The 288,269-nt window shown below is 42.8% G+C and overlaps 3 protein-coding genes, 1 long non-coding RNA gene and 1 other non-coding gene across 11 annotated transcripts; 3 read left to right on the top strand and 2 right to left on the bottom strand.

Moving 5' to 3' along the window:
• The first annotated feature begins 4,064 nt into the window (after positions 1–4,064).
• On the top strand, positions 4,065–41,295 carry MEP1B (meprin A subunit beta). The gene is made up of 15 exons (XM_054017572.1): positions 4,065–4,121; positions 6,752–6,770; positions 6,949–6,999; positions 7,097–7,140; positions 8,543–8,615; positions 9,342–9,459; positions 18,695–18,873; positions 20,450–20,668; positions 28,572–28,724; positions 30,685–30,900; positions 35,523–35,984; positions 36,827–37,006; positions 37,637–37,778; positions 39,960–40,164; positions 41,215–41,295. The coding sequence occupies exons 1-15, from the start codon at positions 4,065–4,067 to the stop codon at positions 41,293–41,295; spliced, it is 2,199 nt and encodes a 732-aa protein (XP_053873547.1).
• Positions 41,296–78,264: 36,969 nt separating this feature from the next.
• GAREM1 (GRB2 associated regulator of MAPK1 subtype 1) lies at positions 78,265–212,030 on the bottom strand. 4 transcript variants are annotated; one of them, XM_054019550.1, is made up of 6 exons: positions 211,409–212,030; positions 183,618–183,758; positions 117,565–117,695; positions 99,599–100,777; positions 89,277–89,443; positions 78,265–79,368 (listed from the first exon to the last, which is right to left on the bottom strand). In XM_054019550.1, exons 1-6 carry the CDS (start codon positions 211,527–211,529, stop codon positions 78,459–78,461), a joined length of 2,649 nt encoding a protein of 882 aa, XP_053875525.1. In that variant the 5' UTR covers positions 211,530–212,030; the 3' UTR covers positions 78,265–78,458. The 4 variants fall into 4 exon arrangements, with proteins under 4 accessions (XP_053875525.1, XP_053875524.1, XP_053875526.1 ...); XM_054019549.1 differs by having other exon boundaries at positions 78,265–79,371; positions 211,409–212,028; XM_054019551.1 differs by lacking the exons at positions 183,618–183,758; positions 211,409–212,030 and adding an exon at positions 157,925–157,971 and having other exon boundaries at positions 78,265–79,371.
• Positions 80,464–80,536, top strand: TRNAK-UUU (transfer RNA lysine (anticodon UUU)). Its single transcript has one exon. It is a non-coding gene; the product is annotated as a tRNA-Lys (tRNA).
• LOC128832292 (uncharacterized) lies at positions 211,087–218,555 on the top strand. Its single transcript, XR_008443955.1, has 3 exons — positions 211,087–211,151; positions 217,472–217,558; positions 218,399–218,555. It is a non-coding gene; the product is annotated as an uncharacterized LOC128832292 (long non-coding RNA).
• Positions 218,556–226,332: 7,777 nt separating this feature from the next.
• Positions 226,333–274,130, bottom strand: LOC128830900 (ras-related protein Rab-10-like). 4 transcript variants are annotated; one of them, XM_054016782.1, is made up of 6 exons: positions 273,762–274,130; positions 262,315–262,375; positions 260,713–260,851; positions 246,682–246,771; positions 236,508–236,609; positions 226,333–227,475 (listed from the first exon to the last, which is right to left on the bottom strand). In XM_054016782.1, exons 1-6 carry the CDS (start codon positions 273,907–273,909, stop codon positions 227,398–227,400), a joined length of 618 nt encoding a protein of 205 aa, XP_053872757.1. In that variant the 5' UTR covers positions 273,910–274,130; the 3' UTR covers positions 226,333–227,397. The 4 variants fall into 4 exon arrangements, 1 of the variants encoding a protein (XP_053872757.1); XR_008443710.1 differs by lacking the exon at positions 226,333–227,475 and adding an exon at positions 239,264–239,417 and having other exon boundaries at positions 236,534–236,609; XR_008443711.1 differs by lacking the exon at positions 226,333–227,475 and adding an exon at positions 244,267–244,449 and having other exon boundaries at positions 236,541–236,609.
• Between the last annotated feature and the right edge of the window lie 14,139 nt (positions 274,131–288,269).

Here is a 288,269-nt window from a genome sequence, read left to right as displayed (position 1 = left end):
AGGTTTGAAAATATTTACTGGAGCTCTGCTCTGTATGGCTCCAATTGAATTTAAGCCCTGGTTTGTGTCCATGAGGCATTGCAAACTCTTCCCAAAACACCCTGCGCTAGATGGTGGCGAGTTGCACAGTGAGATAGCAACCCACAGTGCACTGCTCTCTGTGTTGATACAAGTGCTGCTAATATGGATGAACACCGGTGACACAAGGATTGTAGTGTGGACATGCAGCAGCTGTTTAATTACTGCAGCAGCTGTACTTTGACATAACTTAAATCGACTTAATTTTGTAGTGTAGACAAGGCCTTAGCTTAGGGCTCATGCAAGATTATCAACATTACTATCTGTGACAAAGCCCTGACCTTGTCTCAATGGGTCCTGCGCTTCCAGGCAGATTTTCGCTAGCCTATATGTGACCGTCCATATAGCTCTTCTCTCTCTAAAGGCAAGGGTCACAGCCTACTGAGCCATTTTCATCATAAGCCAGTGAGGGAGGTGGGAAGAAGCAACCCTCCCTCGCACAGTCTCTGTCGTCTCACAGTTTCTGTGATTAATCAAGGAGAGTGGGGAAGAAGGGGTGGGGGTGGAGCCCAGGCCTGCCCTCCACTCCAGGTTCCAGTCCAGGAACCCTAATAGTAGCAGCTATTGGTAGCTGACCTTTTGAAACAGGACAAGTTCAATTCCCTGGGCAACTTCCCAACAGCAGCCCCCACTTCCTCAATATCTACTTCACCCTTACCTCAGGCCCTCCTTCCTTGTGACTGATAGGGTTTGTACTGCCCAGTTTCTCCTACAGCTCCTGAAATACCAGGGCCGGCTCCAGGCACCAGCTTAACAAGCAGGTGCTCAGGGCGGCCAAGGGAGAGGGGCGGCACCTGCGGCAATTCGGGGGCGACAGGTCCCTCACTCCCTCTAGGAGCAAAGGACCTGCCACTGAACTGCCGCTGCCGATCACGGCTTTTTTTTTTTCCAATTGCCGCCACTGATTGCGATCGCGGCTTTTATTTATTTATTTATTTATTTATTTGCTTGGGGCAGCAGAAATGCTGGAGCCGGCCCTGCTGAAATACATGCCTTACTGGGAGGCTTTTAACTAGTTCCAGACAGTGCCAGGTTTACAATGGCTCCAGTGGCTCCATGGAGCAGGGCCCATGCTGAGAAGGGGCCCCGGCCTGATCCGCTTGCACTGCACCCTGAGACCCCGCTGGCTCCCCCCGCCCACCACTTGCTCCTCTTGGCCTGCCTGCTGGCTGGCCGAAGGCTCCTCTCCACCCCCTGTCCCCATCCCCTGCTCCTCTCAGCCCCCTGGCCAGACTCCAGTGCACCTCTGGCTCTGGGCAGTCTCTGCTTCCCATCACCCGTGGGGCCCCACCTGTCTCCCTGGAGCTGAGTCACCTGGGACTGGGGCAGAATCCTAACCAGTCTCAGCCAGGTGTAGGGCGGAGACAGTACGGAGCGCTTGGCTGAGCTCCTCCAGGCAAGTGCGTCTTGAGGGAGTCCCTCCAGGGCAGGCCCTGGCTTGGCTGATCGCGCCACTCCCGAGGGACTGGAGTGATTCCTGGCCCTGGGACCAGCCCTGGCTGTGCTGCCGGCTCATCCTGGCAGACGCTGTCGCCTCCCAGAAGGGCTGGTGAGTGTGGCTGGGAGGCAGGGTGTTGGGGAGTGGATCTGTGGGAAGTGTGGGGGGTGTTGGGCTGTGAAGAGGTGGAGAAGATCTGTGTGTGTTGGGGCACTAGGGAGTGGGGGTTCTGTGGGAGGGGGTGCTGGGCAGTTGTGGTGGGGCTGTGGGCAGGGGTGGTGTTGTGCAGGGCGTTGTGCATTTGTGGGTGGTTCGGGGGGGGCACTGGGAATAGTGGGGCACTGGGAATAGTGGGTCCCGGGGGCCTCTGGCCATAGAGAGTCGGGGGTGTTGGGCAGGAAGGGCTGTGTGGTGTGGCATGGGCCTGCCCCAGAGTGGAAGGGGCATGCCGGCAGCACAGGGTCGTGCAGGCCACTGTGCATCTGGCACCTGCCGGTTTGTAAATAGTGCCCTCACATTGGACGGAGCAGGGCTGCCCTTGCCTCTGGCTGGCCCCTCACTCTGGGGACTGACCTCCCTGCACCATGCTCCATTATCTCCATGGGGGGCCACAAATATGTTTGTCACCGGGCCCACAAAAGGTTAATCCGGCCCTGCCCTTGATTGGCTTCAGGTGTCCCAATCAACCTAGCTATCTCTGCTGCTTTCTAGAAGGATCTTAATTGGCCCCAGGTGTCTTGATTAACTTGGAGCAACTGCCATTTGGTTACCATGGAACCAGGGATTTGTTTAGCCTGGGGCTAACATACTTGTTCCTCACTACTTTCCTATAGCCTTCTGGCCTTGCCTCGTCACATATCTCAACAAAGCACTTAGATTCTATTATAATCAAAGTATAATTCCAACCAGACAACCTACGAAAAGGATTGCAGCATGATAAATCCACATAAAAAAACCTCAGAAGATTTCCGAGAGAGACAACATAGTAACCTCACAGCTTCCAAAGAGCATTGACTAGGTGACACCCGACAAGATCATTATTTGTGGATAGAGAATGACAATCCTCAGGGCTGTCAATTTGGTACCCACATATGGAACAATAGACACCTACCTCCATAATTATTCCCAAAGATTCTGCCCCTCACTGGGTTACGAGAAAAGCATCATGTACCTGAACAGCTAGAAAATATTCCATTGTCCCCATTATCTACCATCAGCCAGTTCTTCTTCAGCACTGCTGATACTCAAATTTATGGGACATTTTATTAATTCAAGTTTGTTCAGCTTTGAGATCCCACTAGCCAAAATTGGGATAGTAGATATATAAATCTAATGTCTAATACAGAAAAATTGTAATCATTACATTTTTGAGGAATCTTGATCAGATGGAGCACATTAAACTCATGGTTACCTAATTTTCCAAACTTAGGTACCTTTTACTCTAAGTATAAGGAACATTTGTGATAATCATTTGTGTTAGCAAATGGTGACCACTGTATATGCAAAATAGTAGAAGGCTTAACTGAGGCTTGCAAGTTACTAAACAAAATCTAGACAGAAGTAGAACTGTGTTCAAGGATAACAAAATGGTAATGCCAAAATGAATAAATTCAATCTGAGGAAACTTGTAAATGACCCAGCAGGATACCATGATTCAACTTACTGACAAATGCAGTACTTCAAGTTAGAGAAAGGCATTATATAGACTGGGCTGGCTCTGCCTTTTTGGCCGCCCCAAGCAAAAAAAAAAAAAACACTGGGGCGGCGCAGCCAGAGCCAGGATGCAGGCAGGAGGGGGTGGGAGCGGGAGGGAGAGAGAGAGAAGGAGGGCGGCCAGGGCTTCAGCAGGGCGCTGCCACACGGCCCCTCCCGCCCTGCCGCCTGCTAGGAGGGCTCTGCGCTGCTCCGGTCGGCTGGGAGGGAAGGATGCGGGCTGCTCTGCCGGGCTTGCTGCAGGGCGCTCCCATCCTCCATGCCGCCGCCCCCTACAGGGCGGCCGGAGTGTAACAAAAAAAAAAAAGCGTCCGTGCCGCCTTAGGATTGGGCGGAATGCCACCTCCTAGAAGCTGCCGCCCCAAGCACCAGCTTGCTCGGCTGGTGCCTGGAGCCGGCCCTGTATATAGATAAGCATGGTCTCAAATTCGAGCATTGGCTCTGACAAGTCCTCCTAAGTGGCCTTAGGAAAGTCACAAACTTTCTCTCTCAGTTTCCCTTTCTGTAAAATAGGTATATTAATAATAATTCTCTACCTCATAAGAGTCTTGTGATTAGTTTCCAAAATTAAATGCTAAGTATTATTACTCTTATTTTTCATAAGGAAAAGTTACGTGTAAAATACACATTAATGATCTCAGTGAACACATGTATGATGGTAATAAATCTGATAAAAGAAAGAGACTTTACCGATTGGACAATTTAAGATAAAGATACAAAACAGCTAGCTACAGATACCAGGGCAAAGGTTCTGAAGTATTAAATTTACTTCCTTAATTAGCAAGTTGCTCTGCAATTGAGTCCATAACCTTTCACAGAGTAAAGCAAGATGGGTATGTTGTCTATGCCTTTGCTCCTGACTTGGTGTCTTCTTCAGGTTGGCTGTGGTCTGGTAAGAAAACAAAGAATCTTTACATTTTGAATTGTAATATAGGTCATGACAAGCTTGTGAAAAAAAGAAAAACTGATGCATATAGTTCCTGCAAATGAGGGTTTCTCTCCAATTGTTAAGAACATTGAGGAGGGGCACAGAACATTTTGTTTTCTGAGTAGATTTCTCATTGCTGTTACTTATAATCAGTCCAGCTCTCTATCTAGAGGGCCTGATCCTACTACTCCTTGCTCAGGCAGAACTACCATTGATTTTTTTATAACAATTTTGGCTGCATACATAGTCCAGCACTGGGACCAGGGGAAGTGGTAACATCTATTCTATTATTTGGAATACAGATAGTGATATCAAGTATTTTGTTTAATATAATAAATATGTCAATGAAGTGAATGCCCTCTTAGTCAAGCTGGACATGCTTTTCTTTGGCTGTACTAGCAGCTTCCCCAACCTGTGGTGAGCTATTTTATGACAATGTACAACAATAGCAACTTTGAAATTGTCTACTGCCTTATATTTTTCCAGAGAAATGCAGTATTTTCCCACTTCTGTGAATTCTTTCCAGTGTGATCCTTAAGAATTTGGAGCACACAATATTCTGAATCTGTGGGTCAGACAAACACCGTGTGGATGGAAGTGGAGTCTGATAACACTGTTATTACTTGGCAGGATCTGGTACCTTTTCTCACGTCGGTATCACTGGGACAACTCATGGAGCAATGTATTACTTAATATGAGTTAAGGTGGCAGAATCTGGCCCCCTTACATTTTAATGTATATAACATCATTCATGTGCCTCAAAGTGTTTCCCATAGTTAGGCTGAATAAACCGCAAACGGTAAATTATTCAGAAAAGAGGAAACGTCTTCCGTTTAGATTTTAAAAAAGTAATTCAGTGGACTAACTGATTTCTCCTTGACACACCCTTAATTAGTGTCAGCTAGCAGTGTTATTCTTAATTGTGAATTTGTTATAAATGTACTAAATTGTAGCTATTCATAAAATAGTAGGTGCTGGAATTCTGGTAAATTGTGTTGGCTTTGAGGCTATGGACACCTGCAGCTGGATCCTGCAGCTGGTGCTCCCCTGAGTAATCTTTACATGCAGAAGTATCCCCACTAAAATAGGTAATTTCACTGGGCCATGTTGGATTCCATAGTCATGAGTAAGGATTAGACCCTATCTAGCAGGAAATCACCAACTCCTTCAACATTGAAGCCATCAGTTGGTGACAGTTTTCAGTCACTGCTGACCTGGGCTGGATTTGATTACATGAGGAATTAGAAATAATTTGGTATTTGAATAATCTCCCACTCATGCTTTTTCTTACTCATCAGGAGTGTATAGGGTGGAATCAATTAAATTGTTTTATGGTTCTACTTATGAAAGTTTTGATGCAGCTGGAAAATCTTGTCTGGGGACTGAAAAAAAATGAGCTTTGTGACGTATTTGTTGTTTGCATGATGGATTTTGAAGCCTGGAGGCATTGTGATTGTAATCATAGCGACCACAGAAATGCTGTACCTTTTATTAATGGCACTAAAGGTATTCAGCACTTTGGATAAAGCTTTTTTTTTTTTTTTTTAATTTATGTTTATAGAAACTGTTATTTCAATTTTTGGATAAACCATCATGAAACTGACCATATTAATTAAATCATTCTTGGGGGATTAATTTTAGTCAGATTAACTATCAAGGCAATTATTAATTACTTTCAAATCAGATCACCATTAATTGAATTATGAGATTTTATGCTGTTTGGAAATAAATTGGTTCCTCTGTGTATTCAGTCCAGCTGCAAATTACACTCTTTCATTACCAGTCTCTGGCCTCTAAACCAATACATGGAACACTTCTTATTAGTAGGGTTGTTTTTTTTTAATTTCCTTACATTCATCCTCACCTTGCACTCATTTACTCCTCTCAATGAAACTGCTCTGATTTGGCCACTTGACAGCCTGATCTAAAGCCCATTGAGGACACTAGAAAGTCTCCTACTGACTTCAGTGGACATTGGATCAGACTCCATGTAAAAAAAAATTAAATAAGCCTAGGAAAATGCACAGGATGACAACTATGTATTCTATGCAAGCTGAGTTGGAGCCTGCCAACCCTTACTTGTGTGTGGATAGTCTTTACCCATATAAGTGCGGGCTACATGTGTGAGTAAGAGTTTACAAGATCAGATTCTTCAAAAGCAGATGGAGTCTGTAAAAATTCTTTGGTATCATTCCCATGGCAAATGTGTATCTGTTAGACATTGTACTATGGCATAAAAATGTTTAAAGGTAGATTTATGTGATGGCAGGACATAAATGCCATAAAACTTTAGTACTTAATGGAGGACTATTGACATTATAGAATCAGGGAAGATTGGGCTGGAAAGGATCTCTTGGCTTATCTAGTCTATACTCTGTACTGGAACATCTGAGTGCATGCACACACACACACAAACAGCCACATGGTTCTCAGTGCAACCTGATTGTAGCCTATTAAAGCACACTCAAAGTGGCCAGCAATAAATGCTGTTAGTTGAGCTCAAGCTGGATCTGCAATATTATTAAAAGAATAATGTTCGTAGGATTTCATTTTGTGTATCCTGATAATCTCTCTCTTTTTTTCTCCCTCACTAGCCTACTCCAGAGTCATTTGGTGAGTTCTGTTTAGAGTTCTATACGAGTGCACTGAAGGCAGCCAACAAAAACAGCTGCTCATAAATACAGCAGGGACAGATTTATAATTACTATTATTGTTATTACGTTAATTTTCACACTTCATAAAGATAATAGCAAAGACTAATGTCTTATCTCACTTGTCTTTTGTTTTTCAGAAGTAGATGTAGATGGTGGAATTGATCGAGATGTCTTGGACATCAATGAAGGTTATTTTTTAATTTTCTTTTTCATATTTTGAAAGTTTCATTGTAACAGTGAGAGATCAGTACAATGTCTGAATGTTAATCAGCTGTTACTTTTTAGCTTTAGGACTGAACCTTTTTGAGGGAGATATCAAACTTGATGGGGTGAGTTCAAACATAAAATATAAAAACAGAAATGTGTCATTGACTTATGTAATATAAAGCACGGCTGATCTGAACATGCTCAGCCCATCCAGCTTGAACTAGCCATAAATGTTGTTTATGTAACAATAAATTGAAATAATTTGGGAATGTATTTGTATAAATGTCATAGATAATGAACGAGTCATGTACATTTACAGAAGCATTAACTAGAATAAAAATCAGTTCAGCCATTAGATCAATGTAATAAACTTCTTATTTCCCTTACTGTGATTTCGACTTGTAGTTTTAAGAGTATTGGCATTAATCACATGCAGACAGGCGTACTTGAGATATCCTTAGTTTATCTGCAATTCTGCACAATATTTGTCAGTATATGAAACTTCAGACTGTTCCCTGCAAACCGTTCCTCCTCATGTGAGTTGCCTCCTCATTCAAGTTTAGGTCCTTGATTAGCATCTCATTTTAGAACATCCCTCTAGTATCCCTATTCACCTCAAAAAAATCACTGCATTATATAATGCATTATATCTCAAAGAATCCCAGTGGGCATGCCTGACAATCTACTTTAGCCTAATTCCTTTGAAGTCAATGGCAATTTTGCCATCTAATTCAATGGGAGCAGATGATTATTAGTCACTACTGAATTACTTCTGGGATGGAGGATGGAAATCAATCTGCACATGGTACATCAGTGACAGCAAGGAAAGTTTTAGTCAACAAATTCCTACACTTATGAAAAGAATCATGGGATTGTTAATTTCCAGGCAGAGTAGATAAGACTTTATATTATAATGATATACTGAAAGATAGACCCTTATAAACGTCAAGGAACTTAGGGTTTAGCTGACCCTGCTGGGATTTGAAACTCTGGTCCTGGGAAGTCTCTAGAATAGGCGCCAACTTTCTAATGTTCTAATAGGCCCTACCCCCACTCCACCCCTTCCCCCAAGATCTCATCCCCATCCCGCCTCTTCTCGCCCCTGCCTTGCCCCATTCTGCTCCATCCCCTGAGCACACCCCGACCTCGCTCTCCCTCCCCACAGCGTCACTTGTATGCCGTGGAACAGCTGAGGACGGTGAGCAGGAGGTGCTGGGGGGAGGGGGAGGCACTGATAAGGGGGCTGCCAGTGGGTGCTCAGTACCCACCATTTTTTTTCCATGGGTGCGAGCACCCATAGAGTCGGTGCCCATGATCTCTAGTATTTCAAACCTGAAGCCTACACCACTGAGCCATCTTCCTCAGCATTTGTGCTCCTAGGTTTATTTCTCAACTACTCAAACAGATTCATAAGAGACATATTTCTTACTTGCAGGTTAGAGCTACTAAATTTTCTTTTTACTACCTACTCCTATGTCATCCCTTACTTGAACTCTTTACATTTATTTTTCTTCTCAAATACAGGAACGAAACTCCATTATTGGTGACAACTATCGGTGGCCCCTCACCATCCCATATGTCCTTGAGGATAGCCTGGGTACCGTATTTGCCTTTGAAATAAATACATAAATTAATATAATAGTGTCTGCTTTGGTTGAAAAGTTGCACTAGTTTTAAATACAAGTTTGTTTTTAAAGTCATCTGCCTAAGGTATGACACTGCATTAAGTGAAAAGAAAGAAAAAGTTACTGGGGATCTTTTTAATTTAGGGAATCTCACCTTTTCATTTGCATGGTTCAGAGTGACCAAGAGTTTGGATATGAATAGATGAAGGAAAAGATTAACCGATTTAAGCCAAGTAAGTCTCCTGGAGGAGATGACCCAGATGTATTGCTAGCATTCAAGGATCTGAACGATGCCAGTGAGGTGTTTATAATCCTTTACTTGCTCTGGGTGAAATGTGAGGTTTTTACTCAGTTTTTATTCAATCCTTGGTCCTATAAACTCCACTGAAGTCAGTTGCAGTTGAGAGCACTCAGCAACTGTCAGGATCAAGCATTATGTACTCATCATCTTATATTGTATACATGAAAATCACCCATGAAACGTATTGTATTATGTTTAAACAAACGTCTACAAAGGTAGAATCCAATTTTCCAGCAGTCTAGATTCTTAGGCCTTTACTGAATTTTTGCTCAATCCTTAATCTGTCAAAACTCCAAGATTTTAATAGCAGTTTGTCAGAGTGAGGTCTATAAAAGCTCAGCAAGGACCTCAGGATTTGGCCTTATATTTATAACAATGCTATTTGTTTCCCTTACAGAAATGAATGCTAAAGGACTTATCCTCAAAGCATTTGAACGGTATCGCCTAAAAACCTGTATCGACTTCAAACCTTGGGAAGGAGAAAAAAATTATATATCAGTGTTCAAGGGCAGTGGGTAAGAGGAAAAATGTGACAAATTCTCATTCCATTTGGCAAAATGACCAATTTTTATGTGCACTAATTAGTATGTTCTCTAAAAACTGGAGAACATACTAACATACTGAATATAATTCCTTATCTCAACCTAGTCATTTCTCAGATTTTACACATTGGAAACTATAATAGTCCAAAACGTGGTATGAACTTGGTAAAGGTTAAGTTTTCCCTTATTATACTTGTTTGCAAACAAACACTCTAGGACCCAATGGAAGTTGTACCGATGCAACTGAGTACAGAACTGAAGCCTTAACAGACATGGTACCTTACCTTTCATGGTTAATCAAGCTATTTGATCAAATCATTTTTTCTTGTTTGGCCTTTGAGCATATGAAGTTCTATTCTCATGTTCTCATACTAAATTTGCCTTATAAAAAAAAATTTCCCCACAGTGGGAATGCGATAGCCTAGACTGCAGGACTGCAAAATTTCCAACCATAATAAAGGGAATTACATATCGGTAGTGATATAGCAGGGTTGTTTTGACTCCCACCTGTGTCTGGAAAATAATACAAAGTCAGCCCCAGGCTATTTATCACTATAAATATTTTACTTTATAGACCTGTGTACTAATTGTGAACCACCAAGGTGCAAGTATGATCTGAATGCTATGGGCTAGAACCACAAAGGGATTTAGGCACCTAACTCCAAAATATAGAGCCTCAAAACCTCCTCTCAGCTGCCACCTAACCCTGTAGTTACCTAAATTTCAGCCACTGGACATGCACACAGCCACTTCAGTCCTCATACCCAGCTCACATCCATGCCCCAGCAAGATCTTCAAACTAGGCATTGCCCCATCTATCTGGCTTGTGGGGCCCATTCCAGTAGGCATATTGAGACCATGCCTAGTAGATCGGGCTTCACATGAAACACTATTAGTGGTGCCACCTCCTTGTAACTTTTAGCCCAATGATTAGCACATGCACCCAGGAGGGGGGAGAGTCAGGTTCAAATCCCACCTCTGTCTGATGTGGAGCAGGAATCTGAAGTGAGGTCTCCCACCTGACAGGTGACTGCCCTACCCACTACACTAAAAAGTATTCAGGGATGCCTGTCTCTCAGTCTCTCCTGTTGAATCTCTTCCACCTTGTATGAAATACTTAAGGCATTGGGCCAGAAAGACAATGATAATGACTCTTGAAACTACCCATCCCACCTGGGATGTGTGAGGTCCACGTTCCAGACCTTGTTCTAATGACTATTGATACAAAGTGGAACAGGTATTATTTGAAGTGTCTACCTCCTTTTGAGGAGTGGGGCTTAGGCCAACCAATCCTCTGCTCTGCACTTTCTACTTGTTAGCTTAGGCGTCTCCCCACTCAGTACCATGCTGGGCTTTGGTGGATCCTATTCTTGGCACCTGACTCTCCTCATGCATTATACAGGGACTGGGAGCCTGGACACCTAACTCAGAGTTGTGGATGCCACTAGCTGGCAGAACGTCTAAACATTAGGCATTGAAAGGCTGAACCTAACCTATGAATCTATGGTCCTAGACCTATGAATTTTCCATGCTAATAAATCCAGATGTTTTAGCAGTCAGATCAAAAAGACCATATAGGGCTAAATCCTGGACTTCTGAACTCCCACTGACTTCAACAGTAAGAATTGCAAGATTTAGCCAATGGTGTTTAATAAACCTCATCATTATCATAGAATCCTAGAACTGGAAGGGACCTCAAGAGGTCATCTAGTCTAGTCCCTTGCACTCAAGACAGAACTAAGTATTATCTAGACCACCCCTGACAGGTGTTTGTCCAACCTGCTCTTAAAAATCCCCAATGATGGAGATTCCACAACCTCCCTTGGCAATTTATTCCAGTGCTTAACTACTCTGACAGTTAGGAAGTTTTTCCTAATGTCCAAGCTAAACTGCCCTTGCTGCAATTTAAGCTCATTGCTTCTTGTCCTACCCTCAGAGGTTAAGAACAATTTTTCTCCCTCCTCCTTGTAACAACCTTTTATGTACTTGAAAACTGTTATCATGTCCCCTCTCAGTCTTCTCTTCTCCAGACTAAACAAACCCAATTTTTTCAATCTTCCCTCATAGGTCATGTTTTCTAGACTTTTAATCATTTTTGTTGCTCTTCTCTGGACTTTCTCCAATTTGTCCACATCTTTCCTGAAATGTAGTGCCCAGAACTGGACACAATACTCCAGTTGAGGCCTAATCAGCGCAGAGTAGAGCGGAAGAATTACTTCTCATGTCTTGCTTACAATACTCCTGCTAATACATCCCAGAATGATGTTCTCTTTTCTTGCAACACCATTATACTGTTGACTCATATTTAGCTTGTGATCCACTCTGACCCCCAGATCCCTTTCCACAGTACTCCTTCCTAGGCAGTCATTTCCCATTTTGTATGTGTGCAACTAATTGTTCCTTCCTAAGGGGAGTACTTCGCATTTGTTCTTATTGAATTTCATCCTATTTCCTTCAGACCATTTCTCCAGTTTTTAATTTTAATCCTATCCTCCAGAGCACTTGCAACCCCTCCTAGCTTGGTATTATGCACAAACTTTATAAGTGTACTCTCTATGCCATTATCTAAATCGTTGATTAAGATATTGAACAGAACAGGACCCAGAACTGATCCCTGCCGGACCTCACTCATTATGCCCATTCAGCATGACTGTGAACCACTAACAACTACTCTCTGGGAATGATTTTCCAACCAGTTATGCACCCACCTTATAGTAGCTCCATTTAGGTTGTATTTCCCTAGTTTGTTTATGAGAAAGTCATGCAAGACAGTATCAAAAGCCTTATGAAAGTCAAGATATACTACATCTACCACTTCCCCCCATCCACAAGGCTTGTTACTCTGTCAAAGAAAGCTATCAGGTTGGTTTGACACAATTTGTTCTTGAAAAATCCATGCCGACTGTTATTTATCCCCTTATTATCTTCTAGATGTTTGCAAATTGATTGTTTAATGATTTGCTCCATTATCTTTCCGGGTACAGAAGTTAAGCTGACTGGTCTGTAATCCCTCGGGTTGTCCTTATTTCCCTTTTTATAGCTGGGCACTATATTTGCCCTTTTCCAATCTTCTGGAATGTCTCCTGTCTTCAATGACTTTTCAAAGATAATTGCTAATGGCTCAGATATCTCCTCAGTCAGCTCCTTAAGTATTCTAGGATGTATTTCATCAGGCCCTGGTGATTTGAAGACATCTAACTTGCCTAAGTAATTTTTGACTTGTTCTTTCCCTATTTTAGACTCAGATCCTACCTCATTTTCACTGGCATTCACTATGTTAGAGGTCCAATTGTCATTATGTTCCTTTTTGTACCTCTAATAGAGGTGAATTTGCCATAGCAGACAAAAGCATTGGCCCATCTAGTCTGGTAATGTATCTAGCCTTCATTGCTAAGTTATGCAATGCCGTGCTTAAGGAGAAATTCCTTCCTTATATGCTTACACAGTTAGTTTGATTACCCTTATCATTTTGATTAGTTTATCAGTAAAAGTTATCGATAGTCATATACTTTAAAAAATGCAGCTAAAATTTATGACTTTATAGCCTCTTGGCTGGCAAGTTTCAACGGGTACTTTTTCAAATTGGTTCCATCCTTACTGCCCTTTTGTTTCCCTGTGTGCCCATGTTCTATTATAGGACAGGGTAAAAAAGGCAAGAACTGATCACTTTTCACTCTGTCCTACATAACTGATTGTTTCAGTCAAGTCTCCTATGTCTGCAGATTAAATAACCCTAGTCTAAATTCATTTAAATTCAAATGACATCAGTAACAAGAGAAAATTGTTACCATCTGATTGCTGTTGTGTGTGAAATGAGTTGATGGTCTCAGTCAGTTCTTAATGGAAATGTCTCCACATCACAAACGATCGTTACACTTCACACTCTTGTTAGTAACATCACAACAGAGATCAAGAACTCGATGACTGAGGAACTACCTGCTCTCTTTAGGTAAAGGTTTCAGCACATTGTCAGGAAGCTGGACTACTGCTGACCTGAAGAACAGCTCTGTGTAAGCTCATAAGACTGGCCATACTGGCTCAGACCAATGGTCCATCTAGCCCAGCTGTCTTCCAACAGTGGCCAATGCCAGGTGCCCTAGAGGGAATTAAAAGAACATGCCAGTTATCAGGTGACCCCCTGTCATCCAGTCACAGCATCTGGCAATCAGAGGCTTAAGGACACCCAGAGAATAGGGGTCAATTAGTCAAGATGGACTTTTCCTCCAGGAACTTATCTAATTATTTTTTTAACCCAATGATGACAAGTTCCACAGGTAGACTCAGGGCTGGCCTTACCATGACGCAAACTGCGGTGGCCGCCTCAGGTGCCAGACTGTGTGGAGGGTGCCACTAGGACCCAGAGTGTAGAAAATTGTGTCTGCTGCTGGTGCACATGCATTCTCTCTGCTCTAGATGCACAGAGATGGTGGAGTGCTGTGCTGGAGGAAGGAGGGCACAAGAGACATAACAGGCAGGCAGGAGAAAAGGTGAGAGGGAATAACAGAAAGCAACAGGAGCTGCAGGGAGAGAGAGGAGGAGGAGCCTCTTATGTACCTCTCTAGCACCCCCAGGAGCCCGGACTGATTAACACCAGCTTCTCAGGGAGCTTCCTGTTTCCTGCTGCTTCCCTGAACCCACTTGAGGAGAACAGGTAGTCAACTGAAGTATTAGGAGCCAGTTAGGCCTTTAAGACGCTGATATCTTCCCTCACTCAGGCCCTGCTACCAGCCTGCTTATTTGTCCCCTTCAACTGAGTGTTGAGAGCCACTATAGCTGGCCCAGAACAGCAGTCATGAGTGAAAGAAGAAAATGCCCCTCTGGGGCAGCATTCAGAAAAAGAAAGAAAGCAAAGGAAGCTTTTCTATCTAAGCAGGAAGGTGCTCTCCTGAGATACATAGACACAAATGTTCACGGTGAGCCTTCCGACCCCAGTGAGGATGTGAGTGGTGAGGAGATGCCTGATCTTCCAGTTAGAGTGCAGGTGACCTGGCAGCTACTGCAGGATCCACATCTCCATCTCAAATGGATGTAACCATGCACATTCCTGAAGAAAAGTGTAGATCAGAGAAGAGTGTGGTGGAGGCGCAAGAAACAGTTGCTGCTGAGTTTAGTTCCTTAAGTCTAGATGATCCAGGACTGTGGACCCACTTGAGCAGTAGCCTGAGGGACTTCCTTATACTGCACGGGACCCAGCAAGTGAAAAACTTCAAGTTCCCCAAAGACAATGAAAATAGAAGTTTCCATCCAACATATTACTGGCGTGAAATCCCCAAGGGTGACAAAGTGGAGAGGCCATGGCTTATGTACTCAAAAACCCAGAAAGCTGCATACTGTTTTTGTTGCAGATTCTTCCTGTCTAATGTTCCAGCCACATTGGGTTCTACAGGAACAAAGGACTGGAAAAATCTGGCATGCCATGAGAAGGCAGCAAATCACCACAGAGCATTCTGTAGGTGGAAAGAGCTTGAGATGAGACTAAGGTTAAAGGCCACCATAGATGATCAGTATCAAGAGAAGATTGCATCAGAGTCTCTTTACTGGCAAAATGTTCTGAAAAGGCTCATTGTCATTGTGAGAATGCTTGCTACCCAAAGCCTAGCACTGCGTGGCACTTCAGATCAGCTGCATGTGCCAAACAATGGAAACTTCCTTAAAATTGTGGAGCTGATGGCTAAGTTTGATGCTGTACTCCAAGAGCATCTAAGAAGAGTCACCACCCAAGAAATGTACACACATCACTACATTGGAAAAACAATTCAAAATGAGATCATACAGTTACTGGCAACAAAAGTCAAACATAAGATTGTGGTAGATCTGAAGTCAGCAAGATATTACTCTGTTATTCTGGACTGCACACCTGACATCAGCCATATGGAACAAATGACTTGAATGGTGCATTTTGTAACAACAACAGAACCTAGTGAAAATGTCCCTTCAATGGTGACTGTCGGAGAGCATTTTCTAGAATTTATTGACATTGATGATACTACAAGAGCTGGTATGACAAATGTGCTTCTTAAAAAGTTGGAAGATACGGGAATTGTGATAGCTGACATGAGAGGTCAGGGCTACGATAATGATGCAAACATGAGAGGAAAGAACAGAGGAGTGCAGACACGGATCTGAGAGTTAAACCCTAGAGCTTTTTTTGTCCCATGCAGTTCTCATTCATTGAACACGGTGGTCAGTAATGCAGTCTCTGATACTGAAGCCACACAATGGGAAAGTTGAGTGGAGGCGATAAAGCCTATCAAACACCAAATTGGGAAGATAGATAATGCCATAGTTGCCATTATGGAGGATAATGCTATGACAGGAACTGTTCATGGGAGAACAGTGACAGAGGGAAATGGAATCACCAGAAACATACATAACTTCAAATTTCTGTGTGGCTTAGTGTTGTGGCATGACATACTGTTTGAAATAAATGTTGTAAGCAAGAGACTCCAAGGTGTTGACTCTGATATATCTGGAGCAATGGTGTTATGCTCATACAAAGCACACGGGATCTTTATAGAGGAAGGTAAATACACAGCATTTATTGAGAATACCACAAACAACAATTCAAAGTTGAATTCTTTAACCAGGTGCTAGATTGTGCAATACAGTCAGTTGAAGGTTTCATGCAGCTCAAGGAACACAGCAGTATATTTGGGATGTTGTATGATATTCCAAAACTCCTCACCATACCTGAAGATGACCTACACCAGCAATGCAGGGCACTAGAGACAGTGTTGACACATGATGACATGTGCGATATTGATGCGAGTGATTTAGGTGATGAACTGAAAGCCCTTTCAAGATACATTTCAGCAGGATCAACTCCAAAGGCTGTTCTGGAATATATGTGCACAAATAAGATGACCACCCTCTTTCCAAATGCTTTTGTTGCTCTGTACGTACTTCTAACACTTCCTGTAACAGTTGCCAGTGGAGAATGCAGCTTCTCCAAGCTGAAGTTAATAAAAACACATCTATACTCCACAATGACACAGGAGAGGCTGTTCGGCCTTGCAACCATCTCAATAGAGCATGAGCTGGCCCAGACTGTGGACCTTCAGGAAGCAGTTCAAATCTTTGCAACCAAGAAGGCACGGAAAGCACCACTTTGATTATTCAAACAGATGAAAATGCCAGTGTTTACTATGCAGACAAGAAAAGTTACATTTGCTGTTCAGGTGTTTGAAAGTTAAGTGTTACTTAACATTTTTGAACAAGGCATTTTAAGTTGTTAGTTCTCCTTTATTGAAGTAGGTAGCAGAACAGTACCATGAGAGGAGTAGAACAGGAAGAAGGCAGAATTGAGCCCTTTCAAAGTTTTGGCCCAAGCGAGGGGGCGTCATTTGAGCTCCCGGCCTCAGGTGCCAAAACGTTGTAGGCACTGAGTAGACTGTGTGCTGTATGAAGAAGTACTCTCTTTTGTTTGTTTTAAGCCTCCTGCCTATTAATTTTATTGGGTGACTCCTGGTTCTTGAGTAATGTGAAGGGGTAAATAACACTTCCTTATTCCCTTTTTCCACCCTATCCATGATTTTATAGACCTCTATCATATCACCCCTTTGTCTTCTCTTTTCTAAGATGAACAGTTCCAGTCTTTTTAATCTCTCCTCCTATGGAAGCTGTGACATACAGCTAATCAGTTTTGTTGGCCTTCTCTGTACCTTTTCCATTTCTAAAAACATTTTTGAGATGAGGAGACTGGAACTTCATGTAGTATTCAAGGTGTGGGCATACTGTGAATTTGTATTGTGGCACTATGATATTTTCTGTCTTATTAGCTATCCCTTTCCTAATGGTTCCCAACATTGTTAACTTTTTTTGACTGATGCTGCACAAACTATCCACAATGACTCCAAGATCTCTTTCTTGAGCATTAACAGCTAATGTAGACCCCATCATTTAGCATGTATAGTTGGGATTATGTTTTCCAGTATGCATTACATTACATTGCATTTATAAACATTGAATTTAATCTGGCATTTTGTTGCTCAGTTACACAGTTTGGGGAGATTCCTTTGTAATTCTTCACTGTCAGCTTTGGACTATCTTCAGTAATTTTGTATCATCTGCAAACTTTGCTACATTTCTGTTTCCCCCTTTTTTCCAGATCATTTATGAATACATTGAACAGCACTGATCCATGAGAGGACCTACCCTCTTATGCCAGGACTGTTTAGTTTGCATAAAACTGTTTAGTTTCCCTTCTGTGAGGGACCTTGTCAAAGTCTTTCTGAAAGTCCAAGTACACTATATCCACTGGATTGCCCTTGTCCACATGTTTGTTGACTCCTTCAAAGAATTCTAATGGTGAGACATGATTCCCCTTTACAAAAGCTGTATGGAACACAATATGTTGAACACAATTATGTTTTTTACTATAGTTTCAACCAATTTGCCTGGTACTGAAGTTAGTCTTACCAGCCTGTAATTGCCAGCAGTGCCTCTGGAGCCTTTTTTAAAAAATTGGTGTCGTTTTAGCTATCCTCTAGTCATCTGGTACAGAAGCTGATTTAAGTGCTAGGTTACATACCACAATTCGTTCTACAATTTTATATTTGAGTTCCTTCAGAACCAAAGAGTCTGTCTCTCTCTCTCACCAACAGAAGTTGGTCTAATAAAAGATATTACCTGACTCAACTTGTCTCCCTATTTTTAAGGCTATACAAATGGCTTCATTCTTCAGGGCTGCCAATGCCAGCATCTTCCACAAACAACTAATTTCACTAAGGGTGGGGGGGGAAATCCTTAATTAAAAAAATAATTAGATGGCCTGAATGCTGTCTCTTAAAATTTTCCAGGGGAATCACCTTTCTGGCAAAATTTTATGTGGCTCCTCATTTCTGGGGTTTTTGCAGTATCAATGAAAATCTCATCAACCCTTTCTGTCATTAGTATTATGACATTTTCCTGTTAAAGAAATAAACCAATAGAAACAAAACAAGTTCCAGACAGACAAACACAGTGAAAACCACTAAACTGAATATTAGAGGAAGGGACAAGTCTGAAGAACTAACTCCAGATAGATTAAACCAGAATAAATTATAGAAAAAAAGAAATGCATTCTCTGTGTAGCAAACACATTATTTCATAAAACTTTGTAACTCTTACATTTAAACTGTATCTGTCAGAACAGACTGATTAAAAAGATTATTGGGGGATACTAGTTATGTATTTCTCAGACCTGTCCTGCATTTTATTTTATTATTAGTTGCTGGTCCTCTGTAGGGAACCGCCAACAAGGGAAGCAGCAACTCTCAATTGGAGCCAACTGCGACAGGATTGGGACTATTCAACATGAGTTCCTTCATGCACTTGGATTCTGGCATGAGCAATCACGATCCGACCGGGATGATTATGTCTCCATAATGCGAGACAGAATTCAGTCTGGTAAACTATTTTCATTTGCGTTCTTTTCACTTAAGGCAATGGAGAAGACTAATCTATGTAACATCTCATACAGCTACAGTAGGGTTTTAAAAATATAATTCCTTCACCTCAATTTATTTATTTTAACAACTACCCACACCAAAGAGATAAATGTTAAGGGACTCTAATTAGGGCAATAGACCTCAATTATTATTATCATCTGTATCAAGGTATTTCCTGGAAGCCTCAATGCAGGATTGGGGCCTCATTGTGCCAGGTGCAATACCCAGAGTAAGGGAGCACTTTGGAGCAGGGGTTGAGCAATGAGCACCCCCCAGCACATTGGAAAGTTGGCGCCTGTAGCTCCAGCCCCGGAGTTGGTGCCTATACAAGGAGCCGCATATTAACTTCTGAAAAGCCGCTTGTGGTTCCGGAGCCACAGGTTGGCCACCCCTGTCCTACGCAATTATAGCACTACCCATCCAAGACACCATGTGGAGCCTGCCGGCTGCACTGTCCCCCGACACTGAGGACAATCAGCAAGGTCCACTAGAGGATGAGCGGGAGGATACTAGAGAGCAGAGGTGCCAACTTTGAGTTCCCCGGAGAGTGCTCGACCCCTGTTCTGCCCCAGACCCCTCCCCCACTACACCCCTTCTCCCAAGGCCCCACCCTGCTCCACTTCTTCCTATCCCCGCTCTTCCCTTCTCCCACCAGCGCCTCCTGCATGCTGCTGAACTGCTGATCGTGGGAGGCATGGGAGGGGAGTGAGAAGGGGAGGAGCACATCATAGGACCATCCATGGGTGCTGAGCACCCACTATTTTTTTCCCCCCCGTCAGTGCTCCAGCCCCAGAGCACCCATGGAGTCTGTACCTATGCTAGAGAGGAGCTGTCCCCTAAGAGCCAGGATCTTTTTGGGATCCAGGACCTTGATGCCAGACAGCTGAAGAGCCAGCCCCAGTCATGCCTGCAACAACGTACCCCAATTCCTGCCCTGCTCTGAAGCAAAGGACCACGTATCTCTGCCCCAAGAATGCTATTCCATCAGTTCACAGCAAACTACCACCATGTGTCACACAATGCAAACTGAAAACAGAACAGACATCCTGCGTGTATGCTACTGGTGCAACATGCGTACTGGGAGTTACCAGACGTTTTATATTAAACCATCAAAGTCAAAAGTTTCAATGGTCAGAAGCTGAAACTACAAACATTTCAGACCAGAAATAAAGTATTTTTTTTACAGTGATGGTAAATAATCATTGAAACAACTTACCTAGGATTGTGGTAGAGTCTTCATCACCTGAAGTCTTGAAATCAAGACTGGAGGTCCAAAAGATATGCTATCGTTTAACGAGAAGTTGTGGGTTTGATGCAGGAATCATGCGGTAAAATTCTATGGTCAGTGTTATGCAGCAGGGCAGACTAAAAAAAATCATAGTGCTCCCTTTTGCCCTTAAAAATCTATGACTCAATCCTAGAACCCTTAAATTACACAGTTTTCTTAATATAAAAGCAGACTATACATATATGTATTTTAGGTAACTTTTATATCCTGATTGATCAATTCTCTCTCCTTTCATTTTCTTCATTAGGTAAAGAACACAATTTCAATACATATGATGATAAAACATCAAGCGCCCTGAACGTTCCTTACGATTACACTTCTGTGATGCACTATAGTAAAACGGCATTCATGAATGGAACTGAACCAACCATAGTAACTAACATACCAGAATTCATGGATGTGATTGGGCAACGAATGGATTTCAGTGATTATGATCTCCAGAAGCTAAATCGCCTATACAATTGCAGTAAGTTTTTCAAGTTCTCTTGAATCATTGTTGCTTTTTCTGTCCATTATATGGAAGAAATCAAGAAAAATTTATCCAGCACAGGTAAAAGAGAAGCTAACGGTTTAGAAAAGTGGGTGTGTTAACAGCACCAGAAATATCAGTACAATTAAGACAGACAGAAATAACAGACCACACCTGCAGGAGTCCTGCTGTTTAGGAGGCAATTCAAAGCTTCCAGTGAAATTGTATTTGACCTTTAGTTAAAGAACACCTTTACTAGGCAGCTGGTTTGGGTTATCCCTGGGGTGGTTGTTTTTTTTAAGACATGCTTTACTGTACAGAGTTTTTTGATTCCCCAGCAGTTGCGATAGACACTGTAGAAAAATTCACATCTCTGCTGTCTCTATTATATCTGCATTTGCTGCACCATTACCTATCACAATTTGGGAGATATAGAGTGTGTGTCAAATTACACTGCGGGGAGTTTCTCTGAAGAAAATACATGGTGATAGTGCAAGACCAGTACCTCTGCACACAGGCCAGGTAATTCAAGAAGAGGAATGAAAACAATGGAGGGAGAATTATAGTATATGGTTCCATTATCAAAGGGGATTAAAAATCTGTAATTGTGATTGGCTAAACCAGTTCAGATAAGTATACGCTGGCCTGCAGATCATAACTTTTTTGGTAACCTCACCACAACAATAAGCAAATCATGCATCATTAGACATTATGTTTAAAAAAAAAACAATTATGGTTTCAAAAAACATTTTACAATAAGTATGAGCATTAAAATTCTACAAGCTCCTAGTAAAAATCTTTTTGCTTGCTTAAGTCCCAGTTCAGCAACACACTTTAGGCACATGAAGCACTTGAGGTCAGTGGGACTTACATATGTGCTTAAAATTTAAGGGTGTCTGTGGTGGGCCTGGCACCGCAGCGCCTCCTTGAGTCAGGGGTAGGATGGGGTGTCGGCACCTCACCACTCTCCAATCCTTGTGGCCGCCCCTCTGCGGGCAGCCAGTTACGGCCTTTTGGTCTCCCTCTCTACTCTCCCCCTGTCTGGAGCAGTAGCATGACCTAGCAGTTGGAGTCTATATAACTTCCCTTATGAGCGAGATAGCATGGCCTAGCAGCCAGAGTCCATGTAAACCCCCTTTCGAGTGGGGTAGTGCGGCCTAGCGGCCAGAGTCCATATAGGATCCCTCGTGGTTTGGGGTGAGGGGGTAGGGGGACTCGGGCCCTCCCTCTCCACCGAGCCCCGACCCAGGGCCCTGGTAATGGCAAGCTTTCCTTGCCACTCGCTCGGCAGGGATCCACCCGCAACACGCTGAGCCTCAATACAGCTTTAACGCCATTTATCTCTATAGTTCCCCTGAGTCACTTCCTACCATGAATACCAGTTCGTCTGCGGCGGGGGGGTCCTCCGGTCTGTTCCTCTCCTGGGACGTCTTCCGTCGGGGTCTCAGGTAGTGCCTCGGCTTGACTGACTCCTGGATCCTGGCTTGCAGGCCCTCCCTCTGCAGGAGCTAGCGGCGTGCATCCTTCTCCTCCGGCGGTCAGCCCAGACTGAGCTGATCTGCAGGCTTTTATATCTGTTCTCCAGTTGGAGCATGCCCAGCAGAGCTTCCGGGGCATGGCTTCCTCTGCTAGGAACGAAGGGTTAACCCCTGCTGTACCAGTGCGGGGCCACTCTGCCCCATCACACACACTCCCCCTTAAGACAGCCACCTGGGCCGGCTGACCCTTGACCGTCTCCTCCCCCTCCTCTTCCCTGACTCGGGAAAAGAAGTCTGCATTCCCATGAGCCTTACCCGGCCAGTGTAACATGTGGAAGGAGTAGGGTTGGAGGGACAAGTACCACCACATGATCCGTGTGTTTGCGTCTTTCATGCTGTTAATCCACCTGAGGGGTGCATGGTCTGTTACCAAAGAGAAGGGTTTCCCTAATAGATAGTACCTCAGTTCCTCGACTGCCCATTTCACTGCCAGGACCTCCCGCTCTATGGTTGAGTACCGGGTTTCTCGGGGGGAGGGGGAACAGCTTACGGCTTAGGTACAAGATGGGGTGTTCTTCTCTCACCACCTCTTGCGACAGTACAGCCCCCAATACTACCTCTGAGGCATCAGTCTGGAGGATAAAGGGCCTTGCGAAGTCAGGCTGGATCAGTATTGGCTCCCGTGTCAATCGTTCCCACAGGGCACAAAAGGCCTTCTCGCAGTCTTCCGTCCACTGGACCTTCCATGGCTGGGAGCTCCGCGTCAAATCCGTCAGGGGGGCGGCGAGTGTGGCAAAGTTAGGCACAAACCTACGATAGTATCCGGGCAACCCTAAGAACTGTCGTTCTTGCCTTTTAGTTGTGGGCGTTGGATAGTTCTTCAAGGCTTCCACCTTGCCTACCAAAGGGCTGATTTTCCCTCGACCCACAGTATAGCCCAGGTAGGTCACTTCTCTTTGGCCCAAGTGACATTTGGCTGGGTTTGCGGTGAGCCCTGCTTTGCCCAATGCTCATAGCACCTTGACAAGGTGCTGGAGATGTTCCTCCCAATTGGCACTGTAGACGATGTCGTCGATGTATGCTGCGGCGTACGCGTTGTGGGGGCTCAGCACTTGATTCTTGAGCCGCTGGAAGGTAGCCGCGGCCCCATGCAACCCGAAAGGCATCATTGTAAACTGATAGAGGCCGAATGGCATTGGGAATGCTGTCTTTTCTCTGGAGGCCAGTGTCAATGGGATCTGCCAATATCCCTTAGTCAGGTCTAGGGTGGAGATGAATTCTGCCTTGCCTAGTCACTCCAGCAGCTCGTCCACCCGGGGCATGGGATAGGCATCGAAACGAGAGATCGCATTCACCTTGCGGAAGTCAATACAAAACCTGACTGTTCCATCTGGCTTGGGAACAAGTACTATGGGGCTCCGCCATTTTCTCCGCGACTCTTCGACCACCCCCAGAGCCAACATCAGATCGAGCTCTCTCCTCACCGTCTCCCACATCTTCCTGGGGAGTGAGCGGTGGGCATCCCTCACTTTGTGGCCGGGAACGGTGGCGATATGGTGGTTGGTCAGCGTGGTCTTCCCAGGCTGTGTCAACAGGACTGTGGGGAAAGCTGAAATCAGTTGTCATACCTGCTCCTGCTGGACCGGGTCAAGCTCCGGGCCTATGGCCACTGTCCCTGGTTCCTCTGGTTCCCCTGCCAACGGCTCAACTCGGGTTCAACGGGGCAATCGTCAGGCCCTCCCGATCTCTCCAGGCCTTGAGGAGGTTTACATGGTAGACCTGAGTGTCCTTCCTTTGCCCCAACATCCGCACTTCATAGTCGACAGGCCCAATGTGTCTGGTCACCTTGAAGGGGCCTTGCCACTTAGCTAGCAGCTTAGACTCGGAGGAAGGAAGCAGCAAGAGGACATGGTCTCCAGGCTCAAAACTTCTCATCTTGGCCCCTTTGTTGTATTGCACCTCTTAGTTATGTTGGGCTTTCACCAGATTCTCCCGGGCGAAGGATCCCAACTCTTGGAGCCTCTCTCTCAGGTGGAGGATGTACTGGATTGATCCTCGGACGCAGGTCTCCTGCTCCTCCCGGGTTTCTTTTAGGAGGTCTAGAATTCCCCTGGGCTTCCTCCTGCAGAGGAGTACAAAAGGGGAGAACCCTGTGGAAGCCTGTGGCACCTCTCGCACGGCAAAGAGGAGTGCTGGGAGCAATTTATCCCAGTGCTGGGGGTCGTCGTCCACGAATTTCCTTAACATGGCTTTCAAAGTGCCATTAAATCTCTCCACCAACCCATCCGTCTGAGGGTGGTAGACTGAGGTCTTAAGCGCCCGGATATTCAGCAGCCAGCACAACTCTGCCATTAGTCTAGAAGTCACATTAGTCCCTTGGTCCGTTAATATCTCCCACGGCAGGCCGACCTGAGCGAAGATCTGCAAGAGCTCGTTGGCGATGACCGGAGCCGTGGCAGACCGTAGTGGTACCGCCTCTGGATACCATGTTGCATAGTCAACCACGACCAGGATATACTTGTGGCCTGAGCTACTCTTCTCCAAGGGCCCCACTAAGTCCAAGCCTATCCGTTCAAAGGGTGTCCCAATCACCGGCAAGAGCAGAAGGGGGGCTCTTGGTACGCCTTTTGGGCCAGTCTTCTGACATTCGGGGCAGGAGGCACAGCAGTCCCATACCTCCCTATGGATGTCTGGCCAGAAGAACCTCTGGGCTACCCGTTGCAGCGTTTTATCCATCCCCAGGTGCCCAGCCCACGGCACTGAGTGAGCTAAGTGGAGCAAGTTCTGCCGCAACCGCCGCGGGACCAACAGTTGGCACAGGTCTTCCTTCGTCTGTGGTTCCTGGACTACCCGATAGAGTAAATCATGATGATCTCAAATTGGGGTCCTTGCTGACGGCGTTGGGGTCGGTCTTCCTCCCTGGGTGGTCTCATCACCTGCTCCCAGGCCCGGTGGTATCCCCCCATTGCTCTTCCAGGAAGTCGGCGTCTACCTCCAGCCATCCATGGTCCTCTTCCATCGGGGCCGCGGTAGGGGTTCGGCTCCCCTCCTCTATCTCTGGATTCCCTGAGGGCCCCTCTAGGGGGTCGTCTGCCACTGGTTGGCCTAATAATCCAGGCCTTCTAGCACGCCCCCCACTTTTCCTCCCAGGCTGCGTACCCCACTCCCGCAAGAGGTCGGCAAAGCCCGGTCAATCACATCCTAGGATCACGGGGTAAGCCAACTTTGGGGCCACCCCAACTAGACACCGCACTCGGGGCTGAGCAGCCTCGAGCTGCACCCAGATGGTGGGGTATGGCTTCACATCCCCGTGAATACACTGCAGGTTGATGGGGGCCCCGGTGGGGCCAGAGGGCTTTATCAGCCCAGCCCGGATGACCGTCTGGCTACACCCCGAGTCCACCAAGGCCCAGGTAGACGTCCCATCTACTTTCACCGGTATAACTATCTTCCCCAGCTCCCAGGTCTGGGCCACACCTGTCCATAGTTACAATCCATGTATGGGCACTCCCTCCAGAAGTGCCCTACCTATCTGCACTCGTGGCACTGGTCCCGCTTCCCTTCTTCGGTCGGGGTGTGGCGGGGGCTGCTCTGCCACCCCGGCATGTCGTCTTGACTTCTTATGAGGTCCGATCCGGATGGGTCCTTGGCGCTGTGGCTCGTGTGTGTCTCTGATGGCTGGGCATATCGACGGGGGCCTCCCCCGTCCACCTTACAGGTTCCACTCCCCTGACCCCCCCCCTTTGGGGCTGGTCTTCAGTTCTCCCTCTGCTGCCAGGTAATCCTCCACTAGGGAGGTCGCCTCTGTGAGGGTCCTGGGGCAGTGTCTTTGCACCCATTCTTTCTCCCCGGTGGGAAGGGTCTGCAGGAACTGTTCTAGTGCCACAGCTTCAGCTACCTGAACACTCATCCGTCTTTCTGGTTCTAGCTACCTCCAACAGAGGTCGCGGATTCACTAGGCCACGGCTCATGATCTGGCTCCCCGCGTGTACCGTTCTCTATGGAGTCGCTGGCGGTAGGTTTCCAGGCTGACGCCCGTTTGGTCAAAGACAGCAGCCTTGACCTTCAAATAGTCCAGTGCATCATGTGGATCGAGGTTACGGTAGGCAGCTTGAGCTGGGCCCATCAGGTAGGGTGCTAGAATAGTGGCCCAATGTGCCGGGGGCCACCGTACGGCAGTTGCAACCTGCTCAAAAGTCACCAGGAAGGCCTCAGGGTCATCTCCCGGCCCCATCTTTGTTAAGTGCACTGGTCGTCCTCCAAGCCCCTTACTGGCGCTGCCCCCTGCGGCGCCTAGGGGAGGACCCGGTGCCTGTCCTATCAGTGTCGCCATCTGCTGAACCAGTCGCTCCTGGTTAGCCTGTTGTTGGTCTGTCAGCTCTCGAATTAGCTGTTGCTGCTGCTCTTGCTGCCGCACCACTTGCAACTGTTGTTGTTCTGCTAACTGCTGGAGCAACTGCACTTGCTGCTCCTGCTGTTGCACCACCTGCTGCTGCTGGTTCTCCAGCAGCCATTTCAAAAGCTTCTCGGGGTCTATTCTGGGCATCTGGATCCTTGTCTCAGGCCCTGATCGATGCCCACATTCTCCACAAGTTGTGGTGGGCCTGGCACCACAGCACCCCCTTGTGGCAGGGGTAGGATGGGGTGTTGACGCCTCACCACTCTCCAGTCCTTGTGGCTGCCCCTCTGCGGGCGGCCTGTTATGGCCTTTTGACCTCCCTCTCTACTGTCCCCCTGTCTGGAGCAGTAGCGCAGCCTAGCGGCCAGAGTCCATATAACCTCCCTTTGGAGCAGGGTAGTGCGGCCTAGCGGCCAGAGTCCATATAACCTCCCTTTCGAGCAGGGTAGTGCGGCCTAGCGGCCAGAGCCCATATAACCTCCCTTTCAAGCAGGGTAGCACGGCCTTGTGGCCAGAGTCCATATAAGATCCCTCACAGTTTGGGGTGAGGGGGTAGGGGGACTCAGACCCTCCCTCTCCACCGAGCCCCAACCCAGGGCCCTGGTAGTGGCAAGCTTTCCTTGCCACTCGCTCGGCGGGGATCTGCCCGCAACGTGTCGAGCGTCAATACAGCTTTAACACCATTTATCTCTATAGTTCCCCTGGGTCATTTCCTACTGTGAATACCAGTTTGTCTGCAGCGGGGGTCCTCCGTCGGGGTCTCAGGTAGTGCCTCGGCTTGACTGACTCCCGGATCCTGGCTCACAGGCCCTCCCTCTGCAGGAGCTAGCAGCGTGCGTCCTCCTCCTCCAGCAGTCAGCCCAGACTGAGCTGATCTGCAAGCTTTTATATCTGTTCTCCAGTTGGAGCATGCCCAGCAGAGCTTCTGGGGTGTGGCTTCCTCTGATAGGAACGAAGGGTTAACCCCTGCTCTACCAGTGCGTGGCCATTCTGCCCAGTCACAGTGTCCTTAAATTCTTTGTTGAATTGGGATTATAGCTGGGTCCTCCCCTAATCTCTTGCAACTCTGACCGTTTCCCCTTTTGTAAATTGTATACCACCCCTTTCTTTGTCTTTTCCCCACATCTTATTATTTTTTCACTACATATGTGCCATTCTATATCTCTTATCCTTATCTCCATTCACATCCACTCAGTGGGAGAAATCATAGGCCTATTGAAGTCTATGTGTGTTTTGCTATTGATTTAATCAGGGCCAGGATTTCAACCAGTCTCTCTCCTAGCTTAGACAGAGACCTAAATCTGGCCTGTACTTTCCCTTACAGTCTGCTTAATATTTATTATTAAACCATGTGTTGTGCATTCACTCAGTATGGTTTTAGTTTATTTTTATATGAGACAGACAAAACTTTCAAAATTTCCACGGGCTGATGCAATCATAGGTTTCAAATGAAAACAGGTTTTTGTGTTACATTTTTTAAAAATCCCAGCTAAATCATGTCCTCCATACTGCTCTTTAGTGTTACATTCAACTGATATTCCAAAATTAGTAGTCTAACCAATTCATCAGGGAAATTTTGGTAAAACCAGTGGCCATGCCTGGGATAACTGGAGGAGATGGCGATCTGAAGGGGAAGGAGAGTCCATCGTCATTTTGATTGAGTAAGGACTGGAGGATCTGGGCTATCATTTTTATAAACAACTGTCTATTGCACAATATAAATACAATACTTAAGAGATGCAGAAGATGATTAATGGATCTCTCAGATACGATGGAGTCACTTGATGTTCACGATTGCTGAAAAAGAACCCAAACTTTACATTAGTCATTCCCACTCCAGTCTGTCACAGCTAATTAAAGGCCCACTCATGTGAAGTGCTAAACATGCAACTCATATTGACTTTGATGGGATTGGTGGATGCATAGGATTCCATAGGAGCCTAATGTCTTAGTATTTTCTCTGACACCAGCTTTGGAAGACTAGAATTCAGATGTACCACTTACTTCCTTTTGTATCTTGCAGCCTCCTCACTAAGCTTTATGGACACATGCAGTTTTGAACTTGAAAATGTTTGTGGCATGATTCAAAGTTCAGAAGATAACAGTGACTGGCAGCGTGTGTCTCAGGTACCTGCTGGCCCACACACTGATCATACCAATATGGGACACTGCAAAGGTAATGTCAAGGAATTCTTATCTCTTGACAATGTTTTCTGCTAGGGCAGAATTGTGACTTTGATCTCTTCAGAGTTCACCTGAGGATGAATTTTTAACCAAGCAGTATAAAATTATCAGGGACACGTGTCATTTTTGCTGTAGATATTAATGAAGGTTGAAAGTTCTAATCTCTTTCCTCTGCTTTCTGGCCTTTGGTATAGTAATAAAACAAGAGAACTATACAAGGTGTATTAACTGGCTTAAAAAAAGATTTACAAACCATGGTAGTTCAGATATATGAAAAATATTTCAGCTATTACCATAAATTCTTGTTTGTGATTATCTGCTCAGCAGTAATTTTGGAAAGGGTTGAGATTTGAGAATATATATTATTTGGGTTGGGCAAACAGTTCATTGGGAATAAAAATTGATTGTTTTGAGCCTGCCAAAACAAACATCATGAGTTTTGATTCAACAGCATCAGCCAACTCTCCAGGTAGTGTATGCAAGCAAATAATGGGCCATCTGGAAAGGAGTCATTGGGGCAAACAAATTGACTAGTTTTAAGATAGAGCTTGATAGTTTATTAATGGGATCTATGACGGGGTTGCCTGAGATAGCAGGGGACTAGACTCAGAGATCAGGAGGGCCCTTGCAGTCCTATTTGTGGCGGATTTAGAGTTAGTGGGGCCCTGTGCACAGCTTCACTTTCAGGGCCCACCCCCAGGACCCACCCAAGAAAAAGAACATTCTTTCTTATCTCTTCTCCCCCCCCCCTCCCTGTTTTCATTCTTTTTTTCTTCATCCTCCTTCTATAACGGGAAGTAAATGAAAATAAAGGGAGGTATCTTGACTGGGGCAGAGGGTTGGGGTGAAGGAGGAAGTGCGGGGGTTGGGCTCTGGGAGGGAGTTTGGATGTTGGGTGTGGGGGTTGGGCTGGGGCAGAAGGTTGGAGTGTGGGAGGGGGGTGAGGGGTGCAGGCTCAGGGACGAAGGTTGGGTGCAGGCTCTGGGCTGGGGCAAGGGGTTTGGGTGTGGGAGGGGTTAGGGATTGGGCTCTGGGAGGAAGTTTGGTGCAGGGAGCGGGCTCTGGGCTGGGGTGCAGGAGGGGGCAGCGCTTACCTTGGGCGGCGCAGCTCCCAAAACGACCAGCACACACACTCCTCCGGCAGCAGCTCCTAGGCAGGGGGGACAGGGGATTTCCACGCATCGCTACCCGCAGGCACAGTTCCTGGCCAATGAGAGCTGCAGAGTCGTCACTCAGGGCGCCACAGGGACAAGCCGGCCGCTTCGGGGAGCAGCGCGGCATGGAGGGAGGGAGGCAGAGTGGGCAGGGAGCCGCCTTATCCCTGCTGCTGGCACATCTCTGCGTGCCCCTTGGGGGGAGGAGGGCAGCAGGGCAGCAGGTTTCCATGCGCCGCCCAGGGCAGGGGCAGCACATGGAGCCGCCCTCCCCCACCAGGGGAGTGCAGAGACATGCCAGCAGCCGGCTGCTTCTAGGAGCAGCATAGGGCCATGGGCCACAGCATGCAGGCAGCCTGTCTGCCTGAGCCCTGCTGCGCCGCCTGCCGGGACTCGGGGGAAGATTGTCAGATGAGATTTGTCCTGCATTTTGGGGGCCCCCTGTCATCAGGGGCCCCATGCTACCAAACGGCTTGTTTCATGGTAAATCCGCTCCTGAGTCCTATGTCCCTAAATGGCTAGACCCGAAAAGCCTATGCTTTGGAACATGGATAATAAGAGACAGGCAAATGGGGAAAATAGCCAGCAAAAGAGAAAAATTCTCTTTACTCCAATACTGTATCCCCAGAGACTCTAAGGTCTTTGAGGTAGGGACAATCATTTACTACAGTTATAATGGGCCTAACATGCTGAGTCCCCTATGCATTATCACAATGTAATGTTAAATAATATTAATAAAAGTGTAACCAAAAAACTCTACTTTCTTTTTCTTTTGCATTTCTCATGAACCTTTGACAGATACTGGGTACTTCATGCATTTTAATACCAGTGCTGGCAGCGTGGGAAACACAGCTACCCTGGAGAGCCGAATTCTGTATCCCAAAAGAGGATTTCAGTGCTTACAATTCTATTATTACAACAGTGGTCATGAAAGTGATAAGCTGAACATCTTAGTCAGGGAGTATGCTTTAGACAGCTCCACTAGTGGTTTAAGACTCATTGAAAGGATACAAGGTATGAAATAAAGTTGCTTTATAAATGTGTTCCTTCTGGTTGGATATATATTCAATACGCTTAACAGACTGCTGGGAGGGAAAAGCATACTATAGTGAAGTGGCATTTTTCCTTTATCATTGTTTATTTTTTAACTCCTGTCCTCTGTAGTTTCATTATTTGCTTTCTTCTCTCTTGTTATTGCAGTGATTCTATTAGCTGAGGATATAATATGTGATGCAACCTCAGTCAGTCATTTTCCAGTAATATAGTCGGTACTACAACTGACTTGCACTTATCATCAATATGGTTCTCTCACCTAACATAGCTAAAGATCCACAAGCATTCATGGTAACTGATCTGAAATTGCAGGTGTGATGGGTTGGATCACAGAAACCCCTTAGGAACTGCCAACTGATGTACCAAGACTACTTTTGCCCCTGCTTTCCTGCCCTGGCAGCTTGAGACTTCAGTGCCCTGCCTGGTTTGAGCCAAACTCGCTAGCCTGCTGCAAACCCAGACCCAAGTCTGAACCATGTCCCCTAACAGCTGTAGGCTTAATTGAAAGCAGGTTAAGAAGTGTTCCTGTCTTTAACACTCAGATGCTCAACTCCCAATGGGGTCCAAACCCTAAATAAATCTGTTTTATCCTGTACAAAGATTACTGTAAGCTTACTGGAACACCTCTGAGGGTGAGGTTTTATCTGTATTCAGTTTGCTTACTGTATTAGACATAAAGTAGAACATGCAACTCTACTTTGCTTGGTAATTCACTTTGTTCTGTCTGTTACTACTTGGAACCACTTAAATCCTACTTTCTGTATTTAATAAAATCACTTTTTAGTTATTAATTAACCCAGAGCATGTATTAATACCTGGGGGGGGGGGGCAATCACCTGTGCATACCTCTCTATCAGTGTTATAGAGGGAAAATAATTTATGAGTTTACCCTGTATATAGGGTATAATACAGGGTAAACTCATAAATTGTTTGCCCTCTATAACACTGATAGGTACACACAGCTGATTTGCCCCCCCCTCCCCCAGGTATTAATTACCAAGCAAAATAAAGTAGAACACGCAACTCTATGTCTAATACAGTAAGCAAACTGAATACAGATAAAATCTCACCTTCAGAGGTGTTCCAGTAAGCTTCCTTTTACAGACTAGCCTCCTTCTAGTCTGGGTCCAGCAATCATTCACACCCCCTGTAGTAGTTACTGTCTTTTGTTCCAGTTTCTCTCAGGTATCCTTGGGGGTGGAGCCAGCTGAAGACAAAATGGAGGGGTCTCCCAGGGGTTTGAATAGACTTTCTCTTGTGGGTGGAGACCCCCTCCTCTCTTCTATGCAAAGTCCAGCTCCAAGATGGAGTTTTGGAGTCACATGGGCAAGTCACATGTCCATGCATGACTCAGAACTTACAGGTAGCAACCATGGTTCACCTGCTGCCTTGAACATCCTCAAGTAGACTTCTTATGTGGATTGGAGCCTTCCAGGATCCATTGTCCGTTAAGTGCTTCTTGATTGGGCACTTAACTTGCACATTCCTTTCTCAGGAAGCTGACGAAATGCTTTACTAAGGCTACTTAGAAATCAAGCACTTACACAGCCAATATTCATAACTTCGAATACAACAATGACACATGCTTACAAATGGGATGAATAGATTCAGTAGATCATTACCTTTACATAGATATGTTACATGGCATAGGTAGCATAAAACATATTCCAGTTATGTCACATACACATTCATAAGCATATTCCATAAAGCCTTATGGGGTGCAACGTCACAGCAGGTAGATGTGTCTTAGACAACATAAAAAGTTGCAGAGCAAATTAATGTTAATAGTTAAGATATTAATATTACAAACATGGAAAAGTCGGAGTGACTTTAAAAGATTAGCCTAGTGCCCTGGTCTGAGGGATCTTATCAAATTGGAAAAAAATATTTCCAGACATTTATTTAACAGTATTTGGACTAACTTCACAGAAGTATGTGAATAACATATCATAATTTGCAGTTGACACGTAGCATGATATATTCTGTGAGCTTTCAACTGTAAAAAAGTTTTAAGTGATTTAGACACCTAACTCCTACTGGAAATCAACAGGGCTTAGTCACTTGGGCACTTTTGAAAAATTTACTCAATATGCAAGTTGCTTTCCTGTTTCTTTCCTCCCTCTTTTTTGAACATATAATAAACTTTAAAACTGATACAACCCTCACCAATCTCCAGGTTTACAAGACCAGTCTACAATAGTGTATTTCCCATATAAGGACTAATTAAAATGCATTGAAATCTACAGAAGTTTTTTCATTGATTCATCAGGTTTTGGATCAGGCACAAGACTTTTTGTCATTGTTAATAAGTCAGAGCAGATCTCATTAGAAAAGGTAAATGCATAATAATTATACATAGACTACCCAGTTATCCATATGCTTACTCTTTTAGACTAAAGAATAATAAATACTAAATAATAATAAATAGACTTGTTCCCCTTTACAACTGAGGCTTGTTCTACACTTAAAAGTTAGTCAATATAGCTATGTTGACCAAGGGTGTGAAAAACACCACACATCCATGGACATAGCTATGCCGATCTAACCGTCCCCTTCCCCCCAGTGTAGATGCAGCTATGTTGAGGAAAGAATAGTAGCTATCAATCATTTAGGGAGGCGGTATTCCCACACTAACAGAAAAAAACTGTCAATGCAGGCTTTGACTACAGGGTTATGCCAGCATAGTTATGTTGACATGGTTATGTGGGTATAGTCTGCATAGTGTAGACATAGCCTACATCTAATTGGACCTGTTTGCTTGCAAGGTCTTCCCTGTAGCAAATATCAAGTCCTCTATGCCTTTTTTTCTTGCGTGCTTGATTGCCTCATGAACCTCACCTGCTAGTTGCTCTGGTGCTCTTGGCATCCCCATACACTATCAGATTCCTCTCCTACAAACGAGTATCAGGGCTTCTCAGGGCCTGTATAGACCTCAGGTTAATTTAAATGGAACCCCTAACTCTCACTAAACCTATCCTGACAGAAAGTTTACTCTCTATATACTTCAGCCTACTTCTTGAAATCTGTCTCATGGATATTTGGTTGCAGTACAGGGTGGATAAGTCAATGGATTTTAAAAAAAATATTTAAATCAGATTTTTTTAAAAATGTATATTAAGTACAGTTTTTTTTTTTTAAACAAAGCTATTTAAAATTAAATTTGAAATTGAAAACCTATGTTAAGGCCTAAATTTATTATCTATTAATCATTTAAACTAAATACACACAAACAAAAAAAACAACCTTTAAGCAGTACACATTTGCTGCCAAGTTTTAAAGGAAGTCAAACCACTGAATTGGTGGAAGTCACTGGCTAAGCACCTGGAACCAGTTTGTTGACATGCTAAACCAGAGTTTGATAGCAGTAGTCTCTTCTGCAGCTGCAGAGAATATTTTCTGCATTTCAGTTTATTCAACTGGTGCAGTTCAATGATTAATTAATTCAAAGTTAAGAAAGCAGTTGGCAATCAAGCAAACAGGTGTGAGAGGATGAGATCTGCTAGTTCCAAAATCCTGGAGAACATGGTGATAGGAAATAATCCATTCAATTCACTGAATACAGATAATATTTCCTTTGCTTAATAAATCAGGTAGTTTTCAATACAAAATGTTTGATAAACTTTTTTTCTTTATGCATCTAGAATATTTAAAGGTACACACAGCTATTTTTTATTTAATAAAAAAATTAAAATGCTGCTCTTGTGCATTTTAATTTATTTGAATTTCCATACAAATAGAGCTTGATCTATCACAAATCACAAGTAAAAATTAATCTAGTAAACAAGAAATGCATCATTCACCATTTTCTAATATAAAAATGTAAAAATTAAGAATCTGACTATGTATAAATTAAGCTATATAACTGCTTAAATAAATATGTACAGCTATAGCATATTCTCCTGGTTAGGAAAAAGAAGCACCAAATTTAGTGCAAAAGTTATATTTAGTTGCAAATCAACATGTTTTAATGGTTACCAACCAATGAGAATCAGTCTTTCTTTAGGAAAATAATTAAATGGTACAAAGGCAAAACAAAAATAAAATGTATTTAAATCAAGGTTTCTTGCTTGCTGATTTACATCATGATTAAAATCGGTAATTTAAATAGATCTGATTTAAAATAAATCCATCCTTTTCTGTTCTTGAGATATGCAGCTGTTTATGTGCATGGGCTGTGTTTTGGTGATGGTAGAGGTGGATTATTTTGTTTAGGAGAGGTTTGTTACAGAGATACTAGGTAATATTTTGTGCATGTCCAGTTATCACAACATTTGGATTAGCTCACTGCCAAATTCTTTGGAAAATATATAATCAAGAAAAAGAAATCTCCAAGAACAATAACTTTTTCCCACTATTAAATTCATAAATATTATGCGTGTTAAAGAACTAAACATATGTTAGAAAATTAGAAGGGAAAAGAATGTGCTCCTGCACGCATATTTAAATTTCATGATAAGCAGCGTTTATAAGAGAGATATTGACACAACCTCAACTCTAGTGGAATTAATAAATTTTTGTGTAATGTCGTAACAGGTCCTGAATACTGTACAGCATTTGACTGCTTTGTTTGCCATCTTTTTCAGGTTCACCTCTGGATTATTGGCAGCTTTACCATGTTCCTTTGACGGCCACAAGGAAATTCAGGATTGTATTTGAAGGCGTAAAAGGAAATGGTTCATCAAATGGAGGCCTCTCTATTGATGACATTAACCTTTCAGAAACACAGTGTCCCCATCATGTCTGGCATATACGAAATTTCACACATCTCCTCAATACAAGTCCTGCAGGGAGAAAAATATACAGTCCGCCTTTTTACTCTAGTAAAGGATATGCTTTTCAGGTTGGCTTGTATGTGAATGGTATCAATGACAACCCATTTAACTTAGCGATATATTTGCACTTAATCTCTGGAGTAAATGATGATCATCTGCAGTGGCCTTGTGAATGGCAACAAGCTACTATGATGCTGTTGGATCAAAATCCCGATATTCGTCAACGCATGTCAAATCAAAGAAGTGTAACAACAGATCTATCTGTATTAACAGGTTAGTTAAAAACTGATGACTACAATGTCTTGTTTATCCAACACATTGTCTTGCTTTTGTAAGAAAAGAACAAAAAGACAATGGGTCAAATTCTTTCCTGGTACAATTAGGTGCAGCTCCATTGTCTTCAATGGAGTTTCACCTATTTACATTAGTAGGGAATTTGGTGCAATGGAAGGAAGCAGTGACATAGGGGAATTGTGTGTCCCAGAGCAGGATAATAGGGTTGAGCAGGGGCCTTGGGTGGCATCCTTTATATTTATTCTTCAGGACACACACATTTTTTTTGCATGTTCTCTGTATGTATATCTATCTCCTCACTGTATGTTCCATTCTATGCATCTGATGAAGTTGGCTGTAGCCCACGAAAGCTTATGCTCAAATAAATTTGTTAGTCTCTAAGGTGCCACAAGTACTCCTGTTCTTTTTGCAGATACAGACTAACACAGCTGCTACTCTGAAACCTACCAGCAAATGCTTCACTTTGAGAACCACCAAACTAATGCATTTTAAAAATTAATCCGGTGTTATCAATTTTTCTTCCAACTTTATTCCAAAAAAAGATTCCACAACAGTTTTTTTGCATGACACAGAGAATAGGCCTCATGTTCCTCTGCTCCTATCGCAAGATAAAAATCTATTTAGCAAACCACCAGAAGACTTTCTTGATATAGCCTCCTGAGGGACACATCGCACTTGAGTTGATTCTCAGGCCCGGGAAGCATGGTGGGGAGAGAGACAGTAATTTATATAATCCTACAACCAATATAACTCCTTATCTGAGTTTTGAGTAATTTCCTGTTTAAATATGCAGGACACACACATCTTTTTCCCCCTTGCAGATTCCTCATCTTATTTTTGGGACAGGCCAGACAAAGTAGGATCGCCTGCTAATTTCGCTAATGGGACTCAATTCATGAGAGGGCCAGGACGTGGAACTAGTGGATTTCTAACTCATGAAAGGCTTAGAAGCCTCAACTTCATTAAAGAAGATGGTGTTTACATTCTTTTAACAATGGAAGGTATGTAAGCATTGATGGTAGCTATATAAAGTTACTCTTTATAATGCAGTAAGCATATGATGTTTTTAGTACTAGATAAGGCTGCAGTCCTACAAACATATATGCACATGATTAATTTTATGCATGAGTAGCCTGGCAATCAGCAGGCCTACTCATGTATTTAAAGTTAATCATGTGCTTGACTAAATGTATGGATAGCTATATTCACTGTATAATCATCTACCTAGCTCATTACTAGGTTAAAAATCTAAGTATACAATATGTGATGTTATTCCTATACAAAATTTCTTAGCTAGACCACTTCTGGTCTCTTATCTGTTTCTGAATGTAAACTGTAAAACATGGCAGAGGAATTTCATGCTGCTGAAAGGTGAAAATACCAGTTATTTATTTATAACAGCTGAAAATTGCTTAGGATGTGTCACAGCCAGTGGATTATTGCTACTCACTTTTAGAATTCATCAGTAATGCAAACTTGTGTGTGTTATGTATTCTCATTTTCATGTAGGGAAATATGTCCATCTGCAGAAAATCAGAGAGTTTCAAAAACAGGGTAATGGAAAAGTCTTATAGCTGGTCTATTAAAAAATAGTATGGCATGAAAACCTCGTGCATTTTTTTTTCCTTTAGATATCTCACATCTGATATCAACTGAACAAAACATTTCAGTCACCACCACCACCAGTCCCACAACAGTACCAGTGACAGCAACTCCAAATTTCTGTGTAAATGGTGGTATCGCCATTGTCGTAGATGAAAAACCAGTGTGCAGGTAACTGACTTAATTCAATCCCAAGATTAATTTTATGATCAGAAAAAAAAACATGTAGTAGAGTTTGTTATTCAAGAAAATAAACTAAACTTTTTACCCTCGGAGAAGACTGGCAGGTTTTAATACAGTGAATTTCCAACATCACAAATCCAGGTGACTAAATTTGTGACCAGATTGGGCAATACAGCTTTTCCCAGTCTCAGCCTTTTCCTATTTTAAAGTATTCTGTTTTAATTTATTTTAATTTATATTTATTTTTAATAGATTCGTTAATGTGTTGTCATAATTATTACCTCATCCTAATCTGAGAGTTAAATATTAATGGAGATGAAACAGAAGTTAAATGTAATCTCAAGGGAATTGATATTTTTGAAACAAGAAGTCAACATATGTATTATTACATGCATTCTGAACAGTTTCTTCAGAAATATCAGGTGGTCCTGATTATGGCTCTGAATTTCAAAAGTGTAACTGTTTGCCTTTGAAACTAAAGGGGACATGAAGCTTGATGACTAAACTAGGTTTTTGCCTTCAAGGATGTGAATAGCAGCATTTATGTAATTTATTACAGCTAAGCAAGGTGGATTCATTTATATATGCAATCTGATTGGTTAACATTGTTCCAGATCTCAGTATCATCATCCTTTCAGTTGCTTAGTAGTACAGCAATGTCATGCCAGAGCATGCACACCTTGAGACTTCTGTGAGGTAGAATTCTGAAGGCCAAATGCATGAAACTTTTAATTTAAGCCCTGATCATGCAAAATCTCATTGAAGCCAATGCACTTCATGTAAGCTCATAGTTTCGATGCAAGTGGATCCTTTTCTAGAACTGTGGCCATAATTTAATAGGGAGTTTAAAGGGGCCAGACAGCCACAAACTGCAGCCTACAGGGCTGCCAGGCTTATGGATTAGAAGGAAGGTGGCAGTTGTAAACTCAGTAGTATTATAAATTTACAGTAATATTTTTCAATAAAGAACTCAGGAGCACCTGCTCCATGTGCCAGAACTTATATTTCCTGGGGACAACAGCAGCCCTGGCTAAGGAGAAGGAAGTAGTTCTTTAGAACAGAAGGCAATTTCAACTTTTTGGTGGAATTTGTCCAGCTCTGTTTGAGTCTTACCAATTTCTTTTGGAGTTGCCCGAGCATAAGGAAAATCCCCAAGTGGCAGCCCTACACCAACATCCCACCCAGCTACTGGGTGAGAAGGCCTGGCCAAGGAAAGGGGACATGACTGAAGCATCTTCAGTTGAGCCAACCACAGAATTGGGGTACTTTGCTTCCTTGGCCCCAGCTCCCGTGCCAAACTCTACTTGGTCAGACCTGAGAATTTGGCCCATAGTTCCTGTCCTGATTGTCTTCCAGTTTAAAAATTGATAGATGAGATTAATTGATAATGAGGGAGAGAGGAAGAGGTGAGGGTGCAGAAGAAGAGGGTTGCTAGAACATGCTAATTGAGTTCTTTTGAATTGTAAGGATAGCGTAAGGCATCTGGATGGTTCCACCAGGTGAGTTGGTTGAGCTGCTTTTGTTGATAACCCTCTGCTGCCATCCACACACTCTTTTGAAGTGATTGGCTGAAGGCAACAGAAGTGCAACAGAGAGGAGATGAGCATGGCAGGGGGGCAGAACTGCAGCAGGTCAGTACGATGAATTAACAGTAACACCGGCAAACCAAATAACAGCTCTGCTGGTAGTAGCACCAGTTTCCCGGAGTAGAAAATTAATTTTGTATTACCAGGAATGCCATCAGTTCAAGGGGGAAAAGAAGAGCTTAAACAGCAGCCAGAGGGAAGAGAGGTCCAAGGACACTGAATTCTCCTCATAGATGGTGCCTTTTCAGTGGTGGGTTGTTTTTTTTTAATAGGGCCACATACAATCAAGACAACTGCTAAAGTAATCAGAATGATCAACCAGTCTGGCCTTTAGACTTTCCCTAGAAGGCTGTCAACTAGAGTGGCTCCATTTGGAACAGGATAGCAAAGGGCAACAGCATCAAGGTGGCAGCTCAAGTAGTGTGTATGTACCGATGGGAATACCCCATAGAGCAACTTTAATTCAGAGTTAGATTGCATCATGAAGGTTTAGTGTATACTAATAACGAACCTACAGTTTACAGAACTGTATCTTTCTTTAATTTTTGTTAGCTGTTGAATAGGTGTTGCTCTTATTTTATAGATGTCCAGCAGGTGATGACTGGTGGTATATGGGAGAAAAGTGTGAGAAGAGAGGCTCAACTAAAGAAAATATTATAATAGCTGTTTCTTCGACAATTGCTGTATTTGTCATTATGCTACTTGTCACTATTATAAGTATATGTTGCATGAGGAAGAAATACCACCAAAAAATGATAAACAACAAAGAAGCTTGGATTTTAGAAAACGTAAGTATTTGTCTTTTTAGTTAAAAGATTCGGGTACTTTCTAAACAAGACTTTTTCGCAAAATAATTGTGTGCTGAATAGGTGATATAGTTACATTAAGAAAAGTGAACTTAAATGAACAGGAGCTGAACAAATGTCAGGGAAAAAAGAAGATGTCCAAGACACTCTGGCTTGATACTTAAAAAAGATAAAATAAAAAGCCTGTAACTTACTAAACAAGGTGGCAAGGTTTCAATCCATTTATCTGAAGTACTTCCTTTCCTCCACTCTAAATAGTATTATCTAAATCCAATCCCTGCATCTAATGCCAGTTGCTTATATACATGGGCGGCTCTATGTTTTTTGCCACCCCAAGCACGGCAGTAAGGCGGGCTTCGGTGGCACCCCTGTGGGTGGTCCGCGGTCACACGGATTTGGTTTCTGCGGGTGGTCTGCCTGTCCTGTGGCTTTGGCGGACTTGCCACCAAATTGCTGCTGAAACCGCAGGACCGGCGGACCTCCTGCGGGCACGCCGCTGAAGGCTGCCTGACCACCGCCCTTACAGCGACCGACATGTCGCCCCCCCGCGGCTTGCCATCCCAGGCTCGTGCTTGCTGCGCTGGTGCCTGGAGCCGCCCTTGCTTATATAACCTGTATCAGTATGCCTACACACCCACAATGGTAAGCCTCCCAGTCTGTGTAGACAGACTCACGCTAGCACGCTGAAAAGAGCAGTATAGACAGCATTTTGAAGTTGTGGCTCAGACTTCACTGCCCAAGCTCTAGCTGAGGGAGTGGGGTGGGCTCCAGAGTCCAAGCTGCAATTTCAAAGCGCTGTCTATACAGCTGTTTTTAGTGCAATAGTGCAAGCCTGAGTCTGTCAACCCAGGCTGGGCAGCTTGCTACCGCAGGCTGCATATGTACACGTGCACGCGCACACGCACACACACACACACACACACACACGCCAACTTTCTGTATTACACATCCAAAAAACGTGTATACCTCTTCCCCAGAAGGTATAAACCATTCTATTATAAGAAAATGTTTTTCAGATATCCACCGTTAAAGTTTTTTGATTCCAACTCATCCCTGTGTAAAGTAGCAATTAAAGTTAACCTAAAAAGTGAAGGAAAACGCATTGAGTCGTGATGGGTGAAATCCTCACCACATTGAAGTTAATGGCGGTTTTGCCACTGACTCCATTGAAGCCAGGATTCTATATTTTACACACACACACACACACACACACACCCCTCTCTTTCACTGTCTCTCGCTGTGTGTAAACCTGATTTCCGACTGGTAACTGTCCTCATCTTCTCTGGCCTCAGTCATTCCCAAACTTAAAACATCTGATCTGCTACTGCATTTTCTACTATTTTTATTAAATGCTTATCTTAAAACATCTGGGTTTCTGCACAGGAGGACAAGCATCTTTGTCTAACGGTCGCTCCTTTTGCAAATAAAAGGTTTTTGATATAATATGTTAAAATAATAAAATAATAAAAAAATAATTAACAATAAAGAAGAGAGCAGGTTAAAACTGTTTTAAAAACCAGAATCACCGAATCAGGTGGCCTTCACTGAATCCTGAATAAAACAGGGTCTCTGGCAGTCTTCTTGAGGCAGGGAGTTGTACATATGTAGTCTTAAACTGAAAAAACTCTTTATTCCAATCTGATCAAGATGAAACCTCAAAATACAGCAAGGATGAAGAACTGGCTAATCCCAGCATCCATAGCAAGGCACGGGAGTACCCTGTAAATGTAGAGAACAGCAATAATGCAGTACAAGTCTTCCAACAGCATACCGACAAAGATTCACTTCCCCCTAAAATTTCTGTCTCTTATCTTGTCTTGATCTGCACTCAAATTACACTGTTCAATGTTGTTCCTGAAAATTGTTGTTTGTGTTTCTAGAGTCATTCAAGTTTTGGCATTTCCCTTAGTTATAAAATGCATTTTTTTCATTTAACAGAATAGACATCTGTGACATAAAATGAATGAAATCTGAGACATAAAATCCAATGACCAAGAGATCAGTGTTTGAAGTCACCTGGATGCCTCAACCACACAATTATTTTACAGTTATTGTTCATATTAGCCATCCTGCTAAAATCTGTTAAGAATGAAAAATTAAGCATCCTCTTAGATAAAGTCTGTGTACTATGACAAGATCAATAAAGTGTATGAAATTGGTAGGCCTAAGGCTTCTACTCATTGTACATGGAAATGTGTCAAGCATGCACAGAAGCAGGGGCGGGGCTTATAGATGCTGGCAGCGCGGAAAGCAAGCCCCCCCCTTTCCTGCCCCCCTCAACCGTAGGCAGACAGGAGCCAGAGGGACGCTCCCTCCTCCCCCTGCCGCCAGCCCTGCGAACATGGCTGCAGCACGGCCGCGCTTCTCCTGCCTGCTCCTTGCCCTAGTTGCCCTGCTCTGCCCTGCTCCTACCTGTGCAGTAGCCCCTCTGCTTGGCCACCAAGCACCTGGCCCGGCACTTCGCCGAGCGCAAGCACTGCACAAACCCAGAGTGCAGCAGTAAGTGGGTGCTGGGCGCTGGGGTCCCCGGACAGGACCTGCCTGCTGGATCCTGAGGCTAGCACTGCGGGGGGGGGCTGTGCCAGGCAGGCTCTGGGAGGGAGGACGGGGGGGGGGTACGATGCTGCTCTGGGTAACCTGTGCGGGGTGGGGTGATGATGCTGCAGGGACGGGAGACCCATGGGGAGGCCGGGGTGGAGGCAGTGCTCTCGGGGCTGGCCCTCGGGCAGGGCCACGGGGCCGCATTTGTGGGCACCGCGATCCAGCCGCGAACCAGACGCTTCTCCGTCCCTTTAAAGGGCCAGTAGCCCGGTGTCCCATCGGGCGGGTTCTCCCATGCGTGCTGGCCCAGCCCCAGTGCGGGGTATGAGGGGAGGCGTGTGTTTGGCCGGCCATTGTCTCCCCACCCCCATCTGCAGCGTTGGTACGTTCCGAGCGGAGTGGGAGGGGACGAGTGGCAGTTGGCCAAGAGTGGGCGGAGGGAGGGGGCTGGGGGACGTGGCCTGAGCGCACCCTATGGTGCTGGGCAGTGGGGGCGGGGTCCAGGCACGCACGGGGGAGGGGCCGCCCGGGGCCCCACCACAGAGTGCAGTCAGTGTGCACGAGGCAGCAGTTGGGGCGGCTTGTTCCTTTTTTTTGCTCCGGCTTTTTTTTTTTTTTCGGCTCCGCCTCCCGGTGTCCCAATATTTCACTTCTGTCATCTGGCCACCCTATCTCTGGGCCTAATCAGATTGAGCACTGGAAATTAATGATCTACTAGATTATGTAGATTTGGATGTACAGTGCCCAGAGGTGTAACTTACTACAAAGAATGTGCCAAGAGATTTTGCAGATCTGTAGGCAATTCACCAATACATATTTCATATTAATTTTAGATACCAAGTACTTGAAAAAAGTATTAACATAATAGCAAATACAACTTGTCAAAAAAAAAAGATGAAAAATTTTGAAAACTGAAAAAATTTACTAAAAAACAGAACTTCCTGCCCTGAACAATTGAAAAATGAAAATTTCTACCCAAAAATCATAATCCAAACATTTTAATTTCTTTAGATTTTTTTTTGTGTGTAAAATAGTTACCATTTCCCCATCGGCTCTGTGATCAAGGCATTTCAACAACATTGTCTGAAAATGCAGCTAATATTTTTAAAGCTATAGAATCATATACAGATACATAATTTCCAAGGCCAGAAAGGACCACTGTGACCATCTAGTCAGACTTCCTGTATAACTTAAGCCAGGAAACTTCCCCAAAATAACTCCTAGAGCAGATATTTTAGAAAAAAACTCCCAGTCTTGAATCCATCAAGATCCTTGATAAATTGTTCCATTGCCTTCACTGTTAAAAATTTATACCTTATTTCCAGATTGAAAAGATGATATATCTGACACACAGATCTGGCAAAGTTTAATTTAACCCTGGAAGAAGAAGAGGTGGGGGGAGGGAGAGAGGGACTTCCAAAGCACAATGTGCTTTCAGTAAGTCCTGTAAGCAACTTCAACTATCAGTAATATGTTATTTCCAGCTTCCGTGACTTGTATTTTATACTCCCCTCCGCCCCAAAATAAAAGTTTTCATATGAAGACCATGAAAGATTGAACTTTGAATAAACCCTGAAAGCTGTTAAAAAGTTATGATTTAGGCTAAATAAAAGCAAGAGCCTTGACCTAGCATTTTTAATTATTCTAGGAATACTTTTCTGTATTGGACCTCACGTGTTGCAAGCAGCACAAAAACGAAAGTTGAAGCACTTAAATAGACCTTTACAATGAGATACTTGTAGTTTAAGCCTTAACATTTTAAGAATCTGGTGAGAAGTCTCCTTTGCATTCTAGAATTCAGATATTTTATTTCAGCACTTCCTTTTGTCCCAGCTAGTTTCAAAATCATGCCTCAATAATTAACTACCAAAATGCTCTCCCTGGACCTAGGCTAACATGTATAGTGCTCGTGTACAAAAAATATTGCAAGCGAAGAAAGTCATGTTGATTTCAAACTCAATTTAGAAACAAGAAAGAGAACATTGACTTTAGAAACAGAAGTGTTAGAGTGTAAAGGACAGACCCTGGACTTTGTAAGAATGCTACATTTTATAGAACCAAGCTATTTTAGTACAATATTTATAAAGAACTGGAAAAAAAAAAAACAATCTTTGTCCATTGCAATAAGGCTAGAACGTTGAAGGAATGGTCATACTATTTCGACAGGTATGATAGCACCTCCCAAATTAGAGACTTTCCCTTATGATTACTAGATTCCCTAGCTCCAGAATCCTCATGGAATAATCGTCATCATTATATATTCTTCTGAGAAATGTACCTGAATTTCCTGTTCCCTGAACATTCAATGAAGATTTTTTAAAGCCGTATTCCCATTACAACTGTTCCAAAGAATTAGTTCAATATCCATCCCAGCCTTTTGTTTGACTAACGACAGAAGTTTGATGGATATTGTATTGAGTCAAAAGGCCCTGTAGAGCCATTAAATGACTAATCTGAACATTAGTGTCTGCACACACAATGTGCTTTCATACATTGCAAGATATTTCCTTCCCGCTCCTATACAGGATGGGACTACTGTTTTTAATTGAGTTAGTTAAAATGTTGGCAGTAAACTGTACACAAAGTATCGTTTCGATGGCACCAGTAACTGCCTATGCAAGTTCTCCATTTTAAAAGAAAAGGGAAGCATTTTTAAAGAGATTCTGGAAGGATTTAACACTCATTATTTCACGTTAATCCATTTTTAAAGACAAGTTACCAAAATAACTTGATCAGTTTGATATGTATAAGAAAGTTATCATCTCTACCAAGAGCTGTCAAGTACCATGTTGGTATCACTAAGTTAATGTAGTTTAATTATGAACACCTAAAAGAATTGGTATTTGCAAATGAAGCAGTAACTGAACTTTTACTATGCCGATACGTAACAGAAGAAGTCTAGATTCACAAACTTGATAGAGACACTGATGGACCATTCTTGAAATCAACTAGTGTTTTGCCAGAAAAAGGAGTGCAGGATTAGGCTGTACATTTATTGTCCATAATGACTCCATAAGTTATGAACATAGAACAGATGTCAAGCAAGCGGGAAAGTGTGGGACAAAATACAGACTGTAAAAATGTGCCCCAAAATGAAATACATTGATCCTAAGACAGTAACAAAGATTTTTGTAAAAGACAAAATGATGCGAGTCATTGTACTAGTTTGGCTTTTATTTTCTTACTAATATTGCATAACAGAACAACACTAGCATGATGATGAGGAGGGGATAATAAAAATAACTCATCAATGCACTATTAACTCTACATGCTCTTACCTATTAATAAGATATTGATGTCTCCTCTAATGCGTGTCCCATTGTTGAGAACTTTCTCATTACTTCCAAGTAGCATACACAAAATGGCTTTTTTAATATACTCATGGCCACGAATGCTTGGTGCTAAAGACTTGCTTAAATGGTCAAAGATATCCTGTTTAAGAAACAGGAAACACTTACATTGTACATTATCAACATTAGAATGGAATCTCATTATCCATTAGCCTCTGTTAGTGCAATTTGTAATATACTTTAGTTTGAGCTTTGCAGAATTGCTTGATCTTTGCCACACCATCAGCTGAGAATATGGTGCTATTTCTTTGCTCATCAGTTTTGATATTATTAGCCAGAATTATTGTCCTAGATATTTTTTACCCAGATGCAAAGAAAATTACATAAATTAACTATTAAACAAGTACTGGAATGAAGACAATTGTCTTCATGACACAAGAGCTGCTTAGGAAAAAAGAGGGCAAAGAATCAAATTCTTGGTTTTAAAATGGTTATTAGATTTATCCTTTTTACTATGCCTTAATGAAGGAAATCCTCCCCTAAAAAGAGGATTTAATGAAGTCTCAACATCAGAATAGCATAATTTTCCAGCATTTGGGATTTTTCTCTCCCCTCTGCCATCCTACCACTCTCCTCACCCCAAAAATAACCTGATTAAGCCATGCTTTCCATGCTGTAGGAGGTACCCAACTACAGAATGGATTTTGAGTTTTGGGAGGGGATTTCTGCTTAAGGAAAATGAAAGAGAATGACAAACAGGTTTTTTGTTTTCAAAGAGGCTTGCACTTAATCATGTACAGTTGACCAGACAACTGTTTTAAGCTATGCTGCAAATCAGAAGAAATATTTTGAAAATAAGCTGCATTTCTGGACCAAAAAAGCAATGGAATACACTTTGATTTGTGGCCTCTAAGATTATCCCTCTTTTATTGGTTTTCTTTATTCTATAAACTAGTTTTGAGAAAAGAGTATGTAAGAAAGTTACTTTTAAAAAGGTGTAATGAGAAAATGCCTCCCCCCCAAGTTATCCAAATGAAATATAAATAAAGTTCTTGTTCATGCAGAGCACAGACCTTAACTTGGCTGCAGGGTTGGTATATTTCTTTAGAATTGTTGGAATGGAAAAAAAATTGTTTTCTGTTTCACAGTTCAGACAACTTAACAAACTGAGCGCAAATTAGCTCCTACTTAAATGTGCCACAGGTGAAGTTTCCTTTCTTGGATGCAGGGCCGGCTCCAGGCACCAGCCTGGCAAGCAGGTGCTTGGGGTGGCCACTCTGGAGAGGGGCGGCACGTCCAGCTATTTGGCAGCAATTCGGCGGATGGTCCCTCACTCCGGCTCGGAGCGAAGGACCTCCCACCAAATTGCCGCCGCAGATCGCGATCGAGGCTTTTTTTTTTTTGGCTGCTTGGGGCAGCCAAAACCATGGAGCCGGCCCTGCTTGGATGGGAGGCAGTAATATATTCACACTATCTGAACTCTGTCTCCAGGTTTACATATATTCACCCGATCATCATAAGTAATAATATCCACAGAGCGAGGAAGCTGACCAGCTGGTGCTTTTTCAGGCATTCCAGAGCACTGGAAAAGGGCAAATATAGTGCTCATCTATAAAAAGGGGACTAAGGACAACCCAGGGAATTACAGACCAGTCAGCTTAACTTCAGAACTCAGAAAGATAATGGAGCACATAATTAATCAATCAATTTGCAAACTTCTAAAAGACACTCAGCAAGGATTTGTCAAGATCAAATTGCGTCAAACCAACCTGACAGCTTTCTTTGACAGGGTAACAAACCTTTTGGATAGGGGTAGATGTGGTATATCTTGACTTTAGTAAGGCTTTTGATAGTGTTTTGCATGACCTTCTCCTAAATAAAATAGGGAAATACAACCTAAATGGAGCTACTTTAGTGTGGGTGCATAACTGGCTGGAAAACTGTTCCCAGAGAGTAGTTACACTGCTCTACAGCCAAAATGCTTCTGAAATAAATGTAGTCAAACTTTATTAATTCTGGGTCACTGATAATGAAAATGATGCTTAAAATTGTTGATTGGCTCTAGTTTTCAAGATATGCTATTGGGTCAGTATATACGACCCTTGACTTGGGAATGGCGGAGGATAAGTGAGTTATAAAGGGAAGGGATCTCAATTTAAACCAGAAATGACTAAAATACATCTTTGACTGGATCTATGAATAATAATAATATGACTGGATTTGGACAGTACTGGCTTTTTAGGTAAAACAATGAATGATGCAATCTGAAGCTGGTATTGCGTCATACATGATATGAATTGCATCATGTTATTCCTAGAAGTCATGGATGATGTAATCATAATGAAGCTTACATCACTTTGCTGAACAAATTGCCCTATATCAGCTCTAGAAATCATACAGTGTCATGCTCTCTTATTTGTCAGTGTTTGATTTTGCAAAGGGACACATTTCTGTTTAGCCAAAGTGAGCAGAGATGCCTCGTACTTGTGTGAACAGTGCAGATAACTTCTGCTATGTTTGTGTGAAGTGACTTTTGCATCACAAAAGCGCAGTATAACCACTATGGTTAAGAAAGCCTATCACCTTTATTTTGGCTGCAAAATTGGAGATCAGGACAAGAGGTGGGCCCCACACATATGCTGCAACACTTGTGCAACAAATCTTCGCCAGTGGTTGAACAGGAAAAGGAAATCTATGCCTTTTGCAGTGCCAATGATTTGGAGAGAGCCAACAGATCATACCGGCAATTGTTACTTCTGCATGGTGCCTCCAGTTGGGAAAGGTTTGTCAAAGAAGAAAAAGTGGACTGTGCATTATCCAAACATTCCATCAGCTATGCGCTCAGTAACCCACGGAGAAGGACTGCCGGTTCCTGATGCACCAGAATCATTCTCACTTGAGTCAGACGAGGAAGAGGAAGAGGATGAAACTTCTGGTCCTGAACCATCAATGTCACAGGACCCACATTTTCTCCCATCCTCCTCCTCTGAACCACACCTCATAACACAAGGTGAACTGAATGACCTTGTCCAGGATTTGGAACTACCCAAGAGTAAGGCAGAGCTGTTGGGCTCCAGACTACAGCAGTGGAATCTCCTGGCAGGTGATGTTAGGGTTTCCATGTTCCATGACCGTCAAAAGGATCTTGTCCCATTCTTCTTCATGGAAGGTGATCTTGTAGCCTGCAACAACATCGATGGTGTGATGGCAGCCCTCAACATCGTTCACGATCCAGATGAGTGGAGACTGTTCATTGATTCATCGAAGATGAATCTTAAAGCTGTTTTACTGCATAATGGCAATGTTTTGCCATCAATTCCGGTTGGTCATGCAGTCCATATGAAGGAAACCTATGACAACGTGAAACAACTTTTGAGGTGCATAAACTATGACCAACATCAGTGGCAGCTTTGTGGCGATTTGAAGGTTGTTGCTCTCTTGCTTGGTCTGCAGACTGGATACACAAAGTACTGCTGTTTTCTCTGCGAATGGGATAGTCGTGCAATAGATTCCCACTACATCAAGAAAGATTGGCCACTCCGACAGTCATTGGAGCCTGGGAGGAAAAGTGTTCAGCATCCACCACTTGTTGAATCAAGGAAGATTTTGTTACCACCCTTACACATCAAGCTGGGTCTGATGAAGAACTTTGTCAAGGCCATTGACAAAACACAAGCAGCTTTCAAGTACCTCCGTGGAAAATTTTCAAGGTTAAGTGAAGGTAAGACAAAGGAAGGTGTCTTTGTTGGTCCTCAGATTCGTGAACTTCTTCGAGATGATGCATTTGACCATGCACTGCGTGGCAAGGAAAAGACGGCATGAAAAGCCTTCCAGTTAGTGGCAATAAATTTTCTCGGAAACAACAAGACAGACAACTACAGGTTGTTGGTGGAAAACCTCCTCAAGGCATACAAAAGCCTTGGTTGCAACATGTCACTAAGATACATTTTTTGCACTCTCATCTAGATTTTTTTCCACTGAACTGCGGAGCAGTGAGCAACGAGCACGGCGAGTAATTTCACCAGGACATTGCAACAATGGAGAAACGCTATCAGGGCAAATGGAGCCCATCAATGCTTGCAGACTATTGCTGGCCAGTGACAAGAGATGCTCCATTTAATGAATACAAGAGACAAGCCAAGAAGTGCCGAGTAGACACTGAATAGGACTAAACTATGTACATAATAGATTTTTGCCTTTTGTTTCATAATACATTTTATTTATATAACCCTTTTGCTGATTTTTAAAGTGTTACATAAACAGGACAGGTGAAATATTATCATGTAAAGCAACCATAAACACATGAAAAGACCTAGGTTTACAATTTATGATTAAAACTCTACTATCTACACAATATACATAGACATAAAATGTAAAAACTTAAATATCTTAGAAACAGTAGCCAATCAGTTGTTTTAATTGTCGTACTTGAATTCAGCACATCAAAATACATAATAAATAGCACATTTTATCTCTGAAGCAGACGACTTCTCAAAAATTGTAGACCAGTGTTATCAGTGGTTCACAGTCAAGTTGGAAGAGCATATTGAGTGGGGTCTTGCAGGGATCATTTCTGGGTCCAGCTCTGTTCAATATCTTCATCAGTGATTTAGATAATGGCATAGAGAGTACACTTATAAAGATTGCAGATGATACTAAGCTGGGAGGGGTTGAAAGTGCTTTGGAGGATAGGATTAAAATTCCAAATGAACTGGACAAATTAGAGAAATGGTCTGAAGTAAATAGGGTGAAAATCAATAAGAACAAATGCAAAGAACTGCACTTAGGAAGAAACAATCAGTTGCCTTGCTCAGCAACCCAACGGCTCTGGTCAGCACTGCTGACCAGGATGTTAAAAGTCAGGTTGGTGCCCACCTGCTCCGACACCGCACTGTGCCCCGGAAGAGGCCAGCAGTGGGCCTGGCTTCTAGGCAGGGGGGCCATGGGGCTCCGTGCGCTGCCCCTACCCCGAACACAGGCTCTGCACTCCCATTGTCCGGTTCCTGGTGCCTGCGGGTGAGAGCCGCACAGAGCCGCTTGCACACCTCCGCCTAGGAGCCAGACTTGCTGCTGGCCACTTCCATGGCGCAGCGCGGTCCGTGGTGCCAGGACAGGTGGGAAGCCTGCCTCTGCACCCCCGCTGTGCCACTGACCGGAAGCCACCCGAGGTAAGTCCACGCCTCAACCCCGCACCCAACCCCCAGCCCCAGCCCAGAGCCCCCTCCCACACCCTGAACCGCTCATTCCTCGCCCCACCTTTCAGCCCTCAGCCCCGCACCTCAACCCTCTGCCCCAGCCCTGAGCCCCTCCCACACCCCAAACCCCTCATCCCCAGCTCTGTTGGGTCGTGGGCATCAACAATTTTCTTCAACTGGGTCCCCAGAAAATCAGTTTGAAAACCACTGGTCTAGATCATACTTAGTCCTTCCATAAGTGTGGGGGATTGGACTAGATCAGCAGTTCTCAACCAGAGGTCTGGGGCCCCCGCGTGGCCACAAGCAGGTTTCTGGGGGTCCTCCGAAATAATTCAGAGAGCAGGTCCTGGCATTAGACTCACTGGGGCCCAGGGCAGAAAGCCCGATCCCCGATCCCTGCCACCTGGGGCTGAAGCTGAAGCCCAAGCAACTTAACTTCGCGGGGCCCCCTGTGGCGTGGGACCCCACGCAATTGCCCTGTTTGCTACCCACTAATGCTGGCCCTGGCTTTTAATCTACTGTATATGCAGAAAAATAGTTATTGTGGAACGTGGAGTTTTAGAGCATGGGGGGTGGAAGGTCTCAGAAAGAAAAAGGTTGAGACCCCCTGAACTAGATGACCTTTTGAGGTCCCTTCCAGTCCTGTTTTAGTAATCATCATAGAAGTCAATCACAGAAGTAACAATATTTGAAATCATGTTTACAAGAAATCATGTATTTTAATGTTTTTATTAATATAAGATGATCTTCTGTGGTTTATATACCCAATTATACACCTAAGTCATTCCCTATATAAAGTTAAAAATCTCACTCAAAAATCTCATTCATTCATTATTTTATTTATTTTCTTCATTCATTCATTTTTAAGAGGGCCATTTCAATTTGTAGTTGATTAGGAGAGACATCGTCAACCAAATATATTTAGATCTGGTTTTGAGAGCATTTTTATGACTTCTTCCATCCGTGCCCTCCCTGCCCCCCCAAAAAGATAATTTAGCTACTTAATATCCTGTGATCACCCTTTGCAGAAATTGTAAACTGAATGTTTCCTTCTTAGGTATGCAACATCTTTGCACTTTTCCACCCAGGAGAACAAGGAAGGGTGTCACTGTCATAGTTTCAGCACATAATGGTACAACTAGTCTAGGACGAGAATCACTTTGCTAAGTTATTTGAATAAGAACTAAGCTAACCACAGCCACATGTGTACAAGACAGGATTCATTCCCTCCCATCTCCACCCCACAACGCTAAGTGCTGGGTGCTCCACAAACACACCTATTTCCATATGAGCTTACAGTCAAGGATTCCAACCCTGCAATCAGATCCATGCTGGTAGACTCCTATAGTAGCACGGAGCCCCACTCAAGTCAGTGGGGTTTCACACAAGTACAGGGGCCTGCCTATGTAGGTGTGATTACAGAATCAGGACCTAAGATGACAAGTGACAGAGAAGGAATGGGAGGAGAGGGCTATATTTTTATATATACACACCCCCTTCAAGCAGGCAGGGAAATAAAAGCGTAGACAAAGTTACATAAAAGTTCAAAATAATTACATTTGATCACAATTCCTTCCACCCAGCCCGAGCTACCACGGGAATGAGCTGACCGGGTATGAGGAGAGACATGATTTGCTCCAAAGCTTCCTTCTAATCCATCACTGAACTCTTTGGACTTTTCAGGTTGCTTCAATGGAAACAATAACATCTTGTAATGCTTTTCAGAGAGCAACCAGCTCACCAAATGCATCAATCAACCAGCTGCAATATAAAATAATTAAACCAGGGAAAGCTGCTACAGTAATCTTACTTTAAAATCCTGAAAACCTTTACATATTGGGGATTTGATGGCACTGGCGAAAGCCAAACACATTGGTACAGGGACAGTCTTCTTAACACAGCGCAACTAAACATACCTCTTCCATTTCCTGAACAGCAGCAGCTTAACTTTATGAGGACTTGTTGTTGTTGTAGCAGACCACAAGAAAACACGCCTAAACCCAAATTCATTTCACTCCTAGGAAAATTGTATTTGAACCCAGGTCTCTGGTGGCTAGCCAGTCACCCTCTATTTTAATATATGAAAATACAGAAAAGAAATTAAGCTTTAACAGAATTTATCTTACTAAACAGAATTAAATCTAAGTAAATCTAAGTTAAAACAATTGCATTCAAGAAATCCTTATCTGTGCAACTAGATTTTGATTTTAAAGAAACCCTTACCATTTAAATCTAGGCTGCTTTCCACATTTGTTTACCTTTTCCACTTCACTCTGCTTGGACAGAGCATATACATTAACCAGTTTCACTTCCTGTTTATAGGTCAGTTTCATTTTCCTATCACCAAATAGGAGCACAGTATTATGTTAATGTTTTCACTATTACAGGAGAAATGTTTAAATCCTATTAACCCTGTATGTTGATTTTTAAAAAGAGGCAAAGGACATTTTTACTTGTGCTCAATCTTGTTAAATCTTATTTAACAAAATCAAAATATGTGGGCCTAGCCATCTTTTCAGCACCCCTTTAATAACATGTCAATTTTACAGAGTACTCCTTCACATTAATCTGAAACATGTAATGATCAGTTTTAAACATTACATATATAGTAAAGCTGTCTAATTCTAGAATACAGCTACATATAAATACCTTCCAAATATTTACAATGTATTTAAAAAGAGGATGAATTGAGTTATAACCAACCATTACTATAACTAGAAATGTGTTTAAGAGCTCAACTCGCAAGGGTTAACACAGAACGATAAATAATGTATAATACATAAAGTATGTAATTGAAGCAGGGCTCCGTGGGAAGGAATCTTTGTAATTTATGGGGAGTTTCATTTTACTGACTGAAATGATGTTTATCACTAATAATTCCTGTATGGTTCCAGATTGTTTGATTTCAGTGGGAGTTTTGTCTGAGTAATCGGTGTAGGATCCAGCCCACTGAGGCAAATATCACAAAACAGAGTCTTGGAGACCTTGAGCTACTAAGAAACAGGACGAGTTAGCAACAAGTATTTCATACTACATATTCAGAGGCCTTAAGCCAGAATTTGTTTATTTCCCTGTAGGTCTATCTAATTATACAGAGCAGAATGCACCACAGAATGCAAACAGGAGTATGAAAGGAGTATGATGGTGTTCTGCAAGCTACTGCATTACAGGGGTTCTCAAACTTTTTTGATGGGATCCCTTTGAAAATATTTCAGGCTGTTATGACCACTCCCTCCCCTCCAATACCATGCAATCCTTACTTCTGCACTGCCTTCAGAGCTGGTGCCCAGCCAGCAGCCACTGCTCTCCACTCTGCCTTCAGAGCTGAGTGGCTGGAGAGTGGTGGCTGTTGGCCAGGCGCCCTGCTCTGAAGGCAGTGCAGAAGTAAGGGTGGCAATATCACGACCCCCGTACAATAGGCTTATGACCCCCTTTTGGGTTGGAACCCCCAAGTTTGAGAAATGTTGCTTTAGTTTCAAGCACCTTCAGCCATGACATAAATACAAGCCTAGTGTCAGAAACATTTCTTTATTAAAAATTATTACTACAGGAAGAAATGGGGTCGAGTATGCAATATGTTCTTATTCTACTTTTTGGGTGGTGTACCTTTAAATGTAGGGACACCTACCATTGTGGGCCTGTGATTTTTAGCACCCACAAATCCAGCTAACCTCCACAGGAGTTGCTTTGTTCATCTGAAAAGCATGTCCTTTGTGTTTTGTGCATAGTGTTACTGAGAGGGTCTTTGCATGCTCTCTTTTGTTTAGCCTTTACTTCTGTTCTTCCTCAATTCAATGGAGGATAAGTCATTCACACAATTACATAGTTGATCTTTGAGTGTGGAAAACATGACTCCAGAAAGTTTCATGACCAACAGTGGGGTTGCAACTTCAAGAATAAGAACCATTGGCTTGGTTAAAATAATTCTTTTACTTACCACTTTGTCCATTCCTCATATTTCCATCTAAGATAATTAATACTGACAATTAGGTGATGTTAATTTTTACTAATCACGTTTCTGACTTTGCCATGGTAGATCCCTTGGTCTTCATGAAAATTAATACATTTAAGTAACTGAAAGAAACAAGGGTCCACTAGAACACAAGCCATTTTATCTGATAAAAGCTAAAAAAATCAGACCTCGGCTGTTTTCATTTCATTTCACCATTACACAAGTAACGCTTTTTTCTACTACTGCAAAAGGAAGAGGACAAACAAAGTTATATACCCCACACAACTAGTTAGCAGCTTAGGGTGACTTATTCTGACCCAGGGAAAGAAACACTTCAATGCAGCAGAGACAGGTTTGTACCCCCCACAAACCAATGTTTCCCCTGCGGGGGGGAGGGGTGTCACTCAAAAAAACACAAGGAAACTGGGTGCTCAGCCCTATATTTCAGAGCTTACCTCTATCCAGACCATCAGAATAATGCTCAGCAGCAATAAAGTACTTTACAAATAGCTGTGTGTGCAATGTTATATGTAAGTGATTGACTGACACTGGGAAACATGCCAGGTACCAGTAACCACATCCACACACCCACACAGAACTGGGGCTAGGGAACAAATGGCTCTGCAAGCCCAACCTCCAGAAAACCTGTAAGGGGCACAGACAGGGGGAGTGAAGGAACAAGGCTGGCTCTGTCTAGCCAACGCCAAGTGCTGGTCCGCGAGCAGCTACTGCTCTTGTACCCCTGTGCCTAGTAGGGAGATGTCTCTTTAAGATGTATAGAGTAGGAGGGGGCAGAAATTAGTTGTGTCTGGGTCATTGTTGCTAGGCAGATGCACAACACCCAGAAGTTTCTGGAATTGGCTGTGGTCGTTTGGGATATGCTCAATAGGTTCCCCGTAGCTGGACTCAGACTGAGGGCAAGCAGTCAGGGCAGTGGTTTCACAAAAGGCCTTGTCCCTATGTTAGGGTGACCAGATGTCCCGATTTTATTGGGACAGTCCCCATTTTTGTCCCAATTTTATTGGGACAGTCTTTTTCTTATATAGGCTCCTATTACTCCCTTCCCCCCATCTTCTGTCCCAAATTTTCACATTTGCCGTCTGGTCACCCTAGCTTGTGTGAGCTGGGAGAAGCTGATGCACAGGAGCAGAAAGCAGGCTGTTTTCCCCTGACTCGGAAGCGCTTTGCATCAAGATTTTTTTTTTAACCTATCTACTTAATTAGTTGGTTAATTAGTTAGCTGACTAACTGAGTGATTGCAGCCAGGAGGAAGAGTCTGCCCGGATTCCAGCTGGAGATTTCTAAAAGCAAGCGGAGGGAAGCTGTTGTTGCAGTGTTTTTGACTGTATAGATTTTGGTGATCAAAGACTGTGGCTGAGACTCAGATGAATTCAGCCTGAGCTTTTGGGAACTCGGTGTGACTTCTCATTGTGTTTCTGTGGAGATTTAATTTGTTTTCTTTAGGTTTACGTATAACTGTGAAGATAATGTCTGTGGATTATAAAGCAGCTATGTTATGTTACAAAAAATTAGTTCAATGATGATGATGATGATGTTTGTTTACCATCATAAGATTTTATAAAGTTGGTATATAAGAATTAAGTTAATTCTTTTTGTTCTTTTGGAGGTGGTTGTGGGGAGGTTGACCCTGTGCAATTCTTGCCGAAAATCCTCAGAGACTGAATCCTGGATCTCCGTGTGCTTTTCTATGGGAGTTGGGGTTTTTTAGGCACTGGAGAAGGACAGCGAAGTGAATTCTAGCCCACCCGAAGGTGACACCCTTTGCCCCAGAGAGACTCATTCCCAGCAAATGCCACCTCCATCATCATCCAGAAAGGCCAGGTACCAGCACTGTGCCTCTCACAGCTCCTGCTCCTCCAGCCATGCCAGAGACTTCAGCCCCCTCAGCCAGCAAGGGCCACCATGCCAGCCATGGGGCCACACCCTGAGTGAGCAGCACTGGGCCTTCACCCTCACTCACCCTTTGTGCATGGCAGACCTCAGCTGTGGCCCTTGGGAGGGGAGTACATGGCCCCTGCTGTTAGCTGTCCCCAGCAGAGCAGGCACTCCCCAGGCACTCACTGCCCGTGGAGAGGGACCCCAAATGCGAGGCACCTGCACTCTAGCCCAGAGTGGGGCAGGGTGGTTTCTGATATGACAAGTGTCTTGGTGCCCATCAAGTCTCCGCAGCCAACTCTGTGCCACAGAGAGCAGCAGGAGCTATGGGGATCTCCCAGGGCAGGTGCAGCAATCCACGCCGTTCACCTGAGAGTGGATCCCTCACTAAGTGCCAAGGCTTGGGGCCCCTGTGCCACCATTCATACTGTGAGCTCAGCACCAGAGCAGCCCTCGTGGGAGGCAGGTCAGTCAGCCTGTTCCTCCAGCCACCAGAGAGCCCACCAGGGCGAGGGGCCCGGGGACCTAGCACACAAAGTGGCAAATCACACAGGTTTCCTCCTCTGGGAAAAGACAACCTGAGGGAAACAACAGAAATATCTTTTTAGCTAGATGTACCCACCTGTTTCCCTGGGGCCCTGCTCCAGTGCTGCTAGCCACACAGCTGCCCCTGACAGCCCACAGTTAGCTCTGCCGTTTACATCCTCACAATGAGCCACCCTTGGAATATAGCAATAATGGACAACTCTCATTCCTGGCTCACCATCTATAAAAATAGCTTTCAGCGTGCCATTGGTGTTCCTCCTGGTTTAAAAGGGTCAGTTTGTTTACAGAGTGCAAATGAGGGCACACATGAGCTGGAAGATGTGTTGGTTATACCAAAAGAGTATAAAATACTAAAACTAAACATTTGAATGGACCATGTAATTTTAAAAAAATACCATTTGCCTTAGCCTCTAATGGACACGTACCTATTCCAGCAGGATTTTCTTGGGAGTAGTGATTTAACACAATGATGAACTGTGGCTTGCTGACCCAACAAGCCAAGTAAAGCAGGCTGAGGAGACTGAAGAAGAAAAGCAGTGTTAAGTCTTTCCTATAATAATAATAATTATATATTTATTTGTATTATAGTAGCAGCCCTTGGCTCTGAGATTGTGCTAGGCCCTGTACAAATATACAGGTTTCAGAGGGGCAGCCATGTTAGTCTGTATGAGCAAAAAAACAAGGAATCCTTGTGGCACCTTAGAGACTAACAAATTTATTTGGGCATAAGCTTTGATGGGCTATAACCCACTTCATCAGATGTATGAAGTGGAAAATACAGTAGGCAGGTATAAAAATACAGCACATGAAAAGATGGGAGTTGCCTTACCAAGTTGGGGGTCAGTGCTAACGAGGCCAATTCAATTAAGGTGGATGTGGCCCATTCCCAATAGTTGACAAGAAGGTGTGAGTATCAACAGAGGAGACCCTGGGAGACAGGCCAGTCCTCGCTTACAGACAACCCCCCCCCAACCTGAAGCAAATACTCCCCAGCAACTACACACCACACAACAGAAACACTAACCCAGGAACCAATCCCTGCAACAAACCCCGTTGCCAACTCTGTCCGCATATCTATTCAAGGGACACCATCATAGGACCTAATCACATCAACCACACCATCAGGGGCTCATTCACCTGCACATCTACCAATGTGATATATACCATCATGTGCCAGCAATGCCCCTCCGCCATGTACATTGGCCAAACTGGACAGTCTCTACGCAAAAGAATAAATGGACACAAATCAGACATCAAGAATTGTAACATTCAAAAACCAGTAGGAGAGTACTTCAATCTCCCTGGACACTCAATAACCGATTTAAAAGTGGCCACTCTTCAACAAAAAACTTCAAAAACAGACTCCAACGAGAAACTGCAGAACTGGAATTAATGTGCAAACTTGACACCATCAAATTAGGCCTGAATAAAGACTGGGAATGGCTAGGTCACTACAAAAAATAATTTTTCTTCTGTTGATGCTCATACCTTCTTGTCAGCTGTTGGGAATGGGCCACATCTACCATGATTGAATTGGCCTTGTTAGCACTGACCCCCGACTTGGTAAGGCACTCCCATCTTTTCATGTGCTGTGTGTTTATACCTGCCTACTGTACTTTTCACTCCATGCATCTGATGAAGTGGGTTTTAGCCCACGAAAGCTTATGCCCAAATAAATTTGTTAGTCTCTAAGGTGCCACAAGGATTCCTCATTGTTTTTATAAATATATATAGTGAGAGAAAGGCCTTGCTCCAGATGAGTTTGCAATCTAAATAGACAAGACAAAGGTGTGGAGAAGAAACTGAAATGAAGTCACAGGCAGACATGAGAAAGAGAACCCAGGGCTTGTGAATCTCAGCCTAGCTCTCTAGTTGTTGGACCACTTGGCCTTCCCAAGTAATCCTCTTGGCCGAGATAGTGTCAGCATTCAGCCTACTGCTGAAGTAAATCACATTTACAATTTGTATTTGCACATCCCCTTCTACAAGCTGTTCATTAGGCATTAGAAGAATACTGAACATAAGTAGGAAGCAGAGAGGGTGTGTTTATTTTTTCTTGGCAGATGCATAGAAGGATGCAAATGCTGAGCTCTGATATAAAGTTAAGTTGAACTCTATACTTCTGTACTGCAGTCTTTGGTGAATGCAATGTACTTACAGCATATTATAAAAGGTAAATTGGTTATATGAGTTGCAAATTAGGCAAAACGTATTCTAACAATTGATTTTAAGATACACTTTAGCTAGTTCCAATTATAAATAAATACTCTATAAGTTATTTAAAGATACACTGTCAGTATCGAGGCCACAACTTTTACCTGTCCTAATCTCTTAAATGGCTCCCCTTCCCTCCCTCCTGTGTTTTTTTTTTTTTTTTTTTTTTTGAAGGAGACTCCAGCACACTGAAGAATTCAAAACAAAAAATAAAAAAGGTGCACAATGGACAAGTACACACTTGTGAACATCTGTGTTCTTTGCTATCCCTCCTGTGACTTGAGAAGTTTTAGATCACTAGAAATTCAGCTGCTCTGAGGGAAGAAGGGTAGCCAGACTTGTGGTAGCCAGAAACCTCACTGATGGGGGGAGGAAAACTGGACTACTCCATGAAACCTGTGCTGGCCTCTGGACATGATCAAGCATATCAGAAACTCCACAGAAAATGTTCAGGATGTTCCTAGTTGCCTTGGGGAGACTTAGATTGGAGTCTATCTGTAATTAGGTTCCTCAAAGAACCTCCAGGATGGCTTGTCCAAAGATCCTCAGGAGGGGAGGAGGGGCTGCTAGTGCTTCCCCTAAATATATCCTCAGGGAGGGGCAGTAGGCACTCACATGCCTCCTAGATAGGGTTAGGAAGCAAGCAACAGTAGGAGCCAAGCATCTAATTTATGGGGCCCAACAGGATAATATTGGCAAGTGACAAGGTGAGAGGATCTTCTGACCTAAGCCCTGGTGCTTTGGGCATTCGGAAGGCATCAGCAGTTAGGCAGGGAAGGTTTGCACTGGAAACTTGTTGTTTAAGGGGTCAGGAGATTCCAGATGGAGTATTTTAGGGGTAGTGAGCACAGCTGGGGATGATGCTCTCGGGCTGTAAAATTAAAGCTGGAGAAAAACAAAAGGAGCCTCTTGCCTGTTTTTCGCTACATATTTTTTGTTAATATCGACAATACATTTGGTAACATTAAAAATAAAACTTATTCACACTCAGTTCTCCAAGGAAACAGTGCTGCCCCTGCCCCCCAACACAAGCTGTGTTAGCGATTTAACCATCGAACACTATTCCTCACCGGAAAGCACATGGGCTTTCAGAGCAGTGTGCCACCCTGGTGATGTCACCACAGACATGAACAAGCACTAGGAAGTAAAGACAATGTTACTGCTCAACCACAGCGGCTGGAAGAAGCCCACTTGCACAATGCAGGTTGCCAGACTGGATTTGCACACAGGTATCTAGATGGGCCGGGCCGGCTATAAGCATATGCGGCTGCGTAGGGCACCTGAAAATTTGGGGCACCCCTGGACTTTAGTGTCCACCCTCCTGCCTCTTCTTATCCCTGTTCTAATCTGACCCTTCCTGCAGGCTCTTATCACAGCTGGCTGCTGCAACTTTGGAGGGGATCTAGTACTTACAAGTGAAAACGCCTCCAGCCTGCCAGACCTATTAGCACAACATTGAAACTGTTAAAGAGCCATTCAAGGAGTAATGAAGCCATTGAACAGGCATTTGCCAACCCCCAGGTATCTACTGTCAGTTTCTGAATTTACTGACAAAAACAGTTGTGTATTACTGTAATATTTATTCAGAACATGTTAGTCTACAGGACCTCAGTTTAAAATTTGCTTTAAAAATATTTCATTAGTGTGTTGCTGAAGATTATAAAATCACATCTCTAAAAAAAATCCTTGCATAGATTTTTAGATGCACAATCTGAGTATTCATCTTTAGCCTGAAATGCTTGGATCTTCAGACATATCGTTTTTTAAATAAATCCTTCAAAAGACCACCCTTATCTAAAATACACATGCAAGCCCAAGCTGACAACGGGCATAGGGGCACCAATTTAATAATACTGCATAGGGCCCCATAAATCTTAAAGCTGGCCCTGTAGGTGGGTTTTTTTTGTTTGTTTTTGTTTTTTTGTTTTAAACTCTGAGCCCATCACGCTTATCTTTGAACAGTTGAGATTTAGTCTGGCCCATTAGAGAGAGAGAACAACCAGACAAGAAGTTCAGATATGGAGTAGATACTACGCTGGACCAGAGCTCAATGAGCCGGGAAGCGATATCTACACTTCCACAGATTCCAGAGCTCCTTGGATCCAGTGTTTTAGTATGAGCCAATCTCTAGGAGAGTATATTTATATTATATTTATATAAAAAGTTTTGTCAGCAAAGTGGTAACAGCTTAGTTATAGATTTCATACTTTCTAGAAATGCTTGGCAATATTTCATTTTACTCAAGGTCTGAAAACACTATTGATTTTCATCTTGAGAATCTGTCACTTGTTTCCTACTACATCTCTACCCCGATATAACACGGCCCGATATAACATGAATTTGGATATAACGCGGTAAAGCAGAGCTCCGGGGGATGCAAAGCGCTCCAGGGGATCAAAGCAAGTTCGATATAACACGGTTTCACCTATAATGCGGTAAGATTTTTTTGGCTCCCAAGGACAGCATTATATCGGGGTAGAGGCATACATGCCATTTAAATTGGAGACTAATTATTTACTAGATTTGCAGTCACGTATTTGGAGGGTTGGGGGATGTTTGATGAAGAAGGAACATGTGACTCTAGCTATTTTGTAAAACTAAATACAGAGAGGGAGGGAAAGGAAAGACTATTTGAAAGCAGTGTGCTTTCTGGACATATTCACAGACAAAAGTAATTTGTCCCTTACAGCTCATCACAAGCAGACAGAATAGTAAAATCTGCATGATTCGCTACAAATACAGGCAGAGCTAATAGGACATATTGGGCCAAATTCATCCTTGACATTGGCAGACATGGAGTTACATCCAGGATGAATAATAGTCTGATATGACTAGCACTGTCTTTTTTAAGGGATAGCACTATAATTGGCGCTAGGAGCTGGTTACTGATGTGGTTTGTACTTACTTTTGCACCAACAGGGGCATGATAAGCTCATAAATCATGAGCCCAGATGATCCAATTCAATATCAATGGAGTTTATCATTGTTTTTGAAAATCCTTTGCAGCCACCTATTTCTCACACTTGCAGTATTGTAGTTAAGCAAACAGGATCGATAAAGTTATAATCACTAGGAAGCATAGTCCTTTGGAATTTAATGAGATCTTTGTAGGTCCTCTAGTATCATCCCATGAGCCAGTTTTCTTCTTTGCTTCCTCTTTGTGCTAACACTAAAACACAGTTCAGTAGAGCCGGCCCGTTGACCCATACTAATTAAGAACTGTTTATATAATGAAATCACAGCAGAATGATTAAGATGGCCCTTAACTATAGCAGAGTTTTTAAAAAGATTGGCAACAACTGGATAGTGAGTCATGAGTCCTAATGAGATTCCTGACGCCAACTGTTTGAGCAATGTATGAAGTATTTGAGCCATTTTTCCTTTCATAGCTGTATGCGAGGCTGACACTGTGTGGCACATCATGGTACTACAATGGCTAAGGTCAACAGGACTTCAGAGAATGACATTATGTTGGTTTTCCCACTTTGTTGCTATCCCCATCATTAGTGGTAAAATAGGAGGTATCTTCCAAATCTCTTCGCGGAGCCCTGAAGATTGCTTCATTTCCTCTTGTTCTATTCTCCTTCCTCAGGCCTCTTATCCTAGGGATGGTCTTTAGAGCCGGTCTCTGCTGCTGTTTAATCAAAGGGAAGTTTGATAGCGGACTCCTTCTGCCCCCTCCCAGGAGCGGAATGCACCTGAGCATTTCTCATTTTTGCTAAGCAACAAATGAGACAGGGTTCTTGTAGGTTTATTTTCTATTATCCTTGCTGCCCTACCTGCTCCTTAAAAAAAAAAAAAAGCCTTTTCAGTAGTGAAAGTATAAGGCTCATAGAGCCCAATCTTGCAGACCTCGGTCAAAAACCACTGTTCAGGGGGAGGGGAATGTGACAGATTAAAACTGATCTGTCAGTACTTCATACTTGGAGAGTAGAAATATTGATAAGAAGCAACAGTATGGAAATGTAACATACTTCCATTGTTGTATGCAGTGTAATTGTAGCTGTCTCTGGCCCAGGATAATATATACTAAAAATAAAAGATATTACCTCACCTACCTTGTCTTTCTAATATGAAATACTGTCACTTTAAAAATAAACTGGGCTTGAATCAGTTTGACAAGCCCAGGCAGAAACAACTGACATGCAAACCAGGATACAGTCACTGAGGCAAGAATTTGTAGCCCCCGTCCTCCATGAGATGCCAAAAACCTCCTCCTGAAACAGGTTGGGGACAGTGAACAGCAAGACAGCACATGGGAGCAGGTCTCCTACAAAACATTTGGGTCGTGGAAATGGGGACACCAGTGAAGCAAGCAGGCAGCACAGAAGGCTTCAGCAGAATTCCCTAAAAGAGCTTATTTAATGCCCCAGCGTCCATGCTAGTTCTGTGGGAGGGAAATCCAGTCCTCTGTTTCCTATGAAATAAGGGGAACTCTGTGAAAAATTGAGACCCCACCCTCCTACCCCTCCATATGGATGTGATTCTAGCGATATCATATGCAACAGCAACAAAACACTGGAGTGATTTGACACCAGAATGTTAGCTGGAATACCATGATCTTTCATTAGGTTATATATCTTAGCCCCTCAACTTCAGGGCAAGAAATTCAGCGACAGGTCTAAAACAGTTTTGGATATGGATTATGCCCATTAGAAGGTAGTGGCCCCAGCAAATGGTCATTTAAAAAGAAGATTTTGTTTAAGAAACATCTGCTATTAATATTCCCTATATAAAAATAGTTGTGGCTATTAAAATTATGGACAGGGGATTTGTTTCAGATGTTACATGCCAATCACTGTATCAAAATACGCATACACATTTGAGATGTTTTAATGTGTCTAGTGGGAATGATATTTTCCGGAAAAGGAAACTTATCAATATGCTACTGCCTTTCCCTTCCCGTCCATGTATCAAATGATCTCTCTCAAGAGCTTGGAATTCAGCCAGGTACATCCTTCCTAATTAAAGTGTATAAAAATCAAACTGTTTCACAGTTTTTGGCAATATCTTGTGTTTTTCAGTTGGAATTATTCTTTAGCCCAGTGTTTCTCAATGACTGATCCATGGACTGGCGCCGGTCCACGGCAGTCTCCTTGTTGGTCCCTGAGATCTCCCTGACACAGTTTAGGAAGGCAGCAAGCCAGTCACTGGTATCAAAAAGGTTGAGAAACACTGCTCTAGAGCATTTGACAGTTGGACACATCTATCCCTTGCGTAACTCCGTCAATTTCACTGGAAAAACCAGGTATGCGTTTGACCATTATATACCAGCACAATGTTCCCTTTCTCCAGGTTTCATCTGTGTATGCCCAACCCCACATAGTGCCTCCATGGCATGAAGCCCTGCTTAAATGGCTCCTTCTGAGGAGTGAAAGGGGTTTTAATTCCCACTGTATCTTTTCTTTTGAAAGCCATACCTGCCTCCCTCTAATTCTAGCCAATCCCAAATGTTTACAGTTGAGGCCATGGAAATCCACCTCCTGCATTTCACTGCTATTAGCAAGCTGGATTTGGGGCCATTATGTTTTCAAGTTACATCTTGTAATGAATGTTACCAGGCAGCAGCTCCATGAGACCTCCACGACTACCAGTATGATGCAATTTCACAATGCTAGAGTACGCTCTTTTTTTTTTTGGCCTGGCATCAAAATTTATGCCAAAGAGGAATTTGGTGCAATGGCAGCAGGGGTGAAAGTAACTTAAAGGACTTGCCGGTACACCGGAGTTCTGAGGAGGGGCGTGGCCTCCACTGGAAGAAGCGGGGCCTTTAAATCCTCAGGCCCTTCAAAGGGCCCGCGGCTAGGGCTGTAGTAGCAGCAGCTGGGAGCTCCCATCTGCAGAGGCTCCCGGCTGCAGAGCCCTGAGGTTTGGGGGCAATTTAAAGGTGGCGATTGAGCCCCGGGGCTCCAGCAGCAGGGCCCGGGGCTCCAGCTGCCGCTACCCTCCAGGGCCCTTTAAATCATCTCCAGAGCCATGCTGCTGGAGCCCTGGGGTAGCGGCGGCAGGTCTCCGGTGGCTATTTAAGGGTCCCGGGGTGGTAAAGGCAGCAGGAGCCCCAAACCCTTTCAATAGCCACCAGAGCCCTGCCGCCGCTACCCAAGGGCTCCGGCAGGCTCTGGGGGCTATTTAAAGAGCCCGGGCCCTTTAAATTGTCCTCAGAGTCCTGGGGTAGCGGCAGTGGAGCTCTGGCGGCGATTTAAAGGGCCCAAGGCGGTAGCGGCAGCAGGAGCCCTGGGCCCTCTAAATCGCCACCCGAGCCCCGCTGCTGCTACCCCAGGGCTCTGGCAGCAATTTAAAGGGCCGTGGGCTCCAGCCCTTTAAATTGCTGCCTCAGGAAGCCAGCCCACCCCAGTATGGCGCACCAGTTCTTGCCGGCAGGGGTGGCAGGTTTGTAGAAATTTTGGTGGTGCCCAGAACCTGCCCCCGCCCAAACTCTGCCCCCCCAAACTCCACCCCCCACCTGCCCAAGGCTCTGGGAGGGAGTTTGGGAGAGGGAGGTGGTCTGGGATGCAGGCCCTGGGCTGGGGCAGGGGTGCAGGGTGCAGGCTCTGGGAGGGAATTTGGGGATGAGAGGGAGTGTGGAGGGAGGGGGTGCAGGTTCTGGGAGGGAGTTCGGGGATAAGGGGTGTGTGGAGGGAGGGGGTGCAGGGTGAGGGCTGTGGGGTGAGGCTGGGGATGGATTTAGGGTGTGGGAGGGGACTCAGGGCTGAGGCAGAGAGTTAGGGGGCATGGGGATGAGGGCTCTGGCTGGGGCTGGAGATGAGGAGTTTGGGGTGTTGGAGAGGCTCAGGGCTAGGACAGAGGGATGGGGTGCGGGGGGATGAGCGCTCTGGCTGGGGGTGTGGGCTCTGGAGTGGGGCAGGGCTGGGGATGAGGTTGGGGTGCAGGCAGGCTGCCCTTGGACTGGAACCAGAGAGGAGAACTCCCCCCAGCCCTCTCCCTGCTGGCAGCAGCGAGCTCTGGGGTAGGGACCCCCTTCTCCCTCCCGGCAGCACACGCACCCCCTCCCCACTGTCACTGCACGTGCTCCTAGGGCCCCTCTCAGGTCCAAGAATCCCCCTCGCCTCCCCTGTGGTGGGTGCCGGGGGCTGCCATCACAGGTGCACCTCCTCCCCTGCTGCTGCCCCTCCCTGTAGCCTCACTGGGGGTGGGGGATGGGGAAAGAGCAGTGACTGTGGGCAGGGGGGGCGGCTGTACTGGTGGAGGGTCCCACCAGAAAATGAAAGGGTCTGAGGGGGAAGGGCAGCCTGCCCTGGAAGTAGTGGCGGGGGGGGCACTAGGACCCTGCGGCAGCAGTTAATGCAGGCAGACAGCATGGAGCTTCAGGGGAGAGACACTGAACACTGTGCTCTGGGACCCAGGGAGGTGCACAGGGATAGCAAAGGGGGGCCAGCACACATCCAGGGGAGGCATGGGGGGGGACAGCAGGTGGGGCCAGGGGGGAGACCGGGCCCCAAACATTCATGGAGTCGGGCCCCCTGACCCTCAATATTGCTGGAGCCAGGAGGAGGAGTCAGAGAGGGAGAGAATGCTCCATTTTCTTACCGGTCCTCCGTACAGGCCCATACCGGCTTACTTTCATCTCTGAATGGCAGCATATTTCTATAAGATGCGAGTAGCAGAGCAACTGATATTCCACCCACACCCACGACTGGATGAAAAGAGAACAAGCAACCAAGGACAGATCAATGTGTAAACTGAAGTTTTGCACCATGTATTTGTGATAGATAGGGTAATTTCCTGCAATATCCGGAACAAATCTTATTGAATGAAGTTAAACCTTATTAAATCTGTGCGTCATTATGGGCCAGGAATTGAATGTAATACAATGGGGGATCAAAACAACAACCGTCAGGGGACTAAGAACAGTGGGGGGGTAATTAGGCAAATTTATTCAGGTTTTAACACCTCCAAAAAGGCACCACCACAGAAAAAAAACAAAACCCTGTGGGGGTTTGAAGGACAGTTCACTGGCCAAAGCCCATGTTTGAGTTGAGGTGATCTCTGGTAAGCTTATTAGCATGCATGTAGATTTTTATTGTTTTTAATGTGTTTTCTCTGTAATGCTTTCACCTTGAATGTGCTTGTTTACAAAGAGCAGCGTGGTAACGTAGCTATGGGGAATTACACTGTTTATAGCCCCTGAGGAGAAAGCAAAGCAGGCCTGCTTAGGCAGTCTGACCTGCTGGAAAATTCACAGGCAGGGAAATGTGTAGCCTGGAAATTCCCCAGTCTGGATGGCGACCCCAAGAAATGTGACATATGGGGAGTTGGAAGCCTATGAATGGGTGCACTTGCTAAATCAGGGATGGGGAATACAGCTGCAGTTACCCTGGATTGTGACAGTATTTAGTCATGGTTCTTCACTAAAGATTGTTCTCAAAATTTTAACTGAATACATTTCTCTAAAAGCATGCTAGAGGATCTAGAGCTCAGGAAAGCAGTGTTGTAAGTAGGTGTCCATGGGCAAAGAATAACTTGCTAGTTATAAATTCTTTCCTAGCCCTCAGTCTCCTGAAGGTGTCAATATAGTGCAATTGCAAGGCTGCACAACTTATAGTATTTCTAGAATGGAGAACAGAGGGGCCTGATTCGTGTAACTGAGAAGAGTCATTTTCCATTGAAGTAGTGGAAATGCAACATTGGTTACACTTGATTTACACTGGTATTAGTGAGGTGTCAGTCACTCAATGAGGTTCCTAAACCTAAAATGCTAAACATTTTATTCTCTACATGTGACCAATCCACTATTTCAACAAACTGCGAACACATTCAAAATATCATGAAAATAGTTTCTTTAATATACAGTTTATATACTTACAATACACAATTGAAATTTGTTTATATAGATTACAGGAATATTTATTTGCACCTGGTTTAAATCATCTGCCTTCAGCCTTTTACAGAGAAGCCTAAACCAGCACAGATTTCCACAAAAAACCTCCAACCCTTTCATAACAGAAGTGTGCTAAGCCAAAGGATTTGGATTTTTGCGTTTGTTTTCAAATGTTACCTGTGACATTCTATACCTTGGGGGAGTGCCCTGTAATCCCCATATTTCTCATCTGTATATAATTGTGATATTGCATCTAAAGCACGCCATGTGCGGTATCGGGGAGAGGTTATGATCGGCTGAAACCCACTGTATGAAGTTATGAAATTGTGTTGTATGGTTGTCACTAAAACAGGCTGTAAGTTGGGGAATCAGATTAGATATAAGCAGACGGCTTGTCTATACTGGCACTTTACAGCGCTGCAACTTTCTTGCTTGGGGGTGTGAAAAAACACCCCCCTGAGCACAGCAAGTTGCAGCGCTGTAAAGCGCCAGTGTAGACAGTGCCCCAGCAGTGGGAGCCGCGCTACCAGTGCTGGGAGCCACGCCCCTTGTGGAGGTGGAGCGCTCTGCCATGACTACACAAGCCACATTAAAACGTTGCCATGGCAGAGCTTTAGCGTTGCCGGTGTAGACTAGCCCTAAGATATAGGGAAATAAGGAAAGTAACCAATGCCTGGGAAGGTGTCAAAACAATCACCAACAGCCATTGTCCAGCAATGACTCACCTGCATGAGGCCACAAGGGAATTGCTCAACCTTGCCTGGGCCCACCAGACATGCCTGGACTTGTATTCTCCAAGCACATGGGACTGAGGGTATAAAACAGAACACAACAGGCCCATGCTTCGCCTTTCTCCTGCCCCCACCTATGCTGCAAGCCACAAAGAGACTCAGAAGACCAAAGACTTCAATAGAGGAGGCTGGCCCAGGTTTCAAGGGTGAAACCTGTGTACTTTGTGGGGTGAGAAAAACTGCTTAATCTAGATGTCTCCCAGTCTAATAGTGTTGAGAATTTAGACAACATGCTTATATTTTATTTTATATTGGTAACTAATGCTGACTTTTTGCTATCACTATAATCACTTAAAATCTATCTTTTGTAGTCAATATATTTAACTGTTTATCTTTACACACTTTGCCTGAAGTGTGTGACAAATTTGCTCAGGTTTGCAAAGGCTGCTGTATGTCCACTTTCCATTGTTGAAGTGGTGAACCAATTAATAAATTTGCACTGCTCGTCTTGAGCAGTGCAAGACAGTATATTCCTGAGGTAGTGCTTGGAGCTGAGGGGGTTTGGCTCTGGTGCCTTTCTCTGTGTAATTCATGAGTGGCTCTTGGAGTATTCATGCGATCTAGCTGGCTGTGGGGCTCAACATGTTGTGCTGAGTGATAACAGCACCTGCAGGGGTTTGCTGCTGGTCACTAGCAAGGCATTGTGAGAGACAGCCCAGGCTGGAGAGAGTTAAGGGCGTACTGCGGTCTCATGGTCCCAGACTGCACCCCGGAGATCCCGTCACGTTACCTTTTTGACTATACGAAGCACATTTAAACAGCTAAAACTAGAAGTTATTCCGGTTGTAAATAAAAATACGCAGAAGACTGCCAGAATCAAGAAGAATCATACTCAAGATTTTCAATCTGGCCATTATGAACACAGATGGTGAAATATGAACAGTTCTTAGACTATTAGGAGTTGAAGACATCATTAATGGAAAGGTACTTTCCCCTAACTTGCAGCAAGGGCTCTGAACTGACTTATTACCTAGCTATCACATGATATTAGTGACAATACAGGCAAAAACCGGTGACCTACTTGCAACTGTTATTCTTCAAGATGCGATGCTGACGTGTATTCCATGTGGGTGTGCGCACCCTGCACAATGGAGCTGGAGAACTTTGCCTAGCAGTACCCATAGGGGTGGTGCTCACACCCTGTGGGTGTAGCCCGTCCTCCCATGCTGTACAAGGGTGGCCTTGCTCAGACCACACTGAATGTCCAATGTACAGACTCCGATGCAAAGAGGACAGGGGGTGGGTTGGGGAAATACACATCTGCATCACAACTCAGGCAACAGGTACAGATAAGTAACTGTCTTTTCTTTGAGTAGATGCAGCTGTGTATTCCAGGTGGATGACTCGCATGCAGTACTCACAGGAGATAGTGCCTGGCATCTATTTAAAAGAGCACTGCAGGCCTGCCTTCCCGTAATGGCAGAGCGGTTTGCAAATATATGCACAGAGGACCAAGTGGCCGCCCTGCAGATGTCCAATATAGACATGAAGAAGAGCTCTGTAGAAGCTCAAAAGCTTTGTCTCTTTCACCAACAGAAATTGGTTCAATAAAAGGTATTACCTCACCCACCTTGTCTCTCTAATATCCTGGGACCGACACGGCTACAGCAACACTGCACACAAGATAGGAACGTCATTTAGATATGCCATTGACGTCGCCTGAGCTCCCATGGAATGAGCTTGTACCCCTTGAGGAGGCATAGCCTGGGGTACTTCATATGCTGTCATGATACAGGAAAAAGCAACAGAGGGTCCTGTGGCACCTTTGAGACTAACAGAAGTATTGGGAGCATAAGCTTTCGTGGGTAAGAACCTCACTTGCATCTGAAGAAGTGAGGTTCTTACCCACGAAAGCTTATGCTCCCAATACTTCTGTTAGTCTCAAAGGTGCCACAGGACCCTCTGTTGCTTTTTACAGATTCAGACTAACACGGCTACCCCTCTGATACATGATACAGGAAGTTATCCACCTTGAGACTGTCTGTGGAGAGACTGCTTGACCCTTCATTCGGCCCACAGATGAAACAGACAGACAAGGTGAGGAACAGAAAGGTTTAATTCTACTCTGATAAAATGCTAGACATCACCTGACATCCACAGTACGAAGGCACTGCTCCTCTGGGGATGCACGGGGCTTGGGGAAGGACACCAGCAGTTATAACTAAGATTTAAACTAAGCCTAAGGTACTACTATGTACAAGAAAAGTTCTCAGAAAACCGAGAGCAAAGGTGTGAGGTGAAGACACCACATAGGGCCTTGATTCTAGCCACCGATGGTAAGAAGGAACTGAGAGGGTCGGGGTGGCACTATCCTTATACAGCCAGGGGAAGGGCTACAGATCCAGGGTTTGAGCACTGCCTCTATGGATACTGCTAGGCGAAGTTCTCCGTCTCTGGTGTGCTGGATGTGCATACACACATGCAATACACAGCTGCATCTAATCAAAGAACTCACATTCCCCCCACCTCAGATTTCATTAGTAACCTCTAGTTTGCACTTTGAGCATTGCAATACTACTCACACACAGGGCATCTCTACATAGCAGTTAGACACCTGCAGCCAGCCCTGGCTCACCAACTAGGGCTCGTGGGGCTGTTTCATTGCTGTGTAGACTTCTGGACTCAGCGAGAGCTCAGGCTCTAGAACTCAGTGAGGTGCGATGGTCCCAGAGCTCAGGCTTCCGCCCAAGCCTGGAAGCCTACACAGCAATGAAACAGCCCAAGTCCGGTGAGCTTGAGTTGGCTGACATGGGCCAGCCGGGTGTTTTTCTTTGCTGTGTAGGCAAGTACTGGGTGAGTTGGGTCTGTGGCCAGCTTTTTTCTCCTTCACACACCTGCTAGCACCTGGAGGCTAGTGTGCTCTCCTTTTTGAATGATATAGTCTGCTTCTAAGTATGCTCCTCCTATGGTCCCTAAAGAGGTCATATGCCTACCTCGGCTCCACACATGCTTGCCTTCAGCCACTACATCTTTCCCTCCAACATCCAGCTCACTGCCAGTGATAGATACCTAAAATGTAAATAACTTGTATTAACAGATTTTAATTAGTCGGGAGTCAAGAAGTTGTCTCAAGAGGAAGCTGTAGCAGAAAACACTTCAAGTACTTAACAGATTTAAAATAAAGGTTTTTAAAACATTGCATCCATTCACACAATGAGTGTTAAAACATATTGTCATAAAATAAAATCAAAGAAGATAATTAAAATGGTGATACTGACAAAAAGGATACAAAATACAAAGTGCTTTAATCCATTGATTCTTAGCTGCAAAGAAAGCTTTTAAAAAGACATTTTCCTTCTTGTATTGGATGGATCAAGTGTCTTCAGCCTCTAATTTTGTAGCACTAAACTATTAGTTTTAATACAGCAAAAGTAAGAAAAAGCCATCCAAATACAAAAATACACAATGACCTGATTTTAGTAAGACTTTGGTTAGTCAGACAGGCAGTAATATACATGTATTTAAAGAGAACCTGAGCTTCTCCTAAATCCCCCCTCTGAAAAAAATAATTTTGTTGCTGCCCCCTTACAAGAGTAGACAAGTCACCTCCGTTAGGACTTGTCTACACAGCATGGCAAAGCACGTTAGAGGGTGGTGATTTGTACAGTGCTCTAACTGCCCATGTAGATCCCGTTGGCACAAACTAAAAGGTACCTAGTTCTGTTCGGATTAACATAGTGGGGCAGTGCACTACAAGCCACAGAAAAGGATAAAAAGGATTCATTTCAGGATAGTGTGTCACAATTTGCACTTTTAAAAGAAAGAAAATTACTGCAAATACCAATAATTAAATAAGTATCATTGGTCTGATTTTCACAAGCAAGGAAATCCAAAATCAGGGACAGAATTCTGCTGTAGGGAGGAGGAGGAGCAGGGGTTGGGGGGGGGCCGTCTCTGATAAGAATGTGATTTTAGCACCCAATCTTGGAGGTGCTGGATCTCTGAACTGGAGCCATAAAATTGACAAGATTAGTCCTCCCTGTACCCAGTCAGGCTGCTACCTGCTGCCTGGGCTCCCCGCTCAGTGCTGGGCTGCTCCCGGGGTCCTGGCTCCACACTGGGAGCCTGGATGCACCAAGGCTCCTGGCTTCCCACTAATATAGGTTGACTTAAATTTTTAGTGTAGACATGCCCTAAGTGCCTAAAATCCCTTCTGAAAATTAGTTGTTGCAATGCTGAGTGCTCAACACTTAAAGAGCTTTAAAAATCTGGGCCAAAGTGACTTGGCGAAATCCCATTTTTAAAGGTGACTTAGGCCTTGCAATGCCTAAATACCTTTAAAAAGCCAGGCCCATAGGTCAAGCAGGCAGCTTTCTTAAGCTATTCAGGCCTGAAAAAGTCCCCCTTTGACAGTTATTAGTATATAGAAATCTAATAAAGAAATGGAAAATTAAGCCTGTGAACTACTTTTTGGAAGGAGGTGGAGGAAATGTTGCACACTAATGAACTATGCATAAAGTTATCTAAGAAATCCCCAGGCAGAACAAGCCATTTCAAGAAGCACAGTAGAAATCTGATTGGCTTGCAATTGTGTGTCTCAGCTGGGACTTTGTACTTAGAACCTGCGTCTGCAAACATGATTATATTCCTCTGTTCTTAATGAGGGGTGTGTGTGTCTACATGGCAATGTAAGCCCAGGGTTTGAACTCAGGTTCAAGCCTAACTCCCCTTCTATCGATGCACAAATTGCACCAACCCAGAGTTCAGATCCCACAGAGATGGATGGACTGAGCCTGAGTCAAGACACCTCCACTGGATTTGTGTTCTGGGACGCTGCCAAGAGTATTGCGCAATTCCACAGATTGACTTTATTTGTCCTATGGACAGTGAAGTTTGGTGGACAGTCAAGTTTTTCCCCACACTACACCACGAACAATGGGCTAGAGATGCCACCTTTTTGGAGGGCGCTACGAAGTCTGGGACAGGGGGATTGGACCTTGGCCAGCATAATGCAACGTAGACACTGGAGCCCCAGGTTGGGACCCAGAGTTCAACAATTCTTAACCTGGGGTACAAATGAATGTAGATGCTCAAACCCTAGGTTAACAAACCCAGGCTCTGCTACCTCGAGTTCTACTAACCCTGGGCTTACATTGCAGTGTAGACATACTCCTAGTGGCCTCAAAAAGAACAGGAGTACTTGTGGCACCTTAGAGACTAACAAATTTATTAGAGCATAAGCTTTCGTGGGCTACAGCCCATTTCTTCGGATGCATATAGAGTGGAACATATATTGAGGATATATATATATATATATACACACACACATACAGAGAGCATGAACAGGTGGGAGTTGTCTTACCAACTCTGAGAGGCCAATTAAGTAAGAGGAAAAAAATAAATAAATTTTTGAAGTGATAATCAAGCTAGCCCAGTACAGTTTGATAAGAAGTGTGAGAATACTTACAAGGGGAGTTAGATTCAATGTTTGTAATGGCTCAGCCCTTCCCAGTCCTTATTCAATCCTTTGTTGATTGTGTCTAGTTTGCATATCAATTCCAGCTCAGCAGTCTCTCGTTGGAGTCTGTTTTTGAAGTTTTTCTGTTGTAAGATAGTCACCCGCAGGTCTGTCACTGAATGGCCAGACAGGTTAAAGTGTTCTCCCACTGGTTTTTGAACACTTTAACCTGTCTGGCCATTCAATGACAGACCTGCGGGTGACTATCTTACAACAGAAAAACTTTAAAAAAAAAGGACTCCAACGAGAGACTGCTGAGCTGGAATTGATATGCAAACTAGACACAATCAACAAAGGATTGAATAAGGACTGGGAATGGCTGAGCCATTACAAACATTGAATCTATCTCCCCTTGTAAGTATTCTCACACTTCTTATCAAACTGTCTGTACTGGGCTAGCTTGATTATCACTTCAAAAGTTTTTTTCTCTTACTTAATTGGCCTCTCAGAGTTGGTAAGACAACTCCCACCTGTTCATGCTCTCTGTATGTGTGTATATATATCTCCTCAATATATGTTCCATTCTATATGCATCCGAAGAAGTGGGCTGTAGCCCACGAAAGCTTATGCTCTAATAAATTTGTTAGTCTCTAAGGTGCCACAAGTACTCCTGTTCTTTTTGCGGATACAGACTAACATGGCTGCTATTCTGAATCCTAGTGGCCTGTTCCGTTTGAGACTAGGCTGGTGTGGTATTGATGCATCAGAACCCAGCTTTCAAATTCCAGTATGCTGTCGTCAGCAAAAACAGACCAACTAGCAAGGCAGAGACGCAGCAATATGCATCCAACTGTACTCAAAGAAGCCCAGTCGCTGTGCGCTTTTTAATGTCCTGAAACCCATCTCAGATGCCTGAATGTTATCAAGACTGCAACCCATCAAACCTTTTCCAAGAGTAACACATGTACCAAACAAACAAACACACACTTTTAAGTAAATGTAAAGTTTGAGCCTTCCAATGTTGAATATAAAAACAACAAGGAGTCTGGTGGCACCACGAAAGCTTATGCCCAAATAAATCTGTTAGTCTTTAAGGTGCCACCAGACTCCTTGTTGTTTTTGTAGATACAGACTAACACGGCTACCCCCTGATACTTGACACAATGTTGAATATGTCCATGTGATTTAGTTAGGGCTAACAAATAGTAATTACACCCTACACAGCCCTACGGACAGACTAGCATTTAACTCTGAACAGTATTTGAGTTTATCCAATTTAGCCTGACTTGCATTTTAAAAATATAATTAGTAAATGTAAATGTTGAATAAATATTTTAAAACCCTAATTAATGGAAGCAACAAAAAACAGCTAGGGAAAGTCATTGATTTGTTATATCAATCTGCCATTTGTCAAATGTTACAAGTATAAACTCTCTTTAGGGCAGGGAATTCCTATTTATTTTTTGTTAAATGGATGTTTAGTACCCACCAAAATAGGGCCTTTGTCTCCCACTGGGACTGCTGGATGCTACTGCAATACAAAGAATAAACCTGCCTTTTGCACTAAGACATGACCTGAGATTTGACCAGGTCGCAGGAAACATTTTGATTGTTTGTAGGTATCCCCCTTTTTGTGCCTCAGAGTGATTGAGAAGACATATTAAATCAGTCTCAAACTTTTGTCTGCTCTCTGCCTAGTCTCAGTGCTTCCACTATCCTCCCACCAATGGCAAAAGTTAATTTTCTGTGTGTCAAAAACATTCTCACCCCCTGCTCAGGCAGCTGTACCCCAGGGGAAGGAGCCAGCCGGATGTTAAGGCACTCTAATGTCTCTGGGTCTGGCTAGGCGTGAATCCCCCTAGTGCAGGAATTGAGGACGCTAGCCACAGGCTGTCTTTGAGGATCTCCTTGCAAATCCTGGCATAAGGTGTGCCAAAACAGGGCATAACAAGGCAGGCAGGTATGGGCTATGCAGGGCAGAAGCAGCTCTGCTGTCCATAGGCAGACAGCGACAGGCTGCTGAGGGCTGCCTAAGTTACTGGCCAGGTTCACTCTGGTCCCCGAAGCAGCCCAGAATTGGAAGGGCTGAAAAAGTGGCTGTAAGTCAGCTTATCCTCCCCCGATTCTCCTAGTTCTGTGCTGTGTCTTAGGGCTTGTCTTCACTACGGACTAAATCAGCACTGCAACATCAATTTAGTGGGCTGGTGAAGACACGATAAGTCGATGGGAGAGTGCTCTCCTGTTGACTTAATTAATCCACCTCAATTGGAGGTGGACGCTATGTTGACGGGAGAGCATCTTCCACTGACATAGCGTGGTATATACACTGCATTAAGTCGATGTAAGTTATGTCGATGTAAGTTATATAACTTATGTAATTTAACTAGTGTATCTTGCATCGACTTACAGCATTAGTGTAGACAAGGCCTTAGAGACAACACAGACTCTCACCTAGCATATTTAATCCTCTCTCTACATTTCAATGTCTGCACTGTTACAGAGAGTTAGTGTGCTTTTGTACCTCAGCAATGATTTAGTTCAAGGGGACTCTGTACAAGTGCAACTATCTGCCTGCATAAATCTCATTGCAGAGCGTCCGGATGGGTTCATAGAGCTCACCAGAACAGTAAGATTAATCAGATTGGGTTTCTTTCTCCTTGTGATGGGGACATGGAATGGGTGAATTAACAAAAGGCTCAACTTGCTACGTGCCACATAGGGATCTGCCAAAGAAACATGTGAACTGATTTGGTGAAGTAAGCTGCCTTTCCCATGAGAAATCAGCATGACCTGGTGGTCAGACTCACTTGACTCAAGTGACTCACTTGATAACTAAGCACCTTTTGAAATCTACGGATCATGAACTCTTCATTGGTTTACGGCAAGAACAGAATGGTTTAGAGTAGCAAACATTTTTCCCCCATGGTCAACCAGATAAGCAGGCTCTTTATTTTCAGGAACACTAAGCTTTATTTATTTATTTCATATATAAGTGTTTTACTCAGAAGCAGTAACATGGCAAATTTATCTAAGTAGTCATGAAGATATTTTGGTAAAATTATCCTGCAAAATATACTGTTTTAGTGGCATGTCAAAAGATGTTTTAAAACTGTTTAAAAAGTTCAGATACAGTGTTAAAAATGGTATTTTATAGGTTTGATCATATCCTTTATTAACAGTAGAAAAGGAAAAACTAAGTCATGACATGTTGCCAATAATCCGAACAGAAATAACCTCAGAAGAAATGCATTTTTTGCTGTTAACACAAAACTGTAAACTGGAATTGTGTGTGGTCTTTCATATTAATTGTTCAGTAATAAATACTATGTCTTGACAGACTACATGAGTAAAAATTAATTCCCTTAACGTCCAGTTTTTAGCAGCTGCTGAATGTTCAGTGATGCACAAGGCACACCTCTATGGGTTCTCTACATTTTTATTGACATATAAAAATCTGTTCACCACTCTAAAACTTTATCTGCATAGTAAGAATTTCTTCCACTATTATTTACAGAAAGGGCTTTTAGTGCAAAAACAGGAAACGACGTACTAGCCCCAGCATTTCTAGCACGTCTCTCACACAGTTTAATTAAACACCAGTCAGAATCACTGAACTACATCTTCGGCCGCCAGCCATTAATGAACTGCAGTATTTTCTTAACCTGCAATTTGCTTAGCTTAAAGTCCTCAGAAAGGATCTCTTCTGTAAGCTGAACGAGTAAATTGCCATCAATCTTCTCTGTAACAAAGAATGATATGACATCTTCTGATAAACCAATAAACCTCAGAGATTTAGATACTTCCTCTATTGAGAGCCCAGAAAGGTCTGTAGGTGGTAGCCAGGGAGAGCCATCACCACAAGACCTTGGTGCTAACTGAAGGTGAAGGGGAGACGAAAATGGGTAAGAAACAGGGAAAACGTTCTGCATGCCCTTTTTAACAGGATATTGATCTTCTGAGAGGTCTGGTGAACCAGTCTGAGATTCTTCCTCTGCACCATCTATTTTCAGAGGCAGAGGACAAGTGTCTAGAACTGGCTTCTCATCGTTCGATTTTGGCACACGAGGAGGTAAGGCAGGGCACGAATGACTCTGCTTTGCATTGCTGACTGCCAGATTTTTCTCATCAGTGCATTCTAAAGAGTAGCTTGCTGACTTTGGACAACTGGAGATGGTGTTGCTGAACTCTGTTGTGGCCAACTGCATGTACCCAGCAGGGAGTTCACACCCATCAAAGTCGAAAGTAAAAGAGGCTGGACAGTTTCTCTTTGGTGTGCCTGGAGTCTTCTGTCTTGGATAACTATAACTCCTGCTTGGATCAAGCAGAAAATCGTTCCTGTTTAAGCCTTCGGCAGCTCCAGAAAAATGGTTTGGCCAGGACAACCTAGAAGGCAGAGCTTCAGCTGAGGGGCTTCCAAAAGGCATTTTGCTGTCAGGCTCTTTTGATTCAGTTTGCATCATGTTGCAAGGGTAGCAAGAAACAGGGGCACTCTCAGGTGGATTTGTCGTGTCACCTTCTGTGATGCTGCTTAAAAAACAAAGCAAAAAGATAGTTAATATAAAGAATTGTTAGTGTTTAAGCAATGTTGATATTTAACCATATAAATCAGGAGATCATAGAATATAGAATCATAGAATAACAGGGTTGGAAGGGACCTCGGGAAGTCATCTAGCCCAACCCCCTGATAAAAGCAGGACCAATCCCCAACTAAATCATCCCAGCCAGAGCTTTGTCATGCCTGACCTTAAAAACCTCTAAGGAAGGAGAGTCCACCACCTCCCTAGGTAACCCATTCCAGTGCTTCACCATCCTCCTAGTGAAAATGTTTTTCCTAATATCCAACCTAAACCTCCCCCACTGCAACTTGAGACATTTACTCCTTGTTCTGTCATCAGGTACCACTTAGAACAGTCTAGATCCATCCTCTTTGGAACCCCCTTTCAGGTAGTTGAAAGCAGCTATCAAATCCCCCCTCATTCTTCTCTTCTGGAGACTAAACAATCCCAGTTCCCTCAGCCTCTCCTCATAAGTCATGTGCTCCGGCCCCCTAATCATTTTTGTTGCCCTCCGCTGGACTCTTTCCAATTTTTCCACATCCTTCTTGCAGTGTGGGGCCCAAAACTGGACACAGTACTCCAGATGAGGCCTCACTAATGTTGAATAGAGGGGAATGATCACGTCTCTTGATCTGCTGGCAATGCCCCTACTTATACAGCCCAAAATGCCGTTAGCCTTCTTGGCAACAAGGGCACACTGTTGACTCATATCCAGCTTCTCGTCCACTGTAACCCCTAGGTCCTTTTCTGCAGAACTGCTGCCTAGCCATTCGGTTCCTAGTCTGTAGCAGTGCATGGGATTCTTCCATCCTAAGTGCAGGATTCTGCACTTGTCCTTGTTGAACCGCATCAGATTTCTTTTGGCCCAATCCTCTAATTTGTCTAAGTCCCTCTGTATCCTATCCCTACCCTCCAGCGTATCTACCACTCCTCCCAGTTTAGTGCCATCTGCAAACTTGCTGAGGGTGCAGTCCACACCATCCTTCAGATCATTGAACAAAACCGGCCCCAGGACCGACCCTTGGGGCACTCCACTTGATACCGGCTGCCAACTAGACATGGAGCTTGGCTAGCTCAGTTGGTAGAGCATCAGACTTTTAATCTGAGGGTCCAGGGTTCAAGTTCCTGGTCAGGCAGAGGGTACTTGTCCCCCAAAAACTTCAGAATCCATCTCTGGGGGGAGGGATAGCTCAGTGGTTTGAGCATTGGCCCGCTAAACCCAGGATTGTGAGTTCAATCCTCGAGGGGGCCATTTAGGGGTCTGGGGATTGATCCTGCTTTGAGCAGAGGGGTGGACTAGATGACCTCCTGAGGTTCCTTCCAACCCTGATATTCTGTTGAGCCCGACAATCTAGCCAGCTTTCTGTCCACTCATCCAGCCCATACTACTTTAACTTGCTGGCAAGAATACTGTGGAAGACTGTATCAAAAGCTTTGCTAAAGTAAAGGAATAACACATCCACTGCTTTCCCCTCATCCACAGAGCCAGTTATCTTGTCATAGAAGACAATTAGGTTAGTCAGGCATGACTTGCCATTGGTGAATCCATGCTGACTGTTCCTGATCACTTTCCTCTCCTCTAAATGCTTCAGAATTGATTCCTTGAGGACCTGCTCCATGATTTTTCCAGGGACTGAGGTGAGGCTGACTGGCCTGTAGTTTCCCAGATCCTCCTCCTTCCTTTTTTTAAAGCTGGGCGCTACATTAGCCATAAGATGGGTAGTGCAGAAAGTAAGAACCAAGCCAGAAGAGCTTTTAACATTTGAAAAAGGCTTACCTACGTTTATTATTAACATTGTTAATCTTTGTGCACATCTGCACTTCTTGGCACTAGCCTGAATGAGAGATGCTGAAGTACCCAAGAATATCATTAGAAAGACTGTTGGCCTGATTCTTCCAGCTCAAGTGAAAGGAGGAAACACCAGAAGACTCAAAAGAAACTACATACTATTTCTCAAATATCATCCATTCCCCCATGAACTCCAATCTAGCTTCTTATACCAAACACCGTGGTATCGAAGCACTTCTACAACCTTACATACATATGTAGCATCTTCTACTACTGTATTTTATTACTAACAGTAAATATTGCTATTTACTAATGGCCTCAATCAGAACAGGAATCCCATTGTACTGGGCAAATAATCCAAGCCTTGAAAGGTTTAAAATCTAAAATTACTACAATGCTCTGTCAGACAGGATCAGTGCTTAATTTATGCCATGGCTTGCCAGAGATGAGCTCTGGCACCTCTAGGCTTGGCAGTTCATAGCACCAGCACCTCAGTGCTTGCCATGTCAGTTATGAAAGAAAAACAATTGCTTGAGTCCTGTCACCTAATTGCTTGAGCCCCGGCACCTCTTTCATAACAAATTAAGCACTGGACAGGATCCATGAAAGTCACTTCTGTGAGAAGTACACAACCAACCATACTTATACAACATAATACAGATCAAGTAAAACAATAGCAATAATAAAAGTTTGCTGCTACGTATAACCCATTTAAATTTGCAAGTAAGTTAGCTATGACGCCAACTGCCTCTTCTTTTCAAGGGCACTTTAGGAAGGATAGTCCTAATTAGTAAATTAAGCTCAGGATCAGATAATTTATATCCAAGAGGGCTGGAGGGATTTAAGAATTAAGGAGTAAAGTTGCCTACTAAACTTTGTAATCTCCTATTAAAAACAGGTATATGATAGAAGACAGGAGAGTAGTAAATGTTTTAGCTATCTTTTTTTTTTTTTTTTTTTTTTTTTTTTTTAAGTGCTTGGGGTAATCCTAGGAGTGACAGACCAGTAAACCTTCCTTCAGTAGTAGGGAAACTGGAAAAGTTAAAATGAACAGAATTATTTACAAAATACCTACATGTATAGCAGAGACAAAAGCTCAGTGGTGGAAAAAGTCATTTGAATTTTTCATACACTTAACTAGGCTTGGAAGGACTGGGTTTTTAATCAGAAAATGTGAGTAAATGTCCATTTCACCATACACACACATACACACGAAAAAATATTTCCATCAATAATAAGCATTTTTCTTTAACTATCCATCAATTTTGATATTTGAGAACTTAGAGGTTTATTTAAGCATATTTACTTTATATATTTTGACATGTAATGTTGACAATTTGTGTTTTAATGGTTATAAATAAGGCCCTACTTGAATTGTGGGATGATCTTCAATCATGGCTGAATTGTAGAGAAGACATGGAAAATAGTGGAAAAGTGATAACGGACCTTTATTAATAGCTGTAATTTGGAAAAGCCAAGAAAATTTAAGAAAAATTTGCTGGAACGATACAACATTCCAGTACTATGTTATGCCTGCTAATTTTTTTTTTGATAACCTGACATTTTGCTGCAACTATATTACATTCATTCATTCAAAAAGAGTGAAGACTAAAAGTTTTAACACAATTGCTGTAGAAATCGAGTCCAGTCACTTCAGCTTTTTACATTTTACAGGCATTGAATGTTAGTGCAGTACTAACTGCACACTCAAAATGTACACAAAGTTGTGGTCTGTGCAAAGTAAGATAAATAAATTAAAATGGTGGTAGAAGCCTAATATTTCAGGAATTGCAATTTCCACAATATTGCGAATGACGTAGGTACTTAGTTATAAACCTCTACCTCTGTGCATTCCACCATCTACGGTCATTGAATAAAGGGACTGGACTCGATGACCTCTCGAGGTCCCTTCCAGTCCTAGAATCTATGAATCTATGAATTATTGTGTGACACTCCTCCCCCTAATAATTTCCTTCAACTGTGAAAATTGAAGTGGATTAAAACTGAAAAAAAATGCTTAAAAATAATCAGTATTATCTGCTGAAATTATAAAAAAATAAAAATTGAATTCTGCCATGCCTATATTTAACTTAGGGCTTGGCTACACTTGCAAGGTAGAGCGCATTAAAGCAGCCCCAGGTGCCCTAACTCATGACGCGTCCACACCGGCAAGGCATGTAGAGCGCCCGGACTCCGCGGCTGGAGCGCTCCTGGTCATCCACCTCCACGAGAAACAATCTTTCTAGGTGACCATGCCTCCACGCGCCAGGCAATCCCCAGTATTGAGCAATGGTGAGGTGCTAGACCTCATCAGTGTTTGGGGAGAGGAAGCTGCGTTCCAGCCGTAGGAATTACAATACCTTCGGGCACATATCAAGGGCCACGATGGCAGGGCCGGCTCCAGGCACCAGGCACCCAAGCACATGCTTGGGGCGGCACCTGGTAAGGAGCGGCGGGGGGAGCACGGCATTCCGCGGGGGGGCACTCCAGCAGCGCGGTGCTGGGGGGCGGGCTCCGGTTGCGTGGGGCTCAGCGAGGGGGTGGCGCGGGTGCGGCGCTGGAAGGGGGTTCTGGCGGCGCTCGGCGGGGGCGGGCTCCGGCGGCACGCCGCTCGGCAGGGGGGCAGCGCGGGGCTCGGCGCTCAGGTTCCGGGGTGCGGCGCGGGCGCGGCGCTGGAGGGGGGTTCCGGCGGTGCTTGGCAGGGGGCGGGCTCCGGCGTCGCAGCGCTCGGTGGGGGTGGGAGGGGTCGTCGCAGGGCTCAGCACTCGGGGGGGGGGGGTTCCGGCGACACTTGGTGCCGAGGGGGGGGGGAGGAAGGGTCTGGGGGGGGGGTTCCAGTGGCGCTCGGCGAGGGGGCGGCGTGGCGCTCGGCTGGGGGGGGGGGGCGGCGCGGCGCTCAGCGGGGGGGGGCGCGCTTTTTTTTGCTGCTTGGGGCAGCAAAAAAACTAGAGCCGGCCCTCCATGATGGACAGTGGCCATGACCGGGATGTGGTGCAATGTTGGGTTAAAGTGAAGGAACTGTGGAATGCCTATCGCAAACCACGCGAGACAAACAGCTGCTCCGGTGCTTCCCCCACGACCTGGCGTTTCTACAAAGAGCTGGACACGATACTTGGGGGTGACCCCACCTCCACTCCGAAGACCACCATGGACACTTCAGAGCCCAGTTCAACAAGGCAGGAGGAGGAGGAGGAGGAAGAGGAAAGCGGGAGCGAGGGTGCTGAGGAAGAGGGAGACAGCCCGGCATCCCTAGATGCATGCAGCCAGGAGCCGTTTTCAAGCCAGGAGGAAGGTAACCAGTCGCAGCAGAAAGTGCTTGGGGAAGGACAAACACCAGAGGAGGTGCCCGGTAAGCAGCTTTTATTTTGGGAAGGAAGTTGTTTGGTGTGGGCTCTTGGGGCAAGGAGGGTTAGGGCTGCATGCATGCCTAGATGCGGAATAGGGCATTGATGTGCCCTCTCACATTGTGGTAATCTGCCTCAGTGATCTCCTCAAAGGTCTCATGCAGAAGCTGGACAATCCACTTGCGCAGGTTCCTTGGCAGAGCTACTGTGCTCCTTGTCCCAGTAAGGCTAACATGTCTGCACCACTGTGCCGTGAGGGGTGGGGGGACCATTGCTGCACACAGGCAAGCTGCATATGGGCCAGGGCAGAAGCTGCATTGTAGTAGAAGCCCTTCCCTTGCTTCCCAGATCACCCTCAGCAGAGAGATATCTTCCAGGACGAACTCCTGTGGAAAATGTGGGGACAGTGTTCAGTATAGGGGCCCCTGCAGTTGTTGGCTCTCCCGAGGGAAAAAACTCCACAGGACAGTACGGCCGTGAAACAATCAGTCCCCCTTGCCCCCGTGCTTACTCACCATTTTGGGGCTCCTGTGGGTTATGTGCGTTTGCTTTGGGACGGGCAATTTCTGCTATTGTGTGTACACTGTGCTTGTCTTTAAGTACAGCCAAGTCATTGCTCTGTCTGGCATGAACAATGCTGCCTCTGTTAAGTGTTGCATTTTAGCTTTACAGATGCAACCTTGAAATCCCAGCCGTCCTTGTTATCAACATCCGAAAGACTCCAAAGAATCAGGAAGCGGACGAGAAAAAGCAAAGAAGACATGCTGCATGAAGTCACGCAACAGTCCCTTAATGAAAATCAAAAAGTGCATGAGTGGCGGGAGAGTGAAAGGAGGGTCCGCCAGCAGAATGCAGATCGCCGGCATCAAAGCACGGAGTGGCTGCTAAGCATAATGGAGTATCAAGCAGACTCAATACAAGCGTTCGTAGCAATGCAGGCGGAGCACTTCCGCACCCCCCCACCCCGCAGCCCTTGTCTCAAAACTCTCTCGTGCCCCCATGTGACCGCCAACCCACTTCCCCCCACATCTGGGTTCTTATCGCCACCAGCTGCCTCCAACACCTGTAGCTTCACCACCCAGCCCTGCAAACTACGACCCTTACCCACTGCACTCAACCCCCGTCACCATGCATTTTAGCCGGCCTGAAGTGCAGCATTCATTGCACGGCACTCCAGACAGGAAGCTGAGTATGATAACAGGACATACACAAATCTTTGATTGTCCCGTTCCCCACCTCCCTCCCTTGTTCCACACAGCAGATGTGTCATGCACTTTCCGTTTCCCAAGCAGTTGTGTTTCTTTTCAATAAATGAAATTTCTTTTAAATAAATGAATTTTTTGGCTTTGAAAACATTCTTTTTTATTGCATTAAAGGGTTGTGTAGGGTTTCATGAGCCACGGTATTAAAGGGTAAGCAGGGTCTCCAAGGATTACAATAGACATTTCGACTTCCCCTACGGTGATCTTCTGGTCTGGGAAGAAAGTCCCGGCTTGCAGCTTCCTGAACAGGCCTGTATTCTGAAAGATGCATGCGTCATGCACTTTTCCAGACCAGCCTGCATTAATGTCAATGAAATGCCCATGGTGATCCACAAGCGCCTGGAGAACCATAGCGAAATACCCCTTCTGATTAACGTACTTGGAGGCTAGGTGGGCTGGTGCCAGAATTGGAATATGCGTCCCATCTATCGCCCCTTTGCAGTTAGGGAAACCCATTTGTGCAAAGCCATCCACAATGTCATGCACGTTACCCAGAGTCACAGTTCTTCTGAGCAGGATGCGATTAATGGCTCTGCAAACTTGCATCAACACGATTCCAACAGGTCAACTTTCAAACTCCAAACTGGTTAGTGACCGATCGGTAGCTGTCTGGAGTTGTCAGCTTCCAGATTGCAATAGCCACCTGCTTCTCCACCAGCAGGGCAGCTCTCAATCTTGTGGCCTTGCGCTGCAGGGTGAGGGCGAACTCATCACACAGTCTCATTAAAGTGGCTTTTCTCATCTGAAAGTTCTGCAGCCACTGCTCATCATCCCAGACTTGCATGACTATGTGATCCCACCGCTCAGTGCTTGTTTCCCAAGCCCAAAAGTGGCGTTCCATGGTGGTGAGCATGTCTGTGAATGCCACAAGCAATCTCGTGTCGTATGCGTTATGCAAGTTGACATCATCCTCAGACTCCTCACTGTCAGTTTGTAGCTTAAGGAGTAACTCGACTGCAATTCGTGACGTGCTGGCGAGACCCATCAGCATATTCCTCAGCAGTTTGGGATCCATTCCCACAGATCGAAAGGGAAGACAGAGCGTGCAGTACAAAAAACGTTGAAAGATGGCGCCAAATGTGGACGGAAGCACAGGGATTGCTGGGATGCGAAGCGATGCATCATGGGGCAGTGGGACAGAACCCAGAATGTCCCGCAGCTTCCCTCCCCCTTCCCACAAGCCACAGTGCCAGAATGGGAAGAGGTGCTCTGTGGGATAGCTGCCCATAATGCATCACTCCCAATGCCAGAGCAAGTGCTGCAAATGTGGCCACGCCAGTGCGCTTGCAGCTGTCAGTGTGAACACACACTGACAGCACTTTCCCTTCTGTGGTCTCCGAGGGCTGGTTTAACTCACAGCGCTCTACATCTGCAAGTGTAGCCATGCCCTTAGGCTATCTCTACACTGCAAGCTAGGGATGTGATTCCCCTGCTCATGTACAGACTCGCCCTAACTCTCATCGAGCTAGTGCAAGCATAAATAGCAACGTAGCCGCGGTAGCAAGGGTAGTGGCAGCCGAGGCATGGCCAAGTACATACCCACTGGACTCAGCTTGATGAGAGCTAGCACGAGTATGTATACACAGGCAGGGGAATTCTGTGTAGACAAAGCTCAACAACCCAACAATGGATAACTCAGGAAAGATACATGGGCATCTCTGTGTGACAGTTCAATGGAAACCTCTGCTCAGTGTGCAGCAGTGGTCAAAAAGAAAAAAGAAAAGTTAGTCTGTATAAGGAATGAGATGGAAAACAGTGCAAATACTATGGTATTCTATAATGACACTGTGTGCTAAGACAGAGTGCAGAGAGGGGCAGCAGAGAGCCAGCTGTGCTCACTGATTCAGAACCATGCCACCCCAGGACACGGTATAGCTGCATAGGGGCAGCCCTAACTTACACCAGTGGAGGATCAGACATAGCGGAGCTCCTCCCCAGTGCATCTCCTCCCTCTCCCTATTCTGCCTCCGACACCCTCCACCACCCTTCTCTGTGTACTACGCATAAGGGGGAGGCAGCTAGTGTACGTGGCAGGTTTATGACAGAAAAGAGCACCCCTGCACATGAAGGTCATTCTCCATTGTTCATATCCTACTACTTTATGGGCATTTGGTGCCACTTAGGCTGCGCAAAGTGGCCTTGGCAGACTTGAGAATCCAACTTGAGGCTCGTCTAGTTTACGAGGGTAATTGGTAAGAGAGGACATCATAGTGGTGTACAAAATGAACAGGACAGAGAAAATAAATTGGTTGTTCCTGTTTATCTTCTGCCACAATACAAGAACAAGGAACTATTTAATGACATCTTTTAAAAAAATGTAAACAATAACGATCAATACAAGGAAATACTTTTGAAGAGGTTTATTGACACCCCCTCCCATTCGCCAGAAACAACCCTACTGGAACTCAGTGCCACAGGACTTAAAGGAGGCAGGGATCTAGTAGGGCTTAGGAAGAGATCACTAGACGTTTATATGAACAGTGAGAACATTCAGTTACGTTGAACAGGTACATAAACCTTCATGCTTCAAGGCATATGCTGACCTCTTACAAGGGAAGTCTAGGAAACCAGCTTTCCCAATAGGCAGGCGATTCCATAATCTGCCTACTACACGCTTCCCTACTACACGGTAGGACCGCCCCACTGGTCTGAGTTAGCATGGTAATTCCAACATAAATTAGCTTCATAGTTTACTACCTGCCTCTAAGGAGTCCGGTCGCACCTTAAAGACTAACCGATTTATTTGGGTATAAGCTTTCGTGGGTAAAAAACCCCACTTCTGAATTGGGTTTATTGTCAAACCCTTCTGAAGTGGGTTTTTTACCCATGAAAGCTTATGCTCAAATAAATCGGTTAGTCTTTAAGGTGTCACTGGACTCCTTGTTGTTTTTGTAGATACAGACTAACACGGCTACCCCCGATACTTGATACCTGCATCTAAATAAATATAACTTTAATACAAATGTTTAAGAGCAATGTACAAAGCATGGGTGATGACAAAAATGTTGCTAGGATATTTAATAAGATTTTGCACAGAGTTAAGGTTGCACATACAAGCTAAGTATTTTTGGGCTTGCATGTTTACTCCCCGGTGTTAACATTCTCTTCATAGATTGTTTTAAATTAAGTGTTATACAGAATTGTATATGATTTCCCTTGAAATTTAGGATAGATTTTCTATCTTGTACTCTGCACACCTATGATAATATATGCAAGTATTAAGTAATACTTTTCATGTATAATTAAATTAATTGCTTATGTGAGTTTGCTTTGCCTTGAGTATTTTAAAAAAGAGCTACTTCACCAAGTTAACCCCTAACAGGAAGCAGTGACACCAACATGCATCATATGTTAACAGAAAACTTTAAAAAAAAAACATTGATCGGGCTAGTTTCAGAATAGTTAAAAATGTAAAAATTCACGGACAAACAGTATTTCCCTATAGAGGGAAATATTAGGATTTCATAGCTCAAATACATACATGTTGTGCAATCCTGAAGAATAGTAAGACAGCGTAGGGCTAGGAGAACGAGTCTGTTGCCGTGCTGGTTTGATTGTGCGAGGAGGAATGGAAGGACTGGTGGACGAGGGCTTTGAACTTCGTGGTGGAACAGGTGGAGCGTTGAGGAGCCTGCATTCCTCTCTTACCTATGTTAGAAAAGAACATTTAGCAAATAGCTTGAGAACCCAAGTAACAACAGTCTCCACCAGATGGAACCTGTCAGTTCAGGTTTCTACCTTGGAAGGAAATAATAAAAAGGAAGGAGAAGAAAATGCTAGTGGTAAACAATACTTTATCGCCAAATATATGTCTGTCTTAAGTACCCGCCAGAGGAGACAAAAGCTTACAAAAAGTTTGCAACCAGGAGGTCTTATTACTGGCAAAGTAAAGTTACTAGTGCATGTTTTTATGTACTTTTATTCACTAGTTTTACATCTGTTCATTCAAAAGAATGAAGATTGGAATTGTTTAAAGGAAACTTTAAGCGGTGTAGAAGGTTACACTGACCATTTCAGGTACTGTAGGGGAATGAGCCATTTGAAAAAATCTGTTTGCTAATGCAGTTTAGTTAGTTGTAGCGATCCCGCTTAAGATAGGAAGTGACACTATCTAAATAGGTTTCAATGCTTCATGACATAGTTTAGAATTAGTACTGAAAAAGCCACCACACGTTGAGCTAGTTCCCACCTTCTATCACTCAGATACACTTCTGCTAATGTATGCCATATGTACCACAGGATACATTTGATAACACTCCAGAGCAGATGCAGTAGCACTGCAGAACTGAAACAGACTAGTTGGGATATCTGACTTTTTATTCTGGTTGCCATTTTCACTTTTTGCTGCTGTCTTTCATTCTTGCTCTAGTGGTTTCGATGGAAAATATGTGTAAGTTCTTTGTGCCAGCCAGCAGAGGGCGCATTGTAACCAGTCCTGCCTTCCCTGCCATCCTTAACCACTAAAGTACAAACACCTTCAGTTAGGCTGACCTACAATTTAGGAAGTCTATTTCTACTTCTACTACCAGATCTGCCATAGAAGCTCAGGGGAATTGACAAGGCAACTGAACTTAATACACTCTTGTTCTCAGTCTTCATTAATTCTGCTGAAAGAGGGTTTAGATTTATCACAACAATACACATCTTTACAAGTATATTATAGGTTAGGTCTGACAGTGAGTTCTTGATTTTAGCTCTGCGGAAATCCAGATGTACTTTAGAAGCCAAGCACTGAAAGAATAAGTGTAACCTCTAATAGTGACCCATTACACCACATTACATGTAAATTAGCAAATGGTCTTAATTATTTTTCCTTCTGTTGTAGTGTAAAGTAAAAATGGACTCAAGCCTCCAAGCTCAAAAAGGGAGTTAGATATACTCCAGTGTTTGGGGGGAGGAGGGGAGAGAAAAGAGAGAGAGAAATTCAGCGAGCAAGACCGCCAGCAACATATGCAACGCGAATGGGTTAAAGTATGAGGGCAAAGGAACCTGCTAAAATACAAACTCATTCTGTTAGGTTGGATTTCCATCTCCCACCATGTTTTCAGCTTACACTTATATCACAGCTATAGTCAAGGCAGTGGCCCAATTGTCATAATCAGAGCAGTTTTCATAATACTTGACTACAGGTGCATTATTGTAATTATTCTTCCTTTATCAAAGTTTCAGTTTGGGCCCACATCTAGTTAGAAGAACCCACAGGAACTTTCCTCATAGAATGGACCAAGAGGCCAAGGACCTGACTCAAACCCTTTTGAAGGAGAGTAATTTTACTCACATGACTAGTTGCACCGAATAAATTTATTCAGAGTAAAAGTTACTCATACATATTTGTAATGATCCCCACCACAGGTAACAATCAGGCCCTTCATATACTGCATCCAGCCTTATGCTAAATATGTAATGGAGCAAAGGAAATTCTCACTTTAGGTGGAAATTGTATAGCTGCAGAACTAACAGCTTGGCAACACTGCAACATGCAATTAGCCTTTAAAGTGATCTAATTTATTTTAAAAAAATAAATGTGGAAACTTTTGCAATTTACTTCAATGCTTCCCCAATTGCAATAACCCCTTTAATACTTATGTTAAAAAGGAAATCAGGGACAGGGACATTTCAGTACATTCCTTTCTCAAACCAGAGCAAGTTAAAATTACAGGAAATGCCCAACAGCACAAAATGCTGAAATAAATCTGGCTCTAAGGGCTCCTATTTGCTCTCTCGCTAAAAGACTGGAATCAATTTTACTTATGTTTGTTATTGAATTCAGGCATAAAATTCTTGAACCATTTTAGTGCTGTGCCCCCCAAGAATGCCTAGGGACTTAAAAAAACAAAGCCAGACTAAGCAAAGGAATATGGAGTGCTCTGCAACATGCCCTTAGGGTCAGAGAGAGACCGTTCAGGGCAGCTCATTGTATGCATGGAGCAAGCAAGGAGTTATGATTTTTTTTTTACTTGAAAGAGTAGGAGATATTGGCACAATTAATTACACTTACTACCTATCACCTTGTCATCCTGTGTTTAATTCAGGATAAGGTCACAGGATACAGGAAGTCACATCCTCACATTCCATCTCAATTACATTAAAACAATGTAATATCAGGCTGTTAAGACGGAGACCCTGTCCTAATAGCACCCACCATCACCAGATAAAGAAACGCATCTTAAGATAGTTAAAGAAAACTTAGTTTGATAGCATTCTGTCTGGCAAGAAATCACTTATCAATAGTTGTGGTCCCCATTTCCCTATTGTTTGTCTGTATGATCTCTGTATGGTTTTTTGATTGTTTCTGTCTGTTACATAATTTTGCTAGGTGTAAATTGAGTATGTTGGTGAGGTATAATTGGGTAGAGAACGTTGTTAGGATTGGTTAGTAAAATTTTAGTAAAATAATTGGTTATGGTATAGCTAAGCAGGACTCAATTTTCACTATATAAACTGGAGTCCAAGAAGGAGACCAGCAGAGAAGAAACAGAAGAATAATAAGAAGGAAAGACCTGGAAGAACTCACCTCCAAGACACAGCCTAAGATCAGAGCGGTTCAAAATCCTCTGCATGACCGTGACCAGAATCCAGATGAGACTGACCTTGCCTAGCCAACAGGGAAAGTTCGCCAGCATTGGTGAGCACAGCATAGGCTTAGCATGTGTATTCTGCTTGGCAATTTGTCAGTAAATAGAGGATAAGAATATTACTGTGTAAAGCTCTTCCACTGGAAAAAGGTCCTGCAAACCCACAGAAAATTACACCCTGAGCCCTAGGAATTGAGTAAGTGTGGGTACTTAAATTGACGGGGTTACGCCTGAGCCCTAGGAACTGGGGAGAGAGAGAGAGAGAGAGTGTTTGTGTATATATATATATATATATATATATATATATATATATATTATATATAAATATAAAACAGAGAATTTTGTGTGGGTAACAGTTTGTTCTATCAGGTCTGGCTCCCCCCACTGTCACCGCAGAACCTTTGGGATTCTTCATGATCCAGACTGGGGACATCCTCCCCTTCCTCGCCAAAGATCTCAGCACTGATAGTGATCCATGGGTGATCGGCATCTGTCCTGCAGTCAGGACAGAGGCTCTGGGACCAGGACCTACTGGCCACCAATGCCTTATCTGTGTGTCCTGTGGCCTCCTTGGAATCCGTGGGACGCTCCTTGGTCCCTGAGGTCCTGCTCTTTGACCAGTTTCAGAGCAAGATCACCAGTCTGTTCCCTGTGCTCCTACGGGACTCTTCTGTCCAGATCCTGTGGAATAAAACAGGATCCCTTGTTGACACAAACTGCCTCCTTGTATCATGCTGGAATCTTCCTCTCCCTTGGTGCCTGAGGACTTCAAGGTATATCAGGACCTCCTGAAGCGCATGGCTGCTACATTGGGTATCCAGTCAGAATTCCTCCAGGAGAATATGCATAAGTTCCTGGATATTCTCCAAGCATCAGCTCCAGGGAGAGTAGCCGTCTGAATAGATAAGGCTGCCCTGGAGCCTGAAAAGGCCTTCTGATAGACTCCTACTTTTTTTCCTCTACAGCAAAGCATTTGGAGAAATGATATTCATTCCCACACAAGAGTTTGATGGTTTCTATTCCCACCGGGCCCCTTACTCTCAGGTGGAGACTGCAGCAAACGACAGGGCTCAGCTGGAAAGGTATACATCTACAACCAAAGACAGAGTCCAAGAGGAGAAACTTGATGGGGAGAAAGATTTATACTGTCTCTTCCTTGCAGATGTGCACCACAAACCAACAAGCATTGCTCTCCAAACATGACTTTGTCAATTCATGGTCATGTCTAAGTTCATGGACAAGTTTCCAGAAGCCTCCAGGGAAGAATTCAGAGCATTCATTTCAGCAGGCTGTTTGTCCAGGATTGCCTGCAATGAAGTTTTGGCCACCACAGTGGATGCCTTGGCCAGGATTATGGCATCGGCTGCAACCATCAAGAGGGTCTTATGGCTACAGAACTCAGGCGTTGCATCCAATGTGCAACAGACCATTGAGGGTTTACCATTTGATGGATGGGTTTGGTTTTCAGAAAAGAACAAGGAAACCATGCAATTGTTTAAAGACTCCAGAACGACTCTGCGTGCTTTGGGAGTATATATTTCAGCCCTGAGGAGATGTCCCTATATGTGGTCAGAAACCACAACAAGACCGCTTACAAATTCCGCTCTACAAATTCAAGTGCGTTGCTGACAATTGAACAATTCAGGAGATTTGCTGTATGTTGGGACAGAGATACTCAAGCACAGACTGGGTGTGCCCGAGGTTATTAGGTCATATGGCTGCATGCACACAGGTAATCCAATATGCCAGGCTACACCTTTTTCCTCTTCAAACGTGGCTGAAGTCGCTCTATCGTCTGCACCATCATCCCCTGTATAGACCGGTCTATCTTCCTCTGCCAATCCTGAATTTCTTACAGGGCTGGATGGTTCAGGACAACGTGTGCCAGGGCAAGCCCTCTGCTCAGTCGCCACCGACCAGAACTATTGTCATTGATGTCTCCTTAATAGGTTGGGCAGTGCATCTGGAGTCACAGAAGGTTGAAGGTCTGTGGTCAGAACAGGAAGCTTCTCTACCGATCAGTGTCCTGGAGCTTCATGCCATCTACAATGCTTTTCAGACCGTTCAAAATCACATCAAGGCTTTAGCAGTTCTCATACTCACCAACAATATCACCGCAATGTATTATGTGAACAGGCAGGGGAAGCACACTCCAACATGCTTCGTCAGGAGGCAATCAGGTTCTGGCAGTTTTGCATCAGGGGAACCTTTCCCTCATGGCTGATCACTTGCACAGGATCTACAATCACCTGCTGGATCACCTCGGCAGGAATTTCTCCTTTCTTCAGCCCAGCATCCTGTGGTCCATCTTTGCAGTTTGGGGCATCCTGACAATCAACCTGTGTGCTACGAGCAAAAAGAAGAAATGCCAGCTGTTGCGGGTCTCAGTCTAGCCTCCTTGGCCAACGCTTTTCACTTGAGCTGGGAAACAGCACTCTTGTATGCCTTTTCCCCTCTTCCGATCATGGACTGTGTCATGGTTATTGCTCCAATGTGGCCGAGAGAACGTTGGTTTTCTGACCTCTTCACGCTACTGATCCGGCCTCCCGTATTCCTTCCTCTTCACCCTGACCTCCTGATTTGCATCACGGTCAGGTTTTGCTTCCAACATCCCTGCATCTCACAGTGTGGATGCTGCATGGTTAGATGAGGAAGAGAGGACCTGGCAAGTTTTGCTTAACAGTAGGAAGCCCTCCACCAAGGCAGCCTATGTGGCCAAGTAGAAGCAGTTCACAGTATGGGCGATAGCTGGGGGAGTGCAACCAACACGGGCTTGTATCCAGGACATCTTGGAGTATCTGATACACCTTCAATCTTCTGGCCTCATGCTGAGTTCATTGAAAGTCTACCTGGCAGCAATTTTGGAATTTCATCCACTTATCCATGGGAAGTGGGTGCTTTCAAACCCCATGGGAGTGAGGTTCTTGAAAGGAGTCATTCATCTCCACTCATCGGTTACAGAGCTGGTTACTTTGTGGGACCTTAAAACTGTTTTAGCAGCTCTTATGGGACCTGCATTCAAGCCTTTGGCAACTTCTTTCTCCCTTCTATGTCAGCAAATGGCCTTCCTTGTGGTGATAATAACTGCCAGGAGAGTGTGCGAGTTGCAGGCTTTGATGGCAGAGCCTCCTTACATTGATTTTCCAAAGATAAAGTGACCCTCTGGCTGCACCTTAAGTTTTTATCTAAGGTAGTTTCCCAGTTTCATTTGAACCAAGTTATATATTTACCAGTGTTCTCTCTCAAGATGCATTCAAGGCAAGAGGAGCACCGTCTCCACATTTTGTAAGTCAGGCGATGTCTAGTATTTTATCTGGACAGAACTAAACCTCTCTGTTCTTCACTGCGTCTGTTTGTTTTATATGAGGACCAAATGAAGCAGTCTCTCCACAGTCAATCTCCAGGTGGGATAACTTCCTATATCACAACAGATATGAAGTAGTCCACAAACGGTATGAGCTCATTCCACAAGAGCTCAGGCGACGTCAATGGCATATCTAAATGATACTCCTATATTGGACATTTGCAGGGAAGCCAGTTGATCCTTTGAGCATAATTCTGCAAACCATTGTGTCATTACAGCATTGTGTCCAGATCAGATGCAAACTTTGGGAAGGCAACACTGTAGTCCTTCCTAAAATAGACACCTCCTGCAAATACTGCTTTCAAGTCACCTACATAAAATATGTGGCTGTATCTACTCGAAGAAGAAGAAATGGTTAGCCACCAGTAACTGCTGCTGTTCAAGACACGATGCAGATGTGCATTCCACACCACCCGCCATCCCCTCTGCATCAGAGTCTGAACTTCTAACATTTGGTGTGAAGGAACTGAAGGGGTCAGAACAGTGGCACCTTTATATGACCAAGGAAGGGACTAAGGCCTCAGAGCGTGAGCGCAGTTGCCCCTACGGGCACTGCGAGGCAAAAGTTCTCCGGTTCCAGTGCCTGGGGTACATGTCTGCATCATATCTAGAAGAACAACAGTTAGAGGTAGGTAACCGTTTTTTATTCTTTCATTTCTAAAAATGGATGATCTTTTAGCTATTGGTCAACAGACCTGGTCAAATTAGTTAGTTGCATATGTTTGCTTTGCCAGGGTTAGACAAAATAGCTTGAAGAGTCTTTGGGAATCACTATTTCAGATCCTCCACCCTCTACACTCCAGGTCCCATGCTGTAGACATTTTGGAGTCCATTGACGATTCCTGAATAAGGATGCTTTTATTATGTTATTAACCAATTGTAGTTGATAAAGTAATAATACTTGATCATTTTGCTGTGATATTACTTATAACATTGGATACAGAAATTATAAGTGAGATTAATGCATGCAGTGACTTACAAGCATTCCATAAAGTCTAAACACATTCTTTAATTCTAATACCTATTTTTACACTACTAAGGCACGGGTGAACCAGATGGTTCCAGCTATGTGTGTGTCATTGTTCAGGTGAGACCTAGGGCCTTGGCACTTGGTCTGCCAGAGTCACAGCCTTCTGCCATTGTAACCATGTGGGGTAAAATTTTCAGAAGCAGCTAAGTGACATAGGAGCTTCTGAAAAATGTGTCCATGATACAGAATACATCTCGCCTACAGTTTTAAAAGCAGAAAAAATTCATGGCTAAAAATCAAATAAACAGGGTTCTCCACTTAAAACCTCAGCTTTTCCTAAATATATTTTTTCAATGTTTTTTGTTTACATGAACTTGACTCTTCCAGTATACCCCATGCTGCACATGCTTAAAAAAATAAACACACCAGCGAATCCACCCAGCATTAAGTCTTTTAGGAGTGACTTGACTTCCTATTTATTTTCACTATTAAAATTTTTCTAATACAATATTTACAGAATACATTGTATTGTTTTCACATAGGATTAAAATCTTTTGATAATTTTGTAGATGAGAAAAAAAGATCAAACTTCTAAAATAGTTAAGTGTCCCACAAACCATTTCCCCCCCCTTTTTAATGTATATTTTAAATGTTTTGTATGCAGAAGTACAAGCATTAGCCAAGTTTGATGGAGACATACTATGAAATATCATTTTAAGGGAGTGATGACAAAACCATATGTTCACTAGCAGCTACTGAGTTCTACTTGCTCTATAAATACTTCACATGGAAACCGAACAAACATCTTTTCACCTAGCCCACTGATGAAGTCAGTAGGTGACTGATGTTCTTTCTAGAGCTGTTCCAGGAAGGCACAAAACTGATTCTGATTCATTCCATACATCAGATAAACACCCAACTCTGTCTGAAAATGTATATTAATAACTTTAGCAGAAATTGGTTCCATTTCATGGCAAGAAATATACTAAAATTGCTGAAGTTGCTCAGCCAAATATTACGCACGCCTTGATAAGTAACACACACCACCAAGACATACTTTCAAGATGACTTTAAAAGGCATCGTTCATGGAAATATCTATTCACCGAACTCAGTCATACTAACCCAGAACAATACTGAATTAAGGTTTCTGTATTTCATGTGCTTTTATTTAGCATTATAAACTACCAAGTTGAGAGTAATTGTATACTGTTCAATAAGAAAGTGAAGTCCCAATCTACCCTGCTCCCATGGACTTCTGTTCTTTCCAGGAAGCTCATTTGTCTTCCATTTGGAATGCAGCTGAAGTTAACATGACCACTTGTTTTGACATTACACATAGCATTGTCAAAACATTGTAATTGTGCATCTCCAACTGTTTGTTAGCACAGCTCTTGGAGTTCTGTTTACGGGTTACATAATGCTGCAGTTCCAGCTTGTGGAATGGGTACGGATTTTCAGGAGGGCCTCATCCTGGGTCTCCAGTTCTGTATGTGTACTTCTCCAGCACTGTCATTGCCCCCACAGTTGATAACGTATCACCACTATGTGCAAGTGGATAAGTATATTTACAGATGTGTATGTGCAAAGGGTTAATAATAGTTGGGAGGGGGTTGAGAGGGAGAGGGTTCGGTTCTTTTTGGTTTTATGAAGGTGTTTAGACTCCGTAAAATTGTCTTCATTAGTTAAACTTGAAAGACGGTCAGGAATCACCCAGGATAGGTACAAACTTTGTAATAATTCCTAATCAGCCCCTTTTGGCTAAGAGTTTCTTTGATTTTAAAAATGTTTAAGAAAGTCTCAGTAACAGCAACCCATGCAAGGTTATAATCTCCACCCAAGCCTATTTAAGGAGATTGAGGGAGCCCCTAAGTGTGAGGTCCAGGGGCAGAGGTATCTTTAAACAAATTCCAGGGTAGTATTAGGAGGCAGAATAACTACTACAGAGTTTGTATTATGAACCCTGCCAGAGAAAAAACAAGCTGTGTGAAAAACTAATAATCAAGGCTTATGAGCTAAGAACTCTGCAGGGTTCCAACTTTAAATGTAAGCTTCTTTTAATAATCAACACTTTCTCCCTAAAAAATCCAGCATTAGCTCAAGGCACCTGTCTTCACCAAGACCAATCTATTACTGCAAAATTTGGAATTTCTAGGCCAGCTATTTTAGAAATGTGACTTTTGACCAAATCAATTTAGGAAAAATGTCTCAAAAGCAAAGGACTCCTTGACTTTTGAACTCTTCTGTCTCACAAATACCTTGTCCAGTTTGCCTCAGACTTTCCTAAGGGGCAGAGGGGGAATTTACCCAGGGATAAGATTGGTTTTGGTTTGGTAAAGGCTAGGGTTGAGGAGGATGGTTTAAGTATACTCCAAAATACAGTCAGGTTTATAATGGAGGAGAAAGGAATCTATGATCATTTTCAAATTTAAGTGAATTGTTCACTGTGACAAACTATTAACTCAAGATACACATTGAAAATACTGAAGTATCACTGTGCAGCAATCTCTGTAGTTGAATCGAGGGTGACGTGAAGGTATTCTGAATGGGTTCACGTCCAATATACTTCAACAACAAAAAGCTTGAGCAAAATGTGAGGCATTGAAGGGGAGGTATAATTGGAAAAGTGAAGGGCTCATTTAGGATCTGCGAATCCTCATTTGTAAGAGCAGTAACCAAGGCAATATACATCCCAAAGTGTAGGGATTAAATGTTAGTTGTTAATTTGTTTTAAAATCAATCCTATGTTATGATTTTCACGTGGCAAGGATTAGATTGCAATATACATTTCTCCTTTCCCCATCTCAAGACTGGGTCTTGCCCTAATGATTCCCCAAGTGCACACTCAGTTAAAAATAAATAAATAAATAAATAAAAATAAGTAACACTGACTTACAGCTTCTGATTTGGGAGGCACCGGAGGTGGAGGTAGGGAAACATCTGAAGAGTTTGTTGCTGCTGCTAGAGTTCCAGGTATAGGAAGAGATGCAGTACCGCCCTTTGAACGGAAAGAACTTCTGTAATTATCACATTTGGTTTTTTCACTTAGTGAGCGAATAAGAGGCTGATCGTTGGGCTTCCCAGATTCTTGGTCCAGCCACAGTTCTTCATAAGGGAGTTCTGGTTTTCCAGGTAGAAACATTGATTCTTCACTAACTTCAGGAAAAAGGTAGTCACTGCTACTATCACCAGAGTCCTGGTACTGAAGAGCATCATGAGAAAACAGGGCCCACTCGCTACACAAATCTCTGCACCCATGAAGGTTCACTTCACTATTTCCATGCAAGTTGTTTCCATAAACGCAAACTGAGAGCCGGTGAAAGGACTGCGTTAGTTCATCCCGGGCATAGCTGAGAGAATTGGGCACATGATTGTGCCCAGTGCATCGACTTTTCTTAGGGCTCTTACAATCTTCATTCCAGTCAGTTTTCACATCTCGCACTGCTCGGGAATATTCATCTATGTCAAACTGTTCCTGGCAGATATTAAACCAGTGCTGGACCAAGGTTTCATGCCACAGCTCCCCCTTCACAAGACTTTCTGGGAGGCTAAACTTTGGAAGAGTCAAGTGCAAGGGAAAATGCATTGGAATAACTTTGTTACCACGCAGCACACAACAAACCACCACAGTCTTGGTTTGAATGTTGACAAACTTGTATCTATGCCCTTCGCGGATAAAATGCAGGTCATAAGGGTTTCTTGGTGTGGGGCTTGGCACAGTTACATTAACAGGCAACCTTGTTTTTTCTACTATATTGCGAATTGTGTGCTCACCCTCTTGCATCTGTAGCTCCAGTGGACTGCGTGTGCTAAATCTGCCCTTGCACTGGAAAGGAAGGCTAATGCTCTCATTGGTCCTATGGTTCATGCAGATGAGACACGGCATTTTGCCTCTGCCTAGCTTGCTGATGGAATTAAGTTTCCCAATTTTCTTGAAGATGGTGTTGAGTCGTGATTTCTCCTTGGACGTTTTTGCATAAAGGATTTCCGCTTGTCCCATTAAAGTGAGTTCATCCCCAGTGCTGAGGGTGATATTATAAACCTCTGTGTCTTCATTGCATTCACCCGAAGCCACCTGCAATACAAATATAAACAAATAAAAATATTTCTCCCTGCACAGTGAAGACAGCACCTGAATTTATACGAAGTCCATTTAGGTGGGATTGGATAGTAGGATGGGAGATTACATCTCGAAAGAAACTGTAAATTAATTTATTTTAATAACTTTAATAGAGTCAAACAAGAATTTTATCATGAAAATCTGTACAAGTAAAATTTCTAATATACACCACACATTACTATGGTTTTGCTTGAGAAAAAAGTAGAGTCATCTGGAACCGACATAGTTGCTAAAAAGAGTATGACTATAAAAGACTAGTTTTTAGTGAAGGACAAATAAAATATTCTTCACTTTTAAATAGCAGCCATCCAAAAGCAGTAAAGTATATTTGGGAGATATTAGTATCCCTAGTTTTTTGGCATCCATTCTCTCTCCTGTTTGCTGCTTTATGGCACTTCCCTGCAGAGGTCTCGGAAGAAAAGGGAGAAAAGATTCTCTCTCCCTCCAGCTTCCTTCCTTGAGGACCAGAGATGGCCCCCTTATTGTGCCTCTCCCTTGTGATCCAGGAGTAAAGATACCTTCTTGGTATAACCCCTTCCCAGGCCCTCACGGCAGTGAACCCCCATCCTCTAGGGTCGAGGCACTAGGTCAAGAATATAGATTGTGATTTGATTGTTTATATAACAAATGTATGGTCACATGTTTCCTACTATGGAAATTGTACTAGATGGTAAAAAGATGCCCAGGCTTGGTTGTTCTACGGTTATTACCTCAAGACTACTGAACTCTAGATTCTCGCTCTCTCTCGACAGCCACTCCTATCTGCCTTATATTTGGGTGTCGTAAAAAACACTTTCCCCAGTTAAGTAACAGAACTCAGCTCGCCTTTTCTCAGCAAGATCAACACCTGTATGCAGAGTATGGTGTTTCAGGCAGACCTTGCCACCCTGTTACAGGCACCTGCTGTACAGTGTAGTACGGAGTATTAGCGGCTGGGCATGTTGAGCAGGGATTTCATTTGCAGATTTTTTTAAACTACATAAAAATTGTTTTCTCCACCCACAGAACATCCTGTTTATGTGCAGAGTAAAGCCCCAATTCCATGCTTCAAAATCTGACACTGTTAGCAAATAGCCGCCACATAAATTATTAAGACAGCTTACTAACCAATTTTGTTGTCTCAGTCTGTTAAATAAACGAGAAATGCTGTAAGTAATTGCCCTTCCCCATGGAAGTTGTGATCTGCAATTTGTCCGTATTTGTGAAAATGTGATAGACTTCTGTGAGTCTTTCACAGCAAGTATGAACAGTGCAGTCAACACAAGTGCTTTGGTATGTTCAGCATGTCTGCTTAGCATTTCAGCTTCAGTGTTTCCTGAAAGGAAGTTATTCAAGTTCTGCATTATCTAAACAACACTAATCAGTCTAATCCAGGAAACTACCAAGGTTTTATTGTACATAACACCCATTCACAACTTACGCTAGTGGTCAGGCAACATTCAGAAACACTGATATATATAAAAGGAAAACATTCAGTCTTCTGCTGATAACATTTTCATCAAGCTCATTCCAATTTGCTCTTCAAGACCAGTACACAGGAAGTTACATTCAGGATTTGGTTACTGGATATCATTTTGACTTCAGTGGAATTGGTGGGAGTTGAGGAAACTCAGCACACATTGTGCATACCACACTGACTTTCTTAAAGAGTCATCTTCTGCAAGAACATTCACTTCCATGGAAGTGCAAGTGTATGTGTATTGTTTTGAAGAGGTAGGGCACATAATGCAAAATTTAAGAGGTAGCTGTATTTTCTTACTGCACTTTTTTTTTTTTAAAGGGCACCAGAGGGAGTAAAGAAAAGAGCAAGGGAGGTGTTATAAAATCTATGATTGCTGAGTTGCTGCTTTGACAACTTGTAGTTCCCTAGAGATCTACAACAATCCAGAACAGCAGGAAACGTTTAGCCAGATATTAAGCTTCTAAGGTGATTAACACCATGGCTTCACAATGAAGAGTGCAGTTCATGGGTCTGTTGAGGTGAATGCTAGTTATCAGTGATGACAGATTCTTTTCTTACAGAAAAAGAAAAGCAGCATTTAAAATAAATAATAGTGAACTGATTAATAAATTGGACAAGTCAAATTTTATTTTATTTTCAATCCAGACTCTTAGCAGAGAGTTCTATAGCTTTACTGCATAAATTCACCTGGTGATGATTTAGGAAATGAAGCTAAATTTTACTAATGACCTAAGTGTTAAAACAATAGAAAAGTATTGCCAGGGTTCCAGTCTGGTACTGGCCTTGAATAAAATACAACTCTGCAAACTTCATTCTGAATGGCAAATTCAGTACGGATCAGCTGTTGTCTGAAACCATCATAAGAGAACCACAAAAATAATTATCTTTAAAAAGGAAAACCAGAAGTTGAAAGATCACACAACAGATTTAGCTCCCACCTAAAAATCCTTATTAAGGTGAAGTTAAAGTTGAAGACAGATCTCAGTGGGTTGAGTGCATATTAATTCCAACATTCTGGAAAGAGAATCAAGGAAACCCTAACTCTCCTTTTCCTGGATTATGTCTAGATTTGATTTTTTAGTCTATTTTAACACATTAATATGTTAGTTAATATATCTGTACATTCTAATGTAGATGATGTAAATGTTTGTTCCAGGACACAAACTAGCAACATATGTGTGTCCTATTTACACTATAATTTACAATCATGTTAAACTAACAGTGTTAAAACAGAACCAAAAAATTAAGATGACACATCCTTAAGGTTACATTTCTCAAACCTGGCACCTAAACTACTTTGATTCTGCCCCTGTAGCAATGTCCTGAGAAATTTAAACTCTCACTAACTCATTACTCATAACAATTTCACATTATCAATAATCACAAAACTAGAATGCCTTAACCTTAATTCTACTGTGTCTGTGCTGCTCTATGGCCCTCTTTATTGTCATATACAATACAAATAGCACAATTTACGTGATCACTTCTCTGACTTACAGACCCAATCCTGCCGGGGCTGAGGGCACCCATTTCCTCAGCGAAGGTGCTCAGCACTTTACATAGTCAATCCCTCGGGCGTCCATGGTGGAGCTAGTTATCTAAGTGTTATTAGACACAGAGCTAGCTTGCCTTCATATATAAAGATAAATACTAAGATGGCATACAAAATGAGCAAAGCTAGTATGATGAAAAAAGCAGCACACTTAATATCAGAGACCTCTATGTATGAAACAAGTTACATAAGATATTTTTTCTATACTCTGCATGTGAACAGGAAAAGACAGTAGACTGGCATCTCCATGAAGGCAAATTTAGATAGCCCAGAGTACTCACCAGTGAAGACAGAACTAACTGAAGAGTCCCCCGATGTTTGACACACTGTTAAAAAACTCTTTAGGATTCTATTAAAAGCTGTAACACTCAAGATATGACAGAAGGAATAATCTTAGAGGAGGAGTACTGATAATCAAAGTACAATCAATACCCAACTACATACTGCAATGCTTAAACATCCTTTATTAATAGCATTAGTGTTTTGGCAGAGGTCTCAATCTGGACTAAAGGTCCCACTGTGACTCATTTCTCTCCTTACTTTCATGCCTACAGGTCAGCAAGGCTATTGCCCACAGATTAACTCATGTGTGTTCTCATTAGGATATTTCTCGCTCCTCCATCCTAATTCAGTATTGCCAACCTTGAGTGATCAAAAATTATGATTTTTTTTTTTTAAAAGTTTGATTTTCTGGGGTGGGGGATGGAAAAAACAACAAAACATGGTTTTAGTCTACCTTTTGGCTTTATTTTAACTTTCTTCTACTCCTCTGCCAACTTGTGTGTGATGATTTCAGGTAGAAAAGTAAACCTTCAATGACCCTTTAATGTAATCAAAAATGCACATCTCTCCCCGCCTGCTCAGATGGAAACTACACTTCCCTAACTTAGGGTGAGGAGAAGGTAACTGCCATCCATTTCTTATTACTGTCTTGACCCAGCAGCCACATTTCTCTGCTTGGGACCTAGCAGGGCCATTTCCCCAACACCTCTCTCCCCTACCTCATGCCTCCAGGGTCCCTCTCCCAGCTATAGGGCCATACATGAAGGCAGGGCTCAGTGGCAGGGCATGTCTGCGTCCTTCACCCTAAAGCTCTTGCACAGAGCTCTGCCTGCATACCCAGCCCTGAAAAATCATTCGTCACAGGAGTTTCTCATGTCATTGTGACAGCTATCCTGCAAGCACCAACATCCCACCACTCACAATCAATTTGCAAGAGCTGGCAACACTGCCTCTACCTGGCGGCTTGGAGGGAAAAGATGGTTACTCACCGTTGTAACTGTTGTTCTTCGAGATGTGTTGCTCATATCCATTCCATTAGGTGTGCGCGCGCCGCGTGCACGATCGTCGGAGAATTTTCTACCCTAGCAACACCGGCGGGTCGGCTGTGGAGCCCCCTAGAGTGGCGCCTTCATGGCGCTGAATATATACCCTAGCCGACCCGGCGCCCCCTCAGTTCCTTCTTGCCGGCTACTCTGACAGTGGGGAAGAGGGGCGGGTTTGGAATGGATATGAGCAACACACCTCGAAGAACAACAGTTACAACGGTGAGTAACCGTCTTTTCTTCTTCGAGTGCTTGCTCATATCCATTCCATTAGGTGACTCCCAAGCCCAACTTAGGTGGTGGGGTCGGAGTGAGACATTGCTGTGTGCAAAACCGCTGATCCGAATGCAGCATCGTCCCTGGACTGCTGCACTAGTGCATAGTGAGCCGTAAATGTGTGGACTGATGACCAAACCGCAGCTCTACAAATGTCCTGGATTGGAACTTGCGCCAGGAAAGCCGTCGAGGAAGCTTGGGCCCTCGTGGAGTGAGCGGTGAGGTGCGGTGCTGAGACACCTGCCAGGTCATAGCAAGTCCGGATGCAAGACGTAATCCAGGAGGATAGGCGTTGTGAGGAGACCGGTGAGCCTTTCATTCGGTCGGCCACTGCAACGAAGAGTTGCGTCGTCTTTCTAAAGTGCCTTGTGCGGTCAATATAGAAAGCCAGGGCCCTGCGTACGTCCAGAGAATGCAAACGTTGATCCTGGCGAGTAGCATGTGGTTTAGGATGAAAGACCGGGAGAAATATATCCTGGTTGATATGAAATGGAGAAACCACCTTAGGGAGAAAGGCAGGATGTGGACGAAGCTGCACTTTATCCTTATGGAAAACTGTGTAAGGGGGCTCGGATGTAAGCGCCCTGAGTTCAGAAACGCGCCTTGCTGAGGTGATGGCTACGAGGAAGGCTGTCTTCCAGGATAGGTACAAAAGTGAACAGGTGGCCAGTGGCTCGAATGGAGGACCTGTGAGCTTGGAGAGGACCAGGTTGAGGTCCCACGTCGGAACGGGCTGACGTTGTTGTGGGTACATCCGGTCTAAGCCCTTGAGGAATCTAACAACCATCGGGTTAGAGAATACCGAGGACGCGAGTTCCCCTGGGTGAAAGGCTGATATAGCGGCCAGGTGAACTCTAATTGAAGATATCGCCAACCCTTGCTGTTTTAGGGAGAGGAGATATTCCAATATGAGAGGAATAGGTGCCTGTAACGGGGACGTGGCTCGTTGTTCGCACCAACAGGAGAACCGCTTCCACTTGGCCAAGTATGTGGTCCGTGTTGAAGGCTTCCTACTGCTCAGCAGAATCTGTTGGACCGAGTGCGAGCATTGTTGCTCTGCCTGGGTGAACCATGGAGCAACCACGCCGTGAGGTGGAGTGATTGGAGGTCGGGGTGACGCAGCCGGCCGTGGTCCTGCGAGATGAGATCTGGACATAATGGAAGCGGGATCGGTGTCTGAACCGAGAGTTCCAACAGTGTGGTGTACCAATGTTGTCTCGGCCACGCTGGAGCGATCAGAATTACCTGTGCCTGGTCTCTGCGCAATTTGAGCAGTACCTTGTGGACCAGAGGAAACGGAGGGAAGGCATAAAACAGGTGGTCTTTCCAGGGAAGGAGAAACGCATCCGAGAGGGAGCCCGGAGCTCGACCTTGCAGGGAGCAGAACACGTGGCATTTCCTGTTGTCTCGAGAAGCAAACAGGTCTATCTGGGGAAACCCCCACTTCTGGAAGACGGAATGTATGATGTCCGGACGGATGGACCACTCGTGCGTCTGAAAGGACCTGCTGAGTCGGTCCGCTAAAGTGTTCTGGACTCCAGGGAGGAACGATGCCGTGAGATGGATTGAGTGGGCGATGCAGAAGTCCCACAGGCGAATGGCCTCTTGGCATAGAATTGACGAACGTGCTCCTCCTTGCTTGTTGATGTAAAACATGGCCGTGGTGTTGTCGATGAGAACTAACACACAACGGCCACGTAGGAGATTGAGAAATGCCTGGCACGCCAGGCGCACCGCCATCAGTTCCCGAACATTGATGTGCAGGGCTATCTGGGGTGCAGTCCACAGGCCCTGGGTATGGTGTTCGTTGAGATGGGCGCCCCAACCCAGAGATGAAGCGTCTGTGACCAGGTGCAGAGAGGGTTGTGGGGCGTGAAATGGCATCCCCTCGCAAACCACATTGTGATCTAGCCACCAGGTGAGGGAGGTCAGGACCGAGTTCGGGACCGTGACCACCATGTTCAGGCTGTCCCGATGTGGGCAGTATATCGATGACACCCAGGTCTGGAGTGGGCGAAGCCGAAGTCTAGCATGCCTGGTTACGTACGTGCAGGAAGCCATGTGGCCCAGCAGGGTGAGGCACGACCTCACCGTGGTAGTTGGGAAGGCCCTGAGCCCTTGAATGAGGCTCGTGATGGTACAAAAGCAGTTGTCTGGCAGGATGGCTTGTGCACGTCTGGAGTCTAGGACTGCGCCGATGAATTCTATTATCTGGGTAGGTTCTAGAGTGGATTTGTCCTTGTTGAGTAGGATGCCCAACTCGTTGAATGTGTGCACTATTATGTGGACGTGAGCTCGAACTTGCTCTTTGGTGCGACCGCGTACCAGCCAGTCATCTAGGTACGGGAACACCTGTATCCCTTGCCGACGAAGGTACGCTGCCACGACAGCCATACATTTCGTGAACACTCTTGGGGCCGAGGATAGGCCGAAGGGAAGGACCGCAAATTGATAGTGCACCTTGCTTACCACGAATCGCAGGAAGCGTCTGTGGGGCGGGTAAATTGCAATATGAAAGTATGCGTCTTTCATGTCGAGGGCGGCAAACCAGTCTCCAGGATCGAGGGAAGGGATAATGGCCCCCAAAGAGACCATGCGGAACTTCAACTTTACTACGAATTTGTTGAGTCCGCGCAAGTCCAAGATGGGTCGCAGACCTCCTTTGGACTTGGGGATCAGGAAGTAACGGGAATAAAATCCCCTGCCCCTTAACTCTACTGGAACCTCCTCTATGGCCCCCATAGCAAGGAGCGTGGAAACCTCCTGTATAAGAAGTTGCTCGTGAGAAGGGTCCCTGAAGAGGGACGGGGAAGGGGGTGGGAGGGGGGGATTGAAGAAAACTGGATAGCGTATCCCCTCTCCACCGTGCGAAGGACCCAACGGTCCGAAGTTATAAGGGACCAAACACGGTGGAAGTGGGAGAGGCGATCCCGAAAGGAGGGGGCTGGATCCTGGGGGATGACTGGGGCGCCGTCCTCGACCGCACCTTCAAAAGTTCTGCCTGGGGCCTGCGGGTGGCCTTGGTGGCCCTTGGTTCTGACCAGGTTGAGGGCCAGTCCACCTTCTTCTACCGCCTCGCCCCCGCCTCCGGGCAGAGTCCTGTCTCTGACGAGGTGTGGGGGGGTAGAAGCGCTGAGGCTGAGGCCTAAATGGCCTGCGCTGAGGACCCGCAACATGCATCCCCAGGGAGCGCATGATTGTCCTGGAGTCCTTGAGGCTCTGCAGGCGAGAGTCCGTCTTCTCCGAGAACAACCCCTGTCCTTCAAAGGGCAAATCCTGCAGGGTTTGTTGCAACTCAGGGGGCAAACCCGAAACTTGGAGCCAGGAGGTCCTCCGCATAGCGATACCTGAAGCCAGGGTTCTCGCAGCCGAGTCCGCTATGTCCAAGGAGGCCTGTAAGGAGGTCCGAGCCACCTTCTTACCCTCCTCTACCAAGGCCCCAAACTCCTCCCTGGACTCTTGGGGAACCAATTCCTTGAACTTCCCCATAGAGTTCCAGGAATTAAAGTTGTAGCGGCTCAGGAGCGCCTGCTGGTTAGCCGCTCTAAGTTGCAGCCCTCCGGCTGAATAAACTTTACGGCCAAACAAATCGAGGCGCTTAGCCTCCTTTGATTTGGGCGCTGCGGCCTGTTGACCGTGGCGCTCCCTTGCATTCACTGATGACACCACCAGTGAACACGGCTGGGGATGGGTATACAAGTACTCGTAGTCTTTGGAGGGGACAAAGTACTTTCTTTCCACCCCTCTCGCTGTGGGTGGGATAGAGGCAGGAGTTTGCCATATCGTAGTGGCGTTAGCCTGGATCGTGCGGATCAGGGGCAACGCCACTCTTGATGGGGCATCCGCCGCGAGGATATTTACAATGGGGTCCTGCACCTCCACTATCTCCTCCGCCTGTAGGTCCATATTACGGGCCATCCTACGTAAGAGGTCCTGGTGAACCCGAAGATCTATTGGGGGTGGACCTGTGCACGACGTGCCCGCCACTGCCTCATCCGGAGAGGAAGAGGAAGATGCCTCCGGTGGTAAGGGATCCAAAGGAGGGTCCTGGTCTCCCTGTTCCTGGGCCGGAGCATCACCTGCCCTTGGGTCCAGGACGTCAGGTGGTGCGGACACGGAAGCCTCCATGCCCCCTGGAGGAGGGCGAGAGATGGTGGACTCTGGGGCCCTTCTATCAGAGTGACCCGAGCGAGAGGTTGAAGTTATTGGAGCCCCTTGCGCCTGATGGTACGCCCACGGGGTCCAGAACGACCAGTGAGATGGGCCATGAGCAGGGTCCTCTGCTACCTCCTGCCAATGGCCTATATCTTGCTCGTCGGCTTGCCCCTGAGGGGGGTATGCCGATCTCTATATGTCCTCAGAGGAGCGAGACACCGATCTCGATGGCCATGGCGGTGCCGACTGCGCCGAGACTAATCCCGTGGGATACGGTGCCGGTCTGGAGATGTTCTATCTCTACGCGGTGCCGGCGATCGGTGCCGAGATCGCGATCGGTGCCGATGACCTCGCCGGTGCCGGGAGTCGGATCTGGACCTGGACGATGACCTGGAGTAGGCCCGGTGCCGGGAGCGGCCTCTCGACGTCGAGCGTCAATCGTATCGGTGCCGAGAACTACGTCTCGATGTCGATCGGTGCCGACGATCATAGCGGTGCCGAGACGTAGAGCGGTGCCGCGACGATGATCTTGGCCGCGAGTACGACCGGTGCCGAGGTGATATCCGGCGCCGGGACTGCGAGCGGCGTGGGGACCTGCTTCGGGACCTGGACCGGTGCCGTGGTTCCAGCCCCTGTGATGGAGGGCGCATCAAGGCAGGTTTCCCCCTAGATTGGGCCATCTGAGCCCTCCATCTCCCATCCATCATGAGGTGCAACGTCAGCCTCCCTCCTGCCACCCATATCCACCTGCAGCCCTAAATCTGCCTCTTGTTCCACCCACTGCCCTGCCTCCTTTCCCCTCATCCACCTGTTACAGGGCTTTTGCTGCTGCTCACAGTCCTTGTCCCCCTGAACAAGAGTGGCAGCCATTTTGCCTGGGGCCTGGCTTCAATCTTACTGAGAACAGTGGGAGGTGGCAGTGAATTTTATTAAGGGCAGCCCCACTTCCACATGCAGATAGATTGCAAGGAAATGGGGGCCATCTTGCTGGCTTCTGCCCCATTGATGGTAATAGGAGATGGTGGTTATTTTGAATAAAGGAAAATTCGCAAGTTGGTGCCTTTGACCGTGTTTGCATGAGACAGGTAAAACCACACTCAGAATCTCTAGAGTTGGGGTAAAATCATGGGAGTTGGCAATACTGGTTTTGAAAAACATTAGTCTCGGAACAAGAGCCCTGCTGATTTGTAGGAAGGTAAAACCAGGCAATGGGATGTGGAAGGATGAGTTCAGTGAGCGAGTTTTGTTTAAACAATTCACCTCCCAGCAGTGTGACAGCACTGCACGTTTTACATTGTTCTGAAAGTTTTCCCCCCTTCCACTTAAAATTAGAGCATTTAGACATTTCACCATAAAAACCTGAGGTGCTTGCAGTTAGCTTGGTAATAAGCAAATCCTGGGCTAATAGATCCTTGATCATCTTCCTTGGAATTGACTCAGCTATGGTTTATGGTTATTACCTCGTAAATAGGAAGCTTCCCCGACTTATTTTATTGTTAACCTGGCACAATCCTCAAGTAACCTTCTTTTCTTCCCATCCCACCCAGTTATTTTTGCCTTCATGCTTGTTCTTGCAAGATGCATTATCTTACAGCTACTAACATTAAGTACCATACTTTATATCTCCATTACCTCCTATCCTCCTCTTAAATCTTATTGCCTGGTGATACACGACCACTCCTCCCTTTGTGGTATCTGCAATATTTGCTGCACTGCATTTCAAAGCCATTTCTAAATCACTAGCAGACATTTAAACTGAACCACTCCCAATACTAACAAGTAGGTTTGGGGTTTATCTTCCACCAGAAGGATCCTCTTCCATATATTAGTTGCTCTCTGTCTCTCTCTGCCAGTTATCAATCCATGTCAACAGTTCAGCATTGATGCCAGCATTTTGACCTCACGCACTGGCTTCTTACAAAACATTTTATCAAATGCACTACAAAACAGTGATGAATTACGTCACTGTAATCTTTTAAACTCTGTCTCCTGCAATTCAATGGCAATTTAGATCAACTAAAGTGACATTTGCTGCAGAAGACAGACGTCAGGTAGATAAAAAATGATTACCTAACAAAAATTTTGTACCAGGAAGATTAACATATTGCCTCTCACAAGTTAGTGCAAAATAATAGATTCTGCCAATAGCTGATGCAATAGGTTTTCAAGTCCTAATTGTTCTAATCTGTTATCGTTTGATGAAAAAGTGTTCAACCATCTGGATATATAGAGGCTTATATAAAAAACTTTTTATTTAGTTGCTTTATTATAGCTTGTTACATCTGCTGCATCTTACTATGAGGGAGTGCAGCAGTTATTCTACAGTAAAGGTGGCTTAGCATCAGTGCTAACTAAAAATCCTTTAACTACAAAGCTTTATATTCATCTCTGCAGCAGTACTTTTGAGTATTTAAGCTGCTTTACAAACCCAAGTTAGTTATTCGCAGATAGCCAAAAAGGTTAAAAAAAATAAACAGTTCTGTTTTTATTTGTCTAAGGATTGTTAGACTACATAAAAACACACTGTTTTTAACAGGGATGGATAAACTGGAAGAGTAAGCAGTTGCCTACATGATCAGAGACTGATAGGCTCCTAACTTTGATGAGCAGGGCCATTCATGTCAGTAATATGCATGTGTTTATTTCCATCACCTGAAGCAGGCTTTCCCTGGTTCCAGGAGTTAAGGCGGTATCTCAATACTGCCTATAAACTGAAAGGTTCAATATAAAGCACAATCTTCGTACTGTGGTAGGCCAGGTAACAATGAGGGGACCTGGGCTGCAATTTAAATTTAAAACTGAAGATGGACTGATTTTAGCAATCACTACTATGGCATTTTAAAATACCACATTGGTTACAGGCCTCTAAAGAGATTTTTTTTTTTTTTTTTGGAAACAAAAAAGACAAGCTTATTAGGACTGACAAGCTGTAATGCAACTATGCCAGTAAATCAGCAATTTATTCATTCAGTTGCATAACATTTTTAAGGCTTAGAAAACTGATCATTTCTCAAGCAAATAAAAGCTCTTGTTTTTATTTCTGAGAAAAAATGCACTCTGTAGGGCAGTGGTCCCCAAACTGTGGGGCGTGCTCCCCTAGGAGGGCATGGAGGAACATTCAGGGCAGTGCGCGGCAGGGCCCAGGCCAGCTCCCACTGGGGGTTGAGGAGGGAGTGCCACGCTTCCAGCCCCGCTCTGCCCCCAACTCCGTTCAGCCCCCAGGCCCAGCTCCACTTCCAGGCCAGATCCACCATCAGTCCCACTCAGGCCCCAACTCAGCTTCCCTCCAACCCATCCCCAGCTCTGCCCTCATCATCTCTCCACCCTCAGACCAGTTCCGCCTCTAGTCCCAGCTCCTTCCCAATCCTCAGTTCCACCGCCAGCTTCGCCTTCAGCCCAAGCTCCTCTGCTGAGGAGTAAAGGGGGGAGGCGGCAAACAGATTCCGTTAATGGTGTGTGTGTGTGCGGGGGGGGGGGGGGGGGGTGCGACTGGAAAAGTTTGTGCACCACATCTGTAGGGACTAGCATAGTAAACCACTATGACAAGAGGATTACTTAAACACATTACTTTTCAGAGACTAAAGGCTCTCCCACCAGCCAAATGATTTGTTCAGTAAGAAGGCAATAATTACTTAGGAACTATAGCACATGTGCATCTTCTAAATGCTCTACAAACATTAGTTCTCAGAATATCTCTTGGAGGCAGGTAAGCAGCAACCCTTCTGTTAACTCATTTTGGAAATAAGTGATCCCAGACACAGAGTCAGTGGCAGTCTTTGGAATTCAGGAATTCTCGGCTCCCGGTCCTATACTCTATCTGCCGGGACAACATTGCCTTTCTTTATGGAAGCTTTACCAAGTTACACGTCCAATACGATATGGGGGGTTTCTTCCTTTTTTTCTCTCATCAATCTGACCTGCTACCTAGGTATGTATATGGACTCTCTCCCTGCAACATCTGACTACCTATCCTTGACAACCTATTGCTATTAGCATAGAAAGAGCTATTCCCTGATGCAGCTCTGCTTTTCGCTAGTGGTTTCCCTCCACCTGTGGAGAATCAAGAAAAGCCATCTTCACTAGAGTAATGGTGCTATATAAACAAAGATCTCTGTGGTGATTTACGAAGTATTACACCAAAGAGGTTACCAAATAGCATTTCAGCAAAGGACAGGTACTTGTAGAAACTACATATTTAATCTAGAAAATCTTAATCTCTTAAAATTTTCCAATTCTCATTTCAGTGTAGACTAAATATAAATCCAAGAAAGTCTATATCCAGAATATTCTAAATCTCACACACACACACAGCGCAGACCTATGGGCTCTTTACCCATCAGGAAAACTTAACGTTGATACAGAAGGACTCATAAATTGTTAATAATTCCATAATAATTCTTCAATTCCCATTTCTGCCTGCTGTTACACAGTACTATACTCCAGCCATGTGCACTGCCTCTCCAATCTCACAGATGACCCAGCAGATTTTGCGCCATGTCTGCCTGCCACAGATAAAAGGGGAAGAGGTGAAAAGATGCCCCCTACACCTAGATTTCAGTTAAGGAAAAAGGAGCCATCCTCCCCACAAAGTGAAGTAAAATAACCTCTTACCCCACAAACAGCAAGATTCAAATTCACAATATCTATAGCTACATCAGAAGCCAGGTTTTCTCCTTTATACAGTGCTGACTGTAAATCCTGCCCCACCACAGGCGTTTAGATGGAGAGGCAAGAATCACACTGGACCAGCCATAATAGGCGCAGCAGGTGCATATTTATGGCCAGTTCAATGTGCAGGGATGGGGAGCAATATAGCTGTTACCCTGGTGCATCAGGGAAGACAGGAATTTTTCCTTTGAAAGTTATGGGTTAGTGAGAAATCCTAACAGTCAGACCTCTATTTTTTGCACCTAGAAACATAATAAGGGTGAGGGAAAGCTAGGAGTGAAAGTTTGGAGAACAAACTGTGGTAGGAAAAGCAGACAGGTATGAAACCCAACAAAGGAGTGGACAGAGAGGGATTCAAACAGGAAGCGAACTCTGCACTGCCCTGTGAGAGAAAAAATTTAGTTTTCACTCTTTCAGAAGGAAAAAAGTAACAAGATGGAAGATAAAGAAGAGAAAAAGAGGGAGAAAACAACAAATGGAAAAATTGTTAAGATGACATCGAAGTAAAAGAAAATTGATTTTTATAATACTGCCTAGATTTTATTGCACTATGATGTTAATTGATAGAATAGGACTGGAGTAAAATTGCTGTTGCTGAGCATGCAACAATACTAATATGATGTATGAGCATGGAACTATAGTAACTGGGCAGATATTTTAAAAAACCCTGTCACAGTGGTAGGAGATTCTCCTGGCTATCAAGCCCAGTACAGCATTTGGGTTTCTTTTTAATATAATGAAATAACAACAAACAACAACAACAAAAAGGTTCACCTTCTAATTCTTGATGTGTTTTCTGTTATCAAAATACTGACACCACACCTTTGGTTACAAGATTTCCTAGGCAGAGGTCTCTATTGGATAGATCAGTGATTCTCAACCTTTTCCCATGCCAGTATGTCCCTCCCATCCAGCTGGGATCTAGCCAGAACCCTGTCTAAGGGAAGAGTGGTGGAGGGAGAAGAAATCACAACTCCCAAGTCGAAGAACCCTTAGTGTAGATCCCAAGAACTTCCCGTGAGCATCTATGTCAATGCTGCATACACACAGAGACATCAACTATGTTACATTAGCCTTTTTCTTTCCTTCTTGTATTTGAATACTGAATAATGATGTATTAATTTACAACATATAAAACTGGAATGATTTACTGTATATAGACATGATAAACTTTAGACCTCTCCAGTGCTTACGTCAATTTCATAGGCTCTTACACATATGGCATTTATATTGTACAATATTTATTTTGTTACAGTCTTATAAAAAGTTATTACTTAAACGGTTAGTCAATCCTGTTACATTACTTCACTTTTGTTTTTATTTTTGGATGTAAACAGGCTTGGTCTGGACCAGGGGTGGCCAACCTGTGGCTCTGGAGCCACATGCGGCTCTTGAGAAGTTAACACGCAGCTCCTTGTATAGGCACCAACTCCGGGGCTGGAACTACAGGCACCAACTTCCCAATGTGCCGGGGGGGTGCTCACTGCTCAACCCCTGGCTCTGCCACAGGCCCGGCCCCCACTCCATCCCTTCCCACGCCCTCCCCTGAGCCTGTCGTGCCCTCACTCCTCCCCCCAGAGCCTCCTGCACATCACGAAACAGCTGATCAGGAGGTGCGAGGAGGGAGGGAGAGGCAATGACTGGCAGGGCTGCCGGTGGGTGGGAGCGCTGGGAGCAGTGTGTGTGGGGGAAGCTGATGGGGTGGGGGTTGCTGACATATTACTGTGGCTCTTTGACAATGTATATTGGTAAATTCTGGCTCCTTCTCAGGCTCAGGTTGGCCATTCCTGGTCTGGACAGATATCACTAATTTGAAACAGTTTCAGGGGGAAAAAAGCTAAGGCACCTGTTTAACCCACTATTAAACATAGAATTTTTTTAAACTGAAGAATATTACTGTATATAGCAATTTTCTGAATCCAGTATTGATATCAAAACAGCATGCTGCATTTAACTTTAGGTATACTGAATTGGCAAAGTATTTTTATGTGGGAACATTTTACATTTAACAAGCTTGTAGTTGTATACTCCTCACCCTATAAAATCATAGCTGTACATTTCACGGACTGCATTTTAATTTTTCCATTGATCAGTTAAATAATGCCAATACATTTGTACAGTGCTGCACAGAGCTATGAGTCCCACTATAAGAATGTATTTAATCTTATGTATGTTTAGCTTTGTCCTTGGAATGCAAAACTGCTCTGTAATCTCACATCATGGTGTTAAGTCATCAGGGGCCCAGTTATACACATCCAGGTTAATCAAGAGAGTCTATATGAAAACAATATGCTGTTTTGAAAGATGCATTCATTTTGTCATTACATGAGTTAAATCATATTTCATGTTTATATAGCACCCTTTCAAACATCATGCTTCACGTGTGTAGGAACTACGGGAGAAACACTGGTCCTCTGCTGCAGCAACGCAAGAGAGATGAAGGAGCCAGCTAGGGATTCCTCTTGGGTAGAGGACTCATTGGCAGTGTAAAGCCAGCATAACCAGCTCGCTCCCACACCAGTGTAGGAGGTATGATTAGCTCCTAAGTGCTCCAGCTCCAAGGGGTTATGTAACAACCGTCGTTGGTGTTCCAGCTGGCACAAATGACATCAGCCTTGAGGCTGCTCTGACCTGTGTTGGGCACTGAACTGGCTTGCACTGTATCCTACTGAAATTACAGGTGAGAATTGGTGTGGCTAGATTCAGACATTGTCCTATTTAATGCAGTTTCAGTCTGAGTGTTTGTGTGTGGCCACAGGAAACCCTTTCCCACTCCCATGTGAATCACCGATCCTCTCACAGACTCAAGATGTACACAAGAAAAGCAGGTGGGTCTTTTTGTTGTTTTGCTTTATATACAATGCTATTTAACTGCAGTAGTCTGCCATCTGATTAGAGACAAGTAACTCCATCACAGTACCCTACACGCTGTCTGGAAATGAGGCTTTCTGGAGACCGAGTGGAGCAGCTGGTGCCTAGCAGGGAGTAAAATCCAGACTGCTTTCGGGGGAGTGAAACAAAAGACACTTTGTCTAAAATCTGGCAACAGCACTTGAATTAGATGGATGGATTATTGGGGGTGCTCCGCTGCTGGGCTGTAGGATCAAAAGGCCCCTTGAAGAACACACCGTTTTAATACTACAAAAAAATTATACTGATGATCACTGCCTACGAATAGAAGACTAAGGACTCATCTGTCTTAAAGTCACTTTTCCCCACATAACGTAGTTGCTCGTTTGCCATGTATATAAAGATTGTACCAGTTAATCATTTAGATGGGGACAAATATTTATTCAGGGGCTACCTTAACGTTGAATGTTATTTCCTCCATGACGTAAACTCGTTCAGGAAATGCTTTAGCCACCTCCTCCACACTGTTAAAATACTGCACTGGCTCCTTAATATCTCGGTCTTGTTCCAGCAGCTTAAACTGCCCTGAAAACAGATGATAAACAGAAGAGCGGTAAGATATTTACATTGGACAGCTGTCACCGTGGCAACTGCTTGCTCACTCCTTCACTATGATGCTTGGTCAGTTTCGTCTGATTATTAATAGTTAAGCAACAACAGAAGAGATTGCAAAAGAGTCTTCATACGCTTTCAAATGAAAAGCGACCAAGTTTCACTAACCCAGAATTACAAGAATGTGTGGGAGGTGAAGTCAAATTAAAAAGGAATCTTTTATCAGATGCTCTCTCTAGAACTGGCAAGTAACTACTAGTGCTTCTACATGTGTACACGTATACCTTACAGCTTCTGTGTAGAAATCTCTTAGAATACTTTGATTTATAGAAAACACAAAAAAACCCTTGTGCCACAAAAAAACCAAAAATAGTGCTGAAATTTTTTAAGTGACATTAGACTGCAGTAAAGAGGTTAAATTTAAACCAATCTCCTTACACCATATTTTGGTAACAGTAGTGTGCTGGTTGAATGCTTTCCACATAACATTTTACAATCAGAAACAATGTTTCAAATTACTTGTTAGAGCTAGCTCCATTTAATCCATTATTAAAAATGTGTACCTTTAAACACACACACACACACGCACGCGCGCCTATTTAAAACTCTGTGGAAGATAACGTATTCCCCTTCTAAAGTAAATAAATTATGAAATGTTGGAAATAAGTGTTCCCTGCTAACTTTACCCCACACCACATGACAGACATTTTAATTTTATTACTTTTCTAAATGTCTCAGAAGACAAATCTCTGCCCAGACCCTAATACTGTGGTCACATTCAGGATTTTAGAAGGAATGTTTATACGATCCTGAATAGTCACCTCATTTACCGCATTTTCTTTTTATGAAATATCAACGCACAATTCGAAAGTAAACTTTTGCTATAAAGAGCAGTAGCTAAAGCTGGGACAGACGCTACATACATTCTCAGTATATTAGGGAGATTAATTTAATCAGTGGAGTGATTCTCCCCCACTTTTGAAAAATATTGATATTAGTATCCTACGGGATATTCCCCATCAAAAACACAGTACAGTGAAACCTGTCTCAAGCAATAACTCCAGACAGAAAAATTGGTTGTTTAATTTATTTAGATTTTAAATAGCTAAAAAGGTGCCTATCCAAGGCTACAAGCACCCTAACACACCATTACAAATACTATTTGATCGCTGAAGCATCAAAATGATCAATTAAACAGGAACTCAGCTGGCCAACCACCTAAGAAACTGTCTCCTGCCCCTTCATCTAGGAAACATACCTTCTGCCCTCTCCAAAAACCTTATTAGACAGATGTCTTTTGGGGCATGCCAGAAGCTCCCCAAATTTTGACTGCTTTGAACCAAAGGGGGGCGGGGGAAGCAAATCTCACAGTCCAGGAGCCCCCTCTCTTTTATAACCAGGAGGATCCACTCCAAGTGTCCCATCTGACTACAACCCCCTGCTGACAAATGGAGGCTAATCTTCTAATATGGGTAGAACAGAAGGATACTTTGGGTGGATTCATAAGGTAGGAGTTTGCCCTTCTTATACAGATTTCATGGTAGTTTTAAGGTACGATAGACAGGGTTAGTAGCATTGCCTCTTAAAGTTCCCTGACATTTCCCACCACAATAATACCCTGTTTTCAGTTGCTTATAAAGTTTTGCCAAACTTTAACCATTTGGGCTGAAATTTTCCATGATGGTTGTTGGGAAAATTTCAACCAAAACAGTCCAGCTGTTTCCAAGAATGAGACAAGGGACAAATACATTGTTTTGCTCATGCTAAAAAATTCTGGCAACCTTTTATTTGAGAAACTCTAGCCCTCCCCCGCCCTATTACACTATTTTGGAGCAGGACCAAGTTATAAGCCTTTGAAGAGTCACAGTTCCCACATGATCGGTAGAGACTTGCTAGAACTTAATAGAGACTCTCCTCACTGAGCATGCTCCAGCCCAGGGGTACAAAGGGCTGAGCAAGATTTTACCTACAACTGCAGCTTTAGGCTGTTGTGGGCCAAGCCAGTTCTGGATCCAGGCACTGAAACTAAAAGTTGAGCGACTGTCACTCCTGTGCTCTCAATGCTTCCCTTGCCTGAGCAACCTTAAATTCAGCCCCTTACACATATGCACTACAATAAAGTCTTCAATTACATGATCATATGCTCTTTTTTGCATACTAGGTATTAGGGCTGTCAAGGGATTAAAAAAATTAATCCTAATTAATCGCGCTGTTAATAATAGAATACAATTTAAATATTTTTGATGTTTTCTACTTTTTCAACTATAATGATTTCAATTACAACACAGAATGCAAAGTGTACAGTGCTCACTTTATACTTGTTTGATTACAAATATTTCAAAAGAAATAGTAGTTTTCAATTCACCTAATACAAGTACTGTAGTGCAATCTCTTTTTTGTAAAAGTGCAACTTACAAATGTAGACTTATGTGCAAAAAAATAACTGCATTAAAAAAAATAATGTAAAACTTTAGAGCCTTCAAGTCCACTCAGTCCTACTTCTCTGTCAGCCAATCGCTCAGACAAACAAGCTTATTTACATTTGCAGGAGATAATGCTGCCCACTTCTTGTTTACAATGTCACCTGAAAGTGAGAACAGGCATTTGCATGGCATTGTTTTAGCTGGTCACAAGATATTTACATGCCAGATGCGCTAAAGATTCATATGTTCCTTCATTCTTAAACCACCATTCCAGAGGACATGCGTCCGTGCTGATGACGAGTTCCTCTCAATGATGATCCAAAGCAGTGCGGACCAATGCATGTTCTTTTCATCATCTGAGTCAGATGCCACCAGCAGAAGGTTGATTTTCTTTTTTGGTAGTTCGGGTTCTGTAGTTTCCACATCGGAGTGTTGCTCTTTAAAGACTTCTGAAAGCATGCTCCACACCTCATCCCTCTCAGATTTTGGAAGACACTTCAGATTCTTAAACTCTGGGTTGAGTGCTGTATCTAGCCTTCGAAATCTCACATTGGTATCTTCTTTGCGTTTTGTAAAATTTGCAGTGAAAGTGTTCTTAAAATGAACAGCATGTGCTGGGTCATCATCTGAAACTACTATAACATGAAATATATGGCAGAATATGGGTAAAACAGCAATTCTCCCCCCCAATGAGTTCAGTCACAAATTTAATTAACGAGCATTATCAGCATGGAAGCATGTCCTCTGGAATGGTGGCTGAAGCAGGAAGGGGCATACGAATGTTTCGCATATCTGACATATAAATACCTTGCAATGCTGGCTACAAACGTGCCATGCAAACGCCTGTTCTCACTTTCAGGTGACACTGTAAATAAGAAGTGGACAGCATTATTACCCATAAATGTAAACAAACTTGTTTCTCTTAGTGATTGGCTGAACAAGAAGTAGGACTAAGTGGACTTGTAGGCTCTAAAATTTTACATTGTTTTGTTTTTGAATGCAGTTATGTAACAAAAAAGAAATCAACATTTGTAAGTTGCACTTTCGCAATAAGGAGATTTCACTACTGTACTTGTATGAGGTGAAGTGAAAAATACTATTTATTTTGTAATCAAAAATAATAATGAAGTGAGCACTGTACCCTTTGTATTCTGTGTTGTAATTGAAATCAATATATTTGAAAATGTAGAAAAACATTCAAAAATATTTAATAAATAAATGTTGGTATTCTATTGTTTAACAGTGCAATTAAAACTGTGATTAATTTTTTAATTGTGATTAATTTTTTGAATTAATTCCATGAATTAACCAACAGCCCTACTAGGTATACTTGTCCTGCCTCCATGCAGGGGACTGGACTAGATGACTTCTTGAGCTCCCTTCCAGTGCTACATTTTTTCCACAGGACTCTTGCCTTTTTAGTGTATAGAATGAACCAGTTCTGGGGATCAATCAGTGTTTTGTAGTGAAGGAGACTTTTCTGTAGGACCCCTGGTTCATTTGTTGCAGAAGTTGGAAGGTGTATAGTGAATGAGGTCTCAGAGTTAGAGAGAAAAAATGGGTGAGGTACTCTCTCTTATTGGACCAACTTTTCAGAATTAAGGCACTTGAATGCTGCTCTAGAGAACTGGATTCTATCCCTGCCTCTGGCGCAAAGTTCCTATGTGATGCTGAGCAAGTCACTTGAACATGCAAGTAACCTGTGCAAAGTTTGGTTTCTCCTTTTCTGCATGCCCCACTTGAGACTGAAGGTCTGATTTGCAGAAATGCTGAGCACTCATGGCTGCAAATGAAGTCAGTGAGAGCTGTGCTTTGAACATATCAAGTGCTGTATAATGCTACATACGCTGGGAAAAAAAAAAATCAGGTCCTACCTGTCCCAAATGGGGTGCCCAAAATAAATAGCTGCTTTTGATCTTAATCTCTCTGTTCCTCAGCTTTCTGTTGTAAAAGTTAACCATCCTCTGCTAACTTGTCTTGCCCTGGCCCTAAAGCTCAGGGGTTAGAGCACTGGTCTTGTAAACCAGGGGTCATGAGTTCAAATCTCCCTGGAGCATTGGCAGTTTCTATCTTAACAGTGAAATGCTGGTTTTCTCGGAGGAGGGATAGCATTGGCCTGCTAAACCCAGGGTTGGGAATTCAATCCTTGAGGGGGCCATTTAGAGATCCGGAACAAAAATCTGTCTGTGGATTGGTCCTGCTTTGAGCAGCGGGTTGGACTAGATGACCTCCTGAGGTCCCTTCCAACCCTGGGATTCTATGAAAATGGGAACAATAATACCCACTCAACTCACGGGGGGGTTGTGAAGATAAATTAATGTTTATGAAACACTCAGATAATATAGTGATGAGAACCATAGACAAGCTCATGAGGAAATTAATAGTTCTGTCTTCGGAGCAGAGTTTGAACTGCATGCAGTAAAGCCTGAGGCCACACGCTAAACAAGGAGAAAACAAAATATTGAATAGCTGCTCATTAAGCGAGCATTGTACGCTGTGCATTGAATAAGGCAGAGGCCTGTGGGGGAAAGTAGTGTATGCTCATGTAACTAAAAGACTTTTATAACGCATATGCACAAGAGGGCAAAATTAAGGTTGTACAGGCAACATGAATTCCGGAATTTCTTGGGAGTGTTTGACTTTGCAACCTTAATGATGTTCTTTTCTCACACACACACACACACACACACACACACACACACACACACACACACACACTATATACTTGGGCCATTTTGGAACAAATGTATCTGTAAGTTACTTATCTCTAACTAAAGACAAGACTTTGTTTGTTTTTGTTTTAAAATTAACAATCAAACAATACTGCATGCAATGTGTAGCAAAACACTACTACTTTTGAGAGAAGGTAAATTTAACTAAAAAACTTTACAAAATTAACAGAAGCTTGAACCACAATCACAATATGATTTATCTTCATTTTATTTAGGTATTTGATAATGAAGTATTGTCAGGAATCAAAAACAAGATATGCTTTCAGAAGAGTGCACATGCAACTCTCATATCATGGGACGTTTTATATTAGCACAATCAAATGGTAAAAACCCAATAAAGGGTTTTTCTTGTAAATCAATGCAATGAAACCAATACCAGTTTCAACCAGAGCATGGTCTCTGATGCAGGGAAAGAAAGACAGTGTATTAAGGCAGTATTGCACTTTTAAGATACCACCTAAATAGGTGGAGAAATGAGATTATTTTCATGCAAAGGTGCTTGCAGTGAAAATGGCAAATGCAACAGACATCAAAAAGATGAGCATGGAAACATGAAACAACAGGAAACAAACAAACAAAAAAAAGCCTAGAGCAGCAGCTCTTCCTTTGGAAAGTGCCAAATCTGCCAGTATTTGGATAATCTGTAGACCTCCAGCTACAAAGATAAAGCAATAATTGAAACAGAAGATCAGCATTTTCCTCTAAAAGTTATGGGATCCACTTTCCTGTATATAAAAAACTCCAGTCCAGCCCCCCCTCTTAAACAGTTCCGAACAAAACCCAAAATAAAAGAACAAGGTGCAATTAGACTATTGATTGTTTCTTACTGTAATAATTCTTTCCACTTACTATAATTACTGTTTTACTGTATTTTACTTTTAAAAATCCCTGTTCGAATACAAAAATTGATTAAAAACATATTCCCAGAGACAATGTAAGAGTGAACACAAACAAAAGCAGATGTGAAATCAATTTGTTAAATCAGTACAGAAATTCTGTAACAGACCATTCTCTGTAAAGTGTTTTTGTGCCACCATACAGAAAGGGTGGAGGTTGCAGAAACATCTGTTCAGATGTGTTACTTGTCAAACCCTGCTCTAAAGAAAAAGTTGTATGGTCTTTCAGAAGCATTGATTATTTAGTAAAATCTCCAAGTGAGTTATTCCATCTACAGGACCCAGCGCTGTTCAGGAATTAATAGACAATATATTGGGATAGCAAGAGTGAGAAGCAGAGGTTTATATTTCACACTATGATGAGTGTTGACAATATACTCAGCATTTTCCAGAACCATAGTTGTGGCCTACAATGTTTAGAGTCTTTATCTATTTGACAACATTCCACCAAAAGACTGTTGATTTTGCCGACATTCCCCATAAGAATTCTAGTGCCAGTGGACACTGGGAACACTTTTGCTTTTCTTTTTGAGCAGAATGACTTTAGCTAGAATTGAGCAGACATTTTAAAAGACATAGTCAAAGAAGTAAGAAAGATGTGAATGACCAAAATAGTGAATTTCAAACTCAAGTGGCTTGGGAAAGAGAGGAGGAGGTAGAGAAAAAGGGACAGCTTATTAGGAGTGCAATGGAATATAATATTTCAATTTGAAAGGCTACCTCAGCACTTCTGCTTCTCTTATGGATGGGGATGGAGATATACCTATCTCATAGAACTGGAAAGGACCCTGAAAAATCATTGAGTCTAGCCCCCTGCCTTCACTAGTAGGACTAAATACTGATTTTGCCCCAGATTCCTAAGTGGCCCCCTCAAGGATTGAACTCACAACGCTGGATTTAGCAGCCCAATGCTCAAACCACTGAGCTATCCCTTCTCCCTGTTTTTTTGTACACGCTTCTGTTGAGGTGCGCTTAACTCCCATTAGTGTTGCATGTGCACACAAGGACAGGAGAGTAATCCCATCGTTTGGCATGGAGGTAGATTTGTCTCACCCAGGGAAGTCTCAGCTTATTTGATCAATCTTCACTCTGTCAGCTAATTCATAGAGTGGAGCTATCTTACACCACAGACATGGCAGAGAGTTGAGGGGGGGAAATTGGAAGCCAGAAAAAATACAGTATTAAAATAACCTGGATATAATCTTGACATAAATCTTAACCTTGACATGCAAGTAATTCTTCTTCCTTTTGTAGAATTATGTACAATTATGCTCAGGTATTGTATTTCATTTTATGAAGTATTAGGGTGATAATTTTTGCAATTACATATATACAAAGCATCATTTTTTAGGAGAAAAAAACCCCAACAATCGTAAGTCCTGATGCAGCTATAATTTGAATAGTTCCAGCATCATGCTAGGTACTTTATGAATAAGTATAAAGTTATGATACCTGCCCCCAAACACTTACCATCTAGACAATCAGCCTGCAAAGGAAGAGTTTGGGGGTAGGTATCATAACCATGCAGCGGTAGTAACAATAAACGGGAAACTATGTGTCTGCTCTCTTGTTTGCTTCCCTTCTTTCAGTTTACTGAAATTTAAAGTTTATTATTTTTTTCAGTCATTTATTCATTGGTTTACAGTTTTTTGCAGAAAGATTAGATGGTACTAGGAGTTACAGTCATTTTGAAACAGGAGACTTCTTGGAATCCGTCTTTAGAAGGAGAGAGTGAAGATATAGTAGACACAGTAAAGGAAGGAATTCCAGGTGCATTTATGGGGCACATTTATATTTTGGATGGACTGTACGAACATTATTAAATCCTCAACAGCTCTGTGAACTAGTAAATATTGCACTGTTATATATTTGTATTCATCACATTCATTTTTAAAGAAAGGAACACCCATCCCCCCCAACACGCACATAGAAAAACACATGCACACTTTTAGCAATTTTGGGAACAGAATGAATAACTGGGAAAAAAAGGCATGTTTAAGTAAACATAAAATTGTAATCAGAATCTCCTATGTGCACCTGAGCTGAATTTACGGTACGGTAAAACACAGAACAGGGCAAGGCACAATAGCACATTCAATAACCTAGTAATTGTTTGTGTAGTACCCTGCGCACAGTGGAAGGGAACTGGCCTGTGGAAAGGAATAGGAATAGTTTTACTTCTTGGAAGGATTATTAAAGTGTTGGGGCTTTCAAACACCACAATTTATTTCTGCTTTATATCAGTGTGATAGGAGTCCTGCTTTGCTGTCATCCATTCGGCCAAGAAAAAGACTGAGCCACACACCATCATTCAGTTGGAGATGTCATAGTGAATGGTTAGCACACTGCTAGGACATCACCTTTACATTATAGTGTTGAAGAGATCAGGAAAGGAAATCAAAACAGGGTCTTCCACATGGCAGTACAATCAAAGGCTACCTGCATTGTTCTGGGTTTTTAATTAGAATCTATAATCATGCATTGGCAAAGAAAAGGGGGCTAGATAGAAAAGATGTAGCAGACTATTTCTATTATTCTAAAGAATACACATTAATAGTGGAACCTACAGGATGATAGTAAAATCCACCACACTGTAGTATCATACAGGGAGAGGGACATGTTAAAGAAAATGCAGGAGCAGTACTCTAGATGCTCACACCAAACAAGGTTTGAAATTGGATAACAGCAAAGATAAAGAAGCTACGCTTAGGTGGTTCATGCACCAGGCTTTTGTCCTATGGAGAAGGGGCACGAAAGAAGAGAGACTTGCTGGAGGCCTGCTCAGTCTCTGGCAGTACTAAAGAGGGGAGAGATCACCAGTGGCTTGTGGTCACCAGATCCACTCCACTGGTATCAGGGATCCTGGGGAGGCTCCCTGCAATCTGTGGCCTATCACTGGGAGGGATAGAGGGAGGGGGGAATTTTGGAGGAGGCATGGCCAATTTGTTCCTCATTTGGCTCGAACCTCTGTCAAAACGTATTGGACAGCACATGAAAGGCTGGGATGAGAGTGGCAGGGAGGCAAAGGGAAAGACGACAATGCTTTTAAAATTTCAGTATTTACCTAATGAACCTGGATACTATTTGTGTTTGCATACTAGCTCCCTCATTCAAAGCTTAAAACCCACCAAAATATGAGTCCTTGGAGTGGGAAGAATGCAGCTGCTTATTAATGTAGTTACAATTAGAGAAGTGCCTTGGTAAAAAGATGGAACTAACTGCTTAATTTACTGACTGAAGCAAGTTATTACTACTGTCTGCCCCAGAGAGCTGACAGCTCTAGAACATTTATAAACAAGAGCCATTGTGCCTTGTGCATCTAGGCTGCCAGCAACAGCAAGTTCAGAATCCAAAACCCTTCGTGCTGGTGCTGTTTTATTGAGCCGGAAAAAAAAGGTTGATTTCTAGGCATTGGGTTGAGCCTGCAGTGCCAGCACTTAGACAAAAATCTAATTTGGACTAGAAAACGGAGCAAATTTGATACAGAAGTTATATCAAATGGAGAACAAAGACCAAAAAGATGTTTTTACATGGGTGCTTTCCAAACCATAACCAAGTTCTGAGATTATTTTCAGCTGATTTTCTGCTGCATATTTCTGTGTGGGATATTAAATTAAAATAGCTCAGCAGCAAAAACAGTAGTGCACACACTACTGAATCAGCTGTAATCTGCCTTCAGACCTACTCCTAACTATTCATCCTGTAAGCAACTATAAACAGTATATAATGGTTTCAGGGGACATTTTGAAAAAATGAAAAGGGCTGGGGGGTGTCTAAAGCCAGATGAAAATTTAATTCAGTCACAAGAAAAAGTTAGTTTTAATAACCTCAACCTACTTCCTGGTGGACATTTGTCAATCACACACAACCACCATAGTTTCAGGCAGACACACCCAGGATTAGAATAGCAGCCTATTATAGTTTAGGATTGAGATGCATAGGCGATTTTTTCATAATGTTATCATAATAATGATATCATATCATAACTTTTTAACAGCCCGGTCAGCAGTGCTGATCAGAGCCGCCAGGGTCCCTTTTGGACTGGGCGTTCTTGTCGAAAACCAGACACCTGGCAACCCTATCACTGGTTCATATCTGAAGCTGCAAATTATTCCAAAGGACTGAATGGGCATAGATATCCATTATCCCTCACCTCTAGAAGTTATCTTTCCACAATATGATTATTAGAGGGTCACCATAGGAAAGCCTGGACTGCCACACCCCTCTCCTTCCCCTGCACCACCACCACCACCTTAAATGCAATTGTAGAGTTTTAGTGCTGTCAAGTTGGCATGCTGCATGGGCACTAAAGTTAAAACTTTATTTTTTGCTAGGAGCAGAATATGTGCTAAATGTAGTTTTATTTGCTTATAGGTTTACTATTTACAGAGTCTATGTTCACTGAAGAAGGGGAACAGAAGCGTTGTAGTGGTAAACATAGTATTGATAGGATATTATCAATTGCCTGATGAAGCAATATTTAAAATTTCTACAAATGTGGATGTAAAAGTGAATCAGATTTAGCACTTACTTACCGGTTGCACTGAATAAGCTAAGTTAGGATCCTAACTTAGCTTATTCAGTGCAACTGGTAAGTAGGTGCTAACTCTGATATACAGACTTCTGATACACACTAAGCAGCATTAAAGGTCAAATTCTTGTCCTGCTGAGGTCAACGGCAAAACTCCTCTTGACTTAAATGAAATGTTTAGCTTGAAGACCTGAATTTAGAATGCAGATTATTCACTCTAGGGGCCAAATCATTATCCTAATGAAGTCAATGGGAGTTTTGCAGTTCATTAAACTACAATATTTAGTTGTGTTAGACTTGTTCTAACTTCTATCACTTTGGTTGACTAAAAAACAATGAACAGCTCCAATACTGGGGAAGACAGATGGTATAGAAAGTAAATGGAAAAGAAGAGATTTTTGTGCAAATTAATTACTTCAGTGCTTCTGAAAATAAAAATGATTTGTGGGTTTACACTAGAGACAGTTAAACAGCATGTATTCAGATCTGATAACCATTTCAAAATACAGATTCAGTGCAATGAGACTGGCCTTTCCATTCAGACTTAAACACATTGTTTAGCTCTTGACAAGTCTTTTTAGTCAAAACTCAGATGAGCCTAGTAAATGCTAAGCTAAATGATTCATTTCTCTTCAGAGCATAATAGCTTTCACTTTAAAAGAGGTTTCAGGGTTCATGCTTCCGAACAGTCGGCACACAAGTACCATACTAGAAATAGCATGCTCGACTTTCTTTTGGGCACAAAACTCCCCCCTCTCTCCCCCGCCTTTTCTTTTTATTCTTTTGCTGACAAGACTTCCTGGCTTTGCTGCTCCCACATCAGTGCCTCCTTTTCAATAGCACAACTTTTGCTTCATTCATTGTAACCTTGCTTGTTGAGCATTCTTTTGTGCCTTTCAGGTTTTGACCCTGTTCCATGTTAAACAGGCTGTGGTGCAAGTGTAGGATGGTGTGTATAGTAAAATATTCCCTTTGACAAGGACAGTGCTGTTTCTGGCAGAAACTTTTGATAGGCTAAACAAAGCTAAAGAAAAAGTGCATTCAGATAGCAGCAATTTTGAAAATGTCCATAGATCAATTTCATATAAAAAGTGCTTTTGTTTCATGTGCAGGAACAGGTTTTTTAATTAACCGAATGGGAGGAACTTTAAAAACCAGAAAATGACTGAGTGAGCAGCCATAGTCCTTGGTAGTATACAGTGCTTTATGTGAGACGGATAACATAAGAACAGCCATACTGGATCAGACCATGGTCGGTCTTGTCCAGTATCATGTCTTTGACAGTGGCCTGTACCAGAGCTTCAGGGGGAGTGTACAGAACAGGGCAATTATGAGTGATGAGTGATCTACCAGTCTTCTGCTCACACCTTCTGGCAGTCAGAGGTTTAGGGTTGCCCCAAGCATGGGGTTGCATCACAGACCATCGTGGCTTATATCTACTCGTAGGCCTATCCTCTATTAACTTATCAGTTTTTTAACCCAGTTATAATTTTGGCCATCACAACATCCCATGACAATGAGTTCTAAATTAGTTATGCATTGTGTAAAAAAGTATTTCCTTTCAGTTGTATTAGACCTGCTGCCTATTCATTTCATCAGGTGACCCCTGTTTTTTCCATTGTATGAAATAACACATCTCTATTCACTTTTTCCACACAATTCATTATTTTATAGACCTCTATCATATCCCCCCTTAGTCTTCTCTTTCCTAAGCTGAACAGCCCTTAATCTTTTAAGTTTCTCCTTGTATGGAAGCCATTAATATTTGTTGTCCTTCTCTGAACCTATTTTAAGATGAGGTGACTAGAACTGTGCAAGGTATGCACCATGAATTTATATAGTGGCGCTATGATATTTTGTCTTATTGTCTATCCTGCTATACCGTCAGCCTTTTTGACTGCAGCTGCACATTGAGGCTGGGCTGTAAGTCTCCTCAGCCTCATAGAGCAATTGCAGTTTTATTTCTTGGTGGGCAATTACAGCTGAAAAGAATGATCCAGTATGGTTAGAGAGTTAGCCTGGTACTTGGGAGACTGAGGTTCGATTCCCTGCTCCACCACAGATTTCCTGATTGACCTTGGGCACGTCACTTCGTCTCTCCGTGCCTCCGGCCTTCAAACTGTGAACTTAATTGGGAGATTAATACCTCTCAGGGGTGTTATGAGGATAAATTCATTAAGAGTCTGAGGTGCTCAGATGCTATGGTAACGGGGGCCATGCAAGTACCAAAAGACAAGAGTTACATAACGTAGGGTTACCCTGGCCAAAATTCAGTCTTATCTGTGGTATCATTGGAGGCCCTAATGAATTGACCTCCTGTGATCTATCCACAAGGGTTGCCTCACCTCTTCCAGTTGCAGGCGGTCCCCCACACCAGATCCTGCTACTGTTTTACCTCTGCCTGCTACAGGCCTCTCTTCTTCACTCTCAACTTCTTACCTTGCTTTGTCCCAAATCTCAGGACACCTGCTGCAGCTAAATCTCTACAAGTGAGCTCACTTCCAGTTGACATTTGAACTCACTCATTTCTTGGAAAGGGGTCAGAAAAGTATTAAATCTACATCTCAGCAGATTTGTGTTAGAATCAAGTCTGATGTTTTCTATGAACAATACGATGAGACAGGAAAGTCTGCAATGTACTAAGAGGAAAGGCAATCACAATAACTTGTCCACTTTATGCAAGTTATTCATTTTGTTCACTTTACAGTGGAGGATAAACTAAAACTCTGACTTTCAGGGCTCACTGGATGAAATTCTATGGCCTGTGTCATACAGATGGTCTGAGTGGATCACACTGGTCCCTTCCGGTCTTATCTATGAAAGCTTGTTTTTCCTATTAATTTTTTGTGCGCGCCAATCCCCCACGGTAGGGTTGTTTTTCTCTGCAGAGCAATCTAGGACAGAATATAAAAAGATATCCAGCAAAGGACTGATTGCATCACTAAGAATCTCTCCTGGGACCCCTCTCTAGAAGCAGTACTTCCAAAGCTGTACAGCCAGAAACCGTGGATTACCTGAATTCACAGAATCATAAATTAAAGGTAGAGATTAACCTTTCTTCCTCTATTATTCAAAAATGGGTTTGGGTTTGGTGTTTTTATTGAAAGGGAAAAAAATTAAGACAAGTTTTCCTTTCTTCCGTACAATGGAGGTGAGTATATCAATGAACTGGTTAAAATATGATCCTTTAAAGACAGAGAAATACAGCGAAATACAGCAGAGTAATAAGGGAACACATTAAACTGAACACAAATCCTGGATATTAGAAGTATTCTATTCATTAACAACATACATATTGTGCTCTTTATGCCTTATTGCAAGATTACAGCATGGAGCACCAAAAGGCTCTATCCAGGAAGGCCAGATTTTTCAGTTAGTGTCTAGTAAGTAAACAAACCACATGTATATATCAAGTAAAATTACCCTACATACTTCCACTTTTGATGCACAAGATCTGTCTGAAAAACAGTGCCATTTAGCTGAACTATGCTTTTATCCCTTTTTAGTCATCTAGGAATTGAAAGTGTTTCTACAAATGAGAAAAAAGAAAAGGTCAGATAACATGATTCTAGTTTATCTCCTTGCTACAGCAAGATCTGTCCCTATAGTATATTTTAATGTTTTGCCCTGTCTAGTTTTAAGCATCTTAAATGAATGAGCTTCCTACCATTTCTCTCCAGAGACTGTTCTACAATCTAATAGATGTTGTAATCCAGAATATTTTTCCTGATAGTTAGCCTAAATCTTCTTTTCTTAGTTTTATTTCATTACTCAGTTATAGCCCCTGTGCCCAATTAAGTAATTCACTATCATTTTGATGCTTTTTACTGTAAATTCTTGGAGAGTAGTACAAATGTGCTCACAGTCTGCAGTGTAGAGAGGTTGGAAATCAGGAGCAAGTTATCTGTGACAATAGCTTTGCTAAAGAAATTCATGCTTCAGCCTCATGACCAGTTATCAGTTGACCAATTAAAAAAAAAAAAAGTCCATTTTAGATAACTACCTATCTCAAGTTTTCGTATGGCATATCCAGATTAGTTCAGTTGTACCAAAGTTTTTTCCAATGGAAAATCATATTGGTAAGAAACTTATTTTCTAGATACCACTTTGTTCTAACATTTAAAAAATGTTCAACCAGCATCATTAGTGTCTTCATGCTTAACAAACATATGCGTACACCCCACCTGTATTTTATGTTGTGCTGCCAAAGTGTGTGTGTGTGTGTTACCTACCAAAACACTAGAGCACCAAAACAACTTAAAATGCTTCTTGATTTACTATATGGGATTGGCCAGCTACACCTTCACACTCTACATATTAATCTTGCCTGCGCTAATAGTCCTGCATGCAATAACTATGGAAGATCATTCTGATGTTCATTGGCAATGTGCATCAGCATATTATATTGACAGACTGAACATGGCTGGGGAGGACTGCAACCCCAGAGATAGAAATGCATAAGTTCATTGTTACATTACATTGCAAGTCTTGTTGTTAAATCAGGAGAGAGAAAAAATATCAGTGTCCCTTTGGTTAAAGAAAAGTTACCTCCGTACAAGTGACAATTTAACAAGACCTATAGCCATATCCTCTTAATGATTTCCAAGTAGTTTGCTCATTACAAGTAATTAAAATAATTACCTAAGCCTTGCAGGGTCAACAGTTTTATAAAAATTAAACTACTTTAATTTCAGCTTCATTCATCAACAGTAAAAATTCATTCTTAAACCAGAATAGATTCTCTCATCACCAGGCTGTTTACAAGATAATGCACGAAAAACAACTCCCTGGGCTTTCAGACACTGTACTGATTTGTAATACCCAGCAAAGCTGAGAGGAGCACATGTGTGTCATTCTTAGGCTTCATCGGCTCATTGCCTCTCCTCAGTGCAGGGGTCACGTCTTTATCCAAGGGAGTAGGAGGGCTAAGCCAGTGTCTGTTCTCTACCCTGTACCTCTCCTTATTATCTTGTGAGTCTGAGCTACTGCCCTGGAGGCTACTGGAGTTCAAAACGTAGTCCTGAGGGGGTTTCTGAGCCCCTCAGGAGGCATCCCTGCTCCCAAGTCTGAGCTGTCCTGTACTTCAGGCAGAAAGGTCTGGTCACACTACGTTAAACTGGTGCTGTTGCTTGGTTCACTTCTTAGGGGGGTCAGCACAGCTGACCTTGCTAAAGGCGACCCCTGTGCACTTGGGGCTGAAGGCCTACAGGCTGTTCGTGCTGCATGTGTGCTACATATCAAAATGTGCCACAGGGCTTCTTTAGGCCTTAGCCTAGGGCTCCACTGCACAGGTGTGATTGCAGCTCAGGTAAACTTAGCCATGCTAGCTTTAATTTAGCTACCACAGCTAAGAACAGCACTGAAGTTGTGGTGGCACAGGCGTCAAAATGAGCTGTGCAAGCCCACCTAGGACCCCAGGTATGTACTCACATTACTAGCTTGGTCTGAAGCCCGTACAGCGTCTTCACTGCTATTTCTAGCCATGCTACTAAATTAAAGCTAGCACATCTTGCCTACGTGAGTGAAATCACAACTTCGATTGCAGCGTGGACATAGAATCAGGCCTCTAAGACTTTCTTCTCTCCTCTAGCAGCAGTCTGCTAGGGACAGCGTTCTCTATCTGTCATTATGCTTGACGTAAAGGGTTTACCAACATCAATGCCCTAACAGCCCCCAACAAGGAATATTTCCTGTCAGCTGCAAGGGTAAATCAAGGGGCTATGCAATGGTGTTTTATAGCTTTTCTTTACACTTCTCTGCACATACGAGGCCCCCTGTACTGGGTGTCAGAGCACCCCAAGGACTACTCCAACTTACCCTGGCACCTAGAGACACAAAGAACTGAAAATATAGCCCAGAATCTGTGTGGAATAAAGGCGTCCCAACCAAGCCCCCTTTTCATTGCTACACCTGCCACACTGACTGTTTGTAGCATACGAACTCCTATATTGGCTCTATACCACTGAAGGATCACACTTGCACAGGGACAAACTTTCCTGACTTACATAAACAAGATTTACTGTGAAAGCATGACAGTGGTGTGATACAAAGTAGTCATCCTGCTTTTGAGAGTCTAGTTCAAGAGCTCCGATTCTGGTGCTGAGTTTTCTTTATTTCTGCACTAATACCACATTAGCTATCAAAGAAACATGTTCATATATTTTGATACTGATCAGCTGGCAATACTTTTATCTCCTCTACTTCCAAAGACTTGGTTCAAGCTCTCTCTCTTTTTTTTTAAATTGCTCTTGGCCTGCTGTCTTCACCCAGAACTGCTATTTCTCATGCCAAAAGAGCAACCAGGAGATTTTTGAAACTATCCTTTTTAGCTTGAAGTGTCTTTTTCATGGAATCTGAAGCCTAGAGTTCTACCCAAAGGGCTATCAACATATTAGATGCTGGCAGGTTGAGATTTCAGAGAAGATTGCAAACCTGTCTAGTGAAAACAGCAGACTGCCCTCTGACAAGGTTTTTTCTGCTGTTGATAAAATTTCTAAACCTACAGGACTATAATTCTAAATTGAAAGGGAAAAATAGTGGTGCTGAAGCCCTCACTTTCCCGCAACAAAACTGAAGAAACAGATGGTCTGATTTGAACACAGATTAAGGATTATAAATATTAGATTAAAGAGGTAGCTGCTATTGCTGGAGATTAAAGGCCTTGAGATCTTTATTTGCAAATAGTTGGCTAACACTCAAATCTCAGAATTTGCTAAATCCCTTTCATTTTTATTTAGTCAGATTGCTTGCCTGTTAACAATTCAAGGTGTGAATTCCAGTTAGAACCATATTAGTCCCCTTCAATATATACAACCTCTGTAACAGAAGCCTTAAGTGGCAAAAAAAAAAAAAAAAAAAAAAATAGTGAAAGTATTTTACAAATCTCATGGATTATATCCAAAATACTATATGGGCAGTTTTGAAGCAGCAAAATAATTATTCATATTAAAAAAGGGCCTATGTCTTTGGTATGGGACAACATATTTCTACACACCTGAGCTGCTCCTACATTTCAGTTCAGGATTGACAGATACGGTGTAGCAGAGATGGCTTTTGGAGAGAATAATTTTTTTGATGCACTACAACTTCTCACATTGGTATCAGTGTAATAACTGGACATAAAATTGTGCACAGGATGTAGAAGGAGAACATTTTTACAGCAACAAAAATCAAAGAATAGATTTTTAGACTTTTGTATGACCTCAAATCCCTGTTGCCACCAGGGTCCTGTATCAAATAATTTTTCCACATGCACTTAATTAAGCCCCATTACAGTTCATGATTTAAAAGCAGAATCCTTTTAACACTAGTGAAATACTAAATTACACATTAATGAAAGGCTATAATATTCTTATATTGCAGTATTGAAGAGTACTTACACTAAATGTGTTGCATTTAGATAAAGTTTTAACAAACAGACTATTACTCAAGAGTCGACAAACACAAACCTAATTTACAAACCAAGAAGGAATTTTCCTAGTTCCAGTTAAGGCGGGGTGGGGAGGGATAGGAGTCACTGTAGTTAAACAGTCAAGAACCCACACAGAATTAATTTGCATTACCCAACTCCATTCCAGTTTCAGTGGGACGGGGAACTAAGTATTTGCCTCCAGCAGAGTAGAAAAAAATGTGTTTCCATGGCTTTGCTGCGTAAAGCAATGTCTGAAAAAGTTGTTTTGAGCTAGTACTTTTAGTATGAAATGGCTGGGTTAATTTTAAACAGCCCAGAGCACTTCTAACTGGTATAGGAGACTGGAAGGGCTAGATTGCTGGTTCACTGATAAAGAAGAATGCTTTCAAATGTTATACCATAAATTAAATTTAAAGAGAAAAGATTACTTCAACAACTCCAAGAAATGAAGATCTAAGCCTGCATGAGATCTCAATTCAGACCTCACTAAACGGGGTGGAAACTATTGTTCTGTAAAGCAAAGTTCAGGATGTCAGAATTTCCACATGTATTATAAAGCAAGGCTACAGTGTGAAAATCAGGTGTGACGTAGTGAAGAGTTGTTCAAGCATGCTAGAAATCATGTGCTGTGAACTCCTCAAGAACACCAGGATTTTGTTTCCAAGAGGTTTGTCATCTTAGACGCTACACTTGCAAGCTTTAAGTTTCAGGATCTTAAAGTGCCAGGGGCATGGCGCCAGCTTTTTGAACAATTACCTCTGGAGAGGATGTGTGATTAACCTTATTATTAACTGGGGGGAGGGATAGCTCAGTGGTTTGAGCACTGGCCTGCTAAACCCAGGGTTTGTGAGTTCAATCCTTGAGGGGGCCACTTAGGGATGTGGGGCAAAATCAGTACTTGGTCCTGCTAGTGAAGGCAGGGGGCTGGACTCGATGACCTTTCAAGGTCCCTTCCAGTTCTAGGAGATGGGGTATCTCCATTATTTCTTTCTTTCTTCTTTCTTTCTATTCTTCTTGGCATATGCCAAATTATGACATAGAGATCATCAATGCAGCAGTCACTGTGGGAAACCCTGCATTGAGCGCATTTTGTCAACTCAGTCAGCTATTGTCATTACTAGTGCTATAACAAAGGAATCTACAAAGAGACAGTGGAAAAGAGGAAGAAAAGAGCAGGAATAAAACTGGTTGGTTCTAACAAAGCCATACATTTGCACAAAATGAAAAACCTGCATGGTTAAGAATAGAAACAATGTACCCTTTAGTTGGGGGTGGCGGTAGAGGAGCAGAAGAATCTTACTTAGTGAGCATAACAGGAGTTCATCTAAATCACCTTCAACAAAGGCAGTGGCGGCAGGGAGGGGTGGGGTAGGGTAGGGTAGGGGAGTACGATCCCAAATGTGGCCAAATGCATTTCCATTACTAGCATCCATTCCTGCAAGAACTGCTAATCCCTCTTCTTCCATTCCTTCATGAAACCCCAATCATGCAGATATGGAAGGCGAGTTTTTATGCTATTGTAAAATTTATTTCACAGTTGGAAGGGTGATCTCCACTAGGAGTAATTTCAAATCTGAAATTACTTGTTCAGTAGGAGAAGTAAAGAAGTTGCTAGGTCCCACAGCAGGCAAGCCCATCCACCCTCCCAAGAGGAGACCTGAGTGGATTCTTTTTTTGCAGGGGGTTTTGCGGGGGGGGGGGGGGGGAGGGAGAGGAGAAAGTGAGAGAAGTGGAAGGTTGTTTGACAACCCAGGATTTGCGGGGAAGAGGGATAAGGAGTGGGAACCAAGTTGCTTGATCACCCCCAGAAGGTGGCAGCCTGATGCTGGACTCCTCTAGGAGAGAACACGGGGGAAGGGAGAGAGTTAGAATCTACTGAGAGGATATGGAAGGACAGGAGGGCTGTTGAACAGGGAAGAGGGCACTGGGCATTATGAAGGCTTTTCAGATAAACAGCCAGGTCCAAATTTTCAAACTCAAGCACCTAAAGAAAGCGTGATCTGAATTTTCAGAAGTTGACCTCAATGGGAGTTGTGTATGCTCAGCCCCTCTTGCGTGGGGAGGAGGGAAAAGGAAGGGGGAAAAAAACAAAGCTTATTTAGGGCCTGAAAGTTTGAGGCCTGAATTTTTAAAAACTTTCAGAAGCTTATTCAAAGTGAAGCTCCACTGTGAACCTTCGAGATTTGTTCATCACTAGTTCAAATATTAAAACAGGCTTCCAAAAGCCATCATCAGCTAAGTAGGAGCATTCCTTAAATCAATGAAATTACTAAAAATCTGAACTAGCCTTACCGTCGGCTATAACCAATTACTCAGACAGTCACACGTTATTTATAAAATAAGCTGTCCAACACATTGCAAAACAAGAACATTCATTGTATTAAGAAACTGTGCTCTTCATTAGGGATGAGTGAGCGAGTCCAATTACACATATGGCAAACCTTCCCCCAGCACTCAGACTGAAATTTTCTAAACTTCCAAAATGACACAGTCAGGGCAGGCCTTAAGGGCAGGTGATCATGGCAGTCAACCCGGGTGCCAAATTAACAGCCCAGTGGGAGGGAAGGGGGCACATTGCTCAGGCATTTTATTTTGCTGAGCTGCTCCACTCAGCTTTTTTTTTTTTTTTTTTTTTTATTAAAAACTTAGCTGCTCAGGGGCTCTGTAAATGGGCAACAAAACACTTAGGGCCGGCACTGGCTACTGTGAGAACAGAGGGTGGGGGGAAACAGAGAGAATGCAAATCCAAACACACCCCTAAACCCTTGTATCTTAATCCAGGGAAGGGACAGAAAGGTAAGAGAAATTTGGCAGCCTGCTGACCCCACTATAGCATCTGGTCTCATCTTCTAGAGCAATCCACTCAGACTGCAGCAACAAGACTGGGAAAGTCCCACTAGAGTGTACTGAAGGTGCTCATTATTAGGCTCATTCCCTCCTCAGGTTAATAATTTTCCTCATCTTGTGACTAGCTGTTATAGTTGAAGGACAGTTTTATTCTTAGCCCTAACAGTTCAAAGCTACACACTTAGCACTTTACCAAGAACAAGAGAGGAACAATACACATTTTACAGAAGGAGAGAACTGATACAGACACTATGTCTACTCATATGGCAGTGTGTAGAGTACATACACTTTATAAATAGTAGTGAAGATGGTGAGGCACAGTTTAGGTCAGTAAAGACATGCTAGAACCTTAGGGTACGTATCCTACACCCACAGCTCTACATGCCCAAGCAGTGCCGCCCCCATCTACTATTTTTAGCAGCATAGCGTCCTGCTGCCTCCCCTCCCCCACTAGAGCCTTTCCCCACTGTCTCCCCTTGCCAGAGAGTTGCACTGCTGTGTGTAGCTACACACTGCAGCATGGACGCAGCTGGCTTTTCACTGTGGTGCGTAGCGACACGTATTCTACATGCTGCCGTCAGTGTAGATGAGGCCAGAGATGCATACAGGTTCTTATTTAAAGTAGCAATGGCCAAAACACAAGGGATCCGAAAGTTCGGTGAGGATAAGTGAGTGATTTAAGTTCAGATGCTAGTGACTCTCGTTCCCCTTGACAACGCCTGGCTCCCTTTTGCCACTATGTTGTTGGCTCTCGCAGTTTCCAATTTCATTATTTTGAGGGCTTGGGATTGGCAATGCTGAAATTCTGAGTTGAGCCTCACCCCTCACAAAAATCACAAGATTAGCTTCAAATCATGAAATAAAAAAGTTTGGTTCTGTTTCTTCACTTTCCCATTAGGGTGCCCTCCAATAATATTTTCCAGTATTTTTACACCACCATGAGGGCTAAAAACAAAACACAGAATCTTGTAACTCCAGGAGCTGGGGATTTAATAATAAATAATAATAATAAAAAACACAAACACAAATCTTGAGACAAAATAAAATCATAAGCATTGGCAACAAAGCATTTGGAGGTGCCTCAGCAGTCCACTCCCCACTCTGATGCAGTGAAACAAGCTAAATTTCCCCACTCTGCCACTTTAAAAGTTGCAAAAGACACTCAGACTATGGAGTTTTGTTTCAGTGGGCACCATGGTATTGTGAAATTCCAAGTCTTGGGAGATCTCTGCCTCTATTCCCACAAGAGCACGCAGTGAGGGATCTTTCTCACACAGAATCATAAATTATAAGGCCAGAAGGAACCACATCTTCTAAAAAAACATCCAATCTTAATTTAAAAATTTCCAGTGATAGAGAATCCACCACAGCTGCTGTTCCAATGTTTAATTACCCTCCCTGTTAAATATTTGTTCCTTATTTCTAATCTGAATTTGGCTAGCTTCAATGTCCTGGCGTTGGATCTTGTTATATGTTTGTCTGCTAGACTGAAGAGCCCTCTATTACCAAGTTTCTGTTCCCCATGTAGGTTCTTAGGGACTGTGATAAGTCACTCCTTAACTTTCTCCTTGTTAACCTAAATAAATTGAGCTCCATGGTCTTTCATTATAAAGGCCTGTTTTCCAATCCTTTCATCTCAACATACCAGCATCACATATGCTGATACCCTTATGGGTAGAACTCTAGGCTTCAGATTCCATGAAAAAGGTTTCAAAAGTCTCCTAGTTGCTCTTTTAGCATGAGAAAAAAGCAGTTCTGGGTGCAGACCTTTTTTTAAATTTAAATTGCTCTTGGCTCTTCTCTGAACCCTCTCCAATTTGTCAACATCTTTCTTGAATTGTCGATATCGGAACTGAACACCATATTCTAGCAGAGGTTGCACCAGTGCCAATACAAAAGTAACAACCTTTCTGTACTTTTGCTCTATATTCCCTTGTTAATACATCCAAGAATCACATTTACCTTTTTGGCCACAGCATTGTGCTGGGAACCCATGTTCAGCTGATTATCTGCCAGGACTCCCAAGTTTCCCCATCCTGTAAATATGGCCTACATTCTTTGTTCCTAGATGGACAGCTTTACACCTGGCCATATTAAAACCCATTGTTCGCTTGCACCCAGCTTACCAACTGATTCAGATTCTGGCCTTTCATATCCCCTTCACTCACCTCACCATGACTTCCAATTTTTTTTTCCAGATTCAGTGATTCCCAGGATAGAGTCCCCCATTCTGTAAGGATGACCTACACTCTTTGTTCATAGATGTAAACATTTGGCTGTATTAAAACAAGTTGTTTGCTTGTGCCCAGCTTATCAAGCCGTCCAGATCGCTCTGTATCTGTAACCTGTCCTCTTTGTTACTTACCACTCCCCCAATGTTTGAGTCATCTGCAAGCTTTATCAACGATGATTTTGTTTCTTCCAAGCTTAGGGCAAAGAACCAGTTCTTGTGGGAGTCTACTAAAAACACATCCACTTGATTTCCCATTTAGAATTTCATTTTCAGACCTATCAACCATTTAAAATCCATTTAACATGTATGATATAAATTTTGTATAGTTCTAATTTCTTAATCCAAATGTTGTGTGGTACCAAGTAAAATGCCCTACAGACGTTTATGTATATTACATGAACACTATTCCTTTATCAATCCAACTTGCAATCTCATCAAAAAAGATAAAGCGAGTTTGACAAGAACTATTTTCCATAAACCTATATTGACTGGCATCAATTCTAATTACCCTCCTTTAATTCTTCATTATCCACATCCCATATCAGCTGTTCCATTATTTTGCCTGGGATCGATGTTAGGCTGATAGGCCTATAATTACATAGGTCATCCGATTTACCCTTTTAAAATATTAGGGCAACATTAGCTTTCTTCTGGTCCCTCTTAACTAATCAAAAGCTTTAATATTGTAGTATGCTCAGAACTATATTCCAGAGTGTCTTTTAAAGTAGTAGAGCAGTGGGACTATATATCTTGTCGCAGAGTGGGGAGGGGACTGCTCATTCCCCCCCTCCCCGCAAAGGTGAAACTGGACACTAAAGGGGGGGAAAAAAGACAATGGTATCATTGGTACAGGGAAACAGAGCCTGATGGGAAGGGAGAGTCTCTGACACCTGAACTTTTGGGCAATTGTCCCATCCTAATTTCAGAACCTTTTGAATTTTGTCTCATCACTACTTCTAAAAGCGTGACTCCAAGTGCAGTTAATGCTCCTAGATCTCAATTTCATCAAACCAGACAAACTTTTTCGCTTGCTTTCCCGACATTTAAAACAGAAACAGGGTTGACTATTTATATTATACAAATAAGAGTTAGAAAACTGGGGGGGGGGGGGGGAGGAGTCAGTGTGTGTGGGAGGCTGAGATTTTGGTATGGAGAGAAGGAGCCAGGTCTGGATTAGATTAGAGGTAGATCTGAGAGTTGTTAGCATAGAGATGCACAAGTAGTTGAATTTGTGTTTGCAGATAAGATTATCCAGAGGGTAACAAACAGAGGGAGAAGAGACCAAGGAGAGAGCCCTGTGCAACTCTCTTCAGAAAGCTGAGAGGAAGAGGATGAGGACCCTTCAAAAGATATGCTTGAAGGAGCGATTAGAGAGGGAGATCCAGGAGAGGACAGTCACAAAAGCCAAGGGAGGACAAGATTTAAAGAAAACAAAGGTCAATAATGTAAAAGGAGACAGGTCAAGGAGGACGAAGATGAAGTAGTAGTGCTAAGCTTTAACTAGGAAGAAGTTAGAGTCTTTGGTGAAAATGGTTTCAGTGGAGTGCACGGGGTGGAAGCCAGACTGGAACTGGAGGAGAAGAACTCCAGGCAGACTAGAGTAGTCTGATCTCTGCAAGAAACAATTATGTTCAGTCAATTTCACTTTCTTAAACATCAGCATGGTTACCTCACTGTCATAGTAGTCTATGTGCTGACAGTGGAATCTGTTGACTCAGTTAAAGATCATTTCTATGATCAATTGGAACATCTATTATGCACAGTCCCTCCATATGATAATCTCGTGATCCTGGATGACCTAAATACGGTTACTGGCTCCTTGCAAACTGGGTTTGAATAGGTCATTGGTCATTATAGTTCAGGCAAACCCAAGGATAACTCTCGCTGCTTGCTTACATTCTGTATCTCCCAGAATCTTTCCATTCTTGGGTCACGGTTCAAGCAGCGACACATACACCAGTGTCATGGATCTCTCATGATGGTGTCACTCAAAAGGAGTTGGACGATATCACTACACACGATAGGCGTCTCTTCGCTTCCTGTAGAGTATATCGTAGTGTGGAATGCGTCGCGAACACAGATCACCATCTAGTGGTTGCCTATATGATGTTGATGCTCCAATGAGCAGGTAAGCCCTCTGTGATGATGATGATTATGAAGTACAACATCGACATACGCCATGTGCCAGGTTTAGCCAACAGGTTTTGTATTGACATCAGCAACAGATTCTCGGCTCTAGCTAATCTGCCAGATGACGTGAAGGTTGCCTGGTCCCTGTTCACTTCTACCCGCAACCAATCTGCTGAGCAGACGATAGGCTATAGGCATCCAGCACGCCATCCATGGCTATTGGAGGAGGCCTTCCAGATAATTAAATTGAAGGCTGCAGCCCGCCAGCGTGGTGATAAGCACACTTGTAATCAGCTGAAGTGAAAATTTAACACCCTGCCACTCTGTGATCGCAAAGCACATTATAACCAACTGGCGGATGATGTCGAATTTGGCTTAGCCAGGGGCGACTTGAAGCCAGCATTCCGCGCCATTCACAGCCTCAGTGGTCAAGAGGTAGTCACTACAAATAGCATCCTGAACAACAGCCAAGGCCATCCATGTAAATCGGATGATGACATTCTCTCACGCTGGGTGGAACATTATCACACTGTCTTAAACCATCCTCCGGCTGCCGCTTGTTTAGAGCTGGATGATCTGGCAGTCACTGCGGTTCCAGATCCAGACATTTGTACTGATGCACCAACATTGGAGGAAGTGAAATGTGCCATCTCTAAACTGAAAAACAGACACGCAGTGGGTGCTAATGGCATCCCCTCAGAGCTGCTAAAATGTGCTATTGATCCTGTAGCAGAATCACTTCTGGCCATCTGTTGTCTGGTGTCGAGAACTGGAACGCTGCCAACTGCCTGGAAGGACGGTATTGTGATCTCACTCTATAAGGGCAAGGGACCGCGCAGTGAATGTAAGAGCACCAGGCTGATCACCTTGCTCTCTGTTCCAGGGAAGGTGTTTGCGCATGTTTTGCTGGCACGCCTGGAGCTTTTGCTACATCGGAAGCGTCGTCCCCAAAAGTCAGGCTTTACAAGGAACAGGTCCACATTAGAGGCCATTCTGGCCCTTCATTTGTTGTGGGAGATGCATCGCAAGTTCAGGAAGCCCCTGCACATAGTGTAAGTTGATCTTAAGGCTGCATTTGATTCAGTAGACCGTGTCGCGTTATGGAAGGCCTTAAAGGGCGTAGGTGTCCCTACCACTTTGCTGGACTTGATTAGAGAGCTTTATAATGGAATCACTGCCCGCGTCCTTCTGGGGAACTGGATGTCAGCGCCTTTTAAATCAGTATCTGGTGCTAGGCAGGGTTGCATTCTGGCCCCTGCACTCTTTTGTCAGGCAATGGATTTCATAATGCAGCATTCCATCAGGTCCATAGACATTGAGATGGATATCTCTCTCTCACAGACCTTGACGGCGCTGATGATGTTGTTCTTTTAGTACAGAGCCACAACAGGTTTTGTGAGGTACTCCAGCATATGGAGGAGTCAGCTAAGATTGGTCTCCATGTTTCATGATCAAAGACAAAACTGCAAAATCTAGGACCAGGTCCACTTGCGACTCCAATCTCTGAACAACGAAACCATCAAATCAGTTTCCAGCTTTTGCTATCTGGGTTCTATACTTACCAGCTCCTCCAATTCTCACAAGGAGGTTCTCCATCGGATTGGCATCGCAGCATCTGCCAGGGGCTGTTTACAACGGATATGGAATCAACATCATCTTAGTATGACAACCAAGTTCAGGATTTATTCGAGCTGGACAAAGCTGGAGGCTTTCCACACAAAATGTCAACGTTGTATATTGGGCATAAAGTGGAACGACTTCATCTGTAATGCAGATGTTTATGGTCATTCAGGTTTACAGACTACTGGAACCATTGTCTGCAGGCAGCCCCTTACACTTTTCGGACATATTGCAAGGATGCCACAACACGTTCCAGCAAATGCTGTTCTCCGGGTGGGTTGTAACATCTGGGATAGAAGTCCACCAACTGAGGGTGGAGGCAGCCCAGAGGCAGACCCCCTATTACATGGGTTCATCAAGTCTGCTCCAATGTTGGACTCTTAGGCCGCCAAGCCTTAGTGGTTGAGCAGGAACGGACCAAATGGTGAATGATAGCTATGGCCAACTGTCTGGCTAAGCGTTGAAGAAGAAGTTGTTTCACTTTCAGCATTTCCACAGGGACTCATTAGGGAGTTTTCATTAGGGAGGATGGACGAGAACACCAGCTCTTGAATGTTTGAAGATTGTTGTATGCGCCCCAGAGGGTCAGTAAGTTTAGCCACCCCTGTCATATGCAAAAGTGACGATTGTTTTTATCCCAGAGATGTTACCATTGATTTAGAAATGTTTATGAAGGACTCACTAGAAACCGCAATGAATGTAAAAACATATGGTACGAAATTAATTGTAAAATTTTGAATTGATACTGCTGCAATAGATTTAACTAGATTTTAAAATGGCACAGTTGCCTGCCTGAGGTGGAGGAAAGGAATTAACTTTTTGGACCTTGGTATGTAGGAAGAGTACAAGGAAGCTTTTAAAAAATATGAAGTTTAAGTAGAATAATTATTTTTAACCGCCCTCTTCCCCTCCGCCCCTCGCAAGTTCCTACACTCCTACAGATTTTGAATAATACAGCCCGGGGCACACACTTTGAGTAAACAGCACAAATAAGTGCATGAACTGGTGGGCAGGAGGTTAAATAGTCAATTCAGGAATCCGTTGCCTAAAGTATGAGACTTAATATCTTACCCTTTACCTCCAAAGATTTGCTTAAAGCTGTGCCACATGACTTAAATTCCTCTCAATAAGTAAATTAATATAGGAAATGAGAAACAAGGAAACTTCTGATGAACATTCTCCCTTCAAAAGGTGTTGGACAAACATCCTTTTTCCTCAATGATAAGAGCTGCAAGTAGTAAAAGGAATATATAGAAATTTACAAAAATAAAAAATGAAGTTATACTGAAAGGACAGAAGTGAACCAAAAAAAACTAAGAACTACAAAACATAACATGATATGACAATGGTCTCTCCAATTTATTACATATATTTTCTCCAGCTTATACATTTGTGGCAGTTGCTATATTCCTTGGATCTTGCTTCCTGTGGAGGAAAAGAAGAAAAAAAGAAAAATCTACAGACTGATTTCTCAAAAACCATTTACACTTCTTCATGCAGGTCTGATTCAGTAGGCCAATTCCTATGTTTCCCATGTGAAGCACCACATTTATAAACAGAGTCCATCCTTAGGCTACATTTACACTAGAAGCACTTTACCAGTATATCAGTAATAAGTTCCTAGCATGTATGCAGCTACAACAGCAAAGCTGTGCTTTTTTACCAGTATAGATAGTAACCCTCCCTGCCATCCAAAACAAATTATGCCAGTAAAAGCACAGTTTTGCCAGTATAATGGTGTCCACACTAGGGACTTTTGCAAGCACATCTACATCGATCAGAGATCACACCTAATTGCACCCATTACTGACACAGCTATGCCAACAGGAGTCTGTAGTATAGACCCGGCCTGAGAAAACCTCCCATTTTTTAAGTCTACCCTAAAATATTCCCAAGTACAATTCTACTCCACCTGCTTCTGGAAGGCCAAATCTATTAAACAGATGCGTCAGTCCATTGAGTGTTTAAGACCAGTTTAATTCTATAATCTTAATGTACAATATTTCACTACAACATTCAAAGCAGACAACCATTTATAGAAATTTTTTTGCACCTTTGAAACACAGCAAATACCATTAAAACTTTATTCAAAATAAATATTTTATCTTATACCAGAAGGGAATGGATTTTGTTCTCAAGGAGCATTATTCATGCTCTTCTTTAATTATTCATTTTTTTGGAGAAAAACCACAAAGAAGCACAAGTAAATGTGGTTTTGTAACTAAAGCACAACCTTCCAATTTTTCTTTTGTGCTCCCTCTTCTCAGTTACGATATGAAAGTTATCGGATGTTGACAGAGAATTTACATCACAGTTTTAGAAAAGTGCAGTGTTATCCATTCATAAGCGTCAAGACTTGCAAAAACAATATTTCATTGAAATTCAACAATTATCTTAACAGCAGTTCTGACTGGTAACAGCATATAAAACAGGAATGCTTTGAAAATTATAAATATTTATGACGCACAATGTGGGTGAGGCAATATCTTTCATTGGACCAACTTCTCTTGGTGAGAGAGACAAGCATCCAAGCTTACGCATAGCTCTGAAGAGCTGTGCGTAAACTTGTCTCTCACCAAGAAAAGTTGGTCCAGTAAATATTACCTCACCCACCTTGTGTCTCTAATATCCTGGGACTGACACAGCTACACCACCACTGCATAAATATTTATAGCTGACAAGTTTATATTCTTTTAAACCAAGTGATTTTTTTAAAAACTTATTTCTTCCGGAAGCATCTGTCTCATCCTGAAAAGCTGTTTTCTTGGAATATACCCAGGCTTAAAAAGTGACAAAAGGAGGAGGAGAACATATGGAAAAACTAAAACAGATAATACACCTGCTTACGGGAATAGGTGCATTTGTGAATATTAGTCACTGACTGCCTTTACATTAATATAGTCAGAAACTGTGTCTTGCGAGTCATCTTTATATACTTATCTTTCACTAAGTGTCCAGAAGATCAGTAGGGAGGGAATGCATATAATTACTGATAACATGAGCTAGATTATTGGTCCTGTACTCTAGTGTACAGATGTACTCTAGTGAGCAAGAGCATTATTAGAGGATCAACCATTTTCCATGCTAAGCTTTAGCTCAGATCTGTTGGAATACACTAAGGTCTTTCACGTGATTAGAATAAATGACTAAATTAAATCCTTGCATGTGTGCCTCATTTAATCCAGATTCAACAGATGGTGAATGTGTGCAGTATTAGTTCAAGTACCCAGATCAATCTCTGAACTATTCTTTTGCTGGTGGCTGGTAAACAGACACTTTAGAGTGGGCTACAGCAAACCAAAATCCTTTTTATCCTACTGCATTCTTATTTGAATTAACTTACACCTGGTTTACACTACCGTTTAATTACTAGAACTTCAGTCTGTGACCCCCACCCCCACGAGAAGACTCTGTATGGTAAGACTGGTGAAGATTAAAAGTCAGAAGGGTATATCCAGTTTGATGGTTAAGTGACTCTGTGGTACAGTGATATTGTAATGCACTTATTTTTATATGAGCAGATTGTGCTTTATATGAGCAGATACTGTGTATTCAGAGGTTCATCCCTTTAAACACATTCACAGTTGTTTCCTGTTGATGCAGGAATCCAACCAAAACAAGGAAACTGGTGGATACTAAAGGATCGTATTGCATATTCTTATACATGCCACAGGATTGCAGTCCCCTACTCATCCCCCAATGCCTTTGTAAAAGTAATCTGGCCTAAGAATTGTATCCCCAATTGCATATGGGGTCAAACCCCAGAGTGGGGTCAAATGAGGCTCATCCCATCATAGGACTATAACTTCAATAACCAGAGACAAGGTAAAGAAGTTACAAGACAAACTGAATATGTATCAATAAGTAAACGCTTATTCGGTATTAAAACTAGAACTAGAGGGTTGCGCACCGTTGCTTCATAGGGGGGTTACCTTGGATCACAAGCTAAATAGGAGTCAACAATGTAACACTGTTGCACACACACACACACACAAAAAAAGGGTGGGGGGTATCATCATTCTGGATATGATATATCAGGAGTGTTTAAGCAAGACACAAAAAGTAATTCTTCCACTTTACTCCGTGATGATAAGCCTCCACTGAAGTATTGTGTCCCGTTCTGGACGCCACCTTTCAGGAAAGATGTGGAGACACATTGACAAAAGTTCAGAGAAGAGCAACAAAAATGATTAAAGGTCTAGGAAACATGAACTCTGAAGAAAGATTGAAAAAGTTGGGTTTGTTTAATCTGGAGAAGAGAAGATGGGGGGGACATAACAGTTTTCAAATAATAAAATGTTATTACGAGGAGGGAGACAAATTGTTCTCCTTAACTTCTGAGGATAGGACAAGAAGCTATGGACTTAAGATAGCAGCAAGGGAGGTTTAGGTTGGACATTAGGAAAAACTTACTGACTGTCAAGGCAATTAAGCACTGGAACAAACTGTCTAGGGAAGTTGTGGAATCTCCATCATTGGAAGTCGTAAAGAACACGTTAGGAATGGTCAAGAATGGTCTAGTTATTATGTAGTCCTGCCTTGACTGGAGGAGACTGGATTAGATGGCTTACTGAGGTCCTTTCCAGTCCTATGATTCTATGGCTCCCATCTACTGGTTCTTTGATCTATAAACAATTAGAAGTGGTTGAAGCTGCTGGGTCTGCTACCCACATGCAAGGAGCTCCATCTGTCCACCATTTCCCTTGTCCCAGCTTCCAAATATCACCAAATCAACAGAGTTCTGCCCACTGATGCCTACCACATTTCCCAAAATTTTGGAATTGATTGGATGCAGTGTTCAAAACTTATCACGTTACAGACCAACTCCATTGAGTTGAGTGTAAAAACTTAGTCAACAAGGGAGGAACAATTCACACTTAACAAAAGACAAATTCAAATTAACTTATACAAAGATGTTTACAGGTCTTTAGCAAAGGATATTTTTATATGAATGCATTACCAGACTCTGTCTCTTGGATTGTATGGGATGTTCTCTAGACATCACTGCAAATAATTTGAGAAATTCCCAGTGTTCTCCCATTCTCTCTCTCTCTCTCTCTCTCTCAAATAGGGCCAGAAAGGAGATGCTTCCGTTTTAAAATACAAACTTTTAAACGCGCTAGCCAGGTTCCCCAATTTTTCCTAAGCACTCCCATCATCCCCCAGAAAGCTAAGCCATCTATTCTCTTAAGGACCACTGTGTGGTTTGATACCCTAATTTGTGTTCTGCACTATGCAAAGTGCACGTCAAAACATACCCTAGATCACCTTTCTGGGAAGCCTTCCAGTTTTAGCTCCACTAAGGTGGATCATAACAATAATGCTATTAGACTATACTCCATTATTACCAGCAGTTTTACATTAACTCCACTCATCAGGTGTGAACAGGCCAGCAAATGAAGGTCAGTCATGATCACCTCAAATACATATGTAAATTAAAATTAGGGGAGGAATGAGTTTGGAGTTTCTGCAGTCCCTACACAGAAGCAATACCCACCTCCTCCTCAAAAGGTATACATCATGTCTCCTAAAAGTAATTTCCTGATAATGTATACCATTGGGCATTCTCCTCAGGTTTAGTTCACCTGCATGGAGCACTGGCCTCAGAACAAGAGCTGATTCACCTGTGTGCACCACAAGCTTTCAATTTTAATTCAGACTGAAGAGCACTGGAGAAATCATGGGGTTGTTTGAAGGCCAGAAGAGGGGGTTCAGGAAAGATTTCTTTCAATTATGGGGTTTGATTGTTTGTTGATACCCCACATGGGTTCCAATATGGGTTGGTAGGTGACAAGTAGGGGTGTTTAGTTGGTGGATTTTTTTCCCCCCTGTATTGAAGCAGGTTCTCTTGAGGTATTTATGTGGCCTATTCCGCAATATGATCTACTTCTCTGATGGAATGTTCTTGTTTGGTGAAGGTGGTTTTAAGTGCATTAAGGTGCACACATGAAAAATCTTTCCCAAACCTCCTCTTTTGGCCTTCAAACAAATAACCTCCAACCTCAGCAAGCTCCCCCACAGACGAGGACACACCACCTCAAAGGAGCACCAGAGCCTGCCAAACAACAGAGGTAAAACCTGCAGATATATCTCTATAGCTACAACATTCAACACACTCCACAACACAGCTTTCAAGATCCATGGGTCCTACATATGCTTATCACAACATGTGATGTACCTCATTCAGTACATTAAATGCGCCAACAACCATCACTAAGCTCTTGAATAAACTAACCCAGAAAAATGACGAAAGACAAACATCCTACCACCTGTGGGTGAACCCTTTTCACAAAGTGATCACTCCATATCTGATCTATCAGTCCTCATCCTCAAAAGAAACCTGCACAACTCTTTCAAAAGACGAGCTTGGAAGTTAAATTCATAACTCTGCTAGACTCTAAAAATCATGGTTTCCATGGAGACACTAGCTTTATGGCTCATTACAACAATTTGTAACCTATAACTGCAGAGTGTGTTCAGGCCCTCTGGGTTTTGTATTTTTCCTCATGCTACAGCTGATGCCTATAGGCTCTACAGTTAGAGCTGGAGATGTAATTTCCAGCTCAGGGAGACGTAGGTGCACTAGCTTCCACTGAGCTAGTACACTTAGGGCTTGTCTACACTACGCAGATTTTAGCGACAAGGCTATGTTGATACAGCCTTGTCGCTAAAAGTCAGTGTGTGTGTGTGAACACTCTCTGTCAGTATTTTGTCGGTAGTTTGTCAGCACTTTTGCTGACAAAATACTTCCCGTCCCAAGAGCGGGACAAAGCCGCGTTCACAGTGCCACTTGCGTCGGCAAAACTTTTGTCTTTCACGGGGGTGCTTTTTTAAGTACCTGTGAAACGCAAAAGTTTTGTCAACAATGTCGCAATGTAGACAACCCCCTAGTGTGCCTATGTCTCCCTGAGCTGGAAATTACATCTCCAGCTCTAACTGTAGAGCCCATAGGCACCAACTACAGCACGAGAAAAATACAGAATCCAGAGGGCCTGAACACAGGTCTTGGCAGGTAAAGTGAAGGAGGAAGTGATTTTAAAACTATAATTTATTGGTAAATTTATTAATCATTTGAGCTTTTAGTTTTTGAACTTTAAATAAAGTTTAGTTCACCTTAACAAAAAAAGCCCACAGACACACAGAGCCCTAAAAACAATCAGGTTGTCAGAGAGCCTGGGAGAAGCTAAGACATTTAATAGCCGAGATACCGTCCTACATCCACCATGTCTGTGTTTTCCTTCTCACAATTACATACAGTCACTCTCAATATTAGACTTTTGATCTTTTGTTGGATTGTATCAAAAAATCTCAGTTCATTTTGTGAACTACAAGTTTAACAGACAACTGTTGTGGAAAGCACAAGGACGGTGCAACTCGGGTCTTTTGTTTGTTTTGATTTAATAATGGATTGGCAACAATAGTTTTACTGGAAAGAATTAACATTTACTTGTCTCAAATATATTTTTAATTACTGAGGTGTAACCCACCGCTTTTATCCTATGTACACTTTTATTTATCTACCATGTTTCTTCTAAACCCTTCATATAAAACTCCCTTTCTGAAGAGTATGCACCAAAAGGAATTCCAAGGAAAAGTGAGCACTGAAAGGGCCTGACTTCCTTTTCACAAACTGCACATGCTAGGCAACCTGACACCAGGCAGTTAGCAGTCCTGCCCTGCCCCCCCACCCCCACACCCCACCTTGTGGATAGTGCCTTCTCACTCTGTAGGCCTGTCTAATAACACAATCGGCTTCCTGAAGCTATACAGCTCCCTGGTAGCACCAATAGGATTGAGATTGCCTGATTAACAAAAGATGTTTTTCCTTAGTAGGGAAGAAAGGCCATCCACTAGAAAGCAGTGTCCAAATTAATAGGATTCTACTGTCAACACCAAACAAAGCAATCACATTAACTACAGAGAAGATAGTGCCACAGAGTATTAAGAATGCAATCCTTTAAGCCATTGGTTCTCAAAAACAGTTTTATAGGGTGGGAACATATCTTAAGGAGATACTGTCTTGTTGACCATCTTCCCATTCACAACCACTTAATATCCTTATGGTAGCAACAACAATTACTGAAATGGAACAAAAATACATTTTTAGCTTCTTTTAGTGTATTTAGCAGCTGGAAACAAGGAACATAGCCAGTTCCATGTCACCAGCCAGCTAGCTCTCCACAGACCACTAACAAGTGGTCCACAGGCCAACGTTTGCTTTAAAACTAAATATCTCGAGGAATTAGTTAGCTAGACAAGGTTTAAAAAAAAAAAGTGGATGAAAGAAGTCTAAGCCCCTCAACTCCACATAAGCACAATTAATGTATCCAGCTATCCCGCTTGGCCTGACATCTTGGAAGAGGGCCAGAGGTTACAGACATGATACAGGAAAGGAAGCTACAGAAGGAGCTACTGTATTTGCTTAATAAATCTACTGCGCAGACTGTCAATGGATTTTGTTCCAAGAAACTGTACAAACAGAACAGTCTTTGCAGACTGGAGAGAGAGGAGGAGGAGGAAAAAAGATGTGATCTTATGATCTCTAAAGTTGAACAGCTGAAATATTCATTGACTGTCTGTGGAGCTTGTGGAGATCTTTTGAACTTTTCTGATAGAACTTGAATTTTACAACCCTAGATGAAGTACATTAAGTGATTTTAAAAAAAATTAATGTTCACTTAGAACTTAGGAAGGTAAGTAGTTTTCTGTAATAAACAGAATAAAACTGATCCCATTTTTTGATTAAGTCGAACACATTTTTGGGGAAGTTTTCTACCTTCAGTAATTACCCTTCGAGTACAGTGTAATAGTTTTTCTAATGGAAATTACACTTTCCATTGGGGTGAGTCAAATTTAAAAAAAAAAAGACACTTTTATACGTATCAGGGGGAAAAAAAACAGTATACTAACTAAGATAAAATATATATAAGTTTAACATGAGGTTTATCAAACATTCTTCAATAGCTTTTGGTCTACTTCAACTTGCATGCTCAAACTACATTCCCACGGCATATAGTGTAAAAAAAACTTTATTCAGAGAGACTTAAAATTTTCCTCCATCCCCACAATCAAGTGCATTAACAGTGTGAATCTCAAGGTGCTTAAAGATTATATGAATACTAATAGAAGTTTTTCTTCCTTCAGCTTCAAATAAAACACTATGGGGAGATAAAGGCAGTAATTTCTAGCTTTGTGAATATAGATGAAGCCAAAGAGTAATTAGTTTTTTTCCCTTACGCTCAAGGTAAGTGGTCTTTAGGTTCAATTTAATTTAATTAATATTCTCAAGCAGTATTACTACATGGAAAGGAGGGTGTATGCTGATAATAACTGAAACAGAAAGCATCCATCTTACACACACAAAAATATAAATAGGCTAAATATTATTTGGTCTCCCAAAATAGTCTTTAGAAGAAAAACTTTTAACAGAATACCTGGTACACCTAGTGGGTGGCAAAATTCAAGGTACATGCCAATTATTAAGGGAGGCTTATTTTAGACAATTAACTCATCTACAAGCACCCTTTGTAACTGTGAGCAAGCTCCTTACGACTGCACTCTATCATGTGATTCTGGCATCAATTACCTTCCAGACTCACTTGTCCAATAGAAATGTTTTTTCCTTCAGCCGTTACTGCTAAGGAAGCTAGGTAAATCCAATCAGCTACATTTATTTTTTCTTTTCTTCATAAAAAGAAAAATCAGACAAACAGGTTCTCAACTGCTCTCACAAAAATAAAAAAACATTGCCACAGACTCTCCCCACCCACCTCTGTTTCTGTACATTCAGGGTTTCATAGATATTTTTGGAAAAAGGAGTGACTCTAACCAAGTGTTTTAGCAAACAATTATTTGACTAAGTTTCATGCTAGCGTAAGGAAAAGGTCTTCTGCCTGGGGTGGGGGATGCACACCAGAAATGGATGCTGTGAAGAAACCCTTTTAGGAATTTTATATAGCACTGCTGTTTGTGGATTTATTTTTAATTACATTTAAAAAACTGAGGGGCTGTTTGATAGAAATAGTAGCATGCCTCTCCTCCCAATCCACACAGACCATACCCTAAACCACTTCACTGTAGAAAGCCCTGGCTAGTGAAATGGTCTCCTAATACTTCCTTCTGCAGCTGGTCTTTAAGCCTTTATAACCGGGGGGTTGAAGTCACGCTCTAATCTCTTAAATGTGTAAGAATCAACAGAGCTCCCCTTTGAACACCCAGCCTACACCAAAGCACAGAACAGATTGTTTCAAATGACAGCTGCATTCTGGCAGAACACATAGATTCTCTACCAAGAATGGAAGACAGGAAGCATCACTCAGTCAAGGGAAGAGGCTGCCAGCGGGAGGAAAAAAAAAAAAAAAGGAACACTGGTTTGAATAAAAGATCAGTGTGTCACCAAAAAAAAAGTATATCACGAACATACTTTGTGTCTCTCTTTTGATTGCATCCTACTCCTCCCTCCCTTTGTATGTTGCTCGTCTTTATTAGACTGACAACTTTTTGTGGTAGGTGCTGTGCCTTCCTGTGCATTTGAGTAGTGCCCAACGCATCGTGGCTGCTACTGAAATACAAACAACAAAAAATAAATTCTCTGAATAAACTGGATTCAAAATTAATCACACCCTGATGCTAAGAAGTGGTACAGAGACATACCCCCTCAACAAAGTCAATGCAAGTTTTTTTAGTTAGTCTATTAAGTAAATGAGCTGTGACCTGCTGACTTTAGTCACAGATGTCACATTACTCACTGTGTGTGTGTTTCGTTCACTTTGTTGTCAGTAGGTGGAATTCCACGCAAGTCAAGAGTGTTGCAAGCACTTACACCAGGTCTGCATTTGATTCTACATGGTGGCCATTTACTTAAGTCTAATTTCTTTAATAAAAATGGCTTCATAGTTCCACTGTCGTATTACTTTTCACCAACAACTTGAGTTTATCCCAGGTTTCAGCAAGTTAGTTTAAACTAACACAATATTTACTTCCAAATGAAACTACCACCCAAGTGCAGCTTAAAATTAGTTGCAGTCAGTTTAGGGTGGGGGGGAAAGCTAATGCTACATGTATTTTCCAGCTGCATAACTAAGATTTTTTGTAGGTTCTTCTCATGTTCTATAATAGTGAAAAAAATGTTTAAGAAACTTTTAAAAAATTGTTTTTAAAGTTATTTGTGGGTTCTACCCAACTCCTGGAGTCAGTTTTGAGATGAGCTACATTTTATTTTTCCCTGATTTCTGTTGGTAAAACCTAGACAATCAATGAACTAGTCAATGAACTAATTGATAAGTGATCATTAATATCTGGGGGCAACTACATCTGACAATTCTGAATTTTTACATTTCAACCATTTAATTTCTGTATAAAATTGTAATAAACTTGAGTTCACTGTACCTTAAAATTCATGTTACACATATTGCACACATATTTAGCTATGACTGAGCACTATGCAAAATATCCACATTTGTTTACAAGAGGTCTGAAGGGTACTATTCAGAAGCTGTTAATGAAAGGCCTGTACCTGCCAGCTTCAGTGGGATGAAAAAAGGGAAACACATTTGGGATTAAGAATTTCTAGAGCAGAGGTTCTCAAACTGTGGGTCAGGACCCCAAAGTGGGTCAGGACCCCATTTTAATGGGGTCACCAGGGCTGGCGTTAGACTTGCTGGGGCCGAAGTTTGAGCCCCACCACCTGGGGCAAAAGCCCGAAGGCGTCAGCCTTAGCTGGCAGGGTTCAGGTTACAGACCTCCCCCCCCGCCCCCCCACCTGGGGCTGAAGGTCTTGGGCTTTGGCTTTGCCCCCGCCTGGGGTGAGCTCAGACTTCGGTCCCCCCTTGAGGGGTCATGTAGTAATTTTTGTGGTCAGAAGGGGGTTGCGGTGCAATGAAGTTTGAGAACCCCTGTTCTAGAGGAAATAGGCTACCCAGATTAGTTGTCTTTTTGAAATAAGAAAGCCATATAAACCTGACTCGTATCAATTTTAGTATTATTGGGTCAATACGCAGTGATGAAATGCCAAAATGTTAATTTGAGATTGGAAACTTCCAAGAACTCAAAACTGCTGAAAGAGCCCACACAAATGTTCCACTCATCTACATTTCACTTTTGGGCTGAAACAAAACAAACAGGAAATTCTAATCCACAAGAATAATTAAAGAAAGTGTGCCTGAAAAGCAGGTGCTATAATAGAATCAGTTTTGCAATCTTCACTATAGTATTCCAATTCTTTAAGTGCCCTGATTAAATAATGAAGTTAAGGTTGTAAATTATTTTCTTTGTTGCTTAGTGTAGTGATTTTGCTAGAAGTTGGGAGTGGATCACTGGGGGTGGGTCACTCAATAATTGTCCTGTTCTAGTCATTTCCTCTGAAGCATCTACTACCAGCCACTGTCGGAAGACAGGATACTGGGCTAGATGGACCACTGATCTGACCCAGTATTGCCATTTTTATGTTCTTATGATTTACAAAACATTGTTTGCCAGAGATAACAAAACAAAATTTTTCTTATAATAATGGAGATATCCTATCTCCTAGAACTGGAAGGGACCTTGAAAGGTCATTTAGTCCAGCCCCCTGCCTTTACTAGCAGGACCAAGTACTGATTTTGCCCCAGATCCCTAAGTGGCCCCCTCAAGGATTGAACTCACAACCCTGGGTTTAGCAGGCCAATGCTCAAACCACTGAGCTATCCCTCCCCCCACCCCATTCTTATAATAGGGTTCTACATTGCTTTGAGAGATACAGTCACTGACAAGACTCAGTTTTAATTGTAGCTTAATTGTACTCAGCAATCCCCAATGCAACAACAGAATCAAACTTCTGTTCAAGGTTTTTGTGGTGTTGATAACATGAAAGGCAAGATGGACCTTGTGAGACAGTACTACATAGTGTTCTCTTAACTTTGTCTGTCTGCCACAAGAGTGCATCCTGGAGCTTAAGTGTCAAACTGGTCCTTTCTGGACAGACACACATGCTTCTAAGGTCCCCTGGGTCTGGGTAGTTACTGGTCACTACTCCTAGTCTGGGGGGGATCTGAGACACAATCCTGCGTGCAGACTATATCTGACACCCTTCTGGGCACGGGAGCGGACAGCCTGGCTCCCTACATCTTGGGACCTGTGCCTTGGCCCTCCCAACCCCAGAGTTGTTTAGACACATTCCCCCAGAGTCCATCTGGTTGTGGGAACTCTGGTTTTCTAGTGAAATCCTTCAGGGACAACATGGCACTAAAGCAAGGGACACAAGCTTAGCAAAGAAATTTCTTAACCATAGTTTCAAGAATTAAAGCAAGTACTACAGAGTTAAAGATATTTGAAAAACAAACAGCCCTGAAAGCAGCACTCTCCCCGCTCCCCCCCCCTCCAGTTTTCCCCCCATGTCTCACCCTATACCTCCTACAAGTCCTGGGTTTGGTCAGCATTTCAAGGCTATACTCTGACCCCTTTTGCCATGTGTCCAGGCTGCAGAGCTGCAGTCCCTTCCTTCAGCCAGCCTTCTTGTAGAGAGTACCTTGTTCACATGGATGTGCTGACAGCCGAGTGACAGCACTGATGGCCCTTGATGGCTCTCTCTGTTAGCCCTCTGAGGTGTCCCAGCCCCAACTATGAGCACAGTATCCGGAATAGACTGTCCTTGTCAGATGAGACAAGTTTTCAACACCACTTGGGTTTCTCAATCAAAAACAGGAAGGATACAATGCAAAGCAAAGGTTACAGTGAAGGTTACAATCACAAAATGGCTTGAAGGACAGCCAGGTATGCAGCAGCAGCTAGGTTCAGAGCTGAGCTAAGACACAAACCCCTTTGCCTGCATGACTGATGGACAAGATTGGTGTCTCCCCACAGGGTGGGCCACCTGCTTAGGGTGAGAGGCTATATCTTGTGAGATCTCTTCCTCACTCTTGGAGGAGATTAAGGGTATGCGTACACTGCAGCTGGGAGCAAGCCACCCAGCCCAGGTAGACAGACTCATGGTACCGTCCTTGGCTCAAGCTAGCATAACACCGACAGACCCCCATCCGTGTGTGGTTTACACTAGCATATTAGAAATAGCAGTGTGGACACTGTGGCATCAGCGGAGGCACAGGCTAGCCATCCAAGCTCAAACCTGCCCGACCCCCTGGATTCGAGTTCTCAGCTGCAGTGTAGGCATACCCTAAATTTTAGGTACCATTGGCCTAGACACAAAAGAGAACACACCCTCTTTGCAATTACTGCAGCACCAGCACACCACTCCAAACACTCCGCTTCCACCATTCTTGTAGGAGCCTGCCACAGATGCTCTCACTGTCTCACCATGAGGGAACAGAGAGATCCCAGGAGGAGGGGTTCTTGTGGATGGCAAAAGTCTAGCAACCTCCAGAGTGTGGGGCTACTTGCAATAATGAGAAACAGCAACTCAGACTGTTGGTCTCTTAGAAAACTTTTTTGTAAAAAATGAACAAAATCTAGAACTTACATGCATTACATTATTGGCCCGATTAGGTTTTGAAGTTGACTTTACTCTAATACAGAGAAATCTTTAAGCCAGTATACAACCTCCCAAGTAAATGGATTCGGTCACCATTTCCCATCTGAGTAATGCACTATATTAATCTTGTTTCTTTATACAACTGTGTACAAGTTATACGATGGAAAGGTAACTCTTTAACTTAAGGTTAAAATAGCCTAGTAATCTTCCTAAATTCAGCAGCTATTTGAAGTACGCCAATAACTACTGCCAGTCAAATAGATATCACACAAAGATGTATATAAAAAAGCGTAATGGAAATTGTGGTTCTTGTAAATCTTTAAAAAAAAAAATCCTTCATTCAGAATTTAGCATTTTGAGCTCTGTCACAGAAGTATGACGAAGTATGTTTACTGTATAAACCTATGTTTGTCACTAAAGCAGGTAGATGTGACTGACTACATAAAAGGCCAGTTCTGTTGACTTATTTCTACACGGTATCTTCTAACTCAATACTGGATACAAGTATAACGGCATCAGCAGCACTTATGCTTCAACCCACTCTCCCTGACAGACCCAACTAGCTCCAGTTTAAAGCACAACTTAACTTGAGTTAGAAATGTGTGTGCAAAGACATGAGTTGGGGTAAGGGCAACACTCAGATTACATCTCGAGCTAACACAGCAGTGAAGACAAGATCTTAGTTTCAGGGACTTCTACGTTCCAGTCAGCTACACCTATAAACCCATTGCAGTTGATAGTTATAAGTGAGGGTCTAGTTTAGAACCCTTATAACCAGTGATGAGGCACCCGTAGGTAGAGAACCCAGTGTGAGTATGCAGGGTTTGTAGTGTGATTGATTTTAAAACTCACTACATCCAACATGTATAGCTGATTCCAGATAGAAGCACCTTTTTAGCAGTATAACTGTGTCCATACTAGTAAAATTGGTGCATCTCCTATAATCTGTTTCTAAGTAGATCTATTTAAACCATACAATACATTATGTTTAGATAAGCCCTACATTTTCAGAGTAGGACCACATACTGATTTTAATTATCTTTGATTAAACATTAAAAGGACTTCAGAGAGTCATATTCAGAAATGACTTCCATTATACCCCTTGGACATGAGCCCCAAGTCCTGGCCAGTGTGTCCAAACAAAATAAACAAACTTTCCAGAAACACATCAACCACTTCCTCAAATTCACATTTTAAACTAATCCTTAATTATTCACTTAAGTCTCATCCAAAAGCAATATCAACAGAAAGCCTGAAAAGGTGGATAAAGAGTACTTTCAAATGCTCAGAACAAGAAAGCAGCTTTTTAAAGGTGGGATTTTCCAGAACACTCAGCAGTAGCCTAGCTCTGCTTCCATTGAAGTAAAAGGGATTTCTGCCATTTGTTTCATAATAGATGTATGAATGAATGCTCATGACTCCAGTTCAGGATACTGCAGTAAGAGTTACTTTAGAAATGCACATAATATTACTTTATAGAAATAAAGGCAGAGTTTGATAATCTCAGAAGCCCTTTGAGAAATGTTTCAGCTTTGCTTTGTCACCTGACAACAAATGTTTAGTGACTCTACTCCACCAAACACTGAACTTAAAAACTTGCTATTACCATCTGCTTTAATGTCATCGGCATTCTCATACTATGGTAAAGAAAGAAAATGTTTCTTTCTTCAGAAAAAAAAAATACTGAGACCAAAAGCACTGGCAGTATGAGTCTTTGGCTTAGTTACACGAACAACTCTGAAAGTCACATTTAAGTATTTACATTTAATAAATGCTTATTGTGTGTCTGGACCAATTACGTGCTCTCTAGGAATGGCGTAGGTTTCACCATATATGAGTACAGAATTACAGCTGCATAAGTTAAATAAAAATAAAGTCCAAGAGAAAGTATAAGAAATCTACACCTCCCAGGCTACTTTCTAAATCAAAAGGCTCAGAGAAACAATCCAGGACTTAATGTAAAGGCATGTGTTTGTTTTTATCTTAAATGGAATCATACTATATTACATCTTACTAGACTTAAAACATTGAATAAAAATTACATTCTAAAAAAATCTTGACAGGCCAAAAACAACCCAAGGCTTTTTTTTTTTTTTGACCTCTGTAGAAGCTGTCAATACTGAAGCCTGGGGCAATGATAACCAATCAGATATCAAATTTCTGCTTCCCAATTGGCTATACATAGGGGAAGATTTTTGAGCCACTACGTTTCACCAGCTGGTAGAAAGTCTGTTTAAAATAAAATGCCCTAGTTTATTCATAGGTCATAATGAAGATAGCCAGGTATTTCTGATGAAAATGCTTTCTTTCAGAACTGACTATAGTTGAAGTGACTTCCGATTTTGAAGGGCAAGATTTACTGGGCTGTTACCAAAATGGGACTAAGTACATACCTAGCTTGTTCAGTCAACATAACTCCCTTAACTAAAAACCCCTCAAGCCAGCTGTGTAGGGTAAGTACATATGTGTCCCATCCCCTATCATCACAGTAACTGTACACCTTGCAAGGATTTAGGAAATTAATCTCTCCCTCTGAGAAAACACCTCAGTACACACAGTGAGTGGCCCAATCAACAGATGTAATTCCTGCTTATTACTGAATAATTCTTTGGCAAAGTGAACAGAGTCATGAATAGAGCTTTGGAAACTGGCAGGAGGGGAACGGAAGGAGTCAATAGTTTAAAAATGTTTTACTTTGATGAAAAGATACCAATTTAGGACCAAAAACCCCTTATTTACTATATTTTGGAAGTGCAAGAAGACAGTTACAAGCCCCTGCAAAGTAAGGCTATGTCTATATAATGCAAACAGCCCCCAGTGGTCAGCAGGCAGGAGCGAACCTGAGACATCTGAGGTTTAGCGTATGAGCCTCTACCGCATGACCTAAAAGCCACATGGGCTCTTATCCAAGGCTGTAGCAGACTCATGAATCTCTAGATCAGAGGTGGGCAAATTACAGCCCGCAGGCCACATTCGGCCCGCGGGACCCTCCTGCCCGGCCGGCTTGCCCCCGCCCCTGCTGTTCCCCCTCCCCTACAGCCTCAGCTCACTCACGGCACAGCTGTGAACTCCTGGGGCAGCGCAGCTGCAGAGCCCAGCCTGACCCAGTGCTCTGTGCTGCGCGGTGCATGGCTGGCTCCAGCTGGGCAGCATGGCGGTAGCACTGCCAGCCACCAGTGCTCCAGGCAGCATGGTAAGAGGGCAGGGAGCGGGGGAGTTGGATAGAGGGCAGGGGCAGTCAGAAGACAGGGAACAGGGGGGTTGAATGGGGTCAGGGGTCCCGGGGGGCAGTCAGGAAAGAGAGGAGAGGTTGGATGGGGCAGCAGGGGGCAGTCAGGGGCGGGGGTTCCAGGGGCAGTCAGGGGACAGGGAGTGGATGGGGCAGGGGTTCTGGGGGCCCCCCCCCCCATCAGGGAACGGGGGGGTTGGATAGGACAGGAGTCCGAGGGGGGGGGGACGTGCTGTCAGGGGGAAAGAAGTGGGGGTGGGGGTCAGATTGGGGGCGGGGGCCGGGCCACGCTTAGCTATTTGGGGAGACACAGCCTCCTCTAACTGGCCCTCCATACAATTTCTGAAACCCGATGTGGCCCTCGGGGCAAAAAGTTTGCCCGCCCCTGCTCTAGATAGTCTAGGTGCCACTAGAGGGGTACAGAGCATCACACCAAGCAGGCACCGGTTATATCCACACTACAAAATTATGTTGACCTAATTTATGTCGGCATACAGCCACCGCAGTTATTAAATCGCTTGTGCGTGCATGCACTTTGCTCCTTGCATCAAGCACTGCGCGTCCTCACCAGGAGCGCTTGTATCAAATGTGTTGTCAGCGTGGGGCATCGTGGGACGGCTCCTGAAAGCCAGTAATAGTCAACACATGCAAGGCAGTGTCTACACTGACACTGTGTCGACCTAATTACATTGACCATTGCTCTATGCTGCTCAGGGAGGTGGGGTTACTGAATTGGTGCAGAAGCACACTTATGTCGACAGGAGCCAAAACTTAAGTGAAGACACTTCCACAGCTAGGTTGATGCAAGGCAACGTATGTCAACCTAACCTTGTAGTGTAGGCCAGGCCTAAGATTTTCTAAGGGAAGTGCTATCTATCCTTAATTATAATATTCCAGTGCAATAAGCTGCAATAATTTATCATAATGAAATGTCACAGTATCAGAAACCTCCTTTTCCCTCACCCATACTATTTAAAGTATTCCTGGAAGCATAACTTCTATTCCGCCCCTTTTGGACATTTGGTATGTTAACATATTTCAGCATTTCATTCAGCTCACATAAAACACTGGAAGAGCTATAGTAATAAACATACAGAAATCTCCTTTTATGGCATGCTATCAGTTAGTCATTAAACAACTTAGGCATAGAACACTGCTAAGTTACTTATTTATACAGTGTAGTAAATTTACACAGCTCTTTACAAGATGGATTAAGGCGATGGCAATAATCTAATAAGCAATCTAGTTTAATTTCCCTGCTAGGAAAATATTGTTCACCACTGTAGTTTTTAGTTATTAACCGGAAGTCAATGAGACTATACCCCACCCATGGTTCATCTCATCTAGTTTACCTTGCAGTAAAACTACAGATGCCTTGTCTCCACTATAATGTGGGTTAGCTATGCTGCTATAAAAATAGTTATCCTGCTGCAAAACCCTTGCCTTTTTTGTCAGTGAAGACATAGCCATAGCAGCTGTTAGGAGACTGGAAAGACCCCATAGAGGTTGCTCCTGTGTCCCCAGGTTGAGCCACCTTTACCCTTCTTGTTTTCATGTCCATCTTATCACCATTTTAACATAGGGTTGCCACCTGCATTCCCTCTGAGGTGCGCACCTGCGTGGCCACCAAACAGGGCATCAAGAACTGCACACCTAATTAGTGGAGCCATGCAGGAGCGCAGTCACAGGTTGCCTAGACTCTGGAGAGGATGGAGTAAGAAGTGAGGGGTGTGGGGGGGGGCGGGGGAGAATAGGAGGTTGGGGTGGGGGCAGTGGGATGAGGTGGGGGTGGGGAGCTTGGAGCGTGCAGGGCTGCAGCAGCCAGGGAGAGACGTCTCTCCCTCAGCCCCAGCCCTGCAGCAGCCAGGAAGAGACGTCTGTCTGGGGTTGCTGCGGAGAGAGAGGGCTGGGAGGAGTCCTCTTTCCTCACCGCAGCCCCTGGGGCTGGGGGTTCCCCTTCAAGCCTCCAAACCTATCCCTCTCAAACCCTTTATGGGGGCCTCACAAACCCTGTAGCAGAGGTTGGTGTAGGTGACAGAATCATCCCTCTGTGTGGCCATAGCTCTCACTAGTGTCATTTTGCCACCACAGTAGTCTTCAGTGTGACATCTTTTCTCTTGGGCTGCCTCAGCTTCATTATGGTTATAGCATTATATATTAAAAGTTAATATCTTTCTATATCTAGGGTTTTTTGTTTCTACTGGTGGCACACATTCACACATTACCTCGAGATTGGTGCTGCACATAAAATTCATTCCGTACACAGGTGGAAAAAATTAGAGGGAACATTGGTTGCCACCCATCTGGGTTTTACCGGACAGTCCAGTTTTTGGCTTCTGTGTCCGGGTACCATTTAGGGTTGCCAGGTGCATGGTTTTCGATTGGAAAGTCCAGTCAAAAAGGGAGCCTGGTAACCCTAAGTGGCAACCAAACCAAAAGTTCAGTAATCACGGGGCTGGGGGAGGTGCCAGGTCATTAACCTGTTCAGCCGGGGCCACCTCCTACCTGCAGACAGGCTCCTTGAGATGATCCACTGAGAGATGGGGGATGAGGGAGAGGAGAAAGTGATGGGGGCAGGGGCTTGGGAAGAGGTGGAGCAGGGGCGGAGTCTCAAGTGAAGAGGCTGAGAAGGGGCGGAGCCTCAAGGGTCCAGTTACTTGAAATTAGAAAGGTGGCAACCCTATTTTAACATTTGTTTTGTGTGGTATTCTAATGTACGTTTGGACTTAGCAGCAGGGAAAGCTGTGGTGGGGCATGTCTGGACATGCTGTGTACGTGACATGTGACCATCGCAAAGCGCATGGGTAACTTAAGATATATAGGGGGAGTGTTACAGTTTCTCTTGTGAAGAGACAGACTCTGAACAGAGGAAGGTTTGTCTGCCCACAACCAAGATGCCGCAGTTATTATATATATATTATATATTGTGACAGACCCAGACCAGTGGGGTACAGGAGTCTGGTAGAGGGCAAATATACTGGTCACTGGATGAGTAGTTTTCTGTTCCCTGAAGGACCGGAGCAGGGGCTGCACTAGAGTAGAGTAATCGGGAACCTGCTAGAACCAGTTAAGGCAGGCAGGCTAATTAGGACACCTGGGGCCAATTAAGAAGAAGCTGCTAGAATCAATTAAGGCAGGCTAATCAGGGCACCTGTTTTTTAAAAAGGAGCTCACTTCAGTTTGTGGTGGGAGTGTGAGGCGTTGGGAGCAAGAGGTGCAAGGAGCTGAGTGAGAGGGTGTGCTGCTGAAGGACTGAGGGGCACAAGCGTTATCAGACACCGGGAGGAAGGTCCTGTGGTGAGAATAAGGAAGGTGTTTGAAGGAGACCATGGGGAAGTAGCCCAGGGAGTTGTAGCTGTTACAGGAGGCACTACAGACAGCTGCAGTACACAGGGCCCTGGGCTGGAACCCAGAGTAGAGGGCGGGCTCGGGTTCCCCCCAAACCTCCCAATTGACCTGGACTGTGGGTTCTCCCAGAGGGGAAGGTCTCTGGGCTGTTCCCCAACCCACATGGTGAATCTCTGAGCCAAGAAAATCTGCCAATAAGCGCAGGACCCACCAAGATAGAGGAGGAACTTTGTCACTATATTACAAACATACATACACACACGGATATTCTACTGTAGTTTTTAATAAATGGTTAAATCCAAGTGGGCTCTTTTGAATTTAAGAATTGCTCTAGGGAGAAGGGAGCTCATAATACATCGAAGCTAAGAATATGCATAAGTGTTTGCAGGATCAGGGGGATAGTAAGTGACATTAGTTGCTTAATCATGTTATAGCTCTTTTCAAAAATCTGTACTCACAATTCAGCCCTACCAACCAGTAATGATTTTTAATGTTTACACATGGAAGTGGTCCTGTACTGAGTGGCTTTGAGAATTGAATACACTATTCCTAATGAGGTATCACAGTTATATACAGAGATAGAGACTATTACCCACCTCCCTTTAGACTCTCTGATAAAATGACTTCACAGATGCAGGCCAAAAGTCACACTGGGTCTCTTTCTTCTATATTGCATTGTCATAAGTGGCCATTGCTAATTTAAGATAGAAAAGACTGTAGTATTTGTCCTCTTTCTGCATATGTTCAGAGTGCAAGGGAGAAATTCACAACATGCAAAAGTCAGCCGTCTCTCCTACCCGCTATTAAAAACTGCAGTGCAATGGTTTGCAAGAAGAAATCTGAGCTGTCATATGAAAAGCTCCACTTTATGAAGAGATCAGGCGTTTGTCAGCTGATAGCCTCTTTAGAATTTTAGATCTAAGAGAAAATACAGCCTTAACCATCTCCCAGTTTGTTTACATGACTGCCACATTGCTGAAGAGAGATACTTTTTGTAGTGACGTTGAATTAGATTTAGCAAAAGGCCAAAGTATGAGATTTGAATTAGTTATTGCAATTTAATGTAATGGGCTGGATACAGATAAGCTGTTTTTGCTCATGATTTCCTCTCCTATATTGAAAGAGGAGCTGTAAGAACTCAGCTAGAAGAACTCAGATGCTAGAAAGATGTTCTAGTTTCACTACAGCGTCTGTAAATACGTCTGTGTTATCTGATGTTACTTTGCAATTTCCCGATGTTATAGTCCTCAATGAGCCCCCACACACGTCCCTGTGTGTCTCCTACAACAGTTTGCTACTAAAACTATTTAACTCTTTTACCCACCCTCCTCCAGTAAGAGAGCCTCAATGGAGGAACAAAGACACACTGAGAATTGCACAGATATCATTTAACCAGTTCTATTTGCAGCAGTGTACACTAGCCATCCTGTTTCAGGGACACACAGGATGATGTGCCCATATATAGCATTCCTTGCAAATGTTGTTGTACCTATCCCTCAATGTCTTGCACAGTTTCATAATAGCTATTGTCTTAGACCTATTTGCATCTGCTGAGATTTTTTTTTTTTTGGCACATCAGTGATTCTTTGACTGGTTCTGGGATGCATGAAGGCATATGCAGGCACCTGCTATACCCTCACTACAGATGCCATGGTGGTGGTGGGGGGGGTGGAGTCAATAACCTTCCCAGCAGTTGCCAGACAGACTCCAGGGCCGAGAACTGTCATTATTAAGATGATCACAAACACCTTTGGGTGGCAGTGCAAGATACCAAGATAAGTATTTCCTCCCTCTACTGCTTTCAGGCCTGTATGCCAACTTACAGATGGCTTGGTAGGTGACAAAGTGCTCTGAGCTTCCAAAGCAGTCACTGGATTGTGAGAAGCATTGTTGGATTACAACTGGAAAGACAAATTGCACCACTGCAGCTGCTACACCAGCCCTTGCCATCTACACTAGACTTCCAAAAATACAGAGCAGCACGAGGAGAGAGAGCATGGTACTTAGCCTTGCTTAGACAAATGCAATCACAATGGAGGAGTATTAAATATTGAGTCAGATCCCAATATTAGAATCATTTGTGTAGCACAGGAGTTCCTTCACCAGGACAGGTTAAACATGGACAACAGTCTAGTTTCTCCACACATTTATGTGGGCTCCCAAAGTTGTAGTGAGAAAATGTGTGTGTAAAATACTTTTGATTACACTAGAGTTGCCAACAGTCTAATCACACAAACCCAAACACCCTTGCCCTGCCCCTTCTCCGAGGACCCACCCCCCTGCTCACTCCAACCTCCCTCCCTCCGTCACTCCCTTTCCTCCACCCTCACTCACTTTCACTGGGCTGAGGCACAGGGTTGGGATACAGGAGGGGGTTCCGACTTGGGGCAGGGGGTTTGGGGTACAGGCTCTGGGAGGGGGCTTGGGGTACAGGAGGGGGATTTGGGGTGCAGGCTCCAGGAGGGAATTTGGGTGCAGGAGGGGGTTCTGACTTGGGGCAGGGGGTTCAGGCTCCAAGAGGGAGTTTGGCTGTGGGAGGGGGCTCAGGGCTGAGGTGCAGGGGAAGTTTGGAGTGCGGGCTCCAGGAGGAAGTCTGGGTGTGGGAGGGGGCTCAGAGCAGGAGATTGGGTGCAGGAGAGGGCTGGGGTGCAGGCTCCAGCCATGCACGCTTACTTTGGGTGGCTCCAAGAAATGGCGGCATGTTTGGCAGTGGCCTCTTGGCGGCTCTGCATGCTGCCCCTGCAACTCCCATTGGCTGCGGTTCCCCATTCCTGGCCAATGGGAGCTGTGTGGGGGCAGAACACAGACACCCCCTGGCCATGCCTCTTCGTAGGAGTCGCTGCCGGACATGACGCTGCTTCCGGGAGCGGTGGGGAGCCAGGGCAGATAGGGAGCCTGCCTTAGCCCCGCTGGATTTTTAGTGCCTGAAGATCTCCTGGATTGGCTTCAGTAGTCTCCAGGAGATTGAGCCCGATTCGAGGAGACCCCCAGCCAATCCGGGCAACCCTAGATTATAGCAATGCAAATCCATCATCTAAAATAGAGTTGCACAACTGTGAACAAGAGCAGTATTTGGCCAACAGGAATTTAATACTCTGTGCAAAGTTGTTTAACTTCTGAAACATTTTAAGACATCTAACTTCCACATGATACTTTCAGAACCTTGGAAATACTTGTGGGGTGTCATGTTATTTATTTTTAGGATCTTTAATATAAGCAGCCAGGCTGCAAAGGTACTTCATAACAACTGTAGGTACCTCACCACCATCAAGAGGGAAAGAATGTGACACTTACCCATTCCCCAAACTAAGTTTTACAGCATTTTCTCCTGGTTTTGCTTCTCCAACATTAGCAGATGTGTACCTTTATAATACTGTTACATTTTAGTCTATTTTTTCCTAAACCTGAAAGGTCATAAGAATATTCTGGCAGTAAGAGGCTTTTTTAGCACTACACTGCACACAAATTGGATGAGCAGCCAACTGCTGAGTGGGAGGCTCATTTACAAGGGCCATTTGTTTGCCATATGTCTTTTTTTCTAGAAGAAACGAATTCCAGTCTTTGCAGTTTTAACCATAAATACAGCTTAGCAAACAACTGTGTGTTGAAAAGCATATCACAAAACTTAAATCAAATCACAGTATTTAGAATCCTGAAATAAACTGAGATTGTTACAGGTTAAAGATTATGGCCCTGATCCTGAAATTCTATCAGCATGAACAGAGCCTTATGCCTGGATGGGGTCCCACTGAAATAAGTGAGTTGCATAGGTACAGGGACCTGCTCACAGATATAAGCCCTGCTTCTGCAACCTGAAGTGTATCATTAAGCCTTCTTTTTATTTATTAGAGAGAGTATTTTCAGGCAGACACTGACAGATACTGGCCTGGTACCAATCAGATGGTGTATGTTTATTATTTACACCCTGATACAAGACATTACCTCTCTTTAGTCCACCAGTTCTGAAGTCAAATTGTCTTTGTTCATTCTATTTTCATAGTTCTCTATAAATATAAAGCTCACATTTCTATAGCAACCTTCCTCCTGAAGGAAACCAAAGTGCTTTACAAAGAAATTTGATACCATGCAATAGGGATCACTTCACCACCAAACACTACAGCCACGTCTGGAGAAAGTTAGAGCTGTTTAATACCACACAGCAACCCTACTTCTCATCTTAAATGCTTGCTGTCATGGATCACTGGGCATGCCCATGTCCTGTACCCCTCTGCAGTTTCTTGTGAGTGCACCCTTTCTAGTGATGGAGGCCCTGAAGGAAGTTCCACAACTCTCCCACTCTTAGATTGGGTCCCTCGGCTTCAGCATCTGTTTCTCACAGTGGCTGCTTTTGCGGGGCCCATTTGGCTTGGGTCACTGCAGGAGTGTCTCTCTCTCTCTCTCGGGAGCTCCATACACAATGACAGCTCAACCTTTTCAAAACACAATACTACTGTATTTAACAGTGAGCTGAACATTGTGGTTAAAGAAATGGGTTAATACAAAAGAGACTGACCTGCATAAATCTTACCAAACTTCACTCCTTCCTCAGAAGTTTTCAGTAAGTTCCATTCAGCCTAGTCATCCCTACTCCTGTGCTGGGAGAGACAGCAAGCCCCTGCAGCACTCAGTCTCAGAGAGAGAGAGAGAGAGAGAGAGAGAGACACACTCTCCTCCAGATCTTTAACAACAACAACGGAGGTCAGGATTTGTTTATTTACAGTTGATATGAAACACCTCCAACGCTGATCCCCATCCAGCATTGTGCTAGAGCATTGGTTCTGTTCTGACTCAGAGTGCCACCCACCAAAGCGCTATCGATATATATTGCAGTCCACTGTTTTCCTCAGAGGTCTCCCATCCAAACACTGGCCAGGCCCTGCTTCCAGATGTAGTTCTAATGCATTTCACAGGTAAGGTGCTTCATTTAGTGCACTGTGTGTCTGGTGCTGCTTATTCTTCTGAAGTATGCTCCTTGACCAAAGCCATGGGCAGCAAACTAGCAGAAGGTTTATGCAGGATGGGGGGGGGGGGGGGGGGGGGAAAGAAAAAAGAAAAAAACCCTACTCAAGCATACACAGTAGACTCTTCATATAAGCACTTCTGTATGGGGGCGGGGAGGGAATGCAGGAAAGACATTTAAATGCACTAGAACCATAAAGTTTGGGATTTTAGCATTGCTCTCCATAAACAGATAAAAAAAACAAACAAAAAAAACTTAGATTAAAGTAGATTGTATTTTGAGCCTGTCAGACTTAAGTTTAAGAAACCATAGCATTTTTCCTATACAAGAGTTTCATCCCTGATTTTCAGCAATCTAGTCCACTCTGTTAGAGATATTTGTACTTTTCAGGAGGTCATTCTTCTTTACCTCACCAAAATGAATGTAAATCCTAAGGAAGTTCGCTGCCAGTTCTGTATTAATTATTATTTCATTCTCTAGTTTCTCATGAGAGATTAATAGATTTAATTTTGGCAGAGATGACGCTAGTGACCAATTAAGATACAATGCAATGAGCTGTTCCATACAGTATGGGTTCTAAAATTGAAGGTTATTGACATGTCCAAGGAAAGAGATCTCTTTCTTCAAGGCTACATGGGAGTGACATCCCAAAACATTTTTCTCCTTTAACCGTGGGGGAGTGTCATAGCATAGTGACCTTTGAACCACTGACATGAGGAATATTGAATGGGACCACGGTCACGATTCCCCTTCCCAAAATGTAACTTACTCAGTGGTTTAGATTTAAATTTCTTCATCCTCTGAAGTCCATCAATCATCCAAAACAGAGCCTGTTAAAGTCTTAGCTTGTCTGCCAGGTGGCCCACCAACCAAGCTTGCATGGGAGCCTGCATGTGACAAACCCAGGCATGCTGCATTTTCCCTTCACGCTACCTGCTCTGCCCTTGGGATCAAAAAAGGGAGTGTTTTACAGTTTACCCAATAACAGGAGCAATATTCTTGTACATAATAAAAAAGCTGAGTGGAGGGGCCGGGGGGGGGGAAGGGGGGGGAACAGTGCAGAAAAAGTGTGTATTTTCAGCTTGAACCAAAATAATGCTGTAGGCTTTGATAGAGTTTCTTCAGAACCTAGGTCCTATAGAATAAAGCTAAATCCTCACAGTTCATGGTATACCCCAACCTTCCATTGCCACCTGTTCTACTCTTAGGCTATGTCTACACTACGCACCTTTTAGCGACACAGCTATGCGGCTACAGCCGTGATGCTAAAAGGTGCGCAGTGTAGCTGCTGTTTGTTGGCAGGAGAGAGCTCTCCCACTGACAAAAAACTTCCACCCTCAACAAGTGACGGTAGCTTTGTTGGCAGGAGAGCATGCCTGCCCACAAAACACCGGCACTTTTCATTGGCAAAACTTTTGTTATTTGGGGATATTTTTTTCACACCCCGAACAACAAAAGTTTTGCCGATGAGGTTCCAGTATAGACAAAGCTTTAGCCTTACATTGTCCTGAAGTTCAGACAGAAGTATAGCTAGCCTTTTTACTAACATGAGCAGTGCTCATACGTATTTAACTCTTGGATAATCCATGTTAACTGAGAAAAACTATACAAACCACATTATAGCTTATGGCAGGGGTGGACAAACTACGGCCTGCGGGCCACATCTGGCCCGCGGGACCCTCCAGCCCGGCCCCCGAGCTCCTGGCCCGGAGACAGGGAGCATGGGTATGTGGATGGGGCAAATGTCCGGGGGGGGGGGGGGGGGGGGGGCGGCGTCAGGGAACAGGGGGGATTGAATGAGGCAGGAGTCGGGGGGGGGGGACAGATAGGAGGTGGGGGCCGGGCCACGACCCCCTCCCCTAACCTGCCCTCCATACAATTTACAAAACCCGATGCGGCCCTCAGGCCAAAAAGTTTTCCCACCCCTGGCTTAAGGATACTTTAAAAAAAAAAAAAAAAAAAAGCAAGCACAAACCTGCTCACACTTTAAGGAAGCATCTCCCCCTACAAAATTACACTCCTGGATCACTAGCTAAAACTTAAACTCTACTTAAACTCCCCACTTAACCAACAAATTTATATTTGGCATAGTAGTGTGTTTTCATTTTGCTACTGGCACTGCTTTATACAGCAGTTCAGTCATTGCTTAAGAAACCTGTGATGTCAGTTTCTTTAATAGGATACACAGTTGTGACTGCTTTGGTTCCCAGGCATAAAGTCTTCTGGTTTCCAGGGGGAAGAATGAAGTATTGCTACCAGACTTCCCATCAGCAGTTGAAGCAGCATGCACTGACTCAGAGAAGAAACTTTTGGATGCCTGAGCAGACATTTACAAGATCACATCATCCTGTGCTATAGGCTTCCTGTTTTCCTCCAAAATCCATCCCAAAAGTCTTCCTGTAGACTTCTATCCAGTGTGCTGTATTTTAAGCAACAAAAATAATATTAGTTGTTTTTGCACTACACCTCTACCCCGATATAACGCAACCCACTATAACACCAATTCGGATAGAACATGGTAAAGCAGTGCTCCGGGAGGGAGGGGGGTGTGCACTCCAGCGGATCAAAGCAAGTTAGATATAATTCAGTTTCACCTATAACGTGGTAAGGTTTTTTGGCTCCCGAGGACAGCGTTATATCGGGGTAGACGTGTATTTACTTGCCATTTTAGTTTAGTTAAAACAGCTCCTTCTCTAATTTTGGGAAGTTAATCAATGCAAGTCTGAAATGTGGGTTTTACATACTATTTCCTACATCTGTGATAGGAAATCTATACCACTTTTTTCAAAAGTAGATTTAGACCTAGAGGAGACCAAAATCCAGGAAAGGGAGCGAAGAGATGAATGTGAAAGGGAGGAAAAATGCACAAAAAGAGTGGAGAGGGTAGAAGACGAAAGAAGGAATGTGCAAAAGAATCCACATAATGAAGCAGTCACCCCCAAAACAATCATTTAAATATTTGTACTTGCAAGAATTCTGCATCACTGTTCTATAGTATGGATCTAGCAAAATAAGGATTACATGATCCTGTATTTGAATTAAAACCAGAACCCTACCAGTTACTACATCATTCTTTGCAAGAGCTTCATTTGCAGTAGCGTTAGCTTTCTTTCCTACCCCCATAAACACACAGTGTCGTCAGCTATGAATAGTTCACCTAGACCTTCATTACCAATAAGCATCTTCACTCCATAATATTTGTCTGTAAGGAAAGAAGACATAGCAAGATTTAACAGAGGAACGGGTTGTCTGCCTACTACAAAAGGAGACTGTGGATTCTTGTTTTGCAGAGAAAGTGATACCTACTATTTTTGCCAGCTTCACCAAAACCAGTAACCATGCCCTTTGGCTCGCTTCCCACTCCTCTCTAACCCTTCCCCCAGCCTCTCGGCTGCTGAGATTGGCTGCTACTCTACCCTTTCCTTGACCATTATTTTTAAATCGTCATCCTCAATTTATGCCTTGCTGTTCTTTCCTAAGCAGCAGCAGAGTGAAACTGAACCAAATTTTTTATCAGTTTTATTGCTGTCCAAACGAATCTGAAAAAAATCCCAATGAAGACTGACAAGACCCTGGTAAGCTTTCATCCACCTGCAAGTTCGCAAAGCTAGAGCAACAGCAGAGGCGCAGAGCTGCCTGAAGAATCAGGAGGAAGATGCTGTATTGGACATAAACTCCATGTTCGGCCAGTTATCTTCTCCAATTAGAAAGGCTAGAAATTTAGTTGGGTCTCTTCCCATCTGCCCCAAATGAAAATTTAGATTTTGAAGGAGCTGAAGGCTTTCATTAGGACATATAATCTGCTTTCCATAGAGGCCTATTTTTAAAATCCAGCTGGGAATCCCAGCTTTCAAACAGAAAAATTAATCTCTCTCTGACTTTAATATGAGGTATTAAGGCTACAATCATGCTAGATACCTATCCAATCAGTCTATTAAAAAGATGTGGGTACAGGACACTTGTTCCCAAGAGAAGATACAAGAATGCTGCTGGCTGCAATCTGCTGAAGGACAGGGAAAGAGAACCCCAAAGAGCATCAAGAAAAGATAAGTCTCAGGTTACAGAAATATTTAAATAAGGGCCAACCACTACTAAGAAAAATGGGGGCTCTTTGATTATTCAATTACACAAACAACTAAAAAAACCCACCCCAAATCTGTACCTTCTTTACTTTTACTTTGTTCTGGAAAGGAACGGATAAATGATTTTCATGGACCTTTATGCAACGAACCAAATATTTGAGATAAAAAACTAAAAAAGCACTCTTATAATTGGATGTTTCTCTAACAGTTATGTATGATCACATGTCAGTGACTGTACTTTTATCAGCACTAATTGCAAGAAAGACATTAGCAACTGGATGTCTTCAAAATGGCACTAAAACCAACAGGGATCAACATCGCAGGTAGCCCCTTCCATACAACAGCATTGGCTACTGGGCCATCAGATGCATAAGTAAGTGGCACACATTTACTTAGATGAAGTGTACAAAAAAAAAAAAAAAGTATTACAAATGCTGCATTTAGGCACTGTTCTTTCTGAAAGTTACACAGCCTTTTAGGGAACGTCAGCCCCAAGAGAGCCATGTGCTATTTGGGTGTCAGGCTACACTATCTCAGGCAGGGTACAAAGTAAATTAAGAAGCAAAACATCCTGCTTCATGGCAGGGAGTGGTACAGCTGCATGTAGGGAAGAACTCATGTGAATAAACTCCCCACCCAATAAACAATGCTACTCCCTGTTCTAGGTCTCATCCTCTTTTCTTGGAACCTCTCAAGGAGGATTCATTATGACCTAGGGCTGTACAGTTCCACTGGCAGAAAGTAAAATGTTTGGTATCAGAGGAAGCCAAATATACACGACCTGCTCTTCTTTCCAATTGTACAGATAACTAGACACTAGAGGCCCCTGCCCTTTACTGAATATTTGGGACATGGGGGAGGGAGTGCTTCCCTCAACTGTGGATTCAGAGTGGGAAGCTTAAGCAAAGAGTTGTCCCGGGGGTCCCCTTTTGAATGGCTGAATTTTGGCAGTGAAGACCTTCAGACTGTCAGCCAAGGAAGAACCTTGTGTCCCCTCCTTTCTCTACAGGCATCTGGGAGACACTGAACATACTTAGTATGTAGTGGAGATCTAGTAGGGTTGGCATAGTGCTGAGGGGCGGATAAGGTCACAGCTCTATTCCAAGTTCCTTGTGACCTTGGACAAGCCACAGCCTTAGTATAGCCATTTAATAATTCTCTGTCAAATGTTTTAAGAAAGTAGCTAGACTGGTATGTAAGTGCCACGGTATGAAGACATGTGCCCTCCTTATAATTCCCAAGGATCCAGTTGCCATACAGCGTGCGGCAGAATGGCTGTCCAAATCACAAATCTGAGTCCAAGAGTCAAGAGAACCTTTAGAAATAGGAGCAGCATCCAAAGCCACAGATCACAGGAGTCTTAGGGTCTGTCTACACTGCATTTTAAAATCACAGCAGCAAGACTCAGGCTTGTGCTAGGACGCTAAAAACAGCTGTGTAGACATTCAGGCTCAGGCAGGAGCTTAGGATCTGAAACCCACAAGAGCCAGAGCCTAAACAACTACATAGCGGTTTTTAGCACCATAGGGCAAGCCCCACAAGCCTGAGTCTGTAGATCAGTGGTCCCCAAACTTTTGAGGGTCACACACACACACACACACACCCTTACCCCTGTCCGCGCTCTGCCCCCTCCCCCCGCCCCCGAGAGCTGGGGCCAGAAGCGGGGCCTCTACTGCGGGGGGAGGGGTGAGAGTGACACGGACAGGGGTAAGGGGGAAGAGGCTGGTGCTGCAACTGGGGGTGGGAGTGAGCCACGCTGAGGCTCGAGACAAGGCCAGCTGTGGGGCCGGATGAGAGGGACGCAGCTAGGGGTGGGGCCCAAGCAGAGCTGGGGGAGGAGAGGGGCTGAGTAGAGCTCCCTCTCCACCCCCTGTGGGGGCTGGTCCCAGCCCTGCTGCACCCTCCTCCCCCGGAGTTCCTCCACACACTATTAGACTCAGGCTCTGAGATTTGCAGCCATGGGTTTTAAAACACAGTGTAGACGTATCCTTGGAGCTCTCCAGCTTCACAACTGAAGAGGCACATTCACTTATGAGAGGGCCTTTAGCCAGTATCATCCTCCTCATTAGCAGGAAACAAATGAGCAACACAAGCCTATGACGCATTCGGCCATGATTAACAAGTCTATCAAGTATAAACAAGCTTTAGAGCTACCATACAATAACATCCTACTAAACCAGCAAAGAGATTTCTGACTTGTTCATCCCAGCTGCCTCACCTGTCAAAGGCTCACATGACACAGTTTTAAATTTTTCAATCAGTGCTTTGTTTAAAAAAAGAGACACTCTGATAGCTATCAAAACACGTAGGTAAGCAACAGGACAGGGCATGTGTTATTATAGCGCAATAATTGCACACCTCCACTATGCTGTGAGGCATGAGGTCAAAGGCAGAATGTTTACAACACCCAAAATACATGACAGTGTAACACACCCTGGAATGTGATGTTCTTTTATTTTAAAAAATTAGAAAGTGTTTTCTTCTGTACTAGTTACATCATAGCTGCCAACTGGGTGTTCATATACAGAAGGAGGTATCCCCCCAAGCAATGAGAGAAAATTTTAAAAAAAGTTTACTTTTTAAAACATGTTGCTTTAACAACCCTCTTCAGAGGAGTGTTCTTGCTCTGAGGAAGTTCATCAAACATGGCAGTCAGAAGAACAAATGAGGCAAGCAAGCTGCCACCTAGGTACAGCAGAATTAAGACCCTACATTACATTTTATATATAACTTTTTAAAAATCCTACAGTTCCAGTTCTGCAAGGTTGAATGAGGAAGTCACAGCAAAGGGGTGGGGGCAGAGATATTATTGGTTAAATGACCCTCCAGTTGCATCAAACTTGTTTATCTTCAATACAAGTTTCTCTTCCCTGCCTTGCTCTCCCCCCCCCCCCCCCCCCCCAGCTTTTTTTCCTTTATAAGAATGGCCATACTGGGTGAGATCAATGATCTATCTAGCACAGCATTCTGTCATCTGACAGTGGCCAGTACCAGATGCTTCAGAGGGAACAAACAGAACAGGTCAATTTACTGAGTGATCCAATACCCGTCATCCAGTCCCAGCTTCCACCAGTCAGTTAGGAACACCCAGAGGATGGGGTTGCATCCCTGACCATCTTAACTAATAGCCATTGATGGACTTTTCTAATTCTTTTTTAAACCCAATTATACTTTTGGCTTTCACAACACCCCCTGGCAACGAATTCCACAGGTTGACTGTGTGTTTGTTGTGTGAAGAAATACTTCCTTATGTTTGTTTTAAACCTGCTGTCTATTAATGTCATTAGGTGGGTGAACCTAGTTCTTGTGTTATGTGAAGGGGTAAATAACACTTCCTTATTAGTTTTCTCCACACCTTTCATGTATTATACTTACCCACACCATCTTTGTTGTTCTGTAAAGTTTTGTTTTGTTAGTTTAAAAAAAACCAATGGCTCTGTCAATTTTTAGAATTATTGAAATCCTTGCTCTGCATGTAATGCCTGCAGAATGACAAGTCTAAGTAATGTGTCCACTTCTAGGGTCTTTCAAAGAAAGGACATACAGGTATAATGTACTATGATCACACACAGACACATTATGGTCACCAGCAATGACTGAACCTGGGATCCTCAGCATCAAAAAGCCTCTGCTTCTTGAGCAAAAAGAAACCTAAAGGAGTTCCAAGATATTAGAAGCCTGAATAGCCAGTGCAGTGACACATGAGCACATGCAGCAGCCAGTGTATTACATATTCCTTTTCAAGCCTATGTAAAGTGCCGGAGTGTAGCACACTGGGGTCAAATCACACTGAGGATCAAAGTGTCTGTTTATGGAGCCGCCATTCATTATACAAGAAAATTCACCTTTCCGACTGACTCCAAGGGGACCACCACGGATGGGGATGAGGGAGGCAATCAATGTTGATAAGAAGCAGTATACTGCTGTCTGATTCTGCATGCTTTCCATTTCCAGAGTCCCTTTTGTTTAAAAGGAAAGTGTAATCACTGAAGTCCCTCAGTCCTATGCCCCAAGATACGATATGACAGGTTCCCCCCCCCAGCCCCTCAGACAGACTACTTTTTACTAATATCCGGAAAGCTATAGACCATTGCCTGAGCTGATGTTATTAATTTTTCCAACCTGGCTCATGCATAATTCGCACAATCAGTTGAAGATGCTACAGAGACAGATGTCCATTTGTTCAGTGTGTGCATCTAGGACTAGGTGTATTTTAAACATTTATAAAGCTATTTTACAACAGGGTGCCTCCTTGATAGGTTTCATTTATGAAATAAGATGGTGGGTACCAATTACCCTGGGAAAGGACACACACTAGACAGCAAATTAACACCAATACTGAGTAACGTAATGTCTTTAAACTCTCATGAAGCCAGATTCTATCCATACACATTAAGATAGGACTCACAATCAAAATGTTAATTTTGACCCACCCTTCATTTAACATGCATGTGAAGACTTATCTTTTGTTTTAGGAGCCAGATCACATTAGCCATTTTGTTTTAATTATATGAAAATTGAACTAGACGCTACATTAACTTTAGCTTTTACTCTAAAGAGAAGCAGACTGGAAACAGTATTCAAAAGGGAACACTCAGACTTACAGCTGTGTCATACTTAACTGTTCCTCTACAACAAGAATCTAACCTTGCCACCATCCATAGTAGAATAGTTACACTAAAGCAGTGGAAAAAACCCTGGAAGTGATGGTTAACAGGACAGTAGAGTTAAGCCCAGGATTCATCATTCAATAATTAATTTCCATCCTGCTAAAAAAAGCTTTGGGTGAAATAAATATTAATATTTAACTTTCTAAACAGCATTTGTACCTCATTTTGAGGGGTAGCAAAAATAATGCTTGCTCAATACTAGCAATTATGTATACGAATGATAGGTTTAATTACCACGAGACTATAATCCAGGAGAATAAAATTAGTTTCAACTTCTCCTTCTCGTTCACTAGTTGCACTCAGAAATCATAATGGAAGCTACTTTACTATAATTTTGACAGAAAAAGCTACTCTATCCTTAAAAAAAAATAAAAATAAAATAAAGATTGCTATTATAACAGCCACCGGAACTCAATAGGTCTTGTAGAAAATACCCGTATCAAAATGCTAGTGTGGTGTTCACACTGCATGTTCCCAATTCATAGGCGCTTAAAGTTACAGCATTCGTTAAAAGAACAGTAGTCAGCAAAGCATTAGATGGCCAAGATTTATAGAGATACAACATTTAGCATCACATGATAACAAAAAGCACCAACAGACATTTTAAATCCTTCAGAGGCTAGCTCTAGAGTGGCCATTAAGACAACTCTAAATGGTGTAAATCCACACCAAACAACCTGCCAAGTGATGGGCATTTTTACAAATACAAAACAGAATTTGATATAAATTGGCTAGTAGCTAAATATACCTCCAGTACACATCAATACCAACCACAGCTGAAGACCATACCCTTTAGTAACACTTGGATCAGGGCTGGCAGTTGAGTGCATTAATATGGAGAAGCTGCCATTAAATCTACGTAAACGCACCATCCAAACAGTAGATTACGAAAACTTCTCTGAGAAAAGGCTACACACACACACACACACACACTTACACAAGTTCTTCTTTCCCAGTACATCACCTGTAACATTGCATGTTTTCAAAATAATTTCTAACTAATGTCTAATGTGCAGAGTCCTGCACTTAGGACGGAAGAATCCCATGCACTGCTACAGACTAGGGACCGAATGGCTAGGTAGCAGTTCTGCAGAAAAGGACCTAGGGGTCACAGTGGACGAGAAGCTGGATAGGAGTCAACAGTGTGCTCTTGTTGCCAAGAAGGCTAACGGCATTTTGGGCTGTATAAGTAGGGGCATTGCCAGCAGATCGAGAAATGTGATCGTTCCCCTTTATTCGACATTGGTGAGGCCTCATCTGGAATACTGTGTCCAGTTTTGGGCCCCACACTACAAGAAGGATGTGGAAAAACTGGAGAGAGTCCAGCGGAGGGCAACAAAAATGATTAGGGGTCTGGAGCACACGACTTATGAGGAGAGGCTGAGGGAACTGGGATTGTTTAGTCTCCAGAAGAAGAGAAGAGAAGAATGAGGGGGGATTTGATAGCAGCCTTCAACTACCTGAAGGGAGGTTCCAAAGAGGATGGAGCTCGGCTGTTCTCAGTGGTGGCAGATGACAGAACAAGGAGCAATGGTCTCAAGTTGCAGTGGGGGAGGTCCAGGTTGGATATTAGGAAACACTATTTCACTAGGAGGGTGGTGAAGCACTGGAATGCTTACCTAGGGAGGTGGTGGAGTCTCCTTCCTTGGAGATTTTTAAGGCCCGGCTTGACAAAGCCCTGGCTGGGATGATTTAGTTGGGAATGGTCCTGCTTTGAGCAGGGGGTTGGACTAGATGACCTCTTGAGGTCTCTTCCAACCCTGATATTCTATGATTCTATGAAGCTATTCCAGGACAGTGTCAGAACCCAGCAAGTGTGTATGTTCACCTCATATAGAGTAAGCTCTGAAATTCTTCATTAGTTAAGGTAAAATTCAGAAGTTGATATTTAGTTTTTGATCAGAACTTTTCTATACCCATAGAAGGCATTTTAATGTTTAGCTTACAATATAATGAATTACACTTAAGTAGGAGGGAAAGTTGGTTTTACTTTTCTAGTAAGTGTTTTATTTTTCCTGTGATGGTTTCTTTACTGGTAGCAAAGTGTATTATGCATATTAAACACACATTTTTTGTTGGTATTAGCCACATCCTATACTGATAGAATCCTTATGCAAAACTAGACTTCTGTGGGATCTTGGGAGTATAACCTAATTATTTCAGATTTTTATCTCAGACACATCTATGTAAATCTGGAGTTACTGCATAGGGTGGAGTGACTCTGGATTCATACCATGTAACAGATTAGGATCTAACCCTAATCTCAAATTCAGAATTAATGAAACCAATATTTCAAGGAAAAACAGGAAATAAGTTAACTACTGCAAAAAGACATCACTAGTAACAATCATGCATCAATAACCCCTTGAGATGTGCCAATAATGAGTTTAATTTTATGTTTCCCATCTTCTAAGAGTACACCGAAGATTCTAAAACACGCCATTCAGTATGTAGAAAGCTAAGTGTTTATTTGACCAAAGCATTACAGCTCAAGCAGTGCGGGGGTCTTTGAGATTGCTGCTACTATGCATAAACTAAAAACTGTTTACACTAAACAAGTTTAATGCCACACATGTTATGATATACTGATGTGCCTTCACACTGAAGAATATAAATGTAGCTTTTTAAATTAAGTTTCCAAACTCCAAGGAGAAATAGAAATGGGGAAAAAAACTAGCGTAAGTCCCATCATTGAAATATAGCGCATCACTGCTGCAAGTCTTTCATATTCAAAACTGTTATTACATTAGTTATGTATTAGAACGAACCAAAACGACAGTGTTAACAAAAGGACAGTAATCTAGTCAACACAATATAGGAAAGAAAAGGAAAATGTGATTCCAATTTTGTTTTACATTTTATTAGTGTTTATAACTCAAGTTGTCCATTACACTTCGCATCCTCCACCCCACCCCAGTTTCCCCCCCCCTCCCCCCAGAGAGGAGTTTATATATCTTCCTATGGTAGATTTTATTTAAATGCTAAACATGTTTATCCGGTCCAATTTGGGGGTGGAAATACAGCAAATTCTTAGGTGATACAAAATAGTACTAAAGCAGTTTTTGCCACAAAGAAAATAACTTGGAAATGATATTAATTAATTATATCACATTTATGTGTAACAATAAAAAAAAGCATACTTTGTGCAGTCTGTAGCAGGAAGGTATTGCAGCTGAGTTAGTATTATGCTATGATTTTATATCACTCTCTGGCTCTTACTGTGGTACTATTGTAAACCCCTACCATGAAAATATGCAGCTAAGTGTAAAATTTATTCCAACTCTGTCCTATTTCACTTGCGCTACTACTAAAAAGTACTCAAAAATACTATGAAATATTGTTAATGAGTTCATATGAAAACTACTGGCAGCTAATTATACTCCAAACTTATATCCTATTTTACTAAATAGTAGGGCTGTCAATCGCAGTTAACTCAAGTGATTAACATAAAACAAATTAACTAGATTAAAAAAATAGTCGTGATTAATCGCAGTTTTAATTGCAATGTTAATAGAATATCAATTTAAATTTATTATAAATACTTATGATTTTCTACATTTTCAAATATATTCATTGCAATTACAATATAGAATACAAAGTGTACAATGCTCACTTTATATTTTTTTATTACAAATATTTGCACTGTAAAAAAAGGAATAGTATTTTTCAATTCACCTGATATGAGTACTGTAAGTGCAATCTCTTTATCATGAAAGTATAACTTACAAATGTAGAATTATTATTTTTTTATACAACTGCACTCAAAACAAAACAATGTAAAAGTTTAGAGCCTACAAATCCACTCAATCCTAATTCTGGTTCAGCCAATCAAGTTTGTTTACATTTATGGGAGACAATGCTGCCCACTTCTTATTTATAATGCCACCTGAAAGTGAGAACAGGTACGGTTGTAGCCGATGTTTAGCATATCTGGCATTCAAATACCTTGCAACATTTGTATACCCCTTCATGCTTCTACCACCATTCCAGAGGACATGCTTCCACGCTGAATTTAAATTGGTATTCAATTATTTTTTAACAATGCAATTAAAACTGATTAATCATGACTTTTTTTTTAAATCTACTAAATAGTTATGTGATTTACCAGCGTGCTGCCTAAATAAATATAAATGCATTCAGTCTAATGCAGTAGCCCTGGGTGTGGCTTCAGTTCCTCTTATGCTCTCTGTTACAAAGTTCAGCCACAATCACTCTAACATCAGATGTTTAGCTTCTCTCTGCCAAGCAAAGTGGTCAATGTAATTGACAGGCAATTCATTTTCTTTGATAGTTTATTTTAAAATCAATGATAGCTTTACCTGCATAATGTACAGGGATTTCTATCTTTGGCCCTATGACATAATGACCCTCCTCCAGACTATGAGCTGTAATTGTTGTCCACTGCCGGCATGAATGAATCACAAGGTAATCATTTTCTCGAAGGCCTTCAACAGCGTCTCCTGCAAAACAGATGTAATTTTATATCAGATTCACTGCATAAAGAAATACTACGAAACTCTGCATTACACAACTTAAAGCCATTTATTTCACATTATGTTTACTGCAGTGATTAAGTATTTTACCCAACCTAAATATCAAAAGTTTCTGATGACAGGTTACAATCGTATACATTTTCATTTAGCAATTTACTCTTACAACTGGAGAAAATAAAATTAAATATTAGCATAGGAATACTAGAAAAATGTAATTCAGTTATTCAGCAGCAACTCTAGGGTTCTTATGAAGAAAGCTAGAATGAGCAGACTTTTTGGCCTCCATTTATTTTTATTTAGCTCCCTTAATGAGAAGCACATGACATTTTAATTTTCAAAATACAGAGATTCAGTGTGCTTACTCATACTTTACTGGGGGTTTTGCAGCAATGAGAGAGAACAGAACAAGGGAAGACTTCCCCACCCCACATACAATGATGAGCCTTATTAAAGAACACACTGGAATTGTCTGTACAAAATCAGCATTAATTGTTATTGAGAATTATGGAGTTACACAAAACAAGGTATTTTGTTTCTAAACAAAAGGTCCATTTCATAATCCACCTTTGCAATTATATGCTCAATCATAAAATACAAGAAAGCACAATTCTGCACATTGAAGAGCAGAAGCACTTATAAGACGGATCAAGTATCTCCTACTGTACTGCACACTACTGCAGTGGATCCATGTTCTGATCAAAAAGATAGCGGAACAAACACCTCTGAGGATAGACGAACGTGACATGGTGCAATCACACACAAATCTAAACTCAGATCTCAGTTTTATATACACATACAGATGTAGTTGGTAAGCACCACCTGTCATTTACATTAAATAATGTATTCAGATCAACACTTTTGTAGCACTAATGCTTGCTTTACATTCTATTTATTAAAGCATTTTAAACAGGCATCATAGACAGAGGTATAACAAGTTACACAAAATATACCGCATTGTTATACGTGTCCTAGATAAGAGGATACCAAATAATTTTCACAAATTTACAGACCGTAACAAGTCAGTTATTCCTATATACAAAGATATTTTGAGCTTACAACATTAACATCTGAAATTAGCATATCTCCTCCCACAGGTTCAGTCCATTCAGAGGATGACTTCCATTTTGTGCCCCAGACTGTTCTACAAGAATTTGCAGACATATCAGTTATGGTGAACAGGTCATTGGATATACTCCTGGAGGTGGAAAGATATTTCAGTTTAGTCATTCTACTCTCTTCCCACTCACTACCCAGTTGGTAATTCCTGTTGTTTGAGGCTCAATCCTGCAGTCTTTATACCAAAGTTTTCTAATGCTGAAGTAAATGAAAATTCAACGTGAGCAAGAAATGTAAAGCCAACCTTTGCTTACGTGGTTTTGCCAGATGCACTTCCTTTTTCTGTTGGCAGCTATCAAGCCCATCCCAAAACACTCCAAAGTTCATTTCCCCCATAATTGTCCAGCCTCTACAGCTCCTTTGGGTGTCCCTATCAAATTTCAGATGCACATGCCACTCAATATTCCTGGTCAGGACAAAAGTGTTTGGCATGTACAGCGCCTGTGAGAGTCATGTCACATGGCCATTCAAACTGGCAGACAAGAAGGTGCAATACAATTTTCGAAGAGCAATAGACCTCATAATGTAAAAAAAAAAAAAAAAAAAAAAAAAAAACCACCACCAAAGCAGTCCATAGATAAGATATCGTCATTACAATACCTCACACACTGGGTTCTGGGGCCATAGCATTTACATTACAGTGTATTTAACAGTCCATGTGCCATACTCTGTCTCCTACATAGCATGTTGCTTTTACCTATCTTCAATCACATTCAGTCTTTCTACTTAATGCATAGGAAGGAGCCTTAAGGCAAATTCATTCTGTCTTTCTATTACAATGCCTTTAAAGTCATCAGAGACTGATGTGTAACCAACACAGGCCAGGGGGTAGTGAGGCAAAAATGCCAACAATTTTAGGTTTTATTTTCCCTTTTCCCCACCAATCATGGCCAAAAAACTTTCATAAAGCAAGTCCTCTTTCAACCTTGCTATCAAGTTTGGAAATGCGTATTCCCCTCAACTACTACAGAAGCTCATATACCCTCTCCACTCCTGGAACTGGATCCTCCAAGTTCCTCCATGCAGATAATTAGTGCAGAATTTCACCATCTCAAATTGTTTTTATTTTCCCTGCTGAGACCCTCCACAAAGGAGACACTTTACATAGTCCTGTTTGCCTGTAACAGGCAACTTCTAATACTCCGTTTGCAATGGCCACCACCTGTTCTAATCCTGGGAGCATGAAATGCTGCATTCCGTCAAAGTACCATCCACCTACACGTTTTAAAGACATGTTCTGTGGGAATTTATAGATGTAAGACCAGAAGAGGACATTAGGTAATCTAGTTTGACTTAGTGTATAAAACAGGTCACAGAATTTAATCCACTTACTCCTGTATTAAACCCAATAACTTGCATTTGACTAAACAATATCTTCCAGGAAAACATCCAATCTTGAACACTTCAGGACATGGAGAATCCACTACCTCTCTTGGTAGTTTGCTCTGATTTGTCACGGTTAAAAATGTGTGCCTCATTTCTAATTTAAATTTGTCTGGCTTCAATTTACACTTCCTGTTATGTCCTTCTCCACTAGATTAAATAGTCCTTTAGCATCTGCTACTTTATCCACGTGAAGATACAATTCTAGCATCCTCACCATTTGTAGTCTAGAGAGAAAAAGTGGCTTCAACATAAGGATTGGTATTCAAAACTGAATTCTTGATATTCCAATGAATGGATGGAGTCTGTTTAGTTAATGTAATTTCTTCTACTTGCATTACAACACCCACTCCTGCAGCATGGTTGTTTCTGAGCAAGTGAGGGGGGTGAAAGGGAGTCTGGGGAGGAAATGGCAAACTTGCTTCACTGTAGGGGAATGACCTCCAGTCCCACCATGTTTGTGAAGTAAGGTCAGGTAATTGGCAGAAGAACCTCATGTGCATGTGCACACACACAGCCTTTCTATAATCTCCCCCATCTGGTAGCTTGTGATCAGAGTAGGCAAGATAACTGCTAATATACAAAACTTCTCTTCAAATATTTCAGTCACACATAGCAAATTAGAATTGGTATGTTTGAAAAAGAGAAGATTTTACAGGAAGACATCCAATAACATTCAGTTTCTGATTAAGGCAGACTTACAGTTCATATGGTTAAATTCATGCTTTTTATAGTAATTGGCAACAAGCAATTAATTTTGTCCTACAGTAAATATAATGATCATGCCCATATGGAATTAACTGGCTACAGTGCATGACGTTTAAAGGCAGTACAAAGCATACCTTGCACACCTTTTTCTGTCACTGAGAGTTCAAAGTTATAATTTCAAAACAATACACAAATAAAAAGCGTGTGTGTAATGATCAGGAATTTCAGAGGTCATCCTTGTACAGTATGAAAAAAGTTACACTCAGCAAAGGACACAAACAGACAAGAATTGTTTCCTTTATGGTTTTCATGAAGTGATTTGTCAATGTTTACTGTATTAATTAAAACTGGGTGGGGACTAGGAGTGTAGAGTATCAGAGGGATAGCCGTGTTAGTCTGTATTCACAAAAACAATGAGGAGTCTGGTGGCACCTTAAAGACTAATAGATTTATTTGGGCAAAAGCTTTCATGGATAAAAAACCCCCGTCTTCAGATGCATGGAGTTAAAATTACAGATACCAGGCATAAATATACTGACACACGAAGAGAAGGGAGTTACCTTACAAGTGGAGAACCAGCGTTGACAAGGCCAATTCTGTCAGGGTGGATGTGGTCCACTCCCAATAATTGATGAGGAGGTGTCAATACCAAGAGAGGGAAAATTGCTTTTGTAGTGAGCCAGCCACTCCCAAATTAATGGTGTTAAATTTGCAAATGAATTGTAGCTCCGCAGTTTCTCTTTGAAGTCTGTTTTTGAAGTTTTTTTTGTTGAAGGACGGCTACTTTTAAATCTGTTATTGAATGTCCAGGGAGACTGAAGTGTTTTCCTACTGGCTTTTGTATGTTCCCATTCCTGATGTCTGATTTGTGTCAATTTATTCTTTTACATAGAGTCTGTCCGGTTTGGCCCATGTACATTGCAGAGGGAGTGCTGGCACATATCACATTGGTAGATATGCAAGTGAGTGAACCCCTGATGCTGTGGTTGGGTCCTCTGATAATGTCGCTAGAGTAGATACGGGGACAGAGTAGGCAACGGGGTTTGTTACTGGGATTGGTTCCTGGGTTAGTGTTTCTATGGTGTGGTGTGTAGTTGCTGGTGAGTATTTGCTTCAGGTTGGGGGGCTGTCTATAAGCAAGGACCGGCCTGCCTCCCAAGGTCTGAGAGAGTGAGGGATCATTTTCCAGGAAAGAAACTACACCATCTGCTCAAGAAACGCCCTGCTATAGCACAGGAACAAATCTACACAGACATATTCCTAGAGCCCCGACCAGGGGTATTCTATCTGCTACCCAAGATCCATAAACCTGGAAATTTCTCACAATCACATCAGCTTTTGTTAAGAGAGAAAAGATCCACTAGCAGTAGGATCTCACACCAAGATCAGATTTTAAGTTTGAGTGCAATTGTTCAGAATTGAATGAGAGCACCGTGGTTGGTCATATGCTGGAACTGAAAGAAGTGAGAGTTTGGGTATTAGGATGTTTCAGTGGCAGTCATGTCATTGGACGTTGGTGTGGATGTGCTCATTACCTGAACTGAATTTCCTCGATTTTAAGTGATTGTGTTAGGAAATGGACTCCAACAATTTTAACTGTAAACTAAAGCTTTTGGGGTAGAATATATTCAGTATGAACTCCACTCTTTCATATTAAGGATTTGGGGGTCAGTGGGCAGATGTGTGTTTATGTAGAGTTATATGGCTTCATGCATCCTACTGAAAAGGCAAACAGTGAAAGTATTTTACAGGAATGCACTATTTTACTGTGCAAGAGCAGATGCTTTTATTTAACTCAGCATGTTTAGTAAATATCATCTACAAGTCTGCTGCAGTAGTTAAAAATCACATCCTACTCTTAAAAGTCAGTGAATGGGGTTGCTCTAGTTTAACAATTAAATTTTGGTCCATTAAGTTTCATAAAACAGCATTCTTGCCCATTACACACATTGTAGGTGACCACTTTTCAATTCCAACAAGCACTAGTAAACTGACATTCAAGTTACTTACAAAATATGAAAATCAACATGAATCATTCACTTACAAAAAATATGCTGTTGAAAATAAAATACAGAGCTACAAGAATCTAAACATTGTAAAATGCCACATTTGGTCATCTTGGTTAAAAGTTTATATCCACCCCTTAAACATTAAATTTTTTACTCTGGATACATTTAAAATGGAGGTAGAGAGAGTTTGGGAAAAGGAGAAAGGTAAGAGACAACCATTTAAATAAACCAGATTAACTAGATACCATATTTCCAGCAGAAAGATTCTGAAGGAAGCACTTTTGTCTTCATTCCAAGATGAAACTGAGCCTAGAACTATCCCTTATTCTTCTTTTGAAGACACTGAAGTTTGTAAATGTTTCTCTTCCTATAATGAAGAATCTTTGTTTCCCTTTCTCACAAGAAAGCTGAAAAGGCAGCTCATGGTCTAAAATCATCCCTAAATTGTGAACCCTAGTAACTGACAGCACTGTAGAAGCTGACCATATGCCTCTTGGTAAAGAATAAATTATGAGCCCTATTGGATGGCTTCAATCTCCAGGGCCACCCAGAGGGGGGGGGGGGGGGGGGCAAGTGGGTAATTTGCCCCAGGCCCCACAGGGGCCTCCACAAGAATGGTTGAGGCTCACCCCCGCCATCCCCCCGGCACCTCAGCGCGTCCTGAACAGCGCTGCAGCCGCATGGCTCCAGCGGGCCTGAGCTCCTCCCTGCTCAGAGTCACGTGGTAAGGGGATGGGACTGCGAGCTCCGGGACGTGTGTGCTGAGGCGCCAGGAGGCGGGGGTAAGCGGCTGGGGTGGTTGGATAAGGAGCAGGGAGTCCCAGGGACAGTCGGGGACAGGGAGGGGGGGTTGGATGGGGCAGAGGTTCTGGGGGGGTGGTCACAGGACAGGGAAGGGGGGGTTGGATTAGGGAGATCTCGAGGGGGGGTAATCAGGGGACAAGGAGCAGGATGGGTCAGGGATTCTAAAAAAAAAAAAAAAAAAAATCTCATTGAAATGTTTAGCAGGGTTTTTTATTTGTTTGTTTGCTTTGGTTTTTCTGCTTCTTGGTGAAACAAGAACCAAAAACGCCTCCAAGGTTTTCAATTTGTTGTTACCCCTCTACCCCACCTCCTTTCTCTCCCTCCTTACCTTTTTCTTGCCCTGAGAGGGAAAAGGAGGCAAGGAGAAGGAAAGCCCAAGAGAGGAAAAGCTCAATGAAAACCATTTTTAAAGACTTTAATTTAAGTGGAAAACAAAAGTTGATTGAAACAAAATTTTCTACACATTTTTTCTTAAATGTTGTTTTGATTGAACAAAAAAGACCACCACACAGGCTTCTGTATACTCCTTATGCCTAGTCTGAATGGCCCACTGGCCCGAGTTCAGTCTCATAGGGGGCACTTGCTTAGGGTTACCATATTAAAGGTTTTTAAAAAGAGGACACTCCACAGGGCCCTGGCCCCGCCCCTTCCCCCAAAGTCCCCGCCCCAACTCCGCCCCCTCCCCTGAGCACCCCGCATTCCCCCTCCTCCTCCCTCCCAGCCACGCAAAACAGCTGCCCGAGCACTACTGGTTTCACTGTTTGCCGGGCAGTCCCCAGACCTCCAGACCCTGTGCCCCCGGCTGGGCACTTCCCCTCCCAGGCTCCAGCTGCGCTGGGGAAGCGCCCGGCCCACGGCACAGGGTCTGGAGGTCTGGGGGCTGCCTGTCAAACCATGAAGCTGGTAGCGCTCCGGTAGCTCGGCTCTTCAGCTACCCAGACCTGAGGTGTCGGGGGGGGGGGGGGGAAGCAACAACAGCCGCCGCCGCAGCGGGGAATCCGCCTGCAGCTCACAGCCTGCCGGAGCCGCTCAGGTAAGCGGGGGACTAGGGCAGGGATGCCGGCATTTTCCCCAGACATGTTTGGCTTTTTGGCAATTCCCCTGGGAAAATCTGGACGTATGGTAACCCTACACCTGCTAAATATAGCTTGCTCACCTTAACTCTCAGCTTCTCACCCAGCCTCTGTCCCAGTGCCTAGATATCTGGCTGAAACTGTTACTTCTGCTGGATGGCATGAGCACATTCCTCCTTCTGACCTATAACTGAGTCACTCCTTGGACAAAGAAGAAAAATAATATATTTCTGCTCTTCAGATTAATCACAAGACAGTTCTACACTATTTTAGCCAAGTATGTGCTTGGCCTGCCTTCTATGGCTCAGTCATGTGCAGGCAGGTGAAATAGTGGGTGAAAAACTGGTTGAAGGACAGTAATCAAGGAATGGTTATCAATGATACACTTTCAAACTGGGGGAATGTGTCCAGTAGGTCCCACCGGGGGTCCAGTACTATTCAATATTTTCATAATTCAACTGGATAATGGAGTCGAAAGTTCACTTATGCAATTTGCAGATGACACCAGGCTGGGAGGGGTTGAAAGCACTTTGGAGGACAGGATTAGAATTTGAAATGCCCTTGATAAATTGGAGGATTGGTCTGAAATCAGCAGATGAAATTCAATAAACACAAATGCAAAGTACTACACTTAGGAATGAAAAAATCAAATGCATAACTACAAAATGGGGAATAACTAGCTAGGCAATAGTACTGCTGGAAAGGGTCTGGGGATTATAGTGAATCACAAAGTGAATGTGTCAACAATATGATGCAGCTACAAAAGAGACTAATATCATACTAGGTTGTTATGACATATGTTGCAACCTTGTGCAGTATCTCTGGGGATACATACTGTATTAAGCTTATGAATGGTTTATGTATCACTGTGGGCCAGGGACTGAATGCAATTTGGGGCAGTGGAGGAGAGTGAGGGGGAATGAGACCACAGATCCACCAGGAACTAAAAGCGGTGGATGGTGATTTAAGGTGAATCACTCAGGTTGTAAAGACCTCCAGAGAGGTACCATGCCTGGGGACGCTTGCATAAACCGATTCAAACTAGGTTTTCCAGAGACCAACGGACTAAGAAAGGATGTTTGGCATAAAAAGTCTGCATTTAAACTTTTGATTCAGCAAGCAGACAAGTCCTTCTGACCAAAGAGGCAACCCTTCCAGAAGGGCTGGAAGGACTTTGACTTACTAGGGCCCCCATCAGATTGAGCGGTGACATCTGATAAGCTTTTAGAGTGTGTCATAAACATACAGTTAAGGTTAATTCCTCTTTTACTTGTAAAGGGTTAAGAAGCTCACATAACCTGACACCTGACCAACAGGACCAATAAGGAGACAAGATACTTTCAAATCTGAGAGGGAGGAAAGTCTTCGTCCGTCTGCTGTGTGTGCTTTTGCCGGAGAAGATTAAGGAGGCAAGCCATCTAACTCCATTAAAATTCAAAAGTTTTGGATTTCTTTTTAAAGCAGAATTTTTTTTATTGTTTCTTTAAACAATCAAACACAGCAAGCAGCAAATATTTGGCCACACACTTCTGAAACCCCAAATCATGTTCAGGTTTTGGCAGACTTATTTCAGCTTTTCAATTCAAAATGTGTTGTGTTTTTTTTTTTTTTTTTTTTTTTTTTTTTTTAAAACACGGAAAGCAGACATTGTCCGTGATTTTTTCTGCTTTTTAAAAACCCCTAGTTTTCGATCCAAAAAAAGTTGATGGAAAATATTTGTCCAACCCTTTTAATTAACTTTCGTGCCTTTTAGCACTAGCTGATGCTGAGAACCAGTGATACCTTATAAAGGTGACTTGAAAAGAAATTTTCTCAAAACTGTAGAACAGTCAAAATCTCTACTATGCACAGTAGCATGCGCCATTTGGAAGCAGTTCAATATTTCTCATCGAGACAAAAAAAATAGTCTTTTCCATTTAAATATCAACTCCAGCTATAATTAAAACGATAGTTACTATGTTTCAAACACACAAACTGCCCGGCTTTGGTTTAACAGCTGGGAAAGAGCACACACAAATGAGAACAGCATGACAATCTTTTCTAGCCAAAGGCTAATCAATGTTTATTTCCCATCCAGCTCAGAACCTAGGAGAATGTTACCAATGTATCATGTTTTATTTCTATGGCATGGTTATACTGAATTACCATAGCAACTTCTCCCTTGTAGAACAGGTGCCTCTTTATTCCCTCAGATTACTTTTTAACTAATCTGAAAAAAAGATTTGAGTAATTCCACTTCTAAACTTAGATTTTGGGGGAGGGGGAGAAGAAATGCATGGTTCTTGTAAAGTCGGAGTATTAAAATTAAGAGGATAGGATTTCTCTTAATATCAGTGAGCAAGCTGCTCTCCTGCTTAATTCTGATAAAATCAAAATCTTAACTAAAAAAGTCAGCACTACAGTTTGCTACCAATTTAGACCATAGACCAGTGCTCCCCAAACTGTGGGGGCACGGAGGAATGTTCAAGGGGGCAAGGCAGGGCCCGGACCAGCCCCCATGGGGGGCAGGAAGGGAGCACCATCCATCCCCACAGCCTGGCCCCCAGATCTAGCTTCTGACCGCAGTTCCAGAGGGGAGCATGGATAGATTTCAATACGGGCAAGGGGGGGGACGTGACGGAAAAATCTGGAACCCACTGCCAAAGACTGTCTACATCAGTTGTGTAAATGAGGCACCTTAATAAGGCATTAATGTTTCATTCTGTATTTAATTTATTCCAGAGACTTATAATGAGGAAAAGAAAGAGTTTAAGAGTAAAATGTGATAAATATTCCAGCTGTAAATTGTGATAAGAATTTGATTGAATGATATCATTTTGACAAGTATTTGAATGTGGGGAGGGAATTAAAACATTTGGTGTTCTGAAGAACAATACCCATAGCAATACAGAAAAAAACTCCAATACATTCAGGTCAACAAGGATTGGAAACTTTTGCCTTCTGGTCACTGGTACTGAACAAGTGTTTGGAAGTATGTGTAATGGTACAACAAGCGTTTCTAGCACTGAGAAATCATAAGTATGGGGCGTTACTGGGGGGGTTCACCTAATTTGTTAAGATTCTCTCTCACCCCTTCAGTGATTTTGCTATTTCACTGACTGTTAACGGACACATTTATAATAATTTCACAAAAATTAAGTATCTGTGCCTCTATCATAGTTCTCTCTCTCTCTCTCTCTCTCTCACACACACACACACACACACACACACACACACACACTCTTAAAGACCTAAGCTGTTGCTGTAATAAGTAATTCCTGGTGCACTTTTAATAGCAGCTGTTCTGTGCCATAGCTCCTTTTGAGTGCCATAAGCAGTCACTGTATGCACAGCGGCAGCCTGAGACTCAACAGCCTCTCCGACTTTGCTGGAAGAGGGCAGTGGAAGTACAGGTATTAGTTTTACTAGGTTTTATAAGATGATTTTAAAGTTTCAAGAGATTTTGAACCTCCAGAGCCAGGATTCACAGTTCTCCAACAGTGTCTCATTTCTGGTTCTCGTAGCTCATAAGATAGCAGTCTTTAAAACTGCTACTGGTTGCTCAGACCAGCAGTGCTGTTTTGTCACTCATTTATTGGATTTCAAACCACTGTAGTTTTCAGTTCCTTGACTACATCAGAATTTATTTTTGCCAAGAGACATTACAGCACCTAACAGGACAGCTGTATAAGGGGGCAGGTGGGAACGTTTTAGCGAAGAGTTCTCTCAGCATAGAAGAAACAAATTGAATAAGTTTGACAGGCTATGATTTTAGTTTCCCCCTCTATTTCTATCATTTTCTTATTTCAAACAATTGAAAACAGGGCAAATAAAGAAATGTAGTTGTATACAGAAGCTTTTTTGCAAGGCATCACACTTAGATGTACATTTCAGTTTTTCAACACTTAAAATCCAAGTCTACTGTGGAACAGTTAAAAAGAGTGAAGGTTTTAAATTCCAGGAGCAATAAGAGAAAGTCCTTTTTTAATCTAATTATGCAATACATGGGACAAATCTCTCTGCATTAGTTATTTTAATTGTTTATTTGAAATGAACTAATTAGGATAGAGTGCCTGACAGAATCATTATCTGACTTGGTCATCAGTGTCAGAAGAAAGAAGTAGATGAAGGAATCACATGGCAACATTAGTTAAAATAGTTCCCCTTCTCATCCTCAGGATACCAAGACCATCTGAGGCAGGGGTCCAGAGAGAATGGGATTTAAATTGTGGGTATATCTTAGACTTGTTTGTAACTAAGCTTTCTGGCAGTATTATTCAAACCTTTAATGTCTTTCCAATATATTTTCTGTAGAATCCACAAATATTTAAAGCTATCATTCTGACTGTATTTCAAATGTATTAACACTCAGGCATTTTCTTTAAAGATACTTGGTTCTTATTAATGGAGACAATCAGGAGTGGTGGTTGGATCACAGCCCCAATGCTTTCTTTAAAATTGACACCATCAACTTGCAATCTAGTCACACACACACACTTCTTATGAGTAGTTTCAGGTACCACATCTGCTCCTTCATCCCTAAGTTCCCCTATCAGTTTGAGGTTTTACAATCACGTTTGTGTTTTTTAAAGGAAAGGTGTGTCTTCTCTGGGGAAAAAAAAAAAAAAAAAAAAAAAGAAAAGAAATGAGGAAAGTCATGTCAAATACACACAGTAAGCAAACTGGGTGACAAATCTTTTCTGGATTCCCTCTAATCTTTAGTGTAATTTATAACAAGTACAAAGTGTAGTTTTAAAATTGATGGTGTTCTTCTAATCACAAGAAAACCCAGATTATTAGTACCTTTAATGTTGTGTCTTGGGAATCCATTACAAGTATTTGGTTGCATCATAAGTACTAATGTTGCAAGTAGAATGTTGAAGCCCATACAGGAACGGTTACACAGACACACATCATGATGCCATCATCCAGCCAACAACCAAGTCAAGTTGAGATACGCAATTGACAATGAACAATTGTTTTGCAACAAGGTCAAGGTCCATTACTGACAGTTTTTTTTTGCTGACAGAGCACCCTACGAAAATTGTGAAATATTGTAGAGAGAAACCTTTGCTAACTTACAGAAGCCAATGATAAAAGGTTAAAAACATCAGAAGGTTGTATACACTGGCCTTAGCTAAATAAAGAGAGTAAAGGAAAAGAGTGTACAAGAGCCCCAACATTTGAAAGCTCTTGTACAATTCCAGAAGGCATTGTAGCTTAAGTACTGTATTTGCATATTAGAAAATCAACTGAAGCTGCAGGGTGGTGTTTAAGGGGAGGAGTTGTCAATTACAGCAACTAACTTGCAGGAATGGAAAGACAGAGTCTACCCAAGGAAGCATACCCTGCAAAGAAGGTTGCATGGATCCTAGAGTACAATGCTGTTCCCAGCATGCAACATCATTGGTGTGTCAAAATTAAAGTACTAAGTGACTTGCCCAAACTGACAGAATGAATCTATGTATGCAATGTTGTTGTAGCTGAATCTATGGCAGAGCTGGGAATAGAACCCAGATGGGATTCCTCTCCCCTTCTCTAAGTTCTGAACTACCCCACTTTACCAGTCCCTCAAATACAAGCACTGCTAGGCTACATGAGAAAGCAGCACTACACAACTGATAGGGGGAAATGCAGCATCCAGATGGAACGGCAGAGGAGTCATAGGTAGACAGAATCTAATCACAAGAAATTTAGCTAGGACATCACAGTTAACCCTATATTTTTAGGGAGAGAGCATGCCCAACAGCATCTTCAGTAGGCACAACTAGTCAAGATGAAACAAAATTTTAAAGTCACATCTGAGAGACAAGACATCGAATGCCATAATACTCCCAACCCCCTGCAGTTCAGTATTGAACAAATGAGAAGAATGTCATCTACAGAATCACTAACAACACTTCTTGCAGCACCAATAAGTTACTTTGAGGTCTCCTATCTCTGTAAGGGCCTGATCCACCCTTGCTTATGGTCAGCTTATGGTGTGTTAACTAGTTTAGGAATCAAGCTTTCACCCCCTCAGTCCCTAACTCTCCTGCAAGAGCTGGATACAATACAGTAGACAAACACAAGCGTAACTCACATTGGCACCCATTGCACTACCTACCCCCTACTCCTCTCACACCAGCCAGCAGAGACAGAAAAGTTTTGTTTCTTTAAGATCAGAGTTCTACAGCAGTCCCAGTGAATAAAATGAAGCCTGATTTTTCCCATTGGGTCACAACACCATTGAAAATCCCAGCTTATTCCAATGGAAGCTTTTCTCCAGCTTCAGGCCTGGGTCTCAGAGACTCATAAGTTCTGTTCAAACCACTACTTAATAGAAGTAAAAAATATTTTAAGTATTCAGATTTCTGGCTAACAAGACACTTAGGGTGAAATTCTGGCCCCAGTGAAATCAATTACAAATCTCCCATTGTTTTCAATGAGACCAGGATTTCTCCCTTGGTGTTTTGATTCAGTTTGTGTTTATGACCCACCAAGCGAAAAGCCAAGAGTAACAATCTAGGCTTCATTAAGGTTTTTGTTTGTGTTCGTTTTAAATCTTTTGAAGAAACATCCCAGAGAATCCGAAGTGTTTCCTTTTTATGAACACAAGCCAAATGACATGGTGCAAATCTTTCAACACATGCAACCCTCCCACCATCACCTCACAGAAAAGTCTTTCTCTGCAATAACGTCCCAATGTTACCACTTGCATTCCAAAACACAGGACAGCAACAGAAAGTGCACTAAGCCACCACTCTATTCCTTAATGTTGCTCATCATAGGAGGCAATTCAAACTTTGCTATACTGTATGTGCATAACTTTTAGCTATGACACTGATCCAAGAGCAGAACCATTAGCATGGTTTCTCACGCATTGCTGTGGGAAGTCTTAACAAATCCTTTAATTAAACAGCTGACTTAATACTTAGCAGCATGTTTGGAAGTAAACAGTGTTGCCCACTTTATTTTGTCCAAGTCTCCTGATATTTAGTGCTTTAAGAAGTGTCATCTTTAGAGTCATATGATTATGTGAGAATTTCAGCTATCATTTAAAAAAAGTTTCTAGCCTTCACTATTGTGAAAAGCTTGAAAACGTGAAAACTAAAAACTCAAAATAAAATAAAGGCAGAGAACCCCAAACTTATCCTTTTTGAAGTACCATGATTTTTGGCTTACTGGGGCTTAAAAAAATAAACACAAAAAGATTGTTTGACTTGCCTTAAGAGGATCAAGAATGGAGAAGCTGACTGGAAGCAAAGATCAGTTAGGAAACTTACTAGCTCTCCTTAGACGCAGGAGGCCCATACTATGAACATCATGTTAGCTTCCAAGACTTAAAATATAGGATGTGCTTCCTCTGATGGGCCAATTAAGCCTAACTTTGTTACTGTAAGCCCCATCTATTCATTCTGGCTTTTCCTGAGCAAGGCAAGCAAGTTGAGGAATTGTTTTAAGCTGTCTTATTGTCAGCTATTTATATTTCATATTTTAAAATGCCATTTGCAAGAATATGTTCTCTGAACATATTATAACACAAGGCCACTTGCTTTCTGGGCTAATGGTGCTGGGAACAAAGACGTCATGCTCACTTCTCATGGGAGTCTATCGTTGTGAAGCATTGATCCCTGTTTGCAGACCACCAGGACCACTGTTTGAACTTGACTGTACCTTGGACAGACTGCCCAAACGAAAAGAAAATAACTGATGCATAGGTAGTGTTCAGGCAAAGCTTTGCAGGCCAAAAGGAAGAAGTCATCATTACTCTCTAGCTAGAGACTGTTTTTTATATCCCACACGTGCTTTTAGTTCATTCTGGAAGTGGGTACAAAGACTCAAAATCAGTTTGCATTAGAATAGAAGAAATGTTACTGTACACTAGTAACCCACAAGACAAAACTTCATATGGACTTTTAGCACAAGTCAAAGCCTGCACATACTGACAAGAGAGGCCAGAAGGGCTTGTAATTTCACTTATGCTTTAAGTAGGTCTTGTTCATACGCAACCCCATTCACGGCAACAAACAAAACCAGAAAGTTACCGAAACTCCAGTGTAACGAAGCACGTCATGCTTAGGGTAGCTCGTTTTAGTAAAATCGTTTACATTACTCCTCATGTGATGATTTGGGGAACATGTCTATGTTGAGAAATTGTTGAATCATGGAATACCTCAATGTTGCCCTTTTCAGCAAATGATGGAGGCCACAGCACGTACCTACCAAATCAGGTACCATGCTTGGTTGTTAGATCTTAAAGGGTCACCCACTCAAGTAGAAACACTTGGGAAGCTAGTTCCTCCTACTTCTCTATAGAGAGGGGAAGTAGACAATCCCCAGCAGCAGAACAAAAGATCCATATGGCACGACATATAACCTTGAGGGAATCACAAAGCAAGACACAGGACACTTTTTGCAGGAGAGAGGGGGATGCTATTATAGGAGAGATGTCCTATTTACCTGAAGGACCAGCCAAGGGCAAAAAAAAGTCAGCTGATCTTGAGAAGAAAGAGAAGGTCTCCATGAGCTACAGGAGAAAGATCCTGGATCCCCCAGAGGACTCAGCCCACACCCAAAGAACTCGTCAGAGCATTGAAGAAACCGAGGCATGAAAATGCATATAGGTGTTATCATTTTGTCTAGGTCTGTGTATCTCTTATGCTAGATACAGAGTAATGGTGTTTAGCATCCTGTGCAAAGTTCTGTTGCCCCAGAGGAAACACTGTAAACCCAAAGCACCACACATCTGGAGTAGAAGGAGAGGACATGCTTAAGCTATAAGGCAGTCCGAGGGGTCAGCACTGGTCCCAGGGTCTGGGCAGTTGGTATCCCAGCTCTCAGAAGGGGGTGCTAGACAGAGGATCTATACCCTGAGAGTATGCCTAGAAACCCCAGCCAGGGCCAGGGCCAGGGCTCTGCTCAGGTTCAGGAAGCTTAAAGAGCAGATGGGGCCCAGTGTGGTGTGCTCCAACCATAATCCTCTAGCTGGATACTCACAAGGCTGAGCTCTACCAGGTCCATGTGCACAACACCCATTTTCTCATTTTTATTGCCCAAGCAGGGCAACAACTCAAACTACTGCATTATGCCCATCGGAAGGGTAAAACGGAGCTATAGCTTTAATTCTGAATAAGAGTTTATCTTGTATCCTTTTAATTATTTTTCCAGTTCAACTGCAAACTGGAAGTATTTATTAAAACCCAAACCATCCTTCCTATAAGCCAAGTCTCAAATGTGTATTAAGGGCAAAAAATCATCATCTTTTTAAACTTTTCTACAGTAACGGTTTTAAAAAAATGTAGAAAGGAAAAAAGATTCCACTTCTGTCAAGCAGCATCCAATATTGAGAAACAAAAATCTCCATGGCCAACTTCCCTATCTCTAAGAGGGTGGAGGGAGAATAATACCCACAATTCATAAAGCACTTTTACTATTGAGCACTATAATTTTTGTTTTTTTAATTAAAGTGTTTACTTTCCTATATACGGTCTTTCACCTACACTGGAATGGTACTTGCTGTAGTTTTGCGGCTTGCTGCTAGCCGCACCCACTTTCTGAACACTGTGTGGTACCATACACATACATAGCTAGTCATATCTTGTATTATGATCTGAGGGAGGTACGTTTTCAAAGAGCCTCTCATCTTTCCTACTCACCATCCTCAGAGGCTCAACACTTTTTTCCTAGAACAAATATGAAAAGTTTCAAATTTGAAGACTGAGAACAGATAAGTATGACCATAACACAATTACATGGGCACAATTTCAAAAGTGAATGTTTTATGATCAGATGTAAAATGCGTGATGTGGCTATAACGTTCAGCTGTGGGGAGGAAGAGAGATTTGGGTCTTTTAAGCAAATAGAAGTTTGCATTTTCAATAATTTTATACCAATACTTGAAAGTGTTCTTCCAAGAACAAGGACGTAAGGATGTAAAACAATTTAAATGTAATTAGCTCTGTGACTTCCAGTTATTCACACCACTCCATGAATGGGGGTGGATGATTTTTCCCTACAAAACCTGCAGTTGATTTGCTAGTTTTCCAAAACAGCGTGGGGAACATTTGATCCGCTCAACATGAACATACTTCCCTACCTCCTCACACACCATCGCCTTTCATCATTGTGTTGTATTTTAAGTCTAAATTACAGTACAAAGCTCTCAGAGCAGGAACACTGTCTTTATTGTATATTTGCTTATACCATGACTAGCTACAGAGCTATATATAGTATGGAAAATGCAGACTGTACAAGTAAGAATAACATGTAAATAGCATAGTTAAACTAACAGAAAGCACCATAAATATAAAATTCAAGAGATTTAAGTAATTTGGCACACAGTGTTTTATGAAGTTTGTTTTTTGAGTCATATGCAGTAGGTGTGTTATTAATATGATGAGTATTTTCCTGTAAGAGATTCTCAGATCTTGACAGCTAGTTATTCACTATGCCAAAATACCAATATTCATGCTGCAGTCAAACCACAGGTGGAATTCCTGGAAAATAGCTCCTGTTACTGAAATTAACTGCTATACCATGTTGTCCCATATTCTGTAGCATTTCTTTTCAGCATGTTCCCTTAAGTTCACCGGACTACTACAAGAGTGCTGAATTCATTTAATTAAAATTACCAGGAACACCTTGACCCATAAAGGTATTAAAAATATTAACTTCTTTCCCATGTCAGTTTTAATGCTAGTCCCTTGTGTCATGCTTTATTACAACCATTTGAAACAACAATACACGAACCATTGCACAACACTTTTTTTAGTTTCTTAAGAACTATCTTACTTACTTGGGCATCCTATCTTAGTTTCTGATTGAGTTTACCTTAAATTTGTATCCTTAAGTCAGTGGTTCTCAACTTGTGGGCCGCAGACCCTGGGGTCCCTGGACTATGTCTAAGGCAGCAGTTCTCAAACTGTGGGTCAGGACCCCAAAGTGGGTCATGACCCTGTTTTCAGGGGGTCACCAGGGCTGGCTTAGACTTGCTGGGGCCTGAGGCCGAAGCCTGAGCCCCATAGGGTTGCCAACTTTCTACTCGCACAAAACCGAATACCCTTGCCCTGCCCCATCTCCGAGGCCCCACCCCCCTTTCTCGCTCACACTCCCCACCCTCACTCACGTGCTTATTTTCATCAGGCTGGTTCAGGGAGTCAGGATGCAGGAGAGGGTGAGGGCTCCAGCTGGGGGTTCAGGTTCTGGAGTGCACGAGGGGACTCTGGTCTGGGTTTCGGAGTATGGGAGGGGGGGGTCAGGGCTAGAGGTGCAGGTTCCAAGGTGGGACCAGAAATGAGAGGTTCAGGGTGCGGTAGGGGGGCTCCGGGCTGGGGCAGAGGGTTGAGGTGCAGGGGGGGTGAGGGCTCCGGCTAGGGGTGTGGGCTCTGGGGTGGGGATGAGGGGGTTGGGGTGTAGGAGGGTGCTCCAGGCTGGGGCTGAAGAGTTTGAAGGGTGGGAGGGGCATCAGGGCTGGGCCAGGGGGTTGGGGTGCCAGAGGCGTGCAGGCTCCAGCTGGGGATGAAAGGTCTGGGGTGCAGAAGGGGGCTCCATGCTGGGATTGAGGGGTTCAGAGGGTGGAAGGGGCATCAGGGCTGTGGTAGGGGCTTGGGGCACAGGAGGGGATCAGAGATGTAGGCTAACGATTACCTAAGGCAGCTCCCGGAAGCAGCAGCACGTTCCCTCCCTCCCACCCCCTCGCCTCCTAAGCAGAGGCACGGTCAGGCAGCTCTGCGCAATGCCCCATCCACAGGCACAGCCCCCGCAGCTCCCATTGGCTGCAATTCAGCCAATGGGAATTGCAGAGCTGGGGCTTGGGGTAGGGGCAGCACACAGAGTCCCCTGGCTGCCCCTACACATAGGAGCTGGAGGGGGGACATGCCGCTGCTTCTGGGAGCCTCGCGGAGTCATGGCAGGCAGGGAGCTTGCCTTAGCCCCACTGACTGGACCATTAATGGCCCAGTCAGCAGTGCTGACCGGAGCTACCAGGGTCCCTTTTTGATGGGATGTTCCGCTTAAAAAAAAAAAAAAAAAAATATCGGACACCTAGCAACCCTAGAGCCCCACCAGGCAGGGCAGAAGCCAAAACTTGAGGGCTTCAGCCCTGGGCAGCGGGGCTCAGCTTACAGGCCCCCTGCCTAGGGCTGAAGCTCTTTGGCTTTGTCCCACCCCCACCCGGGCTTTCCCCTCCTTCCCCGAGTAATGGGGCTTAGGCGGGCTCAGGTTTCGGTCCCAACTCCTGGGTCGTGTTATAATTTTGTTGTCAGAAGTGGGTCACGGTGAAATGAAGTTTGAGAACCTCTGCTCTAAGTGGTCCGCAAAAGACTTAGACTGAAAACTAACTGAACAGAATTCAACTACACACACACACGCAATAGATTTCCAAAGGGGTCCACATTCAAAATGTCCAAAGGGGTTTGCAAATGAAAAAAAAGGTGAGAACCACAGTCCTAAGTGATATTTTAAAAGATTAAACCAAACCAATGCACTAAATCTCCCAGAAGACTTTGTCAAATTTCTTTTAATAACAATAATTAAAAAATATAAAAAAAGTAGTTTTTCCTCTACTCCTGAACTAAAAATTTGCTGGAGAGATGTTCCTTAGATATTTTATTTTAAAAAGATAATCTTTGTGTACAGGTCAAGAGTGCAAAATTTTAGCGCAGAAGGTCTATTTTGTGCCTTTATCTAGGTACCATCCCTGTGATATCTGAGCACTTATGAGCATGTGAAAATAGCAGCTTAGGACAAACTGTTCTGAATCCTTGACTACCATAGCAGAGCATTATCAAGAGCCCACAATAATAGAAGTAGCATATTGATTCAAGAACATACAGTACACACTATTGTATCTGAAGTTGCTACTGAACAAGAGGCTCAAACAACAAGGGTTTTTAGCTTTAAAATTCAGAGACACATTAGTCAACTCAAGTCCACCTCATCTGGAAGATTGTTCTACACTTGAGAATGTGTTGCCAAGTTACTTGGACTCCAACTCCAGGAGGGCATCCGAAGAAGTGAGATTTTTACTCACGAAAGCTTATGCCCAAATAAATCTGTTAGTCTTTAAGGTGCCACCAGACTCGTTGTTGTTTTTGTAGATCCAGACTAACACGGCTACACCCTATATTAACTGTGTGCATTGACATACCCTGTTTCCCCGAAAATAAGACAGTGTCTTATATTAATTTTTGCTCCCAAAGATGCGCTAGGTCTTATTTTCAGGGGATGTCTTATTTTTCAGAAATGAAAAATGCCTTATTATCGGTGGATGCCTTATTATCGGGGAGGTCTTATTATCGGGGGGATGCCTTATATTACAACGAGAGGCAAAACTGTAAGTAGGCCTTATTTTCGGAGGATGTCTTATTTTCGGGGAAACAGGGTATGTGCAATTCAAACATTAATGGTCTGATTTTTCAGAGCTGCTCAATGCTTATGGGAAAAAGGTCAGGCCATAGGTAAGCTTTCACTAGTTCCAAAGTACATCCTGTCTTTTTGCCTTCTCCTAACTGGAGGCTTTACCTACCCACTGAACCGTCACCTACCTGCACACTGTACAGTAGCTTGCCTCACACAGCATGGGTGTTTGGATCATGTACATTCCGATGGGCTCACGTCTTTTTGATCTACTTTGGTTTTTCAGAGGTGGTTCTTACCACCTCCTCCAAATACTACAGCACTTTGCAATAGTTTCTTGAAAGAAGATTATCCACAATAAACGATACCACACAAACCTCAGAGGAGTGAAATTCTTAGTATAAAACCATTGCTCAATTTCAAGGAGATCCCTGAGTTTGTAAAAGGATGCAATGTCAATTGTTCACTATGTACATAGTCAAACTGTTCTATTTAGTGTGATGTTCTTTGTCTCGAAACCACACAACACTATCTTATCATCTAGAACTAGACTAAACACTTCACATGCTGTAGGGAACAATCTTGCACTAACAGGGGAATGGAGTAGATCGAGGTCTTTTCCATCTCTAATTTTTAAATCACTTATGATTCTAAACACCTTTTTAAAAATAGGTTACCTCTGGTGTGGTACCTCATTGAGGACAGGATTTACAATGTAATAAATAAAGCTTGTTCCTCCCAAGCAGCAACATGGCAACCTCAAGCCTAGCCAGATCAGGCATCAAGTAAAGTATCTCCCAGTGCAGCTTTTAAGAGAGAGTTTAATCAGGGTTCATAAGATATTTCACTCAACCCCACAACCCCTTCTTTTCATAGGCTTTCTCTCCTTGAAATCCACATCATAATTCAGTCAGTCTGCCTTAAAGCAACCACAAATATTGCATTTATGCTGCGAGTCAAAAGAAATTATTTCCCCCTGAGTCTTAATAACTTATAGTGATCCATCAACACTGTCTCCAGAAGAATTCAGAGTGGGGTTCTCAGTCAGGCTCAGCGAACAGCCAAAAGTGACTTCTGAACACTGGTGCCTCAAGCTGGGCTATCTACCCAGCCAGACTAGTGCCAGGATGTTTGATTTTAAAAACACTGGTATCATTCGTTTTAAATATTTTTTCTGGAGTGATGATTGTTAAATAGCTGACAGCACCGGGAAATATTTTTATCCACAGGATGAGTACAAGCAGACTGCAGTGATAGTGATCTCATCGCGAGAGAGACCAGTCTCTGGAATTGAGAGGGAATGTGGTCCCAGGTCCCTCCTTGGGCATAAAAAACAAACAATAGCAAGCTGTCAAAAGTTAACAATGGTGCTAGGATGACTGGGGTCCTAATAAATAAGACAACAGTAGGACATTGAATTTTCCTATTTAAAAACAAAAGCTGGATTTGAATGCCAGACATGGAGTTCACCATTTGCTGCCAAAAAGCCACGCAGTTTAACTCTTTAACCAAAGCATAATTTTCTACTTCTTAGTCTTAATAGCATTTTTCTTCCGTCTTCCGAGATTATCCTTAGACTACACCTGTGCTACCAGAAATTTCAAAAACCTTGAGAAAATAAGGATAAGCTCTACATGGAGTTTTGACTCATTTAGCAGATAAAGAAGATAGTATTATAACTCACCAGAAAGGTCTAAAGTTAAGTAATTTGTTGTCTATTTATAATCCCTGAACAGGCTGAGACACCATTACCTCAGAGACCTGCTCTTGCCTAATACCCTGCACTGCGAGGAAAGGTCATATAAAGGTATTTTTGCTGTTGGATCCTGGGGTGCAATCCTTTCCCCTTGGAAGTTAATGGCAAAACTCCCACTGACTTCAATGAGGCCAGGATTCCATCTCCTAGAGTGTAATTCAGGGGGCGGAGGCAGGACTCTCTCATCCAGTTCTTACTGTTTTTGAAACTTGTTCTCCTTGGTCTGACAGAGCCAATTTAGTGAGCCCCAAGACAGGATGTAATGCTTATTCATTGGGCTTAGTGTTTGTTAGTTGTGTTTGCACTTGGTTACCTTGGGTTTTCTATTAATATTTAGCCTGTTATGACATACTGGCAACATGCATGGTAATAGCAGTCTAAGTACTGTCACTTGTTAAGGTGACAATGTAGCTTTTTTTTTTTTTTTTTTTTTTTTTTTTTTTTAATATAAATACCAGCAATTGCTATGGCAATAGGCACTTAATAAAGACACAAAACCAACAGCATCTAAAATACAGTATTTACCATCTTTAAGGACCGTTCTATATTTCAGAGGACTAACCACTTTAGCAGCATTATGATGAATTACCAAGTGCAAGCTATTTAGAAATTGGAACTAAATATTCCTATCAGCTTGAACTAGCCCAGTTTTCATCAGAAGCTATGAATATATATCTTTTAATTTCAGTTTGAGGTGAGATGTCACAGCCTAACTACTAACATGTGCAGTTTATATATAACTAGGCAGATTTCTTCTTCCCTCACTCCTCCCCTCCCCAAGGAAACCCCCCAAACCCACTCTCCCTAACCCAAAAGAAGCTTTAGTTCAGGTAAATATTTCAGATCTTGATTCTGGACAATAAATGTTTCTGTTTCACAACAGCTGTATTTTTATCATTTCCTGTGTATGTAACTGTGCTTACAGAGCAAGTAGAACTATTTGGAGGGAATATTCTCCCAGGATGTTCATATCTGCCTAAGTTATAGGCGATTCTGGCACAAGAAATGTGACTTCATTCATTCATTTTCACTTTATTCACAGTTTGAAGTCATCAGACATGATGATACTAAAGCTATGTCTATACTGCGCCACAGCGCAGACTACAGGGGCATAAACTGCAGAGCGCACCTAAATGTTGTACTTTCAATGCCCTGTGTGGATGCTGTTGTTGCAAACTAAAAATGTACTTAATTCACATTGACACTGTCCTGTCTGAAAGAGGATGCTTTTAGTTCATGCCAGCAGTGTCCATGGGGGGCAGTTAGACTGCAACACTTTGGTGCGCTCTGCAATTCGCATCACCCTGGTTCTGCTCACAGGGTAGACAGTCCCTGACAACAGAGCAGTGAAGTTCTTGCACTCAAACAATTTAATAATTCCATTTTTCTAAGACCTAAATCACAAAAGAGATGAGAAGACAACATTACGATAATCTCCACATCGCTAGAAAGCTTCAAGACAGCAACTGTTCAAAAACAAGAAAAATGAAGTCTTACAAACACTGACGTATGAAAAAAATCTCCAGCTCCTCAATCCCTCTTCCTACTCCCCCTGATACTCCCCCAAAGAGTGTTAATTTTTGTTAAAAGTAAACTAAGGGAAAAGCAGCTGGTTGAGGAGATTCAAGTAGCCAACATTTTAAACCTAGGGCACCTGAATATAGGCACCTAACTAAAAGTGGCTTGAATTTCAAAGGGGGCAGAGCACATGCAGCTCCCCATTGACTACAATGGGATTTGTGGATACTCAGCACTGTTTTTAGATCGGGCCAGTTTTAGGCTTACTAACTTCAGGCACCAAGGTTTGTAAATGTTGGCAGATGTGTTTACAAGTTGTGACTATTTTCAGTGAAGCTCACTTTAAAAACCCAATGTAACCTGATAGAATTGGTGTTACCTGTCCGAGTTACAAAGTGTGTTAAACTTCAGAGGATGCATGTTAGCAATAGGTTTTGCCTTTGGTTTCTCCTATCCTTAATTCAGAGATGTCCTCTGTCAGATTCCCATAAGTAGCTTTGTTATCCAGGGTGTAGACAGAGGACCTGGAATGACAAGTCTTTCAGCCACTCGTATAAATATCACCCAAACTCTACTTTCTCACTTCAGGGGAAAAAGCTCTGGTCTCTGGTTCACCGCTTCCGTCCTCCCTCCCATTCTAAGACAATCCCCTTTGAGGCAGAAAACACTCTCTGGTACCAGTGAGGGAGTCATAAAGAATGTAGACAAGATTAAAAGACACTGACTTTTGAGACTGCCATCTCTGTGACACCGCAAGCTGACGCACAGAGACCTTTAAAGAGATGCAGAAAGATCTAAGTGCAAGGTTGAGCGGTATCTTGTGCCTCCTCAATAACTATAAGAAACTCCTCTCACCACTTCCAAAAACAAGACACAAACAACAAATCAAGGGAGATGGAGAGAGAGAGTGGAGAGAGAGAAGCATTGGGGCATGAGGCCAATAATAATTTTATTTCCAAGAGCTCTCCCTGCTCCCAAAAAGCTTCCAGTGCCCTTCTAATAAGTAGGGCCCTACCAAATTCACAGCCATAAAAAATGCATCATGGACCATGAAATCTGGTCTCCCCCAGTGAAATCTGGTATTTTATGGGCTTTTAACCTATACTGTACAGTTTTTGTAGGGGGAGAACAGCATTTCTCAAATTGGGGGTCCTAACCTAAAAGGGAGTTACGGGGGGACCCACAAAGTTATTTTAGGAGGGGGTCGCAGTATTGCCACCCTTACTTCTGAGATGCCTTCAGAGCTGGGTAGCCAGAGAGCGGCGGCTACTGGCCACAGTAGCGCAGACATAAGGGTGGCAATACCATACCATGCCACCCTTACTTCTGTGCTGCTGCCTTCAGAGCGGGGTGGCTGGAGAATGGCGGCTGCTGACTGAGGGCCCAGCTCTGCAGGCAGCAGCGCAGAAGTAAGAGTGGCAATAACATACCACGCACTTACTTTTGGGCTTTTGGCCAGCAGCCACCTCTCTCCAGCTGCCCAACTCTGAAGGCAGCGCCACCATTGGAAAAGCAGCACAGAAGTAAGGGTAGCAGTACCGCAACCCCCCTACAATAACCTTGCACCCTCCCTGCCACAACTACTTTTTCAGTCAGGACCCCTACAATTACAACACAGTGAAATTTCAGATTTAAATAGCTGAAATCCTGAAATCTACGATTTTTAAAATCCTATGATTGTGAAATTGACCAAAATGGACTGTGAATTTGGTAGTCAAAAAAAGTCACGTCAACAAAGATGAAGAAGAAGCAGCATACACCACATAAGCCTGGGAGAGAATTATGAGATTATCAAGAGACATACTAAATCTGGAATTGCTTCCAGCAACCTGACAATCTTAAGCACAACTGTCGGAGGCCATCTTAGCTGCTTCAAGTCACAGAAGGTGTTACTACACTACAAGTTACATTAACATAACAGCTTTCACATAAATATTGCAGTGCCCTGTGATGTAATACTATAAAACTAATCAGCAGTTAAGGTGGAAAATCTTTTCTTCACCCTACTTCTGACCATCAGGACACAAGCACTACAAAGCAATATAGGAAAGATACTGCATAATTAAGGGGCAGAGTTACAAAAAGCTCTGGCTCCCATCACCTCAGGATTATAATAAGGACAGGAAAGCAATAGACTGATTCCAGTGTGGATGAGCAGATAAAGTAAAATGAGATATTACTTAAGCATGTTGGCCCAGACTCAAAGCCATAAAAGGACAACTTTTAAGTCAAAGGCAAAACTTGGTACTCAAACCCTCCATGTCACTTCATAGATGACACCTTGAAAGTACCATAACTGCTGCAACAGGCATCCAAACATGAGCTGTCTTCCTATACATCAAGGGAAAACCAACCAATCACTCCCACATTTGTATTGGGCCAAGAAGAAGCCATTGTTTTTGTACCTCCGGGGCTGCTCTCTCTGGACTGATCCCTCTCACCCAAGTTCTACGATTATTTCCATGACACTCCAAACCTTCAAGGAACAGCAATACCAAATATCATTCCCAAATATTTGTCTCATGTGGTAGCATGTTGCTCTACTAGCCATTCTATCAGGGGCATAACTTCTAATTTCCAGATTTTAATAGAAAATAATATGCTGACCTAGAGACTGTAGGTTAGCATACAAGTAAATACACCTCTACCCCGATATAACACTGTCCTCAGGAGCCAAAAAGTCTTACCACGTTATAGGTGAAGCCGCGTTATACTGAACTTGCTTTGATCCGCTGGAGCACGCAGCCCCGCCCCTCCGGAGCACTGCTTTACCACGTTATATCCAAATTCGTGTTATATCGGGCCACATTATATCGGGGTAGAGGTATAGTAATAAAAAGTTCCTTTTCTTTGAGATTTACAGACTTTTCATGTTACCTCTTTTTTTAACAGGTCTGTTGCCCTTTCAATCAACATTAACATGATGAACATTTACGGCTTAGACTACTTGGTTTATTTAATATTCCTTTTACTTTGGCCTTGATGTAGGTTCCACAACATGTAATCACAGTGTTGCAAATGTCCTCCTAGATTTTTAACCAAATATTTTTTTTTATTCTCAAAGACTCCCAACTGACATTACATTGGACTCACTGAGCTTCCCCAAACTCACACACACAAAAGAGCATGATCCAATTTGTTTAAACCAGTAGACTACAGAAAGAAAATGGTGAAAGAGCCAACACTCTACTGTAACATCTAATAAGCAGAGAGGTCTGGTTTAAGAGTGCAAAACAAATGCAGTTTTAGTATGTTGTAGCATTCTGCAGTTCTCCACAGCCTCAGAATCTGAATTTTTATGGGGGTAACATTTTTCCAAGCTAGAAACTCTTGGAACTAATCATTAACTTTATAAACATCCCCTCACTTCTGCATTTTCCACAGTTAATGATGGATTACTTGCACCCCAATAAAAAAAGCAGCCCCAGACCCACAACAGACGTGCAGGTCCTTCCAGAAAGCATTCAAGGTCTTTTTGCAAACCAAGGCTCACTGAAAAAGAGGGATTTCACACACTCCTGTCAGAATCCATCCCTGGCAGAGGCTTGTGGCCCCAGAGATGAGAGCAGGCCGCAAGGAAACGTGCTGGGACCCAAGTCACTGAGAGGACCCCTGGACCTGTGAGGATGGAACAGCTGGAGAAGCGCAGGTCCAAAAGGCGGCGGGCTACGATTAGGTTCTGTCCGCAGCTCTGCCCGTGGCAAGCTGGGGGTCCCCGGGCAAGTCACTTCACGCCTGTGCCCCGGGTCGGGCAGCCCCCAGGCCGTGCAGGGGGCCGCGCCGCGCGTTCCGGGGAATCTCTCCCTGCCTTGCAGGCGCGGGATGTGCCGGAGGAGCCATTCCCGCCCGCCGAGTCTGCAGAAGTTAATAGTTAATGGGCGGCTGCTGTTCACAGCCCTGGTCCCCGTCCCCCCGGCCCGGGGCTTTACTCACCGCTGTCCAGCCGCACGAGCTGGGGCAGCCGGTAGGTGCTAACCAGCTGGTCCAAGGGGACGGACACCGCGCTCCACTTCACATCCTTGAGACTGGATCCCAGCGAGGGGCCCGGGTCCATCTTCCCTTCCGCCTCCGGGCCCGGGGAGGGGGAGTCAGGCTGGCAGGCGGCGGCGGCTCCTGCCCGGCGGGGTGCTGCAGCCAACAGGACGGAGCTCGCCTTGCTCAACGGCGGCTGCTGCAGCTGCTGCTGCCGCCGCCTCCACCTCCGCTTCCCCGGGACATGCTAGGCTTGGCGAAGCGCAAGGTGACACCCGCCCAGCGGCTGCGGCTGCTCCTCCAGCCCCCCGGGGCTGCTCCCCGCTCGGCTCGCAGCTGCGACTGGCCCAGGAAACGCCATCCCAGCACTGACTAATCAACAGGGTGCGAGAGACGCCTGCGCAGCTGCTGCTCCTCCCCGCTCCCAAAAGGAAAGTGCCGGGCTGGCTGGCTGGCTCCCTCCTGCTCTCCTTGAACGGGGGAGGCTCTGGCACCGGAGCGCCGTGCAAAGTCTGTCCCGCTCGCTCCCCCCTCTGACCGCTCTGGCAACCTGCAGCCGCCAGCCTGGAGCCGCTGCTCAGAGCCCCTAGCGGGCAGCCCCCGGGCTGCGGAAGGGCCAGGGCTTAGCGGGCGCAGCTCCCGAGAGCCATAAATAGAGTAGGACGTACATTTGACCTACAGTACTGCCCAGGGGTCAATGCCCAGCTTGGCCACTGACTTGCTTTGAGCCGCTCTGCATCTCCCGTTCCCCATCTGTGAAACGGAATAACCTCTGTAAAGCACTTGGGGAGTCCTGTGTCAGGAGTAATACTTACTGTCTACACAGCAGCAGAAGCCGTTGTGGCCCTAAACAGCCAAATAAAGGGTTGCTGTCCCAAGGGGTTACATATTTTTTCTTCCCAAAGTGGGATAAAGTGGTTTGCCTTATTGATCCCTGCTTGATCACCTAAACTCCGTCTCTGAGTCTGCTCCAGGCTTTGAGGTTTGTTTGCATAAGCTGTATTTCATCATCCATCTGCAAACATCTATATCTAATTTCTATAGATGGTATTTTATAAAACGTTAAACTATAAACTACAAAAAAGACACTGGCTACAAAGACCCTCCAAACTTAATATTATTCTCCTGTAGAACACTGAAGTCTTAAAGGGCACTTTGTCCTTTTTTACACCAGCTAACAGTAAAATGTGCAAGTGGGTTTGCATAATTTTAAAAGCAAATTCCACATCTGGAAAGATAATGCTACTAATTTTACAAAGTATTTGAGCTTTAAAAATTGTTCAGAGTGCTATCCTGCAGTGAGTTCCCAGAATTTTTGTTAGTAAAACCTCTTAAGCAGCAAAAAGAACACAGAATGACACAAAGTAAAGTATATACAATATGTAATTTCCTTTAACATAAATTATGTGTATTTTAAGCAAAACAACTCTCCGGGCTCTCTTCTCTTCACAGATATGAGATTTCCATGTGTTATTTCCCTGTGCATGGAGGGAAGAGAACAGATCCCTTTGAATATACTTTTGTATTTAAACTAAGTATTATTTATTATTATTATTTGTATTACTGTCGTGACTAAGAGCCCTAGTCATGGACCAGCACCCCCTTTTGCTACATGCAGTACAAACACAGGTAGACAAATATTCGGCAGTTTCACTCCTCTTATCACAGCAATTTGGATTTATAGGAGTTTGCATTAAATCTCTCCATCATTTAATTCAGTGTTGGAGATTTTGCCTGTAGAATTTATATCACATTAGGAAAGATATCCAATTAAGCTATAGATCAGTTTTCATTTGTGACAATGTTTGCATATTTAGGGCATAAAGATGATTAGATCAGGAATTTCGACTTATGATTATTACGTATGGGAATATTAAACATATGTTTGGTTATCATGGCATGAAATGTATCTGTTCAACAATGTTTTTAAATCAACCATTAGACTTCTTTTCAGAAGGGATTTTGTTATGAAGTTTTTATTTTGGAGAACCCGTATTTTATGTAACATTGTGATTCTTTACAAGTGTAGGATGTACAGATTGCTAGGCAACGAGAACTGTTTTAAATCCATAAATAAAACAAATAAATCAATGGAGAACCTAACTCTAAGCCATTATATTGTATTGTGATGAGTTTACTGTGTTCACTTTGTTGTCAGAACTCTGATTTTATTAATTAGGTTGTGTGGATTGCATTACAGCAGCATCTGCTAATGTTAGCATATTTAAGACTGTATCAGCAGTATTTTTCAGTGATTTATAATACGCTTATAAAAATCCACTTATAAGATCTCACTCCAGGAGTGATACAATCTAGTTATGATATTGACCCAGACTGTGGCTGATCCTTCTGCTAGTGCACAAAAGAGCTGAGATGGCAAGGAGCCTTCTTCTTCCTTGTAGCACTTCAAGGGAGTCATGGAACAAAGGGGCCAGATTTGCAATCTCTGCTAGTGCCCCCTGGATAGCAAGCAACCTCAAATGGGTGGGGAGGAGGAAGGACCATCAATAGATTTATCCCCTCCACTTGCTCTGAACAGCAAGATGGGTCAGCTGCAGAAAGAAGTACAACCTGCACAATCCTAAAGGCAGCAGTTGTGAGACCTATTGTGCTACAGACAAACCTAGGTTAGATTGTTTGCTTCCCATCGGACAGTGCGGTTTGGGCCTGTGCCTCAATTGTTCGATCTGACCCAGTTTCTTCAGAGCTCTGATGGTGGAAAACCTTCTTTCTTTGTTCTCAATTATGGTACTCTCAGGTGTTACTTGTAACAATAGTAAGTATTAAAAAATATTCAGACACAAGTGTGATTTTTAATTTGTGTCCCCTTAATAAATTAATGTTTGAAAAGTGCTTGGAAATCCTTGTGTGAAAAGAACTGTTGAAATGGAAAGTGATATTATATTAGCTAAAAGCATTATTCTAACTTGGAAAGCAAAAGAATGGTTTGAATTTGCCACTGGTGTAACAAACTCAGTGACTGTAGCCTATAAAATATAACATGTTATAAAATAATTTACAAGACCGTGGTTAGACACTCTGTTCACTGGGACCTGAAGCACCTTTCTAGCAAGAACTGTTTTTAAACATGGCGCTGGCTAACATGCTTTGAATGCCAGTGTAGAGATGCCTCAAAATATAGTTTAAAGCTTGCCTCCCTCAAATCTCATGCAAGTCATGTTTCACTGTATTGGGAGAAATGTGTTGTTCTGCCTCACCTGGGGATAGTTATTGCTAATTTCTCTGAAGATTTTGAGCAAACACAAAGCAGAAAACTGTATTCAGATCCTCTTTATTTACATAGGTCTGCTTCAAACAAATTTTTAATGTCAGACATTTCCAAATTCCATTTTCTCTCCCACTGGTGGATTTGCCTATCTTCTACCTCCTGAAATCTTAAGAGGAGGTTACTCACCCTGTGCAGTAACTGACATTCTTCGAGATGAGTGTCCCTGTGGGTGCTCCACTCCAGGTGTTGGTGCATCCCTGCACCTTTGCTCGGAGATTTTTGCAGCAGTACTCATACCAGCCACGCATGCGCAGAGGCTGCCCCCCGCTGTGAGTGTAGGTAAATAATACGCATGCGTGGCCAGTCTCCTCAGTTCCTTCTCTACAATGGAGGCTACCCCAACTCCAAAGTAGAGGGGAGGAGGGTGGGTAGTGGAGCACCCACAGGGACACTCATCTCGAAGAACATCAGTTACTGCACAGGGTGAGTAACCTCCTCTTCTTCGAGAGAGATGTTCCTGTGGGTGCTCCACTCCAGGTGACTTAAAAGCCATGTGTCTCAAGGAGGTAGGGACTTCAGATCTGATAGGAATGCCGTAGATAGTACAGCCCTGCCTAAATGTATATCAGAGAGAGGGCCTTGAATAAGGGCATAGTGTTTAACAAATGTGTGTTCAGAAGACCAGGTGGCTGCTTTACAGATATCAGCCAGGGGAACTTTGTGCAAGAATGCTACAGAAGTAGCCACGGATCAAGTGGAGTGCATTCTGATGCCATCTGGAGGTGTAACCTTCTTCATCTGATAGCATGACCGGATGCACTGAGAAATCCAGTTTGAAAGTCTCTGGGTAGAAATAGGCGTACCTTTGGAGCACTCCGCGATGGAGACAAAAAGTCTAGAAGAATTTCTAAAAGGCTTGGTTCTATCCAGATAGAATGACAAGGCCCTGCGTACATCTAATGTATGCATCGAGGCTTCGAACGAGTTCGCATGCAGTTTCAGAAAAAAGGTTGGTAGGTGTATCGGCTCATTAATGTGGAATGACGAAGGCACCTTTGGATGAAATTTGGGGTGTAATTTGAGGGTAACCTTGTCTTTGAAAAATAGCGTATATGGTGGGTCTGCCATAAGAGCTGCTATTTCTCCTGCCCGTCTGGCAGAGGTAATTGCCACTAAAAATGCTGTTTTCATTGAAAGGTGTAAAAGGGAGCACGTGGCTAGGGGTTCAAATGGTTGTTGAGTTAAGCAAGATAGTACTAAATGAAGGTCCCACGGGGTGGTAGGTGGTTTAAAGTCTGGGTATAGCGTTTGGAGTCCCTTGAGGAAACGCTTGGTGATAGGATGAGCAAAAACAGAAGTATCATCAATTTTGTCATGAAAAGTTGTAATAGCAGCTAAATAGACTCTGATGGAGCTGAAAGAAAGGCCGGATTGCTTAAGGTCCAATAGGTAGTCAAGTATGAGTGAAAGAGATATCGACGTGGGGCAGAGTTGTTTAACTGAACACCAATGTGTGAATTGTTTCCACTTTCGTAGATAGGTGGTGCGAGTAGATTGTGTTCTGCTATGGAGGAGCACTCTTTGAACTTGTTCAGAGCAATCTAGTTCACTTTGGGAGAACCATGTAGGAACCAAGCTTTTAGGTGAAGCATGGGCAGGTTGGGGTGGAAAAAGCGGCCGTGTTGTTGTGATAGGAGGTTCGGGATAAGAGGCAAGGAGATTGGTGGTCGAATTGACATTCTGGTGAGGAACGGAAACCATGGTTGTCTGGGCCACGATGGGGCAATTAGGATCACCCTGGCATGGTCAGTTCGTATTTTTATTAGGACCCTGTTGAGAACCGGTATCGGGGGAAACGGATAGAGTAAGGTTCGGTGCCATGGGATCATGAATGCGTCTCCCAGGGAATGTTTGCCCAGTCCCACCCTGCAGCAAAAATTGGAACATTTCTTGTTTTTTGTAGTTGCAAAAAGGTCTATGGTTGGGTAACCCCAAATGCAGAATACGTTGTGAATGGTTTCCCATTCGTGGTCCCAGGGGAAGCGTCTGCTTAGTTCGTCCGCTGTGGTGTTTGTTACTCCGGGAAGATAGGCAGCCGATACCCAGATGTTGTTCGCAATGCATCAATTCCAGAGCTTCATAGCCTCTGTGCAAAGCGAATGGGATCGAGCTCCTCCCTGTCTGTTTACATAGAACATACATGCAATGTTGTCTGTCATTATGCGTACATAGTGATTCTTGATTAGTGGCAGAAAGTGACGGCATGCATTGCGAATGGCTCGAAGTTCTAGGACATTTATGTGCAGAGAGGTCTCGGTTGAAGACCATAGCCCCTGGACTGTGTGGTGAGACATGTTTGCATCCCAGCCTGTCAGAAATGCATTGGTAGTCAGTATGAGGGATGGAGTCTGCTGAAGAAAGGGGACTCCAGAGCAGAGGTTGGAGTGAACTGTCCACCACTGTAGAGAATCTTTGACTCGGATAGGTATGGAGAGAGTCTTGTTTAGAGAGTGCACATTCGGTTTGTAAACTGTGGCCAACCACGCTTGGAAGCACCTCATGTAGAGGCGTGCATTTTGGACGACAAAAGTGCACGAGGCCATGTGACCTAGTATTTGTAGACAATCTCGGACTGTTACCAGGGGACTGTTGCAAATTTTTGTGGCTAGTCGGCTTATGGAGGTGAAGCAGTTGGGTGGGAGAGATGCCAATCCCGTCCGGGAGTCGAGGTATGCCTCTATGAACTCCAGATGTTGGGTGGGGTATAATGTGGATTTGTTTTTGTTTATTTGCAGGCCTAGAGATAGGAAACAATTGACGGTAAGCCGTATGGATCGGAGAGCTTCGTCGAACGTTGAAGCTTTGAGGAGGCAATTGTCTAGGTAAGAAAATATTACGACCTCTTGTTTTCTGAGGTAGGCAGTAACTATGGCTAGGATCTTGGAAAAAACACGGGGGGCTGTGGACAGTCCGAAGGGGAGAACCCTGTATTAAAAATGTGTTGAGCCAAGAGTAAAATGTAGGAATCGTCTGTGGGCCGGGTGTATAGTCACATGAAAATAGGCGTCCTGTAGGTCGAGGGCTGAAAACCAATCACTTTGCTCCAGCACTGGGATTATGGTGGTGAGAATAACCATCTTGAACTTTTGCTTTTTGACAAATTTGTTGAGCCGCCTGAGGTCGAGGATTGGTCGTCATCCTCCAGTTCTCTTTTCTGTTAAGAAATAATGGGAGTAAAAACCCTTCCCTTTGTGTCGTTCTGGCACAATTTCTACTGCTCCCAGTTGAAGGAGATGTTGCACTTCTTGGAGGAGTAGTTGCTCGTGAGAGGGGTCCCTGAAGAGGGATGGGGAGGGTGGGTGGGTGGGAGGCAAGGAGAGGAAGGGGATGGCGTATCCAATTGTAACTACCTCTATGACCCACTTGTCAGAGGTAATGTTCTGCCATTGTTGGGAGAACGGCTGTAGGCGGTGTCCAAAGATAGGGGTGTTGGCTGAAGTGGGAACGCTGTTTTCTAAACCCTCGACCAAGGCTTCAAATCTGCCTATTAGTTGGAGGGGGTTGAGGCGCCCCGGCAGAATTGGGACGCCGCCGCTGGAATCTTGGTCTCTGGCATTGTTGTTGTTGTTGTTGCTCCTGTGGTCTATGGGAGTGTTGTGTATATGCGGGGTAGCGTGGACGTTGGTAAGGTTGGTATCTATATTGCCATCTTCTGGTCGTAGGTGTCTGGAGACCTAAGGACCAGAGGGTTGCCCTTGAGTCCTTCATTGAATGAAGCACATCATTCGTGGTGGAGGCAAACAGTTTTTCACCGTCAAAGGGAAGATCTTCAATGGTGCTCTGAACCTCTCGAGGAAAGAAAGAGGAGGAGAGCCATGAACCCCGTCGCATGACCACTGCTGTGGCGGTTGATCTTGCTGCAGTGTTGGCTACATCGAGGGCCGCTTGATGAGCGGTACGTGATATGATTTGTCCCTCGGAAACCAGAGCTGTGAATTGTTGTTTCTTCTGTTCTGGGATATCATCAATAAAGTCCATGAATTTATTATAGTTTCTGTGGTCATATTTTCCAAGGACTGCAGTATAATTAGCTATACGAAATTGTAATGTCGAGGATGCATATACTTACGACCAAAGAAGTCCAAGTCTTTACTGTCTTTGTTGGCTGGGGTGGAGCGGGAACACTGTTGTTTGGCCCTTTGGTTCGCTGCATCTACTACTAACGAGTTTGGTGCCGGATGGGTAAAAAGGAATTCAGAGCCCTTTGAAGGGATGAAGTTCTTCTGGTCCACTTGTTTACAGGTAGCTAGGCTTGTAGCTGGAGTCTGCCAGATGGACTTAGCAGGTTCTAAAAGGGCTACGTTGATTGGTAATGCAACCCTAGAGGAAGAAGAGGGCTGTAGGATGTCCATTAACTCATGCTGTTGTTCAGTGACTTCCTCCAAGTCAATTCTCAAGTCATTGGCAACTCTTTTAAAGAGGTCTTGGAATTTTGCGTAATCATCTGACGGTGTTGGAGGAAGGGGAAGTAAGGCTTCTTCAGGCGTTACTTCCGGCTCTGCTGGAATAGGAGCAGGACTCGGTTGATCCTGAAGTGTGACGGTGCTGTCTGGTGTCTTGTGTTACTGGCAGATTCGTCAGGTGGTGGTGCTAGACCGGTGTTGCGCCTGGTCAACATACCGGAGCGCATGTGTTCTTGAGGGCACAATGCCCATGGTGCCCAATATTGCCATGGCAGTGGGTAGGGCATAGGTGGTTCAGCCCCCAGGGGGTAGGGTCCTGAGAATAGGATGAGGTAGTTTTCCCATAACCTCTGTTGACTGGGATCTGAGAGTGGGAGTCTTGATACGGAGAAAAAACTTCCTGTGGACCAGTTTCCTCCTCACTGGAGGAAGGCTGTTCAGATCCTGACTCAGGCATTGGAGAAAAACAGTCATACATCAGGGGAGACTGCAGAATAGGTGACACCAATAGATCTCTTGCCTGAGTAAATTGAAGTGGTGAAGCTCCTGCGTGAGGTGAAAACAGTGCAGGAGGAAGTTGCCGTGAGGGAACATGCTTCTGAGCAGGGGGTTTGCTTCTTATCTCCCTGTCAATCTGCTCCGCAGTTGCCGGTGCTGTGGTTGGTGCCGGGTGGGCAACATTAGCCTGTAGGGGGTCAGGCACGTTGTGAAATGTCGGCACCATGTCTGTTGCGGTGCCGAGCAGTGCCATAGGAGAGGCAGGCAGCTGAAAGCCTGAAGCCTTGGCACCGGAGCTTCACACCACCGCCGCAGCCTCAGGTAGTTTTCGCGCGGTGCCGGAGGAGCCCTGCTCATCAAAGTTGCTGAGGCGGGGGAACACAGGCAGGGAGACTGTTGATCTGCCTGAAGAAATCTTGCGCCTCATAACCTTCTTTGGTGAAGAAGGCTGTCCTTTTTTTTGTAGATTTTTGTAGTTTTTTTGAGGCGGGGGGAGGGAGGGGGCTGTGGCGGGCAGCAGAGCCGGAGTCAGTGCCTGGGTCTGAAACTGACCCCAGAGACGTTTGAAGGAGGAGCATTTTAAGTCTAAGCTCCCTGTCCTTCCGTGCCCTGGAACTAAGTTTGCTGCAGTGGGCACATTTTTGGGGAATGTGGGCTTCCCCCAAACATTTTATGCACTGTGAGTGGCCATCAGACAGCGGGATAGCCTCCTTACATGAAGAACAGCACTTGAAGCCTGTGGAGCCAGGCATATCCGAAGCGGCTGCGGCTGACAGGAAATTTTTTTTTCTTTTTTTATGGTATCAGATAAAAAGGGTAACTAACTACACTAACAATGAACTGACAACAAACTAACTACTAGAAGGGTAATTGTAACGAGAAAGGGGAATTTCCTAACGAGTCTGCTGAGCTCCATCTCAGGCCGGGGACAGTAAAGAAGGAACTGAGGAGACTGCCACGCATGCGTACTATTAACCTAGACTCACAGTGGGGGGCAGCCTCTGCGCATGCGTGGCCGGTACAAGTACTGCTGCAAAAATCTCCGAGCAAAGGCGCAGGGATGCACCAACACCTGGAGTGGAGCACCCACAGGGACATCTCTCGAAGAAGAATCTATTGTTATTGCTCAATTTTCACAGGATGTACATTTGATTTTTTAGAAGGTGACACCTACATACTGACTAAAATTGGTTTATCTAGTTCTGGGCAAATAGACATCTTGAAATTAATAAGGATTCAAAAAGTTCAGTCAGTTTTAAAAACCTCTATGTTGCACTTCAAGGGGGTGATGGAACATGGCAGAGTGAACTCCCGAGTGTGTTGAGGCTATCTACCAGCATCCACCCCCATCTACAGCTGGACACCATCCTTTTCCCCTCCAGAAGCCAAAAACTGTACACCTTAATCTGTGCTGGTACCTATGAGATCATCTCAAGTAGCAATGGCAAGCTCCTCTTTGATCTGCAAATCCCAAAGAAGAGAGACACCGCCCCCCAATCCCATCCCAGATGTCCACCACTGAGGACAGTGAGAATGTGCTGACTCAAAAAGTGGCTGCAGACACTTCGGCAATTAAAGCTACAGTCACCAGTAGAAGGGCTGCCCAAATTGAGATACACCTCAGGGATATAAAATTAATTAAAGCTAAATTGACTGAGCTGGAAGGCATATTATACAGAAACAATCTTATGAGTCCCTTAGGGAGAAGAACGAGGGAAACCTCTGGAATTTATCCCCAGACTTTAAACAGAAATTCTCAGTCTGCCTGCAGACTTTATACTTTACAATAGTACCTCAGAGTTATGAACACCAGAGTTACAAATTGATAATTCAACCACACACCTTATTTGGAACTGGAAGTATGCAATCAGGCAGCATCCGAGACAAACAAAAAAACAAATACAGTTCACTATTGTGTTAAATGTAAACTACTAAAAAAATAAAGGGAAAGCAGCATTTTTCTTCTGCATAGTAAAGTATCAAAGCTGTATTTAGTCAATGTTCAGTTGTAAACTTTTGAAAGAATAACCATAACGTTTTGTTCAGAGTTATGAACATTTCAGAGTTATGAACAACCTCCATTCCTCAGCTGTTCATAACTCTGATATTCTACTGTATATTGAAAGATCTCACAGGTCTTTGGCCTGCCCCTGAGGCTAACCTCAGAGCCCTGATAATCAAATTTCTCAGGTTCATAACCAAAGAATCTGTCCTAGGCATAGTAACAGAAAAAGAAAGCTTTGTTGGAACAATCCCCCATCTAAAATTACCATTTTTCAGAATTTTGCAAGGGAAGTTGTGGAGCAGAAGGCAGCTTTTGACAGGTCTAGGGCACTGGTAAAACAAAAGGGCCTAAAGGGTTATATGAGGTTTCCTGCATTGTTTCATGTAATAGCTGGAAATGTGACCCGTTCATTCCGAAAACCTCAGGAGCCAGACAGCTTCATAAATAACTTAGAAATGACTTTTGGTGTGTTTTGTTCCTGGTTACACCAAATGCTGGTGTTTTGTTTGCCTTGGCATTCTTACAGGCCTAACTCACTCCGATTATATTGACAGCCCTCCACCTTTGCTCATAGCTGGATGTGTTGAAGTGGGACCTATATATATGCTGTGTGTTTTCTACAGGGCGTTTTGAATTATGACAATATAGCACAGACATGCATGGACTGTCCCACTGATTAATATGTAATGCTATGTATGAATAGGTAATGTAACACCCTGCTAACTGTTAAATGTTGTGTCTGTGATTGATTTAATGAGTTGTCTGATGCTGAGGGAGTAGAAACATAAAACATGTTCCCCTCACCCCCCAACCCCACATTGGTGAACTACAGCAAATTCATTCTGAACCCTTTCTTAACAAGCATCAGGTGGCTCAATGCAGGGAAGGCCAGCCTCTCTTAAGGTAGGCAGGCTGGAGTGAGTCAGGGGTATTTGCACATTGTTGAGAACCCTGAGAACAGAAGGTGGTCTCCTCTGATTTGGACTGTGCCATGCCATTGCTGGTGGATACCTGCAGCATGGACCTAGAGACTACAGTAAGGGAAGTTACCTACAATCATGCTAGCTTGCCTCCTTATATTGCTGCATTACTGTAATGTAACCACCAAACATGTTTAGCAGGCAAACTATGTGTCTGGGGACACTGGTTTGGCTGCTTGCACTTAAGGTTGGGGTAACAGTTGGATTGTTTAATGGTTGAAAATGGTTTGAAATATAGGGAATGACAACTCCAACAGAAAATTACCACCACAAGGGAACTCTGACTTTACAAGAATCTGCTGCTTGTAATTAGACACGGTGTCCCTTATCCAAAACCCTTCTGAGCCTCTGCATCCTATACAATCTCAGAGACAACTATAACCACCTTTGGACACTTGCTAATTTATGGACTTCAAATATTCCCCTTTGCTGGGGATATTTCCCATGTGGGGTTGTTATTAATAACAATTTTTGGACCCCACAGAGTAGTGACAAGTTACCTACACCTGTCCCTCCAGAGTATGAAAAGGGTTTAGCTATGCATAGAGATGTTCTTTCAACATGCATTGCCAAGTACACAAATGTTCATACATTCCTGTAAATTATTTTGTTTTTTTCCTTTTTGTTATATTCTATTTGGTTCTCTTGTGTGTCCCATTCCCATTATCTTGCCCAACCCATCTTTCTTCCCCTTTCCTCTCTCCTGATCTTCATAGTCAGAAAAATTACATGACGGATTTACAGCAAGCCTCACTAGGTGGCTGCATCTAATGTTGATGCCTTCCCCCAAGTCTCCTGCACCTACCTTATTTTGTAGCAATCTGACAAGTGGCGAGCATCTGGCAAGGTAATCCAAAATCTGTGTCTCCACTCTCACGGGATTGCGTGAGGGGAGCAGGGTGGGATGCAATAGAGCAAATGACACAAATATTCCATTCCCCTCATTTGTAAGATCACATATGAGAAAAATGTTGGTCATGAATTTCAATTTTATTTCCTGGAATGTAAAGAGACTCAACACTCCAATTAAAAGAAAACAAGTGTATTCATTATTAAAGAGAGCAAAGGCAGATGTAGTGCTTTTGCTGGAGGCACACTTGACCACAGATAGGACTGAATGTAGAACATGACTGGGTAGAAGAAGTGTCTTGCTGCTTGTCATTCACATCTAGAGGGGTAGCATACTCTTCTATAAAGCACTGGCAGTAACATTCTCTGAATCAATTTCAGATAATCAGGGCAGATTTTTAATCCCAAAAGTAAACACAAATGTATCTGAACTAATCATTGTAATATGTATGGACCTAACGTTGATGATCCCGAAACCTTCATAGGCTTTACTAAATTACATGGAGAACCTGATTGGTCAGGTTTTTGCCTTCTTCCATGTTGTCCTTTACGCTTTGAACAACCTAAGGCAGTGTCTGACACCCCCTTCTCCATTCAAATCCCTCCTTAAAACTAATTTCTTCCACAAACCCCACCAATGCTAATTTGCATCAATGATACGGTCATTCACCCAATCTCTGAAGGAAAGCATAATTTAAAAGCAAATAAAGATATACTCCAAAATATCATCCTTTGAGTCATTCAATAATTCTTGTGCCAGTTCTATGATTTTTGTTTAGATGACAAACTCCTCCCAGCAGGACCATGTCTTCCTTTTTGTCTTGTCATATCTAATAACAGTGCTAAGAATAAAGTGTGCCCAATAAAGAGGGTTGAATTGTCCCTGGTCTTTGGATGGGTGTTGGAGTTGGAAGACTTGAGTATGGGAGCCTTCTTCCCTTGGTGCATCATTTCTTTGTACATGGTCCTGAAACAATCATAGTATCTGTGATGATCAGGGGAATCAGTTTAGCTACAACTTTCATAAAATTAAACAGAATTTGTAATTGCTGTATCATTGAATGCTTCAATGTGTAGTGAGGCAACTCTGGGCTGAGAGGGTCCCTAACAGGTATCACCCATCCTATCAAGAAGCAATAGAACAAAAGAAGTCATTAACCTTAACATCTGGACTCTGGATGAACAATGGATATGCTAAAGAGGGTGTCTGAGCTGGAAAACCTGTTCAGTCAAGTTCATCTGGGAGGGGAGTGGAGAATGGAAAATCCCCAAGCAGGAGAAAAAAGTGACAGAGCAGGACTTTAAAAAGACTAATGAGGCTTGAGACAAAAGAAAGGAACAAAGGGGTCCAGTTTTGTAGCAGAGGGGGTCTTTTTCCTTCCAAAAGAAGCTGGGCTGGCTAGAGGGGATGGGAAGCGATAATAGCACAGTGAGTGAGAATGACTGACTCCATGATGCAAGGAGAAGCCATGTACAGGAAGGATGATCCTGGACATCCCAGAGAACTCTCTTCAAATCCCAAAGAACGTTCAACTGTGGTGAGGAAACTGTGGTAGGAAAACGCATACATCTATTTTATTGTTTTGTCCAGACAAATTACTTTTCTCTTGTGCTATCTAAAGTAAAGAGCTATTGTGTTAGAAACCTTTCCAAAGTCTACGCGTTATGTGCTTCAATTATCATGTGCCTGGAAAGGTAAACTGTAAACCAAAGTATTCACAGGTTGGAGCTCTGGGAACAAATGTGCTTAAACTACGGGGGTGTCTTGGGGGGAACAGCACTAGTCCTGGGCACCTAGGACAGCTGGACCTCAAAGTCCCTTTTCTAACAGAGAGGCCAAAGAAACCATGTTGCATCCTTCTCAGACCAAGCGAAGCATAAAAAACACAAGGATCCATAATGGTGGGATCCAAATAGAGCAGCCTAGTGAGTGTCCAACAGGGGGAGCTTTACCAGAGCTGCAACAGTACTTACCTCAGAGGAGGGACTGCGTCTTATCACCAGCAGGTGAAAAAAATCACCCCGAAGGAGCAGGAAGAATTCACACCCCTTCCATACCATAGTGTTGAGCTGGCCAGTATCCCAGGTGGAGGAGACTGCACGATCTAAAAGGGATGATGCACTGGGGAGATTCCTACTGTGTACTGGGGAACTAAGGAAAGAATTGTGTCTCCCTAATGTGGACAGTGACTGTCACCCTTTTTTAACAGAGGATAAAATGATCTGGAGTAACCAGTAAAAAAAAAAAGTACCCATGTTCTAAATCTTGATTAAGATACAGAAATGTTACCTGTGTTTGATATGGACCAAATCTGGCCCTCAGCTACACCTGTGCAGATCCACTGCTCGTTGGTGTAACCAGAGCAGATTTTGGCCCCATTTCTTTGTTTACAGTTTCTTGTCCAAATTCTGTTCTCACTTAGACCAGTGATAACCCAGAATAACAAATCAACTGAATTACTCTGGATTTTTACTGCTGTAAGTGACAGCAGAATTTGACAAAATATTCATTCATTCATAAAGACACGGTAGAACCAATTAAATTAATAATCAACTGGGGATACATAACTCCCATGCCAAAAATCATTATAATTAACCAAATCAGAATATATCAACTTCACTCCCTCAGCTTAATATTCTTTATTTGATTTGTGTGTGTGTGAAGTGTTTGTTCTTAATTAAAATAAACACACAGGATCTGATTCTGTTCTTACTTATTATACTTGTATACATCAGGAGTTACTCCACTGAAGTTGGTGCTATAATACCAGTACAAAAATGGGTTCTAGTTAGAGCAGGAATCAGATTTTCAATGTTTTTATACTGGGAGAAAGTGATAGTGTATAGATTAAAAGGCCACAAAAACTGAATATGCTTTTATTAATACTTAGATCACCTAGTATAAAGGAACAAATTGGTAAGAACATTAGAAAGCTTAAACATACTGAAAATATGCTATTACAATTATTTTACAAAACTATATAACTTCTTATCAGCTATCTATTGACCACTGGAAACATTCCATTGTTCTGATGTACAAATTAAGAGGATGCATACATCCATGTGTAACACAATGAAGTCTTTTTCTTAGCATCAGGAGTCCAGTAAATAATGATAATTGATTTGGTGTTCTACACACGGTGTGTAACATTACATTAGTGTAAAGACATGTATTTATGAACTTCTGTTTTTTTCTTCATTCTAAAGTCTGTCTGTATAATGTATGTACATTAGATAAGTTTTTCTTTTCTCTTTTGGTCCTGTTACACCTTGTTTTGCACTGGTATTACAAAACAATACAAACTCTTTACACTGGGGGGGGGGGGTGAGAAACCCCAAACAATCAATCCCTCCTCCCCCCTCCCAAAAAAGAACACAACATACTTTTCTGGATAGTTTTGGGAAGTGACCACCCAAGGACCCAGCAGAATCTCAGTTATGGTCTCTAATTTAATTGATAATGTCTCTAATTTAAACTTAATTCAGGCTGTATTGGAAACTTTGGGAATATTTTAAATTGGTCATTTAGATCAGAGGGTTGTATGTGTGAGGGGCCCTTGTTGTAGGGTTCACTATGTGAAGAGACAGACAAAGAAAAAAAATTAAGGCAGTTATTAACTTCAACAAGAGAAGGATTGTACATTTAGGTCCCATTCCTGCAAACACTGGCATATATGAATAGTCCCACTGTGCTGGTCATAGAGGTCCTAAATGCAAATAATTGATTTAAATTCACTTTAAAAACTAGGAAATAGAACATTCATGTATATACAGTACTGTGGCACTATAAATGTCAATACTTACAGCAGCAAGATTTCTCTAACTTAAAGAAATTGCCTAAATAATCAAATTCATTTTAACACCTTTGTGTATTCCTATGAAATAGTTAACATTTCCTGAAGTAAGACAGAAGTGCAGGTGGCATTTCACAACTGGCAGCAAGTTCTCTTTTTCTTACTTTCATTTAGATCCACCACATCTAAGTCACCCAATACGCAGGAATTCTGCAAAACAAATTAAAATGAACATGGCATTAAGACGAATGCAGCTGCACTATATTAACATAGATGCTTGAATATTCTTCTCCATGGGTGGACTCACAAGGCAGCCCATCATATATTTTAGCTTTATAAAACATTTTAGTGTGTCACTGAATAAATTTCTAGCTCTGAAGAGTCAAATGAAAGGCTGGACATTTTAGGGCGTTTTCTAATAAATTGGATGAGTCTAGTGCCCATGGAAGTGACAGGCAGATAGGACATGCTCATACTATACTTGGCTCTAGCCCCATTTCTGAGTCCTGAAAGATCCTATGGGTGGGCATGTATGGTCTTCTGAGAAGACATCATAAGTCATGAGCTAATCCTGTAAATCTCTACTCACTGGAGTGGTACATACTTATGTAGGTAGTGCTACTGACTACTTGCATAAGTAGCGCTTTCCCTCATGAGCAATTTAGCCCTAGTGTCATCTACGACTTTAAATAAGCATCAGATTTTGCTATGACAAATGGTATGGTAGTTTTGTGATGTGCACAAATATCTGTACTCATTTTCACATTTAATCTAAAGTAGAAATGGATTTTATGCTCTAAAACCCCATTCTTCAGAGATCCTGTACAGTGGTACTGATGAATTGACCTATTTTGCCTATTTTTTCTAATTTACTGTACAGTAATAAGAAGTATTACAAACTCCCTCAGCTCTGAGAAATTGGATGTGTTTCATCTCATCCCTCTCATTGGTGGAAAGTCAGCTCAAAGGAAGGGTTCCAGCAGCACAAGGCACACACAACTCCTGCTGGGATGGAGGGGGGCTGTGCAGTTCCAGGCAGGGATGTGTCTGGGGTAGCCAGGGATGTTCCAATTCAGTGCATCCTCAGCTGCTAAGGAATCCAAATGATAACTTAAACTAGCAGAACCCCACAAGAGACAAGTAGTGTGAAACATGCCTGCCCTTCCTCAATGATAACTCTCTTGGAGAAACAAGGGCCTTTCTGGAGCCAGGGATAACAATTGCTCCTTTCTGTTCCAGCTGTGGTGACCTGAGCCCAGGATATCAAAGCTCCAAAACTCATATTTCAGTAAATGAAATGGACTTGTTTAGGGCCTGCTTTGCAGATGTGCTGAGCACCAACAAATCCAGTTGAAATCAATGGGAGTTGCAGGTGTTCAGCATTCTTTTTTAAAAAAAAAATCAGACCCTTTATTGTTATGAAGGAAGTTAACTTATCTTGGCATATACATTATAGTTCAATAGTTTTGCTAGCCAATTTTTTTTTAATCCAAGCAACTCCCAGCATTTAATTAACTCAGTCTTAATAGAAGTAAAACCATCAAAATAGCATTCTATAATAGTAAAACATTTATTTACTGATGTTAAGAGAAGATAATAATCCCAGCACAAGGTTTTGGCCTAAGGCCCTTCCTGTAAGTGATGAGCTATATTGAATTGGGCAATTAATACTGACAAGAAAAACAATCAAAACCAGTTATGCAGTGTACTTGTAGCAAACATCTTAAGTCTCTGAGAGGTGGGACACTGAACCCCAGAATGAGGGGATAAAAACATGGGACCTTTTGTTATGCAGATAAAGAAAAAATGTTTCCAATTTCTCTTACTATTCTTTCCTTTTCTGCTTGGCTTGTTTACCAAGAAAGCAATGATACACAGAGACATGCATGCAGTCAAGAGGAGTCACCCACTTTCTCTCTGAATCCAGCAGCCAGTGGCTCTCAACTTTTCCAGACTACTGTTCCCCTTTCAGAAGTCTGATGTGTCTTGTGTACCCCAAGTATCACCTCACTTAAAAACTACTTGCTTACAAAATCAGACAAAAATAAAAAAGTGTCACAGCACACTACTCCTGAAAAATTGCTTGCTTTCTCATTTTTACCATATAATTATAAAATAAATCAATTGGAACATAAATATTGTATTAAATTTCAGTGTATAGTATATACAGCAGTATAAACAAGTCATTGTCCGTATGAAATTTTAGTTTGTACTGACTTTACTAGTGCTTTTTATGTAGCCTGCTGTAAAACTAGACAAATATCTAGATGAGTTGATGTACCCCCCTGGAAAACCTCTACGTACCCCTAGTTGAGAACCACTGCCAGCAGCAATACTTGCATGTTTCTCACTACAGAGGCCAGCTGTTGAAAGGGATATCTCTTTACCTCTTTGAGGGAATAAGCGTCATGGAACTCAAAGCATGGACCTGGGCCAGAAAATGACTGAAAAATGTCCTGCAAACTGCAGAACAATTTATAGGTATGACTGGGAGACTATACAGAGTATGAACTTTCAAAGGGCATAAGAAATTAAATGTTGGATATTTGCCTTATGGTTTGGGGTTTTTTAAAGTTTCAGCTAAAATGGTTCAGCAGGGTGGGACAGGAGTTGGAATCAGCAGGAGCTGAATATGGCAGCAAGGGAATGGGTTAGGAGTAGAAGTGGACAGGGAAAGGCTGGGGGAACAAGTGTTTATAACTACTAGAAAACACTCCCCTTCAGAACCTGGAACTGAATCCATTATTTCTGAGTCTCAACATTCTATTCACAGTAAACAGCTGTAAAACCCACAAGCAAAGTGTGTCTTCATCTTTTTCTGGGGCAGGTCCTCATAGAAGATAACAGCCTTCTACTGCTACCAGTTACTCAGTTAACTCAAGGGATAGCTGGTAGGACTGTGCCGTATGTAAGCATCCCAACCCTGCTGAAGACCAATATGCAGGGTCAATATGGATCCACATGATGGAAATTTTATTTTTTCAATTTTTAAGTTTTTTAAAAAACATAGGAAATTACATAAAAACCCCAACATTAAAAGAATGTTAAGATTGCAAAGTCAAGCACTCAATAATTAGGAAATACCAGAATGAAGGTTGTCTTTGCAACCTTTATTCAGCTCCCTTGTATGTATGCATTATGATGGTCTTTAGCTACATGATCACCAGGGATCCTAGTTTTCCATGATAAAAAGCCCAAAATTCTCTGATAAAATCCCCCCATAAAAATCCATGTTTTTCCATGTTTAAAATGAAACACTGAATTTTAGCTTCCCTAGCCACTATATAGGTATTAGGTGAACACAATGTTTTATTGATATATCTAGAATATTTAAGCAAGTTTGAAGCCCACCAGTGCCATCAATCATTATAATAAAATATAATCAATAGAACTGCAATTTGTATTTCTTACATATGCCAAATACTTTTATGTTGAGCGATGGAGTTCGGCTGTCAGCCCTGGGTCGGTTAATGTGGAGACCCAGATAATGGGGGCTCAGATAAACAGGGTTCTACTGTTGTTGGGGTTTTTTCCCCCCTCAAAATGAAAAAACTAAGGATTTGCAGTAAAAAGGAAAATTCCGCATTTTTCCGTGGCCAACAGATTTCTAGGATCACATACTATTTTTTCCACAAGACCTTAGGACACATTCAGTGTACAGGGCGGTGCTCGCTGAATGAGCACCAGTTGACTTTTCTTTTTATATTCAATCATGTAATGTGTGGACCCATGAATTGGATACTTCATACCATTCAGATCCTGTACTGGTTACAGAATTATTAATTTCTTCATGGGCTTTTCTAGATGCTGTCATTGTAGTATCTGAGATCTTTACAAACATAAATTCATTAATGCTCACAATACCACTCTGAGGAGATATTATTATCCCCATTTGACACATGGGGAACTGATGTACAATGATTAAAACAAAAATGATCAAATTATCAACTGTCTGAAAACTTGAGAAGCCCAGGGTCTGATTTTTCAAAGTACATGGCATTTAATAGCACTTCACGTATGTTCACAGCAGAGCTCCCAATGACCACATTTGCAGTTGTGAGCACACACTGCATATCTACAATCAGACCCCAGGTGGCTCAAGCTGTGTACCCAGAGGAATGAAGTGAGGAACAAACACTGCTCACCTGTGAAAAATTGTATGTGACTTGCCCAGCACCACATAGGAACTCTGTGACACAGCCAGAGATAGAATCCAGTTCTCCGGAATGGCATGCAACTGCCTTAACAACAAGACTCTCCTTTCTCTTCAGTTCCCTTTCCTCATTCACCACACACCATTCTTCCGCAACAAATGAGGCATGGGCCGTACAGACAACAGCCCCATTCACTATGCAACCCTGATTCACTCATACAGTCTGTCCTGTCCACAGAATGAGGAAATACTATGTGGTCATGTAACTAAAAACTGTATCATAATGCATTGTTTTAATATATCTTTGGGTATTTAATTAAATATAGTACAGATTAAATTAATTGAATACATAATCTTTCAGGTTTCATTATCTAAAACATCCCTAATCAATATAAAAGAAACCATTATGAAATGGTTATAGTAGTATGTTGATATAGTGGTATCTCTTCATCCAAATGGTATCCAATCATTAGGCTTTATATGTTACTCTCACCTTCAGTAGAGGAAAACCCTGGATGGAAGCATTGTGCTCGGTTTTGATAGTTCTTTTGCTCAGTAAATACATGTTTATTAAATACAGAAACTTGTTTTGATGATTAATTGTATTTTTGGGGAGTGAAGAACATTGTTTTTTATGGTTTTGTTGTATTCTTCAGAAAATGGCAATTGCTCCTGGTATTTATTTTGCTGATTTGGGGGGAAGGGGAGTTTAAAGCATAGTTTCTTTCCTCCTCCCCCCCAGTTAATATGATGTCATAACCAAGAATCCACAAAGACCAGACTTAAGTACAGAGACTATAATATTCTTGTCAAAAGCTATTTGGTTAGACGACTAATCTTCAGCCATTAAACTGAGCAACATATGACAGTATGCATAAATCTAAATGCTAACTGTATTTTTTTCTGTTTTTGTTTAAAGTGTGACTCATGATTGCAGGATGGGTCATTTGGTAACCATGAGCAATGTTATTAAACAGCTGTCATCTTCTAATGAGCAGGTTTAGGCAAATCTGAATCCAGATTCTTAAGAATTCTGAATAAATAAAATACTGTTATTTGTAAACATGCCTCTGCAAACTTTCAGAATAACTGATAAGTGCAAATACAAATGTCAGAAACATTAATTCACACTAAAGATTTTTTTCAATAATATAAATAGCTGTTTGAATTGAACAAAAAACATGCATTAGTCATTCTCAAAATTATGGCCTGCCTCTGTTATTCAGGTGAGTAGTTGTAATGAGTTCAGGTGATCAGTTAACTTTAATGAGACAATTCATGTGAGAGCTGCAAGGTTGAGTCCTTACTGTAAAATGATTTTCGCAACTTGCACACAATTTAAAAAAGTCTATATAATGTTGTTTTAACTATCTGATAATATTGAGAACAAAAAATATGCCTCAAGCAGGAAAGATGTAGCAGACTCTGACATGGGGTAACTTGCTGCCATGGTTTAAAGTATGAGGCCCACTCTTTTATATTAGCAAGTGTAGTGAGAATAATTTTGAAAAACAAATATATAATGTGTTTTAACACATTTCAATGTTTCCTCCAACCTGAGAGTCCTTCAAACCACAAACTGCTCTAATTTTACAGAGTTCCAGGAAGCCCTGAATCTGTGCACAAATTATAGGTCCCCAGCATTCCGGTTGCAGGAAGAGACTATATAGTTAGTTAATAACTATATATGACAACAGATGGAGCTCAAGAATATTTAGCAAAAATCCTGGGCTTTGTAGGACCAATAAAAGTTGTTGCTGTGAACCTGCAAATATATTTCTCTCTGCAGCTTTTTACATCAGCTCTTAACATAACTCACCTGCTTCCTGGCAACCTGGCCCTAATGGCTTCCCCAGGGAACTCCTTAAAGGAGATTTCCTCTGTGGGATTGGTGTGAGATAATATGCTTTCCCTGGCCTATCTATATTCAACAGGGCTGCATCTAGTCTTCACCTCCTTCTCCTGTGTGGATCCTGGGATAGGAGGATCAATGCCATAGAGGCAAACTGGCCAAAGGGAAGGGAACACAGAGACCTGTGCCTCGAGGAACGATTTTGGACCAGAACATTGTGTGGGGCTTTACCTTATTTTACGATGGGTAAATAAATGTTTTATTATTGTAAAACAGATGTACCACTGTCCCTGATGCGTGGATTATAGCACGGCATCATTTTACACAGTTGCTGGTCACATTGCTGACTACATTCACTTCTCCAACATAGAGTTAGGAAGGTTAAAATTCAAGCAGTACATCCAGGTTTCACTGTTTTGTGAACAAGCAAATTATTTTGTTGTACCTGAAAATTTTGGTGAAACCAGAAGGCAGAAGGAAGTTATTGTAAACTCTGCCTTACCAGTCCAATGGGAAAACTAAATAAAACTGAGGTGAGGAAGAACCTTATTTGAATCAACAAAACAAATTTTCAAATATTCACCTTAATTTCCCTACCCTTTTCCATGCTGGATTTGTGCTTCTTTTAAAGCTAATGACTAGTTTAGCTAATGTATGTGTTTGTTTTGCAGCACAGACAAAAGTCCTGGATTAATCTGACTGAGACTATCAAAATCATTTCACTTATAACCAAAGGTGCATTTGAATAAAGGTTTCTAGAATTAAAAAACTGTTCCCCTTAATCCTCAATATGATTAGTATTGATGCATAAATTTCCTAGTGAGTCTTCACAGCTGTTATTGCTTACCTGTAATTTGAACTTCAGATGTCTCAGCAACAGCAAACATGTCATTATATTAAAACAATAATATCCTTTTGTGTTTCAAGTACATGCAGTAAATTCCTTGGTTACAAAAGAAATTAAAGTAAACCTATTTGAGACTCTGCCAAATCTTAAGAGGCCTACTGTTAGTGCTTCTGATGTGAATGATTTTTTTGACAGTACTAAGGTTATTGAGCGCATCTTCATAATAATGGACATCAGTCCACCTAAATATTTTTTTCTGAGAAATAACCAAGCTTAGTACTGTTGTATGATGGTATTGGTCCTTGATTTAGAAGCAGTCTGACTCTGAGCTGATTAGTTTCACCACTATTGTGATAATTAGGTCTATGAATTTACCCTACTTGTGAGTGCAACTGTAAAAAGTGAATGAAAGTTCATGGAATGTCATAATAATCTACAACAACAAATGCTGACTGAAAAAGGTGCAAAAGTAAGACAGAAAGACTGAGTTAGTACAAACAAAAAGTCCTACTGGTAATTCAAGGACTGTATTAAGATTGTGACTGGTAAACAGAAGGAGAATGGAAATAAATGAACTAAAATTGGTGTTTCAAAAATTAGACCTAATTGGTAGACAAAATAATGAACAGATAGGCTATGCCATCTATCACTCACTTTCGGGATCCTTAAAAAAGAGACTTTGGGAGGAACTCTGGCTACTGCAGCAAACTTCACCATTGTGGCTGCCACCCCCACCATCTCTTGGGAGCCCAGGCCTTTGTCATCCTGATCCCAAGAAATGTTCTGTCCAGACTGGGCCAGAGAAAGGAACACAGATGATTTTTTCATCTCTACCAGCTGCAGCTGAATCCCACGCACCACCTGGGATGTGAGCTTTTCTCTCTCTCTTCCCCCACCCCCACAACATGTGTCCCTTTCCTTCCCCACCTGATTTCTTTTCTTTCCAAGTTCTCTCCTTTTGCCTTCTGTTTAATAAGAGTCTGACTTAGCCAGCCAAAACTGCATATTCTGGTACACTATGTATTTCCAGCAGTAAGGTTGCAAGTATCCAGAGACAGAACTGTCATTTTTTATCTTTGCTGTTCTTTTCTCTCTCCTTTTGTGTGTTTGTCTTGTTTTGTCTTCTAGAAATGAGACTTTAAAAGCAGCAGCAGCAACAGTTCCAGCCCATCTCTACTAACTTCTTCTCTTTTCCCCAAAGGATAATTATTACCATCTTTAATATCACCCAAGAGACTGTCCAACAATTCTTTCCAGCTAAAGGGAAAGGGAACAAGGGATGTTGTTAAAATGAAAGCCTTATTTACTACTTTACATTTCAAATATTTTAAATGTTTTCCCTCTTTTCTGTATTTTTAATAAACGGTTGAAAGGATTTTTAATGCTGTTTACACCATGGTACTAAGCAGGCTGAGGTCTCTGTATATCAATTCTCAAACCTTTTCGAAACTGTGTAATGTTGGACATTGACTGGGTTATGTTAACACCTTTGAATCTTTGGGCCCATATAGTCCACCTGAATTAACAGACCACCACCCTGTATGGCCATTTAATCAAAACACTGGAATTTTCAACTTTGTCAGAAATTTTGTTCATTTATCTTCATTATGACTTCAAGACTATTCTGAACTGAAGGCTAGTTTTGTATAAGTAATGTTGGTGATGAATGACAATAATAATACATTTAAGGAGAATATCCATTAATATCTAAAGCAATATTCTGCTATCTACAAATAAATCCCTTGATGGAAAATATTGTTTTAGCTCATTAATAATTCAGTGGTTTGTAATTATTGCTCTAGACACTCAGACTCCATCATGCAGTAGTAAGTACCTTTACACTGCCACACCCTTCAGGCTGAGACTGATTCTGACAGCAGCAATCCATTGCTAATTAAGTCAGAAATCCTTTAAGTCCTAGCAATTTCAAAAGAGGAGTTCATTTTCCTCTTTACTTAGCAATACCAATGTAAATAATTTGCACATGTGTGTTATAAATTGTGGATCAGACATTTGCTAATTGAAAATAAAGGGCCAACTCCTTCCACAGCTTCTATACCCCCTGGGCCAAGTCACAGAGTGGCAGTGGAACCACTCTGTGGCTGCTGAACCTTCCTCTGTGGAGAAGTGCCTGTGGCTGGTGAATCCGCAAAGCTGCACATCCACCAGCCCCACCTCTTCCCCAAGCCCAAAACTTTTGTGTGCTAGAGTAGAAGGCACATCCACAGAGCACAGCTCCACGGTACACAGGTGGCCTATATTCCCCTGTAGAGAGGCTCACCAAACTGGTTCTGCTGTGTTAAAGGTCTTCCGCAGCACTTACTCTGTCCACAGGATTTGTCCCAAACAAGTTTTATTGCATTGCCTCCTCCCCCCAAAAAGGAACCTACCTTGTCCAATATTTCCTTGACCAATACTGAAAAGGCATCTTCAATATTTATGTTATTTGTAGCACTGGTTTCAAAAAAAGGTATACCATATTCCCATGCAAGCTGAAAAACAAATAAAGGCAAGAGAATGACATATGGATATATGTACAATACTATTATAAAAACAAAATATTTGATAAAGCAACTTTTCAATACGAGTAAACTTAGACTAATAATAAATGATAAATTAATGGAGATCTCCTATCTCCTAGAACTGGAAGGGACCTTGAAAGGTCATCGAGTCCAGCCCTCTGTCTTCACTAGCAGGACCAAGTACTGTTTTTGCCCCTGTTTTTGACTGAATTAATAATAAATAATAAAGCATATATTCATAAATTTAGTGAATGCGATTTCATAGAATAATTTCATATGCATCCTCAAGTTACTAATTTCAGGAACTTTTAAAACATTCTCATACATTTTGCACGTGCAGTGATGCTTTTTCTGACATGTGTCTTCATACATAAATTAAAAGATAAAAGGCTAATGGGCCTCTTCTAATTGTTCATTGAATGGAGAATGGATCGTATACAACAAGTGTATTTGAATGAAACTTTTTAAAATATAGAGATGGAAGATTTGGACTGCAAAATGTATAGTTTCAAATCTGGCAAAAATCTATAGATATGAAAATGAGGATGTAAAAATGAACCCAGTTCTAGATTATAGAAATAAATGATCAAATATAAACACAGACACTACAGTCTAAATGGTAATACAATACAGAAAAGGATAACATTGAGGTTAATGGATAATATGTTTATGTCTTGTGGAATTTTTTTAAAATTATTTTTGTCTGTATTTGCAGCATAGGGATATGTGGCCTGGTCTAAATCCCACCGGATCAGACCCACGGAGCATAAATTGAACAGAGCTGGATTATAAGCACCTGAACTTCGTATATCCCTAATTTTGGGGATCCAGTTAGTGTATTGCATAATCTCAGTTTTCTCCCATTTTTAAGATTAATTTTGTAATTAATTTTCATAAAATAAAATCAATAAAAATACAAAAAGGTAAATGACTTACAGCTTTTACGTTAATAAATATAGCACATTTCACAGGTTATTCAATACAATTTTACAATTATGCAATTTTACAACTTGTCAAAAGCTATAAGACCAGACAATACACAATCAGACAATATTACACAGGCATAACTTGTTAGGGTGGAGGTAACAATAATAATAAAAAAGATACAAATAGGAAAAAGGGAAGTTGGGTATGGGGGAAGTGGCAGTTATTGAGAGGGAAAAAGTGGAGAGGTCAGGTGGAATGGAATTCTGGAATTATTTGAGCTATCTCAACATTCTTTATCCAAATGTATCAAGAAATGGGGTTCAAATTTCTTCAAATTCATATAACTGCTCTCTACATCGAAAACCTATTCTTTCTTTTGCTGCTAACTCAGACAGGTCTGAATATCACTGCTCTATTCTGGGCATAACCCTACTCCTCCATTTTTTAAAATTCATGCACTTGGTAATTATTGTGGCCCTCAAGAACCAAAGTCTTTGTGGTGGAGTTAAATCCAGAGCTGTAGGTACATAACCTAGGAAATAATTTTCAGCTCAGGTTTAATTGCTGAGGCCAAGCCCTATTCTCACTCATGTGCATACCTTTTTCCATAGCTGCCTGACTGATGGACATTCCCATAGAATATGCATCAGGTTTCCTCTTTCTTTATTACAGCGCCAACAAACATTAAAGGACAAGGCCTCCACAACTTGCACAACTTCTGTGACTCCCAAAACATTCTGAATAGAATCTTTTGCTGTATCAGGCATGGCCTGAAATCCAGAGGAGCATTTTTAAGAGTCCGTAATATATGCTGCCAGTGGTGGTCTTTTAAGGACTGTGATATATCCCCTACCCATGCTTTTACAAAGAACTCCAGACCAATGGAGTTCCTTTTCGTTAGTAAAGCATACATAATGGACATGGGACTGGGGAGTTTATGAAGAATTTCTAAGCTTCCCAGTAGCTCTGGGGCCTCTGGCAGTCACAGGGCGTCTGGATCAAATTGGTATGTTAACAATGTTTTACCCGTAAGTACTGCCACTCTGCAAAGATATTGTTGCTTTAGTGTTAGAAAAGAGACAAAGTCCTCATCCTAGACTAATTGGGAAATCTATATGATGCCCTTGCTCAGCCAGTTCTTCCAAATTACACTTTTTTTTAAATCCAATTTTCAAGTCTTTGTTGCCCCAGATAGGTGTTTTTGCATGATGGTGAGGCTGAAATTGGTATCTCTTAACTAGGATATCACAGATCCTTTACACAGCCACCACTATAGGGACCTTATTTTTCTCCATTGAAAAAAAAGAGGAACCAAGCAGACCAGCAGGAGGAGCTGGATGCATCAATACCTATTCATTTTCCACCCATGTCGGCATATGGGTGTTGGCATGCTAGAGCCAATTCGATATCTGTGATGTGATAAAAATATAATATTAGTTTTGTCGGTCTGGAAGCCCAACACCCCCACTTGGCTTAGGGAGCTGGAATTTTTCAAGTGATTGTAGCTTTCTTTTTTTTAAAACACAAGCTTTTAGCATTTTCCAGCAGGGAGCAACCCTTCAACATATAAACCAGTTACAGAACCATAGTTTTTCTTTAAAATCACCAACTATTTACAGTCCTCTTCTATAACCATGCTCCTAAGTTTTAGGATACAAGCGCTAGGGTCCCTGCAGGCTCCCATCCATTCCCATCACCTGCAGCAAAGCCAGTGCCTACTTCAAGTTGCCAGGGCAGCCTCTCCCCAAAGGGAGGTGTAGCTCATAGAAGAAGAAGAGCTGCAGACAGTTGGTCCATGGAGGGCAGAAGAAGAGAGAATCTAACTTCCTTCCACCTCAACAGCAAGAAGTCCTTTAAGGAGAGAAGAAATTAAACGTAATAAAGAGGAAAGGGTCGTAGGTCCTCAAACTAGAAGCAAAAGCCCCACTTGGAGGTAGGAAAAGGATGAAACCATGAAGGGGAGAGGGAGAAAGGAACCATTATGGGGAAGAGTTTCAGAGGAATGAGAAAAAGATGTGAAGAACCATGGTGAGACAACAGAATACAAAAAGACACAAGAAGGGGCATAAAGGGACAGAGAGACATTTTAACATTGGAGAGAGAAAGATGGCGAGTGTCAGAGTGTAGCAGCCCCTGCTGGCCAAGCATGGTGCTACAGGCACTACCAGCCTCAGTTTCCTAACCCAGAGATGAGTCTCCCCAGCTCTCTGCACATCAGTCAATACTGTGATGTGGCTCAGCCCTCCAGTCAAGTCACAAACAACCTTAAACCCTTCCAGGAAAAAAGTCCCAACAAACAAAAATGTCATTCTGCCCTTCCGGGGCTTCTCCTCAGCCCATCCTATGAGCCTTGTTCCCAGGCTCTGGGCTTTCTGGCTCTGGTATAGAGCACACAGTCCCCAGGCTGGCTCCCCTGGAGTAATATTCTTAGCTCATGCGGGGCTCTATTTCTTGCATCCTTCCTTGCTCTAGTATAGAGCACTTTGTTTCCCTGGAATACCCAGCCTCCTGCAGACCTTGGCTCAGGAACTTCCACAGGAATCTGCCCACTCCCCATGGCTCCACACATCTTTCTCAGTCTTCTTATGAGGCCTTGGGGTCTGTTAAACTGTTACCTAACCCCCAAGTTCCACCGTCTCAGGCTGGGAAGTAGCTAATTAATTATGCCTAGGGTGAGGCTGGCCCCACTCCTCTTCAAGGGGGGAGTGAGAAATAGAGAATGGGACAAGTAGGAACAAGATAAGACAAAATAAGAGGAAAGGAGATGCTTCTTTCCATGGACAGAAAAGGTACAGATAATATGAGACTACATAGCAAACATTTATGTGTAAAAAGTGGTATGGAGATAGATGGAATGAGTTGGAAATGTGAGAAAAGAAAAATAAATGGTTAAAAAAAATAAAAGAAGGAAAAGGCAATGCAGTTTTTAGGTTACTGAATTTTATTTAACTTATTTATGCTCCTTCGTTTCAGTGTGTTTCTCTGACACATGTCCTCTATCACTGTTGGTGTGGTGAAAAGACATAATTCACAGCTATTCTGAGGACCCAGGCTTGCTGGTTATGCTGGTTTATACAGTTGGAAATTTGGAGAAGACGACAAAGGGCTGGATCATTTCCTTCCACTGGAGGGAGCCAATGGGGGATTGGAGTGGAATCTCTGCAAGGACAGTGCAGTCAAAGGGTTTATCCCCTCTCCCTTCCATGCAGTAAAGGGAGGTCCATGTGCAGACTTCCCTTCTATGCATGGAACTGAGGGACAGGATCCCACTCACAGAGAACAATGAAGTTTACAATGTACACAAAATCCTGTGAGGCTCAGAGTATGCCTACACCGCAATTAAAAACCTGTGGCTGACCCGTGCCAGCTGACTTGGGCTCCTGGGGCTCAGGCTAAGGGGCTGTTTTACTGTGGTGTGGACGTTCGGGCTCAAACTGGACACTGGGCTCTAGGATCCTGCAAAGTGGGAGGGTCCCAGAGCTTGGGCTGCAGCCTGAGCCTGAACGTCTACACCACAATTAAGCAGCCGCTTAGCCCGAGCCCCCCGCAAATCAGCTGGCACGGGCCAGCCACAGGTGTCTAATTGCACTGTAGACATACCTTTAGTAGCTCCCAGATCTCAAGCTCATTTGGAAGCTTCTCCGTTGGAAAAAAATTGTCAACTGTTGGCAATTCTGTATGCTTTTCAACCAGTTCTAGTTACAACTCAGATTACATTCCTTTTAAAAATAAACAAGCAAAATAAATTATGTTTTGGGGTGCAGGAAGCAAAAATGCTAATCTGCTCTCCCTGCCCCCAAAATTCAAAAGTCAGGCTCGAAAATGCCAGAAGGCATTAGGCAAAATTGCTGTATGTTGTGCTTGGACTGGTGTAAAAAGTTATGGTCAATGTGTTATAAGGATATTGAAGACAATAAAACAACAACAATTTAGAGCAGTGGTTCTCAACCTTTTCAGACTATTGTACCCCTTTCAAGAGTCTGATTTGTCTTGCGTATCCCAAGTTTCATCTCACTTAAAAATGACTTGCTTACAAAATCAGACATAAAAATACAGACGTGTCAAAGCACACTATTTCTGAAAAATTGCTTACTTTCTCATTTTTACCATATAATTATAAAATAAATTGATTGGAATGTAAATTGTACTTATTTTTCAGTGTGATACTTGAGCCTGTTTTTCACTTGTGAACCTTGTCATTCAGCGGCTGCTGGCCAGGCACCCAGCTCTGAAGTCAACGCTGCCACCAGCACCCGCACAGAAGTAAGGGTGGCATGGTATAGTATTGCCACCTATAGCCTGCGCTGCTGCTGCTGGTGGCGCTGTTGTCTTCAGAGCTGCCGAAGAGTGGCGGCTGCTGGCTGGGGAGTTCATATTGTTTATGGTGCGGGAGGACTATTTTTTTTAATCCTGCTCCCGTCCTGCAATACCTACTCGCACTCGCTCCCACATTGTTTGTTGAATTTTGATTCTGCTCCTGTTATTATGGCAGTGGGTTCTGCAGGACCTGCAGGATCCCGGTCCCGCTGCAGGGCTCTAGAGACTGTTGTAAAACTAGGCAAATATCTAGATGAGCTGTTCTTCCTCCTGGAAACCTCTACATTCCCCTGGCTGAGAACCACTGATTTAGGGGAAAGATTTTATTTACGTTTGAGAAAGAGAGATAATGTTACTAGCTTTGCTTTTTAAATAGGTAAAATTTCTGTCAAAATGAATGACCACAAAAAAAGAAACTTACTTGTAATATAAACTACTTCATACTGTCAAGATTAAATTGTATGACATAAATGTCATCTTCCGAGTGGCAGAAGTGAGAGAATTACAAAATCAAATGGTTTTATAAGAAATTCTCTCAATGAAATTGGGTTTTTCTACTATAAAATGGGATAATGTGTCCAGAATTTTGAGGTACCTTCAGGAAGAGCCAATATACAGGAGAATCTTGCAGGATCCATAAATCCTCCCTGCGGGATTCTGCAAAGGAATAATTCTTGTGGCTTGCAGTTCTGAGTGTAGTATAAAATAGATTAATCTGAATCACTCATTGGCAGACTTGGTATTCTAAGATTTTATTTTCATTAATATACACTTTTTAAAATTGGAGTGAGTGGACAGTGTTAGCTATTTCCTTGCTTATGGAACCTTTCACCAACTGACTCATTCAAGATTCTCTAGAGTTCTGAAATCATATTAGAAAAAGAAACACTTAGTATGACTAAAGAGTGCTTCAAAACACCGGAGAAATCTAGGGAGCAGACTGGCTGGTGAAGAGGTAATGATTTGTTAAAAAAAAATTGTTAAAAGAAATATATGGTTGCATGGTTAAGCATTCAGAAGTCAGAAAATACCATATTTAACAGTCTGTGAAACCTTAACACTGCCCCCTTGTGTATATGCATTATAATAGACTCCCGTTACATGATCACTTTGTTTAAAAATGGTATATAAATACACACACAGAACATCTTGTATTACTCTGTGCAGGCTAGACAAACTCCATGAAAATCTTCAAATTCAGTGTGTATAATGAATGAGGGAACTGTGCACTTTAAAAGATACAGCTTGCAATACTGTTCACAAGGTGACATTATTATTTATTATATTATTACTTTAGAATTTCAAAATCTGAAAAAAATGGTTAAATGCTAACAAAACATCCTGTCTCATATAAGGTGGGGACTCTGCCTGATGGAGTGTCCACATTATGAATGAGATAAAGGCTACTTCCCAACCTTATGCATGCATACAATTTTCAGCAGCAAAAGCCAGTGTATGCTGAGAGTTATAGCCACAATATCAGGATGTGCCTCCCTGATCTCCCAGTGGGTTCTGAGAGAGAGTAATTTGCTACGGCTCTTTAAAGGGTACAGCATACTTCTCCCTATGTGCCCTCCCCACCCCCCACCACACACACACACACACACACACACACTCAGCTCCACTATTCTCACTCCCTTTCTAGCAAGTTGGACCTAGAAGTTATAAGATAAATGATTATGCAATCTTAACTACACCCAAGGACTTGTGTACTTTGAAGCATAGCCCTTTGGTTTCTGAGGCACACTAGTACATCAATACGAACATTTTGAGGCAGCTCCATTTAAATTAAAAAATACATGTTTTGTTTATCTAAGTGTGAAAGCAAATAAAGCAATCAGTACAGTAGACCCTGTATTATTAATTTTGATATTCAATACATTTTACACAGTTCTCACATTTTCAGTTTTCCACGTGCTTCCAGATTTGTATGTTGTCACACTGCAGAAATGGTTAGGGAGAAGCTGCAGGTATTGGCAGCTGGGGCTTTGGGCATCTAAGAACAAAGCCAGTCAAAAAAATGCTATTTATATTTCATGAAAATTTTCTAAAAAAAGCATCAAAATGTTCATGTTTGAAATTTTTCTCAGAATCTGTTCAGTTTTTGATGAAAGAAAACATTGTTGGTTTTTCCTCCCCACTAGAAAAGTAAGATGAAAGTAAAAAATGGAAGAAAAAGATGAGAAAAATAAAATGCCCCCCCATTCTCATTTTTTGAAAACCCCAAATGTTCTGTTTTTTCATTAAAAAAGCCCCAGAAATTCAACAAAACAAAAATTTTCCATGAAAATTCTCATTTTGGTCAAAAGGCCATACTTTTGTGGATCAGCTCTACCTAAGAAGGCATGGAAGGTGATCTGGTAATGTGGGATAAGTACTTTACCTGGATATGTCTGAGAAAATGTTCAGCAGCAAAAGGGTTAACAATGATGAAATTCAAAACTCTGGCCATATCCTCAGCTAACATAAATCTGCGTAGGTCCATGGACTTCAGTGGAACGTTGTCATGTTACACTACCTGAGGATTTGGTACATCACCTTTATAATTACGGTGTCCAGATAGCAACTGTGAAAAAAAACAGGACGGGGGTGGGGGGTAATAGGTGCCTATACAAGAAAAAGTCCCAAAAAAACAGGACTGTCTCTATAAAAACGGGACATCTTGTCACCCTATTTATAATTCATTGTTAAAATCGATTGATATGAATGGAACAGCTAGTACATGTCTTAGGGTTATTGCTGCAGGCTGTCTGCGCAGTCAGGAAGACAACATTTCCATTCACATTTTCACAAAGATTAGGACTAGAAATAACTTTAAAAACTTCAGAAAACTTAGATTTGGAAGCAAAATTCAACATGCAGCAAATTCCATGGCCATAGAATAAACATATTGCTGATTATAGCTGGAGTGCTATTTATTTATAAATTAGAACCTTCCTCAATCCAACTCCCAAAAGTGCAAAGAACAGTGGAACCCCAAATAGAAGATAAAATCACAACAATAAAAAGAGAATTCTTGGGTGCTAACCCTGGTGAGCAGCGTGTCAAACGTTGCCGACCCCTGGTCTATAGCAAAGGCCCTACCAAATTCATGGTCCATTTTGGTCAATTTCATGGTCATGGGATTTTTAAAATTGTAAATTTCATGATTTCAGTTATTTAGATCTGAAATTTCACAGTGTTGTAATTGTAGGGGTCCTGACCCAAAAAGGAGTTGTGAATGGTGGGTTGCAAGGTTATTTTATGGAGGGTTGCGGTACTGCAACCCTTACTTCTGCGCTGCTGCTGGCGGCGGTGCTGCCCTCAGAGCTGGGCAACTGGAGAGCGGAGGCTGCTGTCCTGGAGCCCAGCTCTGAAGGCAGAGCCACCGCCAGCAGCAGCACAAAAGTAAGAATGACATGACCCTCAGTCAGCACTGCCACTCTCTGGCCGCTCAGCTCTGAAGGCAGCAGCACAGAAATAAGGGTGGCATGGTATGGTATTGCCACTCTTACTTCTGCACTGCTGCTGGCGGAGCACCGCCATCAGAGCTGGGCGCCCAGCCACCAGCCACCACTCTCTAGCCACCCAGCTCTGTAGGCAGCGCAGAAGTAAGGCTGGCAATACCGTGGCCCCCCTAAAATAACCTTGCAACCCCCCTGCAACTCCCTTTTAGGTCAGGACCCCCAATTTGAGAAACGCTGATCTCCCCCATGAAATCTGGATAGTATAGGGTAAAAGCACACAAAAGACCAGATTTCATGGTGGGAGACCAGATTTCACGGTCCATGATGCGTTTTTCATGGCCGTGAATTTGGTAGGGCCCGACCTATAGCAGTGGCTCTCGACCTTTACAGACTACTGTACCCTTTTCAGGCGTCTGATTTGTCTTACGTACCCCCAAGTTTCATCTCACTTCAAATCTACTTGCTTATAAAATCAAACAGAAAAATATAGTAAGTGTCACAAGCACACTGTTACTGAAAAAGTTTGCTTACTTTCTCATTTTTACCATATAATTATAAAATAAATCAATTGGAATAAAAATATTGTACTTACATTTCAGTGTATAGTATATAGAGCAGTATAAACAAGTCATTGTCTATATGAAATTTTAGTTTGTACTGACTTCGCTAGTGCTTTTTATGTAGTCTGTTGTAAAACTGGGCATATATGTGGATGAGTTGATGTACCCCCTAAAAGACCTTTGCATACCCAAATTTGCAGTCGTTGGGCCTATTTTTCCTCTCACTGATTGATACTAAGTGATATTGTTAAGGAAGTGATATTTTTATTTCATAGACTCAAAGGGGTACAATAGAGTAATGCAACTCCAGACTTTCTGTTGCTTGTGGTCTTGTGAACAAGACAATGAAAATCATGCCTTAAAGACAGCAATGCAAGAGTCATAGATACTGCTGACGAAGAATACTGATATATCATGTTTTAGAAAAATGCCACGGAATGAAATAAGTATTGTATTTTAACATCCCACTTAAAAACAATAACCTGAAAATGCAGACTCCAAAATATTTTTAAAGTCTAACTCTGAAATAAAAGAGTTTTCAGGTGTTATGCTAGAAAGTATACAATAAAAATATTTTCAAGTTAAACTTTTATAATAATCAGTGTTCTAAAGATAACAACTAGTAAAGTTATTTGCCATATTCTGCTAATATATTAAAGAAGTATTCTTTTGCAGCAATTCATAACAAAATATTTGGACTCAGGAACATTTTAGTTCTTAAGGTCAGAGTTCACACTCAAATACCAAAATACTTTGCAGGGCTTGGAGAAAATACCAGTGATCAATGCCTACCTTTTCTCCTCTATGCTTTGGAATTACACGTTCTGTCTCCTTATCACACTTGTTACCCAACAGTACTATATCCACCTCGTCATCTGCTTTCTAATGACAAAAGAAGAGAAACAATATTAACATGTATCATGAAGTTTAAAAAACGAAATACACACACCCCTTTTTCCATTCTAACCTTCAGCATTTTATTTCTTTGAAATAAAGTGTTAATCTTTGCCCCGACCTTTTCAAGGATAAATAGAGATGCTCCCTAGAGAGCTACAAGGATCTCACTGACTAGGACAGGACATCACAATGTAAAGTAATGCAGAGTGGCAGACTGTGAGCATGTGATGGAGTAGACTATAATTTGCTGATCCTTTGAAAAGATACAAGGTATATAGCCTCCATCTTCTGATGAATGCTTGATGCTGATGATTTGGGAGGCAGGAAATACCCCCCAACTTAAGTCCCCTTAGAGCAGTGTTTCCCAAACTTGGGACGCTGCTTGCTTAGGGAAAGCCCCCGGCGGGGTGGGCCGGTTTGTTTACCTGCCATGTCCGCAGGTCTGGCCAATCGTGGCTCCCACTGGCCGCTGTTCACTGCTCCAGGCCAATGGGAGCTGCTGGAAGCGGTGGCCCTCGACCTGTGCCGCTTCCAGCAACTCCCATTGGCCTGGAGCAGCGAACCGCGGCCAGTGGGAGCCGCGATCGGCCGAACCTGTGGATGCAGCAGCTAAACAAACCAACCCGGCCCGCCAGGAGCTTTCCCTAAACAGCGGCATCCCAAGTTTGGGAAACACTGCCTTAGAGGAATGTGATGCATGGGCTGGCACATTAGTTAGGTCTACCTTCTAGCACTCATGCGTACTATGGAAAGAGTTGTCATATTGCCTGAGCACATGGGGTAAGATAAGAGGCGCCTGGTACCCTCTCTACCTTCCATTCTTGAACATCAGATGGTAGCACTGCCCAAAATGTCCAACCTCACCATGATAAAAGTTAGATTATTCCAAAACCTTCTAAGAAAAGCAACTATAGTCTCATCCTACTCTTACTAAGGTAAATAGCAAAACCTCATCAACCTCAAAAGGAGCAAGATCAAGCCTACTATCCTTTGTCTACAGTCAGTTTTCCTGCTAATCCAGCAAAGTTACATACTTTGATACCTTACATTATCATTATTTTAGGCCAGGCTATCATAACTGTGCATGTCTGAAACAGTGAAAAGGGAAGTGAGAAGTTCAGCAACAGAACCTGGAACTTGCCAACTGTCACGTGTTCTGAAATAAGTAATATTAATAGACATTTAAAACCACTTTTTGTGACTTGAATGAACAGAATTGATGGCTTCAGTCCAGCTCCTAGTGCACCGGCAGCCAGATTACAAAACACTACCATCACACACCACCATCGTAACTGCAACTGAGTAAAATGCTTGTCAGTATCAAAAGAGGCCAGGGAATGAATGGGCATGGAGAATGAGTTGCCCTTCCATCTCCAAGATGGTCCAAGTAGATCAAAATTAGGGAAGTTTGCTTTGCTACAGCCAATACAATTAACATATATAGATAAACAGAAACACTTCAGTCTATTGTAGACCCATCACTCCTGAGACCTTCGACAAACTCTAAGGACTAGTCTACACTAGAATTGCTACAGCAGCACAGCTGTACCGATGTAGCTGCACCGCTGTAGCGCTGCTAGTGCAGACACTCTATGCTGATGGGAGAGAGCTCTGCCATCAGCATAATTACTCCACCTCCCAGATCTCTCCTGCTGACATAGAATCATAGAATATCAGGGTTGGAAGGAACCTCAGGAGGTCATCTAGTCCAACCCCCTGCTCAAACCAGGACCAACCCCCAGACAGATTTTTTACCTCAGTTCCCTAAAATGGCTCCCTCAAGGACTGAACTCACAACCCTGGGTTTAGCAGGCCAATGCTCAAACCACTGAGCTATCCCTCCTCCCCATAGCACTGTCCACAATGGTGCTTAGGGCAGTGTAACTTACATTGCTCAGAGGGGTGGCTTTTTCATACCTCTGTGCCACTTAAATTATACCGAAGTGAGGGCTAGTGTGTACAAGTCCCAAAAGGAATATACATCCAACCCCTTCCTCCAACACACACACCCACACACCTTCAGGGAAATGCAAAAAAGAATCTTTATTCATTAAACGATCATAGAATCATTATTTTTAGTATACCTGCACTTTTTACAACTAAGTTGCTTCATTTGAAAAGTATGGCACAAGGCACAATTATTTATTACTAGGGTACACCATTTCATTTTTTTAATCCACTCTCATTTTAGAGTCAGCTAATCTCATTCCATAACTGCAGATGATGTTCAAGATAATGTTGCATTAAAATGAAGTAAGCTCATCACAAGAGTACAAAGTACAGATCTAAAATAATGAATCAATCTAATCTGGATTAATAGACCAAAATGCTGGCTGCTTCAGAATGCACTGGAGCTTTACTCATTAAGGTCAATGGTTCTTCTACATAAAATTACATACATCAGTCCCTAAAATAGGATATAGTAAATAGACAATTTAAACACATCACATAATCAACTTATTTTATTTGAGAGATTTTATGTATCTAAAATTTTTAATGACATTTGACTTTACTTTGAAGTAAAAGGTCAAAAGGAAATGTTAATACTTATTGTGTAAAAATATGGTATTCATGATTTAAATGAATTAATTTCTGTACATACAAAAAGTATAAATATCCTTGCGATAGGAATGTTCTTTCAAAACAACTTCAAATCGTAAGTAACAACTAAAAAGGCTTAAGACAACGGCTCTTTCAGAAATCTATTATTTCTTTGTTAATTTAATCATAAGTTTACATTTTTATAGCATCTTTCTACCAAGGATCTCAAAGTGCTTTGCAAATATAGCTCTTTTTGGAAGTCTGAAAAAGCTCATAGTCACTGGTCACACCTTCATTTTGGGAAACTAGATGTTAAGCTGAATTTCTACCTTCCCTTTTTTTTTTTTTTTTTTTTTTTTTTTAAAGTTGGTTATGTAGATGATAGTTTTGGAAATGAAAATCACTACGAATTGCTAAGGCTGAAATCGGACTGTAGCCAAATCCTTAGCTGGTGAAAATCAGCATCAGTAGTGCTATGCTGATTTACACCTGCACAGACTATGGCCCTCTGATTTTTCCTAAAATTCAGGATATTCATGGCCTTTCCTACAGTTACCCAGGAATATCCCTTTGGACTTAAAAACCCATAGCCAGAAGTCCCTAACTTTTGGGAGATGGGGGGGGAAATGGACCCCTAACTAATTAGCAGCTGTGAATGTGCTACTGCTGAAGTGGCCACTGATGAAGCTACTGCAGCCACAAGTAGGGTTGGGCAGGAAATGGTTTGTGCATTCTGAATTTTTTTTTTTTTTGAAATTTTGAAAATGTTTCCCATCCCAAATCAGGACCATGAAAATGTTAATGAACCAACCAATCAAACAAACAAAAAATTCAGTTTGGGTCAATTGAAAGAAGTTACACACCCTGTACAATAACAATGGTTCTTCAAGATGTGTGTCCCCTACAAGTGCTCCACTGTAGGTGAGCTAGAGCTCTCCTGTGACTTTGAATGGAGGTTTCTTATAGCAGTGTCTGTTTCGCCCGTGCATCCGTGTTAGTCAGTCTCCTGCCCCACACCGTTGTTATATAGCACAGCATGGGTGAACCATGGAAGAGTTCTTTCTCTACTATGAAGCTTTATGGCAAAGAACTCCAAAGGAGAAGGGAAGGAGCTCAGATAGTGAAGCACCCATAGGGACACACATCTCGAAGAACCACAGTTTCTGCACAGGGTGAGTAACTGTTTCTTCTTCGTCAAGTAGTGTCCCTACAGGTGCCCAACTCTAGGTGATTACCAAGCAGTACCCTCTAAGGCAGAGGTGGGTTTGGAGTCGAGTCCTGTACGGCGGAAAGTACAGCTGAGCCAAAGACAGTAGTAGAGGCGGAGTCATGTATTATCACATAGTGTTCGGTGAATGAATGTACAGATGCCCAAGTAGCAGCTTTATAAGATTTCGATAATCAGAATGTTCTTGAGGAAGGTAGTAAAGGACGCAATGAATCTTGTAGAATCAGTGCGTATATCCGAAAGTGGCTGAATATTGCAAGATTGGTGACAAAAGTTAATGCAGCCTGATAACCACTTAGAAAGCCTATGTCTAGAGACAGCTGATCCTTTTGACCTATCTGATAGCGAGACAAATAACTTGTGGATCTTTCTGAAGGGCTTTGTTCTGTCTACTAGATAGAAGGCCAGGGCTCTCCTGACATCCCTGGTGTGCAGCAGTGCCTCCTGGCAATATGGATGTGGTTTGGGGTGGAAGATAGGCAGGTGAATGGGCTGACTGAGATGGAACTCGGAAGAAACCTTAGGGAAGAATTTGGGGTGTGGCCACAGAATGACTTTGTCTTTAAAGAACACCCATGAAGGGGGAGTATGCCATCAGGGCCCCTATTTCTCTAACCCGTCGTGCCGACGAGATGGCTATCAGGAATGCCATCTTCACTGACAAATATAGCAGTGAGCAGATCGCCCTTCAAACCTCTGGCTATCTTGTGAGGCATTTAAGGACCAGGTTCAGGTCCCATACTGAAGTAGGTTGGACTGGTGGATAGAGGTTTCCCAGCCCTCTGAGAAATCTCATTGTGGTCAGGTGGGCAAAGATGGAATAACCCAGAAAGCCGTGACGGCTGCCAGGTGGACCCTTATGGAGTTCATCGATAGACCAGAGATTTTCAGAGTTAGGGTGTATTCCAGTATATCCAAAAGTGATGTGGTCATTGGTGGAATCTGTCTGCAGCCATGCCAGCTGGCAAACTGTATCCATTTTTGAGACTATGTGTACCAAATAGACTGTTTCTTGTTGTGTAATAGTTCTCTTTTTACACCTCCTGAGCAGGCTGTCTCTAATCCTGATCTAAGCCATCAGCCAACCATACTTTGAGATGAAGAACCATGAGTTTGGGATGAAAAATCTTCCCACCCTCCTGGGAGAGAAGATGGAGAGCTGTGTGAAGAGTTATTGGACAGCAAACAGTCAGCTGTAACTGGTAAGGAAGTCATGTTTGTTTGGGCCAGGGCCAGAACTATTAGGATGACTCTGGCTCTGTCTTCCTTTATTTTGAGCATAACTTTGGCTATCAGGGGAGTCACTGGGAATGCATACAGTACGGCTGATGACCACTGAAGGTGAAAAGCATCCCCTAGGGACTGGTGAACCAATCCACCCCTCAAGGAGGAGTGGTTGCATTTCTTGTTTGACTCTGTGGTGAACAAGTCTACCTGAGGGGTGCCTCATTAACGAAATATGTGGAGGTCTACTTCCCAATTGTGGGCTTGGAAGAAGTGTCTGCTGAGTGCATCTGCAGTCATGCTCTGAAGCCCTGGGAGATAGACTGCTGTGTTGGTGATCTGGTTGCATATGAACCAATTACAAAGCCTGACAGCCTCGGTGCAAAGGGAGGGGGATCCTGTTCCTCTTTGGCGATTGATGTACAACATGAATGACATATTGTCTGTCATAATCTTTAGGTGTTTGCCCCTGATTAGCGGTAGGAATCGGAGACAGGCGTATCTGACTACTCTGAGTTCCAAGAGCTTGATGTCTAGCATCCAGGAGGTTGACATCCACTTGCCCTGGATCGTGTAAGTGTCTAGATGAGCTCCTCACCCTAGCAGAGAGGTGTCCGTCATTATGATGACCGTTGGGGGAAAATAGGACTCTTGTACACACATTGTGATGGTCTTTCCACCAGTTGAGGGATTGTTTTACAGAGGTAGGTACAGAAAGAAGCAGATTTAAATTGTGTCTGGTTGGTGAACAGACAATTCTGAGCCACCCTTTAAGGTAGCATATTCAAAGTCTGGCATATTCTGTAATGAAGGTGGTGGCTGCCATGTGTCGCAGTAATTGAACGCAGTTCATGATTGTGATTTGGGCACTGAGATGAATTGTGTTTTCTATATTGGAAAGAGCCACAAATCTGTGTAGAGGAAGTTAGGTGCTTGCTGTTACTGAATCAAAATGTGTCCTTATGAATTCTAAGTTTTGCACAGGGATCAAGGTGGATTTTTGTATGTTCAATTGCAGGCCCAATTCAAAGAAGAGATCAGAAGTTTCCCGAGACATCAGTTTCAAGGAGTGGCCTTTCAGCAACCAGTCATCCAGGCAAGGGAATACTAAGATACCTTTCCTGCGGAGCTGTGCAGCTACTACCAATTTGACCTTCAAGAAGACCATTAGGGCATATGATAGGCCAAAGGGGAGCACTTGGTATTGAAAACAGTCATGGCCAACCATGAAACATAGGAACTGTTTGTGGGATGGGTGGACAGCGATGTGGAACTATGCATCTTGAAGGTCGAGGGCTGAGAACCAATCCCCTTGTTCTAGTGATGGAATTATCGCTGCAAGTGTCATCATTTTGAATTTCTGTGCCTTCACACAGGTGTGGAGTAGTATCAGGTCTAGGGTGGGTCTCTAACCTCCACTCTTTATTGGTACCAGGAAGTATCTTGAATAAAACCCCTTTCCTCTGTGCTGCATGGGGACTGGTTCTATAGCTCCCAAACGTAAGAATGTCTATTTCTTGACAAAGCATGCTCTTGTGAGAGGGGACCCTGAAGAGGGATGGGACAGGGGGGGGGTTCGTTGGTGGGAATGAAGTAAAGTGGATCGTGTAGTTTGTGGAGATGATCTCCAAAGCCCATTTGTCTGTAGTGATCGACTCCCAGGCTCACCTGAAATGGTGAAAGTGATCGCCGAAGAGAGGAAGGCTGGTGAATAGGTGCAGCTGAAGAAGAAGAGGATGGCAATTCAGGCCCTTAACCAACATGTCAAAATTGCTGCTTGGAGGTGGACAGGTGTGAGGCAGGAGGCTGAGAAGAGGACGGTTTCCTTCTCTGAGATCTCTGCCTCTTGTGGTGTGACTCATAGGCTCTCTGGGAAGTAAGGAATTGGACATGGCGGGCTCTCTGGGCTCTTTGAGACTTGCTGAGTTTTCTCTTCTAGGTGGGTGTTGTGATAAAGTTCCTCCTCTACCTTGGTGGGTCCTGCGCTTATTGGCGGATTTGCTCGCCTCAGAGATTCAAGGCAGCCCTCAGTCTGGCCACTTTTGTGGCTCAAATCTGCTGTTTTACTCAGATAACCTCATCACTGGCTAGCGTGGGGAAAAGGAAGGAGAACAATCCCCGCAGTCTCTGCTGATCCACCATGTGGGTCATAGAACAGCCCAGAGACCTTCTCCTCTGGTGGAACCCACAGTCCAGGTCAACGCCTCCTGTGTCTGATCAGGAGTTGGGAGGTCTGGGGGGGAAGCTGGGCCCGCCCTCTACTCCGGATTCCAGCCCAGGGCCCTGTGGACTGTAGCTGTCTAGAGTGCCTGCTGGAACAGCCGTGCGACAGCTACAACTCCCTGGGCTACTTCCCCATAGCCTCCTCCCAACACCTTCTTTATCCTCACCACAGGACCTTTCTCCTCGTGTCTGATAATGCTTGTACTCCTCAGTCCTCCAGCAGTACAGTTTCTCACTCTCAGCTCCTAGTGCTTCTTACTCCCAGCTCCTCGCATGCACAGCACAAACTGAAGTGAGGTCCTTTTTAAACTCAGGTGCCTTGATTAGCCAGTCTATCCTAATTGATTCTAGCAGTTTCTTCTTAATTGGCTGCAGGTGTCCTAATTAGCCTGCCTGCCTTAAGTGGTTCCAGCAAGTTCCTGCTTGTTCTGGAACAGCCCCTGTTACTTTACCCAGGGAAAAGGGATCTACTTAATCTGGGACTAATATATCTGCCTTCTAACACTCTCCTGTAGCCCGCCCACTTCCTGGTTCCCAATAGGAACACTCTCCTGCAGCCATCTGGCCTGACCCCGTCACATAATATAAATACGAAGAGAACGCAAGGTAGCGCTAGAGGCCTTCAATGTTCACAGAGACTCGTCCATGCTATCCGTGAACAACTCAGACCCATCAAAACCAAAGTCCTCTACTGTACTCTGGACCTCTTTTGGGAATTTAGAGAGTTGGAGCCAGGAAACTCTTCTAATTACCACCAACGTAGCGATCGAACAGGAGGCGGTAGCAGCAGTATCAAGGGAGGCTTTTGGGTTGTCCTGGCAAATAGCTGACCCTCTATAATAATTGCCTGGAATGGTTCCCTGTGTTCTGTTGGCAAAAGGTTCATGAAAGACGTCAGCTTGATATAATTCATTTGGTTGTACTTTGCCATCAATGCCTGATAATTGGCAATTCTAAACTGTAGGGAGACTGAGGAATAAGACTTCCTCCCCAGTAGATCCAGACACTTGTGGTTTCTGTCATGAGGCCTGGTTTTAGCATGGTGCTGCCTACAATGTTCATTCACTGCATCAACTACCAAGAAGTTAGGTGAGGGATGGGAAAATAAAAATTCTGAGTCCTTTGTGAGGGCATAATGCTTCTTATCCACTCTTTTGCATATAGACAGAATAGATATTACAGTGTGCCAGGTGATCTTCACTGGGTCCAGCAGAGCTTCATTAACAGGCAGGGCTATGGGGGCTGATGACAGTGAGTGGAGGATGCTGAGCAGCTTAAGATAAGGCTCTGTCACCTCCTTGAGGGGAATCTGTAGGGAGTCTGAGAGTCTCTAGACCAGGTCCTGGAAATGTTTAAAATCATCCCCCAGGGATAGAGAAGGAGGCATGACTGCTTCATCCTGAGGGGAAGAGGAGATATTAGTCATAGGAGACATCCCTTCAACAACTCTAGCCTCCTGTAGGTGATGAAGGTTGCTCCTCTCTATGGCGGGTGACACTAGACACTCTGGAAAACTGTTGGTGATAAGTTGTCCAGGGGTTCCAACATGGCCAGGGAGGAGGTGCATAAGGCATAGGAGGTGGCACCCAAGGATGTTCATATGAGTGAGGCATTGGAGGTAATCATGGGCTGCAAACAGTTGCAGCTTCAATGGAGGCTTCTGGGAAGGGACCTCTATAGGAGTGAGGAGAACCCTGAACTGACACGTAAGAGACTGAGGCAAGGTCTTCATCAGAATCCTCTTCCTCAAGTTCACTCAGGAATGGTGGAATGCCTGGTACTGGGTGAAGTTCAGGCGATCTGGATGTTCTCGGTACTGACAGCATCTCAGCGCTGAGTAGCAGAGAATCATGTGTCTCAAATACAGCCAGGTCCTGGGGAAATTGGAATTCCTGCGGTACCATGAGGGTTATCAGTATGTAGGCTTTGGGCACTCGGAGGGAAGCACATTCACTGACGGTACCAAAGCTCTTGTGTGCTCCAAGGGAAGCGCGGTCAGTACCCGAGTGGGCTTTTCTGGTACAGAGGAAAAGCTCTTCTTGCCACCCCACTCTGATAACAGTACCGATGGTCTCTCCAGGCCCACGGCTTTGCTGCCTTGAGGTCTAGCTGTGCCCTTGGCACCTGAGGAACCAACAGCCTCAGAAGTACCTGATTGAAGAGCTGGTGAAGCTCAAGATACCAATGACCTCAATGTTTTAGAGCGAGGTTCTCTATCTGGCAAGCCACAGGCACATTCTTTCAAGGACAACTGTCAGAGCTCCATCTCAGACTGAGCAGTTGAGAAGGAACTGATGGCGGTTTGCCCGCACAATGCTGTATAACAACAGCCTGGGGCACAAGACTGACTAACATGCATGTGTGGGCTAAATGGGCACTGCTATGAGAAATCTCCAATCAAAAGCACAGCGGGGCGCTCACACATCTAGAATGGTGCTCCTGTACAGACACTACTTGAAGAACATTTCATTTAGATTTTGAACTTTATTTCTTTTTAAAAACCTTGAGCTGTGCCAAATACAAACTTGCCTGAAACCAGGGACATTTCCTTGGCATGGCTCAGCCATGCCTCTACTGCTGGTGCCTGTGTTACCACAGCTACGCTGCTATTTATACTCAAGCTAGCTCTATGAGAACTAGCATGAGTATGTGTTCATGAGCAGGGGAATCATACCCCTAGCTCACAGGGTAGATGTAGCCTTAATTACTGTTTATAAAAGAGCTGTACACATGCTAAAACTAACTATTGCACATAATCTTTTCAAGAACTGTCCCCTGACATTTTTTTTAAATGGTATGCAAAGACCCTAGCACAGGGGTGGGCAAACTTTTTGGCCCGAGGGCCACATCGAGGTTGCACAATTGAATTGGAGGGCCGGGTAGGGAAGGATGTGCCTCCCCAAACAGCCTGGCCCCCTTCCCCTATCCACCCCCTCCTACTTTCCTGCCCCTGACTGCCCCCCCTCAGAGCCCCCAACCAATTCCAAGCCCCCCTGTTCCTTGTCCTCTGACTGGCCCCTCCCGGGACCCCTGCCCTCTATCCAACCCCCCTGCTCCCTGTCCCCTGACTGCCCCGACCCCTATCCACAACCCTGCCCCCTGACAGTCCCCCTGGGACTCCCACCCCCTATCCAACCCCCCCTGCTCCTCATCCCCTGACCACCCCCTCCTGCCCCTAACTGCTCCCCGGGATCCCACCCCCTTATCCAACCCCTCATGCTCCCTGTCCCCTGACTGCCCTCCCGACCCCATCCACATCCCCGCCCCCTGACAGGCTCCCTGGGACTCCCACTGCCAACCCTCCCTGTTCCCCATCCCCTGACCGCCCCCCACAGAACCTCTGCCCCATCCAACCACCCCCTCCTCCTTGACTGCCCCCAAGGACCCCCCCACTCCCTTTCCCAACCCCCCTGCTCCCCGCCCCCTTACCAGCGGGAGCAGCGGGCCAGAGCGCAGCCTGTGCAGCGGCGTGGCTGCGGGGGAGGGGAAACAGCGGGGGAGGGGCTGGGGACTAGGCTTCCCAGCTGGGAGCTCAGGAGCCGGGCAAGATGGGCCCGCGGGCCGAATGTGGCCCGCAGGCTGTAGTTTGCCCATGTCTGCCCTAGAATGAGCTCCATCTCATCATCAGCAGGATGCTGGTGGTGACACAAACACCTCCTTTTCTTATATAAAATTAATCAGTTAAGCCTGGATGTTCCAAAGAATCACCTCACTGACCCTCCAAAATCTCAGGCCACTGTAATTAAACAATTGAATAATTAAATAGTAATCAGGCCAGAAAAAAAGTGAGAATCACTTAATAGGCCAGTCGTTAGGACACTCACCCGAGAGGCGGCAGATCCCTCTTCAAATCCTTTCGCCCCATCAGAATATGGAAGTACTCAAACCGGAGGACTTGCACATCCCAGGTGAGTACCCTCACCATTTGGGAAAATGCTATGAGAGAGGTCCTGCTCCTCCTCCTTTTCCTCTCAACAGCCACTTTGTGTGGAGTTAGGCAGGTGCCTAATTCATTCTTGCAAGAATGAGTGGGCACCTAAGCCACCTGGCTCCAGAAGAGGGGGTTCCTGGTTGTGGATTGCAAAGAGAGATAGGCACCTCCCTGCAACGTAGACTCTGGACAAGTCTACACTACAGCGTTACATCAGCACACTGATGCAGCTTCACTGCTATGGTGCGTCTGGTGAAGACATGCTATGCCAAGGGGAGAGCGCTCTCCCGTCGGCATAATTACTCCACCTCAGCAAGAAGCGGAAGCCATGTTGGCAGAAGAGCATCACGCACTGACAAAGCGATGTGGAGAACGCGAAACTTGCAATGCTCGGTGAGGGGGGGCTTTTTCACACCCCTGAGCGACTTAAATTAGATTGATTTATGCGGTAGTGTAGACCTGCCCTTAGATGCCAAACTCCATGATTAGATTAGGTGGGTCCCTGCCTTTATCATTCTGGCTTTTGTGGATCCCATCCCTAGGAGCCTCTCTCTCCCATTCATTATACCTATTACATTCCATATTCTGCTGGGTGCAGGGTCATTCTTCTGGTGTAAATTAGCAACAACTAGCCTAAATGCTGATGTAATTTGGGACACCTGCTAACGACCCCAAGGGACTACTACAAAAATCTAAGATCACTACAGCTTGGGGAAGCTCTGACCACAGCCTTTTGTCCAAGTCATTTTCTTTACAATGACTGCAGAGAAGGTGGATGTCATAGGAGCCATTATGACAACTCTTATCCCACCACAGAACCCCCTAAACTGAGATAATCTTTCATGGTTGGTTATGCTGTTTTCAGAGCCACTTTCTCATGCTAGCCTGATACAAAGTAATCCTAACACAGGTGAGTCTCTGGGCCATTGTGTCCATGTACAGAGGTTATGCTGGTTCAGATTCCATTTGGGGTACCCACCGTGAATCCTGTTCAAGGCATTCAGGTAGGTAAGGGGAGCGGGTAAGTTTCCTCAAGTGGATTTTGGGCATGGTTATCACTTTTCATATAGGTATAAGGAATTCTCAATCTTTCTGAAGAGTTACACACAACCTCTGAAGCCTGTAAATTATCTTCCGAATCAACAGAAGAAAGGAATATTGTACTAAATTCAGTTTTGTCTGCAATTCTATGAAACTTCTAAAAAAAGATTTCAGTTTTTGAAGTCATTTTCCAGCAATAAACATGCTGTTAATAGGTGCTCTACAGTTCTGATGTAGCCCCATCTGTATTGACTTTGTAAATTAAACTTTTGGTAGTCTTCCTTGAGAATATCTCTATTCAGCTTTGCATGTACTGTCCGAGTATTAAGTTACCTTTAGATTTGAATGTTAAAATAGTCTAAATATTAAAGTTCTTGTACATCTTGAACTCACTTGAACAGTAACAATAAATTCTGTACTAAAAACAATACATACTTAGTACATTGTTAGTATAAGTGGAGTACAAACACAGTATCACTTATAATGTGATATATTAATATACTGATTGGTTAGTTTTGATTGAGGCCAAGTTACTGAATATGGTCATTTACATGAATTGTGATTTTTAATATTTGTAAAAAGGATATAGAGCAATGCATAGGTGCTTTTAGAATCTGTATTATGTGAATATAAAGAAAATAAATAAATAAAATTGTAAGGTGGATGTTTTAATTGTCTCAACACTCCGATTTGACTGGCTAACATGCAACAGGAGTTCTCTAACAATACCTTGTACTTACCAAGTGAAATTGGATTACACATTTAATGAAATATGCACTTTGGTTTTGCCTGCACACTCCTGCACATTTTTAACTTACAGTAGCATCAACAACCTTGGCACTAAGCATTTACTGGGGATTAATGACTCATTTGGGCTACAGCCCTGGCACAGGAGGGACCTCTTCTCCCAGTCAGTAATTAATTATCACAAAATGCCTTGTGTTTTAACAGTTATTGCTTAAAAACACATATTTTACAATGAATGACCCAATATATTTTACCCAAGACACTCCATAAATTGACAGCATACTAGAGTTGGATTAAGTGTTTATTATTCCTGTTCTTCAATTATGAAACTCACTAATTGGCTGTTTCTAGGCTGATCTGCAACAATGATCACCCTGCTCACATTCCTAGAAAAGATTTTAAATGGAATATTTTTGTTTTTCACTGTCAATCTAATGTAAGGAGCTAGAACTTTATGAGGAAAGATTAAACAAGATAAATATGAATAGTTTGAATAAGCATCCAAAGGGAACATAGCAGTATACACACACACAAAAGGCATTATCAAGAAAAATGGAGAGGAACTGTTTAGTTTGATACCTGGGATGAGGTAACTAGGAGTAACTAGGAACAATGGGGTGATCTTCCTGATACAAAGCTAATTAGATCATGGAGCCTTCCCTTTGGTGATGGAAGCCCCATAACTTGAAATATTTAAAACTAGACTTGACAAAAGACGGGGGGAAATAACTGCAGAAAACAATTTGGCATTGATAAACAGATGGTCTGGATGTCCTACTTGTTTTTTTCATCTCTAAGTACTATGAATCTATTACAAAAATGGTATACTGCAAGCAAGGCCAGAATGAAATAAGCTCAGGCAAGAGGTATTTAACTGGAGCGGTAATAACAATTTTCATGTATTTATTAAAACATATTCAGTGCAGTAACTCAGGAAATAAAGATATTAGCTACCCTGAGCAAAATATCAACTGCAGTTAGGTTTTCTTACCTCGTGTATATCTTTCATCCAGCCTGTTATACCTTGAAAACTGTCTGAGTTTGTTATGTCATAGACCAGAACAAAGCCACGTGCTCCACGAAAATAACTAGTACTAATTGTATGGAATTGTTCCTGACCAGCAGTATCCCTGAAATACACCAGAAAGGAGTCACTTGGTACTGCATACATTGAAAGAGTATGGATATGTTTTTTTCAGTGCAACTTAAAGAATACAGCCCCAATTTTGAGCTGCTTTCTGAGAGAGGAGGGGGAACTACGGTAGAGGTGGTAGAATACATGCCATTCTGCAGGGGAAGAGCTGGCAAACTATTTGGGGCATTTATGTTAATATTGCTGACTATTCTAGGGCCTATACTTAAATAATTGAAAGAAAGACAAAAAATAGGTTTTGTCTACATTACATTTTTAACCACAGTGTAATTAAACTTATGTAACTGCATTTGCACAACCCTTAGTATAGAATGTTTGCACTGGAATAAACTATGACTTCTACTACAGAAGCGTACTTTGGGGTAAGCTGCAGAAGAGCAGCATTTCAGCATCAGTGTGGCTAGATTAGGGTAGCTACACCAATAGCTAAAACCCTATGGGTGAGGTTTTCACTCTTGCCCTTGCCCCTTTGCGTTGGGTAAAGTGGTGTAAAGCTGCTCTAAAATGATTGGATCAGGCTGGGGGACGATTTCCCCAGCATAGACACTTTAGAAGAAAGACGTAATGTAGTTTTCTAAGCACCCCTTTGTAAGACCTGGCAAAGGGAGAATGTTGGGGGCAGGCTGGGGTGGGAGGTTTAAGTTGGTGCTGGAGCCATGATATGCAGGCTGCAGAGATTCCAGGCAGCACTATGGCCCATATAGCATCCTGGGGAGGCGGCTGTAATTTAGACAGGCCTCCAGAGCTGTCTAGATTATGATCGAGATTACAGGGCAGCCCAGGATCAAGTAAATGCATAGGTAGCTCAAAAGCCACCAAAGCCCCTCCCCCTATTGGGCTGTGAGTTCTGTGCTTGCAATTTAGATAAGCAGCAAAGAATCTTACCCTAAATGTAGACAAGGACTAAAAAAAACTCACCAGAATGCATCCAAACCCTCTAGCCATTGGAGATCTAGTGGCTGGAAACTCAAAAACTGGCAAATATATTCAGAACCCACCACAGCTCCAGCCCCAAAATGCCCCCTTTTATTTAAAAATAAGATTATGGTGCCCAAAGAATCACCTTGATAGTCTTCATCCAAAATCCTAAACCTGGCCTTATGAACATATGTTTGTAGGATAATGAAATATTTAAATCTAGATCTCCTGGCTTTTTCTTTTAAGTTTAACATTTTAATAAAGTTGCTTATGTTTAGTATGGAATATAGGTTTACATTTTATCCATATGCTACAATAACTCTATGTTACATGTTTCTAAGATAACTGTTTTTTAAAAAACATGTACTAGTTGTTCTAAACATGGCCTCCTCACCCTAATGCAAGCTTTAATATGATCACTACACTGTAGGAGGACAAATAATCAAAGCTGGACAAGATTTTGCACAGTGTACAGTTCTACAATTTAGTTGGCTTTCATTTGTGGGACAAATTATAACTTACCATATTTGAAGTTTCACTGTTGTATCATTAAATGTTATTGTTTTTACTTTAAAATCAATGCCTAAAAGAAACAAGAAAATCTGTTACATGTCTTGAAATAACATTTATTTCTTATGGAGACTGTTTGTAAACAAAAGTTATTTTGGGGATGTAGAGAAATGGAAGCACACCAACCAACCAACATCAACCAAAAATCATAATAAATCACTAATTGTATATACACAAAACAGAGGTGGGGAAAAAAGAACCATAAGAGTTCTTTTTGATATACATCAGTAATTATATTGAAATTAACTATCAAACTGGTCAAAGTTCTATACTCAGTCACTCATTGTGCATGGTCAACTCGGAAAGTATAACTACAAACCAGCATTAGCTGGCAAGTGACATGACAGCTGTTTGATGGCCCATGCACAAAACTGTCACAATATTGGCAATTTCTGCTAAGGGAATCAGTCCCATAATAATAGTGCTGTAGTTCTGCATGGAGGTTTAGTGACAAATGCTTACATGGCATTTGCTTGCCCTATGCCATTCTTAAGCCTTTACTGCAACATTACTGAAAAGAAGTGTCCAGGATTACATCAACAGAACTAGACATGAATTAACTGAATTAATTAGGTACAAAGATAAGTGGACAGGCATTCAAGTTCAAGTAAAGACCATACCTCTATACTACCCTTCCACCTAAACATTTATGCCTCAAAATCCAAAATGTTTTGGTACTGAAACCTATTTTGCACCTAGTAATATTGCAGTATAGTAATGCCTCTGCAGCCATTATACTGTTTTCCTTAAGGATGCTTTTCTCTGTAATTTATCTAGTTTTTCCATTACCTATATTATCACAATAGCCCCCAAAATAGGTGCCAGACAGATGTATGGGAGAATGCATTTTTTGCCTTGAGGATAATCCAATAAAAATGAAACTCCAAACATCACACTGGAGTCTGCTATCTACTGAAGTATGAAGGTCCAAAATAAAAAGATTGTATAATTCCCTGCAGTTATACAACTTTTTCAATGACTTTAGCAGTAAAATTTTAAAGAAAACATTTAAAATGAGTTTCAGTCTCAAAATGCAATATCCATTGAGAAACCTCTTCATTCTGTTTATTCATTACAAGTCAACTAGGAGAATACCTTAATGGGCAAAAGGGTATGTATTTCAGTCACATGAGCTCAGCTGAATTAGCTTAATAAAACTGAGAAGTCCTGTTAAAATGCAGGTTAACATGTCTCACATTGTGTTAGGTGGCCGTGTTGTAGCCTAGGCTTCTCACTAAGTTAAAACATATCTAGCTAACATGACTTCAAATGTGTCAGCCTACATCTCAATGGGGCTTTTCAACTGTGTTTAAACTAATTTGACTGGGCTAACACAACTGAAAAAGTACACCTTTTTTGCATGTCAAGAAAAGTCCGTATTGTGTTAAAGTGTAATAAAGAGATGTTGTAATGGACATCACTGAAGCTGGGAACCAGAGTGCAATTCTGTTTTTGGTGCTATCATAATACAGATAAATAAATACCTTGCACCATAAAAGGATAACCTTATGACGAGAGATACTACATTTCAAACCCTAGAGGACACCTTCAACTGCAAGTTATCTTACCTAATGCTCAGGAGTCAAGCCTCCAGCTACCAGAACCTACAGTACTCAGAAGTCTATGCCTACTATATTCTTGAACTGTTGTATCACAGCTGCTTTTTTTTTCAGAAGTAAAATCAGCAGCATCTTTAGACTGTCTCGGAAGAATAGCCTTAATAGTCAATCATCTTCTATAGTCTTCAATTTGTAAATTTCTTCTTATCCCTTAGCTGTGGACTAATAGCCATAATTCTAGAAATCTCTCTTAACTTCAATGATTCCAAAATAGAACAAAACTGTCCTTTGTAATTATCCTAAAATAACTCTCCTCTGACAGAAAAGGAACATGAAAAACATCAGGTTTGTGGTTTCGGTTCTGGTGAAGTCTGTGTTTTAGACAGAGGGGCAGAGCTTAGATTCAGCACACAAACAATGGTACCTGCACCTCCTTCATGCTGCTTTTTGTTCTCTATAATCTAAGAGCTTCTTTATGCACATATTTAGTACATGGCAAGCTTGGGTGTGAATCTACCCTGGACTAGCCTGTGGTGCACTAACTGTCCATGTGGATCTTGCTGCTGTGCATTAACAATTCCTTAGTGTGTGCGACTGCTAGTGTACTAAATGTTCACGTAGACAAGCTTTAAGCTTTCATTTAAAAACATAAATAAGCCTCTAGCTGTTATGGTTGCTAAGGTAACTTCAAAAATATGACCTAAGTGTACACATGACACATCTACCTACATTTGCAGAACCTGAAACCATAGCTCCGAGAGATGTGTTCTGTACCATTCATCTCAATGGGTACTAACACAGATATCAATGACAATACTTTAAGTCAATGCTGCTAACTCACTGCTCACTAAACCATAAAAGAAAGGAGAGAGAAGATCACATTCTTAAGATCTACTGTGAGTGACAGCTCAGTTTGACTTCACCTGTAAGTGGGATTGTGAGACACCACTACTCAACCTCCCTCCCCCCGGTACATGAGCCTGCCCAAGGGGGAGACAATATCAAGAAGCACAGCTGGACGTAGGGTGACCAGATGTCCCGATTTTATAGGGACAGTCCCAATTTTGGGGTCTTTTTCTTATATAGGCTCCTATTACCCCCTACCCCATGTCCCGATTTTTCACACTTGCTGTCTGGTCACCCTAGCTGGACGCAAGAGCTCCACTGAGGGGAAGCTGAGCCCAGCAAAGGCCATGGGAGTAATCAGACTCCACTCCATGGTTATATTTGAACATCTGCACTCTATTGTGAGCAGCATGTCATGTATGTGGAGCTTATTTTATGGGCAGGGCATGGAAGAGTACCATCACATTTTCCCCCCGAATCTGGTCCCCAGCAGAGGAGGTTTATAAGAGATTGCTAGTCACACCCCTAACAATGGAAAGATTGCTGAATTTCAATTATTGCCTGACAAACACAAATACATGTTTTTTTCAAAAGCTCTTCCTTTCAGATTAATGTTTGATGATTCTGTTATCAAGTTTACTGTGCAGCAAGAGAATAGAAAAATAACCCAGTCTAACAAAGGGCTGATGATATATCAATAAGGAACTTTCATTTTATAGGTTAGAAAGATTAACAACATTAGGAAGCTTTTGGTTTTTTTCTTATTGTTTTAACCAAATAACATATTTGACTGTGTAAAGATAAAGTACCACTATTCTTCTGCTTCTGTGCTTTACATAAAATCTAAATGTTCCAATGCAAGTTCTCAGAAAATCAACAATTTGATGTTAGAATCATCATTTTGATTCCTTCTTGAACCTCACTGCCAACTCCTCTATCGAAGGCAAGCATTCACAAAAGTGCAATAAAATGGCAAAATACCAGAAAATCTCCCTTCTTTTAACTTCCAAATGCATCTTATAGCAGACTTTGGGGGATAAGCCTTCAGATGCAAGATTCTACTTAGTATTAAAAGTTGGTGATGGGGGGAGGGCTGTTTAGGTGGAGAGGTTTAAATTATTATACGGGTTGTGCCCTTCAGCTGCTGAAAATTCTCACTGAAACTTTAATGGAAGGGAAAAATGAAATAATACAATTGGCAGCTGTAATAAATGTTATGTGAAACTTTCTTGAAGAAATTAGTAAAGGTGGCTGGAAATATAATTTTACTGAAACATGCTTATATGCTCATATCAGGCAACCTACAAATTTGAAGAAAAATATTCATTCTTGCATTTCAGAAGAACCACTTATAGAATTTGGTTTAATTGTTTGTTTAGCTTTCTACAGCAGATGTTACAGCACTTGATAGGGACATGATATGTGGTGAAAATTTGGAAGGTCACTTTCAAAATGTTGAGTTGGGAATACTTTAAAAAATTATAACCCAGCGAGGCAATTCCAGCCCTACAGGAAAACAGTTCTTATTTGACATAAATTTTAATAATAAATTGACAAGAGTTTTTTATGTATAGAAAAGGAACGAGAGACTGCTGAATCAGACCAAAATGTAATCTAAATTAAAATAAGGCATATTGACTTCTTAAGTCAACTTAAATGTATTGACCTAAAAAGGTCAATGAACGTTAGTGAAAAACAGAAGTCAATATGTACTGCATGCATGAATTGTTCATGTCTTTATATGAAGTTTCAAGCAAACTTAGCAAATTTAAAAGACAAGAAAGAAAAATGAAAAATATAGTGCCAAAGACAGCTCACAGATTTCAGATGGTTTTAGGCCAATGTATTATATAATATGATCAATATAACAAAACTAACACTGATCACCAGCCCAGAGATGAAAGTTATTTGAATACAGGAGCTTGTATTTTCTTCTTTGGATTCTTCATATAAAACCCAGAATGTGATATAAACCAGACCAACTTCTAAGTGTGATTTCTAAACTATTATAGCCATAGGGTATTTATGATTCATTCTTTCTTTATATTTAAATAATAATAATGTCTATTCAAGGTTCCAGGAGACATATATAACATAATTAAGTATGTAACAATAAATACAACTAAATTGAAACTCATCAGCTTCAAAATAATCAGTTCCACAGAAACTCAGCCAGCCAGCCAACCACCCACACACACCCCCTTCAGCATCTAGGAAGCATACTCTCAGCCCTTTCCAAAACCCCTCTCAATCAGGTGCCTTTTACAGCATGTCCAGAAAGTCACCAAATTCAGGCTATTTCAGGTCAAGACAGGAAGCAAGTTCCAGAGTCTTAGAATCTTCACAGAGAATGCCCTGCCAACTATCCTGCTCTCTTATAAAGAGGGGGATCCAGCCTGAACACCTCCACTGGCCATAACTGTGGCAGTATGCCATGCGGAGAGAGGCAATCCCTTAGGTAGACAGGTCCAAGGTTATTAAGGACTTCATAGGCCATAGCTAGAGACCAATGGGCAACCAGTGCCCCACTCAATAAGCAATCAGATGCATTCTGCACAAGCTTTAGTCTTCAAATGGTTTTAAATTTAAGGTGTAGTCTCATGCATCACATTGCAATATGCTAATCCTCACATACCACTGTCATCTGTGCTTTTGTTAACTCTGCATCTGAAAGAAAAGGTCGTAACTTTCTCGTCAAAAAGCTTACTGGGTCACTGCTGTAATATGTAACAGCTGGGAGTCTAAAGTCACCCCTAAGTTGCAACACTAGTAACTAATGGCAGATGTATTCCTTTAATCAAAGAGGGTGATATTACCTCTGCCATCTCTTCCAGAGGCTTTTCCCAGCCCACCATCTCTCTCATCTGGGTGAGCTTCAGCTAGCTTGCTCTCATTCATGCCTTCATCTCAACTAGACATTGGCTGAGGCACTGAACTGCACTGTCCAGATCAGACTAGACAGACCTACAGCTAATCAAAACCATACTGATGACACTGCACCCCATGCCTCCTTACTGACCCTCCTAACTGATCCATATATGAACAGGAGGGATGACAGAATGGCCTCCTGTGAGACCTCACATTTGAGAGCTCTTTGAGAGGAGAAGCAATAGCCCACAACTATCCTCTAAGATCTCTCTGAAAGAAAAGAGCAAAGCCACTGAGGAGCAGCCCTATCCATTCCGGTCCGATTATGCAGATGAGTCACCAACATACCATGATCAATGGTATCGAAGGCAGCTGATAGATCTAATAATACCAGCACGGACACTTCATCATCATTTACTGCCAGGAGGAGATCACTGACTCTGTGACAAAGTCAGATCTATATACCCAGATTGACATGGTTAATGGCATCTAGATAATGTGAGAGTTGTCCCACTACAATCTTCTCCACAGTCTTATCCAAGAAGTGAAAATGTGTTACTGATTGACAATTAGCAAGAGTGTCAGCATGAAGCAACATCTTCTTGAGCAAAGGTTGCATTATTGCTTCCTTCAAAGCAAAAGAAAGCTTGCACTCTCTAAGAGGGTGTTGATGATCTCCACAAGCAAGGGAGTCAGTACTTCATCAGTGGCCTTCAACAGCCAGGAAGGACATAGATCCAAAGCACAGGTTGTGGGATGAAGTTCTCTTAACACATTCAGTACCTCAGAAAGCATCACTGACTGAAACTCTAGCAGAAAAGATGAGGCCCTTGTTCCCTCAAGACCTTGCACTGCCACCACAGAAGCAGACAGCTCATCCCTACAGTGATCCCAATAACAAGCAATATCTTCACAATAGGAGGGAATCAGATCAGCTACCAAGTCAAGACAGTGATTTAACCACCCAAAACAAATCCGCGACCTGAGATTTTGCAGATTTAGAATTAACCTAAACAAGGACAAGGCTCTTGTCTTTCTGAATAAGTTTCCATGGAGTTCATTAGCAACAAATCCATTTGTAGGAAAGTCCTAAATGTATCAGCTACTATGGGGAGAGGAAACCTACTCCTCAAAAGTGTACAGCAGGACTTGAAAATCTAATTCCTGAAATCTTCTGCTGCTGCTTCTAATGAGGGCAGAGGGGAAGGAAGGAGAGCATCCTAAGCCTCAAGAAGCAGAATGATCCAATGGTTAAGAAACTAGCTTAAGACTTTAAAGACCTGGGTTCAAGTCCCTGCTCTACCACATCTTGGGCTAGCCACTTGGCCTCTCTGTGCCATCTGTAAAATGGGGATTATAGTACTTCCCTACCTTAGAGAGGTAGGGGAAACAGTGAGCCATTTAGATACTAAGGGAATGAGGGCTACAGAAATACAATATAGAGAGATAAACCTACACTTGTGGGGATTGGCCTGTGTAGGGGAAACTGGTCAGGGTAATTGATCCTAGATAGCTTGCTGGCAAGAGGGCCAGAACATGGTAGGGATGGAGGCCAATTTAATTTGGACCCAAATAGCTCTGAAACAGAATGAGGGTGTGGTTATACACTCATCCTACATATTAAACATGCTGTCCCTCTCATTCATATCAAGTAGTATCTCACTCTGTGAGTAATATTGTTAAATAATACTCTGTGCGTGTATTGTTAAATAATAGACTGCAAATTAGATTACTCGTGGAGAAAGGTACTCCTCAATATAAATAAGAGCAACAGAATCTGGCGCTGTTCCAAAAAACAGGAAACATGTAGATTACTATTGGTGTTATCAGTACATACAGTCCATTAGATTTTATAGACCATATTTACGTACAGTACCATATGTATCAACGATTCAAGCCTACACTCTTCTTTTATAAAATGAATGTCAGGGAGTTCATGTAGACGTCTAGAATTAGTTCATTTACCTACAAGATGGTATAAACCAATTTGCAAATCTAGAGAAAAAGAAATCTCTGTCTGAAAGGAGATTTCAGTTTTAGGTTTCTGTAATTTACCATAACAAAACAAAGACAAAAAATGTTACACACACCCACACTCATGAATGTGTCCCTTTGAACAGAAATTCAAAATACGATTGTCTGCTCCTTCCCTACCCCAAAAAAGTGGAACTTGTATTTTGAATTTCTGTTCAAAGGGATGCAGTCAACTGTTTGCTACTTCCCTTCCGCAAAAAAGTGGAACTTGAATGCATCCCTTTGAACAGAAATTCAAAATACATTTGTCTGTTCCTTTCCTTCTGTTCTTTCCCTTCCCCAAGTAAATGGAAGCTTCACCTTTTTAGAACCAAGATCTCCACAAATATTTTCCCACATAGAAGCACATGGCACCATCAAGAAGACAATAGCTAAGATAACTTATTTCATACCTATAATAAATAAAACAAATAAAGTACTGTGCAGACGTTTCATGTTCACTTGTACACAAGATTTTTTTGTTCATAGGCTTTCCCTATGGCTTTCTATCCTGTGCCATTGTTTAAATAAAAAGTTATTCTTTATAGTCTGCTATTCTCAATATGATTCATCTGCCTTATGATCCGTGTAAGTTTAATTAGAAAACTGCTTATAATTCACCCAAACTGTATAATTGAAGAGGAGGAAGGGCAACCATCCCTGAGAGTTTAAGTGCTACATAAAATGCTTTCAATGAAAATTTACTGTGAATGCATGTTTTCATTTTCTAAAATATATAATTTTAGAAAGTTTCAACAAGTAGAGTCTATTAACAACAGCTACAAGACATTATTTTTTGTAGTCACACCAGGCTTACTTGTAGCAACATGGAATGCCTAGTTGCCATGACATAAAAAGAGACCCTCAACAGTTCCCCTCCAATCTTTTTTCTTCTATGACTACTATCTTTATCTCTGAATAAAGGTAAGTTGATGACACACAACCCCACCAAAAACTCAAATTCCTAGGGGACTAAATATCTCAGAGTACTGGTAAAGGCTTTTTACTTCATTTCCAGTTGAAATTCCAGCCGCATAGGTAATGATTAATAGCCATTCATAACCTTCAGATGAGTGTGCAATGGGCTGCAAGAAAGGAAAGCTCTTAGTCAAGACTGTACCAGACATATGTCCAAATCATAAAGAGACAGAAGATTAGATGGACATAAAGTCTGAACTGTTCTATCATCACTGGAAACTGTCCCTCCAGGATACAGTTGAGGCCTATTGGGAAGCTGCTGCGGAAATTTAAACTGTTGCTTCCTGCATTGTACTTTTCTGGACAGGAGGCTTCCTACTGCCAATACTGTTAGTCTGGCACTTATCAGCGCAACCCACTTATTTTAAAAATCTAGGGCCAATGTATACTACAAAACTTACTTGCTTGGGATTTTGAAATCAGATGCAAATAATTGTTATTCAGATTTGGATAATTTGCTTACAGCATGGATGAGACATAAAACTTTCTTAAAAGTTTCTGAAAACCACATTAAGACTTGAATTTGAAAATACACTCCTAATATGATCAGTTTTGTAATATACAGGAGCTTTCGATTCTTGAGTGAACAGAGGTAGAGTATCAGAAATTCCATCTGTTTGAGAAAAAAAACTCAGGGGCATGAGTTCACTTCCAATATTAGGTATCATCATGAAAGCAGACATTCACATTCACAGGTATTCCACAGGGATGACGTAGGTTCCATCATTATTACAGGTTTCAAAGATCAATTTCACTCTCCGACACCTCCCTTGCTGATAGGCTCTGCTATCCTTATTCATATAGGTTTCAATGGAATGACTTACAGAGTAGGATACTACTCAACTTAAGTAAGGGAGTTAGAAACTGTGCCAAATTCATCCAGCTCTCATAGGGCCAGATTCTGACATCCTCACTTACATTAAGTGTTCATATTTAAATCAATATCAATTGAGGAGAAAGATATTAGTCAACATTTCTAACTATAAGGGTAACAATTGTATGAGGCTTTCAATAAGAACACTGGTCAGGGATGGTCTAGGGCAGCATTTCTCATACTGGGGTCCACAGACCGAGGATACCGCAGACTGGGAATACCCCAGCCAGCCCTGCTGATCAACTCCTTCCCCTCCCTCCCAGTGCCTCCTGCATGCCAGGGAACAGCTGTTCAGCAGCATGCAGGAGGCGCTGGAAGGTAGGGGAAGGAGCAGGGATGGGGTGCGCTCGGGGGAGGGGGTGGAATCATGTTTGGGGCTGCCAACCTTGCTGATCAACTCCTTCCCCTCCCTCCCAGTGCCTCCTGCATGCTGGGGAACAGCTGTTCAGGGGCATGCAGGAGGCGCTGGGAGGGAGGGAGAGGAGTGGGGACGAAGCGCGCTGGGGGGAGAGGCAAGGAAGAGGAGGAACAGAGGTGGAGCAGGGGCAGGAAGAGGTGGGAGTGTGGCCCTAGAGGAAGGGATGGAGTGGTGGCGGGGCATAGGGCTGAGCAGTGGGGGCTTGGAGGTCCCTGAAAATTTTTAAATGAAAATAGGGGTCCTCGAGTTGCTAAAGTTTGAGAACTGCTGGTCTAGGGCATATGCAGAACTGCTGGAACATGCAGGTTTCTCTGCACACACGTTCTATAAGTTTCCACTAAACAGCACATGAAATAAGACAATTACAAATGCAGCCATCCACACCTATGGAAGAAGAAGAGATTCTCTTGGAGATACTATGCCTGACAAATCATTATCTACAAGGTCAGTAAAATAGATGGAAATGATTTTAACTTTGAACTATCATTGAAGGTGAAGGAATTAGGCATTTTAATTTAGATTGTAAATTTTTTGGAGCAGGGAGTATAATTTTCTGTGTGTGTGTACAGTACCTAGCACAATGGGGCCTTGACTTAGGCCTTGTCTACACTACAGGAGAAATTCGATCTAAGCTACATAATTTGAGTTACGTGAATAGCTTAGATCTATTTATGTCTCTCCGTGGACTCCCCCTACTCTTCTCGATCTGGTGGAGTACAGGAGTTAACGGGAGAGCGATCTGCGGTCGATTTAGCGGGTCTTCACTAGATCTGCTAAATCACCACCACTGCATCGACCACCGCTCATGGATCCCCTGGTAAGTGTAGACAAGCCCTTAGTTAAATTCTGTAGGCACTACTGCAATACATTTTTTTAAACAAATAATAATAATTTTAAGGCCAACAGGAGGATGTTACAGATATAATATTAATTAATGCCAACACATGACAGCTGGTAAGAGGAAGATTTGGAGATGGAAAGACAGTACCATGCATTTTTCCCTATTTAGGGCCTCACCATCAGTGTTTAAATGTCTAATTTAGCAAAGACTGGAAATGTGTTTCAGAATAAAAGTAGGTCTTGAAGATACAAATACATTTTTGTTTAGTGTGAAAGTGAGTGTGTGACAGTCTGCCAAGGTGTGAATGTGCGTGTCAGGGTGAGAATGTGGGGGGCGTCAGTCTGTCAGGGAGTGAATGTGTGTGTTGGGGTGTGAATGTGGGGGTATCAGTCTGTCTGGATGTTAATGTGGGTGTGTATGTCAGTGTAAATGTGTGTGTCAGCCTGTGAGGGTGTGAATGTGGGTGGGTGTCAGTCCGTGAGGGTGTGAATGAGGGGGTCAGTGCATGAATGTGAGTGTCAGGGTGTGAATGTGGGTGTGTGTCAGTGTGTCGGGGTGTGAATACAGGTGTGTGTCAGCCTGTGAGGGTGCGAATGAGGGGGTCAGTGCATGAATGTGAGTGTCAGGGTGTGAATGTGGGGTGTATGTCAGTGTGTCGGGGTGTGAATACAGGTGTGTGTCAGCCTGTGAGGGTGTGAATGAGGGGGTCAGTGCATGAATGTGAGTGTCAGGGTGTGAATTTGGGGTGTATGTCAGTGTGTCGGGGTGTGAATACAGGTGTGTGTCAGCCTGTGAGGGTGTGAATGTGGGTGTGTGTCAGTCCGTGAGGGTGTGAATGAGGGGGTCAGTGCATGAATGTGAGTGTCAGGGTGTGAATGCGGGGTGTATGTCAGTGTGTCGGGGTGTGAATACGGGTGTGTGTCAGCCTGTGAGGGTGTGAATATGGGGGGGGGGTATCAGTGTGGATTGCCAGAGCCCGGGCGCTGGCTCCGTGTCACTCACCGACGGTGGCGATGTAGGAGGCGGCGCGGGGCGGCCCGGGCTCCGTGTACCTCCTCACGATGGAGGTTTTCCCCACGCAGGACTCCCCGGCCATCACTATTTTCACCAGCAGCGGCTTCCCCGCGGAGCTGTGCCCCGGCCCGGCCATGTCCCGTCCGGGGGCCCGTCATGTGGTCCCGGAAAGGAGCGAGCGGCGGGAACACCAGGCCTGCGCAGAACCGAAACCGGCCGGGCGCGGGGACAAGGGGCGGTTCCTTCCGAGCCTCAAGGACGGGCAGGAGGGACCCGCCTTTGTCGCTTGCGGCTGCAGCTGCCCCGGGACTCTCCGGCCTTGCGAAACAGCCACCTGCGCTGCCCCGCACCAGCCGCTTCCCACCGCCCGGCTGCGTGTGAGCGTCTGGGGGTGGGGCTGTGTCTGTCTGTCTGTGTGAGCGTCTGGGGGTGGTCGGGCTGTGTCTGTCTGTCTATCTGTGTGAGCTCCTGGAGGTGAGCCTGTGTCTGTCTGCCTGCGAGCGAGCTGTGGGTGGAGGGGGCCCTGTCTGTCTGAGCTCCCCGAGGGCTCTGTCTGTGCCTTCTCCATTAGCCCTTATCTGACTTTTCTTCCCCTTGGCAAATCCTGGCGCCCGAGCCCCACTCCCTGAGCTAGGAGTTTCTACACAGAAGGCGCAGAAGTGTTTCCATCCTCATGCTCAGAAATGAGCAGTGTGAAGCCTGCACCACCCTTCAGGTGCAGAGTGTACAATGTCAGTATGTCACACAAATCCAGCTGACTTTTGTGTAGAGGTCAGATGGAAAAGTAAAGTAGTTGTTCCAAACAAAGGGTTAATCGTTTGAAGAGTAATTTGTAATGCTTATTTCTAGAGGGGAAATAAAGGGTTGATCATTTAAGGGCAGTTTCTCCAGAGATGATGGTTCTGTGGTGAAAGCCTAACAGGAACTTAGCTCAGAAAAGTTTCAGAGTAACAGCCGTGTTAGTCTGTATCCGCAAAAAGAAGAACAGGAGTACTTGTGGCACCTTAGAGACTAACAAATTTATTAGAGCATAAGCTTTCGTGGACTACAGCCCACTTCTTCGGATGCATATAGAATAGCTCAGAAAGTCGATTAAGTCACCCACTCAGCTCATTTGTTATTTCTCAACAGGGCACAATACATTTTAATGCAGAGTTCATATGCTATAGATCAGGGGTACTCAAATTGGGGGTCAGGACCCCTCAGGGGTTCACAAGGTTATTACCTGGGGGGTCGCAAACTGTCAGCCTCCCACCCAAACCCCGCTTTGCCTCCAGCATTTATAATGGTGTTAAATTTATAAAAACGTGTTTTTAATTTATTAGAGGGGTTGCATTCAGAGGCTTGCTACATGAAAGGGGTCACTAGTACAAAAGTTTGAGAACCACTGCTATAGATACAATTCTGTCTTTTCCAGTACTGCTTACTACAGCAGCAAAACAAAACAACAATATTAAGGGGAGTAAAAGAACATCCTGTATACACAAGCAGACACATTGTATACACTAGCCAAACCTCATCCACGATCCATTCCCTTCTGACATAGCTATCCTTATAAACAGCGTCAGAGCAAGAAGATCTGCTGATCTTCCCGTTTTGCTGCTTAACTATCAAATAGAGTGAAACAAAGTATATAACCCTGAAGAATGAAAATAATTAAGCACCTTAGATGTCACATGTGTGAAGTACAGCTTAGGGTTCTGAACACCGGACTATATCAGAAAATCCAGGAGCTCAAGAGCTCCAGTCCTGGTTCTGTCACTGATTGTTTATCTGCCTTTGGCCAAATCACTTAATTTCTGAATCAGTTTCTCCTCCTGTGAAATGGGGATAATAATATAATGTATGGATATATTTTTAGAGATAACAGGCCTATTATAGCTGGACATCCCACTGGGATAAAGACTAGCATCCTCACTAGCCAGTTGGTAATCCTCACCATTCTGAAATATGGAACAGTCAATAATGGTCTTTCTTCCCACGAAAGTATACTTCAGACCACTGGGAAATACTGGGTTCTGATTAGTAAGAGGCAGTGATTTATAATTCAAATTGGTCTTGACTCAATGTATTTTATGTGGTGTTCTTTTTCAGAAGAATTACAATGTTGGAACCTTGAGGTGGGCTTTTAAAAATAGTTTCAAATAATAAAGAATCTGTATCTTTTTGCAATTTGGCTTAAAATTACATGGGGTCACTTGTTATTTTATGCCAGATTCCAAGAACCATCACTAGACTACACAAAATGTACTGTAGAAATTACTGGGATGGTTATGTACTAGAGGATATAATTTCTATAATTATTTAAAAAAAACACAGTAGGCAAATTGTTTGGCATGGAGTAATATAGTCATCGACAACTGAGACTCTGGCCCATGACAGTCTCAGAGCTTCTGCTACTACTCTGTCTATGTTACAATTGCTGATGTGCTTGTCCACCCTTCTACTTCTTGTCCCGAACTCCCTTGGTGGCTCTGTCTTGAATTTAGCTGTATGTGTAAAAATGTCTACTGCAATGCTGAGCTCCGTGCTGGGTGGGATCACATTTGTACTTGGATTTGGGGCCAGAGGCTGCATGTCAGCCTCTCTCCATTTTAGGATTAGAGAAATCTGCACGTCCTTCCCCCCCCCCCCCCCCCCGCTTTTTACTTTGTTTCATCACAGATGAGGAGACAGAGACCTTCAACAGTGCCCATACTACAAACCCATGAGGAGCATAGGAACCAGTAATTTACAGTTTATTTTATATCAACTTCCTGGCATCATATAAGACACAGAAAATGGATTCTGATAATTTACTTTTCTCGGCTGTGATGTGTTATCAGCTCACATTCCAAGAGAGTTCTGGTCTAACTAAGGCTATGTCATCACTGAAGGGTTAAGTCATCTACACTCAAGTTCGCTGGTCTCAAGTTAGCCTAGCTTGAGTGAGAGCAGCTACACTGTGAAAGAATGCTCAAGCTGCACAAAAGTTTCTGCAGTGATTGTTTTAGCAGCTGATGAGTTGTTCTAATTGAACTCTAGACTATCCCCCTGCCATGCCCACCAACTCCGTTAAAAGCACTACCATGCTCAAGTTAACAGGTTTTGTGTTTAGACAGTATTTAAGTTAGGGGCAACACTTGAGTTGTAACTCAAATGAACTCTGCAGTGAAACTCTAAAGTGGCCCGTGTCACTATTGCTAAAGCTACAATATCACTTTCCTCTTCTTTCCCCCCATCACTCTACTCACATTCCTATCCACAAGAGGACAGTCTTTCCATCTGTTATTACCAGCTACAACATAGTTTTAAGGTCAGCCTCTTTAAAAATTAGCAGTGGATAAATGCAACATAACAAAATGCTGAAAACACAGTTCTATCCAATTCAGTTTGTTTTAAAAATTATGCTTCAAGTCCCAGTAACTGAATTGCTCCTATTTGTTCATACTGGATTTGTGCTTATATCTCCCACCCTGTAAACATATTCCACATCCCTGTTAATTGAAATAAAGTTGTTTAATTCCCAGAATGAAATTGAAAGTTGGAGCTTTATTAAGGTCATGGATTTGAGTTATTAGAAGAGCTTGTAAGCCTCCACAACACATTCTATGTAAATCATAAAACAGTCATATAACATACATTAGTGACCCCAGTGTAATCCCATTACACCATCACTATGAAAGCAGGAGACTGCTATTGTTTCTTTCCTTTCTTTGCTTGAATCGTTCCAATAGCATGATTCCGTTTGAAAACAGGATATTGTTCCAATTTGAGAAATGATCCTCTGTCTTCCAGAACTCATCTTAGAATCTGCCAGTTTCTCTAGATTCAGGATATTAAAAGGAACAGTTATTTAAAAAGGATGTAATAACGGGCCTTTGTGCACTTAATAAAATTCTCACTTGTACTTCAAGTTCACTCAAAGAAATTAACAACTTTTATGGCAGAGGCCCATGTGACACTGAGATCCCTTGGCAAAGGGTTTCCTGTTCTTTGCAAACAGCTCTCACCTCAGACCTGACAAATTCACTACACCAAACACATCTTACAGGATATTCATCCATAAAGAGTAAACACATCTTACAGGATATTCATCCATAAAGAGTAATATATAAGGTATCTACAGATAGCTCATAACTTGTCAAGATTCAATCATTGTGAGATGTATGTACGGATAATAGTCAAGGAACAATGTATTTATATTGAAAGTATGCTATATGGATTTGGAGTACAAATTAGTCTCGATGATGACCCATTTAGGCAAGAGGGAGCCATCACCCTCCATAGTCAGACGGCGAGGTAATTGCACTCTATTGTTCATCCTTGCCACAATCCCAGAATAATCAATAGAAAACCATCAGAAACAAGGACAAAAACAATCAAAACTACTTAAAGGTAGAAAAGAAACTCTGCAGCAAAGCAGAAGTTTGTCCTGTCTATGAACAGAAACAAAGATTGTTTTCAGTATAACAGAGCATATGGAAAAGCACACGGTATCCATTCACTGAGGAAAACCCCTGGTGGATGGGGTGTGCTTTCAGGAACGTTTGGTTCCTGGTTCTTGAGAAACCAGTCAGTTCTGCAACAGACTGAACTTTGGGGGAAATCTACTTTATTAGATAGGAATGGTAACTATTGACACTGGTTTGTGTTTTATCATTTTGTTTTGTATTGCAACCACTTGTTTCCATCATTCTCTCTTGTTTCTAGTTAACTCTTTATTCTTTCTTAAATAAACCTTTTATTTTATATAAGTGCTCACAAGTGATGTGTGGTTTACAGAAGTGGTGGTTTAAGGCAAAGAATCTGGAAATTCTGTGAATAGCCAGTGTTAAGGGCTGGATAGTACATGGGAACGATACAAAGAGAGTTGGGGATTGGGGTGCATCTATTGTTAACCTGCTTCATGAAGAAAGGGCAGCATAAGTCTAGAGGAGAGTGCTTGAGAGGGTTGGCAGTCTCAGGAAGCTCACACCCCACTACCACACACACACAAAAGACTCCCTCTCATTGGAGATGAGGTGGTAACAGGCTGACTCATGGTCCTGGGTCCCCTGAGAACCATCGAAGCCCAACTTTTATTTTTTGTCCTTGTGTTAGAGCCAGCTTAATCTATAAAGTAAAATATCACTGCACAATAGATTTAAACCAATATCTCCTGACCAATTCTGCATTCTTAATAAGTTCTACAATTCTACTTCTATCAGCCACGTCCTTGCTCACTGAAGACTCCAAAGGGAATGAGCCCCAGATATCAGAATATATAATCCTGCGTTCTCCCAAATTCCTTTAACTCCTCTTTTGGAGCAATACATACATTGCACAATACTTTACTTCTGCAGTTAATGAGCTAATTATCTCTGGCAAAGATTTTCAAAATAAGCATCTAAAATTAAGCTCCTAAATACATACTTAGGCACCTAAATAAGTGATCTGCTTTTCAAAAGTGCTGAAAAGTGGGTGTTAGATGCTCAAGAGTTTTGAAAATATGATCATTTATTTGGGTGCCTAAATATGGCTTTAGGAACCTATCTTCAGGAGCCAATTTTTGAAAACCAACCTTGGCCTCCAAATTTTATTTCCATGTTAATTTGAAATCTTATTGCATAGAAGTGCTTGGAAATAAAGGTAATGCTTTAGTTATAACAATTTTCAAACTTGTATGTGTTTTATTATTCAGAAATCAGCCTGTGCTGCCTCTGAGCTGCCTGGAAGCGGGTGGTTAGACAGTTCCTTACCTGTCTTGGAATCTCTTCTGTATGTCCGATAGAATTCAAGCATTTTGTGAAGGATAGCCTAGTGAGCACTCTATGACTCTTCAATACAAAACTGGAACCATATGGTGATGTGACTAGGATCCAGTTAGGAACAGTTAAATGATTTTCATTTTATCCCTAAAAGATTCACTATGAATCAGCTTCATAAGAGAAAATAGTGTTTCCAGTGAGAATTGCTAAAATGGCCATGTAGTGCACTTTAAAAGATGAGTTTCCAGGATTATATGCTCACCTCAAAGGTTATTCCCTTGCTAATTAAACTGTAACTAAAGAAAAGTAAACAGCAAACAATTTTTATTGTAGTTTGGAGTAAAATATACTGAGAATTAACAGATTTAACATTACTACTATAATTGATGAAAAAGGGATTAAGAATTTAATTGACCATTTAAGGGAATATTTTTGGCCTGATTCTCCATTATGCTGCACCTGTTTTATAAACTGGTGTAATTGATTACACAGGCATAAAACTGGTGAAACAGAGTTGATGATCAGGCCCTATATTCCTAGAACAAGCTTTGTTGCATAAATTCACAAAATATACTCACCAAACCACTTCAGAAGCAAATGCTTTTTAGTACCTGGAAAAAGTAAAGAAAATGGCTGACGAAATTTCAGGTCAGTCTAAGGCCTGGTCTACACTAAGAGGGAGGATCAATGTAAGTTATGCAACTTCAGCTATGTGAATAACTTAGCTGAAGTTGACATACTTAGATCTACTTACTGCGGTGTCTTCACTGTGTTAAGTCGACAGCTGATGCTCCCCCATCGACTCTGCCTATGCTTCTCGCTCCGGTGGAGTACCGGAGTCAACGGGAGAGCGCTCGGTGGTTGATTTATCGCATCTAGACTAGACGTGATAAATCGACCCCCGCTGGATCGATCTCTGGCCGTCGTAATGTAGCAGGGGGCAGGTTACTACTACTTGTTTGTTAAGAGCTGACAATGAGCTGAAGATTGTGCAACACAAAAAATAATAACTGTTTTTGACCCAAATACTTTATAATCTAAAAGGCAGGCACAAAGGACTAAACGCTGTTCTCACAATATGTAAATCACAAGGAATTCCATTGATGTCAGATTCACACCTGTGTAAAACTGTTATGAGTGAAAGAAAAATTAGGCAGACACAAACACACAGAACCCAAAGGATAGATTGTAAATTTGAGGGTTTGTTTGTTTTGGGGGATATTATTATCATCAGGTTTCAGAGTAGCAGCTGTGTTAGTCTGTATCCGCAAAAAGAACAGGAGTACTTGTGGCACCTTAGAGACTAACACATTTATTAGAGCATAAGCTTTCGTGGACTACAGCCCACTTCTTCGGATGCATATGCATATTATTATCATCATCATTACCCCTTTGTGCCTCAAGCAGTTAACCAAAATTTGAAGTCCTGTGAATTGTTTCAGTTAGGAGGAGAAATTGATGATGGAGTGAGGTATCTTTGATGCAATCCTGTTTATTTATAAAGAATATACAAAGTCCTGTTCCCCTGAACACAGCAGGAATCAAAATAGGAAGAGATTTCTCTGCTCTCAGATCCAGGTCTTTTTTTAAACACTAGGCCCCAAATCTCTTAGTTTTTTTTTTTTCCTTCAGGCTATGCTACCAATATTTCTGTGGCTATCTGGTGCTTCCTTTTTTCCTTCTCTCTCTACTTTTATGATCTTTCTGCTTCTCTTTCAGACAAAATTTCATAAAACAATACATAGTGGAACCTTACTACTCACATGTGCCTGGCATGTGCCTTTGTTTTGGGTTGTGACGTGTGCCTGTGTTTTGGATGGAGACTGTTATTGTTTAATTTTGTTATACACTGACTTTTGAGTGGGGAAGTATCGTCTCCTAGAGGCATCAAGGGTGGTATTTAGTTTCCCAGATTTCTGGGTGGGTTCAAGCTGGTTCTGTTTTGCAATGTTGAGAGGAATCTCTAGATACCAAACTCAGCCTTGTTGCTGTCGACAGCATTTGGCAGAAGGGTTACAGGTGTCAGGCCAAAAAGGAAAGGTTGAATTTTTGATATGTTACCAAGAAAGAAATGGCAAAATTTTGTCAGAGCCTGGGAAGCAGAGGGAAGTGTAAAGATGATCTTGAGATTTTGAGTTTGGGTGACAGGAATAATGAACTGTGGACAAATTCTAATCTCATTTGCATCCATATAAATCCAGAGTAAACAATCCAGAATAATTCACACTGACTTTAGTTGCTGAAAACAATGGATTTACACTGCAAAAACTGAGATTAGACTCTGCCTTGTTTGTTATAAACTGTATGCATAAAAGATTTTCCCAGTCTTACTAACCAAAGTCTTGCTGCATTACACTGATAGAGGGACATTTGAATGGATTATCTTTGGTGTTTATTCAAAAAAAGACAAAGACAGATAGAAAATACTATTGACCATTTTGCAAGACAATGCAGATCTTGAAGATTTACTGCGTATCTGAAATATTAGATATGTGATTAATTATCCTTCTTAAAAACACAACACGTTTGAATACTGATTTTAGACAGCTTTCTTCCTCCTTCCCTCCATTCAAAAAATCCCAGATCTGCCACTGGTTAAGAGATAGAAGATGTAAATAAGATGTAATAAAATAAAAGAGATTGGCTCAGGTGATATTTTTGATTGTAAATGGTAACTTGGATAAATGACGTGTAAATCCCATTTACAGTCTGAAAAGGATAAAACACTGCCTGATTCTGAGGCTCTGAAAACATTATTTTCAAAACTTGTGAAGAAATTGGCGTTTTTTCAGCATTGGACAATGTAGCCATTCTGCAAGCTTTAGAAACTGTCCAGATGTTATACTTTCATCAAGTTCTACTCCAAATTCAGACTCTCATTGACAATATTTCACATTTGAGAAAGCTGATAAAATATAGACGACAGCCTGAAATTCACTGCTTAAAAAGGTTGTTTGGTTTGTTTGTTAAAGTTTTGTAGTATTTAAAGGGGAGGGTGTTCTATAGATGCATTGCCCAGCATTTTCAGTGGCAATTTTAGGCCTATGTGATATGTAGTGTAAGTTAGGGACCAGCTCTTCCGTGGGCCTCACAGAATGGAAGCTGATTCACGCAGCCTTTTGAACAGATTCCTGTCCCCAAGCTGCCTGCCATCACTGATCCCTGTCCCTGATTCTATCTGACTTGGATACTAGGAGGTTATAGGAAATATTGAATAAATCAAGGCTGAAATTTTCAAAGCCACTGAGGGTATTTGGATGCCTGATTCCTATTGAAAAACTTCAGTCTAAATGCACTTCTTGCTCATGCCACTGACACATTGATTTTAAGTTTGCATTACATTATTTTAAAATACAGTTAGTATTATTTGTTCTCTATGTTATTTATAAACTCTTTTCTTTTCCCAGTACAACTCAGTTTAAAAATTTAATTGAGGAACAACTCCTTCTCTCCTGCCCCCCACACCTACATAACATAGTATCAATTGCTAATAAAAAAATCAATATACAAACACATTTCAGTCATTTCCTTGGTTACAGTACATTCATTACCCACAACTATTTCTTAGCCTCAAAGTAGAAGCACAATGCATTTCTGACCCTATTTCTCTGACCACTTAGGGCATATTTCAGAGTCCCCTCCCCCTTTGGCTGTCCCTAATTTTCAGAAAATGTCCCCACTTTCTTCTCCCTTGCTCTCACGGATGTTGTGCAAATACAGCAAGCACATGAGGCACATAATGATGATAAACATCTGGTCTTGTTGTGAGTTCTGCCACCTTCCTTCCAGTTTTCCAAATGCACACTCCACTGTCATTCTGCAGATACTCAGGGGAAAGGTAAATCCCTCCTTTCTTTTGTCCAAATATCCAATGAAAGGTTTCGTAAGCCAGGGAAGGAGTCGGTAAACTGAGTCTCCCAGAGTGACTTCCAGAAGGAGGAAGCATAATTTCATTAATGTCCATAGTGGTCTGGGAAGCAAAAACTCCCTTGCTCATTCCAGCAAACTTCCTTGAGTTTCTAGCCATTATGTAATCATAGAACAATCGGGTTAGAAGGGAGCGGAAGGGTCATCTAATCTAACCCCCTGCCAAGATGCAAGATTTGTTGTATCTCAATCCTGGCATCATGAATCTTTCCAGAACACCCTAAATTAATGTTGCTAAACCTTCCATGTTGATCAACCAGGCCTGGTAGCACCATGGAGAAAGACTTTATCAAGAGAAAGAGATATTTCTCCTGGTATATAGACAAAGAATATGCACGAGTGTCCCATCAGTACCCCCAATGCAGTTCAGGAACCCCATCTATGCAAAGCCATCAATAACCTTTTGTGAATTGACAAGCTTTATGACCCAGCACAGCAGAGCCCTCCTAATAGCATCGGAAACCTTCATGACAACAGTCCTAACAGTTGATCTACCAACACCAAACTGGTTGTAATAGGAAGAGAGCCTGAGACATAAGCCCTTGTATCAGAGGCCTGGGCTAAAGTAGTGGTCAAAGCTTTGCTAATATAAAGCAAAGTCAGCCAAACATCTAACTACACTGGTCAGCTACTGACCTGTAGCAATTGAGGGTGATGAGTTTCCAGATGGTGTTGGCAACATTTCTCCATGCTGAGGAGAGCTGTGTATCCTGCTGCTGGAGCCTCGGGGTGAGCTCCACCCAGATCTCAAGGAAAGTAGCTGAAGTTCTGCCACCACTGCTGGTCCTGTCAGTTCTGCATCACTATCCTCTCCCACCAGTCCGTGCTAGCTGACTAAGATCAGAAGCAGCATTTCACCAAGTGAAACTGCTCCAGATAAATATCCTGCAGGAGCAAACTGCTCATTTTCATCCCTTGGGATTGTAAAGAACGTAACATTGAATTTTGTATGACAAACTCAGGCACCTAAAAGCAACAAAGTTTACCCTAAAAAGACTTGGTAAGAGCATTAGGAAAATGTGGCATTATTAAAAAAGCAATACTACAAATTAAAAAAAATACTGGGAAAATAGACTATATATAATGAAATTCAGCACTTGGCTGTTATTAACTCAGGATTGAGTCTGCTACACCATAAAATATGAGAATAAGAAGGGGGCTGCAAGGGAAGGAGTCTGCAGTCACTCCCTGGGAGGAGGGAAGCTATCAGGGAGAAGAAGGAAGGCCAGGGAGAAAGGAAGTCCTGAGATCCTGACCTGTAGTAAGGAGTCTGGCAAGAGTCTAGGAGGGGTGAAGTAGCCACGGGGAGTAAGCTCCAATAGTAAACCCAGAAACGGGCAAAAAGACACAGAATCTGGGTAGGAAGGACCACAGGGAAACACCAACAGGGACTGGGGCTGGAACTGAGCAGACCTGGATTACTAGTTGTAGGGTCCCTGGGCTGGAACCCATGTAGCGGGTAGGCTCACGTTTCCCTGCCAGCCACTGATATAGTGGCATAGAGCCTTAAGCTGGGACTGAACACCATCTTGAGATGGCAGTTGGACAGTTATCCTGTTGGACTTCGTAATCTCAGAAGAGTGGATTAAATGGTGTCCTGGCTGGAGGGCCAAGTTACGAGAAGAAAGATTACTGCAGAGTGAACAACAACCAACAAGGGGACATCTGATGCAGCAGAAACTACATTCTTGGACCTAAACACAAGGAGGCACACTAGCTGTGAGTGGCAACCACATTACAGCATCCCACAATGCACTGTGAGAAAAATCACAGAGCACAGAGCTGAACTGCAGAACATTACACTATGGGTATCTGCCCAGAATGCTGCAAGATTGGTTCCAACAATCACAGAGCTGTGTGGATGCAGTGATTAACAAGGAAAGTGCTATCACAAAGCAACATAGACACACTTCATTTGATATAGTTAAAAATCACTGCACTTAGAGTGAACAAATGAATCTGATGTAATGTCCCTGTATAGGCAAGCTCTCAGGTACGTCTTTCAGGACCCCTATATTGCCAAGCCTTTCACATGAGGGTCAAATTACAAAGCTATGGTTCCCTATGGAAACTATGAAGAAATTCAACAAGGGGCTTCAGTGCATGAAAGCCTGGAAAACCAAGACACATACAAGGGAGAATGACTGAGTAACTGAATTGGAACTCATGATACCAAGAGCATAACACTGAACGGTCCTGCCTTTCGTCAGGGTGTATGGAATAGTCAGCACATGGATTTTCCCCCTGCCCAACTCAACCAATAACTAGCATAATTTTTAAGTTATTAGCTGAACTCAGAGACTTTGGCCAATGATGTATTTGAGAAGGCAGAGAGGAACCAACTCTACATAATGAAAGCTAGAAAAGTTGCTCAGGTGAGGTGACAATGGGCCACAGTAATGTTAGGGACACCAGCACAGTCAGTGCAAACAGTATCAGACTCATCCAGAAGACTATCACTCAGTCTATCTGGTGAGCATTCTTTTTGTTCAGTAGCAGGTAAAATTTCAGGGTGGCTGGCCTCTCCCAGTCTTTCTGAATGGGGCTGCTAATGCAGGGACAGAGAAAATCCTGGACTGCTTAGTGCAGGGGTGGGCAAACTTTTTGGCCCAAGGGTCACATCTGGGTGGGGAAATTGTATGCAAGGCCATGAATGTAGAGCTGGGGGTTGGGATGCAGGAGGGAGTGCGGGGTGCGGGAGGGAGTGCGGGGTGCGGGAGGGAGTCAGGGGAAGGGGTGCAGGAGTTGGCTCAGAACAGGGGATGCAGGATGTAGGAGGAGTGTGAGGGGGCTCAGGGCAGGGGGTTAGGGTGCAGAAGGGGTGTGACAGGGGCTCAAGGCAGGGGGTTTGGGTGCGGGGTGCAGCAGCACGCAGCAGGGCTAAGGCAGGCTCCCTGCCTGCCCTGGCCCTGCGCCACTCCTGGAAGTGGCCAACATGTCCAGCAGTGGCTCCTGGGGGTAGGGTGGGGCAGGCGGCTCTGCCGCACGCTTCCCTCACCTGTGGGTACCACCCCCAAAGCTCCCATTCGCCGTGGTTCCCCATTCCCGGCCAATGGGAGCTGCAGGGGGCTGTGCCTGCAGGCGAGGGCAGCTCACGGATCCCTCTGCCTCCCCTCCCCGCAGGGGCCCCAGGGACGCGGTGCAGCGCAGGGCCAGGGCAGGCAGGGAGCCTGCCTTAGCCCCAGTCGGCCACAGGGCTGGCAATCCCGTGGGCCGGATTGAAAACCCTGATGGGCTGGATCCAGTCTGCGGGCCATGGTTTGCCCTCCCCTGGCTTAGTGGTACCAAACCCTTCAAAGAGATCTGGATTTTGTATATGTAGGTGCACATGTAGTGACTGAATTTTTGCTCTTCCTCTACTAAGCAGCTAAACTATATACATCTTTTCCTGTACTTAGATCCATGATATTAGTGAGTCATATCACAATAGATGTTAAGTAAATAGGGCAATTAACAGAAGTGTCAATAATCAAGGTAAATGACCCAAATCACTTACAGTGCAGTATTCTGTATTACAGAATTAATCAGATTTATGTATGTATCTATAGGCATTTCTATGATGCTCAGCATCAGAGGCTTGGGAACTGCCTGCTAGAGACCACCTATTTCTGTACCATACTACCTCATTAGTAATCTGTGATGCTGGCAGGCAGCAGTCCCTGAGAGGCCACCAATTTGGGGAGGTACCCCTCCCCACTCCAGTCTCAAATAGCCTGAATTGGTAAAATACCTCAGTTATCACAGGCTATTTGGGAGGGAGGGAGGGGATGGGGGCTGGGATTTGTGGGTGTCCTCTGGTGCTCTAGGCTTCCATGCATTGAAGGCTCTTGAGGAGTTTATGTTAAGTATTATACATTATTGTAGGGGGGCAGAGCTGGTTTTTATTTTATTTTTGGCTCTTTTCTGGTTTTAGGGAGATTGCTGGCTTCACATTTGTTTGTACCAGTGAGTCTGCATTTTTCCTACATGTCACAGGTACTTAGAGCCTTAGATAGACCTTTTTTATGTATCATATTTAGATTTATAAGTGAATTAATAAATCAATACAATGGGCAAGACTAAAGGATGGGTTTGGTGCTATTAGGGATTAAGCTGTTTGGAAAGTGCCATGAACAAAGTATGAGTAAACTTAAAAAGTCCACCAACATTTGTTTTTCTTTAACTAACTGTCAAAAATGCAGAACCCCATTTTGATTCAACTATCTGACTTTGCCCCTGATATCTTTAATGTGATTATCAGTCACAAAATTATATTTTATCATTAAAAGACTTTACAGGCAATTTCCGTTTTTAAGCACAAAAGAAAACAAAAGAATATGCAATACCTAAATCTTATAAGCCTCTTCCTAGAAAAAATTGCCACAGAAATCAGTAGTAGATACATCTGTTGTATATAAATTAAATTATGTCGAGCTGTATTATGCTAATGACTCTAAAACAATATGTACATTAAGTTCTTTCCATTTGCAATTCAGGATTCTCAGAATAAGAGACTCAGAGACAAGGATAACCCATGTTCTCCATAATAGATTCTTGGAAACTGAAAAATAAGGTCTTTTAATAGTTCATGATAACTGTTTTTCTTGGCTTAAGCATAGGTTTTAAAAAATGGTACTCATTGTTTTGATTGTAGTTCTTTCATGCATGGACAATTATGCTGATGATGCATTCACTTGAGTGAATTTTCCAATTGAAAAAGTGCTCTTGAGTGACTGAAGTACTATGAATCATCAAAACATAATCTAAGCCCCATAAAAAACACAAGCTGCGAAAAGCAGCCACAGCAAGAAGACATATTGAAGTTGTGCTGCATGATTCAGCTAAAACAGAAAAAAATATT

This window comes from Malaclemys terrapin, chromosome 2, assembly GCF_027887155.1.
Source record: "Malaclemys terrapin pileata isolate rMalTer1 chromosome 2, rMalTer1.hap1, whole genome shotgun sequence".
In the NCBI taxonomy this organism is placed as follows: domain Eukaryota; kingdom Metazoa; phylum Chordata; order Testudines; family Emydidae; genus Malaclemys; species Malaclemys terrapin.
This window is presented reverse-complemented; position numbering and strand designations above follow the sequence as displayed.

Bases quoted from the DNA above. Each gene is read 5' to 3' on its own strand.
- MEP1B (XM_054017572.1), top strand. From the start codon at position 4,065: ATGTTGTCTATGCCTTTGCTCCTGACTTGGTGTCTTCTTCAGGTTGGC. The intron at 8,616-9,341 runs GTACCGTATTTG...TTTCCCTTACAG, and splicing joins TGTCCTTGAGGATAGCCTGG to AAATGAATGCTAAAGGACTT. The intron at 37,779-39,959 runs GTAACTGACTTA...CTTATTTTATAG, and splicing joins GATGAAAAACCAGTGTGCAG to ATGTCCAGCAGGTGATGACT.
- GAREM1 (XM_054019549.1), bottom strand. From the start codon at position 211,529: ATGGACCCGGGCCCCTCGCTGGGATCCAGTCTCAAGGATGTGAAGTGG. The intron at 183,759-211,408 runs GTGAGTAAAGCC...TCTGTTTTGCAG, and splicing joins GCTCGTGCGGCTGGACAGCG to GAGACGCTGTTGAAGGCCTT. The intron at 117,696-183,617 runs GTAAAGCTATCA...ATCTGTTTTCAG, and splicing joins AATCCCTGTACATTATGCAG to GGCAGTTTAAGCTGCTGGAA.
- LOC128830900 (XM_054016782.1), bottom strand. From the start codon at position 273,909: ATGGCCGGGCCGGGGCACAGCTCCGCGGGGAAGCCGCTGCTGGTGAAA. The intron at 262,376-273,761 runs GTGAGTGACACG...TGTTTCTTTTAG, and splicing joins CTCCTACATCGCCACCGTCG to GCATTGATTTTAAAGTAAAA. The intron at 236,610-246,681 runs GTAGGCATTGAT...TTTGTTTTTCAG, and splicing joins CAAAGCATAGAGGAGAAAAG to CTTGCATGGGAATATGGTAT.